At 41.6% G+C, this 263,721-nt stretch overlaps 4 protein-coding genes and 2 long non-coding RNA genes across 13 annotated transcripts; 4 read left to right on the forward strand and 2 right to left on the reverse strand.

The window, feature by feature from the left end:
- Window positions 1-4,278: 4,278 nt before the first annotated feature.
- On the reverse strand, window positions 4,279-13,441 carry B4GALT7 (beta-1,4-galactosyltransferase 7). Of its 2 annotated transcripts, XM_038551819.1 has the most exons (7): window positions 13,298-13,441; window positions 11,261-11,422; window positions 9,376-9,738; window positions 6,561-6,786; window positions 5,658-5,741; window positions 5,345-5,449; window positions 4,279-4,949 (listed from the first exon to the last, which is right to left on the reverse strand). In XM_038551819.1, exons 1-7 carry the CDS (start codon window positions 13,345-13,347, stop codon window positions 4,794-4,796), a joined length of 1,146 nt encoding a protein of 381 aa, XP_038407747.1. In that variant the 5' UTR covers window positions 13,348-13,441; the 3' UTR covers window positions 4,279-4,793. The 2 variants fall into 2 exon arrangements, with proteins under 2 accessions (XP_038407747.1, XP_038407748.1); XM_038551820.1 differs by lacking the exon at window positions 11,261-11,422.
- Window positions 13,442-16,682: 3,241 nt separating this feature from the next.
- On the reverse strand, window positions 16,683-19,873 carry TMED9 (transmembrane p24 trafficking protein 9). The gene is made up of 5 exons (XM_038551821.1): window positions 19,656-19,873; window positions 19,424-19,524; window positions 18,479-18,604; window positions 17,974-18,120; window positions 16,683-17,556 (listed from the first exon to the last, which is right to left on the reverse strand). Exons 1-5 carry the CDS (start codon window positions 19,837-19,839, stop codon window positions 17,407-17,409), a joined length of 708 nt encoding a protein of 235 aa, XP_038407749.1. The 5' UTR covers window positions 19,840-19,873; the 3' UTR covers window positions 16,683-17,406.
- A 7,644-nt stretch (window positions 19,874-27,517) lies between these two features.
- Window positions 27,518-30,071, forward strand: LOC474642 (transmembrane emp24 domain-containing protein 9-like). The gene is made up of 5 exons (XM_038551822.1): window positions 27,518-27,796; window positions 28,188-28,288; window positions 28,620-28,745; window positions 29,289-29,435; window positions 29,574-30,071. The coding sequence occupies exons 1-5, from the start codon at window positions 27,667-27,669 to the stop codon at window positions 29,721-29,723; spliced, it is 654 nt and encodes a 217-aa protein (XP_038407750.1). The 5' UTR covers window positions 27,518-27,666; the 3' UTR covers window positions 29,724-30,071.
- A 13,890-nt stretch (window positions 30,072-43,961) lies between these two features.
- Window positions 43,962-122,134, forward strand: YTHDC2 (YTH domain containing 2). Of its 3 annotated transcripts, none has more exons than XM_038551823.1 (30): window positions 43,972-44,324; window positions 45,820-45,910; window positions 51,867-52,063; window positions 53,383-53,582; window positions 60,193-60,359; window positions 61,104-61,206; window positions 62,526-62,682; window positions 65,787-65,894; window positions 67,450-67,598; window positions 69,551-69,686; window positions 77,097-77,223; window positions 77,421-77,486; window positions 81,239-81,417; window positions 81,666-81,762; window positions 81,843-81,930; window positions 82,017-82,097; window positions 84,095-84,177; window positions 87,395-87,500; window positions 88,831-88,950; window positions 89,262-89,534; window positions 92,426-92,552; window positions 94,059-94,264; window positions 94,611-94,806; window positions 100,239-100,348; window positions 103,685-103,977; window positions 111,625-111,802; window positions 117,851-118,054; window positions 118,805-118,987; window positions 120,198-120,285; window positions 120,386-122,134. In XM_038551823.1, the coding sequence occupies exons 1-29, from the start codon at window positions 44,141-44,143 to the stop codon at window positions 120,276-120,278; spliced, it is 4,290 nt and encodes a 1,429-aa protein (XP_038407751.1). In that variant the 5' UTR covers window positions 43,972-44,140; the 3' UTR covers window positions 120,279-120,285; window positions 120,386-122,134. The 3 variants fall into 3 exon arrangements, with proteins under 3 accessions (XP_038407753.1, XP_038407751.1, XP_038407752.1); XM_038551824.1 differs by having other exon boundaries at window positions 44,280-44,307; XM_038551825.1 differs by lacking the exons at window positions 111,625-111,802; window positions 117,851-118,054; window positions 118,805-118,987; window positions 120,198-120,285; window positions 120,386-122,134 and having other exon boundaries at window positions 43,962-44,324; window positions 103,632-103,891.
- An 11,319-nt stretch (window positions 122,135-133,453) lies between these two features.
- Window positions 133,454-183,846, forward strand: LOC119876791. 4 transcript variants are annotated; one of them, XR_005366508.1, is made up of 9 exons: window positions 133,454-135,172; window positions 136,380-136,491; window positions 144,905-145,049; window positions 146,305-146,359; window positions 156,098-156,400; window positions 163,848-163,985; window positions 164,070-164,105; window positions 171,789-171,923; window positions 181,714-183,846. It is a non-coding gene; the product is annotated as an uncharacterized LOC119876791 (long non-coding RNA). The 4 variants fall into 4 exon arrangements; XR_005366505.1 differs by lacking the exon at window positions 144,905-145,049 and having other exon boundaries at window positions 133,533-135,172; XR_005366507.1 differs by lacking the exons at window positions 144,905-145,049; window positions 164,070-164,105 and having other exon boundaries at window positions 133,461-135,172; window positions 163,848-164,006.
- Window positions 183,847-186,238: 2,392 nt separating this feature from the next.
- LOC102156427 lies at window positions 186,239-222,014 on the forward strand. Of its 2 annotated transcripts, XR_005366338.1 has the most exons (6): window positions 186,239-186,520; window positions 187,664-187,772; window positions 189,527-189,655; window positions 215,452-215,547; window positions 216,857-217,054; window positions 221,134-222,014. It is a non-coding gene; the product is annotated as an uncharacterized LOC102156427 (long non-coding RNA). The 2 variants fall into 2 exon arrangements; XR_005366337.1 differs by lacking the exon at window positions 216,857-217,054.
- Window positions 222,015-263,721: the final 41,707 nt, after the last annotated feature.

Consider the following 263,721-nt stretch of genomic DNA (forward strand, 5'->3'; position numbering starts at 1 on the left):
AAAAAACATAAACCCAGTTGTAGTGGAAAGGGGCTTATAATGAAGAACAAGACACCTGTTTCACCTTTATAGCTCTCAAGTGATTTCTGGAACTGAGGACATGAGACCAAATATCATAACAAAAGATGCTTTCATTACTCTTTTTGCTGAGGAAATGCCAAGCGTTTTTATGAGCTGAGCCAAGAACTATGGATGAAGACCATATATATGAGAAGAAATACCTCTGGTCATCTGAATGACCAAATCATAATGATCCCAAATAATAAATCATAATATCCCAAGCCCTTAACATACGAGTCATAGTTATTTTATTTTATTTATTTTATTTTAGTCATAGTTATTTTAAATGTCCTGTCTGTAATCCCCAAATCTGTGTCATACCTGAGTTTGGTTCTGATTCTTGCTCTTCTGTTCTGTTTGGTTTTTTTCCCCCTTGCCTCTTAGCATGGCTTGTAGTGTGTGATTTATTGGGTAAAGGGACTGGTATTTATAAACAGAACTTTAATATGAGGTTTGATGTTAGTCTGGCTAGGAGTTGGATTGGTTTAATGTTTCCTGTAGATTTAGGTGCCAGTGGCTCTAAGTTTTTTTTTTTTTTTTTTTTTAAGATTTTATTTATTTATTCATGAGAGACCCAGAGAGAGAGGCAGAGACACAGGCAGAGGGAGAAGCAGGCTCCATGCAGGGAGCCCGATGTGGGACTCAATCCCAGGAACCCAGGATCACGACATGAGCCAAAGGGAGATGCTCAACTGCTGAGCCACCCAGGTGTCCCCAGTTTTTTTCTAAGTTCTTATAGTGTCTTTGTTTTCCTCTGTTGTCTTTGTGTCCCAGAATTTTTTTTTTTTTTTTAGGTTTTATTTATTTATTCATGAGAGATACTCAGAGAGGCAGAGGGAGAAGCAGACTCCCTGCGAGGAGCCCGATGCAGGACTTGATTCTAGGACCCTGGGATCATGCCCTAAGTGGAAGGCAGATGCTCAATGGCTGAGCCACCCAGGTGCCCCCCAGAATTTCTTTTTAAAGAGTCTGTGCCCGGAAGCTCTTGCAGCTGTAAGCTGCTATCGTCCTGGCGGAGCCCTGGTGACTTGGTGGCACGGGCTTTAGGAAGTGTTTTCTAATTTTATGATGAAATCTCAGTATTAAGTGGGTGTGTATCCCTAGGCTGTGACCTTTCCTGAAGTCTCAGCCTTGTCCCCTCTTCCTTTGGTGAGGCAGAAAAGCTAGCGGGAACTGGGGTTGGGTAATATCTTACCATCCACTAACCCTGCGTGAGGAAAGACATCAGGCCAGAAAAGTGGTTGTTTTGCTGTTGAGATTTGTTCCGTTGTAAGGGTGGGGTGGGGAGTGCCTGACCTCCAGGCCCTTTACAGGTGGAAACTGAAAGTGAAGTTGCTTTTCCTTTGGTTTGTCCTTAAAACAAATGCCCCAAGGTATGAGGGCTGAGCTTGACTAAAAGAGGCAGGTGGCCATCTGTTTGGCCTTTTGGGCCAGAATGTGCAGGGAGGCAGACCCTCCAGGAAGGAAGGCCAATGGCGTGCCCTGCTCCTGGCTCCTGCAGACCCTGGGGGACCCCACTTCTTTCGCCTCCTGCCTCAGCCTGGCCTTATCACATTTTGTTCAGCCTGAGCTCTCCCTGCCCCTCCCCCCTGGCCCAGCACCCCAGGGATCTTTCTGTAAGGCAGACCTGACCATGCGGCTCCCCACTCAGAAAAGCTCTGCACCCATGGAATAATGTGCATGTTGCTGTGTGGCCTTCACAGATCCTCATGGCTGAGCTTTGCCTTCCTTCTGCTGCCCACCTCCTGCCTATCCTGCATTAGGGTACTGGGGACACCCTGAACCGCTTCCAGGTCCCTCAACATGACACGCTGTCTCCGGGGTCTCTGCCCTGCACCTGCTGATCCCTCTGGAACCTTTCCCCGTCATCATGACTGCAATGTGACTCCACCAGCAAGATCCTGGCTCCTTGGGGAGGCCTTCTGCAAGCCTCTGGCCCACTCCTCAGGCACAGTGCTGTGCTGTGAATCCCACTGATGCCCCAAGGGGCCCCTCCAGGCTGAATCCCTACCTTACTCCAGGCAGAGGAGGCACGGGGGGGGGGGGGGGGGTGCACAGACACTTCCTATCTCCCCCAGGCTCTGCTTTGTCCCAGAAGTGGGAAGGGCACCAGACTGCATTGGCTAACCCTCCCATTGGCTCCCTCCGGCTGGGGAGGAAAGGTCTGCAGGGGAAGGAACATTTGTGTATTGACACCTGCTGTACAGACCAGGGATGAAGGAATTTGGCTCTGAAGCTAAAGTCTTGGGGTCCAGATCCCAAGCTCCACCATGTATTCTGCTCTCTGAACTTGGCAAGCCACTCACCTCTGTTTCACCAGCCTCGTGTATTGGACAGGTTCATGCAGGGACCTAGCTGAGGGAGAGAGAGGCCTCCTGAATGCAATGCATGTACATGGTAAAAGCTCAACAAGTGCTAGGTGTTATTAGAGCCACCATGCTGGCCACACGCCATGCCACCTGCTGTTGTGTCCTGGGTCCACTTCGTCCTCTGTCCTGGACCCATTTGCTACCCTGGGTGGCAAGACAAGGGTGTCAGTTCCCCTCTGCGGAGCAGGCCGCCGAGGTGCTGTGGGAGTGGCAGGGCTGTCTGCTTCCTCCCCTGGCCAGCCACCGCTCGGACCTCTCCTCCTCTCCTGGAGTGGCTGAGGGAGGCCCCCGGCTGGCAGGGAGGCTGCACATTTAGGCTGTGTCAGGCCTGGCCTGCGGTGTCCACAGGCTTCTTGAAGGAGGTGGTGGCAGTGGCCATGGTGGAGGGGCCACGTGGTTGGAGCTGTGCCCCAGCTCCATTCTACTCCCTCCATGCAGGTGGCAAGGAGGGAGCTCCCCATTCTTTAGAGTGTGGCTACATACTAAGGGAGTACAGAGCTGGCGGGCTTTGATGGCACACTCATTCTCACCAGCTCCAAAGAGGCTGGCGTTCTGCCTCCAGGTTACAGAAGTCCTAAGATGATGCAGCCAGGGTTGTCCAGAAACTGGCACACAGGGAGTGCTTCATTCCCCTCTCCTAGGTCTCAAGTTGAGAAAGTCCCTCCCACCACCCTTGCACTATAATCGCAGCATGTTTGCCCCTCATTTTACAAAGTAAAGCTGAATTACTGCAAGAGGTCAGTTTAGGATAACAAGGACCCTGTTATACATCTGAAGAGATACATTGCACTCTTTCACACTGTGCTCGGTGGTACAGTGCACAACCCACACAACTGCACACAGCAGCCCAAATCATCCTCAGAAGAGGTCGTCTTTTTGGAGCACAGCTGTTGAATCCAGTCTCCTGAACTGAGATGTCCATCCTGTCTTCTAGCATTTCAGGTGTTCTGTTTATTGTTACACAAACCAATCTTAACTGGTTCCAAGACTTCTCTGACTTCTGGCCCAAACCTCTGGCAGTCAGATGCCTTGAAGGAGTGATCGACCTTGCAGATCACCTCATCTCCCACTCTCATTGGCCCCAGCCTTCCTTTCAGGTTATTCCTCCAAGGTCACTCCCCAATTCCATGGTCTCCCCTGGCTCCCCTCCTTCATCTCTACTGGACATTGTGTGATCAGTGGTAATCTGTTCTAATGCTGTGGCAACACTCCAGGATTCTCCTGCTTCTCATCTTCTTCCGCCCGCCCCAGAAATGTGGTCCTCCCACCCTCAAGCTATGGCCAGTTCCTTGCTGGCACATTCTGCACCTACCCTGAGTCCAGTCCATGGCTCTATTTCTGTCCATCCCAGTGTAGCAGGATGCAGCACCCGCCCCCCCGCGCCCAGAGCTGGAGACCATCAGAGTGTGGGGGATCAGACCACCCAGACCCTGCCCTCTGGCTTCTTTCTCACCAGAGCTGCTCCTGGCCTTGGTGTCCCCAGGCCTGCCCCAACCCCCTGCCAGCTTATCACTAAGAGAGGTGCCATTTTGCCCCCTCCCCTTCCGCTCAGTCACTCAGTCACAGGTGACAAACTGGTGGTCCGCAGCACATTTTGTTTGGCCTGCCATACTTTCCCAAGGTTTCGATTATGTGCTATCATATAGAAATTAACCCATTTCTGGGACGCCTGGGTGGCTCAACAGTTGAGCCTCTGCCTTGGGCTCAGGGCGTGATCCCAGGGTCCTGGGATGGAGTCCCGCATCAGGATCCCCATGGGGAGCCTGCTTCTCCCTCTGCCTGTGCCTCTCTCTGTGTCTCTAATAAATAAATAAAATCTTAAAAAAAATAGAAATTAACTGATTTCACGTAAGAATCCAGAATCCTAGTTTCTTTTGAAAAAAAAAAAAAAAAAATCAAGATCCAGCAACACTAGGCCCCCATCCCTGCACGGTGACACCCAGTGACAGCGGGTCTTGGCAGTTCCCTTTTGGTAGAACTCGCACACGGGTGTCTGTCTGCAGTTTTAACCTTCTGGATGGTCTTGGCCATGCGCGGCGGCAGCAGCGGAGGTGGCGTGGCTGCTGCCGACGTGGTCCTGGGAAAGGAACGGAAAGCCATCAAGTCTGAACACGCAAAGGAGGGTACAGCAGGGCAGCAGGAAGGGGCGGGCGCTCCAGCCTCTCCCCATCACTGTTTATTGCTAGCAACTCATCTGGGTGCCCATGCGTGTCCTGTCCCGGCTCAGGCCTGCCTCAGGACATTGGGGGCGCTGGGCTGCTGCAAACCTTGGTTGTCCTCCTGGTGTGGGAACCTGGGTCTGATGTCCTGAGCCTGAGGAGCAGTGTGGCCTTGGGGCACAGGCTTCCTTCCTGTCAGGCTGGCTCAGCCAAAGGTGCACCAGGGGGTGGCAGCCTTGTCACAGTCCAACAGGATGTTAAGAACGGTGCAGGGGGCCCCGGCCACTGACAGGGCTGTGCGGGAATCCACGTGGTACTTCACGGTGCTCAGGCCTCCCTCCCGGTCTACCTTGAATTGCTCCTGGGAAGGAAAAGGGGGAGATGGCGCGGCTCAGAGCTTTGTGGCTGCTCTCTGGCCCCAACTGTACCCCCAAGTAAGCAGGAGAGAAGGACCAGTCTGGCTTCTAAAAGGGAAGCCCTTTGCAGGATGGTGGTTCCTGTGTCACAGGTCACCCACAGCGGGGTCCTGCCCCCGCCTGCCTGGACCCCAAAGTGTCTGCTGACCCATGGTGCCCAGAAGCATGTGGAAGCCACCAGAGCGGGGCACAGTGTCCCGGCAGAATGCTCAGGGCCTGACCTGGGCCAAGCGGGGTAGCCCAGGGCCAGCTGGGCCTGAGGACAGTGTGGTAAGAGGCTTGGCTCTGCTTCTTCCCCACATAACACCGATCTGTCCCCAGGCAGGGGACCAGTCAGCACCTGTTTTTGAGCTGCGATGCGTTTCTGGTCCCTCTTCCGCCAGGCGGGGTCATGCAGGTGGCGAAATGTCTTGTACCCGGTTGTGATTCCCGAAGGGCGGAAAAGCTAAGAAGGTCAAAGGAAGTTGGGTCAGGCCGCCCTCCTGAAGCCCTGGCCCTCACCACTAGTCTTCTGGGATCCCCGCTGGCCCCAGCACCAGGCTGCAGGCAGGGAGCAACCTCCAAGCCCAGGGAACTGCATCGGAGGGCAGAGAAGGGAACCTCAGGGCAGCCCCAAATGCTGAGGAGGTGGGGGGCCCTGCAGAGGGCATTACCTGCAGCCCGGCCCCTTTGATGCGCCGGTAGAACTCATCATCTTCACGGCCCCAGCCCCAGAAGCGGTTGGACATCCCGTTGCACTGACACAGAGACAGGGAACATCACTTGCCCCATCCTTGCTGGGGCGCTCTCCGGTCTCCTAGCACTTGGGAGTGGGCCAAAGCCTCCTGCTCATCCTCTGCTGGAGGCCCTCATGGGCACCTGGGTGCCTTCGGTGCCTGCTGCTGTGGCACTGCAGAATGACCACCACAGCCCAGTCCCTCTGCCTGTTCTGATGGGGTCCTGAACTTGGGTGAGATTGCCGGTTTCTCAAAAATGTCTGACTGGCGGGAGGACACCTCTTGGGGGAGATGGTGACGGGCAGAAGCAGCACCTCTGGCGTGGCCTCTGCATGCCTCATACCCCCATTTCTCCCCAGGGAGGCTCTGCCTTGATGTCCTTCCATGGGGAGAGGGATGCTGGGGCTCTGTGGCAGACAGCTCTGTTTGCCACTAGATTTGGGGCTTTGTTTACATAAAGCTGGCTTCAGTCACAGCCTGGAGAGAGGGACAGGAGGCAGGGGTCTAAGTCATTTGATCACCGTGGATGTCTGGAAGTAAACCCCCTCTGGAGAAAGCCACATGGCAGTTGAAATGGCATCCCGGGGACACTGTCTGAGAGGCTGGGTCAGCCACACCTGAAGCCAGCCCCTGCCCCTGCCCAGACTGGTCCACTTTGAGAGCCTACGAATCCCAAGTCTTGTGAAGCCAGCTTGTACAGAATCCTCCCTGACGGACTCACTCGGCCCTGCTCCTGGGCTCCCGTGATGGGCCTGGGCAGGACTCCTCCATCTGCTGGGTCCCCAAGACTGCTGTGGCTCCTGCCAACGCCCCTGCCCCCCGAGCCGCGTGGGGCCTCACCAGCTGGTAGTGCTGCTTAGAAAGCAGCAGGATCCCGCCCACGTAGGTCTTGTAGTGGTAGAGTGGGTGCAGCTCCGGGGAAGCCACATGGAAGGGCCCGGCCTCAGGGAAGCCATAGTCCAGCTCCTCGTTGAGGGGGAGCAGGTCCACGTCGTGCATGGCGATGTAGTCCGTGCTGTTGCTGCTCTCCAGGAAGCCCACATTGATGAGGGCTGCCCGGTTGAACCTGCACAGGGAGGCCAGGGCTGAGCTGGGGCCGGGGGCAGTGAGCTCGTTCTCCCCACACTGAGTGAGATTCTGCCCTCTGTGGTACTCAGCCCCTGGCACCTGTCGGGCCCCCCTGCCTGATGCTGACTCCCCTGTGGGGCTGCCCTCCACTCGTCTCACAAATGTCTACCGAGCACCTGCTATGTGCCAGAAACCGTCTGGGTCACTGGAGTCACGGCACTGACAAATCAGAGCCCTGCCCTCCAGGAGCTGACATTCTAACGAGAAGAGACACAGATCAGTAAATATGTACCCAGCCAGGCCATTCCTCCATGGAGAAAAGAAGAGTAGGGCGAGGAGGGGAGAGCATGCTGGGGTTGGGGTGGGGCAGGGGGGGTGGTCAGCGAGGGCCTGGGGAATGGGGTAGCATGCGAAGGCCTGAGGGAATGAGCCAGAAGGGCGTAAGTAGAATGGGGCTCTGAGCAGAGGTGAGAGCAGCCACCAAGGTCCGAGGCAGGAACAGATGCCACGATGGTCAAAGCAGAGGGACCCAGGAGGGCTTAAGGGATGCAGTCGGCAGGGGCTGCAACCCAGATTAAGATGCAGGAGCCACTGCAGGCCTTCAAGCAGAGGCAGGACACGCTGTGACCTTGGGTGTCACAGGATTGCTGTAGCTGGGGTGTTGAGGTGGGAGAGTCAGGGGTGGAAGTGGGGAGTCGGGCTGGGAGGCTACCACACTAATATAGTCAGGAGATACTGGTAATTTAGCTCAGGGAGGTGGTGAGAAGTGGGCAGATTCTAGATGTATTCTGAGAGATGGGATGCGTTGTGTGAGGGAAGAGAGGAGCAGCCATCTCCTGAAACGGGGAAGGGGGTGGGTAGGAAATCAGAAATAGTTTTGATCACATGAAGCTTGGGATACCCAAGACCCCCAGATGGAGGTTGACACAGGTGGTTGGTTGCACGCACGGGTCTGGAGGTCAGGAGAGAGGTCTGGGCTGGGAACACAGACTCAGGGGTCAGCAGGGTATGGATGGGGTCTAATGCCAGGAGATGGGATGACATCCCCAGGGAGTGACTGGAGCCAGAGAAGAGGATGCCCAAGCACTGAGCCCCAAGAACACCAGGGCCGAGACGTCAGGGAGGTGAGGCAGAACCAGCAAAGGGCGTGGTGTAGGGCAGTGAGGAAGGACAAGCAGACTGCTCTCAGAAGCCAACCAGAGGTGTTTTAAGAAGGAAGAAGTAACCCAGTTGGCAAATGCAAATGCTGAGGGGGTGAGGAGAGGTGGGGAGATGTGGGGGGCGGTGAGTGGGATGAAGGCTGAGAACAGGGCTTGGGTTAATGCAGTGGGCTCACTGATGATGTGAGCCTTTTTAGTGTCACGATGGGGGTAAAGGTCTGGGTGGAACAGGTTCCGGAGAGACTGAGAGTGGGGAGTTCTGCTATAAAGGGGAGCAGAGAAAAGCAGGTGATGGGAGGTCATGGGGTCTTTTTTCTTTTTTTCTTTGGAAGGGAGCTATTTCAGTGCGTTTGCTAATGCGAATGCTCCAGGAGAGAAGAAAAATGGATTATGTGGGAGATAAAGGAGCCGGGGCTGGGGAGCCACAGTGAGAAGGGGGTCCAGGGCCCGAGCGGAAGAGCTGGCCCTGCAGGCGCTGGGACAGGGCATCCCCAGCATGGCGGGAGCCTCGTCCGCCTGCAAGGAGGCTGGTGGGCACTTGGGCATGCTCTCTTCCAAGCTGGTTGTTTTCTCAAACAGGAAGCAGTCACCAGCCGAGGCGGAGGAAAAGGCGATGCAGAGAAAGGGTGCAAAGCTGCCTCACAGAGGGGCAGGCAGCAGGCCAGGGGAACGCAAGGCTTCCCGGCAGGCCTGCGGGGCTTCCAGGCCAGGGCTCAGGGCTAGGGGGACGAGTGAGCAAAGTCTCCAACTACATCCAGCCACCCAGGTGCAGGTGTGGAGCTGTGCCCGGGGCCGATGCTAATGGTGGACCACGGAATCCAAGCTGGGGGAGGAGGAAGTGAGGACCAGGAGGGTGGGCCATGAAAACTGGGAGAACTGTGGCCTGAAGGGCTGGGGGTGAACCTGTCTCCCAGCAGAGCAAGGTGGAGGGAAAGGAGGTGGAGGTAGGGTGGGAGACATGTGGACGGGCTGGTGGGAGGGAGCAGTGCGGGAAAGGGCAGGGATCTCAGGGTAACACCAGACTGTGAACTACTTCCAGGCGGTGCTCTTGACCTGCTCTTGACCCTCCGTCTCCCTGGCCCTGCAGCCAATCTACTAGAAAGCTCTGTGTGCGCCCTCTCCCCATTACATCTCTCCACCCGTGGGGCCCCAGAGCCAAGACACCGGCCCCTCCCCCACCCAGCGGGTCTCCCCACCCCTTCTGTCTGGGTAAAAGGGATTCCTTTTTCAAAACGGATATCAGATCAGGATCCTCCTTAGCTCTAAACCCTGCTGTCAAATTAACGTCACACCGGTGAGAAGGGTTTACCGCTCCCCGCTCCTGCCACTGCCCAGGGATGGGGAGGGAAGCCCTTTGGGAGGCCAGAGGCCCACTGGGCACTGCCCCCCCGTGGGAAGGGGAGGAATCCGGCGGGGAGAGGCCCTACCGGAAGTGGTCCACCTGGTTGAGCACATAGATGTGGTGCGGGATCTTCTTCCTGCTCAGGAAGCGGTGCAGGTGTGGCACGAAGACCAGGAGCTCCTCGAAGCGCTCGCGGAAGGGCACCAGCACGGCCAGGCGGTGGGGGCCCCAGGACGCGTCTTCGGCCCAGCGCTCGGGCGGCGGCTCCGGGGGGCAGGCCCGGGGTGGGCCCGGGGTCTCCTGCCCTTGTCCCCTGGCTACCCGGGTCACGTCCCCGGAGCAGCTGAGCTGCAGCCAGAGCAGGGAGAGGAAGCCCAGGGAGAGACAGGCCACGAAGAGGTGGAAGACGGAGCATTTCCGGGGGAGGCCGCCGGGGACCAGCCTGGACCTGGGACAAGAGCCGGGACAGGGTCAGAAGGGCGGGTGGAGCCGGGGCCCACTGATAGGCCCTCCTCCGGCCTCCCCGGGAGTGGGGCACACAGGACGGGTCTGCCCCAAGCGCCTGTGAGTTAGTGCAGAAGCCGCTCCAGTGATTTTGGTCATGCTGCTACCTACCACGCATCAGAGTCCTGCTCCCTGCTCCTCGCCTAGCCTGCGTCACCCCACTCCCAGGAAGCCCTCCCACCCCAGGGAGGAGCTGCCCCAGTTCCTTCACACCCCCTTACTTTCTGTTTGTGGATGCAGGGCAGATGGAGAGCTGCTGGAGGACAGGGATGAGACTCGTCCTTGGCACCTGCCCGTTCCCAGGACAATGGCTGAAGGTCCAGAACCAGAGCCCGTGGCAGGAACAGGAGCCCCCTCCCCCCTGCAGATCCCACCCACTGCCTTCCAACCCCCTTCCCCTGTCAGTTGGCCCCCAGCTGAAACCTTGGCTTCAGCCCGCTGCTCACGCCAGAAAGGTCCCCATGGCGGCCCCGTGCTGACATCAGTCCCAGGGAAAAGACCTACGTTGACTCTGGGAAGATTGAATCTGCCCTCTAAAACCCGCAAGGCCCAAACTGACAGTGGCAGTTCACTGAACGGGTCTCAAAAAGCTTTGGTCCAAGGTGCAGCCCATGTGACAAGTGATGAGAGCTGGGAGAGGGAAAGGACGAGGGCCGGGTATGGAGCCCAGGGCAGGTGTAGCTCGGACACAGGGAGTGCTGGCAGAGGCTGCCCTCCGGGTCAGGAGGTGGGATTCACCTGATTGCTTTGCAGAGGAGCGTGAAGGAGCCGAACAATCTCAGGAAAAGAAAGAGTTCTCTACCTACACTCCCTGAAATAACCTGCAGAACGCTTGGCTTTCTAGCCTCCAGTGAGGTATAGCAGGTGGTATTGATTCGTCCCCCACCTGCTCCCTACCACTCAGACGGCGTGTACGGGGTAACCCAGGGCTTCCGCCACTCACCATCTTCCCTCCTGTGCCAGCGCTCACTCGGCCTGCCACTTCTGCCTGCAGTGCTCTTCCTCAGCTCATCTTCCTGGAAGCCCCCCTCTCATCTCTCAGGGTCAAACTCCTATGTATGGCCAGCTCGGTCCCTCCGCCTCAACTCCAATGCCAGCACCAGCACTGCCCACCCCTCTGCATGCACACAAATGGATACACGTGCCCCCTCCGTGGCCTCTGGTCCTTTCCTCTTTGAAACACTTAGAGTTCTGTAGTCACTTGTGTCCCTGCTCATCTTCTCTGTGCGTAATCGGTTCCTGCCTGTGGCCCCAGTTTAGACAGCAGAGGGCTTGCTAAGTTGAGTTACAGGAAGGTTCAAGCAGTCAGGGGCATGCTTTGAGTCACACACCACAGCCACACCAACTCCTGACTTCCTCTAGAGCATAACTGCCAACCTGGAAGCCAGCACCCCGGAAGGAAGCCAGGGCCCCCACACAGCAGAGAGGTGGCCAGGTAAGGCACCCTGACAAGGCTGCTGACTTACCCCCCATTGTCCTGTGGTGGGGGTTTCCGCTGGGGAGGAGGGGAGCCCAATCCTGCCAGTGGCCTGGGAAGGCTGGAACCTCTACAGATTCTCTCTCGCCCTCGGGCCTCTTTCTGGGGGTGGGATGGAGACCCGGGATATGGACATGAGGAAACATCCCACCTTCAGGAAAAGAAGCAGTGACCGTTATCCAGGGGTGTGGCACGGACTGGGCATTCTGTGCAGTTTCACATGCTGTTCCTTCAGTCCAGCTTCTCTTTCAGGATCAGGTTCTCATGGGCAATCTTATCCTGGGCTCTAAGGGCCCAAATGGCTGAGCAACTAAATTTGGAGCCAAATCTCAAGTCCTCAGGATAGCAGACACTGAAAACACTCCTGGTGCCACCTGGTGGCAGACTCCAGACCTGCAGTCCCAGGTGCTCCCAGGCCAGGGCACCCTGCTATGATGGGGTAGACCAGATGAGGCTTTGTCTTCATCAACCTGTGCCTGAGGCTAGAGAAGGCAGATTCCAATCCAGGCAGGCTGGCCCCAGAGCCAGCACTCTTTTTTTTTTTTTTTTTTCTCTAAAGCAGGGATTTTTTTTTTTTTTTTCATGATAGTCACACAGAGAGAGAGAGAGAGAGAGAGAGAGAGAGAGGCAGAGACATAGGGAGAAGCAGGCTCCATGCACCAGGAGCCCGACGTGGGATTCGATCCCGGGTCTCCAGGATCGCGCCCTGGGCCAAAGGCAGGCGCTAAACCGCTGTGCCACCCAGGGATCCCGAGCCAGCACTCTTAATTGCCACACTGGCCCGTATCTGTTGCATGGACTTTTGCCCTGTGTCCAAAGCAGGAATTGACATGGGTAACTTTTTGGGGGGAACACATGTACATTCCAAAGGTTTATTATAGGAAGGGATCAGAGAATGGAAGTTCTCCTCCATCACCTTCCTTTTCCTCCCTTACACAAATCTTAGTGGTACAAGTTTGAATATCAGCCGCTCTGGTCACAGCACCTCCCAACTGCAAAGGGAACTAGAAGACACCTCCTTCTGTGCCAGGCACAGTGTCAAGAGTTTTACATTCGTGGTCTCTTTTACTCCTCACCCAGCCCTGCAGAGTACATATTATGATCCCTGTTTCAGAGGTGGAAAAGCTGAGGTCAGAAAGATTAAGTGATCTGTTTCTGGTCACATGGCCCATAAAGAGGACTCCCGCCCAGGGCTGACTCCACGGTCCAGGCTTTCCTTCTATTAGATTCCTGTCTTCCTCCTTCCACACTGTCGGAAAAATCCCTCCAAACCAAAGAGTGGTGCCCACTATATTCCAGAATCTTTGGCACCTGGTAAACCCAAGAGTCCTACAGGGAAATGTCATTCGCTGGATAGGTGGAGACCCGCTCTCCTGTTTGGGGTGAGAAGACTTGGGGGGGCACATCTGAAGAATGAAGTGTGGCTGTCCCCCCAAATCTAGGTGGGCAAAGAGCTCCCCTGCCCCCCCCCACCCCCCGCCCCATTCTGCTTTGGTGGAAACATCATTGGCTAAGGTCTGGACCAAGCTCGCACCCAACACCGGGAGCGGGACCCGCTCGGGTCCAGCTGCACCGGAAATGAACCAGATTCCGCGTGCCGAGCGCCTAGTCCGTGGCCGCAGGGTTCGGCCGGGGAAGAGGCTGGGGCGGCGCGAGGCCCGCAGGGTCCCGGGTTCGCGCAGGCCAGGGCAAGGGGCCAGCGGCAGACGGAAGGGCAGACCCAGTGGGGAGGTCACTGCGGCCGGAGACCGCGCGGAGACAGACGCCGGTGCAGAAACACGGACACGGAGGCCTCCACCGAGGACAGGGGCTCGCAGGGGGCGGTCACCGGAGAGACGCGGAGACCCGCGCGGGGGGACGGCGCCCCGCAGACACAGACACACAGGGACCCCCGGAGAGAACCACAGACCCTCAGGAAGCCCCGCAGGCGGGGACGCGACGGCCTCGGGCTCCGGGCTCCCGCGGGGCGGCCCGGGAAGGATCGGCGCCCGGGAGGACGGGGCCCGGGCCGGCCGCCGCCGCTCACCTGCCGTCCTCCCAGGGCAAGGGCGCCGCTTTCCTCCGGGAGGGGAACATCGTGGGGGGAGGTGGCGGCGCATGGGACTCGAGCTCCCAGCCCGGCCGGCCGGGCCTCCCGGGCCTACGCGGCGCCTCCGCCTCCCGCCCCGCCCCGCCCCGGCCGGTCCGCCCCGCCCCCCGGTCCGCCGGGTCCGCCGCTCCAGCCGCGCCGTCCGCTCCCCGGAGCCGTCTCCGGAAAGGTTCCGCGTGCGAGGCCCGCCCCGGCGCCCCAGCGCCGCCCGCCCGCCGCCGCCCGCCCGCCCGCCAGCCCGAGAGCCCAGAGCGAGCGCAAGGCACCGGGCCGGCGTTGGACCGGCGAGACTCCAGCCTTCCACACCAGCGCTCCGGGACGGTGCGCATCCTCCTCCTCCTCCTCTTCCCGGCCCCGCGGGGAGGCGCCTGCTTCCTCCGCTGCACGCGGGGCTGGGGGCGAGGCCGGGCTCGGGGCTGAGCCTCCGCCCGGGCAGTGCCCAAGGACTCGCGAGGAGCCAGGCCGCAGAGACACCCTCGCCGCACGGGAAACCCCCCTCCGCCAGTTCAGCTGCGTGCGGGGCCAAGGCACCATCTCCCTGCATCTGCTTCCTCACTTGAGCGTATAAATAGTTTATCTACTTGGTTGCTGCGGTGCGAAAACCGCAAACACTTGGTAGGCTGCTGGGCACATAGCTCTCGGTCACTGGCGGCTGTTAGCCGCTTTGCTGGAGCTGAGGTAAGCACGGAAGAGGGAGTAAGATAAGTTTTTTAAAAAGATTTTATTTATTTATTCATGAGGGACATACAGGCAGAGACATAGGCAGAGGGAGAAGCGGGCTCCCTCCGGGGAGCCGGATGTGAGACTCGATCCCAGGACCCCAGGATCACGTCTGAGCCAAAGGCGTGGGCCACCCAGGTGCCCCTAAGATTTCGTATGTCTGCCCTGGCACAGTGGGAGCTTGCCTGGATGGCCCAGCCTCCCACCTAGGAAAAGACAGTAACAGAGTCCTTCCGCTTAATCTCCCCTGCTCTTCAGGCAAATGTAAAGTTCTCTAATAAATAGCTAACATCTATTGAGTTCTGACTATGTGCCAGTCATTGTTCTAAATTCTTTACTGCTATTTTGTCATTCAGTCCTTATGGGCAATGACCTTACTATGCCCACTTGAAAGACCGGGGCACAGAGACGCAGTTCAGGGTGTAAACCAAAACGCATTGGTTGCAGTCTGTGGTCTCAACCACTGTGCTTGCAAAAGGACTTTCCTTAGGTGACAAATGTGATCATCCCCAGCAGCTCCCTTTCTCCCTTACACCTGGTGTACAACCCACCAGGGACCTTGCTGAACTCTGCCTCTGCCCTGCACTCTAGAACAGAACCATGGCAAATGCAGCCTAGCTTTGGCTGATGATAAAGGCAAGGCTGATTGACCCCTTGCAGAGACCAGCCAGGTCAGGCCAAAAATGGAAGCAGGAAGGGTGGCATTAGGACCTGAGAGTATAAGCCCATCTAAAGGGGACACCTACCATTTGGTCCAGTTCATTGTCCATCACAATGAAGCCCAACTGGCATCAGATCTGTCTCAAGAAATCAGATTTCAGGGGCGTCTGGGCGGCTCTGTCGGTTAAGTGTCTGTCTTCAGCTCAGGTCGTGATCTCTGAGTCCTGGGATAGAGCTCTCCCTCTCCTGCCCCTCCCTCAGCTCATGCTCAGTCTCTCAAATAAATAAAATCGTTTTAAAAAAATAAGATTTTGGGCAGCCCGGGTGGCTCAGCGGTTTAGCGCCGCCTTAGGCCCAGGACCTGATCCTGGAGACTGGGGATCGAGTCCCGCGTCCGGCTCCCTGCATGGAGCCTGCTTATCCCTCTGCCTGTGTGCCTCTATCTCTCATGGACAAATAGATAAAAAAAATCTTTAAAAAAAATAAGATTTCACATAAAAATCCTATCTTAAACAGTGACACCCACAATCATGTTGATAAGCATCCTAGATAGGATGGGATGACAATGGCACATTTCTGATCTTTCAAAAAACTCAGGACTCCTGTCTAATCATGAGAAAAACCAACACATCCCAACTGAAGGAAATTCTACAAAAAACCTGAATAGTACTCCTAAAAATTGTCAAGGTAATAAAAAACAAGGAAAGTCTGAGAAAGTCACAGCCAAGAAGGGACTAAATGTGATGTGGTGCCCTGGATAGGATCCTGGAACAGAAAAAGGGCATTAGGTGATGGCTAAGGAAATTTGCATTTGGTATGGACTTTAAAAATAATGTATCGCTAGTGTTTAACAAATGTATCATGCTAATGCAAGGCATTAGTAATGGGGGGGAACTATTATTACAATTTTTCTGTAATTACAAAGCTGTTTTTAGAAAGCGTTTTTATTTATTTTTAATTTTTATTATTTATTTATTTATTTATTTATTTACTTATTTTATTTATGATAGTCACAGAGAGAGAGAGAGAGAGGCAGAGACACAGAGGGAGAAGCAGGCTCCATGCACCGGGAGCCCGATGTGGGATTCGATCCTGGGTCTCCAGGATCGCGCCCTGGGCCAAAGGCAGGCGCCAAACCGCTGCGCCACCCAGGGATCCCTATTTTTAATTTTTAAAAAGATTTTATTCATTCATGAGAGACACACAAAGAGAGGGGCAGAGGCACAGGCAGAGGGAGAAGCAGGCTCCATGCAGGGAGCCCGATGTGGGACTCGATCCTGGGTCTCCAGGATCACACCCTGGGCTGAAGGCAGGGGCTCAACTGCTGAGCCACCCAGGTGTCCCCAAATGTCTTCTAATTCTGACCAACCTTCCCTAACATAAGCTTCCTTAAACCCCCTTCCGAAATTCATGGAAAAAATGCCTATTGACCTCCATCTGCTATTGCTTCCCATGCCCCCAGCTCTGCCTTCTTCCATCAGAATCTTTCCTCTCCAAGGTCCTTGCCAATATCCCGTGCTATTGGTTATGACCATCAGCATCCTCATGCCCACCAGCGCAGGGATTTCTGCCCTTCCCAAACCCGCAGCCCTTTTCTGTTCAACACACGCTACCTTCTTGAATGAGGTACTTCCTGGCAGCAGCATGACAGTGCTATCCATTTACTTTGGAAATGCAGGGAGGGCACTTGTGTCACAAGGGAGTGGACACAGAGGAAAATGCTATCAGTTTGAGCACCAAGCCCACAATTCACCTGTTTTATGGTCTTGGGCGAACCCACTATCCCCTGCGACAAGGTGGAGAGAGGACAGAAAGGATAAAGCCCACGCGTGGGTTTTCATCTTGGAATATGAAGTGCTTCACACAGTGGAAGAACTGATGACATTCCCTGAGCTCCTCCATGAGCCACTGACAGTACAGTAACTTTACGCTGGACAAGTCATCAATTTTCTTTTTTTATTGGGAAACCAATGTAACAAACCTAGACTTATTGAAAATGAAATCAGTAACTAAGACTCTGCAGGCCCCATCCCCAACCAGCACCAAGGCCTCTGCTTGGCCTGACCCCAGTTCCTCAAGCTCCCCAAAGGACAACTATGCTGAGAAGCTGAGGTCAACCTCAGAGCTACTTTCCCACACTGCAACCCCCTCCACCCCACCCTCCACTGACACACACACACCCTACCCTGGATCAGCAGTCTGGGCCCAAGGAGGGTATAGTGGTTCCCAGGGTGGCAGGGAATCACAGGCACATCCCAACCTGCTCAAAATCCCAAGTTAGCAAAGGAAGACAGAAAAAAAGACTGGCTTGCCCACCCACTCCCCTCCCCCCAGCCACCCCAGACAACAGTCTCACATCCCTGATCAGTAACACTATGATTCTGAGGTGCCAATGAGGCTCCCAGTGGCTTCACCAGCCCCTGGATGATTACTGCAAAGGGCTCAGAGCCCAGGGAAGGGGGCAGGCATGACCCCACCACCTGCTCAGTAGTAGCCAGCCAAGCAAGCTGCTGCTCTAAGCTTGTGCCTCGGGTGCCTGTAGCCCTGCCCCCTCCAATATATCCACGGGTTGGAACCAGTCCTCCTGCCAGAGAGAAATCAGTTCCAGGAGGCCCTTTCTCCCACAGCCTCGGAGGAGGAGGGATGGTCTGTGAGGCCTGGGATGGCTACACCAGCTTCTTCGCTTCAAAGAAACTTTTGAGGTGTCGCATCTGCCAGACACCAATGGCTACGAGGATGAGGGTCTGCAGAATGGACCACCACAGCACCCGCTGGTTGGTGCTCTCGCTGGTCTGCCGGAAGCGCTCCTCTCGCCACTGTGGGAGGAGAGAAGGGAAGAGGAGCCTAAGTTTGCTGGGCACCACCTGGTGCCACTCTAACTGCTAGATTCATTCATGGCAGCACCCTGGCTCCCAGACCAAAGTGAGTTTGAAATAGCTGGTCTTGGAAACACCTATAGCCATGGAAAAAACACCTAAGGCATTAGTATCAGTTCCTGCTCTTGTCACTGTGCATGTGTCACTGTGATTTAGAAGAATGACAGTCTCCTGAGAGCCTGTCTCCTTGGTTACAAACTGGAGTTAGTAGTACCCACCCCATCTTTTAGACTTGCAAAGCAGCACAGAAGGGTAAGTCCCCTGAGTTTCCTAATGAACCTTGCAGGCATGCAACTTCTGGCTGAGCCTGAAAGCTTCCGGGAAGAAGCCCACCTAGCAGCCCCCGGCCCGACATACCCGTTGGTAGTTCTGCTCTTTCTGGATCTGCTCCACCTGCTCCACCAGCTGTCTCACTCGGAGCTGCAACTCACTCAACTTGTCTTTGGCAGCAATTTCTGCATAGTCGTTGGCATGTTCTCCCACCTGGATGTCCAGGTGAACTCTCTGAGGACAGAGAAGGACGATAAGAAGAAATCAGGCAGCTCTGCTTCATCTTCCTGCCAGGAACTAACAGCTGGTCCCCCACTTTCCTTCATTTGTGCATTTAGCCAATGCTGACTGAGGCATCCTCAGTGTCTAGCCCTGTGGGGTTCTGGGAAAACAGGCAAGAATCAGCTTGGCTAATACTTGGTCCAAGGCATACATGAAGAGCTTGGCAACTGTGCTTGGCTCTTCACTGGAAACCCAGGTGTATTAGGAAACACAAAATCCAACATACCCTCTTACACCCAAAGCACCAAGTCTCCAGTCCTGACCAGGGTATGGAGTTGTAAGCTACAAATCCCACGTGGTTCCAACTCACCAGCATGCCTCCAGCAAAAAGGGAGAACTTAGTGGAATTGGAGTGAAGACAGATCTGGTGTTCACCCGGGGTATGGGAGGTGAAAGTGAACCTTCCTTCAGAGCCATACTGCCGGGCCAGGATGACCTGGAGAGAAAAGCCTTCAAGTGAGTGTTACTGCGGAGGGAGCTACTGGAAGGAAAGAGCTTCAGGCTCTCAGTGCCTCAAAAGTTGGCAAACAGAGCCTTAGGGACCTCACACTAAAAGGTCCAGAGCTGCTCAGTAGCAGTTGCCAAAAGCTTGTCTGAGAACTTTCTGGGGCATGGGTGAAGAGTCTGAGATGAAGCTGACACGTGACTGCTCCTGGGAAGGGCTTTTTATTTAGAGCGGCTACCTGCAGCTCTTTCTGCCCTCGGGTCCTGTCCCCATGCTTTATTCAGAGCTGCTACCATTTCCGCTCTTTTGATGTGGTTTATTTTTTTTTAATGAAAGGTGACAACTAAAGATTTATTTTGCTTTATTTTAATATCCCTATTTATCGAAATTCAAAGCTGCTCGTTCGTTTGGAAAGCACCCTGTTGAACGACCTCCTAAAGCCTATACGTCATAGGTCACAGCGTGAGAGTTACCACAATTCTTTGATGGCCAGCACCACAGTGAAGGTGTGCACCAAGCACACCTACAAGGCAGGTGAGTTTCCACTTCACAGAGCAGGAAAAAAGGCTCCGGGCAGGTAAGGGACTCGACCGAGTCCTGCAGCAGCCGGCAAGAAACCGAGAGGAGCCGCTAGCCCTGCAGCAGCCCAGGTGTGGCCTAGAGCGAAAACCCGGGATCTTCTCACCAACACCCCAAGTCTCTTCAGCAGTTTGGCGGCTGCCGCGAGGAGGAGCGGAAGTACCCGCGGCCGCCGGCTCTGGCGCTCAAGTGCGGAGCGCAGGGCTCGGCGGGGCTGAGGGGCCGGCTCACCTTGTCCTCCGGGTCCTTCACCTCCACGAACATGCCCAGCCCGGGGGTGGCCGGCTGGTACTCCTCCCGCTGCTTGTCATACAGCTGCGTCCGGTAGTTTCCTGGAGGGGAGTGGGGCGGACCCGGGTCAGACTAGCGCCAGGCGGGGTGGAGTCGGCTCCCGGCGGACGCCCCGCGCCCCCGCCCCACGACCGAGGAAGGTCTCGGTCCCGACTCCCCCTTCGGCCCGCACCTATAACCATGGTCTCGTCCGGAATCTCCTCAATAAAGCACTTCTTTTCGGTCTCCCCGATGTGGAAGTAAAGCGCGCCTCCGCGGGCCGCAAAACACAGCAGCAGCAAGAGGGCCCGAATCACCCGCCCCAGTCCAGCTCCAGGCCGGGGCCCGACGACCCTCATGCCCTGCTCCGCGGCCATCTTGCCCCACCTGCCGGCGCAACCGCAGCCGGCGGCGCCACGTAGCCCTGCCGCCGCCGCCGCGGGGTCTGCTGGGACAGCGAGTTCGACCAGCTGGACTACAAGTCCCGAGATGCCCCACGGCCACGGCGAGGCAGTATCTGATTGGAGAGCAGCTTCTGCCTGCAACCTAACTGAGACCTCAGAATTGAAACTTTCTTTTCATAGATCGCAGTGGCGGGCAGGTGACTACTAATGTTTATCAGCTTTTTACAGATGCTGCAAGTAACAGTTTGTTTACGGTCGCTGAATGAATTATGAGCAGATACAGGATTGAAGCCGAGGATCCCTGACTTGACATCTCTGCGTGCGAAACTCTGAGCTTTCTATTTTTAACAACTTGAACTTTGAAAAAGTGACACCAACAGTGCACCAGCTTATCTTCGAAAAAAATTTAAGGGCAGCCCAGGGCCTGATCTGGAGACCCCGGGATCGAGTCCCACATCAGGCTCCCTGTATGGAGCCTGCTTCTCCCTCTGCCTGTGTCTCTCATGAAAGAATAAATAAAATCTTTAAAAAAAATTTTTTTTTTTTTAAGCCTAGAGACTTCCTTTACTACTTCTTTGCCTTCCAAAACCCAGCCACTCCTACATCCAGTCTGATCTGGTCTGTATAATCCCAGGCATTCCCCTGTACCCTTCAGCATCAGACATCATCCACGTGGACTCTGCTGCCGGAGCTGCGCCCTGGTGGCTCCTCTCCAGAACGTGGTTCTGAGCCCGCAGGTAAAGGCATAATTGTGAAGGTCCTGGGGGCACAGTCGTCCGTGTCGGAGGGCTCGGCACTCAATGTGAGATCCAGAGGTCTGGGTCTGCCCTCCATACCTCTCCTGGATTTTACCCAAATTCCAGTGGATTTTGGCAGCTCTTCGGAGTTAGCAGTTTCTGATTGTGCCACCTTAAGGTTTCATAGAAGTTGGAGGTTTTCTAATTTGGGTTGTCTTTGTTCTTTCATTTGGCCCTGGAGAGGGAAGTTTAAGGATGGTGTTTTTTTTGTTTTTGTTTTTTTTTAATGATAGTCACAGAGAGAGAGAGAGGCAGAGACACAGGCAGAGGAAGAAGCAGGCTCCATGCACCGGGAGCCTGACGTGGGATTCGATCCCGGGTCTCCAGGATCGCGCCCTGGGCCAAAGGCAGGCGCCAAACCGCTGCGCTACCCAGGGATCCTGTGTTTTTGTTTTTTTAAGATTATATTATTTTATTTATTCATTTATTCAGCCCACCCGGGCTGCCCTAAGGATGATGTTTTGACATTTCTCCCTCATTGGAAGTCTTTATCTCATTTTTCTTAACAGTAACAATATAACATAAGCTTGGTTCGTGCCTTACTTTTAACCATTCCTGTGATGAAAGTGGTTAAGATTTTCCTCTAATCATTTGCTCTTACATATATTGCTGCAATAAAAATTTGTGTTCAGGGGATCCCTGGGTGGCTCAGCGGTTCAGTGCCTGCCTTTGGCCCAGGGCGTGATTCTGGAGTCCTGGGATGGAGTCCCACTCGGGCTCCCAGCACAGAGCCTGCTACTCCCTCTGCCTCTCTCTCTCTCTATGTCTATCATAAATAAATAAAATCTTTAAAAAAATTTGTGTTCAGTTTCTTAAAAAGCATTACTGTAGGACATAGTTTTTTGATAATAGATCACAATTTCTTTTTCAAATTTCATACCAATTTACAGTCTCACCAGCAGTGTGTCCTGGTGCTTACTACCCCACACCCTGGTCAAATGTTCTCAATCTTTTTAATCGTGCAAAATAAGTAAATGAAAACTTGTATTTCGCTATCCTCTTAATTTTTATTTCCTTGGATACTGAGCATTTTTTGTTGGTCATTTGTGAATCACTGCTGATTTTTCTTAGCTATTATAACGACATGCTATGAGTGCTGATGTTACCACCATTCAGAATTAACAAATTATTACAGAATTAATAAATGATAAAATTTCATAATAAGTTTCTAGAATTTTTAAAATTAAACTTTTTATGTTGACATAATTTAACATGCAGTTGTAAGAAGCAATGCAGAGAGACCCAGTGTACCCAATTATCCAGGTTATCCCATGGTAACATCTTGTCCAAGTATAATGCAATACCACAACCAGGATATTGACATTGATATAGTCAAGACACAGAATATTTCCATTACCAAGATTCCTCGTGTTGTGTATTGGCCACATTTACTTCCCTCTTCTTAACCTCATACAACAAGTAATGTGTGTTCTCCATTTCTACAATTTTGTCATTTCAAGAATGTTATATAAATGGAATCACACAGTATGTAACCTTTTGAGATTGGCTTTTTTCACTCAGTTAATTATCTGGATATTTAATCAGTGTATTACTTATATCAACAATCATTGCAAAAAAGTAACCATTACATAGAATGTATAAAGATACAATTTGTTTGATATCAACCATAGAAATGGGTGAGAACAGAGCTGTTAAAGGAGCAGAGAGGGTTTTTTTTGTTGTTGTTATTTAAGGTAAACTGATAAATTCAAATTAGTGTGTTTTAACTTTATGATATTAAGTATAATCCCCATGATAATCACAAAGAAAATAGCTATAAAATATACACAAAAGGAAATGGGAAGGGAATTCAAATGTTTCACAACTAAAAAAAAAAAAAAGCTAAATACAAAAGAAAATAGTAAATGCAGGAATTGAGGGACCAAAAAGAAGCTATAGGGCAAATAGAAAACAAATAGCAGGGATGCCTGGGTGGCTCAGTGGTTGAGCATCTGCCTTTGGCTCAGGTAGTGATCCTGGGGTCCCGGGATCACGTCTGGCATCAGGATCCCCACAGGGAGCCTGCTTCTCGCTCTGCCTATGTCTCTGCCTCTCTCTCTCTATGTGTCTCATGAATAAATAAATAAAATCTTTAAAGGAAAAAAAAAGTCGAGACTTCAGTGGGCCGATGTGTGTAGCCTTTGGCCACATTTCCCCTAGAAGTCTTCTGAGTCCTGGGATCAATGGTTTCTTGACTCTCAGTGACTGAGGCACAGCCCAACCACTTTCCTTGCCCTACATATGGGAACCCCCACAGTTTTGGGGGCTGGAGGACAGAAGTTCTTAGTTAGGATTCAGTCAGGCACAGACCTGGGGGACAGACTGCCCAGATCTCCAGGAGGAATGGACTGAAGACACGGTGAGACTTCTGAGAAAACTCACCAGAAGTGGAAGGATCCTGTTAGAGGGACCACTGTAAGCCTAAGGAAGATGGTGAAACACGTTCAGCAGAATATTGTTTGTGATATCCCTGAATTCAGCAGCACCACTCCCATGTCTAGGTGTTCTGGGATTGAGAGCACAAGGAAACAAACTGTCATAGGAATTATCTTTGTAGAGATGGTCACAAGGAATAGAAGTTGTTTTTCCACACACCAGGGGGGAAGATAAATGTAGAAGGACATGGTTCAGAGGAAGGGATAGTGTCATGGTGGGGCTCCAGGGATGGTATGAAAGTCAGCAGCAAACCAAAAGAAGCCACCCAACACTAGAGCAGAAGAATTGCACATGGAATCTCTGGTTTTATGTACAGAACATTCTATCCTTGATGTATGCCCAGGTCAAGATGTCTATGGAAATAATCAGGAGGAAACATTACAGCAAAACCAGGCATAGATTACGAGATTTTGCCTTTTTCCATAATTATGAATCACCATTACCCTTCTTCCTTCTTTCTCTCCTCTCTTTCATCCTTGCTTGCTTCCCTTTGTCTTCCTCCTTCCCTCTTTTTTTTTAAGATTTTATTTATTTATTCATGAGAGACACAGATATAGAGGCAGAGACAGAGGCAGAGGGAGAAGCAGGCTCCCCACAGGGAGCCCAATGTGGGACTTCACCCCAACCCAAGGATCATGCCCCAAACCAAAGGCAAATCCTCAACCGCTGAGCCACCCAGGCGTCCCCTCTTTTCTCTTCTCTCTCTTTCACTGTCTCCTTCTTCTTCTGTCTTCTCTTTGATTTTCATCCCTCTCCCTCCTTTCTCCTCCATACTCTCTCCTTTTTTTTTCTTCCTCTCTCTTCCCTTTCTCCAAGCAAACATCAACTGCATAGGCATATTCTTGATGTTGCTGGTTTTTTGCTAGCAGACATAAATCGAAGGCAGAAGCCTGCATCTTTATCTCTTACAGCTATCAGCCCCAGGGGGCCTTGCTCATGAATTATCTATTGCAATACAATGGGGTTTACACTGCCATAGAGGTGTTGACAAAGTCCCTAGGAGGAGGGAAAGAAATAAAACAGTGCTTCTGGATTTGAGTCTTGAAAAGATGAATAGAAATTAGGCAAGTGGAGAAGGGGATGGGGATTGAGGCCCAGGGCATTTCCCAGAAAGGGCACAGCATGTAAGAGAGGCCTGGATTTGCCTGGGCTTTGTGATTCTGGATTTTTAAAGTCTTTTTTTTTATTATTATGGATTATATCAAATCTACCAGTGTATGAATAGAAATTAAGTCCTTATGCAGTGTTATATGCTGTAATATTTTTCCAAATAAATCTGTCCTTTAAAAAAAAAATCAGGGACACCTGAGTAGCTTAGTGAGTTAAGCATCTGCCTTCAGCTCAGGTCATGGTCCCAGGGTCCTGGGATGGGCGGCATGGGGGTGAGGTTCACGTTAAGCAGAGAGTCCCCTTGTCCCTTTCCCTCTGTCCCTCATTTCCCCTTGTGTGCTCTCTTTCTCTCTCAAATAAATAATAAATAAAACTTTAAAAAAAATCCATCAAAGTCTGAAATCTTGGGGAACCACAGGTGGAGCAAGTAGATGTAGCCTCTCAGTGTCTTCTTTGAATCTCACAAATGGCACCCAGGTTCAGTAATCTTGACAACCATTGTGGAATTAGATTTTTGCCATGTGGGACGATCCCAGACCGTGTGGGTTCGCTGGTCTTATGTTCCTAGCCTTGTCATAGGTCAGAAACAGGTTGTTTCTCTCTCTTTCTTTTTTTCAGGGAGGGAGAGAGACCATGAGCGGGGGGGGGGGGGGGGCAGAGGGAGAGGGAGAGGGAGAAGCAGACTCCCCGCTGAATGTAGACCCCACCCCCCATGCTGCCCATCCCAGGACCCTGAGGTCTGGACCTGAGCCAAAGTCAGATGCTTAACTGACTGAGCCACCCAGGCAGCCTCAGGTTGTTCTATTTTTAGCAAAACAGTTTTGCTACTTGGAGAGTTATATTCCCCCTTCAAAATGTCTGGGTTCTGGGCCTTGAAATCTCACCAGTGCACTATCTCCTTACATGTAGGTGGTTGCAAGCATTTTCCACTTTTGACCATTTGGGGGATTCCTGTGGGTAGTCTGGCCAATGGACCACTGCCACTCAAGAGTGGTACTCACAGTGTGGTGTGGGGGCTGGTACTGGTCCATGTTTGTTATAGGTCTGCAATTAGGTAAGTACAAAAAATGAATGTTTAGGAGGTTTTACAGAAGTTTAATATTGATGTGATATTCAAGCACATGATTAGTTTATTTTTTTTTTCATTTTATAAGAGTACTGGCTTTAAAAAAAAAAGAATATTGGCTTGTGAGAGATTACAAATTTTATTAACAACAAAACAAAGCCAAAGCTTTACTACAGATGGTGGTGGTACTGGTCTAGAAAGCAACTATTCAGGACCACGGACAGCACCTCTGCTTCCCAAGCCTGAATCCTCACTTTTCTGCCTCTGCTCCCAACTCTGGCTAAATCAACTGATTGACTCCCAAACCCAACAGATGCTTTTCAGCTCTTGTCTTATTTGACCTTTCTAAAGCATGACTTTTGTTAATATATGAATTTGTCATGTTTGTTTAATGATCTTCCTCGTAAATAAAAAACACTCTCTTAGGATTTCCAATGAGCCACACCACTAAAATGAGGGGACAATTCTCATCTCAGTCTTAAAACACCGTATTGACATTGCTTTTTTGCTTTCAGTGGGTTCCTAGAGACTAGGAGATAGGTCTAATTAATTTTCATTAATTAATGTGTCAGATGCCTGGACGTCCAACATGTGTCAGACGCCTGGACCAAAGTCTGTGTCAGCAAATGCCTGCCACTTATCAGCTGGATGATCTTGGGCAAGATCAACTTTGCCGCTTTTTCCTAGCTATTAAACTGGAATAGCATTACAGTCTACCTAATAATTTTTTTTTAATTTTTTATTTATTTATGATAGAGAGAGAGAGAGAGGCAGAGACACAGGCAGAGGGAGAAGCAGGCTCCATGCACCGGGAGCCCGACGTGGGATTCGATCCCGGGTCTCCAGGATCGCGCCCTGGGCCAAAGGCAGGCGCCAAACCGCTGCGCCACCCAGGGATCCCCTACCTAATAATTTTTAAAAGATTAATTCAGTTAGTGAGTTTAACAGTGATGAGAGCAGTGCTTGGCACAAAAGAATAAAAAGGATCATCACTGGGGCACCTGTCTGGCTCAATTGGAAGAGCATGCAACTCTCGATCTTGGGGTCATGAGTTAGAGCCCCATATTGGGTACAGACATTACTTAAATAAGTAAAATCTTATTTAAAAAGGACCATCATCGGGGATCCCTAGGTGGCTCAGCAGTTGAGCACCTGCCTTCAGCCCAGGACATGATCCTGGAGTCCCAGAATAGAGTCCCACATTGGGCTCCCCGCATGGAGCCTGCTTCTCCCTCTGCCTGTGTCTCCCATGAATAAATAAATAAAATCTTAAAAAAAAAAAAAAGGAGCATCATCACAGGTTGCTGAATAAACTGAGCATGTTTATCACCAGGCACTAGGAGGTGGAAGACTTCATCCCACTACTTGGGTTGGGCTACAGCTTTCTATTGATATGTTTAGGTCTACACTGTTCTACTCAGGGCACTGTGTGCTCTGGAATTCTAGAGATTTGCTTTTTCTGGGTCCCCATTTTGTCATGTTGGCTCCACTCTCCCACCCCTTTCAGTTGTGCATCCCTATCCTTTACCAGTGGCTTTCCTGCCATCTTCTCTCCCCTCCAGGCTCACCCACAACCTCTTTTTAGTCTTTAGTGCAGAGAAAAGTACACTAGATGATGGACTCCCCTGTTCAAGCAGGCCTGGCACCTCCTGTGCCCTCAGATTCAGCCCAATTACCTCCACCCTCTAAGTTCCTATAGCTTTTCTTCCCCTAGTTCCTTAACTCGCCTATTGGCTGTTAGGCAATCCTAGGTCCCCCTACCTAAATTATTCTCGTCCCCCACTGCGCAGGGAGATTTTAACCATCCTTCAAGGCTGGGGTCAAATCTACCTCTTCCATGAAAACCGCGACATTTCCCCCCTGCCCTTCCTGAATTACTGCTTCAGATTCAACCCCACGGGGCTTCCCATTCCATTTCTCCAGGTCTCCAGGTCCTCCCCAATCAATTCTAAGGTCTTCTATGTTCAAATCCAGGTCATACATTTCCCATTAATCGCGCATCCTTTCAGCACACATCTTGAGTGGCTGCCCTGCAAGTTGCAGAGGGCAAACCCTCTTCCCCCTCTGAGGCTGTGACCCCAATCAGGAAGATGGGCTTACAACACCTACGCTCCCCAAGTTCCTGCGCGGAATAAGAGCCACGGGCGGAGAGCGCTCTAGAACCTGGCGGCGATTGGGTGGAGGGCTCGCCTGGCCCCTCGGCGGCGAGGGTAGGCGGGAATGCGCCGTGGCTCCTGGGAGTTGTAGTCTACGCGCGAGCTCGCAGTCTCCGCAGCCTACGCGCGGAGACCGGTGGACTCGCCTGGGAAAGTGGCGGGGGCCTGCCGGGCTCGAGGAGCTGGGCCCAGGGCTCGCCCTGGGCGGGAATGGGGCAGAGCTCAGGCAACCGGTATGGCCCTGCCGCTGCTGCTGGGGCAGCTGCTGGCGCTCATGGGCCACGGGGGCGCGTTCTACCTCGAGGTCCGCGAGCTGGAAGAGAAGTGCTTCATCCAGGAGATCCCCGATGGTACCGTGGTCATAGGTGCGCGCACCGGCCACTCCCGGCCTTGCCCTCCCTGCACCCAGAGTCCTGAGAGGGGACGGAATGGGGCGCCGTGGCACCAGCTCAGGCCCGCGCCTTCCCTTCCCTGCTGGGGGGTGGGGAGTGGGCTGGGGCCGGGGAGAAATGAGTGGACAGCAGTCTCGCCAAGGCATCCTCTCTTTTGCGTGTGCCGGGGCTGGGGGAGGGGCGCCGAGGAGGCACGTCTGATTCAGACTCGATTGATGGCAGAGAAGTGGGGCTGGAGAGGGGAGGAGAAGGCAGAGGCCCTTGGTCAGGCCCCTCAGACTCGAGATCCTTCTGTTCCTCCCCCGACCACCACGACTCGGTCATGGGAATGGATGCGAATACACCTCCGTTGCCTCTCCATTAGGTAATTACAAGACGGAGCTTTACGACCCTGCTATGGAAAAGTATCAGCCCTCCCCACAGTGGATCAATTTGTTCGTGTTTGTGAAGGACCCCGAGAAGAAGGTGAGGCAGGCCTTTACCCCTTGCAGCCCCCCCCCCCCCCCCCCAAAGGCCACGGGTCAAAGCATAGCCCTCTCTAATCCTTCATTTCTCACGGAAAGATCAGTCTCCTCACAGGCAGGTAGCTCAAGGAGGGCCATGCTCTTTGCAATCTGTATTCTGTATTCTGTACTGGCAATGCTGGCATTTGAGACTTTATGGCCAAACCCATGCCATTTCCCTCATACTGACCCCTCTAGCCTGTGGGGGTCTGCACCTGGGATACTCTCAGAATTCTCCCAGAAGCAGGTACATGGCTAACTTCTCTGTGCTCACTGGAGGTTGCTTCCTCTAGAATCTTCTGGCCCGGCAGTATGGCCCTCAGGGCAGCTTCACCTTCACCTCCCAGTCTCCAGGAGAGCACCAGATCTGTCTCCACCTTGAGTCCATCCGATTCGCCCTCTTCTATGATGGCAAGCTGGTGAGTGTGGCAGGGGGGTGCTCCACCATCCCCAGGGGCTCAATTTCACAGCCTCTAGAATAAGAAGGGTGCAGGGCATGCTGCCTATTGAGTTGGGCTGGGACTTTACCTGAAGTGAGCATACCAAGAACAGCTCCTGAGGACGAAAGGGGATCTTGGGAGGGAGTCACTTGGACTTAAAGCCCTCCCTTGGCTCCCAGCCATCCCTAGGATAAAGACCAAACTTCATAATGTGAAGTTCAGAGCTATTCTGCATCTGAGTCCTTCAGGGCTCTCCATTGTCACCTTCCAATATAGAACTTCTAGTAAACTGCCTGTTTCAGAGTCATACCTCTATTTCTCTGCACATGTCCCATCCTTTGTGTTTGAATATAGAACTTCACACAAGTAGAGTCCTGATCATCTAGAGCAGGGCCAGTCACTAAGTCGGGGTGTGAGGAATGGAACTGCCAGTGTCAGGCCCAGAGTGGGATGGAGGACTAGATTTCAGGCAGGTTCATGGAGCTAAGCTCTCTGACCCCCATCCTGATTCCCCTGTTCCAGGCCATTCATTTGGATATGCAGTTAGGTGAACACACCAATGATTATGTGGAATTTGCAGCCAAGGACAAGCTGACCCAGCTGCATCTGCGTGTACAGCAGCTTGTGGAGCAGGTGGAATTGATCCAGAAGGAGCAGGAGTACCAGAGGGTGAGGGGCTGGGTTGGGACAGTTGGGACAGGGGATGTGTAATCTCCTGGGAGGTGGCTCTTCCAGCTCTTCCCCCAGAGAGGGTGGGGGTAAAATTCAGTTCTAGACAGGAGTATTCTTCCTTCTCTCCTTCCACAGTGGCGAGAGGAGCGCTTCCGGCAGACCAGCGAGAGCACCAATCAGCGGGTGCTATGGTGGTCCATTCTGCAGACCCTCATCCTTGTAGCCACAGGTGTCTGGCAGATGCAGCACCTCAAGAGTTTCTTTAAAGCCAAGAAGCTGGTGTAGGTGGGCCCTGAAACCTAGCCCCAACTCATTCTCCTTCTCTTAACTGATGGAAAGTGGCCTGCCCTGGTCTGTTTCCTGGCTCCCAGTCCCCCAACCCTGCAGGGGTTCCTGGTACTCTCAGGGGGACAGAGGACTGCTTTGAACTGGTTTCTCAGCCAGCACTTGGGACAGGAGGGGTTTTCCATACACACTTGGTTGGGGAGCTGCAGGATTCTTTGTGGCTCTGTGCTTCGGAGGAGAGTGAGGGTACCCCAACCCTCCCCCGCCCCCACCAAAACTGGATAGATGAACTAACCCAAGATGGAGAATTAAGAGTGAATATAAACTGCAAACTTTCTGACCTAAACATTTATTGCCTCCTGCTCTGCAATTCATTCTGGTGTTTTGTTTCTAACCAGATATTAACATGCTCCTCATGCATTGGGGGGGACTGATCCCAAAATGAATGATGTGAAGAGTTTATACTCTGAAAGCCTTAGCAACCTGTGGAGCCCTTTCCAGAAAAGTCCAATTTGGGCCCACCTTATGGGTAGCCTGAGTGCTGGTGGTGATCCTGTGCCTCTTTCTGGGCTCGGGTTCCTGTGCTATTTTACTCCAGTTACGTGGACTGCTGGGTTCTTCCAGGAAGTCAGATGGGCACCTCTGTCTTCCTAGTATTTTTCAGGCAATCTGTCTCTCTCTTTGTGATGTCATAGGTTAATTTTTCCAGGAGATGCTTCTTTTTCTCTTTTTGAAAATAGGATTCCAAGTAACTGTTTCCATTATAGTCAGCATCTCCTCCTTCACAAGTGCACACAAGTGATGGCCAGACATCCATGTACCTACTGCATCTGCCTGATCTAGCCCACATTTTACTTCTGCTGGTTGCCCTGTTGGAATAGTCATTTCTCACGTGAATCTGACATTTTCTGTTATAAGGAAATTCACTGGTTGGTACCCTCGACAAAATTAAGTCCAAATCACCAAGGCCCAAGATGTCAATAAAGGGAGACTCCCCATGAGGAGAGGGATGTCAGGACAGCTCCAGCACTTGGCCCTGGAGACAGATAGACCCTACCCTAAGATATGCTGGAGGAACACGGCCAAGTCTTGGAGATTTGCTTATTTGTGGGTGTGGTCATGACTGGCCTCTGGAAAGTATAAATAGACTGACCCGAAGGTTGGGGAGGGGCGGGGGGAACCACTGGAGAGTAACCTCAGACCAGAGTGTGTGATCTTAGCGCCCATTACCCTTACCTGAAGGGGTGTGTGTGGGAGGGTGCTCTGCTCTCTGCCACAGGAGAAGTAGAGTGACCCAGACAGGCACATTCTTGCACATGGATCCTATGGTCTGATACTAAATGAGGCAGGGCTAGAACAACAGATAAAGGTGAAGCATGCCTCTGAGAAGGGTATGCACTAAGAATGACATGATAAGAGCTCTGGCCTAGTCTAGATGGTCAGAGAAGGCTGCTTTTTAGAACTGCATTCATGATTAGTCGGAATTAGCTGGGGGAAGTGTGTTCTGGCCAGAGGGAGTAGCACATGCAGGACTCCTGAGGCAAAAAAGAATATGGCAATTTGGAGAAGCAAAAGAAGACTACAGTATCATGATCCTGACTCGAAGACCACAGAACAGATCCGGTGTTCGCTGGGAGTATGGGAGGTGAAAGCAAACCTGCCTTCAGAGCCACACTGCCCACCCAGCATGACCTACAGAGAAGGGGCTTCAGCAAGTGTTGGGGGGAGGGGGCGCTGGAAGGAAACAAATTCGGGCTCTCAGTGCCTCAAAAGTTGGCAAACAGAGCCTTAGGCATCTCGCAATACTAAAAGGTCCAGAGCTTGTCTGAGAACTTTCTGGGGCAGGAGTGAAGAGTCAGATGAAGCTGACATGTGACTGCTCTTGGAAGGGCTCTATTCAGAGCTCCTGCCATGTCAATTCTTCTGGTGTGATTTATTTTTTTTAATGAAAGGTGACAACTAAAGATTTATTTTGCTTTATTTTAATATCCCTATTTATCGAAATTCAAAGCTGCTCGTTCGTTTGGAAAGCACCCTGTTGAACGACCTCCTAAAGCCTATACGTCATAGGTCACAGCGTGAGAGTTACCACAATTCTTTGATGGCCAGCACCACAGTGAAGGTGTGCACCAAGCACACCTACAAGGCAGGTGAGTTTCCACTTCACAGAGCAGGAGAAAAGGCTCCGGGCAGGTAAGGGACTCGACCGAGTCCTGCAGCAGCCGGCAAGAAACCGAGAGGAGCCGCTAGCCCTGCAGCAGCCCAGGTGTGGCCTAGAGCGAAAACCCGGGATCTTCTCACCAACACCCCAAGTCTCTTCAGCAGTTTGGCGGCTGCCGCGAGGAGGAGCGGAAGTACCCGCGGCCGCCGGCTCTGGCGCTCAAGTGCGGAGCGCAGGGCTCGGCGGGGCTGAGGGGCCGGCTCACCTTGTCCTCCGGGTCCTTCACCTCCACGAACATGCCCAGCCCGGGGGTGGCCGGCTGGTACTCCTCCCGCTGCTTGTCATACAGCTGCGTCCGGTAGTTTCCTGGAGGGGAGTGGGGCGGACCCGGGTCAGACTAGCGCCAGGCGGGGTGGAGTCGGCTCCCGGCGGACGCCCCGCGCCCCCGCCCCACGACCGAGGAAGGTCTCGGTCCCGACTCCCCCTTCGGCCCGCACCTATAACCATGGTCTCGTCCGGAATCTCCTCAATAAAGCACTTCTTTTCGGCCTCCCCGGTGTGGAAGTAAAGCGCGCCTCCGCGGGCCGCAAGCACGTCCTCCCACGCTCGCTCCGCGTCCGCTCGGCTCCGGTCCCCGGGGCTGCGGGCGGCGGCACCACGTCAGGCGGACGCAGCCGCACGGCCTGCTGGGGCGGCGAGTCCCACCGCCCGGACTACGCGGCCGGGGTGCGGCAGCCCAGCGGTCCTGGGTACCGGAGCCGCTTTTCCTCGCAAGGGAGTCGGAACTCCGGAATTAAGACCTTGCTTCTGTTGACTGTCGTGGTGGCCGGAGAATGGTAGTGATGATCAGCTTTTCACAGATGCTGCAAGTAACGCCGTTTGTTTGTGGTCGCAGAGTGAATCACGAACAGATGTAGGATTGAAATAGAGGCTCCCTGACTTCCTCTGCATCTATGCGTCCACGCTCCGGGCTTGCTTCCGTTTTTAAAATTTAGCTTTGAGGGGGCCTGGGTGGCTCCGTGGTTAAGCGCCTGATCTTGATTTCGGCTCCCTCTTGATCTCTGAGGTCCTGAATTTGAGCCCCATGTTGGGCTCTAGTTGGATGTGGAGCCTAATTTAAAAAGCAAAAAATAGGGGTGCCTAGGCGGCTCAGTGGATTAATTAAGCATCCGACTCCTGATTTCTGCTCAGATCATGATCTCAGGGTCCTGGGATTGAGTCCTGCTCCTGCTAGTGGTTCCTAGTGGGGTCGGCTTTAGATTCCATTTGCCACTCCCCTTACCCCTCTCCACCCTCCTCCCCCATTTCTCTCTGGCACACTCTCTCACTCTCTAGGATAAACAAATAATTTTTTTTTTAAGATTTCATTTATTTATTTGAGAGAGAGCGCGCGCGAGAGCATAAGCAGGGGGAACAGCAGGCAGAGGGAGAGGGAGAAGCAGGCTCCTGCTCAGCAGAGAGCCTAAGGAGTCGCTGGAAACCAGGACCTGAGCAGAAGGCAACTACTTAACTGACTGAGCTACCCAGGTACCCCAACAAATAAAAAAAAATTTTAAGCAGATAACAACACCCCCCCCCCCCAACTTGAACTTCAAATAAATGACACAAATAGTGCACCAACTAATTTTGGAAAACATTTTGAAAAAAAGCCTAGGAGACTCCTTTTACCACTTCTTTGCCTTCCAAAACCCAGCCACTCCTAAATCTGGTCATAGAAGTTGGAGGTTTTCTAATTTGGGTTCTCTTTGTTGTTTTGTTTGGCCCTGGGGAGGGAATGAGGGAATTTAATGAGGATGTTTTGACATTTCCCCCTCATTGGAAGTCTTTATCTCATTTTTCTTAACAGTAGCAATATAATATCAGTTTGGTTCATACAGTACCTTATTTTAAAATTTTTATTTAAGGGACGCCGGGTGGCTCAGGGTGTGATCCCGGGGTCTGGGATTGGGTCCCCGCATCGGGCTCCCTGCAGGGAGCCTGCTTCTCCGTCTGCTTATATCTCTGCCTCTCTCTCTGTGTCTCATGAATAAATAAATAAAATCTTTAAAATAAAATAAAATTTTTATTTAAATTCAATTAATTAACATATAATGTATTATTGTTTTCAGAGGTGGATGTCAGTGATTCATCATTCTTACATAATAGCCAGTGCTCATTACATCACGTGACCTCCTTAATGCCCATCGCCCAGTTACCCCATCTCTCCACCTAACTCCCCTCCACCAATCCTCAGTTTGTTTCCTACGGTTAAGAGTCTCTTGGGATGCCTTAAATGGCTCAGTGGTTTAGCCCCTGCCTTCCGCCCAGGGCATGATTCTGGAGCCCTGAGATCGAGTCCCGCGTCAGGCTCCTTGCACGGAACCTGCTTCTTCCTCTGCCTGTGTCTCTATGTCTCTCCTGAATATATAGAAATAAAATAAAATTAAAAGAGTCTCTTAATGGTTTGTCTCTGATTTCGTCTTGTTTTATTTTTTCCTCTCTTCCTCTATGATCCCCTTAAATTCCACACGAGTGAGCTCATATGATAGTAGTCTTTCTCTGACTGACTTATTTTGCTTAGCATAATACCCTCTAGTTCCATCCATGCCATTGCAAATGGCGAGGTTTCGTTTTTTTGATGGCTGAGTACTAGTCTGTTGTATACACATATCACATCTTCTTTATCTATTCATCTGTTGCTGGACCTCTGGGCTCTTTCCATGGTTTGGCTGTTGTGGACATTGCTGCTATGAATACTGGGGTGCGGGTACCCCTTTGGATCACTACATTTGTATCTCTGGGGTAAATACCCAGTAGTCCAATTGCTGGGTTGTAGGGTAGCTGTATTTTCAACATTTTGAGGAACCTTCATACAGTTTTCCGGAGTGGCTGTACCAGCTTGCATTCTTACCAACAGTGTATGAGGGTTCCCCTTTCTCCATATCCTTGCCAGCATCTGTCGTTTCTTGACTTGTTCATTCTAGCCTTTCTGACTGTGGTTTTGATTTGTGTTTCCCTGGTGCTAAGTGGTGTAGAGCATTTTTTGTGTGTGTGTGTTGGCCATTTGTTTTTTTTTTTTTTTTTTTTTTTTTGTGTGTGTGTGTGTGTGTGTGTGTTGGCCATTTGTATGTCTTCTTTGGAGAAATGTCTATTCATGTCTTCCACTCATTTATTGATTGGATTATTTGTTTGTTGGGTATTGAGTTTGATAAGTTCTCTCTTAAAAAAATTATTTGTTTATTTATTCATGAGAGATACATGTAGAGAGAGAGGCAGAGACACAGGCAAAGGGAGAAGCAGGTTCCATGCAGGGAGCCTGACACAGGACTTAATCCTCGGACTCCAGAATCATGCCCTGGGCCGAAGGCAGGTGCCAAACTGCTAAGCCATCTGGGCATCCCTATAGTTTGATAAGTTCTTTATGGATTTTGGATACTAACCCTTTATCAAATATGTCATTTGCAAGTATCTTCTCCTATTCTGTAGGTTGCCTTTTGGTCATATAGTACCTTATTTTTTAATCATTCCTCTGATGAAAGTGGTTAAGATTTTTTTCCACAATTTTTTTTTTTTAGTGATTCATCAGTTTATTTTATTTTTAAATTTTTTTAAAGATTTAAAAAATTTATTTATTCATAAGAGACAGAGAGAGAGAGAGAGAGAGAGAGGCAGAGACACAGGCAGAGGAAGAAGCAGGCTCCATGCAGGGAGCCTGACATGGGATTCGATCCCCTGTCTCCAGGATCACACCCTGGGCGGAAGGCAGTGCTAAACCGCTGAGCCACCTGGACTGCCCTCCTCAGTTTATTTTAGAGAGAAAGAGCAGTTACATATGAGCACATGAGCGGGAGAAGGGCAGAGGAAGAAGAGAATCTCGGGCAGAGGAAGAAAAGAATCTCAAGCCGACTGTGCTGAGAGCAGAGCTGGTCACGGGGCTCAATTCCCCTATTCTGAGATTACAACCTGAGCCAGTGGTTTAACTGACTACACTACCCAGGCGCCCCCCGCCCCCCAATTATTTGCACTTACATATATTGCTGCAATAAAAATTTGTGTTCATTTTATAAAAAAGCAGTACTGCAGGACATAGTTTTTTGATAAAAGATCATGAAATTGCCCTTTCAAATTTTGTACCAAGTACAGTTTTAGCAAAATGTGTCATAGTGCTTAATTTCATGCTCTGGTCAAACGCTAAACCTTTTTAATCTTTGCAAAACTAGTGGGTGAAAAGTTGTATTTCCTTTTGTTTTCTGTTTAGTTCCTTTCTTTCTTATCCTTTTAATTTATATTTCCTCAGATACTAAGTGTTTCTTCTTGGTCATTTGATTTCTTCTGTGAATTGATGGTTGTATTTTTCTTAGTGCTATTATAAAAACATGCTATGAATGCTGATGTAATTAGCAAATGATTGCATAATTAATGAACGATAATATTTTATAATAATAGTTTGTAGTATTTTTAAAATTAAACTTTTTATGTTGGAGATAAATTATAGGTTCACATCCATTTGTAAGAAACAATGCATAGGGATCCAGTGTACCCATTACTCAGGTAACCCCATGATAACATCTTGCCGAAGTATAATGCAATATCACAACCAGGATACTGACATTGATACAGTCAAGACACAAAACATTTCCATCACCACAGGTTCCTCATGTTGCATATTGAAGCCACACCCACTTCCCCTCTTCCTTCACCCTCTCCTTAACCTCATACAAGTAATCTGTATCCTCCATTTTTGCAATTTTGTCATTTCAGGAATGTTATGTAAGTAGAATTGGACAGTGTGCAACCTTTTGAGATTGGCTTTTTCATTGAATATAATCTTCTGGACATTTATTCAGCTTATTGCATGTTTCGACCACTTTTTTTTTTAAGATTTTATTTATTTATTCATGAGAGACACACACACAGAGAGGCAGAGACAGACAGAGAGAGAAGAAGGCCCCATGCAGGGAGCCTGACGTGGGATTCAATCCTGGGTCTCCAGGATCACGCCCCGGGCCAAAGGCAGTGCCAAACCGCTGAGCCACAGGGCTGCCCCAACTGCTTCTTTTGATGGTAAAGGGTGACCATTACACATAATGTACAAAGATATAATTCTGTGATATCCATAAATGAAAGGGTAAGAACAGAGCTTTTAAAGGAGCAAAGTTTCTTGTTTTAAAGATTTTATTTATTTATCTATGAGAGACACGCGCACACAAAGAGGCAGAGACACAGGCAGAGGGAGAAGCAGGCTCCATGCAGGGAGCCCGATGTGGGATTCGATCCCCGGACCCCAGGTTCACACCCTGGGCCAAAGGCAGGCGCTAAACCGCTGAGCCACTCAGGGATCCCCAGGAACAAAGTTTTTGAGTGTTGCTGGAGGTAAACTCGGTTAAATTCAAATTAGAATGATAGAGCTGCGATACAAATGCCATTCCCATGGTAACCACAAAGAAAATAGTGAGAGAATATACAAAAGGAAATGAGAAAGCAATTTAAATGTTTCATTACTACTAAAAAAATTAAACACGAAGAAGACATAAAATGCAAGACATGAGGGACCAAAAAAAAAAAAAGCTGTAGAGCAAATAGAAAACAAAATAGCAAAATGACAAAAATAAATCCCTCCTTATCAGTAATTGCTTTAAACATTAGTGGATGAATCTCTCCAATGAAAAGATAAAGACTGGTGAAGTGGATGAAAACCAGAACCCAAGTATATATGTTGTCTATAGTAGCTTCCTTTAGATCCAGAGACACAAGGAGGTCTGAAAGTGAAAGAACGGAAAAGGATCTTCCACAAAAACAGTAACGAGAAAAGAACAGGGAGACTCTACTAGGATCAGACAAAACAGACTTTAAATCAGAAAGGATTACAAGCTATGGTAATTACACAAAGAGAGTCACATAGATCTATTGGTCAGGATGGAGATCCCAGAAAGAAACTCACACTTTTTTTTTTTTTTTTAAACCCACACTTATATGGTCAACTAATCTGCAGCAAAGGAGGCAAAAATATATGATGGAGAAAAGACAGTCTTTTCAATAAATAATGTTGGGAAAACTGGACAGAGACATGTAAAACAATGAAACTGGACCACTTTCTTATACCATACACAAAATAAACTCCAAATGGATTAAAGACCTAAATATAAGCTCTAAAATCATAAAACATCTAAAGGATAACATAGGCAGTAATCTCTTGGGCATTGGTGTCAGAAACATGTTTATGGAGGGGAAAGGAAGGCAAGACAAGACAAGGGAAACAAAAGCAAAAATAAACTATTGGGACTATGTCAAACTAAAAAGTTTTTTGCACATCAAAGGAGATCATCAACAAAATGCACAGGCAACCTACTGAATGGGAAAAGACATTTGCAAATGTCTTTAATCTGATAAGGGGTTAATATCTAAAATATATGAACTCATACAATTCAACACCAAAAAAAAAAAAAAAAGCACAAAAACAAACCAGAACCCCCTAAACAATCTCATTAAAAAATAGATAACCTGAATAGACATTTTTCCAAAGAAGACATATAGACAACAGACACATGAAAAAATGTTCAATGTCACTTAAGATCAGGGAAATGTAAAACAAGATCACCATGAGGTAATCACCTCACAGTAGTCATAATGGCTAGAATCAAAAAGACCAGAAAAAACAAGTGTTGGTAAGGATGTGGACCAATGTAAGGAGAATTGATATCTTAACATTATTAAGTTTTCTGGTCCCTGAATATCTTTTTGTTTATGTAGATCTTTAACTTTTCTGAGCATGTTCTTTTGTAGTTTTTGGTTATTTGCATCAATCATATTGAATCAAATAATTCAGTTTCTTTCTTGTGCGTGTTTTGCTAGTTATTTGTGGTTAGTTACAGTGAAAAGTGGGGCCAACGTAAAAGTGACATATACCATTCCAACTCACTACCCTTTTGCCAGAGCTAATAATATGTTCCCACCCAACTGTAAGGGGGCCAGGAAATACAATTCTACTACACACCTGTAAAGGAAGAAAATGAGAAATATTTGGTGACAATCACTGATGACTATCATAACACCCTCAGTTGCCTACCCAACAGTCATTTCCCATCCCTTACTACTTGCAAAAAGAGCCCCAATTCTGTTTTCTCTCTTCTGGGTGACATCTACTTTAGGAAAAACTGCATCATTCATGGTAATCCCATTCGTTCCTATTTGGTGGTTAATGCATTAACCATGTTCTGGCTAAGAGTCATAAGGATGTCTATTTCTGGCACTTCTGGGAAGATTTCTCTCTCTCTCTCTTAAAAGAGGACATCAGACAGTGGGCAATTATCTTTCTTGCCTTTATCTGGTGGTGTGTTATGATGTGAGTCCTTAGAGCTACAACCAAGAGGGGAGTGGTGGACACTCTAAGGATGGCAGAGCGGTAAACTGGACTGATACTGGATTACTGAGGGCATTGGTGCACCCTGTGGAAATAATCAGCCCTGGAACCACCTACTCCTAGACTTTTTGTTATATAAGGTAAGAAATGTCCTTACTTGGTCCTTTTTTGCTTGGGTTTTCTGTCAGTTAAAGTAAAAAGCATCTAACTATATCAGATTGCTAAGGCTGAGTCAGGAGCCAAGAATTGTGATAAGCACTTCATCTTCAAAAAGATGGTATAATCTAATTTCATCCCCATAATAACACTGTGATATAGGTGTTATCAAATCCATGTTATGAGTAGGCAGGTTAAATCATTGCATGAGGCGACACAACCCTAATTGGTAAAAACAAGGATGACAACTTTAGGTCTCTTCTATGCAAAGGATAACTTGAAATCACTTGTGAATATTCTATACTTTCTCTAATTTCTTGGAAGCATCTGTAAAAGTAGGATTGCAATGTTTCACGCTCAGTACCCGGAAATTTCCAAGGGTATGGAAAAATACCAAAGACTATAGAGCTGATTAACCTTATGATTTACTGCTATGTAACTTTATGCAAGTATTCTTTTTTTATTTGAGTGAACATGTTCCTTACTCTTCACCAGGCACCAGGAATATAAGCATTTAGGCATTCATTTAAAAAGAAAGGAAGGAATGATGGGATGCCTAGCTGACTCAGTCAGTAGATATGACTTTTTTTTAAAGATTTTATTTATTTATTTATTTATTTATTTATTTATTTATTTATTTATTTATTTATGAGATACAAAGAGAGAGAGAGGCAGAGATATAGGCAGAGAGAGAAGCAGGCTCCGTGCAGGGAGCCCAATGTGGGACTTGATCCCCAGACCCCAGGATCACGTCCTGGGCCGAAGGCAGACGCTCAACTGCTGAGCCACCCAGGTGTCCTGATGTGACTCTTGATCTTGGGCTTGTGAGTTCAAGCCCCACGTTGGGAGTAGAGATTACTAATAAAAATACATAAACTTAAAAAAAAAGCTGGGCCTGCTTTCTATCTTTACCTCATTAATTACTAATCATAAAAAAAAATTACTAATCATAGCCTTGAGCCAGTTATTTTAACTTCATCCAGGCTGCTTCCTTATCCGTATTATTTGTATCATGGGGTAATATTACTTTGTATGGTTTTGTGAGGCTTGGGAAAATAAAGGCAGTGCCCCTGGGCACTGCAAAAATGGCAGGTATTATGGCACAGCTAAGGAACTTAGCATACACAGAGATCAAGGTAGTAGTTCAGTGATATCTATGCCAGGGCCAGAATATAGGACCTATTTTTGCAATGGGCAGAAAATATGATCACACATTTCTCCAAAGAAGACATCCAGGTGGCTAACAGACACATGAAAAGATACTCAAATCATTCATCATTAGGGAACTATAAGTCAAAACCATGATGAGGGGCACCTGCGTGGCTCAGTCGGTTGAGTGTCTGACTCTTGATTTTGACTCAGGTCATGATCTCAGGGTTGTGGGATCAAGCCCTGATTCTGGCTCTGCTCTGGGCATGGAGCCTGCTTGGGACTCCCTTTCTTCTTCTGTCTCCTACCCTCACCCCCCGCACCAGCTCTGGAGTGCATGCTTTCTTTCACAAAAGAGAACAAAATAAAACAAACATAGTGAGATACCACTTCATGCCTGTCAGAATGGCTAGTTAACAACATAGGAAACAACAGATGTCGGCAAGGATGTGAAGGAAGCAGAGCTCTCTTACACTATTGGTGGGAATGCAAACTGGTGCAGCCACTTTAGAAAACAGTATGGAGGTTCCTTAAAAATTTAAAAGTAGAACTACCATACAACTCCGCTATTGCACTATCAGGTATTTACCCAAAGGATACAAAGATACTGATTTGAAGCTGCACATGTATCCTGATGTTTATAGCAGCATTATGAACAGTGGCCAAATTATGGAAACAGTCCAAATGTATATCAACTGATGAAGGGATAAATAAGATCTATATCTATATCCATATTTATCTATAACTATTGCCACACAATGGAATATTAATCAGCCATCAAAAAGAACAAAATCTTGCCATTTGCAATCATGTGGAAGGAGCTAGAGTGTATTATGCTAAGCAAAATACGTCAGAGGAAAAAAAAATACGTCAGAGGAAGACAAATACCATATGATCTCACTCACATGTGAAATTTAAGAAACAAAACAGATGAACATAGGGGAAAAGAAAAAAAAGAAGAGAGAGGGAAGTAAACAATGAGAGTCTTAACTGTAGAGAACAAACTGAGGGTTAATGGAAGGAGGTGGGTGGGGGATGGGCTTAAAGGGTGACGGGTATTAAGGAGGGCACTTGTTATGATGAACACTGGGTATTATATGCAAGTGATGAATCACTAAATTCTACACCTGAAACAACTTTTATCTAGTTAGCTAACATAGTAACTAGAATTTATTTATTTTAATGATTATTTATTTATTTATTCATGAGAGACACACAGAGAGAGGCAGAGACACAGGCAGAGGGAGAAGCAGGCTCCTCACAGGGAGCCCGATGCGGAATTCTATCCCTGGACCCCAGGATCACACCCTGAGCCAAAGGCAGACGCTCAACCGCTGAGCCACCCAGGCATCCCACTAACTAGAATTTGTTTATTTATTTTTTCCACTAACTAGATTTTAAATAAAAAATTGAAAAAAGGAGAACCTATTTCTGCTTTTTTACAACTCTTTCTAGTAGCCAACCAAATAGATTAGGAGCTCAAGAATTACTAAGCAAGTTTTCATAGGGTAGGGATGATCAATCCTGAGTCCAGATTCTAAAATATGGCCAACCAGGGGATCCCTGTGTGGCTCAGCGGTTTAGCGCCTGCCTTTGGCCCAGGGCGCAATCCTGGAGTCCCGGGATCGAGTCCCGGCATAGAGTCTCACGTCGGGCTCCTGGCATGGAGCCTGCTTCTCCCTCTGCCTGTGTTGGGTCTCTGCCTCTCTATGTCTATCATAAATAAATCTTTAAAAAAATAAAATAAAATATGGCCAACCAAAGAACATTTATTATACATCTTTCAGTTTTAGTTGCTGATGAAGTTCACAAACAAGATAAACAAGGTTCCTGCTCTTGAGCTTATATTCTAGTGAAAAGAGCAAATTATAAATAAATAAACAAAAATAATTTCAAGCAGTGGTAAATGATGTGGGTGAGCCTGTCTAGGTAAGGGATAGAGTCCTGCCTTAAATGATGAGAAAGTACTGGTAGGAAGATTGTCTTGTGCAGGAGGAAACTATGTAAATGTAAAGTTCCTCTGATGGTAATGAACTTGATGTGTTCAAGTGACAGAAAGTAGTGCATTTGAGCCCTGAAAATGAGGATGAGATGGTGAGAGATGAGATTCACGGAAATAGGGCAGAGGCCATTTCAGGCAAGTTTTTTTTTTTTTTTAAAGATATTTTATTTATTTATTCATAGAGACACACAGAGAGAGAGAGAGGCAGAGACAGAAGCAGGCTCCAAGCAGAGAGCCTGACGTGGGACTCGATTTAGGGTCTCCAGGGTCTCCGGGATCACGCCCTGGGCTGCAGGCGGCGCTAAACCGCTGTGCCACCGGGGCTGCCCTCAGGCAGGGTTTTGAGTCATGGTAAAAAATTGTGGGCTTGTAGTAGTTGCAATGGGGGAGCTACAGGAGCGCTTCATGTAGGAGTGTCATCCTACCTGGTTTATATTTTAAATATAAAATTTATATTTTCTTTATAATATAAAATATAAGCCAGGTTCACTCTGGCTGCTCTCTGCAGAATGGACCATGGGAAAACCAGAGTGGAAGCAGTTAGGGTGGCTGGGATCAGGTTTCTCTTAGTGGCGTTGTGTGCAAGCAATTGCACATTCTCACAACCTCCTTTGACCTTCAAAACAGGAGTTCCATTTTCCTTCTTCATCATCTCCTATAGCACTTACGACTATCATTTAAAACAATATTATATATATTCATGAGATAGGCAGAGACACAGGCAGAGGGAGAAGCCGGCCCCCTGCAGGGAGCTCGATGTGGGATTCTATCCCAGGGCCCCAGGATCAAGACCTGAGCCACCAGGTGCCCCTTATAATCATCATTTGACATCATTTAAGCACAATTGTTTATTGTTTGTCATTCTCCTTTAGGGCGGCCACCTAAAACACAGGCGCTCTGTTAAAATTGCATTTCGGGTAGAATAACTTTTTTTTTTTTTTTTAAACTATATGTGTTCCGGAATATTGCATGGGAAATACTAAAAAACGACTCCTCTTTTGAAATTCAAAGAAACGGGGCATCCTGCATTTCTGTGTGCTAAACCTAGCAACTCTACCCCGGCTAGAATGTGAGCTCGGTGAGGGCAGGAGGCACGTCTGTCTGTCCGGTCCCCTCCTGTACCCGGGGTGCAGCCCAGCGCCTGCCGGGCACAGAGCGGAAGCCCGCACCGGCTCACGGCGTGAAGTAACGAAGGATTTAAGGAAAGAATGAGTGACTGAATAAAAGGACGCACGGGATCCCCTCCGTGCGGCGGGGTGTGGGCGGAGGACGCGGAGACCGGAGAGGACCGACAGAATTGGCCCGGCGCCGGGTGAGGGAAGCACAGCAGGGGCCGGCTTCGGCCGGGCGGCGAGGGGCCGCCGACGCGCTGAGGTCACCGGCGCCCGCGGCCCCCGTGACGTCATCACGCCCGCGCTCTCCGCTCCGCCGGGACGAGTGGCGCCGCCGCCTCCTCGGCTGCTGTGACGGGGGCTCTCTGGTGACCCTGGCCCAGAGCAGGCTGCCTGCGGAGCGGAGCGGGCCGGGCCCGGCAGCGGCCCTCTGTCCCTGTCATTGACCGCCAGCGCGCAGGCCTGGCCGCTCCGCCGCGGGGAGAACTCCTCAGGGCCATGTCCAGGCCGAGCAGCGTCTCCCCGCGGCCGCCGGCTCCTGGTGGCGGCGGGGGCGGCCCAGCTCCGTGCGGCCCGGGGGGCGGGGGCCGGGCTAAGGGGCTGAAGGACATTCGTATAGACGAGGAGGTGAAGATCGCGGTCAATATCGCTCTGGAGCGCTTCCGGTACGGGGACCAGAGAGGTGAGGTTCCCGACCGGGCCCGCCGGCTGCTCCGCCTCCCGCGAAGCCGCGACCCGGCGTGTGAAGGGGCTGCCTCAGGGGGTGGGGGAGGGAAGACCTGGGCGCCCCCTGCCCCCCCGGCCCACTGCAGCCGGCCTCCGCGGCGGGTGGGCGGGAGGCGCTACGCGGGGGAGCGCTCCCTGGGATGCGCGGCGTCAGGCGGCTCCGCAGGCTTGAGGCGCTTGCCGGGCACTCCTGAGAAGGTGGGAAGCGTCGGGCTGCCCCCTTGCAGGAGGCGGTTCTTTCCCTAGAGAGGGCTGGAGGCAGCTTGGGGCGTCTAAGCCACAGTTTTTAGATATTGGTAAAAACTGGTTTTGGTAGATTAAACGTCTTTCACGCCTCTTAAGGGTCGGCTCCTTGTCTTGCGTCGTGCCGTGCAGAACCCTCAGCCAACCCGCGGGGACCAGTGCCCATTCATTTTCTTGCCTAAGTAGGGGACTCTTCAAGCCCAGAACAGGCAGTGACTTGGACGGAGTGAACTTAGATTAAACAGAGCCTCACTAATATGTAACAACAAATCCAGTCTAAGATAGTGAAATATGAATTCTGTGCAGTTTTGCAAGCAAAGACAGTGTGATGTTGAGCATTCATAATGCTTGAGCATACCTCAGCACGGGAGGAGATGAACCGTTTGTTAATGATGCAAGTTAAGGACTGAATTAAAATAGTAAAACACATTCATCAGTCTGTCATCATACCAAAAGAAGATTTCAGCACAAATAAGAGGAGTAATCTTTGGTGAACATTAGAATCCTCTATCACGTTTAGATTTAATTTTTATTAATATGGTAACTCTGGCAGACATTCAATTTTATTGAAATAATATCTGCTTTTCATACAAAATATAAATTTGATTATATGCTTATATGATTTTCTTTTTTTTAGAGCTTTTTAAAATTTTTATTTAAATTTATTTTTTTTAAAGATTTTATTTATTCATAAGAGACACAGATAGAGAGGCAGAGGCTTAGGCAGAGGGAGAAAGCCTCAGGCTCGGCACAGGAACCCTGATGTGGGACTTGATCCCAGGACCCCAGGATCAGGGCCTGAGCCAAAGGCAGATGCTCAACCACTGAGCCACCCAGGTACCCCATATTTTATTTAAATGTAATTTGCCAACATATAGTATAACACCCAGTGCTCATCCCATCAAGTGCCCTCTTTAGTGCCCTCACCCAGTTACCTATCCCCCAACACCCTCCCCTTCTGCAACCCATTTTTCCCAGAGTGGAGTTTCTCAGGTGGGGGGGAGGGGTAGACAGGGAGAGAGGGAGAGAATCTTAAGCAGGCTCTATGCCCATCAAGAAACCCTACTTGGGGCTGGATCTCACAACCCTAAGATCATGAGGGGAGCAGAAATCAAGATTTTTTTTCATTTTTTATATCTATGTTTGTATATTGAGGCACCTTGAAAGATAATTGTATATTCCCATTTTTTTTTTTTTTTTTAATGTAGAAATGGAATTTCCTTCTTCTTTGACCAGCACTGAAAGAGCCTTTATTCATCGATTGAGTCAGTCTCTTGGTTTGGTCTCTAAAAGCAAAGGGTAAGCTGATAGCTTTTCTTATTTAAAAAGAATTATTTACCAAAAAAAGAGAGAAATGTTTCTCACTCCATTTAAGGAGTTATTGTTTTAGATTCATGTCCTTAATTATATTGTTTGTAGATAAATTGATTAGTATCTATACCAAACTCAGCTCTTTCCTTTTCCTGGTATCCTGCCCTTTTTTGTTTTTCCTTAGGGGTAAAAAAAATTTTTAAATGCAAGGAAATAGTTTAAAAGTTGAAATTGCTTGCTTGAGGAAATGTTTTCTTTTTTCATAGAAACTAAATCTCCTTTTTTAAAAAGGATAGATAGACTAAAGATAATAAGTATGATTATCTACAGAAGTATTTCTTTTAATGTTACTGTACTATAGTGGTAACTGTAGAATACATAATCATTGTTTTCTTTCTTACCAGCTCAAGAATCTGATAATTAGAAATGGCTAAATACAATGGACCAGGAAGAAACAGCATATGTTTTTTTGAGGGCCACTGACCCCTAACGGAAAAAAGTCATTTGAACCATCCAAATTGAAGAACTCTAAAATTATGTGGAACAATTTCATTTTGGGAATAAGGGTGCTAGGATTGATACATAGCAAGGTTTCTTAATATTGGCACTATTAACATTTTGAACTGGATAATTATTGTGGAGGGCTGTCTTGTGTATTGTAGCATATCTGACCTTACCCAGTAGTACCTCCACCTGCAAAACCAAAAATGTCTTTAGACATTGCCAAAATGTTCTGTGGGGAGCAGAATTTCCAGTGAGGAGGGAAAGAAAGATAAAATTTCAGCTTAGCAGGGTTTAGGTTAAGAAGAGAGATAATAGGGCAGCCCGGATGGTTCAGAGGTTTAGTGCCGCCTTCAGCCCAGGGCCTGATCCTGGAGACCTGGGATCGAGTCCCGCGTCGGGCTCTCTGTGTGGAATCTGCTTCTCCCTCTGCCGGTGTCTCTGTCCCTCTCTCTGTGTGTGTCCTAAGATGAAAGTATCTGATGTAGGATTGTCTGGCATTTGAATGCCTACAGGGATACATAACTAAGATGAGGTTTAGCTTAGGTGAATGTGGATTTTGAACATCACTAAGGCCAGTGCTGGAAGCAGTGGTAGGTTTTGAGCATGCACATATCATGGTCTTCAGGGTAAGTTAAATACTGTCCTTGCAGATGAAGAGTACAGTGCCATAATCCTTTATCCAAAAACACCTGGAACAAGTACACTTCGAGATTCAGATTTTAGAAAAATTTTAGAGTATATTTTATATAATACCCCTCATAAGGTAGACCTCACCTTTGATTACAATATTTCTGCTGGAAAATGTGAATATTCACAGTAAGAACTGAATACTGGAAATAGTCTCATGTCAATGTAATCAGGCTTTCTTGCCAAATAAAGTTGCTGCCTTTAACCTTAAAAATAAAACTGGCAGTTATTTTACCAGCAAGAGATGGATTTCTTTGGAAATAGTTATAGTCTGCAACAAGTGAGCTACTACAAAACCATTTGCAAGTCCATCACACAAAAGAGAAGAATATTCTTTTTTGAAGAAGGAGGAGGAAGTTGGAGGGGTTGTTTTGAACAAAAGTGCATTGGAGAAAAGCAAGAAGGATGATAATGGTTTCTCATTGACTAGGTTGCTGAAGTGGTTGATTTCTTGTAAAAAATGCAACGTACATCTTTCCTGTTGGGGCCTGTAATTGAAGCTCTTTTCCTTTTCTTTTTTTTTTTTTAGAGTGAGAGAGTGGGGCTCTCTTGGGGCCAAGGGAGAGGGAGATAGAGAATCTTTTTTTTTTTTTTTTCTTAAAGATTTTATTTATTTACTCATGAGAGACACAAAGAGAGAGGCAGAGACAGAAGCAGGCTCCATGCAGGGAGCCCGATGTAGGACTTAATCCCGGAACTGCAGGATCACGACCCGAGCTAAAGGCAGAGCTCATCCTCTGAGCCACTGACGCATCCTGGGAGATAGAGAATTTTAAGCAGTCTCCACACTCAGCGTGAAGCCCAACACAGGGCTCTTAGGGCTTGATCTCACAACCCTGAGATCACGACCTGAGCTGAAATCAAGAGTCGGACACTTAACAGAATGAACCACCCAGATGCCCCCAAGCTTCTCTCCTCTTGAGGAGTCTCCAGTTGGGTCTGTAATTGATGTGAGTAGTTTGGCTTTCCATACCAGCCTCCCTTTTTGGCATCCCTGGTCCACTTGAGTGAGGTTTCCCCTTATTAATTTTCACATTCCAAACTGAAAAAATTGTGCAGTTTTCATTGACATTTGGGGTTAAGAGTTACAGATAACAAGTTGTAGGTCCTTGTTAGAAAGCATCTGTTGTAAAGGCCCAGTTCTGTAGCTACATAGTTTCATTTTATTTTGTTTTGTTGTATTTATTTGTTTATTTATTTAAAAAATTTTATTTATTCATGAGAGACACAGAGAGGGAGAGGCAGAGAGACATAGGCAGAGGGAGAAGCAGGCTCCCCGTGGGGAGCCTGTTGTGGGACTCAATCCCAGGACCCCTGTATCACGACCTGAGCCCAAGGTAGACGCTCAACCACTGAGCCGCCCAGGCAGCCCTTTTTTTTTTTTTTTTTTTAAAGATTTTGTTTTGTTTTATTTAAATTCAATTTGCTAACATATAACACCCAGTGCTCATCCCATCAAGTGCCCTCCTTAGTGTCCATCACCCAGTCATCTCATGTAACTACATCATTTCTATGGTTAAATGGATTTTGAATTCTGAAGTGTTAACTTGGAAATGACCATTAGAAATTACCTTAGTGGGGCAGCCTGGGTGGCTCAGCGGGTTAGCGCCACCTTCGGCCCAGGGCGTGATCCTGGAAACTCGGGATCGAGTCCCACATCCGGCTTCGTGCATGGAGCCTGCTTCTCTCTCTTGCCTGTGTCTCTGCCCACCGCCCCCCCCCCCCCCCCCGTGTCTCATGAATAAATAAATAAAATCTTTAAAAAAAAGAAATTACCCTTAGAAAAGCAGTCCATTAGAATGGACTACCTCTTCTTCTGTCCAGTAGCATGATTGTTTCTCCAGAACTTGAAACCTGGGGAAGGAGAGAGGGCAAGATAGAAGTTATCAGGACAAAATAAGGTGGGCAAGGAAACACTGAAGAGACAGAGAAGAATAAATATGTTAAGGAAAGTCCAGGCAACCTTGCATTCTCATCTAGTCCCTAGTACCTATTTCTCATGCTCTACAAACCTTCTTAGGAAATGTCTTAGCACTTTCCCTCTCCTCTTTATCTTTTATTAGAGATAGCACGTTGTTTATCTAGTGGTCTTTGTGATTTTTCAAATCCCTTTCCTTCTTTTCACGTAATTGAAGAACTTGGCTATAGTTGTCACATCCTTTCTTTTCACTTATATGAGAATTTTTACCTGACTTACATTTTCATGGGTTTTTCTGTTCACCATGAATAAAGGATTTTTTTTTCACTGCCTACCATAAATTCATTAACTTAGTGAGTTAGTTATCCTGCTTTTTTCTTTTGTACCTAATATCATGGTTCCTTAATATGTATTTGGGAGAGAGCCTGGTGTGGAGGAAGAGGCAGGAAACTTGGATTTGACTCTCAGTGTCTCCTTGCCTCATTATCTAGCTTTGGTCATGGCCCTTAACTTTTCCACATCATGCAGCTAGTTTCTAGTTAATTTTGCTTTGAAAAGGAGTTTCTTAACATTTTTCTTCAAAGAATAGTTACACTTTGGAAGGAAAATGTAATGAGATCTCAATGTGTTAGTGGCACACATGTCTGCGTATTGGATATTTTTCATGCTCACAACAAGACAAAAATTTTACCAATCCTTTCACTAATCTTTTTATCATTTACCAGTGTCACTGTGGTGCTGAATGTGGTAGGAATGAGCCCTAAGAGGCACAATTAGGATCTTTTACTAAAATGTAAAAACTATCAAGTTTATTATATCTTTCTGCCCCACCATCTGTGTTCAAAATGAATTCAGTAAATTTTAAATGGTAATGGCTAAGTACTCACACATGCTTACTATGAGTTATTTTTGTACATAAATGCTATGTTATTAGTAGGCGGCTTATGTTAGGAAAATTTGAATCTGATCCATTTTAGTTGTGAGCTTGTTTTACTGCTTTGTTATCCCAGCTTCTAGCGTAATGCCTAGCATACAATAGGTGCTTAATATATGATGAATGATTGAATGAATGAGTGAATGAAATAAAATGAGTTAAAGGTGAAATACAGCAAAACTTTCCCAAGATAATTTTCAAGAAAATTAAAGCTTCTTGGAACTGACAGAAATAGTAGAGATTTTTAAATCAACTTGTATACAGTGTCAGAGAAATAAAATGATTCTTGATTACATAGCTGCTTAGTTGAACACAAGCCTCCCGGCTCTTAGCTTTAGTGCTCATTTCAGCACTTCTTGCCTTCTGTAGTTAAGTTTTATGAAGTAAATGGTATAGAAGGGGAGTGAATGATGGAGTCCATAAAGACTGTGCTGAATTTTCAGAAAGATTCATGGGAAAAGAACCTATTGCAGAGATCATGTTTAGAATCCAGTAATTCTTACTTCATGGAAATAACTGAAATTCCTCAGATCAGGATAAATATAGTTATTTCATCTTTATCCCATAAGTTGAAGATCACTAAATACTTGTTAAGGGCTAGATGACAGTACTGAACGCTTATGATCCATTAAAGCATTCCATAAAAAGTTTCCAGAAATTAAAAATCTTGGTAAATCAAAAGCCTCACCACTTAGAAAGGCTCAGCTAAAACTGTATAGGTTAATCTCCAGTTTTACATTGTTTTTACAGTGAAAATATTGTTGAAAAAATTTAAATCTAATGAAAATTAAGAAAAGCGTACATGTACTTTTAATTCTATTTGTGGTTTTGTTCCTCATTTCTGTAATATGATAGTGACATTAACCAATGATAAAATATTTTATGAACTGCTTTAGGTAGCTGTTTAAAAATGAGTGATTTTTTTTCCAGACTGTATAATAATAGCTTTTATTAATACTTACTTTGTAACAGATGTTCCTTATAGGAATAATTCTTTGAGGCAGGTATTATGATTATCTTAGGCTCAGAACTAATAAATACTTTGCTTATAGTCCCAGAGCAAATATGTGATAGAGCTAGGATTCAAACCCAGGTTGGTATGCTTTTAGAGCCTGAGCACTTTGCCAGTACTGTATCGTACTAGATTATAGACGTGCATTATTAAATTAGTCAAAGCACGTTTGAGGACTTTCTGTATGTATAAAATTGTACCTAGTACTCTTAGAGCTACAAAAGTCAGAAAAGACCTTGTCAATCCTGAGCCATTGGAGAAACAAGTATACCTACATCAAATGATTTGAGAACAGTTATAAATCCTTACTACCTTATAACTAAAAGCTAGAGTCCAAAACCTTGAAAATTTTTTTTCCCCAAGATGCATGTGACAATAGTTATCAGTAATGTGGATTTATGCTTTTTTGGTCCAGCCACTAAGCTTGGTTCTCTTAACAGGTTTTCATGGGATGTACATTACTAGCATACTGTGGAAACGTTCAGTGGGTTGTATTAGTGTGGACAGTGAACCAAAGTTTTTTTGTTATGATTTTTAGATTCTGTTATTCAGATTAGTTTTCTCCCTCTGTATGCTTCCATCTGGTGATGTTTCATCCAGCATGAAGTCTGCTAAGACAAACTTTAAGATTTGGTGGGTAAGTAAGCCATTTTTGAGGTTTAAAAACTGGGTTTACAGCATTTTGAAATTTTAATTGCAAATGATCTTGTGGCCACTTCGGCACCAAACCCCTCTTTATTGATCTTTTTTTTGGATTTTCAGCATCTTCTCCCAAAGCATTTTGAATTTTTTCAATGTTTTGCTTGAGACATGTTTTCTAAGTAGGCATACATCATATGTGAACAAATTGACTGTATATAGTAAATAAATGATTTTTATTAATATTCAGAAAGGGAGCAAATAGATACCTAACTGTGAAGAAGAAAGATGGATCAGAAACAGCTCATGCAATGATGACCTGTAATTTGACTCATAATACAAAACATGCTGTTAGGAGCCTAATTCAAAGATTTCCTGTCACCAATAAAGAGCGTACTGAACTTCTGCCTAAAACAGAAAGAGGAAATGTGTTTGCAGTTGAAGCTGGTATGTATTTTCTGGGGAGCTTCCTTGTCTATCTTATTATTTGATGACTGTTCTTTTACCATTTTAAATTTGTTTAAAAAAACTAAGATGCAATAAGATTTCTCATTTTGAATAACCTGTCAGAAATGAGAAAGAACTATGAAAACTTTGGAATGAAATGCAGTGTTTAGGCATGTGATGAAGTTAGACAAGTCTTTCAGTGTCATCAGTGGTATCTTATCATTTATTGAGTACCTATTGTGTGCTAGACGGTATGTTAACCTCATTAAATAGGGCCCCATAGCAGCCCTCCTAAGGTAAGAATTTCCTCTATTTCAGGGGTGAATAAACAGGTTCAGAGCAGTTAAATAATTTGTTCAAGGTGCTCCACCAGCCACTAAGCCTCAGAGCTGGGATTTGACTCCAGGGTTTGGACTTTCCTATATTATTGCTCTAATGAGTGAGCTTTTGAATTGGAGCTTTAGCTTCTGGTAAAGGACAGAAGTACACTAACTTGCTGAAAGGTAGATACATAATATATTTAGGTCATAAAATGAACTTGTAATTTTATTATTTGGAAAAATAACTTCTTAGAAAATTATTAATTCTCTAAAGCGGCAGATATGCATAATTTCCATTGGAGAATATAGAAAATACATGGCCATAGATGGCAGGGAATTTAAGTTTTAAATACATGTATGCAAAAATGTTTTTTTTTTTTTTAAATGTTTTGAGTTATGTGAAGAATATAAAACACATCATGCCTCTTTTTTATTCCATTCTGCTTGTTAATTAAATGTAGATGCTTGCTAAAGCAGGACCTTATTTTTACACATATTATTCTATTTGATCACATAATCTTATGTATTTAACTTTAAACATATAGAATATTTTTTTCACAATGTGTTTTCATATTGTACCTAGCAGACTTTATAATTCATTGTTTCCTTCTTACAAAATTTTAATTTTCTGTGTTATTGGTAGAAGCAAGCATGAAACTGTTTCTTTTTTTTTTTTTTGAAAACTGTTTCAAGATATTAGAATCACATTTTATTTTAGTAGTTACAAAGGTATTGATTTTTGTTCATTTGTAAGCATTGTGCACCAGAAATATTTTTAGAAATTTGCTTTCTAGTTGATGCCAAAATTTATAACTTGTTTTTTAAAGAGTAGTAAGCATAGGAGTACAGCAGTCGCGTATTGCTTGCTAACTTTATGTAAACTGAGTAGAGAAGAAACACTTCAATGGAATTACGTTGGAAATTACTTATCTTTGTTTTTTCACACTTTTTAAACAATGTTGACCATAATTTTTTTTGTTCTTTTATTCATCTTCAAAGAAAACCGAGAAATGAGCAAAACAAGTGGGCGACTCAACAATGGCATACCTCAGATTCCAGTGAAAAGAGGAGAATCTGAATTTGATTCTTTCAGGCAGTCTCTCCCTGTGTTTGAGAAACAAGAAGAAATTGTTAAAATAATTAAAGAAAATAAAGTAGTTTTGATTGTAGGAGAGACTGGGTCTGGAAAGACTACACAGGTTTGTTTCTTCTTTGTTGTTTATGGAAGAAAAATATTTTGTTGCACAAGATAGTTTTCTATAAAATAGTACATGTATTTTAACAAAGAAAAAACCCTTTTGGTTACTTTAATGGCTACTTTAGAAGTATTACTGGGAGTGCATTTTGAGAATTTGTAGAAAGGAAATGTTTTAAAATATTTATTTTTAAGCTAGCATATTGGGTCTTCATTTAAATAGAAGTAGGGAAGCAGTCCGGGTGGCTCAGGGGTTTAGCACAGCCTTCAGCCTAGGGCCTGATCCTGGGGACCTGGGATCGAGTCCTACGTCAGGACCTGTGTCTCTACCTCTCTCTCTCATGAATAAATAAGTAAAATCTTAAAAAAAAAAAAGATTTTACTTATTTATTCATGAGAGACACAGAGTGAGAGAGAGAGAGAGAGAGAGAGGCGGAGACACAGGCAGAGGGAGAAGCAGGCTCCATGCAGGGAGCCGGACGTGGGACTTGATCCCAGATCCCAGGACCACGCCCCGGACCAAAGACAGGCACTAAACCGCTAAGCCACCCAGGGGTTCCCTTAAAAAAAAAAAAATAGAAGTGGGGCTGTGATTTGGCATCTTATTTTTTTTTTTTTTTTTTTTTTGATTTGGCATCTTAAAGGAACACGGTAGTCCTAGTGGTTAGTCTTGTAGCCTCCATGAGCCAGAGCCCTTTTTTTAAAAATGGAGCTAGTAATAGCTCCCATTCTCGGTAAAGTTTAGAGATGTCTATAACGTGCCTATTTGTGTTGTATGTAGCAGCTAAATTAACAACAATATTAATAATAACAAATGTTAATATAAAGTCAACTGTAGACATTGAGGCCTGCGCAGGTCCCAACCTGTCTGTGGTTTGGGGATGCTATCCGTCTCATAAAGCAAAGTAGAGGGTTTGTCTTCTGGGAAGACAAAGTCGTCTTCTTCTCTGAGAAAGCCTCCTACATAATTGACTTTGGCATCTTCTGGGAATAGAGAGGCAGGGATTGAGGCCTCCTGAGTCTGGGTTGTCAGCTGAGATAGAGAAGGCAGTGCTTTATAACCAGAAAGTCCAGAGTTGGGTGTAGTTACCTCCAGGACTCATTACTGTTAACCCAGCCAGGGCTTCATGACAGTTGTAAAAGTGGATTCCTTAATATTAAAATAATAATAATACAGTTTCAAAAAAAATAAAGTTGACTGTAGAATGGAATTAATATGACAGGTTTGACTTGGATGTTTAGTATCAAAGTACTTCATTATGAAGTTTCCTTCATTGGGTTTCAGATTGGAAGTAAGTATTGGTAGAGTGATTTGACCTTATTTTTGTTCTTTACATGGTCACATGTTAAAATAGTAAAATTACTTTGATTTTGATAGAGGTTCAGATACAATAGTCGATATGATTTTACATTTTTTCTTTTATGGACACATGAATTTGCTTTTGATGATTGCTTAATATTTCCTATGGTTATATTGGTTGGTGTAATAAACCTAGTCCATACGTAAGGCCTTTGAAGGACTTAGCCAGATTTACAGAAGTAAAACTATCCCTAAAACTTGAAGCTTTAAAATTAAATAATTAAAAACCGAATGAAATTTTTATCTGAGCACAATATGTAAGATTTTTCTTTATTTTTTCATTTGTTTTTAAACATTTTATTCATTTATTCATGAGAGACACAGAAAGAGAGAGAGACAGAGACACAGGCAGAGGGAGAAGCAGGCTCCATGCAGAGAGCCTGACGTGGGACTGGGATCACGCCCTGAGCCGAAGGCAGCGCTAAACCGCTTAGCCACCTGGGCTTCCCTAAGATTTTTCTTTAGTGTGAGTCCTTTTATGATTGAAATTCCATAGAGTCATCCTAGAGAATCTGTTCAGTTGTTGTTTTAGTATTAGAGGAAGTTTTCCTTTTTTTTTTAATTTTTAATTAATTAATTAATTAATTAATTAATTAATGATAGTCACAGAGAGAGAGAGAGGCAGAGACATAGGCAGAGGGAGAAGCAGGCTCCATGCACCAGGAACCCGATGTGGGATTCGATCCCGGGTCTCCAGGATTGCGCCCTGGGCCAAAGGCAGGCGCCAAACCGCTGCGCCATCCAGGGATCCCAAGAGGAAGTTTTGCCAGTAGGTTTTAATTGTATGAGTTTTAATTATATTTATTTATTTTTATTTTAAAATTTATTTTTAAAAAGATTTTATTTATTTATTCATGAGAGACAGAAAGAGAGAGAGGCAGAGATGGAGGCAGAGGGAGAAGCAGGCTCTCTGGATTCGATCCCGGGTCTCCAGGATCACGACCTGAGCCAAAGGCAGATGCTTTAACCGCTGAGCCACCCAGGCATCCCATATATTTAAGAGATTATAAGCACTTTCTTTGGCGGCATATATGCTGAACAGAGATTATGAAAGTTTTGATAAATATTTTCACAGTTATGTTTATTGTTTTATTAGATATGAAGATATTTGAGAATTTAATTAGAAATGAATTATTTGCTTTTCAAGAAGTAACTATTAATCTAATGGATTTACACTTAAATGATTGCATCTTTTTGAGGAGTTAAAGTACTGATGTGTCTGTTTTATGAAATATAAATGTAACAGAATTTAAAGTTCATATCATTAGCCAGTTTCATCTTGCCCTTAGTAGCATTAGGAAGTTAATTACCTTTTGCATTTTCATGTTCATTGTTTATGTTCATGTAAAGTTCAAACATTATGGAAAATGGTACATAGAGAGTGAAAGATTTCTAATTCTCTCGCTGCTCTTCATGCATTTTTTTTTAGAAACTTGGTAGTATATATTTCTGTTATACAAAAAATTTTTTTTGCACCTTTGTTTTTCGTTCTCTTTAGAGGATTGATACTGTTTTTTTTTTTTTTAAACAAACATGAAATAATACTGTACATTTTGCATCTTTTTTCGCTTAATAGATACTGGATATTTTTCAGTAGCTAGAGATATAACTCATTTTTAAACAACTTTATAGTATTCCTGAAGATTTTCCAACAACAATAATAAAAAATGACAGTTTACTATGTGCTCAATTTTTGAGTTCTCTTTTTAAACCTCAATGACCTCAAGGCATGTGGGCTTTTTATTATCTTTTTGCAGTTAAGGAATAAAAACTGGAATTTACAGATGTTAATCTGTCCAAATTCTCATAGCTAGGAAATGGCAGAGCAAGGATCTTATTCTTGTATTGTACTTTTTAATATATTTAAAAATATTTTATTTATTTATTCATGAGAGACACAGAGAGAGAGGCAGAGATACAGGGAGAGGGAGAGGCAGGCTCCCCACAGGGGCCCTGATGTGGGACTCGATCCCAGGACCCCAGGATCACACCCTGCGCTCAACCACTGAGCCACCGAGGTGTTCCTGTACTTTATAACATTGTATTCTACTATTTCTTTGCTAATTTATGGGAGTGTTTTAATTAATTAATTAATTAATTTATTTATTTTACTTTATTTATGATAGGCACACAGTGAGGAAGAGAGAGAGAGAGAGAGAGGCAGAGACACAGACAGAGGGAGAAGCAGGCTCCATGCAGGGAGCCTGACGTGGGACTCGATCCCGGGTGTCCAGGATCGCGCCCTGGGCCAAAGGCAGGCGCTAAACCGCTGCGCCACCCAGGGATCCCTATGGGAGTGTTTTAATAGGATAAATTCCTAGGAGTGGAAATGCTTGGTTAAGAATATGGCAGTTAAATTTTAGCTAGATTAACTAGTTATTGTCTATTAACTCAAAAAAGAGTTGTATTAAAATGGGATTGAAAGTATTAAAAGTGGGATCCCTGGGTGGCGCAGCGGTTTGGCGCCTGCCTTTGGCCCAGGGCGCGATCCTGGAGACCCGGGATCGAATCCCACATCGGGCTCCCGGTGCATGGAGCCTGCTTCTCCCTCTGCCTGTGTCTCTGCCTCTCTCTCTCTCACTGTGTGCCTATCATAAAAAAAAAAAAAAAAAAAAAAAAAAAAAAAAAAAAAAAAAAAAGTATTAGAAGTTCCCGTTTCTCTGAAGCTTAGGCAGTAGTGATTTACCTTTACTAATCTGATAAATAATGTTTTAATTTGCATTTCTTTGCTTCTTAGAGAGTTGAAGATCTTTTCATTTTTGTTTATTCTCTATATTCTGTGAGTTGCTTGTTTATATCTCATTTTTCATTTAGCTTAAGCATTTTGGATTTTTTTTCACAGCGCTTTATATATTATAAATGCCTGTTGACTGTTAGATATCCTAAAAATCATTTGTCTTTTGTTTGATTTTTAAAGTTTTGCTTATGATGACTTGTGTATTAGTTTTACATTTTTATTTAGACAAATCTGTCAGTCTTCTTTTCAGGGCTTTGAGCCATGCTACCCCAAGAGTAAGAGCATTTTCCTCTAAATATTTTATTTAGTATTTTTGTATTAAAGTTTTAAAAATCCATCTGGAATTCTAAGATACCATATCAAGTAGGAATTTTACTGTTTCCTCATGTTACTATCTGGTTGTTCCAATGTAATTTTTATTTAATTATCCTTTCCCCCTTCAGTTAGGGTACTGCTTTTGATCAAGTACTAAGTTTCTATAATACCTGGGTCTATTTCTGGAATTTTTGTTATATCTTTACTTACCTATTTTTGCGTCAAGATTCCTCTTTTTGCTTTTTGTAGTTTTACAACGTGTAGCATAGTATTCCTCTTTATTATCTTCTCTTTTTAATTATTTCTTAATTTGTGTTCATGTACACTTCCGGATAAACTAGTTGAGTTAAAAAAAAATCCTAGAGGCTAAGACATACATGAAATGGTGTTCACTCTCACTCATAGTTAAAGAAATGAAATCAAAAAGAACAATTACACTGTTTAGCTATCAGATTGGTAGGAATTAAAAAATTGATGATATCCAGTGTTTGTGTAAGTGTTTGGCAAACAGCATCTTTTTTTTTTTTCCAACATCTTCTTCATTGGTAGAAGTATAAATTGTTTTGGAGGGCAGTTTGATAATATTTCTGTCCAAATTAAATTTATATACTCTTTGATCTGATGTATATATATGATACATATATATATATGTCATATATATTTTTTTTGCAAAAATCTGTGAAGATAGGTATTCATTGTAGCACTTTTAAAAAAAAAGATTTTATTTATTTATTCATGAGAGACAGAGAGAGAGAGGAAGAGACATAGGCAGAGAGAGAAGCAGGCTTCATGCAGGGAGCCCCATGCGAGACTCCAGGATCACGCCCTGGGCTGAGGGAAGCACTCAATCCCTGAGCCACCCAGGCATCCCTTTTGTAGAACTTTTTTTTTGCTAATATAACAACCTTTTTTTCTTAAAAAAAAAGTTTTTTTTATTGGAGTTCAAATTGCCAACATATAGCATAACACCCAGTGCTCATCCCACATGTAGCACTTTTTAAAATAGCAAACAGTAGCATCAAGAATAACCGGAAAAGCTGGAGATTACTTATTTAATGTGATATTTGTTAAATTATAGCACATCTATAGGATGGAATATGCAGCAGAATGGATTAGGTAGATCTGAGTGTTAAGTGAACTCTGCAAATTATCAAAATTAAGTACAGTAATCACTTCATGTGAATAAAAACTGTTTATATATCAAATATTCTAGATTGTGTAAACACTTTTTCCCTGAAAGAGTTAATAAGAAATAGTAGTTACTTTTTTGAAAAGTATTGGTAGTCATAGAGTGGGAAAGATTTACTTTTTCTTTTAAGTCCTCCTGACCTGTTTGAATTGAATATAGAAAGTTTTCTACAGTCCTAATATTAGGCTTTTTGTTTTCTTTATGTTTTTCACTATTTCAAAAATTCCAGTGGAGTTATCATTGTTGTTTCATTGGTTTTATAGACTAATTTGGGAAGAATTGACATTTTTGCATTGTTGATTATTTCCACTCAAGATTTCTTTGTTCAGTTTATATTTTTTAGTTGTAATTTATAGTCTTCTTTGTGTAAGCCTTAACTATTTCTTTTTTTCTTTTTTTTTTTAATTTTTATTTATGATAGTCACACAGAGAGAGAGAGAGAGGCAGAGACATAGGCAGAGGGAGAAGCAGGCTCCATGCACCAGGAGCCTGACGTGGGATTCGATCCCGGGTCTCCAGGATCGCGCCCTGGGCCAAAGGCAGGCGCCAAACCACTGTGCCACCCAGGGATCCCGCCTTAACTATTTCTATATGAATTTTTTCCCCTTATTTTATCTTAGAGTAAGAGGGTGGGGGAGGGGCAGAGAGGGAGAGAATTTAAGCAGGTTCCACCCTCACAGTGGAGCCAGACAATGGTGCTTGATCTCATAACCCTGTGATCATGACCTGAGCCAAAATCAAGAGTTGAATGCTTAGCCAACTGAGCCACCCAGGTGCCCTGTATATGAATTTGTTTTTAATATTTTAGTTTCTTTTGTGAATGAGATCTTTTAAAATTGCATTTCCTTGTTGACTGTTAGAAGTTACGTGAAAGTTGTTGATTTTATGATTATTTTGTGGTAGAACATGTCTCAGAACTTTTTTAGTTCCCATAGTTTTTCCATTGTGGTTGACTTGGACCTTCTGGGTGTATAATCATCTCATCTGACAAGACTTTAAAACTTCCATTTCAGATTCCTCAGTTCCTTTTAGATGATTGCTTTAAAAATGGTATCCCCTGCCGTATATTTTGTACCCAGCCAAGACGGTTAGCGGCAATTGCCGTGGCTGAAAGAGTTGCTGCAGAGAGAAGGGAAAGAATTGGTCAAACAATTGGATATCAGATCCGATTAGAAAGCAGGTAATGCTGGTTCTCCTGTAGCCTATCTTTGATTGTTCTTTGAAAAGACTGATGTTTATATTGCACTAAATACGGAGAATATTAGTTGAAAATTTGATGATTATTTTACTCTAGGTAAGTCTTTGATAAGATATTGAGGTCATGATTGAACTTAGTACAGTTTTTGAATACATAGTAGAAAGAGTTGGGCCATAGATAGAAATCCTATTTCATAGTTTTTGATCAAATACAAGTTATTTCACCTTGTTGAACCTCGGTTTTCTCATCTATAAAATGGGGCCAATAAAAGCAGCTAGAGCCCAGGTTTGATGTGATGTTTATAGTAAATAAATGGTAATAACTGAATTGATTATTAGTGGTGGTACTAGTAGTACTTTCTTAATAGTAGTACTGTTTCTTTGCTCTCTATAATTTGCATGTAGTAATTCAAAAAGCTGTTCATTTATGATACACTTTTTTCAAGCAAAAGGTGTTCAGGGTTTTTTAAAAAAAATCTATTTATGATTTCTTAACAAAATAATGACTTAATTATTAAAGGGCTGTTAGTAATAAAAATCTTTTACAAGGTTGTCAGGTATGAAATATATATTTCACATGACTTGGGTCATAAAGCATACATACCAGTTCACCACTATATTAGTAACTTTAACCTTTATTAAAGTATGTATGAGACTAACATTTAATGTGATCATGTTTTCATTACATATAAGAGTTGTAATTGTGTTCTTTAATTTTTTTAAAAAGGGTTTCTCCAAAGACACTTCTGACATTTTGCACTAACGGGGTTTTACTTCGTACATTGATGGCAGGAGATAGTACATTGTCTACTGTGACACATGTTATTGTGGTAAGAATATTGCTGAGTTTACCATATACAATTCAGATTGCTTAAAACTTTGAATATGTAATGAGATTTTTGGGATAGGATGTGCATGAGAACCAATTTTTTTGAACAGCTATTATAATTAAGTTACTTTTTATTGCCTATAATTATTATAAATACTTGTGTTAAGTAGAGATATTTTTACTATGAGGTTTTATAACGGCAAATAAAGAAAGTAAGTAAGTTTTCTAAAAGTGATTTTTATATGGGAAAATGATACATGTACTTAGTGTTCCCCAGAACGGTGAAAGTTTTCTTTTTCCTCTGTGCTTAGTCATCTGATTCCTCCTTTAGCTAATATGTATTTCCCAGTCTTAGGGGTACACTTTATAGTCATTTTTAAATTTTATTTTTATTTTTAGTTTTTTTTTTTTTTAAGATTTTATTTATTTGAGAGAGAGAGAGAGAGAGAGAGAAAGAGCAGGGGTAGGAAGAGAAGTAGACTCCTTGCTGAGCATGGAACACAGTGTTGGGGCTGGAGCCCGATATGGGGCTGGATCCCAGAACCCTGGGATTATCACCTGAGCCGAAGGCTGACACTGAACCAACTGAGCCACCCAGGCACCTAATATAGTCATTTAACTTCATAGTTAAGCTGCTCAATTAGGTAGCTGCTGATGAAGTAGATGAATTACCACCTCATTAAAAAATTCTAAGGTTTTATCCAGTTAGTGTCAGAAAAGAATTAGATTAAGTTGTATAAGCTTGCAATAAGCGGCTTTTGGAAACGTACTACTTCTGTGCATTCAAACCAAAGGGTGCACCTGTACTCTGATGTTAACTGAAACATATGTGTTTTTAAGGATTTTATTTATTTATTTGACAGAGAGAGTGAGTACACAAGCAGGGGGTGCAGCAGGCAGAAGGAGAGGGAGAGGCACAGGCTGATCAAGAAGCCTGATGTGTGGCTCAATTCCAAGACCCTGGGATCATGACCTGAGCTGAAGGCAGACACTTAACTGACTGAGACACCCAGGCGCCCCTAACTGAAGCATATTTAAATAAATTTTATATTTATTAAAAGTACATTAAATTAGACTCCATTAATTCAGAATTGGTTGTAGTTTGTGTGTCTTTTATCTTGTCTAAGAAGCAGTGTTCTGTTACCCACAGTGAGTTGTTAATGTCTGATAGTTTCTGAATTGTCCATAATACAAAATTTTCATGAGTCCTGACTGGCCTTGTTCACATTTAATTAGTAGAAAACCTAGCAGCTCCATAATTTTAAAGACTTAGTCATCCATGTTTTAACCATTCCATCATTTTATTTTTGTTCACTACAGGATGAAGTACATGAAAGGGATCGATTTAGTGACTTTTTACTTACAAAGTTGAGAGATCTGTTGCAAAAGCACCCAACTTTGAAACTTATTCTTTCTAGTGCTGCCTTGGATGTGAATCTTTTTATAAGATATTTTGGAAGTTGTCCAGTGATATATAGTAAGTTAAATGATCAGATTTCTTTTAGGATTTTTATGAAAGTATACTTTTTGGCATGATTATATTTACTGTAATTGGAATTGGGGAATGTTCTGAAGTAGAATGTCTGAAAACTTTGTTTTCTGTGTGGTATGCCTCATCATTCATTTCTCTGTATTTTCATCTTTTCCTTTTCCATCCATACTTTTTGGTATTATGTTGTGAGGACAGTTCTTCAGTTGTAAAAGAAAATGTGCTTTATTTTCATTTCCATAGCCTCCTTTATTTTATTATTTATTTATATATTTTTTAATAGACATGCTGCAATTTTATTTTTAAGATACTACTTATTTTAAAGAGCGAACGAGAGAGAGCACAAGCAGGGCAGAGAGAGGGAAGAAGCAGACTCCCCCCTGAGCAGGGAGCCCCACGGGTTTGATCCCAGGGCTCCGAGATTATGACCTGAGCCAAAGGCAGATGCTTAACCAACTGAGCCACCCAGGTGTCCCTCATGTCTTCCTTTTTTTTTTTTTTTTTTAATTTTTTAATTTTTTATTTTTATTTATTTATGATAGTCACACACAGAGAGAAAGAGAGAGGCAGAGACATAGGCAGAGGGAGAAGCAGGCTCCATGCACCGGGAGCCCGACGTGGGATTCGATCCCGAATCTCCAGGATCGCGCCCTGGGCCAAAGGCAGGCGCCGAACCGCTGCGCCACCCAGGGATCCCCATGTCTTCCTTTAATTCTGTCTTACAGCTTCCTTTTTTTTTTTTTTTTTTAAAGATTTTTAAAATTTATTCATGAGAGACATAGAGAGAGACGCAGAGACATAGGTGGAGGGGGAAGCGGGCTCCCTGCAGGGAACCGGATATAGGATTCCATCCTGGAACTCTGGGATCATGTCCTGAGCCAAAGGCAGACAGACTCTCAACTGCTGAGCCACTCAGGCGTCCCTACAGCTTCCCCTTTGTTGCTAGACTCCTTGAAACAGTAGTCTACACGCCTATGTTTAACTTCCTGTGTACTTTTGAATAGACTGCCACTTAACTTTTGTCCTGACCTTTAATCCAAACTGGTTTTGCCACCAGTGTTTAAAAAAAAATTATTACATTTCTCTTTAAAAATTGAAAAAGTTGTATATGTTTAGCTCAATGATAGAGTATAAATATATATGGAGAGAGGTTCAAAATTGCCCCATCCTCTTTACATTTTATGTTCTACTTTCCTGATAGGATTACTTGATTTTAAAGCCACTTGCATATTCTTTCTCACACCGTCCATGTTCATACTACATATGAAAACACATACTTATACATGAGGTGTACAGAAATTGGTTTTACGGTAATGAGCACATGCCTTATACATTATTTTGCAATTTGCTTTATTTATATAACAGTACATCATGGAAAATTCTGTAGTGTATTAGCTGTAACTATAGTTCATCATCATCATTTTTTTTGATGTAGTTCATTATTTTAGGCAGCTGTTTTAATATTTCATAATATGAATGTACCAAGATTTATTTAACCATTTATATCTTTGGACACTCAGATTGGTTTCAGACTTTCCTTTTCCACCACCATAAACAGTGTTGTAATAAACATCCTTGTGTATATATCCTTATATACTGGCACTCTTATTTCTAGAAAGAGATTTCTGAAAGTAAAATTATTGAGGAAAAAGAGTGTATCTGTTTTTAATTTTTTATTTATTTATTTATTTATGATAGTCACAGAGAGAGAGAGAGAGAGGCAGAGACACAGGCAGAGGGAGAAGCAGGCTCCATGCACCGAGAGCCCGATGTGGGATTCGATCCCGGGTCTCCAGGATCGCGCCCTGGGCCAAAGGCAGGCGCCAAACCGCTGCGCCACCCAGGGATCCCTGTTTTTAATTTTAACAGATTTTGCCACTGTACTTTTTCAAAGAGCTGAAATGATTTATATATATTTCTATAGTGTATGGGGCTGTTCATTTGTGTATTCTTACCAGTATTGTTTGAAGCTGATTTAATTGCCAAGCCTACTATTTAAATTTTACACAAAAATCTGAAATTTTCTCTATATTTCATGGTTGGCCCCCTTTTTGGGTGTGTATGAAATGCTTGCATCCCATAATTTGACAACACTGCCTCCTACTTTTTATGTTCTGCATTAGAGCCTATATTTTAATGGTCTCTTTTATATATATGCTTATATATTGGTGTTTTATGGTCTTCTCTTGATCCATTTTTTTCCCTCTTCCTTTCTTTCCCTTCTTTTTTTTTTTTCCTCTTTGTTCCTTCTCTGTGTTGTACTCTACTAGGTACTGGAGAGGCACATGTAGTTTCCCTGAAAGCTCTCATTTATGTCCTTGGCTTCTGCTTTCTTTTTTATACTCATGACTCCTGAATCTTTATTTCCAATTCAAACTGTTCTCCAGAGCTTTGGGCTTAGATGTCATATAAGCAGCTCATTTCTGATATGTCCCAAGCTAAATATTTAATCTCTTCTACAAAATCTACTCATGTGTTGCCCATTTTAATTAATCATACCATCAACCTAGTCACCTAAGTCACAAACCTATCTTTCTTTTTATAATGTTCTTGGATGATAAGATACATAAGGCAGCTGTGCTTCTGCTTATGATTCATATTTCTGGTGCCTAGCCTGATGGCAAACACATGATAAGTAAGTACACACTGGAAAAAACAAGCAAATGAACAGTCTGTAACATAAGAGTTGGAATCATATTTATTTATTTATTTATTTATTTATTTATTTATTTTTAATTTTTATTTATTTATGATAGTCACACAGAGAGAGAGAGAGAGAGAGGCAGAGACATAGGCAGAGGGAGAAACAGGCTCCATGCACCGGGAGCCCGACATGGGATTCGATCCTGGGTCTCCAGGATCACACCCTGGGCCAAAGGCAGGCGCTAAACCACTGCGCCACCCAGGGATCCCGAGTTGGAATCATATTTAAAGGACAATATGATGAGGATAATTTGCCTTCTGGAATTGCTTTTGGATTTTATACTCAGGTTCATTAACTCATTCAGATCCATTACGTCATGGTATTTGTTTTATTTTTTTATGTGCATTGTCTCTAAGATGCAAATTGACTCTTTATTCCTATTATTTAGTACAGGGAAGACCATTTGAAGTAAAAGAAATGTTTCTGGAAGACATCTTAAGAACTACTGGGTACACAAACAAAGAAATGTTAAAATACAAAAAGGAAAAACAACGAGGTAAGCTTTTTATCAAACAAATATAAAAGATAACTGAGTTTTTGGAGTCTTATACTATGGAGGTACAAGGACACTTGAAAGTGTTTTTCCTTTGTATATAATTGTATAATATTATATTAGAATTCTGTCTTAAGCATACTCTTTACATTGTGGTTTATGCCCATAAATTATAATCTATAGCGAGGAATTGAAAGTGGATGCCAGAGTTGAGGAGGAGTGTGTCTGTCTCCAAAGATGCAACAACCACTGTTATAAGGAGGCAGAAGAGTATGTGCTGCTGCATATATAATATGCCACATGTGATAACAGTGTGGTATGCCCCAGCATAGCCCCAGAGTGGGGAGTGAGTGGGGAGAATTGAAAAGGGTAGCATGTAATAACAGGCTCATCTTTGATACAAATGTCAAGTCTTCGGATCTTGATTTTTTTTTTTTTTTTTTTTTTAGAGAGAGTGAAAAGAGTGAATGCAAGTGGTGGGGAGGGGCAGAGGAAGAGGCAGAGAGAGAATCCCAAGCAGTCTCCATGCTAGGTGTGGGGCTAGATCTTGTGACCCTGAGATCATGACCTGAGCCCATAGCAAGAGTTGGACACTTAAACAATTGAACCACCCATGGACCCCTCAAATCTTGATTTGTTAATGACTTATATCTGTACTTAGAATTTAGCATTATTTGCCCATTAATACATCCCTTATCATGACTTACACTATATCTCAGCTTTTGAGTTAGGATGAGATTCTGTTTTGCTGACTTTTCACTACATTATTCATGGTAGAAGATTTGGTGGCTTCAAGCTTTGATTCCTTTGTTTAGTCTGTGTGACCTTGGACGAATATCTTAAGTTCTTTGGATTCTCTACTTGAAGAAAAGCAGTTAGCAATGCCTATTTCACAGTGCAGTGCTGAAGTACAAATAGTATGCACATCGTAAAACTAGTAGATCTCTAAACTTCTGAAGGTGAAAATGGTATATAACTTTTATCTCCAACAACTGGCATGGTGGCAGAAGTTCAATACATGGTTCTCTACAAAGTGCTCTATAAAAATTAGTCATTGATTTAAACATTGTTTATTGTATGGCTAAAATACTATTCTTTGAATTTGGACTTAGAAGAAACTTCTCACTAATAACAAGAAATAGATGACGTTTTTAAGCAGTTTCATGTGTCCTTAAGGTTCAACACAATACATTTTACTGAATGTTTCTCATTAATGTGTTTTGAAAAAGTAACTTCACAATAAGGCCAACTTTTTTTTTTTTAAGATTTTATTTATTTATTCATGAGAGACGCAGGGAGAGAGAGAGGCAGAGACAGGCAGAGGGAGAAGCAGGCTCCACTCAGGGAGCCAGTCACGGGACTCGATCCTGGGAACGAGTCCTGAGTCCCCAGGATCATGCCCCAGGTTGAAGGCAGAGGTAAACTGCTGAGCCACCTGGGCTGACAATAAGGCCAACTTTTAAATATTTTCAGATTCACTTAATTTTCTTAAAGGAATATATTCCCTAAAGTGAAGGATTTTCTTACTTTTTTTTTTTTTTTTTTGTTATTAATTTAGAAGAGAAACAACAAAGCACCCTTACGGAATGGTATTCAGCTCAAGAGAATACTTTCAAGCCTGAATCTCAGAGGCAGAGAACTGTTCCAAATGTGACTGAAGAGTATGATTTATTGGATGATGGCGGTGATGCTGTCTTCAGTCAGTTGGTAAGACCTCATTGGTTTCACAATGATATTTTGAGTGAAAAACGTACTTTTAAAGAACATGTTATGAGATTATAATTGTTACTGTATTATTTACAGTGTAATTCTCTTAGTTTATCTTAGGCTACAACATATTTTTCAGAACAACTTTGTAATGTACCTTTTTTGGGATAGATAATGCAGCATCTTTTACTGTTTTCTTCTCAGTTTAAATTATTTCAATATTTTCTCTAAATTTTTTGGAGAGGATAGTTTATAGATCTTATGCATATTTATTATTATTGCCTGATATTTTCTCATCTCAAAAGTTTAAGAACCTGTGAGCTAAACAATGTAAGATAAACTCAAAGGAAATCAAGAAAATACTGTTGATATTAGAGCACATAACCATGGGATGCCTGGGTGGCTCAGCGGTTGAGCGCCTGCCTTTGGCCCAGGGTGTGATCCTGGAGTCCCGGGATCGAGTTCCATGTCGGGCTCCCCGCATGGAGCCTGCTTCTCCCTCTGCCTATGTCTCTGCCTCTCTCTGTGTCTCTCATGAATAAATAAATAAAATAAAAAAAAATAGAGCACATAATCAATACTGGTGTCATTTCTACCACTAACCAGCTGTGTGACTTGATAAAGTCAGTTCACCATACACCTCAGTCTCTTCTTTGCTCCTTTTCTTTTTTTCTATTTTGTCAGAGAATCTTTTACAAATGAAATGTGCCGTAGAAGCCATGCTTGTTCATCCTCAGTGTCCACCTCCATCCCTAGTTGGGGCCTCTGCTACCTTGGGTTTCATGGAACCCGTTTGAAAAGTGGAACTAGCTGGTTGCCTAGGTTCCTTCTGGTCTTTAATTCTGGTTTATAATTTTTTTTTAAAGATTTTATTTATTTATTCATGAGAGACCAGAGAGAGAGGCAGAGACATAGGCAGAGGGAGAAGCAGGCTCCATGCAGGAAGCCTGATACAGGATTCGATCCTGGGACTCCAGGATCATGCCCTGAGCCAAAGGCAGATGCTCAACTACTGAGCCACCCAGGTATCTCTGGTCTAGAATTCTTTAAAAGGCATCAGTGATTAGTCTGATGCAAAATATTGCTGCGCTTGTGCACTTTTTAGAAAATTTAACAGTTTTGAGCATGAAAAAGTACATAAACAGATATGGTTAGAGTTCTAATGCATCCAAATAAACTATACATGTTTTCAAAAATGCTTTTGAAGAATATTTAAAAGTTGTTTTATAGTATGGGGAACATCATTTGGTTCATTGAACAGCATTTTGACTGTTAGTGTTTCTTATGCCTGGCTGTACATGAGCATCACCTCAGGAACTTTTAAGGCCCTATGGAATCTGGTCTCCATCAGTAGAGGTTCTTTTTTTTTTTTTTTTTTTTTTTTTTTTTTTTAAGATTTTATTTATTTAATCATGAGAGACCCAGAGAGAGAGACATAGGCAGAGGGAGAAGGAGGCTCTCTTGCAAGGAGCTTGATGTGGGACTCGATCCCAGACCCTGGGATCATGCCCTGAGCCGAAGGCAGACATTCAATCACTGAGCCACCTAGGCGTCCCAATCAGCAGAAATTCTAATGAATTTGCTCTGGGGTGGGACCTGGCATAAGTGTTGAAAAACACAAGTGATGGTCCCTCTGATGTGCAGCTAGGAGTGAGAACTACTGCTGTACAGGTATATTTAGCAGCCTTCTGCCAGAGCACATTTGGTTAATATTTTGACCGAATCATACTCCTTTGTTTATAAACGCATTTTCAGATAAGAGATAGATATAACAAGATACCATATTGTAAGTGGAGTGTTCATGTTGAGATGAGAGACTTTTATGTCAAAGCCTGTGCTATAAAATATGGTTAGTAGTTTTTGTGGTTATTATGGTTATCTCACATTCTTTGCACATAAAGGTTAAGCTGTCATGTAATTTATACTCTTTGCTTTTTTTTTTTTTTTTAAAGACAGAAAAAGATGTGAATTGTCTTGAGCCATGGTTAATAAAGGAAATGGATGCTTGTCTCTCTGACATATGGCTGCATAAAGATGTTGATGCCTTTGCTCAGGTCTTTCATCTTATTTTAACTGAAAATGTTAGTGGTACGTGTAATTTCTTAGAACATATTTTTATTACACTTATGGTTATTTATGGGGGAAGTATAGTTTAATTCAAAGTATATTTACATTTTTTGTTCATAACCAATAATTTGTTCTTTTGGAGTATTTATTTCAAATGGATAAATTAGGATCTTATTAGTATAGTAGAATAAGTAAATATTGTGTTAAATTGGGGATTTTTTTTTTTAAGTAAGTTCTACACTCAACATGGGGCTTGAACTCATGACCCTGAGGTCGAGTTCTGTGCTCTACTGACTAAGTCAGCTAGGTGCCCCTAAATCTAGTGATTCTTAATCCAGTTGTCTCCAGAGGGTTATATGGGGTCTGTGAATATATGACAGTTATGTGGAAAAGTATTTTTATGTATATGTCTTGTGCATATAAATATATTCCCCTTTCCTCCCAAGGGAATATCTTGGAGTTTGAAGAAATTTGTGATTTTAAAAAAGGAAGGAAAAGAAAGGTTGATAACTTTGCTCTAGATTTTATATTTAGTATGTGGAGAATTTCAGCGTAACTTTAGTTATGTAATAAGCTCAAGTACTAATTCACGTGCATATGCTTTATGTCATGTGATATGTTTTCACTAATGACATACTCTAATTTTATTAGTTGATTATAGTGGATTTTGGTAACCAAAGGTCAGTTTCAGATCCCTGAGGCTTGTAGGCAGAAGACAGAATGAAAGACCACAGAAGGTCAGTACTGAAAAGGATTTGTACTGAAAAGGATTTAGATGTCAGCTAGTTTATCCCCTCACTTAAATTTCTCAGCATTATTATTATAATTATTATTGACCATTCCTTTCTTGAAACATTTTCTTTAATTAACCTCTCATATTCCACGCTTGAATTATTTTCTTCTTTCTCATCTCCCCAGTTGGAACTTCTTGGATTCTTTGGCACAATTTTCCCCTTTTTTTCTTGACCTCTAAATATGGAATAGCCCAGGCCTCAATTGCTACGTGTGTTGCTTTTCTTTACACTTACTCCTTACGTGGATCTCATCTAGTCATAGTTTTCAATACTTGTTTAAAACGACTCCTAATTTTACTGTTCTAGTCCTGACCTCCCTGCTGACTTGAGTCACCTGCCTGATCACTTTGACATCTCCCACTGGATGTATATTAGGGGAATAAAACTAGATATGCCCCAAACAAACCTTCTCACTTCCCTCCCAACCTGCCTTTTTCTTAGTGTTTCCTTAGCGTTCATAATCAGTAGTAAACTTCTTTAAAAATGATGTGCTTGACCATCACAGGTCTCCTGAAACTGAATTTTCACCTAGTTACTGAGGCAACAAAATATAAAGTCATTTTTAAAAAGATTTTATTTATTTAGTTAAGAGAGAGAGAGAGTGCAAGAGCACAAGCAGAGGGGAGGAGCAGAGGGAGAGGGAGGAGCCGAGGGAGAAGGAGAAGCTGGCTCCTCGCTGAGCAGCAAGGCTGGCGAGGGGTTCAATCCCAGGACCCCAGGATCATGACCTGAGCCAAAGGCAGACACTAAACTGACTAAAGCCACCCAGGCACCCCATAAAGTCATTCTTTTTTTTTTTTTTTTTTAAAGATTTTATTTATTTATTCATGAAAGACACAGAGAGAGGTAGAATCATAGGCAGAGGGAGGAAAAGCAGGCTCCATGCAGGAGGATCCTGATGTGGCACTTGATTGCGGAACTCCGGAATCATGTCCTGAGCCAAAGGCAGACGCTCAACTACTGAGCCACCCAGGTATCCCGTCATAAAGTCATTCTTTTTTTTTCTTTTTTTTTTTTTAATTTTTATTTATTTATGATAGTCACACACAGAGAGAGAGAGAGAGAGAGGCAGAGACACAGGCAGAGGGAGAGAAGCAGGCTCCATGCACTGGGAGCCCGACATGGGATTCGATCCCGGGTCTCCAGGATCGCACCCTGGGCCAAAGGCAGGCGCCAAACCGCTGCGCCACCCAGGGATCCCATAAAGTCATTCTTGATTTTGTTTTCATACTCCACATATAATCCATTTGCAAGTCTGATAGTTTTACCTTCTAAATAAATCCCAAGTCAGACCCAGTCTCCCTTCCTTACTGCTGCCACTCCAGTCCGGGCCAACAGTTTTTTCCCGGGGATGATTGCAGTAGCCTATTAACTACATTTATTCTTATGTTCTCATAGTGTATTCTCCAGGGAACGATCAGATTGGTCCTTTAAAAGAAACAAACAAACAAACAACTGGATAATGTTGCTTCCCCTCTTTCCACTCTCTGATGGCTTTCACTTACACTTTGAATAAAAATCAGAGTTCTTTCCCTGTGGGGTCTCTAACTGCCTTTTTGATCTCATCTTCTACTACTCTGTACCATTTGCCACCATTACCTTCTTGCTCTTCACATATCAGCACATTCCGATCTTGGAGTCTTTGCTTTTGTTGTTTCCTGTGCCTGGAATGCCGTCCCCACAAAATGATCCTCTGGCCCAACATCTACTTCATGTAGGTTTCTGCCTAGATCTTGTCTTCTCAGGAAGGCCTCTTTGGGGTCATTTTACTGAAGTTGTGCCCTTTACTCACTCTTTCTCCATACCCCACTGTATTATTCACTATTGTACTTTCATTACTTGACAGCATATCTTTAAAATTTGTTTTACTCTGTTTCATTCACTAGGATGTAAATGGCATGAGGGAGAAACCTCATTTGTTTTACTCCTCCCCATCCTCAGAATTTTTGTAGCAAGTGCCCAATAAATATTTGTTGAAAAATGATACAGATTTTAAGCATCTTACCAAACGATAATCTTTTTGAACATGGTTAGTGATAGGCAGCTCACTACCTTTCTTCAGGATATTTTTTTCAAATTTGGTTTAATTGTTAATTTTTTATAAAAAGATTTTATTTAATTATTCATGAGAGACAGAGAGAGAGAGAAAGGGGCAGAGACACAGGCAGAAGGAGAAGCAGGCCCCATGTAGGGAGCCTGATGCGGGACTCGATCCTGGGTCTCCAGGATCAGGCCCTGGGCTGAAGGTGGTGCTAAACCGCTGAGCCATCCAGGCTGCCCTAATTGTTAATTTTTAAAGAGATTTTTAAAAACTTAGTTATTTGAGAGAGAGAGAGAGAGAGAGAGAGAGAGAGAGAAAGCACCAGCAGAGGGAGCAGCAGGCAGATGGAGAGGGAGAAGGCAGGCTCCATGCTGGGCAGGGAGCCCGATGTGGGGCTTGAACCCAAGACCCTGGGATCATGACCTGAGCTGAAGGCACTTAACTGACTGAGCCACCCAGGTGCCCTCTAATTGTTAATTTATTTTATATGTTATGAGGAGTGAAGTGAAATCTGTCTATATAGCTTCTACCATTTTCTACCTTTGCGGTGATAATGAGAGATTTAGTATCTGTTTATACCTGACAGACCTTCAAGTATAAAGATAGTTGTTTCTGCTTTCTTTGTTTTCTGGGCTGACCAGACCTGACTTCAGCTGTTTGTAATGTAAGATGCTATTTTGTCCTTCTGCCCTTGTCTGCCTTCTCTGATTATGTTGAGTTTGTCCCTTTTACAAAGCATCTGTCCAATCCTGAATGTTAGCTACTAGCTTCAGGTACAGTAGGTCAATCAGCCTAAAAAACCTCTACTCTTTATCTACATTAATTCAGCTTATGGTCAGTATAGCTCTTTGCCAATCATATTGTCTTATTGAGTCATATTGCCTTTGAAACTTCTAGTTTTTTTTTTAATATGTGATTTTATTAAATGAATCCCCCCTATCATTTACTTGTTCTGATTTTTTTTTGATTTTAAGATTTTCTATTTATTCCTTTTAAATCTCATAATTAGATTTGTCCCTTTGCTTTTTCTTTTTCTTTTTTTTTTTAATAGGGAGAAGCATCACTTATATAGCATGTAGACAACCTCTCATTTAACTTATCCTGAAACTGACATTGTAAGTGGACAAGTTTGATTGAGATTATCTTGTCCATTTTTTATGATAGTCACAGAGAGAAACAGAGACACAGGCAGAGGGAGAAGCAGGCCCCATGCACCGGGAGCCCGACGTGGGACTCGATCCCGGGTCTCCAGGATCACGCTCTGGGCCAAAGGCAGGCGCCAAACCGCTGCGCCACCCAGGGATCCCCTGCTTTTTCTTAATAACTTTTTTTTTTTCAGTTTTAATTGTTACCTAATATATTAATAAACTTTCTCAGTTTATGAACTCAAGAGGCCTGAGTCAATGACCAAGTGCTATGTACCCTAGAGGATGCTTTAGGTCAGTATTTGGGTGTGGTTGTTCAGGTGGTTCATACATCTACTTTTTTTTTTTGTTTTTTTTTAATTTATTTATGATAGTCACAGAGAGAGACAGAGAGAGAGAGAAGCAGAGACATAGGCAGAGGGAGAAGCAGGCTCCATGCACCGGGAGCCCGATGTGGGATTCGATCCTGGGTCTCCAGGATCGCGCCCTGGGCCAAAGGCAGGCGCCAAACCGCTGCGCCATCCAGGGATCCCGGTTCATACATCTACTAATATAACAAACCTCTTAAGGAAACAAGCAAAGCTCTTTTGGCATCATGTTCTTTGCAAATGTATTTTTGTTTCTGTTGATTTACTTCTTATTTCAGCATATCAGTCATTGAAAAATTATCTGTATTTTAAAAAGTAATTTTTTGTATTTTGGAAATGTGGACATTTGTTCATCTGCAGTTTTCTAGCAGTTTTTTTTTTCTTCCCAAAGAAAAAAAACTTAGCAATCTTAACTGAAAGTTAGGAAAATTTGAACTCTGAAGCGTGTTGGTTGCTTTAAAATATTTATGAAACATTAATGTATTATTCTTGACCTTCCTAGATATTTCTTTAGTGTAATGCTAGGCTATTACTTTGATGTCATCATCCTATGGATCCAGGCCCCTCATCTTTTTTTTTAATTTTTAAAAATATTTTATAATTTCTGCACCCAGTATGGGGCTCAAACTCACAACCCATGATCAGGATCACGTACTCCACCGACTGAGCCAGCCAGGTGCCCCTGGGTCCCTCATCTTTATAAAAGTTTCACTGGACATTTTCTAGAGTGCAGTCTTCTAATGTCTTAAGCTATGTGAAGTAAACGAAAATGTTGTGGTAGCTCTTTGAACAGTTACTGACTTCCTGTCTTTTTGTTTCTCTTCTAACCTCTCAACTCTTTTTTTTTAAATTTAAAAAAAAAAATTTATTTATGATAGTCACACACACACAGAGAGAGAGAGGCAGAGACACAGGCAGAGGGAGAAGCAGGCTCCATGCACCGGGAGCCCGACGTGGGATTCGATCCCGGGTCTCTAGGATCGCGCCCTGGGCCAAAGGCAGGCGCCAAACCGCTGCGCCACCCAGGGATCCCCTAACCTCTCAACTCTTAATTGGCACCAGAGTTGAAAATACTTCATGTAATCTAGGTTACCTTTGGCTTAGTAGGTTTCTTTTTAATGCCATCAGTTTCTCCATATGATCCTGTGGAAGCAGCTGGTAATTAGTGAGACTTAGTCATTTTTTGTCATGCTTACTGTCCTGCCATCTATTCCTGCATAACAAATGATTCCCAAACTTAGCAACCTAAAATATTTATTACCTCATGTTGTTTCTGAGAAGCAAGAATCTGAGAGTGGCATAACTCAGTGGTTCTGGCATCTAGTGACTTATAAAGTAGTAATGAAGCTGTTGTCAGGACCTTTCATCATCTGAAGGTTCACTGGAGCTGGGAGATCTGCTTTCACGAAGGCTCACTCGTGTGGCTGTTGGCAAGAGGCATCCCTGCTTTTGGCTGAAGGCCTCACTTCTTGCCCTCTGGACCTCTTCATATGAAGGGCTGGCTGTCTTCTTCCCAGGATGTGGCAGCTGGCTTCTTTTAGAGTGAGTGATTCAAAAGAGAAGGAGAAGAAGCAAGCAGGAGGCTGTAGGTACCTTTTAGAGTGAGTTACTTAGTGTAGCTCATACTCAAAGAGAAGGGAATTAGACTCCACTTCTTGAAGGGAGGAGTAGTAAAGAATTACTGGATTAAAAAAAGATTTATTTACTTGTTTTTTTATTTTATTTTGTATATATTTTATATATATATTTATATATATTATATATATTTATGTATATATATTCCTATATATATATATATTTGTTTTTTTAGAGGGAGAGAGAGCTATGCAAGCAAATACAAGTAGGGGGAGCGACAGGCAGAGGGAGAGGAGCTCCTCTCCATGGAGCAGGGAGCCTGATTTGGGTCTCCATCCCAGGACCCCGGGATCATGACCTGAACCAAAGGCTGATGAACCAAACTACTGAGGCATCCAAATTATTGGATGTTTTAAAACACCCACATGTAGTCATACCCACCACATGTAGCTCAAAATATACATACACATTTTGGTTCTGTTCTCCAAGGTCATCAACTGAATATTCAGTTGAAGCAGTAATTCTCATATAGTGAGTACAGGTCATAATCTTTTCAGACCTTTTTAAAAATATGTGTGCTTGGCCATCCCAGACCTTCTGACCCTGAATCTAGGAGTGAGTCATGGCTCTCTGTGCTTTCAGAAATAAGCCTGAGATAATCCTAAGTCCTCCTCTCCCCTGTAAGGACCATTGACTTATATTAATAATGGTTACTGTGTTTTAAACAATGAGGATAATTGAGTATCTATGGAAAACTGCAATTTCCCATTTGTAATTATCTTAAATTTTACTGCAGAGGTTTTTATTTTAGTGATGATTTCTTTTTGAAATCACCAATTTTGTAATTTAAGCAAACTAGTGCTAAGCAATTATATTTCATTTCTTGAGAAATATATTTTAGGAAGGAAATTAAATTCAATGCAACTTTAATTATTTTTCTCATGGAGGGCTTTTATGGGAAGTAAACTTTCTGCCAATATTATTTCTGTTAAGCATCTCAGAAAGTAACAGTCTGGAATGATGGGGGAATAAAAGCAAAACAAAAGAACAAAAAAAGTGGTCTTGAACTTTGCATTTGTACTTTTAAGCATTCATTACCAGTTACTGATGAACATTAACTTTTTAATTCTTTAATTATATCTTGTCATTCATTTATCAAGACAATATCTAGGCTTAGGAAGATTATTTAAGGGTTCTGCAAGTTACTAGCTTTCTTCTTCTGTTTTAATTGTCGTGGTGAGCTTAAGACAGCTGAAAAACTATCTTTCCTTCTCCTGTCTTCCAAATGATAGCTCCTATTCCATTCTGTTTATGCTAAAAGCATATTAATAACAGATCTCCTGGGATGGTCTGAGGCAAGGATTATGTAATACTATTATCATATAGTTGGGTGAAGGAGCAAATCTTAGGTTAATTCTTTACACTCAGTTTTTCATTTAAATTAAAAAATTAAAATGGATGAAAACATTTTGGAAATATGACCTATCTTTATCTTTTCCTTGCTTTAGTTGATTACAGGCATAGTGAAACCAGTGCAACAGCTCTGATGGTTGCTGCAGGACGAGGTTTTTCAAGTCAAGTAGAGCAGTTAATTAGTATGGGAGCCAACGTTCATAGTAAAGCATCAAATGGCTGGTAATTTAAAACTACATCTGTTCTTTGTGTATCTTTGTATACCTACACATATCATTTTTTCTTATGTTTGTCTTTATATTAAAAGCTATTCTGTGATAATTGCTGGGTTATTTTTAATGGGTGAATGAATAATTTGACTAGTTTTATGATTTTGAGAACATAATTTCTTTAAATTTGATCTCTTTGAATTTTGGTAGGATGGCTTTAGATTGGGCTAAACACTTTGGACAGACTGAAATTGTGGATCTTCTAGAATCTTACAGGTAAAACTTTATACTGTGCTAATTAACCCTAACTTCTTTTTTAAAAGCTTATAGCCATGTAAATTATAGAATATAACAAGGTAGTCTCTAGTTTCTTATCCAGAGGTTTTCTTTTTCCTTTTTTTGAATTCTAAGAGATTTTTGTCTGAAAAAAAAAAAATTTTTTTTTTTTTGGTAGGGTGCCAATAAGATCCACTGTGCTATAATACTTTATTGCGAAAAACAGGAGGGGGTTTTCAGTTAAACACGGTAGATGCATCACGTAATTTATTTTTGCATTTTCCCAAAACCTCATTAAATTGGTAAGGAAGAAATAGAAACTGTGCAAGCTAACCAAGTCAAAGAGATTGGAAGAGGACATAGCAACTGATAGAAGATAACGAATAAATTTTGGGTAATAGAAGGCTAATGGATCAGTAGTGTTTGACTTAGCCGAGCTAAGAAAACAGTGCCTATGGAGGGAATGCCAATGAGAAACAAACTCATTTTAGGTTCTTAGAGGCTCATTTAACTACTTCTGAAGGACAGTGAAAGAGCCAAAAAAGAAAAAAAACCCAAAAAACCAAAAACCCCAAACTCACCCAGCATTTTTTTTTTTTTTTAAGATTTTTAAAATTTATTCATGAGAGACATGGAGAGAAGGCAGAGATATAGGCAGAAAGAGAAGCAGGCTTCCTCGCAGGGAGCCCGATGTGGGACTCAATCCCGGAACTCTGGGATCACACCCTGAGTTGAAGGCAGATGCTCAACGGCTGAGCCATCCAGGCGTCCCCCAACCCAGCATTGATTGAAATTCCCTTTGAGGAACATTTAGTTCTAGATTCCCACCTCCCCTGCCATCAGATGATATCTTTTCCCCACCTTGGCAGGAAGTGGGAAATTTATTAAATAATTAAGCCCTGGAAGCTTTGGACTTGGGGTTACCAGGCACGGTGGGAGAGTAGGAGTGGGGCATCAAACAGAAAAGTCTTCTTACAGACTGAAGGTTGAGATATCATCCACTCCCTTCTGTTGCTGTCCCTGTCATCTTTTCCTGTTTGAAGCTTTTGTTCTTCTGCAGAAAATGTGAGAATTCTTTTTTGGGAAAATAGACCAAGCCTAGGGAAAAGAATTAGTTATAGAAGATTTGGTATTCCTTCTGTGAAATGACCATCTTTTTAAGCCAGATAGCCCAACAGTCCTCACCTGTGCACATGGAAATTTTTTGTGCATTCTCTTTAAAGATGAACAGACTGCTCAGGATTGGCCACCAGGCATCTTTTTTTTTTTTTTTTTAATTTTTATTTATTTATGATAGTCACACAGAGAGAGAGAGAGAGAGTCAGAGACATAGGCAGAGGGAGAAGCAGGCTCCATGCACCGGGAGCCCGACGTGGGATTCGATCCTGAGTCTCCAGGATCACGCCCTGGGCCAAAGGCAGGCGCCAAACCGCTGCGCCACCCAGGATCCCACCACCAGGCATCTTTGAGGGGAAAAAGCACCTACAATCAAACAAACAACAATAGCAACAAAAAACCTAGAATTTGGATAGACTAAGCATCGATAACTAGAAGAGAACTTAAAAAACTAATAGAAAATATTCATAAAACAGAAACAATGTGTTATAAAACAGGAACAAAACACTTCTCTTTGTTCAAATTTTATCTTCAATGAGGGCTACCTAAATTTATCTTGGGGGTGTAGTGTACCTCCTTTTGCTATTGATCTATTATATTTTTTCTTTTGTCTGTAGGACCTGCCACCCTCTGAATAATTATATACTTTTTTACTATATTCATTGGTTTAGTATCTCTCTCTTTGCTCCACCCGAAGCTCCTTGTTGCTTTTGTTCAGAGGAAGTGCCTGGATGTAGTAGATATTCAGTGAATATTTTTTGAGAGACTGAATAAATAAGAAAAAGCTCTTACAAATAAAGATATGATAGCAAAAAAAAATTCAGGAAAGTGTCAAGATAAAGTTGAGAAATTTGCTCACAAAGTAGAAAAAAGGGCAAGAGATGGAAAATTGTAGAAAAAAAGACATTTATTTCCTATATATAGTTTACCAGGAGGCTTTAGAGAATGTGTTCCACAAAATTGAGGAAGTAAATTAAAACAGGAAAACAGCAACCCTGCATAGGAGGTCGTGAAAGAAATGCTCAGTGTGCCAGCCCAGAGCAATGTGACTCTGATAGCTGCCCGCTAGGCCATGTGTCCTAAGAGAGCTCTAGGCGGGGGAGGGCCCTGAGCCCCAGATGGGGATGGGGGTAGGGGGAGGATCACCTGATGTTTCTGACCATAGTAAATAGGATTTATGAATCTGTTGGAGACTTTGGGAAGAATTAGCGGTAAGTACATGGAAAACTAAGCAAATCAAAATTAGATAGTAATTACTTGAGGAAAACCAAAAAGAAGAAAAAAGGAAGGGAGGTGTAATCATAGTTTGCTCTTGGGCTTTGGCTCAGTGGTAAGTAATGTTTATGTAGTGATAAATAATAAAGGTCAAATGAAGATATAATAAAAATTGTATGGACCTGTGTGGGTGGAAAGTATCCGGGAGTGGAGGTGGTAACCAAAGTTTTCATTAATAGAGTTTCACAGAGAATGACGAAGTTGTTAAATCAGTAAATGGCAGTAGATGCATGTTGCTTGGAAATATGGTCACAAATACCAAAGGAAATGGCTAAAAGGATTGGAAAAGTTCCTAGGCAGTGTGGCTGGGTATGGAGAGAGGTTTTTGTTGTAACTTCTATAAAACCATTTGTGTATTAACACTACTTACATATATTATTTTGATTAACCATTCTTTAGTTGATAAACATTTGGGTGGTTTCTACTTTTTGGCTGTTAGGAATAATGGTATGAACATTTGTGTACATCAGTTTATATATCTAGGAGTGGAATTCCTGGGGCACCTTGTAACACTGTTTAACATTTTGAGGAACTGTCACATTGTTTTTCAAAGTGGCTTCACCATTTTATGTTCTCACTAACAGTGTATGATGGTTAGAATTTTTCCACACCCTCTTTAACACACTATCCTCTGTCTTTTGATTATAGTCATCTAATGGGTGTGAAGTCTTTCTCATTTTTTTCTAAGATTTTATTTATTTATTCATGAGAGACAGAGAGAGAGAGAGGCAGAGACATAGGCAAAGGGAGAAGCAGGCTCCATGCAGGGAGCCCAACACGGGACTCAATCCCCGGACTCCAGGATCATGCCCTGAGCCGAAGGCAGATGCCCAACCGCTGAGCCACCCAGACATCCCTCTCATTGTGGTTTTGATTTTCATTTCTCTGATGAGTAATGATGTTGAACATCTTTTCAATGTGCTTATTGGCCATTTGTATATTTTCTTTGGAGAAATGTCTTTGGATTGTGTTTTCAAAAAGCACTTATTGACAGGTTTTACTTTGAATATAGTACTGTAAACCAAAATCTGAATTGTAGCTAAGGCATTAAGTGCCACTTACCCTCCTTAGGGCATATTCTAAATTTGAAGGACATCATGGGAATCATTGACCTTAAAGGATTACTCTTTTTTTTTCTTTTATAAGATTTTATTTTTTCTTGAGAAACACAGAGAGAGGAAAGACATAAGCAGAAGGAGAAGCAGGCTCCTCACAAGGAGCCCAATGCAGCACTCGATCCCCAGACCCAGGATCACACCCTCAGCTGAAGGCAGACACTCAACCACTGAGCCACCCAGGCGTCCCTAAAGGATTACTCTTTTTGATGAAAATTGAATTGATCTTTTCTTTTCTTTTTTAAGTGCTTCACTGGAATTTGGAAATCTAGATGAAAGTTCTCTGGTTCACACAAACGGAAGTGACCTCAGTGCAGAAGACAGAGAGCTCCTGAAAGCTTATCATCATAGTTTTGATGATGAAAAAGTAGACTTGGATTTGATCATGCACCTTCTATACAATATCTGCCATGGTTGCGATGCTGGTAAGTAAGTACTGTCTGAAACAACTGGAACAACAGTGTATATTTCAATTTCAAAATTAATATTTTACGTGTACAGATTTTTCAGAATTCCATTGGCAATATTGAATAAATCATCTCTTATGTGTCATAAATATTAGTTTACTAGTATTTGAAAGCACATGATAGAGTTCAGTATAGCTAGTTCTGTTGATTGGTTCTGATTTGTAAAACCAGAGACTTAATATTAAAAAAAATCCTTCTTCTCCAAGGTGCAATATTAATTTTCCTACCTGGATATGATGAAATTGTTGGATTGAGGGATCGCATCCTGTTTGATGATAAACGATTTGCTGACAACACACATAGGTAACGGGTAAAGCCCTATATTTGTTATTTTAAGTAACAGATAGGTACCATAGTGTATTTTCCCTTTCAATTGTCAACAGATACCAAGTCTTTATGCTTCATTCAAATATGCAAACATCTGATCAAAAGAAAGTATTAAAAAACCCACCTGCCGGTGTTCGAAAAATAGTAAGCTTCATAAAATCTTCTTTTGTCCATTTCATTAGTCATTGGTTCTGTTTTCATATTAACTGTAATGTAACATCCCCTTGCAGATCCTTTCCACCAATATTGCTGAAACCAGCATCACAGTCAATGATGTTGTCTTTGTTATTGATTCTGGTAAAGTGAAAGAGGTATGTATGGATAAGTTATATTTTGTTTAAATGAAGAAGGTTAAGGTACATTCTAATAAGTGCTTTTATAAGCAGAATTCACTTCAGTGGGAAAATTTCTGATTCTGCATGAATATAATAGTAATTGTTGATTTCTCTAAAGTGAATATTTTAGCTTAAGCAGTTCAGAATATAGGATCTAATTGTAATTAATTATACAAATTAAATATTAGGAAGAAAGTAAAGGATTGGCTAGTTAAACTGTGAACATTTTATGCACAGTGTGGGAATTTGATTACATGTTTTATATGCTTTCCTTCTTTCCTTCTACACGTGGGCATGGACCATGACCTTTTGTTCAGTGTTAATCTCCAGTGCTCCAGGTGTAGTAGGTATTCAAAAGATATTTCTTCCAAGAGAACCGTACTGAGACAGCATTAACAATCAAAACCAGAGATCATCAAATTACGGTTAGCAGCCACATACATGGCCCAGTACCTGCTTTTATAAACATAAATTTCACTGGAACAGTATTATGTTCACTCTTTCCTATTGTGTATGGCTGCTTTCACATGGCAGTGGCAGATTGGAATATTTGCAACAGAGACCCTCTACAAAGGCTAAAATATTTACTGCCAACCCCGATATAAATAAAAGCATTTATTTTCCTTTAGAATTGGAATGCTCAGCAATTCTCGATACCCTTCACTTTGGCAGATCCTTTCACTGAAAGAGTTGATAGTGATAGAGGTGGTCGATTTTCAAGGAAAGATACTATTTATGTTGTGGAAAGCAAATGATGTCGGTTCTAGTGGATGCAAATGATCATGTTTTAATGTGAAAAAAATTGTTAATTGCTTTATGATGTTTTCAATGTAATTTTTAGTAAATCATGGTTTAGAAAATGATGGTAGAGTCAGAAGTTATTTTACATACAAAATTAACAAATGTGACACTTAAAACTACATAAGTAGCATCTTTTCTAAAAATCCCATAATTAAACTATAATGAGAACACATTTGTATTTGCTCTAAATAGTTGTTTTATGAAAGGGAAAGTATAAGTCACTGAATGATTAAGTATATATTCTGGTTAGGAATGCATCCTTTAAAAAAAATAAAAAAATAAAAAAAAAAGGAATGCATCCTTTTATATTATTATTTTTTTAAAGATTTTATTTATTCATGAGAGACACACACACACACACACAGAGAGAGAGAGAGAGAGCAGCAGAGACCCAAGCAGGGGGAGAAGCAGGCTCCACGCAGGGAGCCTGATGTGGGACTTGATCCCGGGTCTCTAGGATCAGGCCCTGGGCTGAAGGTGGCGCTAAACCGCTGAGCCACCCAGACCGCCCAGAATGCATCCTTTTAAAAGATTTCTCTAATTTTGGCTTTAGATTGTTTTGGCTTTAGATTGTTTGAGGAGATATGTGGATAATTATGGTTCTTTCTTACTTTCTCTTTTATAACATTCTGGATAGGCTAACTGCATTAGCAGCTCAGGGGGTAGATGGAAAGGATTAAAAAATTTTCACTTTGGGAATAGGATTGGTTCAGTGATTACTGTTATCCTTATTCCTCCAGGTCAGCTCCCTGGCACACTTTTAGAACCTGTCTCCCTGATCACTCCCATTCCTTGTGGTGATAGAAATTTGATAGGAAATGACCTCAGGAGAATGGATCAGATTTCTTTAGTCTTGATGTCTATGAGTACTGACTACTATTATCCAAGTGTAGCAGAGAGAAACAAATAGCAGGACATGGAACAAGGAAGTTTTTGCAGCTCTTCTGAGTTTATTTTTCATTCTTTTTTCTCAGAATGTTTGTAACCAGAGATCTGGTTTTTTTTTTTTTTAAATCAGTACCTAGTCCTAATTAGTACCTGTGCTAATTATCTGATTGGGAGAGGCTTAAATTAAACTTGGAATGTCAAAATATATTCATAATATTTCTTGCTATTTCTTATTAAGCACCTTTTATAAAAGTCTTACCATGTTGATAACTTAAATGTTACAGAAATCCTTTGATGCACTGAATTTTGTTACAATGTTAAAAATGGTGTGGATTTCCAAAGCTAGTGCTGTACAACGAAAAGGCAGGTAATGTATATTTAATGTACATTTATTCACTCAATTGCTTGTAAGATGGAATCATTTTGAAATGTATTACATATTTAACATATATTCCATATTCTGTAAGATGTTAAAATTTTCATATTAGTCTTAATTCTTATACCATTTTTACAAGTCGAGCCATTTTAATACTTTTTTTGAAAGTTGAATTCAGTTTATGTTAAACATTTTTGACTACTATAGTGTAACTTCAGAAGATGTAAGAAACTTAAAAATCAAAATGAAAATGAAAATCTTTTAAACATTTGCAATATAGGACAAAAGGCTAATTTCTGTTTTATGTAAAAAACTCTTTATTTATTTTTTTTAAATTTTATTTATTTTTGATAGAGAGAGAGAGAGAGGCAGAGACATAGGCAGAGGGAGAAGCAGGCTCCATGCAGGGAGCCCGACGTGGGATTCGATCCTGGGTCTCCAGGATCGCGCCCTGGGCCAAAGGCAGGCGCTAAACCGCTGTGCCACCCAGGGATCCCTAAAAAACTCTTTAAAGTCAGTTCATAAAGACCAATACATTAACCTCACATATACCACCTCATATATGCCAAAATAAGTGCAAATTAATGAGGTAATATTTTTTGCTTATCACCAGATTGGCATTGATGAAAATGTTTAATAGTACTAGAATAGAGTTGACAAAAGTTGGGCCAGTAAGCTTTCATAGTTTGCTGATGGGAGTGTAAATTGCTGTGACTTTTTCAGAGGATAGTTTGAAACTGTCCAAGATCTACCCTTTGCAAGTGGATTCCACTTCTCATAATTTATCCTGAGTATACTTGTGCATGTGTGCAGAGATGTGTGTAAGAATGTTTTCTGCAGCACTCACTGTTTGTAATAGTGAAAAGTCTGGAAGTATTGCAGTTAAATAAATTATGCTATAGCCACACAGTGGTATACTAGATAACTGTTACCAAGGAAAGACGTATATATGTGTATTTTAAGTGGAATTGGTTTTCAGAATATATTGTTAACTGAAAAAAGTAAGGTGTAGAGCATGCAGCTATAGTATTTCTGCTAACTATGTATGGATATGTATGTTTATATTTAGGGCAGAAATGCATTGTCAGATTTGAGAGAAACATTGAAAAACAATTGTTGACTCTGAAAAGGAGGATTTTTGGGGCTCTTTAAAGGAAGGAGATTTCATTTTCTTTTTCTTTTATTTTTTTGTAGTTTGGTTATTTTAGTACCTGCATGCATTACTTTTTCTTCTTTTTAAAAAAAGGGAAGATTAGAAAGTATATTTTTCAGTAATTATTTGACTGATTTTTTTGCATTTTAACTAATAGGAAAATGTCAGATACTGACCATAAAACTGTGCCTTATATGCTGAAGATTGTGGATGCATTATTTCTGTAATTTATAATTTCATAGAATGTTCCGGAGGGCTTGCTGTCACTGTACCAGTTGTTTTCTTATGACAGGGTGTGCCTTGATACACTAGGTAGATTTATAAATCTACTGTTAATAGTATATTATTATCAGGGATTAAAATCGGAAATTGTAGAAGTTTTCCTTGTCATCTTTTCAACATATTTTTTGACAGCAATCACTGTGCAAGTGTTAGGAATGCAGTGATAAATAAGCTGTAATCTCATGAGTAAAGTTTGAGGTGAGAAGAATGGTGCAGTCTGTCTTGGAATCCAGTAAAGTAAGCAGTTTTAATAGCATGTGATTTGTTGTATAATGCTTCTAGAGGAGTGAGGGTAAAATCTGAGATCAATACGAGTAAACAGGTGTCGTGGAAAGGTTTTTATGGCAGAGGCAGGGCATACACAAAAGCCTACAGGCAAGAGTGAGCAACAGAGTTATTTGGATGGGATTTAGTTTAGGGGAGAACAGTGAAAAATGAGCAGAAAGAAGTAAGTTGCGGTCAGGTCCTTAAGGACCATTTTATGTTCTCTCTTTCTCTCTTCTTTTAATAAAACAAGGATGGCATGATGATTGTATTCTTTCAGCTCTTTGAAGAATGAATTGGTAGAGACAAAATGAATGGGAAGAAGACCCAGGAGAAGGCTCTTTCTTTAACAGTTGTGTTTACAATAAGGGAGAGATGACAGTATGGATTATTATAGTGGTGGTAGAAATAAAGTGAATCATTCATTCAGGAGATATTAAAGGGAGCAGTATTGGTGATGATATGGCCAGAGGTAAGGAATAGTGCAGAGTCAAGAATGTCATATAGTTCTATCTTAGAAACTTTTGTGGATGGAGGTGCCATCATCAGGGAAAACGGGAATAGTGGTTATGTTGGGGAGAAGAATGAAATTTTGATTGTGTTGAGTTTGTGTTGGCTGGAAAATCCAAGTGGAGCTAAGAAGCTTCTGAAGTAGAGGTGTAGGGCTAGGATGAAGAGATCTCAGTGGATGGAAATTGAAGTCAGGAGGATAATTATGATCCCTTTAGGAGAGAAGATAGAGTAGGGAGCAGAGGGCCAGGTTCCAGCCTCACAGGCACATCAACATTTAAGGATTGGCGAAGTATAGAAAGGTCTCAGAGGACTGGATAGGAGGGAAAGGTGATGGGTTGATAGTGAGGAAAGTACTGATGAAGGAAGCAGTGGTCCAGCGTCTAATTTTGTAACTTGTATCACAGTGTGTTGTAGTTATATTTGCCAGTCTGATTTGTGAAGGTAGGGATATTTCTGAATCTCCATCACTTAGCATATTCATCCTTGCCGTTAGTTGATACAGTGACTATGGGGGAAATAAGAAGCTGCTTTTCTTCATTATATTTTTCTGCTACTTCCCAGAAAATGATACAAGTCTCTGGTGATGGGAAATGCCACTCTGTTGGAGTTGTGTAATGCTTACTTTGCACAGCTCTGAACAGCGGGCCTGAGTGCAGTGCTGTGTCAGCTTAGTAAAGCTGATGAAATATAAATAACTATGCATTTTTTCATTATTTTGACTCACTTTCAAACGTATGTCACTGTAAAAATTTGCTTTTATTATTACCCTAGAAGGTATATCAGGTCGATATCATTAATGAGTTTTTATAAATCATTATAAATGATGAATGAAGTGCCTTCTGGGATGATTCAGGACACACATCACAGTAGGGATTCACACACAAATGTCCTGACACTGGTCTATATTATTCTGTCTCTGAAAGCACACTGTTTTCAGAGTTGCCTTGGTCTAATCTTTATCCTTCTTTGAGTCTTAATTTTTTATTTCACTTTTAGGGCAGGGAGATGCAGACCTGGAATTTGTTTTCGGCTGTTCAGTAGACTCCGATTCCAGAATATGTTGGAATTTCAGACTCCAGAACTTTTGAGAATGCCATTGCAGGTAGAAATTTACTAAACTCTAAAAGACTATTTTTAAGGGTAAGGGAGGAGAGGGACCATTTCAAGATAATACCAGTTGGACTTTTAAATTATCAGTTCATAAAACAAAATTATAAAATGTATATGATGGGAGGTGGTTATGTGTTTAATTTTTTTCTAGATAAGAAAGTTTAATCCATTAGCCTCCAAAATTTTATTTTTAAATTATTAATTAATTAATTAATGAAAATATTTTATTTATTTATTCATGAGAGACACACAGAGAGAGAGGCAGAAACATAGGCAGAGGGAGAAGCAGGCTCCATGCAGGGAACCCAGTGCAGGACTTGATCCTGGGACTCTAGGATCACTCCCTGTGCCAAAGGCAGATGCTCAGTTGTTGAGCCACCCAGGCGTCCCAGCCTCCAAAATTTTAAAGAATGACTTGAGTGCATTTAAATTATGGTACAGTTTATAGATATGTTGTTTTTTTAAAGAATGCAACATTTTAGAAATCTGACAACCACATAGTGTTCACCTTTCACATTCTTACTGAGGATTAGAAAACAAATTCTTTAAGGTCCAAAAGATAATACCAAAATCTCAGTTTAAGATGCTGAGATTTAACCTTGGTAGTTTGGAACTGAGTCCACTGAGATTTCCTGTCTTTTTTTTTTTTTTTAAGATTTTAATTTATTTATTCATGAGCAACACAGAAAAAGGTAGAGACACAGGCAGAGGGAGAAGCAGGCTCTTGGAGGGGAGCCCGATGTGGGACTCGATACCAAGACTTGGGGACCATGCTCTGAGCCAAAGGCAGACGCTCAACCACTAAGCTACCCAGGCGTCCCTCCTGGTCTTTATTGTTTTGCTTTACGTTTTCTGACTTCATGGAATAGCCAGACATTGTAGTTTCTAGTAAAAACTACTGGGAATACATTAATTTGATTCTCTGGTGTACTGAGCTAAATGCTGGCTTCCAAACCTTTAAAGATTTTATTACTTTATTTGAGAGAGAGAAAGAGAGAGAGAGAAAAACTCTAAGTAGACTGTGTGCTGAGTGCAGATCTGATGCGGGACTCAATCTTGTGATCCTAAGATCAGGGCCTAAGCTGAAATCCAGAGTCAGATGCTTAACCGACTGAGCCACCCAGATATCCCTCTATAGTTCATTTTATTTTTTTTTGAAAACAATTTTTTTTTGTTTTTTGTTTTTTGTTTTTTGTTTTTTGTACATTCATTTTAGTCAGAGACTCTGCTAGTCTGTTTGGGGACTCTGTTTCCCGTGATTGCTTTGAAAGTCAAAACATAAATTTCAACATTTCAAAATTATTTGCTCTTCTTCTTTACAGGAACTTTGTTTACATACTAAGCTGTTAGCCCCAGTGAATTGTCCTATTGCTGACTTCCTAATGAAAGCTCCTGAACCCCCACCAGCTTTAATTGTAAGAAATGCTGTACAAATGCTTAAGGTTGGTGTCTTCATAGTTTTATTTTACCTATTTTACTTGAAATTTAAACAAAGTGAAAATACATCTTAACTAATTTTGTACTTAAAAGGATTATCTTAAATAATCATGGGCTTTGAATAATACCCTCATGGTAATTATAGTAAAACAGATATAGTTCTTTTTTACAAAAAATATTTGAAGCAAAATATGTTTTTTATAAGGTGTGACAAAAGAAAATTTACATTTTTATTTCTTAATGTTTTTTAGGTATGTGATTTGATTAAACATAGTTTTTGGTAATGTCAAATTCTGTTTTGTGTTCTTTTATTTAGACAATAGATGCAATGGATGCATGGGAAGATCTCACTGAGCTGGGGTATCATTTGGCTGACTTGCCCGTAGAACCACATCTTGGTAAAATGGTCCTGTGCGCTGTTGTTTTAAAGTGTCTGGACCCCATCCTCACAATTGCCTGCACGTTAGCCTATCGAGATCCTTTTGTCCTGCCAACCCAGGCCTCTCAAAAACGGGCAGCTATGCTGTGTAGGAAACGCTTCACTGCAGGAACTTTCAGTGACCACATGGCACTTCTCAGAGCATTCCAGGTACTGTTTATTACTATCATTTTATTTCTGAACATGTCTCTGGGGCAAAAGTAACAAATTAAAAAAAAGAGATATGATAGAGATCCCTGGGTGGCTCAGTGGTTTAGCACCTGCCTTCGGCCCAGGGTATCGGCCTGGTATTCGGCCTGGAATCCTGGGATTGAATCCCGCATCGGGCTCCCTGCATGGAGCCTGCTTCTTCCTCTGCCTGCGTCTCTGCCTCTCTGTGTCTCTTATGAATAAATAGAATCTTAAAAAAAAAAAAAAGAGCTATGATTCATTAGTTTTGTTTAATTATAAAGTCACATTTTATTAATAGCTCAGAAAAATACCTTCCTATTGTTAATATGTTGGAATTATCACTGTTTGTCTCTACTTTTTATTCTTTCATTTTCTGTTTTCTCCATGTAGGAATATGTGTATGCATATATTTATGTTTACTTACTTGTATTCATTTTCTAATACCCAAGTTCCTTATTTTTTAATCATATCTTGGGCAGGGAACGTTCTAAAATTTTAGTTAAGAAGCAGTGTATATCATTCAAAGTGTAGAACAAACCTTGGAAGAAAATCATCTTGAATTTAGTATCTATTGATTCTTTTTAGAGAATATCTTTTTCTTGTGTGCTTAAGACACTGTGCCTATGAACTAAATTTTATAAAGTAAACTCCAAATACTGCTTAAAACTTTTTTTTTTAAAGATTTTCTTTATTTATTCATGAGTGACACAGAGAGAGAGAGAGAAGCAGAGACACAGGCAGAGGGAGAAGCAGGCTCCACGTAGGGAGCCTGACATGGGACTCGATCCCGGGTCTCCAGGATCACACCCTGGGTTGCAGGCAGCACTAAACCGCTATGCCACTGGGGCTGCCCTACTTAAAACTTTTTAAGATAACAGTAGTGAGAAATTGAGGAATATGATACATGGGAAAGAAAAGATAAAGAAAGTGGGTTTCTGAGGAAAAGAAATGATACATAATTTAGAATTTCAGATATGTGGACAAGATGATGTTATTTCTTGAAAAGGTAGGCATGTTATTTATCCTTAAATTCTCTTGAATGTAAGCTGTGACTATACATTTTTTAAAAATTTCATGTTGTTTTTGCAGAAAGTACTCTTCCAGGTTTACAGGATTTTTCCAATGTATAGAGTTTGAAATAAATAATGACAAACTGTTTTGTAAGCATTGTTGAACAATAGATAATGCAGCGCTATTGAGTCTGTTAGCTACCATATGTTATAGTAGATTAGTTGAGTGGATAATAGAGGGAAATTTGGAGTAGGATTCCTATGTATTCTTAGCTTTTTCCCTAGCTCCTTCAAAAGCAGAGAGGATAAATTACTGCCTTGGTCTTTTGGTTATATTCCAAAGCAAGAAAAGTCATTTTCAAAGGGGACCTTTCTTATACTTCATATAGATGGTTTCTAGAAATCCCATTTCCCATTCTTAGATAAATTAAGAGGGTTGATATAGAGGTGATTTTCAGAGGACTGGAGTGGCAGAGTTCTTACATATAAATGGTGTTATGATGGCTTAGTTAAAAACCTCCGACACTTCAGTGGAAGAAAATTAGCAAACATCTGAAAAGGTAGATATTTTTACATAGCTGGTCATTTAGGTTAATGGATACTTAGTTTTTAATGGAATTTTAGAAATTCAGTGGCTTTCATAGCATTTGAGTATAAATCAATGATAAATTTTGTTTAATCATAAAGTCTTAGGTTTTATTTTTTTATATTTAATTTTTAAATTTATACTTAAAAATTGAGCTGTTATTGACATATAACATTAATTTCAGGTATAAAACATGAAGATACTATAATTGTATATACTGGGAAATGATCTGCACAGTGAGTCTAATTAACATCCATCACTGCCCATAGTTACAGATTTTTTTCTGTTATGCTAAGAACTCTTAAGATTTACTTTGTGGTATGTTAACTAGATTTATTGTGATGATCATTTCATAATATATATATTGAATCACTGTTTTGTATACCTGAAATGAATATAATGTTAAATGTTAGTGATATCATAATTAAAAGAAAAAGTTTACCCCCCCAAAAATCTACTCTTGGGGTGCCTAGGTGGCTCAGTCAGTTGAGCATCCAACCCCTGGTTTCTGCTCAGGTTGGGGTCTTAGGCTTGTGAGACTGAGCCCCGAGTTGGGCTCTGCACTCAGAGTCTGCTTGAGCTTCTCTCACCTTCTCCCTTTACCCTCCCCTCTTTGTGCTATCTTTCTCTCTAAAATGAATAAATAAAATTAAAAAAATCTACACTCTTAGCAAATTAAAAAAAAACATTTTATATATTTGACAGAGAGTGTGTTTGTGCTAGGGAAGAGGCAGAGAGAGAGGCAGAGGTTTTTTCTGTTTTTTGTTTTTTCATTTTTTTGAGAGGGAGAGTCTTTGTTTTTGTTTTTGTTTCATTTTTTTGAGAGAGAGAGCAGACTCTGCAATGAATGTGGAAACTGACACAGGGTTTGATCTTACAACCCTGAGATTGTGATCTGAGCTGAAACTAAAAGTCAGATGTTTAACTGACCACCCAGGTGCTCTAACAACTTTCAAATATACAATACAGTATTAATAATTATGGTCACCATGCTGCAAGTTATCTCCCCAGGACTTAACTTATTTTATACCTGGAAATTTGTATTATCTTTTGACCCTCCTCACTCATCTCACCTCCCTCTCTTCCCCTGCCTCTGGCAACTACCAATTTGTTCTCTGTATTTTTTGAGTTTTTTTTTTTTTAATGAAGTTCTAGATTTTATCAAATAATTAGAGAATTGACCTTGAGTAGCTAATGTAGTGGTTTTCAGTTATTTTGCTGCCTAACTAAGGTGTTTAGTAAATGTATCTTGTTATATAATTATATTTTTGTAGGCATGGCAGAAAGCACGAAGTGATGGGTGGGAGCGAGCCTTTTGTGAAAAGAATTTTCTTTCACAAGCCACCATGGAAATAATCATTGGCATGAGAACTCAGTTGCTTGGTCAACTTAGAGCATCAGGTAAAGTTTTCCCTAAAGAACTTACTTAGACCACTGAAAGTACCTTACCTATATCTCATAGTATTTTTAGTGTTAACTGATGCCATTGTATATTATTTTTATGACATTTTCACATTGTTGTAAATCTTGTATATGAGAACTTCTTTGTAGACTACTATGTGATCTCAGCTTTTGTTTGTTGGTTAAAAAAATGATATTGTAGAAGCTGAAGCTGAGAAATATACGAATACCTTTTGATACCGTAGAGAGCAATTTATAGTATATTTGTTGGCAAAAATCAATTTGGATATTGTAGTTCTGTATTATCACTATTAATAAATAATTAACTCTGTGAAATAGATTTAAATATTTAAGTAGATTGATAAAAATGCTGGTCTTCATAATTTTGGACATAAAACAGCCAGTAATCTTTGAGGTGCCTTTTTTTTTTTTAAAGAGAATGCCAGTATTGTTATTTTAGAGTTGTTTCTTTAAATTTCCTTTTGATTAGCATAGTACATTGAGAAAATAGTCAAAGAAGTGTACTAGAGCCTGGATGCATGGATGGATAAGCTAACGTGACAAAGTAATAATATAAAGAGCAAACCAAAGGGATTTAGAGTTGTCTCAAATATTGGGAAATCCCAAGGACTTTGGAAATTCAAGCAAGAATTTTTTACTTGTCTTTACTCCAGAATTCATGTCTGTCATAACCAAAATGTTATTAATACCAGTAAGAAGAAAGGTTTAGCTTTTCAGCTCTGATTTCAATACATTTCTTTTTTTTTAAAATTATAGTACATTTCTTTTTTTCTTTTTTTAAAAAATATTTTATTTATTTATGAGAGATACAGAGAGAGAGAGAGAGGCAGAGACACAGGCAGAGGGAGAAGCAGGCTCCATGTAGGGAGCCCAACTTGGGACTTGATCGTGGGTCTCTAGGATCATGCCCTGGGCCGAAGGCAGCGCTAAACCTCTGAGCCACCTGGGCTGTCCCTTGTAGTACATTCTGATAGCAGCTTATAAAGAACTTTATAGCAAGAATATATATATATTTAAGAGTCCTTAAGTCCCCAATAAATCTCCTATTTACTTTAGCCTGAGCAAACCTAAACCTTCTTAGAACATTGATTCTGTATTATAAACTTTATAGAGGAGACTTTATTTTATTTTTTTAAAATAAATTTATTTTTATCGGTGTTCAGTTTGTCAACATACAGAATAACACCCAGTGCTCATCCCGTCAAGTGCCCACCTCAGTGCCCACCACCCAGTCACCCCACCCCTGCCCACCTCCCCCTCCACCACCCCTAGTTCGTTTCCCAGAGTTAGGAGTCTTTCATGTTCTGTCTCCCTTTCTGATATTTCCCACTTATTTTTTCTAGAGGAGACTTTATTAATTATTATGGAATTTGAATATCATTAAACTTATCTGGGTTATACAGCTTTGTAAAAAATGCATGCACTTCAAAATATATTTTGCACAATAGAAAAAGTTTTTTGTTTTTTTTTTTCCCCTCCTCTAAGGTTTTGTTAGAGCTCGAGGTGGTGGTGACATTCGAGATGTTAACACAAATTCTGAGAATTGGGCTGTTGTTAAAGCTGCATTGGTGGCAGGCATGTATCCTAATTTAGTCCATGTGGACAGAGAGAATGTAGTGTTGACAGGGCCAAAGGAGAAAAAAGTTCGGTTTCATCCCACTTCGGTTCTCAGTCAGCCTCAGTATAAAAAGGTAAAACATTTTTAATGCTTTTAGGCCTTGAGGTGAAACTAATCTAATTTACATAGTTGAAAATCAACAAAAAATGCTCGAAATACCAATCTGCTTTAAGAAATTAATTGGTTATATATGTATAATTCAACATTGGAACAAAATTTTGATGAAATCTTAGAATTGGAAGAGGTAATGTAAGACTTGTGTTCCAGCTGCATGAGCAGTGACTTGCTTTAATTTTTGTGTGACTACTAATATTCACTATCTGTTGCATTGGGGGACTTCTTACAGTTTAAAAGTATTACCAGTAAACTAGGTGGTTGATAAATAGAGTTAACAATTTTTTGATTTATATTTTTAATAGATTCCTCCAGCCAATGGTCAGGCTGCAGCAATTCAGGCACTGCCTACAGATTGGCTTATTTATGATGAAATGACCAGAGCCCATAGAATAGCTAATATTAGATGTTGTTCAGCAGTGACACCTGTTACTATATTGGTATTCTGTGGACCAGCTAGGTTGGCAAGTAATGCTCTTCAAGAACCTTCATCATTTCGAGGTAATTGTATTATAAGGAAATAAAAATCTGTTTGAAATGAAATATGTTTTTACTAGATCAAATGAAAATTGAAATTCAAAAAATTTATGCAGTAGTAATTCTGTTTTGATATATTAAGACTGATTAGAAAATACTAAAGTGTACCTCAGTTTTAAAAATTGATTTCTAAGGTAACTTGTTATTGATTTGTGTATTTTTGATTAATCTTACTGAGAGGAAGTTCACTTTTCTCTCCCACTTGAAATTAAATGTTAAATTAATTAATTAACATAAAGGTAATTGTTTAAGGGAAATAATAGTAACCCATGATCCCATTCCCCTTATGCAAACATTTTTTAATACTATTTTGAGAATATTATGTAATATTTTAAAAGTTTTATGTATTTTAATTTATTTTGCATTTTGCTATTTTCATTGGATGGAATATACATTTTCAAAAATACTTTATATTAAGGGCTGCAGAATATTCTATCACTTAACAGTGGCATAATGCATTTAAAATGTTCCTTTACACTTAACCATCTTGCTTATTTTCAATTTTTTGCTATTCAGTGATTCAGCAAACATATAGGTCAACTCCTCTATGTCAGCTGTTGTGTTAGGCATTGATGATGTAATAGAAAACAGTATAGACAAGGTGTTTCTGTCTTAGGAGTTTACATTGTAGTTGGGGTAAACAGCAAAAAGGTAAATAATCTTCATTGTACTATGAAGGAATTAAAGAGGATTGCCTTAGTGGTGACCTACTTTAGAAAGAGACGTTGGAACTAATTTCTCTGAGGTGATGTGATTTGAGTATGAGTTCCTAAAGTATGAGAAGCTCCTAGTCGTGTGAAGATATAGAAATAGGAGAAGATGGCAAAAGGCCATGATCCTCCACTAGGAAATGTTCTAGGAACTGACAAAGGTTATGGGATTGGGAGCATAATGATCAAGGGGAGAGTGGGGATAAGATAATGTTGAAAGAAAGGCATGAACTTGTAAGCCATGGTAAATGCAAGGGAAGACATTGAAGGATTTTAAGTAAGGGAGTGACATGATGTAATTTATATTCAAAAAGATCATTCTAGCTGTGAGAATGGATTGTTGAAGATGTAAGAATGGAAGGAAGGAGGCAGGTTGGAGGCTTTTGCAGTGAGTGGTCTTAATGATAGATAAGGATGATTCAGAACTACAATGGTGTCAGCTGATAGGAAGAGAAGTAGATTCAAAATTATTTTGGAGTTACTAGTAACTGCTGGATTGAATGGGTGGTTAAATGAAAGGGAGGGGTCATTAACTTTCAGGATTTTGGTTGTGGTAGTTTTCTGAATGATTTTTAAAAATTAAACAGCTATAGTTGATATGCAATATTATGTTAGCTTCAGGTTTAGAAGATAGTGGTGCAACATTTATGTATGTTATGAAATGCTCACTATGATAAGTGTAATTACTATCTGAATCTTAAGGGTTTTCTATGTCATCTGCAAATAGTGACAGTTTTAATTCTTCCTTAATTTGGATGCCTTTTTTTTTTTTCTTTGTCTGATTGCTGTGTCTAGGACTTCTAAGACTATATTGAATAAAAGTGTGAGAGTGGGCATCCTTGTCTTGTTCTTGATCTTACTGGAAAGGCTTTCAGCTTTTGACTGCTGAGTGTGATGTTAGCTGTGGGTTTATCATATATGACCTTTATTATGTTGAGGTATGTTCTCACTTTGTTGAGAGTTTTTATCATAAATGGAAGTTAAATTTTGTGAAATGTTTTTTCTGCATTTCTTGAGATGGTTATAAAATTTTTATCTTTCATTTTGTTAATGTGGTAAATTACATTGATTTGCAGATGTTGAAACATCCTTGCATCCCTAGAATAAATCCCTCTTGATGGTGGTGTATAATCCTTTTAATGTGTTGTTGAATTCAGTTTGCTAATATTTTATTGAGGAATTTTGCATCTGTGTTCATCAGGGATATTCACCTGTAATTTTCTTTTTTGTGTGTCATCTTTGTCTGGTTTTGATAATCAGGGTAATATTGGCATTGTTGAATGAGTTAGGAATCATTCCTTCCTCTCAGTTTTTTTGAAATAGTTTGAGAAGGATAGGTATTAACTCTTCTTAAATGTTTGGTAGAATTCACTTGTGAAGCCTAGACTTTTGTTGGTTGGGAGTTTCTTGATTACTGATTCAATTTCATTACTAGTAATTGGTCTGTTCACATTTTCTATTTCTACCTGATCCCATCTTGGAAGATTCTATGCTTCTAGGAATTTATCCATTTCTTCCAGGTTGTCCAATGTTTTGGTGTATAATTTTTTTTGTAGTACTGTCTTACAATCCTTTTGTATTTCTGTGGTGTTGGTTGTAACTTCACTTTCATTTCTGATTTTATTTGTTTGGGCCTTCTCTCTTTTTCTTGATAAGTTTGTGTAAAGGTTAATCATTTTGTTTATCTTTTGAAAGAACCGGCTCTTAGTTTCATTGATCTTTTCTGTTGTGTTTTATTCCCTTATTTATTTTTGCTTTGATCTTTGTTATTTCCTTCTACTAACTGGGGGCTTTGTTCTCTTTCTAGTTCCTTTAGTTATAAAATTAGATTGTTAGAAATTTTTGTTCCTTCTTGAGGTAGGCCTATATCACATAAACTTCCCTCTTGGAACAACTTCTGCTGCATCCCATAGATTTCAGAGTGTTGAGTTTCCATTTTTATTTGTCTCCAGGTATTTTTCGATTTCTTCTTCGATTTCTTCATTAGCCCATTGTTTGTTTAGTAGCCTGTTGTTTAGGCTTTATGTGTTTGTGTTTTTTCAGTTTATCTTTTTTTTTTCTTTTTTTCAGTTTATCTTATAATTGATTTCTAGTTTCATACTATTGTGGTTAGAAAGGAGCTTGATACAATTTCAGTCTTCTTAAAATATTGAAACTTGTTTTGTGGCTTAATACATGGTATATCCTGGAGAATATTTCATGTGGACTTGAAAAGATTGTGTATTTTGGTGTGTTTGGATGGAATATTCTGTATATATCTGTTAAGTATATCTGGCCTAATGTTTTGTTTGTTTGTTTGTTTGTTTGTTTGTTTGTTTGTTTTTGGCCTAATGTGTTAAGCCCTTACTGATTTTCTGCCTGGATGATCTATCCATTGCTATAAGTGGGTGCTGTGTTTCTTTACTGTTATTGTGTGACTGTTAATTTCTCCCTTATGTCTGCCTTTTGATTTATATGTTTATTTTTTTATTTTTATTTTTATTATTATTATTATTATTATTTTTGATTTATATGTTTAGATGCTTTATATGTTGGGTGCATAGATTTTTATAGATTTTTTGATTGTGGTTACCTTGGGATTTATATATAACAACCTGTGTATACAGCAGTCTATTTTAAGTTGGTATTTGCATAAGTTTGGACACATTCTAAAAGTGATATTTTTATTCCCTCACCCCACATTTTATGTTTTTGGCATCATATTTTTATCTTCTTATTTTATATATCCCTTAAGTAATTAGGTAAAGATTATTTTAGTAATCTTGGCTTTAATTTTCATACCAGCTTTATAAGTCATTGATCTACTACCTTCACTATATGTTTATTTTCACCAGTGATATTTTTTTCTTTCATAATTCTCTTTTAATTATGGCCTTTACTTTTCTGATTAAAGAAATCCCTTTAACATTTCTTGTAAGGCCAGACTAGTGGTCATGAACTCCTTTAGGTTTTATTTGGGAAGCTTTGTCTATGCTTCAATTCTGAATGATAATCTTGCAGGGTAGAATATGCTTGGTTGTAACTTTTTTCTTTCAGCACTTTGAATATATATCATGCCCGTTTCCTCTGGTCTGCAAAGTTTCTGCTGAAAAATCAGCTGATAGCCTTAAAGAGTTTCCATTGTATGTAACTAATTGTTTTTCTCTTGCTGCTTTTACAGTTTTCCTTTCTCCTTATCTTTACTTTTTGACCTTTTAATTATGTGTTCGGTGGACCTCTTTGGGTTTATCTTGTTTGGAGCTCTTTGTGCTTATTGGACCTGAATGTATATTTCTTTTCCCAGGTTAGGGAAGTTTTTGGCTCTAGTTTCTTCACATAAAGCTTCTGCCCTTCCCTACTTTCTCTTCTTCTGAGACCCATCTAATACAAATATTAGTATACTTGATATTATCTTAGAGATCCCTTTAATCTATTCTAATTTTTAAAAGTTTTTTCTTTTTGCTGTTTATCTTAAGTGATTTCTACTACCCTCTTCCAGATCACTGATCTGTTCTACATCATCTAATCTGATGTTGATTCTCTTTAGTTTATATTTCATTTCATTTTTTTTAAAGATTTTATTTATTCATGAGAGAGACACACACACACAGAGGCAGGGCAGAGACACAGTCAGAGAGAGAAGCAGGCTCCATGCAGGGAGTCCAGCATGGGACTCGATCCCAGGACTCCGGGATCATGTCCTGGGCCGAAGGCAGACGCTCAACTCCTGAGCCACCTGGGCGTCCCTATATTTCATTTCAGTTATTGTATTTCTCACCTTTCCCCTCCATTTATTAAATTATCTTTATTTCCTTTTAGGAAGCTACATGATAAGCATATTATATTTGGCATCTTTATCTTTTTAAAAAAATGTTTATTTAAAGAATCTCTGCATCCACCATGGGGCCCAAACTCATGACTCCAAGATCAAGACCTGAGATGAGATCAAGAGTTGGCCACTTAACCAAGTGAGCCACCTAGGCACCACATCTCCTTTTCTTCTTTTAAATTGAAACCTGTGAATTTACATGAGTATTTCTTGATTTATAGTATTTTCATTCCCTTCTTTATTCTTAGTTTTCTTCATCCAGTTATTATTTAAATATTGTGTTTTGATATTTAAGTACTTTTTTTAAATTTTGTTTTTTGGTTTTTTAGATTTTAAATTTTTATTTATTCATGAGATACACAGAGAGAGAGAGAGGCAGAGACACAGGCAGAGGGAGAAGCAGGCTCCTGGGCTGAAGGCAGCATTAAACTGCTGAGCCACCCAGGCTGCTCATTTTGTTGCATTTTGATTAGAGGTTATAGTCTTTATTATTATTTTTTATTTTTTTAAAGATTTTATTTATTTATTCATGAGAGACAGAGGGAGAGAGGCAGAGACACAGGCAGAGGGAGAAGCAGGCTCCATGCAGGGAGCCCAACATGGGACTCGATCCTGGGTCTCCAGGATCACACCCTGGACTGCAGGTGGCGCCAAACCACTGCGCCACCAGGGCTGCCCGAGATTATAGTCTTTAAAATGTCTTTTCCCCCTTTTTATAAATATTGAGACTTAATTTGTAAACTCTCGGATTTGGAGAACTCCCACCCAAACTGTTAGCATGTCAGGAGGGTTTATGTAAATATGGAATGTCTGTGTCTACTTCTTTTGCTATGAGATGGTAAAAGTGAAATTTTTCCTTTCAATATGTGTTTGAACAGTGGATGGTATTCCTAATGACAGTAGTGATAGTGAAATGGAAGATAGAACTACTGCTAATTTGGCAGCTTTGAAACTTGATGAGTGGCTCAATTTCAAACTAGACCCTGAGGTAAGTTGCTTTTCAGTAGTGTGGTAAGTTTCTTTTATTCAGTGAGTATGATTTAACATATCAGTATGATGAAAATGATGCCTTTACTATTGAGCTCTTAGTATTAGAGAATAAAGTTTCAGTTTTCACAGGGCCCCTGTGCATTCTGACATACTGGGGTTTATTTAAATAAAGGATTTGAAAAGCCTCAGGGTGGCTCATATTTAAGCACAGCAATATTTGAGTATTTCTATATATATAAGAAAATACTGAGTGTTGGTTGGTATACAAGAACTCCCTATATTTCATATAACTCTGTAAGAGAAAGATATGAGTTCATTCTGTTTTCTCTTTTTGTGTATCTCCAAATTGGGAAAATTGAATGTCTTTTTTCAAATTAAAGACGTTCTTTTTTTTTTTTTTAAAGGTTTTATTTATTTATTCATGAGACACACACACACACACACACACACACACACACACACAGAGGCAGAGACATAGGCAGAGGGAGAAGCAGGCTCCATGCAGGGAGCCCAATGTGGGACTCAGTCCCTGGACTCCAGGATCACGCCCTGGGCTAAAGGCAGATGCTAAACCACTGAGCCACAAGTGTCCCCAAATTAAAGACGTTCTTGACAAAGCCTTCCCTTCATTCCATCTCTCTCTCTCTCTCTCTCTCTCTCTTTATTTATTTCAAGATATTCAAATCTATATTGTTACCTTAATCTATCTACATAGTTTTCTCCTGTTGGAGTAGTAATGAAAGAACATTATTATTTAACTATGCCATCAAATCAGTTAATGCAGATGCTTGATACATTTAATGATTCAAAATCAGTTTGTTTCAAGTTACAAAATTGATGTTGTTATACAATTAATGAAAAAAATAAGGTATTAGATAACTAAGAATAGCCAGATATATGCTATATTCCCATTTATGTGGATCTGATCCATGAAATATCAACACATTCACTTAGATTATGATTTAATCGATGGATCAAGGTGTATTTTCAAAGTATTTTAGGGATGCCAGGACCCTGCAAGAGCTGGAGGAAAGAGATGAGGAGCAGTGTATGCTTGCTAAACAAGAACTCTGTGTATTTGGCTAGTGAATACCCAGAGTAATAAATTTTTACTTCCTGATAGCAGTCACACCTGTGAATACACAGAAATAGGAATTAACTTTTTTTTTTTTTTTTTTTTAAGATTAAGGAAGGAAAAGAATGCACATTAGCAGGGGAAAGACAAAGGGGAAGGGAGAGAATCTCAAGCAGACACCCCGCTGAGGTCAGAGCCTGATGCGGGGCTCTATCTCATGACCCTGAGATCACAATCTCAGCCAAAATCAAGAGTCAGACACCTAACTGACTGAGCCACTCAGGTGCCTCAGGAATTAAGGTTTTTTTTTAAGTATTAATACTTTATTTATTTAAAGGTTTTATTTATTCATGATAGACATAGAGAGAGAGAGAGAGAGGCAGAGACACAAGCAGAGGGAGAAGCAGGCTCCATGCAAGGAGCCTGATGCGAGACTCGATCTCGGGACTCCAGGATCATGCTCTGGGCCAAAGGCAGGCGCCAAACCGCTGAGCCACCGAGGGATCCCCAGGAATTAAGGGTTTTAAGTGTAGTTATAAAAAATCCGATTAGACTGAGGTACATTTACTCAAAATTTTTAGATTCGTTAAATGGTAGCAAACAAAATAATTCCTTAGAGAAACGCACATTTTCTGGTATGCATATTATTGGGGGAAGGAAAGGAGAAGAATGTGCATTAAGTGGTGAAATCCACCAAGCTGTATATCAATATTCTGTTACACCAAATAGTTTGAAGACAAGGAAAGTGTTCTATTATAATTTCAGATTCCATTTCATCATTTCATTTGGCTAAAATAGAGCTTAAGGTTTCTTTGTTGTTGTTGTTTTTTTTTTAAGATTTTATTTATTTATTGATGAGAGACACAGAGAGAGAGAGGCAGAGACACAGGCAGAGGGAGAAGCAGGTTCCATGTAGGGAGCCCAGTGTGGGACTTGATCCTGTATGCCCTGGGCTGAAGGCAGGTGCTCAACTGCTGAGCCACCCAGGCATCCCAAAGTTTCTTTGTTATTTTAAAAGTTTACTACAATAATTTTTCACATCAACATTTAGTCTTGAACTCCAGGACTAAATAATGGCATGATTATTTTGCTTTGAATCTGTCAGATAGCTAAAAGTCAACAATTTTAGAAACTACAACAGGGAATAAGTTGATGCGATGTGACTCTTAGGTCATTGAACCACTTGTAGTGGTCAACTGTTAGTATTTAACAAATTCAGAGAGTTAATGAATCCTTGCTTTCTTTCAGACTTTTGTGCCTTAACTATGATACATAATTACAAAAGATAGATTCTGGTAAAAGCTCCAGCTGTATTTTTAAAAGATCATTCTATATCCTTTTTCTTTTGCTGGGTAGGGGGGAGGGTGGTCAGTTAAGCTGTCAGTAGTTGACAACTGGCTAGGCTTATGTTTTTACAAATTTTTTATGGTCACTCATCACTTCAGCCTACTGGAATCCCACTTCCATTTGCATCAGCCCTTCCCTTCACTGAAACTGCCCTGGCCAAGGTCAGCATGTCTCCCACGTGGTCAAGGCCAGCCTGCTGTCTTTGAGTTCATCCTTCCCCTCATGTTAGGAGCTGTTGTCCCTACTCTTCCTTGTGTCATTCTGCCCTTCCCCACTTATTCCTCACTCCTGTCCCAACTTTGTCACAAGTTACTGTGACATTAATCTTTTTGATTCTTCTTCCTCAAAAAGTCATTTCTTTTTAGGTTCTTTCACGGACTCTTCTGTATATATTTGTGCCTTAAATGTTAGATACTCTCCAGTACTCTGGGCTTTCCTCTGCTGTTTTCATGTCTCTGCACCATCTCTGGGGACCTTACTGACACGCGTAGATTTAGTAACCATTTATGCACTGATGACTCCCGAGTCTGTCTATATATCTAGCTTGGGTCTTTCTCTGGACTGTAGAACATTTGGATGTTCTACAGGCACTAAAACTATAAATGGAACTAAATGTATTTTTCTTTATTTACTCTGCTGCTACCTTTCCAGTTTTACTCACACTCTACCACACATTATTTGCTATCTCTTCAGTTGAACTATTTCATGTGATTTTGTGTCTAGTGCCTTAAATTAGATAAATAAAAAACTTTATCTCATTTGTGCAACAAAAAGAATGGAATACGTTACTTCCTGACAAGTGGCAAAGTATCCTTTGGAAATAGTTGCAGACCTTCACTAATAAATGGATGTTTTGCAGGGAGGGTATACATTTTTGGATCTACTTGAACTGAAGAAACTGTTGTATTACAGGCAGCCAGTTTATTGCTGCAACTCAGACAGAAGTGGCACAGCTTATTTTTACGCCGAATGAGAGCTCCGTCTAAACCTTGGTCTCAAGTTGATGAAGCTACCATAAGAGCCATTATAGCTGTTCTGAGCACTGAAGAACAGTCTGCAGGTTTACAACAGCCATCTGGAATAGGTCAGAGGCCAAGGCCTATGTCTTCAGAAGAACTTCCCCTGGCATCTTCTTGGAGGTCAAATAACAGTAGGAAAACTTCAGCAGATACTGAATTTTCTGATGAGTCTGCTACTGCAGAAAGGTAAACATTTGGTGACATTTTATCAAAATGGGAGATATTTTCTCTAGAAAAATGAGTTATTTATCATAGAATCATGTGCTTTTATATTATTTAAAAATTACTTTAAAACTACACAAATAGGGCAGCCCAGGTGGTTCAGCGGTTTAGCACCGCCTTCAGCCCAGGGCGTGATCCTGGAGACCCGGAATCGAGTCCTATGTCAGGCTCCCTGAATGGATCCTGCTTCTCTAGAGAGACCTGTTTCTCTGCCTCTCTCTCTCTCTCTCTCTTTGTGTCTCTCATGAAAAAATAAAATCTTAAAAAAAAATACACAAAAAGGTTACGGTAAAAATGGGAAGAACTTTTTACTTGTTTTTTTTTTTTTTTTTTTTTTTTTTAATTTTTATTTATTTATGATAGTCACAGAGAGAGAGAGGCAGAGACACAGGCAGAGGGAGAAGCAGGCTCCATGCACCAGGAGCCCGACGTGGGATTCGATCCCGGGTCTCCAGGATCGCGCCCTGGGCCAAAGGCAGGCGCCAAACCGCTGCGCCACCCAGGGATCCCTTTTTTTTTTTTTTTTTTTAAATGGGTTTATTTATTTATTTGAGCAGGGGCAGAGGAAGAGAGGATCTTAAGCAGACTGCACTGAGTGCAGAGCCATACTCGGGGCTTGATCTGATGTCCCTGAGATCACAAGCTGAGCCAAAACCAGGAATTGAACACTTAAACTTAACTGACTGCACCACCCAGCAACCTCACGTTTTATACTTTTAAAACATATTCTTATAAATATTAAGATAATATGAAAGATTTTAAGCTACTCGTATCTTAGGAGTCATTTAATTAGGAATTTTTTTTTTAATAAATTAATTTTTTATTGGTGTTCAATTTACCAACATACAGAATAACACTCATCCCGTCAATGTCCCCCTCAGTGCCCGTCACCCACTCACCCCCACCCCCCGCCCTCCTTCCCTTCCACCACCCCTAGTTCGTTTCCCAGAGTTAGGAGTCTTTATGTTCTGTCTCCCTTTCTGATATTTCCGGCACATTTCTTCTCCCTTCCCTTATATTCCCTTTCACTATTATTTATATTCCCCAAATGAATGAGAACATACACTGTTTGTCCTTCTCCGATTGACTTACTTCACTCAGCATAATACCCTCCAGTTCCATCCACGTTGAAGCAAATGGTGGGTATTTGTCGTTTAGGAAATTCTTTTATCAAGGAAAAGTAAAAATGTGTAATTTCAAGAGTTCACAAGTTTAGGGTCTGTTAAAAAAATTACCAATAGTTTAAAATTATGTATTTTTGTTGATATATGTCAGGTAATATCTTTCCCAGATATCCTACAGCAAGAAGTACGGGCTGTGGCCATTTAAAAGAACAACCTCCTCACAAGTCTTACCTAGGTGTCAAAATATTGCTGACAGTATTCTTACAAAAGATCAGTTATTCATGCATTTATTGAGTGATGCATTAAACGTGTGTGCTTGATGTAAGAGATACAGTAGTGTACCAGACAAGATCTCTTCCTTCAGAGAGTTTATCTTCTGAGGAAGGCATATAATAAATAAATTTACTGTAGTGACAAAATCTGTTACACTTTAGCCAAATTCTTTTCTTTCCAGCATTTAGCAATTAAATGTGATATTTTTATTTATTGTATGATTATTAACAATAATAGAGCTCTTAAATTGAATTATTTATCTAAAAGTATATTTTGATTATATAATAGTTGTAATGAATCACTGGTCATGATTCAGAAATACGTTGTGTCAAAACATGTTAGAATCAAAGTTTCTTTATATCAGTTAAAACATTTTACCCTGCTAGAATTCATCACAAAGACAATATTCTTGTCTGTGATGCTAGTTTTGGCAATATTGGTAGAAAGTCTGTGTGGTAAGAGTATTTCATTGTTAAAAACATTGAAAATAGGGACACCTAGGTGGCTCAGCGGTTTGGCACCTGCCTTCAGCCCAGGGCATGATCCTGGGGTTCCAGGATCGAGTCCCATATAGGGCTCTCTGCATGGAACCTGCTTCTCTCTCTGTCGGTGTCTCTGCCTCTTTCTCTCTCTGTGTCTCTCCTGAATAAATAAACAAAATCTTAAAAAAACCCCACTGAAAATAGAAACAGTGAAAACATAAAAGATATGTGATGTTTACTGTTTTTTAAGTATCTGATAGGGCTGTTAGTATCTTCTTTTGGTCAGATTTGCATAATTGAATGAAGCATAAGTCTTCATCAGGTCAGATTTCAGTGAAAGGGGAGTAGTACATACTGGTTTCCAGGTTCTTCAACAGTTGAGGAAAAATTCAGTCATTTGCCAGGGAAACTGTGTGTGTTCCTGAATGTTTCTCTCTGATGTAGATAGGCCCTACTGGACAATAGAAAAGTAAAAGGCACATTTCCTTTTTAGACTCTACCCACTTTTTGAAAAGATTGTTTTAAAAGCTTACTTGAACAATGGTTTAGAATGTGAGAATAGATTTCCATAGAAATTGTTATGTGATAATATTATTCATAGGCCCATCTATAAAAATCTGTTAGGTTCATAGAGACTGTGTGTTGTGTGTATGTGTCTGTGTTTATAAATGCAAATGTATATGTGTGTGTGTGCATATATTCACGTACATGAACACTTTTTTCTAATTTAAAAATTTTAAATTTATTTTTATTTAAATTCATTAATTAAAAATTTTAATATTTTATTTGACATATGGTGTATTATTAGTTTCAGAGGTAGAATTAGTGCTTCATCAGTTGCATATAACACCCAGTGCTCATTACATTAAGTGCTCCCCGTAATGCTCATCACCTAGTTACCCAATCCCTCCACTCCCCTACCCTCCAGCAACTTTCAGTTTGTTTCCTATAGTGAGGAGTCTCTTATGGTTTGTCTCCCTCTCTATTTCATCTTATGTTATTTTCCTTTCCTTTTCCTATGTTTGTCTGTTTTGTTTCTTAAATTCCACATATGAGTGAGATCATATGATCTCTGACTTATTTTGCTTAGCATTATACCCTCTAGTTCTATCCAAGTCATTGCAAATTGTAAGATTTCTTTTTCTGATGACCAAGTAATACTCTATTGTATATATACACCACCTCTTCTTTATCCATTTATCTGCCGATGGACATCTGGGCTCTTCCCATAGTTTGACTACTGTGAGCACGGCTGCTGTGGACATTGGGGTGCAGGTGCCCATTCAAATCACTGTTTGTATCCTTTGGATATACCTAGTAGTGCAGTTGCTGAGTCGTAGAGTAGCTCTGTTTTTAACTTTTTGAGAAACCTCCATACTGTTTTCTAGAGTTTCTGCACCAGTTTGCATTCCCATCAACACTGTAGGAGGGTTCCTCTTTCTCCACATCCTTGCCAACATCTGTTGTTTCCTGAGTTGTTAATTTTAGCCATTCCAACAGCTGCAAGGTGGTATCTCATTGTGGTTTTGATTTGTATTTCCCTGATGCCAAGTGATGTGGAGCATTTTTCCATGTGTCTGGTGCTTTTTGTATGTCTTCTTTGGAGAAATGTCTGTTCATGTCTTCTGCCCATTTCTTGACTGGATTATTGTTTTTGTGGGGAGTTTTGAGTTTGATAAGTTCTTTATAGACTTTGGATACTAGTCCTTTGCAGATATCTTCCCTATTCTTTTTTTTTTTAATTTTTATTTATTTATGATAGTAACACAGAGAGAGAGAGAGAGAGAGAGGCAGAGACATAGGCAGAGGGAGAAGCAGGCTCCATGCACGGGGAGCCTGATGTGGGATTCGATCCCGGGTCTCCAGGATCGCGCCCTGGGCCAAAGGCAGGCGCTAAACTGCTGCGCCACCCAGGGATCCCTATCTTCCCTATTCTATAGGTTGCCTTTTAGTTTTGTTGTTTGTTTCCTTTGTGGAAAGGAAACAGTCAACAAAACTAAAACAAAAAAAGAAACTCTATCTTGACGAAGTCCCAATAGTTAATTTTTGCCTTTGTTTCCCTTGCCTTTGAAGACACAAACACACAGTTTTAGAAAAAATAGTTTCCTTTTTTCTTAAAGTAGTACATGCTCATTTAGTAAAAGTTAGAAATTTAATAAAATTAATAAAATTAAAATTCTTAAATGTAATATAATTCAGATATTGGCTTATAAATTCCATTTTCCCCTATGATATACCAAGACCAAGCAGTTTCATTTCCTTACAAGTTGTAGCCTGACATTCTTCATTCTTTTTTTTTTTTTTTTAATATTTTTATTTATTCAGGAGAGACACACACACAGAGGCAGAGACACAGGCAGAGGGAGAGGCAGGCTCCATGCAGGGAGCCCGATATGGGACTCAATCCCGGGACTCTAGGATCACACTCTGGGCTGAAGGCAGGCGCTAAACCACTGAGCCACCCAGGGATCCCCCAATCTTCATTCTCTTACCTGTTGATCAGTGAGATCTGGAATCTCATCTACCTTCAGACTTTTGGTAGTATTAGTTAAGGCCTGGAGTTGATGGATTTTGTGGGGAATAGAATGAGGACTCTTAGGATTTATTTTTGAAGGGAGAAATTAACAGTTTTTGTGAGATTACTTCTTGGAGAGAAAGTATTTATAGTTAATGTTTCACTCTACGGTGGTAAGATATAGATTTCATAACTGCTTTTAATAAAAGCATTTTTTGAAAGTATTTTAAATGGTTTTAGAAACTATTTAAATAATAGAAATTGCCCATGTTCCATCCTAAAATCAAACCAATGTGTTTTTTGCCTTCATTTTCTAAATAATAATTTGATGGCAGAGGACAAGTGCATCTCTTCTGTAAGAGAAATGAGATAAATGAATTCCATGTCAGAACTACTTAAATGAAAATTCAGGTGGAGAGGTTCACAGAATGCTTTGTTTCTACCTGAATGAAATTTTCCAGGGAAGCCAAATATGAGAGAGGGAAGCTAGAATGGAGCTCAGACTTAAAGATCAATTTGAAAACCAAAAGGTAGACTGGAAAATACATTTTCATTGTAATAAGATTTTACCCTCATTAAGTTCTGTTGCCTAATTTTCAGGTCACCAAGGTGCCAAGGTAAGAACAATAGGATTGTGGTTTGAATTTGAGAAAAAAACCCTTGAAAGGTTGTTTTTTTACATTCTTAGGAGGTTGTTAATGACTCAGATGTGCGTTCATTATATAGTCTTTTGTTAATATCTTTAGGCTTTTGGTATTTTATTTCATTTGTGAAAGGAAAAATCCTGGATCTAAGATAGTTACTGAAAGAGAAGTGACTCATGGAGATAAGCTGTTTGAACTTATTTTGAAGGAAGAATAATTATAATTGCAAGAGTCTATGGACATGTATGAATTATTGAACACATCCTTTTTTGTTTTAAACTTATTTATTATAAATATTGTTAAACACAGCAAACTAAACGATAAGCTATAATGAACTCCATATTCCACATTTAGCAGTTACCAAGATTTTCACCTGTTTGCAGTATCTAACCAAATTTTCTTTTGTTCACTTTTGGCTTTCTTTTTTGATTTATATATTTCAAAATATATCCCACACATCATGTCATTTTACCCTTCCATGTTTAAATATGCATGTCTTAAAAATAGAGTAATTTTGGGGTGCCCGGATGGCTCAGTCAGTTAAGCATCTAACTCTTGATCTTGGTTCAGGTCTTGATCTCAGGGTTGTGAGTTCAAGCCCCATGTTGGGCTCCATACTGTGTGCATGGAGCCTACTTAAAAAAAATAGAGGAAGTTTTCTATATAATCAAAATCCAATTATCAGTCCCAGTAAAATCATCATTTCCCCAGTTCTCATACTATACATTTATTTGAATTAACTTCCAGGGAGATCTCATGCATTGTATCAGGGTGTCATGTTTCTTGAGTCTTGTGATCTAGAACGGTTCCTCTGTTAACTTTTTAAATTTTATTTGAGAGAGCGAGAGAGAGAACATGAGTGGGCTGGGGGAGGAGCAGAGGGAAAGGGACAAGCAGACTCCCCGCCAAGCAGGGAGTCCAACACAGATTTGATCCTAAGACCTTGGGATCGTCACCTGAGCCCAAGGCAGACACTTAACCGACTGGGTCACCCAGGCGCCCTCTCTGTTGAATTTTTTTTTTTTTAATAATAAATTTATTTTTTATTGGTGTTCAATTTCCCAACATACAGAATAACACCCAGTTCTCATCCCGTCAAGTGCCCCCCTCTGTGCCCATCACCCATTCACCCCCACCTCCCGCCCTCCTCCCTTTCCACCACCCCTAGTTCGTTTCCCAGAGTTAGGAGTCTTTCTGTTGATTTTTTTGAAGAAAATACGTTGGTGGTGTTGTGAGGTATACCACATTCTGAGTTTGTCTGTTTCTTCTTGGCCTTATTTGTTGCCATACTACATGTATTTTATGTAAACTCTGGTAGATAGCTCTTGGGGTTTGATTAGAGCCACTATTTTGGCAAGTGTATTTTATAGGTGGTGCTGTGAACTTTGTGTATTGCATGACTTCAGGAAGTAGGAAGTATTCAAATGTCTTTTTTTTTTTTTTAAAGATTTTATTTATTTATTCATGATAGTCACACAGAGAGAGAGAGAGAGAGAGGCAGAGACATAGGCAGAGGGAGAAGCAGGCTCCATGCAGGGAGCCCGATGTGGGATTCGATCCCGGGTCTCCAGGATCGCGCCCTGGGCCAAAGGCAGGCGCCAAACTGCTGCGCCACCCAGGGATCCCCCCCTTTTTTTTTTTTTTTTAATGGCTGGTTGTTCCACAAAGACCTATACTTTTAGGAAAATTGTAAAATTCCTGACTGCCAGCTTTGCTGCACTTATTCATAGAATTTTAGAATAGAAGAACCATACGGTTTATCTAGTATAATCCTTTTATTTAACACATAAATTAAAGCTCAGATAAGAGACTTGCCCAGGATCACATACCTTAGTTAGTTGTGAATTTAGTACTGTCCTAGAAATCTTCTCTCCTGACTCTAGTCCAACAGTATTTTAATACTTTATCATACTATAACTTTTTAGTATACTTTAAAAATATATTTTACTTGGCTTTAAGATATTCTATGAATGTGGGAGAGAAGTGGAGTGGGTGATATTCTATTAAGGGCCATTAGCATAGCTGTATTTAAATAATTATATACTATTAAAGACTTCTTTCTATAGCATCTTATAGGAGGTTAGGAATTTTGTAAAGGAAATAATACTTTGAGTATTTGTTAACATTAACTTAAAGATTTCTATAGATTGTTAAAATTATATTTTTACCTATTATTTGTATAAGTGAACCCTAATATCTTAGATGTTTTTTAACTTCTAAATGTGAGAGAAGAACAAAATTCCCTTTTTATTTTTTAATTTATTTTATTTAAAAAAATTTTTTATTTATTTCTTCATGAGAGACAACAGAGAGAGAGAGAGGCAGAGACATAAGCAGAGGGAGAAGCAGGCTCCTCGTAGGGAGCCAGATGTGGGACTCGATCCTGAGACCAGGATCACGCCCTGAGCCAAAGGCAGATGCTCAACTGCTGAGCCACCCAGGCATCCTGAAAATTCCCTTTTTAAATACTACTTCATATATCATAACGCCACTGGAACTTTGGTTTGAAACAGCATCTGCTTTGTAGTGTGAACTTGTGTGTCATTGATCCTGTTTTTTTCTTCCCACTCAAGAGTGTTGATGAAATCTCCATCTCCAGCACTGCACCCACCTCAGAAGTACAAAGATAGAGGGATTTTACATCCTAAACGAAGCACTGATGACCGATCAGATCAATCTTCTGTGAAATCTACAGACAGCAGTAGCTACCCAAGTCCTTGTGCTAGTCCTTCTCCTCCATCCTCAGGAAAGGTAGAGTATCCACAAATTGATGTAGCAAGGAACAGATTGCTAGCACGTTTCACGTTACGTATTGAAGCAAAATGACAAAACAATTCTACTTTGGCTTACTACTAATTGTGGTCTTTGTTCTAGATGTAAATTGAATCTGGCAAAACTTGAGACATCTTGCATAAATGCTTTAGTTCTTCCTGCTTGCCAAAGATTTCTAGTTATCACCATTTTGGGATGTTTTAAAACTAAAAGATCATTTACTGATGGCACGTAACTCAGCTGTCTGCCATTTCCTTTTTATATTGTTAGAATCATTTTTTGTTAAATAACAAGATGATCTCAAATTAGTTTTGGTTTGTAACTATATTAAAAAGTACAAGATAGGGTGGGGTTAGGAAGATAAGAAATGTAGGGAATTGAGAATTATGTATCTCTTAAAAAATTTGTAATATGAATGAGTTCAAATGTTTAGGGTACATTTACTTTTTTTTTTCCTGTGTTGTTGGTACTGAGTAAGTTTTCGAGTAGGATTATTTAGCTATATGTTGTGTTCTGGGGAAAATGTCTGCTGAAACACTCTTATTAAATAAGAGGGAAATAAATGTTTTTTGTGGATTTGCATTCTTTGGTTTTAGGGCGTTTTATTTTTAAATATCTTTATTTAGGTATATACACAATAAAATTCACCAGTTTAAACTACAATTTTCTATGTCCCAAAATAGAAACCATATATATGCACAATGACTTGTCCTGGAATATTATAGCAGTCTTATTAATAATAGCCAAAAAGTGGAAATAATCAAGATGTCCATCAACCAAACATTCTTTGGTATTAGCCATACTATTCAGCAATAAAAAATAATGAATTAATAATACACTGAATAATTTGGATGAATTTCAAAAGTGAAATGAGCCAGTCACAAAAAAACTACATACACATGATTCCATTTATAGCAAATTGCAAAAACAGCAAAAATCTAGGGACAGAGAGCAGTTCGGTGGTCATCACAATCAGGGTGGTGGGAATGTCCTGAACATGGCTGTGATACAGTAACATAATTATATACATTTATTAAAATTCACTGAATTGTACAGTTTAAACTGATGAGTTTTATCGTGGGTTGTATGGTTAAGCGTATGTATAACTTGACAAGAAACTATCCTGCTATTTTGCAAGATGGTTGTACTCTTTTCCATTCCCTTCAGTCATCTAGGAGAATCTCATTTGCTCCGTATTCTTGAAAATACTTGACATTATTAATTTCCTTAATGTTAGCCATTCTAGTGGGTATATAGTGATATCCCATTTTAATTTTAATTTGCATTTCTCCAGTGACTAATGATGTTGAACATTTTTTCATGTGCTTATTTGCTCATCCTGAATTTTCTTTGGTGAGAAGTGTCTGTTCAAATTTTTGTTCAACTTTTTTTGGTTATCTTTTTTATTTAATAGTAAGATTTTAAAAAATATATTCTAGAGGGCACCTGAGTGGCTCTGTCAGTTAAGCATCTGCCTTCAGCTCAGGTCATGATCCTGGACTCCTGGGATCAAGTCCCATGTCAAGCTCCCTGCTCAGTGGGGAGTCTGCTTCTCTCTCTCTCCCTTTGTCCCTACCCCCTGCTTGTGCGCACTCTTTCTCGCTTTCTCTCTTTCAAATAAATAAATAAAATTTTTAAAAAACAGGGACGCTTGGGTGGCTCAGTGATTGAGCATCTGCCTTTGGCTCAGGGCATGATCCTAGAGTCCCAAGATTGAGTCCCATGTTGGGCTCTCCGCATGGAGCCTGCTTTTCCTCCTCCTATTTTTTTTTTTTTTAAAGATTTTATTTATTTATTCATGAGAGACACAGAGAAAGAGAGAGAGAGAGAGAGAGAGAGAGAGGCAGAGATACAGGCAGAGGGAGAAGCAGGCTCCACACAAGGAGCCCAACATGGGACTCTATCCTGGGTCTCCAGGATCACGCCCTGGACTGAAGGCGGGGTAAACCGCTGAGCCAACCCGGCCTGCCCTCCTCCCTCTGCCTATGTCTCTGCCTCTCTCTCTCTGTGTGTCTTTCATGAATAAATGAATAAAATCTTTAAAAAACAAAAAATAAAAATAAAAATATATTCTAGTTACAAATCTTAATTATATGTACTTTGCAACTTTTTCTAACAGTCTGTGCCTGCGAATTCATTTTCTTAACAATGTCTTTGAAGAACAGTGTTTTTAATTTTGATGAAGTCCATTCTTCATGTCTGTTTTCTTCTATTTTAGTTTCACCTATTTTTCTATTATGGTTCATATTTTTTGTGTCCTAAAAAGTCTTTGTTTAACTCTGGAGTGCCTGGGTGGCTTAGTCAGTTGAGCATCTGATGCTTGCTTTCAGCTCAGGTCATGATCTCATGGTCTTGAGATCAAGACCCCTATGGGGCTCCACTCTCAGAGGGGATCAGCTTGAAGTTTCTTTCCCTCTGCCCTTCTCCCCACCAACACACGCATATGTACTCGCTCTCTTTCAAATAAATAACTAAATATTTAAAAAAGAGAAATCTTTAACTCAACATTACAAACATTTTCTCCTATGTTTTCTTCTAGAATTGTTATAGTGAGAGCTCTTACATCTAGCTATATAAAAAAAAGGTTACCTTTTCCATTGAATTATTTTGGCACCTTTGTCAAAAATCAATTCACCTTAAATAATGTGATCTATTTATTGGATTCTGTTCTGTTGCATTGATTGGTCTGTATACCTGTCTGTTTTGTCTCTGTTGCAGTGAGTTGATTATAGTAGCTTTATACTAAGTCTTGACGCCAGTTAATTTTTTTCTTCCGGCTCTGTTTCTTATTATTTATTTATTTTTAAGATTTTATTTATTTATTCATGAGAGACACAGAGAGACAGGCAGAGACACAGGCAGAGGGAGAAACAGGCTCCTTGTGGGGAGCCTGATGCGGAAGTCGATCCCAGGACTCCAGGACCACAGCCTGGGCCGAAGGCAGGTGCTAAACTGCTGAGCCACCCAGGGATCCCCTGTTTCTTCTTTTTTAAAGTTGTTTTGGTATTCGAGGTGTTCTAGTGTTCTTTCAGATAAACTTTAGAAAATGCTTGTCAATTTCTCAGAAGCATTCTTTTGGTATTGAGTAGAATTGCACTGAATCTGTAGGTCAGTTTGAAAAAAACCGACAACTGTTTTTAGTTTTCTAATTCATAAGCATGGCATATATCTGCATTTCTTTTGATATTCTTTAATTTTTCACAACAGTGTCTTGTAAATTTCAAAGTTCAGGTGTTACACATTTTTTTAAGTTGATCCCTAAGTATTTTATATTTTTGCTTCTGTTCTTTAAAATTTTACTTTCCAGTCGTTCATTGCTAACATATAGAAATACAATTGACTTTATGATCTTATTTCATTTATTAATTCTATTAGCTTTTTATGTAGATTTCTCAGAATTTTCTACGTGGATAATCATTTCATCTGTTAATAAAGGTAGTTTTTGCTTTTTTCCTCTCCAGGATTGTTTATTACTTTTCTTGCCTGATCTCTCTGATTAGAACCTCCAATAAAATGTTTAATAAAAAGTATTGAGAATAGGCATCTTTACCTTGACCTTAGAGGGAAAACTAGCCACTAGTTAAATCTGTCACCATTTATGATAACTGTGAGACGTTTCCTTTGCTGAGAGAGTTTATTAGAAATAAATATTGAATTATGTCCAGTATTTTTTTTTACATCTATTGAACTGATAAAAATTCTTTTTTAAATCTATTAATAAAGTACATTTCACTGATTTTCTAATTCTTCACTTGGTCATGATTGTTTTAAATATTATTGGATTTGATTTTGCTTTATCAAAACTTCTATTAAATTTGGGATCTTTGTTCATGAGGGATATTCTATAGTTCTCTTTTTTTTTCATGTTATTTTATATAGTTTTGGTATCAGGGAATGCTGGCCTCATAAGATTAGTTGGGAAGTCTTTCCACTTCAAGTTTCTGGAAGAAATGCATAGCATCGATAGGATTTCTTTCCTTAAATGCTTTGTAGCATTCACTACTGAGGCTATTTTTACCTCTCCCTAGTGTACCAGTAATTATGCCATTTCAGGTATAGTTTGAGAACCTTGCAATAGTGTATTTTTATTTTACCCTCTCAGTCCTTTGTGTTACTGATCTCTTGCATTTTATTTCGACATATATTTAAGTGCCACAATGGAGTATTGTTTACTTTGCAGTAAATTATCTTCCCTAAAGTCAGAAAAATATTTTTTATATTTGTTCAGTATTTACTGTATCTTGTGCTCTTTATTCTTTATCCTTTTATAATTTCTGCTTTGGATCATACACTTTGGTCTGGAAACCTTTGAACATTTCTTTTGGTACAGATATTCTGGAAATGAATTCTTTAAGCTTTTGTCTAGAAAACCATTTTTGCTTTTATTTTTGGAAGATATTTTTACTGTGTATGTAATTCTGGGTTGCCATTGGTTTTAATTGCTGCAAAGATGTCATTCCATTATCTTCTTATTTACAGTTTTTGAGGGAGGTTTACTGTCATTCTTATTTCCCTGTATATAGTGTATTTTTTTTTCTCTCTAGCTGCTTTTAAGATTTTCTTTTTATCACTGGTTTCCAGCAATTTGGTTTTGATAGGTTTCTATTTGTAGTTTTTGTTTAATCTGTGTATTTACAGTTTGCATCGGTTTTGGAAAGTTTAAGACCATTATTCTTCATATACATTTTTTATCTCACCGCTTCCCCCTCCTTTTTGGGACTTTGGATATGCAAGTATAAGACCACTTGATACAGTTCCCCAGGTCACTGAAGCTTTCTTCATTTTTTTGCAATTTTTGTCTGTTTCATTTGAGATGGTTTCTCTGGCTATGTCTGTAAGTTCATTGATGTTTTTATTTGTGGTGTCTGATCTGCTGTGCATTCTTTCCTAGTGTATTTTTCACTGCAAATATTCTGTTTTCATCTCCCGAGTGCCCTTAAAAAAATACCTTCCATATCTCCTTTCAGGCATGTTCATGTTCACTTTACCTTCTTGTATTTATAATAGCTGCTCTGACATTCTTTTCTAATTCCATCCTCTGTCAGATCTGAATCTTTCCCTATTCGTTCATTTTTTTCCTGGTTATGGGTCACATTCGCCTGTTCCTGTGCCTTCTTTATAGTTTTGTTTAGCTGTTAGATTTTTGTTGTATTCCTTTAAGTGGTGTCAGGCATCCTTCTGGTACATAGCTAAGTTAGTTGCAATCAGTTTCATCTTTTTGAGATTTACTTTTAAGCAATGGTACAACAGTTCCAGAGCAGTTTTTATTCTGGTACTAATTTAGTTTCAGTACTAAGGTGTGAGCCTACTGCGGGCTAATGCCCTCTGTATTAGCAGTCCTTTCCATTCTGGCTAGGGATAACGTGAAATACTCCCAATCTGGTGTGGGAGCCATTTAGCTCTGGGAATGGTTTAGCCGACTAAACCATTCCTCTGAATCTTTCCCTGGCTTTAAGTAATGTTTTCTCACTCACATGCAGGTCAGTATATAGTCAGAAACTTGTGGGGGCCCCTCTGCAGTTCTTCAGGATCTCTTTTTTCTGCGCAACTCATTTATATCCAGCATGCTGCTGTGCAAACTCTGACTACCTTGGCCTCTCAACTCCCAGCTCTGTCTTTAGTTCAGTAAGATTGCTGGATTCTGTTTGTTTCCCTTCCCTTCACTGTTGCCTAGAAACTGTATCCAGGCAGTAAGCTAGAGCAATTTTTGTTTTGTTTTCAGCCTTTGAAAGTTTATTAAAATATTTTCTGAAAGTACATTTGGAGTATAAATCAAAGTTTGTAATCCAGAATCCTTTCTTGATAAGGGATTTTGAATGCTCTTGAAAATGAGTACTTGGTTTTGGCTCTTTAAACCTCATTTTGATTGAGCCTCATGTAGCTTTTCAGGCAGGATGGAGCTATTTGCATTTGCTGAATATTTAGTAAAATATTTTGGTTTATGTGTTTATGAAGATGTTATTTAATGGAGCCTATTGATTTCGAAAGGTCAAATTACCTTTCAAGAACTTATGCATTCTTTTATAGGGCTCAAAATCTCCTTCACCAAGACCAAACATGCCTATTCGATACTTCATAATGAAGAGTAGCAATTTGAGAAACCTTGAAATTTCTCAACAGAAGGGTATCTGGTCTACAACCCCTAGTAATGAGCGGAAGCTAAATCGAGCCTTTTGGGAAAGCAGCATGGTTTACTTGGTATTTTCTGTTCAAGGATCTGGACATTTCCAGGTGAGCCATCCTGAACCAGTAAAATGTGGTTGTTCTGGCTGCAGGTTAGACCACCCAGATGAAAACAAAAACCCCAAAACACCCTGGCTTTTTATTGTATCGGAATACAAGAATGAATTTTGCTTGACTGAGCATGAGGAATGTAGCATACCTCTTCAGGGGAATGATTCTAGAGATCGCTTTGTTTTCCTTGTCTTACCAGAACCTCTCTAGATAAGCCATTTCTCCTTCTGAAGACAGCTTAAAATTTACTATTTCTCAGGCAGATTAAGAGTAATGAGAAGCTTGTTTTTTTGGTAAAATATTTATTTAAATAGGCAAGGAAGTTAGAATGACAGTCCAAAAACTGAGTGTGTTTCTTAACTCATTGTGACTTGATGTATATTTGAATTTAGGAAATAAGGAATTATTATTTGATATTATTCTAATTTTTGGAAGTAAAAACAGGTTAGATTATATGTTTATCATGGAATAAATGTGGCTTTAGGGCTGTTAATACATTATTTAGAAAGTATCTGTTCATACTGAAGTTATGTTAGAAGGCTGGAATTGGTCTTCCCTATAAAATTTGCTAATGCATCTTTTTATAAAAAACAATAAGTAACTTATATTTGTTTTTGTGAGCTATTATTTTTATATTATATTTTTTCCTTATAATTTAAAAAAACCTCAGAGCTTTCTCAGATAAATTGAATGCAGATGTTTTTAATATCATCCTCACCTTTCCCCTTGCCCTCATTTTACCCACAGGGATTCTCTAGGATGTCTTCTGAGATAGGAAGGGAGAAGAGCCAGGACTGGGGCTCAGCTGGACTGGGAGGAGTATTTAAAGTGGAGTGGGTCCGGAAGGAGAGTCTTCCCTTTCAGTTTGCACATCACTTGCTCAATCCTTGGAACGATAACAAGAAAGTCCAGATCAGCAGAGATGGGCAGGTATACAGTGGCATTTAATATTTGCCTTCTCCTTTTCTTTTTGTTTTGTTTTGCTGTTATTTGGTGATTTGAGGAGGAAATGTAAAAGTACAAATTATATATTCCATATGCACAAGGAAGATCATGGTTCAGATTTGTAAAAGCTAGTAAAAACCTGCTTGTACATATGTTTGACAGAACTCATTGCTTTTTTAACATTTTGTAAATTGGACTTCTCTCTGTTGTTATGTACATATAAAATCTTTTATAAGGTACCTCATGGAGGTTCCTGTTGTCTTACTAATGGAAGATAGAATCAAAACCGAGTGTGATTCTGAAGTAATCTTACCAAAGTCTAAGAATAACAACAGTATCTGACTTCTTTGCACCTTTAACTAATTATGTAGCATAAATAACAGCCTTTTTGTATTTTGTAGCTTGTTTTATTTCTGTTGTATTTACTTTTCCTTTATCAGGCTGCTGACATACTTTTTAAATTAGTTAAGGGGATGGGCATTACCATATACATGGACCACTGTGCTAGCTGCTTTATATGGGGTAATTTAATTTACTGCATATTGAGTTATTAGCCCAATTTTAGGTAGAAGAAATAGGAGAAATTATTCTATGGTCACAGAGCTAATAATTTATTTAAACCAATGTGACTCACTTTAAATCACCATATGAGAAGTGTTCGGGTTCTTTTTAAATGCACATCATGTCATAAGAGGAAGATAAATGACTTTCTTTTCAACTACATCAGAATATTTTAATTTTTCTTCTATAATAAGGATTTTGAAATAGGTCTAATTCCTAAGATAAGAATATTATATAATCATGATAATTTCTTAAAAGCCCCTCAACCATCTGATATGCTAGGTTTCATGTAAACCTTTGAAAGCTAAAGCTGAGTGCTTTTAGTAAATCTCATTAAAAACAAAATTCATTGTTTCTGGATAGAAGTTCTGGAAAAACTCCATGGAAATCTCTTACCATTTTGTCACAAATAGTTGTGATATTTGCAAGTTAACTATAATCGTGAAGTCTGGAAGTGAACTTCACAAACCCAAATGCAGAGAAGTAGAACAATGCCTATCATATGATTTTATCATGTTCTGGTAAAGAAATGAAATTTCAAGTACTTTTCTTACATTTTAATCAGTGTACATTGGTGATTAAAAAAATTCAATCCAGTTCCTTTTGTGTTTATTCTGACCTTTGATTTATCTAGGAACTAGAACCTCAGGTTGGTGAACAGTTGCTCCAGTTATGGGAACGCCTTCCATTGGGAGACAAAACCACAGCTGATTGACACTCAGGTTATACTCTACTTGACTTTGAGTACTGGTAGTATTTATGATCACTAATGACATTTTTCAAATTATTTATCTTTTTTTTTTTTTTTTTTTCCTTTTTCAGAGCTCTTACTTACAGAAGAACATCGTACCTATTTATAGCCACTGAATGCACGGACTTCTAAAAACTAAGGTGGAGATATGTGTTATGAATGAATGGGCTTTTCTGGTTTAGAGTGTTCCTTTAGAACCACCATCTTCACGTAAAAGGGAAAAGAATAATTTAAATTTTTATAGCGATCCTAAAGGATGATTATGTAATGTTTGTTAATTATATGTTTATAATTGAATAAAATAGTAGTAGTTTCATTATTTGATACAACAGCAGTTATTTGAAACATACTTAATTTGAAGTTAAACATTTCATTTGTTGAAAACACTGACTTATAATTCTTATTGACGATTTTTTTTAATGCAAACTAAATTGTTTCAAGAAAGGCCTGAATGTTTCAGTACATCTGAGCACCATTTTAGCAGAGTCAGCTCTTAAAATTTGTTGTTAAAAAAAAAAAAAAGCAAACAACCCAATTCTAAAGATGTCCCTTTTGAAAATAGTGTGTGCTGATTAAGGACTATTCATTTTGCCATTTTAAACCTGAAGTACATTAAGAAAAAAAGGAGAGATGTTCTTTTTCTTTGATGATGAAGTGCATGCAGTAAAATCTGAAGAAAATCAGGGTTTTCTCTCCCTGTTGTTGGTCAGATCAGATTTAGTCCTTGGTTTTATTACTGGTTCTGCCTTTTAACCTGATGTGTACCTCTCCCTTCCTCCCATGATACAATCTTCACACCTCTTATGCGAGCACAATAATTACTTCCTCTTTGTTTTGGCTAGAGAAACTTTATTGAGACAAGTTAAAAAGGAAAACAAACATGTTAAAAAGTGCCCAACAGTCAGTGGGAGCTTAATTGGTATATGTCTTTGAAATTAAAGCCCATAGCACCACAATTCTAAATGCCTTCTATTTATTTTCTAGTACTTTCCATCGTACTTAACGTTTTTGGCTTTCCTATTTTCTTGCATTTATGGTTAGTAAATGCGAAGTAATTTTTTGTAAACCTGTGTTAGTGCCAACTCTTCTATTTCTTTGTCGTCTTGGGATGATTTGATATCTTTACCATCAGTCTATAAAGTTTCCCTAGAGGCCTTTTGAAGGGAAATAGAGGAACAGGAAAAAATGAAAGAAATGTCTTGGTAATTGAGCTCTAAATAGAGCAGTTTTGATAGCACTTCTATCAAATATTTGGGTTATTGCTGTGTGAAGAAAAACTATCCTGAATCTAATTTAAAGGCAGGAACACAACTCTTAAGTTTTTTGCTTCTGCATTTGAGAACAAAGAGGTGAAAAGTCATGGGGCAGCATAAGATCTTGAGAACCTTTTTTCTCTTGGAAAGCATAGTATGTTGTCACAGTAGTTTAGAATGGCAGCTGTGATTTTTACCTATATTTGTACTGCTGGTTTTTTGTTTGTTTGTTTTACACTTTGAGATATATACCTGTAAATTGAGCCTATGTGATTATGTTCTGCTGTATGTGTATTACAGTTATCCTCCTATTAGAGCAATTTGTGTTTTTTTCTGATAATGTATATACATCTTGTTTAAGTATATACTTAGCAGTTTACAGTGTTCTAAATTTGGAAGTGAGGACTTTTTAAAAAAATAAAACTTGTTTTAATTTCCTTCTGTTTTCTAATATTTAGCTCTATGTAAATGATGAGTTTGTTGCTATTTAAAATGAAACACAATTTGAATGGAATTAAAATGCTGTTTTTAGAAGAGATGAACTTTAAATATACTTATTAAATGAAATTCTGTTGTTATTTCTGATATGCTATAACAGGGCTAAGGGAACAATGATCAACAATATCCCTTGAGATATAGCAGTGAATTTCAAACATCCTGAAGAATATTAAATTGATAGAGAAGGTGATGATTTCATATAAGTATCAGTATCTCCTCCTTGAAAAACTGCCTTATTTTACCATAAGTGGTTGGGAAAAAAGTTCAAGACGTCTTCCATAAAATTCTTTCAAATATGATAAAAGGTGCAGCCTTGTGTTCTCCATCAGGACCCTGCATCTTGTAACATGCCCTTGTATCCACTGAACACCTGGCCTCACTCTACCAGTTACAGCAGAGCTTGGCAGCAAGGAAAAGCATCATTTCAAATGCATACTTCAAGAAGAGACTGATTCATTTAAGACTTTGTCCTCGGAGACTCCTTCTTCAACATATAGTCTTACTTCCTATGACAGGGAAAGTCTGGAGGATGAAGTCAAATGAGCTTCATCCCTGAAGCAACACACCAGGGCACAAATTCTGCACCTGACCATGTCACTAAGAAGTGATAACACCTTCCCATCTGCGTGAGCTGCCCACAGTGCACTTGCTCGCTGTGCTCCAGAAGTCTCCACAACTCCTCTTCACTCAGAGGACCACCATGCAGCGCACTCAGTTACCACTGGGCATGCCCTGGGCTTTGCAGTCATGGGTGAAATTTCTACTTGGCTGTCTCATAAAATCACAGACTCTCCATATTGGAAATGGAACTACTGTTCTTTCCTACAGCCTGTTCCTGCCTAAAGCTGTTCTCTCTCCAGCTGCTGTCAGGTCCATCCTTGTGGTGATTCAGGCCAGAAAACTTGCAATCTTCCTTGACATCTTTATTTCCCTCAACCTCATCCACCAGCACATTTGTTTGGGTCTACCTTCAAAATAGATCTAATCCCCAACTCTTTTCTCCCCATCTGTCAGAGGTGCTCTGGACTGAACCATGGTCCTTCTTACCTGGGTTACTGAAATTGCTTCCTAAGATGCCTTCCCTCATCCATCGACCAGGCGGGCATCAACCTGGTGCCACCAATCTATTTTCCACACAGAAACTAGTGATCCTTTAAAACAGTTTGCATTACTTGGCTGCTCAAAACCCTGACTCCCCATTTCTCTCACAAGCCAAAGTTCTTAAAATGGCACAAACACTACATGATCAAACACTCTTATATCTCTGGCCATCATTCCTCTACTTAACTCCATTTCAGCCCCACTGGCCCCCTCACTGTTCCTTGACTATACTAGGCCTGTTGTAGCCCAGAAATGTGTGTGAGCTGTTGACTCTGCCTGGAATGCTCTTCCCAGAATATCTGTTTGGCCAGCTGGTTGCCACCATGTAGTGTTAGGTTTACTGTAAAATTTTCTGTAAAGCTTATTTCACTTTTAGAAGTAACATACAGGAAAAGTCAACGTTCATAGTTGTGCAGCTCTGAAATTTGACACAGAGTTATGGAACTATCACCTCAATTAGGATACAATTCCATCACCTCCAAAACTCCTTTATGCCATCCCTTTGTAGTTTCAGCTTCCTCTCACAACTCATGCCATCCAGCCATAGATCTGTTTTTGACATTGTAATTTTCTTCTTTTGAGAACATGATACAGATAGAATCTTATAGTATGTAACCTTGTGGGACTGGCTGGCTTCTTTCACTCAGCATAATGCCTTTGAGATGGATCCAAGTTGTGGATATCAAAGTTCATTTCCTATTATTGCTGAGTAGTATTCCATTGTACAGAATGTGCCACATTTTTGAAAGCCATTTACCTGTCGATCATACACGTGTGATTATATATAGAATAGCTAAACATTTGTGCACAAGTTTTTGGATGGAAATATGTTTCTGTTAGTTGAGCAAGTACCTAGGACTGGGGTTGCTGAATCATATGGTAAGTGTCTGTTTTATGAGAAAGTGCCAAACTATTTTCCAGAGTGGCTCTACCATTTTGCAGTCCTACCAGCAGTGGTTTAGAGTTCCAGTTGCTCCACATACTTGACAGCATTTACTATTGTCAGTATCTTTTTTTCTCTTGAATTTGAAAATATACATCAATTTTATTAAATTGTTGCTAAATTCCACTGAAGAACAATATAGCTATTATTATAAAATGCCTGTTCTACATGTTATTTTGTCATATTTGGTGCAGTAACTTCATAAATATAAATATACTGTAATTCAATTTAAACGGAGGCACCAGGCAGCCCGGGTGGCTCAGCGGTTTAGCACCGCCTTCAGCCCAGGGCGGGATCCTGGAGACCCGGAATCGAGTCCCACGTCGGGCTCCCTGCATGGAGCCTGCTTCTCCCTCTGCCTGTGTCTCTGTCTCTCTCTCTCTTTCTATGTCTCTCATGAATAAATAAATAAAATAAATAAATGGGGATCCCTGGGTGGTGCAGTGGTTTAGCGCCTGCCTTTGGCCCAGGGCGCGATCCTGGAGACCCAGAATTGAATCCCATGTTGGGCTCCCGGTGCATGGAGCTTGCTTCTCCCTCTGCCTATGTCTATGCCTCTCTCTCTCTCTCTGTGATTATCATAAATAAAAAAAAAAAAAAAGGAAAGAAAATAAATGGAGGCACCTGCTAGAGACAGTCCATCATATCTAAGAAGGATATGTTCATAACCTCTCTTCATTTTTTATTTTTTTCATCGTAAGTGTATTCCTTAATCCCTATCACCTATTTTCCCCATCTCCCACCACTTCCCTTTTGGTAACTATTTGTTTTGTTAAGGGTCTACTTCTTGATCTCTCTCTTTTTCCTTTATTTGTTTATCTCTTAAATTCCATATATGAATGAGGTCATACAGTATTTGTCTTTCTCTGACCAGCTTATTTTGCTAAGCATTACTCTTTAGCTCTATCCATGTTGTTGGAAGTGGCAGGATTTCATTCTTTTTTATGTCTGAAATATATTCGATTATATATATATACACTACTTCATCTTTACCCATTCATCAGTGGATGGACACTTGGGCTGCTTCCATAATTTGGCTCTTGTAAACAATGCTGCAATAAACATAGGGGTGATGTATTCTTTTGGATTAGTATATTTTTGTACTTTTTTTGGTTAAATACCTAGTAGTGCAATTACTAGATCATAGGGTAGTTCTGTTTTTAATTTTTTGAGAAACCTCTATACTGTTCTACAAAGTGGCTGCACCAGTTTGCATTCCCACCAACAGTACAAGAGGGTTCCTTTTTCTTCACATCCTCACCAACATTTGTTGTTTCTTGTGTTTTTGACAATAGGTCAATATTTTGGTTTCATCATTCTTTTAGATGTGCAATAGTATCTGATCATTGTTTTAGGTTGTATCTTTCTAATGGCTCCTAATGTTGAATATCTTCTCATGTGACTTTTTATGTCACTCAGTCTATTCAGGCTGCTGAAACAAAATACCACTGACTGTGTGGCTTACAAACCACAGAAATTTATTTCACATAGTTCTGGAGTCTGGAAGTCCAAGATCAGGGTGTTGGCATGGTCAGGTTCTGGTAGAAGCCCTCTTCCCAGTTGCAGACTGCTGACTTCTCGTGTCCTCATGGTGGGAAGAAACGCAAATATTCAACATAAAGCAGTCACTCATTCATTTTCTTTTGTGAAGTGTCCCTCCAAGTGATTTGACCATTTTTAAATTAAATCCATTGTTTTCTTACTGTTGAGTTTTGAGAGTTCATCATAAACAGTACTTCCCCTTTATGTACAGGGCTACATGAACCAGATTTACTTTCTTGCCTGAAATAACATATATAAACACATGAAATAACGGTTTTCAAGACACTGGACATTAGGCAGTGAAGGACAGTAATCCCTGAGAGATGAGAAACACAGACCTGCCTGAGCCTACTACCTTAGATTTCCAGGCCATGGCACAGGGAGGGGGAGTTGAAGCAGAACTTGACTGAGTCCTGAGTTGAGGCAACAGAGTTGAGAGTGGGGAAACCAAACAGCTAGAGTTCATAGAACAGAATAACAGAGGGAGAACTGCATACAGAGAGAACTCCAGAGATGTATAGACAGTCTCCCTGGAATATTCAGCAGAGTGCTGGCCCATGCATGTGTGTGCAGAAATGGTCAGCAAAAGAACCACTTGAAAAGATTAAAGGGAATAGTACTGTTTCCACCAGCCAGATTTGTAAAAATTCGAAAGTGGTCAGAAAAGAGGGAAAAAAAAAGAAACAACAAATGGAAATAACAAATAGAAACAAAAATAGTGAACAAAAATAAGCAGCACGATGATAGACTCACAAAATCAATAATCATATCAAATGTATAAAAACCTCAACTAGGGCACCTAGCTGACTCAGTGTGCAATCTCTAGGTCATAGGTTCGAGTTTCACATTGGGTGTAGAGATTTCTTAAACTATAAAAAAATTAAAAATCCCAATAAAAAGAACTTATTAGGATAAAAAAATCAAGACACAAATACATGATGTCTATAAGGAATATATTTAAATATCAAAACACACAAGTTTTAAAAAAATGGAATAGTTCTCCCTTGCTAGCATTAATTGAAGAAAAAAGCTAGTATGGCTATATTAATATCAGGCAAAAGAATTCAGAGCAAAGAATATAATCAGGGATAAAAACAGTCATTTAGTCATGATAAAATGGTCAAGGCATATAACAATCCTACACACTTAGGTACCTGTAAAAAAGCTTCAAAATAAGTAAAATTTGATAGAACTGAAAGGAAAAATATACATAAGTTCACAATTATTGTCAGAGATTTCAATACTCCCTTCTCAATAATTGATAGAAAAAGTAGGCAGTACATCAGAAAAGATACTTTGGGCTTGAAGAACACTATCAACCAACTTGATCTAATTAACATTTACAGAACATACCACCCAACAGCAGCAGAATACACATCCTTTAAGTGCACACAGAATACTTATGATAGACCATTTTTGTAGGTCATAGAACAAATTTCAGTAAATTTACTTTTTATTATGTAGGAGCACTTAACATAAAATCTACCCTCTTCAGTTCATAAATGCACAATTATATTAACTATAGGCACAACGTTGTATAGCAGATCTCTGAATGTATTAATATTGTATAACTAAACGTGCCCTTTGAACAGCAATGCTTTGTTTTCTTTTCCCCCTACTTCCTGGCAACTGCTATTCTCTGTATGATTTTGACTATTTTTAGATACTTCATGTAAGTGGCATGATTCAGTATTTGTTCCCCTTGTGACTGGCTTATTTCAATTCACATAATGTTTTCCAACTTTATTCATGTTGTGTGTGGCAGGGTTTCTTTCTTTAAATTTTTAAAAAAATTTTATTTATTTATTCATGAGAGACACAGAGAGAAAGAGAGAGAGAGGCAGAGACACAAGCAGAGGGAGAAGCAGGCTCCATGCAGGGAGCCCTACATGGGACTCGATCCCAGGTCTCCAGGACCACACCCTGGGCTGAAGGTGGCTCTAAACCGCTGAGCCACCTGGGCTGCCCTCTTTTTTTTTTTTTTCTTAAGACTGCATAATATTCCAATGTATGTATGTACCACTTTAAAAAAATTTCAGAACATTTTAATCACTTTAAAAAGACATATTATATCCACCCCCCCAACCACCCAGTTGTTTTATACTTCTATCATGATGGGGTCCCTGTCTGAGTATTTCACATAAATGGCATCACACAATATATAGCCTTCTGTGTCTGGATTCTTTCACTTAGGATAATGTTGTCAGGGCTTATCTGTGTTGTACTGTGTGTCAGCATTCCCCCTCATTACAGAATAACAATCTACTGTATGGATATATCACATTTTATTTATCCACTCAAATGATGAATATCAAGATTCCTTTTACATTTTGGGCTATTCACATACTAAATATTTATCTATATACATTCACATTTAACCTTTTGCATGGGTCTGTATTTTCATGTCCCTTATTTGCAGGTCAGATAATGAGGAAGTGCCTACCTACTTTTGTGAAGCAGTTCCACATTCTGTGTCCCTGTCAGCAATGTGTGAGGGTGCCAGTTTCTGTTCATGCTCACTAACACTTGTGATTACCTGGTGCTTTATTTTAGATGGACTGGTGATTGCGAGAAGTATCTCATTGTTGTACCACATTTTCTTGACCATTCATTTGTTGATAGGCATTTAGGTTGTTTCCATGTCTTGGCTGTTTTGAATAATGCTGCAACAAACATGGAATGCATGTATCTTTCTGAGATCTTTATTTCAATTTTTTTGGATATATACTCTGAAGTAGGATTGCTGAATCAATATGCAATTTTGTTTTTAAAAATCTCAATAAATTTGGGGCTCCTGGGTGGCTCTGTCCGTTAAGCATCTGATTCTTGATTTCCACTCATGTCATGGTCTGAGGGTCATGGGATCCCCAGGTCAGGCTCTACACTCAGCGTGAAGTGTACTTAAAATTCTCTCTCTTTCCCTTCCTTTGCCCCTCCCCTGACTTGTGGGTGCTCTTTTTCCCTCAAAATAAAATCTTTAAAAAAAAAAAATCACAATATAAATTTAAAAAGATTCAAGTTCTACAAAGTGTGTTCTCTGACCACAACGGTCTTAAATTAGAAATGAGTAATGTCTGACTTCAAACTAGCTAGAAAAAGCAGTGTTTTCCCATAAGTTCCAGGATTGATTCCTATTGGTCATGTGCTTATCTCCACACCATTCTACAGTCACTATGATAATTGGCTAAATGTAGAGTGAATGCTCATCCCAAACACATGGGCCAAGAACAGGAGAGAAATGATTCTCTAAAGGAAAATCAAAGTAAATTACCAGAATGAAAATTATGGGGCAGGCAAAATTATTAGCTATCCAATACCAAAGCTAGAATATTTTTCTATTTTTTTTTTTTAGATTTTATTTATTCATGAGAGACATGCAGAGAGAGGCAAAGACATAGGCAGAGGGAGAAGCAGGCTCCCTATGGGGAGCCTGATGTGAGACTTGATCCCAGGACCCCGGAATCATGACCTGAGCCAAAGGCAGATGCTCAACCTCTGAGCCACCCAGCTGACCCTAGATTTTTTTTTCTAGAAAACTTCAAGATTGCAGTATACAGTGAATATACCCCAAATATTGTAAAATTTCTATATAATTGCAAAAAACAATTGGAAGTTAAAATAACACCATTTATAATAAAATATATCAAATACCTAGGAATGATAACTGACAAAAGATGTAAAAGGCTTATAGGCTGAAAAATGCAAAATACTGCTGAGAGAAATTAAAGAAGACCTAAAAAATGAATACAAATTTACCTTGTCCATGGGTTGGAAGACTCAATATTGTTAAGATGTAAATTCTTTCCAAAATGTATAGATTTAACACAATCCCAATCAAGATCCCAGCAGTTTGTAGACACCAACAAACTGATTCCAAAATTTATATGGAAATGCAAAGGATCTAGAAGAGTGAAAACAACTCTGAAAAAGAACCACTTTGGAGGGCTCACACACTACCTGATTTCAAGGCTTATAAAGGTATACTACACAAAACAACTTGATAATGGCATAAAGATAGGAAAATAGCCCAATGGAACATAATGGAAAGTCCAGAAATGAAGCCAACATCTATGGACAATTGATTTTTTTTAAAACAAAAATATAAAGGCAATATGATGGAGAAAGCATAGTCCTTCCAACAGATGGAACAGTTGGCTATCCATATTCAAGATAATGAACTTGGATCTCTATCTCATATAATATACAAAAACTAACTCCTGAGGGTCCCTGGGTGGCTCAGCAGTTTAATCCCTGCCTTCGGCCCAGGGCCTGATCTTGGAGTCCCGGGATGGAGTCCCACATTAGGCTCCCTGCATGGAGCCTGCTTCTCCCTCTGCCTGTGTCTCTGCCTCCCTGTCTCTCATGAATAAATAAATTAAAAAAAAATCTTAAAAAAAAATTAACTCCGAATACATCATAGGCTTAACTGTGAGAGCTACAACTATAGACCTTCTAGGAGGAAGCAAGAGAAAAATCTTATCTTGGTTTGTGCAGAGATTTCTTTTTTCTTTTTTTTTTTTTTTTTGTGCAGAGATTTCTAAGATCCACTATCTCTTAAAAGAGCAAAAAGATAAATTTGGCTTCATCAAAATTTATAACTTCTGTTCTTCAAAAGACACTGTTAAGAGAGTGAAAACACAAGCCATACACTGCAGGAGAATATTTAGAAGACATATATTTAATAAAAGACTTGCATCCAGAATACCTAAAGGAAGTTCTCAAAACTCTACAATAAGGAGAAAAACAACCCAACTAGAGAATTGGGCCATTTGAACAGATACTTCACCAAAGAAGATATACAGAAGACAAATAAATACATAAAATAATGCTCAGCACCATTAGTCATTTGGAAAATGCAAGCTAAAACCCACCATGACATATCATTGTGATCTATTAGAGCAGCTATCATGAAAAAAGACTCCCCATGCCAAGTGTTGACAACTATGTGGAGGAAGTGGACTTCTCATCTATGATGGTGGGAATGTAAAATGATAGAACCACTTTAGAAAGTAGTTGGATATTTTCTGAAAAAATTAAACATATACTTAACCACATTCCACTCTTAGGTACTGATTTAGTTTTCCCTGATTTGCATATTTTCATTATAGTAATCATATTGCTTGTGTTCATGTCCTGCCCCCTTCTTCACAGACTATCCACTCCCTGGAGTTGGAGAATCTTTCAATTTTATAGACTTTCTTGCACAATGTCTAGTAGGCATTTAATACATAATTGCTTAAGAAGTTACTTAGAGGAATAAAGAAAATAACAATGAGAAAAATTCATTTTTGAATATGAATTTTACCTAGTCTCTTTTTAGTATAGTGTAATATTTTATTCCATTTATTTTCTTTTTTTATTCTATTTATTTTCATTTAAAATTATAGGATAATGTTTACCCCATGCTATTGCAGACTTCTGATTCATTCATAGTAATGAGTATATGATATTTAATAAATTTCATTATAATAAGATAAGTCATTTTTTCCCATTCTAAATAGTATAGTATTATTCCTATTATAATAAATAGTATAAATGTTTCCATTGTAAACATTTTCTTATGTCAAATAATTTCTTTTTTTTTTTTTTTTTTCAAATAGTTTCATTAGGACAGATACCCAGGAAGGGTATCACTAGATGAAAGGGTATGAATGATTATATTACATTATTTTAAAATATACTTAGCTACCAGTGGAGCATATGGTTCCTTAAGCAGGATGATTTGGGTATAGAAATGGTTGTAGCTATACCTGGGTAAATTTAAAAAAATTTATTTTTATTTATTTTGTTAAACTTTCTTTTAGCTTTATTAATTTTAATTTTATTTTTAAGAGACAGAGAGAGTGTGTGTGTGCAGGAGATGGAGAAAGAGCAGAGGGAGAGGGAGAGAGAGAATCCCAAGCAAGCTCCATGCTCAGCATGAGCCCAGAGCCGGGCTCGATCTCATGATTCTGAGATCTTGACCTGAGCCGAAATCAAGAGTCAGGTGCTTAATTGACTCTGAGTCACCCAGGCACTTCCAAATTTATTTTGTGGAGGCCGAGAAAATTAAGGCCATTCCACTTTAAGTTCAACGTTAGCACAAGTACAGCCATCCCAGGCCCCTGTGAAGAAGAGCTGAACTTTACCTTACTTCAGTTACAGGAAGAAAACAGCTTACAGCTTAACGTCCTAGAAAGCCCCATATTAGAATGAGAACAGAGCCCAAGCCAGTGGCAGGAAGCCCCATATTAGAATGAGAACAGAGCTCAATGCCCTTGAAAGCCCCATATCAAAATGTAAACAGAACTTGAGGAATTGCTCCAGCCCTTCTAGAGGTCCCCGAGACCAGCCCTTAAAACTAAGCTGGAACCCACCTCAGGGTCCAAGTCCCTGCTCCGCTGTGTCAGGTACACTTGGACCCAAGCTCGAGCTTGTTAATAAACCGTCGTGTGTTTGCATCGGTGTCGGCTCCTTGGTGGTTTCTCAGATACATAATCTTGGGCACAACAATTTTTGAATCAGGAAAATAGTCTTTATTTTCTTAAATTTTAAAATTTTTATTATTATTTTTAAGTAGGCTCTACATACCATGTGGAGCCCATCACAGGGCTCAAACTCATGACCCTGAGTTCAGGATCTGATCTGAGATCAAGAGTCAGGTAGTCAAAAAAACTGAGCTACCCAGGTGCTTTTGGAAAACAATCTTTTAAAAAAAATTGGGCCTATAGTCTTTGGGTTTAAAAAGCAAACACCTGTTTTTACTGTTGATTCTTTCTCTTCCATGTGGCAATAATTTTTTAAAAAACAATTCCATAGTTAAAATTTATTTTTCCTAAGAACATGTTTCATCCACTCTTAATTTACCCTGGCTAACTATCAGAAACCCTTATGTGAGTATGTAAATATGTAAAATACTCTGTCTTGTTTCAAAAAGGATTTGAGACTGTATTAATTTCTGGTGTGGAATGTTGGGAGAAATAACACAACAAATGATTTCTTGGAGGGTCGTCTGGTGAGGAAGGGCACCTATAATGTGCCAATACTTGGATCATCTTTAGAGATGTGGCTCCTGAAAAAAACATGTATATATGTATGTGTTTATCTTTTGAGAGAGTGTGTGTGTGTGAGCAGTGAGGGGCAGAGAGACAATCTTCTGCAGGCTCCATGCTCAGTACTGAGGCCAATATGGGGCTTGTCTCACAACCCCAAGATCATGACCTAAGCCAAAATCAAGAGTGGGTCACTTAACCAATTGAGCCACCCATGTGCCTCATCTTCTGGAAATTTTAGCTTTTGGTCTTTTTTTTTTTTTTTTTTTTTTGTGGTCTTTTGATTTAAGTAAAAGTGCTATTATAAATACATAATAAAATATGTTGGACTGAGGAAGAGTTACTTTTCTGGTCACCCTTAGGAATTTGGGGTGTGCATCAATCACAAACTTTGGGGTTACTTAATTGTAAGTAACACATTCTGACTTAAAGTGGTAAGGGGATTTATTGGAAGAGTATCAGACAGTCCCAGAATTAGTGCGATTGAAGAATCAGGTATGGACATGGGCAGAGGGAGATGGAATTAGACCTAGGAAAAGGCTGCGGTCAGGATCTCACCCCAGGCTTGGATACTACTGGACACTGCCACTGGTAGATTCTCATTTCTCCAGCCTCCCCTGTATCTTTGTCACACTCTGAAGAATCAAGGTTGATGGAAGCAAATGACTGGCCAAGCAGGTACCCTTCCCGCGAAGCAGTAGGAAACAGAAGTTTCCAGGGGCAAGGAGTGGAGTGTGTCCCTGGCTGGCTCAGATGATAGAGCATGTGACTCTTGACCTCCATGTTGTGAGTTCAAGCCCCATGTTGGGTGTGTAGCCTACAGAAAAAAAAAAAAAAAGGGAGGTTCTATTCTTTTCTGCCTCCTGCTGGTTGTAAGTAGAAAGGAAGTTTGGGTTATGGTTATGTGAAAAAAGTCATAGATTTGTTACATTTATTGATTTCTGATGATTATAGGATCATTTTTCATTTTCCCAATAACGTGTACAGTGAAGGATCTTCAACTGTGACCCATGCATGATGGGGAGGGCTGGGGAAGGCCACATATTCCTTGAAATTATAAATTATAGAATTTTGGTATGTGTGCCTTTTGCATTGTTGGGTGTTAGGAGAGTCCATAATTTTTGTTAGCTTCTCCAGGAGACCCACAATCTACAAAAAAGTTAAAAGAGCCTAACTGGAATGTTCTACATAATTACTTTCTCGTTGTGAAATTTCAGTTCATTCATATTAATTGTCGCGAGTACTACTACCTTCTTTCCGCTAGGTGGTGCTGCTACATGCATTTTCAAACACCAATCACAAGGTTCATTGATTTATGGAGTGAAAAAGCGCCCAGGTTTAAATGGCAAGTCCTCAAGTTCATTTTAGGTTGGAAGGAATTTTTGAAATCAAGTAGTACAGTCGCATTGTTTTACAGATAGACCGCCAGATGCCCAAAAGGTGAAGGAAGAGCTCTGACGGAGACCAGACCTTTTGAAAAGTCGAAAGGATGCGCTGAGTGGAAGAACCCACAGAGCTGGAGCTCTCCTCCTACCAAACTACTTTGAAGGCTGCGCCTTTGGCCGCCCAAGGACTGGGGGTGGTACTGGTTGTGGACTTTAGATTTTTTTGGTTCTGAGGCATTTGTATTTTTCAGTCACAGTCATGACGGAATTTGGTGCTTCTACCCTGCCGGATGGTGGTATTGCTGAGAAGGGATTTTATTCAGTTAAGGAGGGAAGTTGCACAGTCTTCCTCTACCCCATTCCCTGGTTGGCTTTAGACATCTTATAATTACGTGCATTGCATTCTTTCCAGAGCCAACGGTGACCCTATAAATGTATGTATAAGCAGTATTGGTGACACATGAGGGACATGCTAGGTTGAATTGAGGGTTTTATAGTTGATGGTTTTTAGGCATTTACATAGTAATTGAACACTGACATTTTTATTGTGTATGTACATGTGTTTTAAAACACTCTCTTAAGAATCCATTATTTACTGCTAGTCATAGCTTCTGTGATAAACACCACGGTCAGTTACTCAGGCATCCCATTGGGAAGGAAGGACTTACTCCTCCAGTACTGGGTGGGCTGCCAACAGAAGTCCTCAGATGTCAGACCCTCACAGAGGTTGCTCCACTTGAAGAGAACTGCCTTGCCCGAGTTGTGTCCCCTTCCCTAGAGTGGCCCATCTCCAGGGACTGATTGGCCTTTGGGGTGTTAAGACTCAACTCTGAAGAGTCATCCCAGCCTCAAGACTTCCTCTGGGAAGGTCAGAGACCACCAGTGAGACTGTATGGAGGCTTATCTTCTCCTTGGGGCCAACTCTGATCCTTGCTTCCCCCTTTCAGGTGTCTCTCACTAGAACACTCCTGCGTGTCATTCTCCTCAGGGTCGGCCCCAACCTGTGACATTTGGTTTCAGAAGTAACCCCAAAATGCAGATGCTGGGATTAGAATTTGGATCTGGATTATGCACGAACTGCTTGACAGGATTCCTATCGGCAGTGGTGAGTGGGGCGCAGACAGCCTCTGGGACAAGGTAGCAATGCAGTTGTTGAAACTTGATCCTGCTTGGATCAAGTCCACATGACCGCCTCCTCACAGTGGACTATATGAGAAGAGGCTGGACCTACTCATATACATTGCAGCCAGGAATCAGGTCATCGTGATGGAGATTCAGCAGAACCACACAGGGGAAGGTGGGAGTTCACCAAAGAGAAGGAAGATGAGGTATCCAGCAACAGTTGCTGAGGTCCTTATTATGGCCTCCAAGGCTCTACTCAATGTGTCCTTCCACTCTGATGCCTCCCGCCCCACCCCAGGCAATGCTAGCCTTCTAACTTCTCTTTAGATAAGTTGTGCATTGAATTCCGGCCTTGAGGCCTTTGCAAGACCTTTCTCTTTGCCTGGGAAGCTCTCCTCTTACCTTCCAAGATCACTCTCTCAGTCTGTTTGCATCTCTGCCCAAATGTCACTTACTCAGAGAGGTCTTCCTTGACCCTTCCGGGTTGTTCTCTTCATCTTACCCTTTACCTAGCTTAACTTTTCTTCACAGCATCAAACTGCTCTTGAAGTGAAATTATTTTTGATTGTTGCTTTGTATTGTCTACTTGAAGGTGAGCTCCTAGAGCAAGAATTGTGCCTTTTTCAGCACGGAAAAGTATGAAAAAGTATGGCTATCATACTCCTTAGACAGGGCTTGGCCTATAGTATGTGCTGAGTAATAATTACCAAATGGATGGAGATATAGAGATGTAGAGTAGGGAAAGGTTAATTTTGATTGGAGAAAGCGATGATAAAGACTTCCTGGAGGAGAAAGCATTTGAGTTAGTTGTGGAAGGATGGATAACATCAATAGGCAGAAATGGAAAAGATCAGATAGAAGGATGGATATTTGTGGGCCATATAGAGGAGTGAGTAGCCCATTGTGTCAAGGGTCATGGTATAATCTGGTGACCCAGGCCATGTGGTTTTGGGGCTGATTCATACTGTAGTCCAAGTTTAGTTGATAAACAGTGTCTAACTTTGGAATTCATGCTCTGAAATTCATTGCTGCTGCTCATCAAGTAATTCTTTACTAGATGGCATGCAAACCACTCATTTGTGGTTCCTGCTCACACTTCAAACTAATTTACCTACTTGTTCACCATAACAGTTGTTGTTACTGGTGTATGTGCATTTTGAATAGTTACCCTCATGTCTGTGTTCCTGCAGGATCCTAGCAAGATACAGAGACCAGTACTCCCGGCAAGCCGGTGGTTAAGAGGGAGTGAGTGACATGATTTCTCAAGCTTGTGTCAGAGGTTCACACTTGAACAAAGCTTAGGTAAGTACCTCAACAATGACCGTCAGAGGATGTTTTAGGTGTTTGCATTTTTGGTGTCTTTTCTTGATATTCAAAAGTTCTGCCTTTTAAAATAGACAATATTTAATCAATATTTTGATGAATATTCAATTATTTTATCAGGTATTTAAATATTCAAGTGAGAGAAATTTCTAGAAAGATGATAAAATAAAAGTAGGTTTACCTTATTCCTCTCTCTGGAAAACTATAGTCATAAATAAAAAGAATCAAATATCAGAGGAAAATATCTATAATGAAAATAGGAAACTGCTAAATGCCTCACCACAGGTTAAAGAATATCTTCTAGATACAACATCATTTGAATCCAGTTGAGGGATACTCAAAGCTGACTCCTGTATTCTGATATTGGGAAGGGATTAATCTTGTGGTTGGATAGGGACACCTGGGTGGCTCAGCTGGTGAAGCATCTGCCTTCAGTTCAGGTCATGATCCCAGGGTTCTGGGTTCGAGCCCCGCATTAGGCTCCTGCTGAGTGGGGAGTCTGCTTCTCCCTCTCCCTGTGCATGCTCTCTCTCTCAAATAAATAAATAAAATCTTTAAAAAAGTCTTGTGGTTGAATCAGGGAGAAATAGGGAGAACCTTGGGCACATTTCTATTCCAGAAGGTGTCCAGGGAGATGATGTTGGAAGGGGTCTTGTGGCCACTCCATCTGATCTGTGACCTGCCCCAGAATAAAATAACTTTCAGAGTGGCCAGGACCTGAGAGAGCACCCTCACAGAACCAGTATGTTTACATAACAGAGGATTCTTCAGTTTTGTAAGAAAAGATTGTATATGAAGCCAAGGTTTCAATGGAAAGGCAAATAAAATAAAATAAAATAAAATAAAAATAAAAAAAATTTAAAAATCCAAAAAAATGAGGGGGAAAATGAAAGTTGTAGCAGAGATACTTTAAAGCAATGGTTTTGACGATAAAATGATCAAGAAAAAAAGTCATTATGAAAATGTGGTACTATTCAATGCTCTTCTGTCTTGAGGAAACGTCTAATTCCTGGTTTGGACATAGAGAAAGAGGGAGATTGGAATAATTTTGAAGTCATTTGCTTACATGCACCATTGACTCCAATTTTATTTGACTATGATCTCCCTGTAACTCAAGTTAATGTTAGATCTTTGTGCATTAGTTCTTTGCAACCTAATCTAACCTCTTTTACGCCAAATAAGAAAAGGAATTGGTAAAGCAAATTTGGAAGTTTTCCTAAGATTTCTTGGTCTTAGGTTTAGGTCTTTTCTGATTTCTGTCTCCTGAGATGATTAAGAATTGACTGGAGATGAAAAACAATTGAATGTTTTTGTCATTGGATGATTTCTTTTTCTCCCTCTAAGACTTCTAATATATGCAGGTTACTAGTTGTTCCTTATCATTATTTCCTGTAGTATTTCTGTAGTCCAAAGACGGGCATTCTTTAATTTATAGCTCTGCTCTTTACTTATCTTCTTGACTTGGGGCAAGTTTCATAACGTGTTCAGTATTTGCCTTTGTAAAATGCAAGTCATATGCACCTCATAAGTTGTGAGAATTAAGCAAAATGTTATGGGAAAAACCTGGTTCAGAGTCTGGGATGGAGAGGGCATACAATATAGCACTTCTATTTCTTATTTGATAATAAGAGTTCATAACTCATGAAATATGATAATGCCAAAAAGAATGCTTCCTTCACTGAAGGATTTTGTTCCTCCTAGGTAGTAGCCCACCCAAGACATCTGTTACATTACTCTCTATTTTTAAAATTAGCATAGCATGGCATTCTGCTGGACATTTTATGGATGGAAATAATTAGAAATTTTATTTTTGGTTCAGATAATGGCCTCTGAACATATGGACACTTCCTAATTCATTGGCAATGAGTTCATAAACTTTGTTGGATCTGCAGCTGTGAACCTACAGGACCTGTCCTCTGGGCATTTTTAACAGATTTTTACTTGTTGATAATTAATAAATTAATAATTGGTGCTAAGAGATTTTAATGTATTATGCAAGGAGAAGCAGAAACAGCAAGTGAGAAATGCATGTTTCTATTAGAGACATGCTATTAGAACAAAAGGAAAGCTTGAAGGGTGGCTTGACCTTGGCTAACGTGCTGACATGGTAGATTGCTTACCCCCCATCCCATTGTGATGGTAAAATGAATGTCCATCTTTCAAGCATGGATCTCTCATGCTATGGAAGTCATCAAACTTTGTTAGAATAATGGTATGATTAGAACTCTTGAATTATTAATGATTAGTGCATATTATATTCATATAGAATACATCTGCAGCCTTTTAAGGAAAAGTGATGCACCTGTTTTTGAGGTAGAAAGTCATATTCTTCTACATAATTGGTCTCTTTTAGTAAGAACAGTCTCATCACCATTCTAAGTATTCATGTTCAATACAATTATGGGCAGCCAATAATAAGAACTCAGAATCTATACAATGCTCTTTAAAGAGCTCCCCCCAATTGTTTTGAATTAAATTTATTATTTTTTAAATTAGTAGTATTATATTTAGTATTATTTATTTATTTTTTTTAAAATTTTTTTTTTTTTACATTTTTAAAAAATTTTTTTATTTATTTTTATTTATGATAGTCACAGAGAGAGAGAGAGAGGGGCAGAGACACAGGCAGAGGGAGAAGCAGGCTCCATGCACCGGGAGCCCGTTGTGGGATTCGATCCCAGGTCTCCAGGATCGTGCCTTGGGCCAAAGGCAGGCGCCGAACCGCTGCGCCACCCAGGGATCCCTAGTATTATTTAATGTCCAGGGATTGGTAATATTTATTTACCAGAGATTATAGACTGCAGTGCTCTTCAGATAGAGTCATGGCCTAGGAATGGGACTGTCCTAGTAAGAATAGTGCTAGTGGCTTCATTAATTTTCTTAGAAACTGGAGATAGGAGTAAAAAGGTGCACGAGGAGAATGTTGTTTTTGTGCCTTTTCTTTTGTTCAAAATGATAAACTCCCAAGTGTGATTAGAAGCCATGTGAGAGACTTACGGTCCACGCTGCCTGCTCAACATCTCCATCAGATGTCTTGAAGGAAAGCTAAATTACCACGTCTAGAACTGTACCAAGCTCACCACTGGGACTCCCCCTACACATTCTCCCTTTTGGATTTCTCAGTTCAGTGGATGGCACCACAATCCCCCCAGATGCATAAGTCAGGAATTGGGCATTGTTCTTAATCCGGATATATTTTAGCCTTCAATCTCCACAACCACAACTGACCATTCTATTTCTCAGTATCATCCAAATTGATCTATTTCTCTCCACCTTCATTGCCACTGCCTAGACAAGCCATGAGCATATCTCATCTGGAGTACTGAAATATCCATGTAATGGGTCTCTCCCTCTCTGTTTCCCAGCCGGTGTACTCTCTGCAACTCAAATAACCATTTAAAACCTAATTGGATCACGTCACTGACCTATCTTAAATCTTTGCAGCTGGGATAAACCCTGTCTGATTTGGACCCTGTTTATCTCTCTGGGTTCATCTGATTGCTACATGCTGTCTTCTTAGAATCCTTTAGCTATGATGTGCTCCTTCCAAAAGCAGGGATCTTACCTTAGTTAACTCCTCAGACCTCAGAGTAAAAATTATTCCTGGGAAGATCTCAGGTAGTTCAAGCTTGGTCAAATCCCCATTATATGCTTTTGTTGCAACAGGTACCTTTTCCTTGAACATTTATCACACACATTCATTGTGTTATTGCTTGCTCAAAATTGCCTGTGCAGGTACCCTATTAGGTGCAATACAGTGACATGCTGCTTGAGATATTATAGCTTGTCCCTTTCTTTTTACACTAATTCCTTAGCTCCATTCATGGGTTTCTTCTTTTCTTTTTAAATATTTTATTTATTTATTCATGAGAGAGAGAGAAAGAGAGAGAGAGAGAGAAAAAGAGAGAGAGGCAGAGACCTAGGCAGAGGGAGAAACAGGTTCCCTGAAGGGAGCCTGATGCGGGGCTCCATCCCCGGACCCCGGAATCATGACCTGAGTCAAAGGCAGATGCTCAACCACTGAGCCACCCAGGTGCCCCTCATGGCTCTTTTCTATATGTCATCTTCAGACTTGTTTTGGGGGAGGAAGCAGGACCTATGATAATTAGCCATCTTGTCAGGATTTCCATTCCCTATAATTTTTACAAATAATATTTTGGTGGCTTCTGTAATCATAATGATGTGTCAGAATATGAGGTGTTCAGTAAGGCAGGGAAAACTAAACTGTAGTGTTGAGTATTTACTACCTATGTACCATACACAGGTAGTAAAGTTATAAGAAGAGCAATGAAGTGATTACCATAAAAGTCAGGATAGATTTATCTTCATGGGATGAAAAGGATTATAACTGGGAAGGGAAAGGCTGGGGGCTTCTGAAGTATGGCAATTGTTTGTTCGTTTGTTTATGAGAGACACAGAAAGGGAAGCAGAGAAAGAGGGAGAAGCAGGCTACCAAAGGAGCAGGGAGCCCAATCCAGGACTCGATCCTAGGACTCTGGGATCACAACCTGACCTGAAGGCAGATACTTAACCAACTTAGCCACCAGGCATCTGGCAATTGTTTATTTCTTGACATGGACAGTTGTCAGGATGGGCTACATGAATTGCAGAGTCGATACAACATGGAGATATGGGACTACTTGTTTTTAAAACTATTAGGACTATCAAGACAATGACGGCAGGTCATCAGGCCAAGCATGGTGCCCTTCTAAACCTGTGTGGTTGCACAGGTTACATGCCAATGAAGTCAATCTTGGGGGTGATTATATGAGTATTCACTCTGTAATAATTTGTTAAGCTATATATTTATGTTTTATGTATTTTCCTCTATGTTTGCTGTGTTTCACAATGAAAGAGATGAAAATAATTGAATACAATGAGAACTCAAAAATATAAAGATAAAAAAATATAAAAATAAATTAGAACCCTATATGATGGGATGCCTGGGTGCTCAGTGGTTGAGTCTGTCTTTGGCTCAGGGCATGATCCTGGGTCCAGAGATAGAGTCCCACTTTGGGCTCCCTGCATGGAGCCTGCTTCTCCTTTTGCCCATGTCTCTGCCTCTCTCTATGTGTCTCTCATGAATAAATAAAATCTTTAAAAAAAATGAACCCTATATGATTATTTTAGGAATGCCCATTGATTAGGAAAATATAAAAGGGTAGAAAATATGAACAAAAAGTCAAGAGATATGAATAGTAAAAGGAACTGTGTTAACATTTGGATAAAAATAGGAAGCCTCGGGGGATCCCTGGGCTCAGCAGATTGGTGCCTGCTTTCGGCCCAGGGTGTGATCCTGGGGATCCGGGATCGAGTCCTGCATTGGGCTTCCTGCATGAAGCCTGCTTCTCTCTCTGCCTGTGTCTCTACTTCTCTCTCTCTCTCTCTGTATCTCTCATGAATAAAATCTTTAAAAAAAATATAGGAAGCCTCAAAGGAGAAGATTAAAATAAGCAGATAAGTAAATATTTTTTTTTTGATAAGTAAATATTTTAAGGAATAATCACTAAGAACTTTTTAGAATGAGTGAAAGTAGAAAGAATTCATAGAGTACAAAATAGGATAGATAAGAATAAGAAGTCTTTACCTATGTGTATTGTCGTAAAATTTAAGAACTAAAAACCACTTAAAATTATAAAAGTTTTGAAGAAGAAAGAAGAGGTAACTTATAAAGGAACAAGAATAAAACTGATGCTCACTTCTCTTCAATGACATGGAATATAAGAAGTGTGGAAGTGTTTTTGAAGTTTTGAGGAAAAATCCTTTAAACTTAGAATCTTTCAGCTAAACTGATAGTGTTAAAACTTTTTGATATCAGAACTCCTTAACATTCTTAAAAATCATTGAGGACCCAAAAGAAATGTTTATGTTGATTATGTCTATCAATCTATCAATATTTAATATATTCAATATTTATTTCATTTAAAAATCACTAGTGACATTTTAACATAAAGAGCATATTTTTATTTATTCATTTATTTTTAAAGATTTTATTTATTTATTCATGAGAAACAGAGAGAGAGAGAGAGAGAGAGAGGTAGAGACACAGGCAGAGGGAGAAGCAGGCTCCATGCAGGGATCCCAAAGTGGGACTCGATCCCAGGTCTCCAGGATCATGCCCTGGGCCGAAGGTGGTGCCAAACTGCTGAGCCACCCAGGCTGCCCAAGAATATATTTTTAATGAAAACTAATTATATATTTTGAAACAAAATACAATTAGTGAGAGAAATGATATTGTAATTACATGATCTGACCTGAAACTGTGAGAAAAGCTCTAACTCCAAGGTGTTTGTCAAGAACAATAAACAGCAATTGTTTGACATCACAGCTGCCTAAAGCTTTGATGCCAGTTGGGGTGAACAAACCTGGCCAGAAACTTAAGAGGAAACTCTGGGAAATAAGATATACACAGGGGGTTTGAAAAGTTCTGACTTATTCCTGAGAATCTAAAAGGCCATGTGCATCTGTAGGGCTGTGAGCACACCCAGAAAAGACTTGGGAAGGTCTTAGTCTCACCTTTCATTGACATTGTGGCCTTCGGCAAGCAGGAGATGGAGGTTGAGTAGGATTATAAGTTCTTAAGTGTTGAGGATATGCTACAGCCCAAGCCCAGAGCCTCTCATTGAAGCTTTTAATCTCTTCTTAAAGTGGTTCTGAGAAGGGGAGACATAGCTGTGGGTTAGGGAAAGATGGCTTACACCTAGAAAATTAGTGTTCTTTTGGTGATCAAGAGAGAAGATCTGAACATATTCAGACATTTCTGTCTTCTGTACAGATCGTGCACAAGTTATGGTTTCATTGCAGTGTATTTCTTCTCTGGATGCAGATTCTCTTAAGGTCATTCTAGAGGCTTCTGAAACATGCCATAGGACACTGGCATACGCTAACATGAGGCTTCATTTCCACTAAACATAAAAGTCAGGAAACAAAAACAAACAAAGGAAAGAAATTACCTAATCGGTTTTAAAGTGTAAAAATGGGCTCCAGGGTGGAGTAGAATCTAGGGCAACAGTGTTTAGAAAATAAGATCAAGAAAAAGAAGTAATGTTGAAAACATCCAAGAAACAAAGCCTGGGCTACTGCTCAAAGTCAAATGGCTACATCAAAAGTAAAAACTTTCAGGTGGCCCAGGTGACATAAGAAGCAGGCCATTAAGCTGAGCAAATTATGAATAAGGAGGAATTCAACATCCACTGGGCAAGCTTCTTTCATTTAGGCTTATAAAACTAAGCCCTGTCATGTAAAGTTTCATGAGAAAACAAGCCTTCATCAATACAGTTGTCTTGGTCCAGCAATTCTCTTTCACTCTTGAGAGTCCAGATGATGTGCAAGGAAGCTATAGTTCTTTCCCTAAATCCATAAGATAAGTTGGTCATGTTTCCAGAGGGTCTACTGTACCCTTAAGTTGTTTAATCCTATTATGCAAGGACTGGGGAGGAGGAAGAATGGATTCATCTGATTTTTTTCATCCTGTTGCTCAATCTTAGACTTGTCCCATTCCTGAACCATTACCATTTCTGGAGGTTAGGAGAGAGAGTTGAGTCGAGCCCTCTAGGTTTACTTCCTGTTAAGTGATAGGTGTAGGTGCTCTGTGCATACCTTCCCTCACACACCCAGGGGCACATGTGTTTGAGATGGAAGCAACCAACAGACAAATTAACATCCCCATTCAAAACTGCTATTAAGTGTTGATAGAAAAATGTTTTATAACTGGTTAAATGAAATAAATTATTACTGTTTTTCAAAATCAATCAGGTGCTGACATCATACCAGGCCCTGAGCTAGGTGCTTACACATCTATTATTTCATTTTACTCTTAGCATCATTATTTTCTCCTAAGTTCCAAAGGGAAATTAAGTGATACTGTAAGCCATTTGTGGGTGGAAATTGCTGCCAAATGCTTAGAGGAAATTCAGAGCTTTAATGAACGTTTTAATTCAAGCCTGAGCTGAACCAGTCCCAAGTGCTTTCCTGTTCCTGTTCAGATTGTGTTGTTTTTGCCTCTTTCCTTGAATCTCCCACAAAAGGTCTCAGGTCCCAGACCTTGTCACTGTGAGCCCTGGAACACGCAGACAGATTTGAAATGAACAAGCTCTGCAAGGATACCAGGACTGACCTACTCTTGTCAGAAGGTCCACTTATTTAAAAAAAAAAATGTCCATTACAGTGATCTAGCTAAGAAGTTTGCATCCGATACTTGGTGTCCCCCTCTCAGATGAGATGTTGACAGAGGGGCCAGGATGAAGACAGGCAAGTGGGGCTGTCTGGATGGCAAGACCTCAATATATGTTTCTAGTTATATTCCAATTCCAGATAGAAGGCGTTTAATAAAGGCCACAAATGGATTTACTGCCTCAGTTCGTAACCCTTACTCCAACTCATTATGTTGTAGGGATTTGAATGCAGAGGTAATATGGTGCTACCAAGCAGGGCAGGGTCCAAGCCAGAGTACATTCACGTGGTCTTGGGCAAGGTCCAGAGGAAGAGGAACTAGAAGATTCCCTGACTTCCCCATCAGGACCCTTTACCTCCCTACGGTAGGTTAGCTAGGATGAGAGCTGGGAGGTCCTGGCTGTCCTCTCTCCCTGCTTCACTCTATAAAGTTTCAACCTGTTCTGAATCTTTAATGCATGTTCAGAGTGATACCTGTCACTGTCAGGCTGTTTTCTGAGCAAAGAGCCCTTTGAATTCAGCTGTCACCAAGAGTGGTAGCTGTCACCTGGGTGAGTCAGGGAGGTGGCACAGGTGGGGCATGATGCTTTAGCCTGAGAGACTGAAGTCCTGGGGTCCTCCTCCACCTCCTCTGGTCCAATGTGCAGGCTGAGAAGCATGCCCGTGAGGCAGAGGAAGTGGGTTTACAACTGGTGAAAGTGTGCTTTCCAGGACTGGGACCTTTTTTTTTTTTTAATTTTTAAATTGGAGTTCAATTTGCCAACATATGGCATAACAGGACTGGGACCTTAAAAAGAAAATCAAATCCTCAGTCTTACATAAGCAAGTATAAGAGCATGGCTGAGGAACATTTTGTATTCAGCACAAGGACACAGCTTTGGAATGTATGTGTGTATGCTGTGGTAAAACATATTGTGGAGGCCGAGAAATTTTTTTTTTTTTTTTTTTTTTTTAGGCCAAGAAAAATTAAGGCCATTCCACCTCAAGTTTAGCATTAGCACAAGTACAGCCATCTTAGGCCCCTGGGAATAAGAGCTGAACTTTACAGGAAAAACTGCAGCGTGTCCTTGGCAGAGAATCCCATATCAGAAAGACAACAGAGCTCAGAACGCCCTCAGCAGAGAAACCCGTATCAGATCTTAAGAACCTCCCCCACCCTTTCCCCTATATTGGAATGAAAAAAATTCCTTCACCCCTTCTGAAAATCCCCTAGACCAGCCCATAAAAACCCCAGCTGTAACCCACTTCAGGATCCAAGCCCCTGCTCTGCTGTGTGGAGTATACTTGGACCCAAGCTTGAGCTTGTAAATAAACCCTCATTGGTGTCGGCTTCGTGGTGGTTTCTCGGATTCACAATCTTGGGCACAACAATATAATATATATGATATATATTATATTATATATATCATATATATTATATATATGATATTTATTATATATATATTATATGATATATATTATAAAAATTTCCCTTTTAACAGTTTTTAAGTGGACAGCTCAATGGCACTAAATACATTCACACTGCTGTGCGACCATCACTAACCATCCAACCCCAAAACTTTTTCCTCACCCCAAACTGAAACTCCCTACCTACTGAACTCTATTCTTCTCTCTCCCCAGCTTCTGGCAACCTCAGTTCCTTGTTTCTGTGAATTTGAATATTTAGGTACCTCAGGTAAGTAGAATCATATAATATTTGTCCCTTTGTGAACTGGTTTATGTAACTTACCATGTCATCAAATTTCATATCATGTTTAGCATGCATCACAATCTCCTTTCTTCTTAAGGCTGAATAATGTTCTATTGTATGGATGGCCTACTTTGTTTATCCATACACATTTGGGTTGTTTCCATTGTTAGGCAGTTGTGAATAATGACTCCTGAACCTGAGTGAACAGCTGTTTAGGAGCTTAGTGATTTTTACCTTGAAAAAATAGCATGATATCTACAGTTTGTATGGAGTTGGTGCATTATTCTTATCTGGGTTAATGTTTTCATCCTTGAAGAGTGTCCTAGCATAAGAGCAAGGAGGGTCTTCTCAAGCACTAGGACATAGCCTGGTAGTCTGAAGCATAAAACTTGTAAAAAATTTTTTTTAACGATTTTATTTATTCATGAGACACACACACACACACACACACACACACACAGAGGCAAAGACACAGGCAGAGGGAGAAGCAGGCTCCATACAGGGAGCCTGATATGGGACTCAATCTTGGGTCTCCAGGATCACACCCTGGGCTGAAGGTAGCGCTAAACCTCTAAGCCACCCAGGATGCTCAATTTGTAAATGAACGCTAGTGGAAAAATGTTTTTCTGATGACATCTTTCTCAGATTGGTCTGTGCTGATTGACTTTAGAGAGTGTTGGTCACTTTGACTTCCCAAATCCTAACTTTCTTCTTGGCTTTAGCTTCCAATGTTTCAGAAGGCAGCTCAGATGTCTGTGCTCAGATATGGGTACCCAGTGGTTCCCAACTCGGATCTGCCCCTAGCCAGTGTTGGGAAGGGAGAACTGTGTATTTTACTCCCTCTCCTCCCATAGGCACACTTTGCTGGGCTTTTCATTGGAATGAGCATTTCCCTGTGTCTCAGCTAGGCTCTTCTCACCACACACAGAAGCCACCATCATTTCTGTTGTTGTGCCCAAGATTACATATCCGAGAAACCACCAAGGAGCCGACACCGATGCAAACACACGATGGTTTATTAACAAGCTCGAGCTTGGGTCCAAGTGTACCCGACACAGCAGAGCAGGGACTTGGACCCCGAGGTGGGTTTCAGCTTAGTTTTAAGGGCTGGTCTCGGGGACCTCCAGAAGGGCTGGAGCAATTCCTCAAGTTCTGTTCACATTCTGATATGGGGCTTTCAAGGGCATTGAGCTCTGTTCTCATTCTAATATGGGGCTTCCTGCCACTGGCTTGGGCTCTGTTCTCATTCTAATATGAGGCTTTCTAGGACTTTAAGCTGTAAGCTGTTTTTTTTCCTGTAGCTGAAGTAATGTAAATGTCAGCTCTTATTCACAGGGGCCCGGGATGGCTGTACCTGTGCTAACGCTGAACTCAAGGTGGAATGGCCTTAATTTTCTCGGCCTCCACATCTGTGTATTCTCTACATGTTCTTAGAGCAACTCATGCTGCTGCTCTTTGATGCATTGTATTCACCTCACTGTCTTCAGAAGAGTTAAGCTCTTAGATATTTGCTTCTGCCTTGTATTATTGTTGATACCAAGAAAAACTATGGAGGTCAGTTTCTCACCCATGAAAATCCACACCCACTGGATATACTGTGAATCAGGCCATCAGAAACACAGTAACTGGAGTCAAAATAGCTCAGAAATGAAATAATACCTAAAGCAAAGTGTTGCTAAAAGATGAGAAGAAGATGAAGAACACTTTTTAAAAAAGGCTTTATTTATTTATTCATGAGACACACACACAGAGAGAGAGAGAGAGAGAGAGGCAGAGACACAGGCAGAGGGAGAAGCAGGCTCCACTCAGGGAGCCCGATGTGGGACTTGATCCCGGGTCTCCAGGATCAGGCCCTGGGCTGAAGGTGGCACTAAATCGCTGAGCCACCCAGGCTGCCCAAAGAATACTTTTTATCATTAATTTAATTTTTAGAATACTTTTTGTCATTAATTTAATTTTTCCCAGTAGTTTTATCTCAATAATAAAGACTTACAGGTACCTGTTCTTGCTCTAGGAAAAAATCAATGTAAAACCTCTTAGGTGGCATAAGTGATAAAAGAATGACTCCAAAGTTGAATAGGGGAACATTTTAAAGAAAATTAAGGGGCACCTGGGTGGCTCAGTGGTTGAGCATCTGTGTTTGGCTCAGGTCATGAAACTGGGGTCCTGGGATCAAGTCTCACATTGGCTTCCCCATGGAGAGCCTGCTTCTCCCTCTGCCTATGTCTCTGCCTTTCTCTATGTGTCTCTCATGAAAAAATAAATAAAATCTATAAAAAAAAGGAAAAAAGGAAAAAAGGAAAGTAGGAGCAGTATTTACATGCAAGAGTCATAGAAAATATACATGCATGTATAGCTGTTTAATATGAGTGCATCGTTTTTGCCTCATTTTCTGGGAGGTATGGGACCAAGTGGCCAATGGTCTGCAGAGCAACATCCCTAAATTTTACAGTGTGCACTGCCACACATTCCTCACCCATGACTCTCCATCTGGGAGAAAGAAACACTACAGTGGTAGGAAACACAAAGCGAATGTAAAAGACTACTACCAGAAACAAATGGAAGAGCAGAGTCAGAGCCTGATCCACAGAACAACCACTGCATTTTAACAAGGAAAGATGTCTCCTATTCCATTCCCTGCTCCTCTTCCTGCCTGGGCAATGATCCTACCTCCCCTCAGTCTCCTGGGTCCTTCTCATCCTGGTATGATACCAGCACACCATATAGGAGGCCCCTCCCATGATGCCAAGGATGGACCCTTTTCTTCCTAGAATGAGGCCACCTTTTGGGAGGCCACATGCCAATAATGTCTGTGCCCCCAGTGATGAGACCTCCCACCTGTCCCATGATGGTGCCCACTTGGCCAGGAATGACTCTACCAGACAGATAAGGAGAGACAGGAACTTCTGTATACCATTTTTTATAATACTTGTTCTACCTCACCAGGAATCATGGTGCTGTGACTCTGGGTGTTTTCTAACAGCGTGACAGGGAAGACTTGCTCCTCCTTCCTATCAAAGAATAATTTTGGTAGGGGAGTAGTGGGACACCCCCCCAAATAAAAGAAAGCAAGCAATTTTATTTGTGTTGTGAAATGTGAAAATAAAGTTGTCCACTGTTTTAGTTAAAACAAAATTTTAGAAATATGAGTGCAACTGGACTGGCATTTTTAAAAAATAATATTTTATTTATTTATTTGACACAGAGAGAGAAAGAGAGCACAATCAGGAAGAGTGACAGGAAGAGAGAGAGGGAGAAGGAGAAGCAGGCTTCCTGCTGAGTGGGAAACCTGACCTGGGGCTTGATCCCAGGACTCTGGGATCATGACCTGAGCTGAAGCCAGATACTTAACTCAACTGAGCTACCCAGGTGCCCCTAGATTGGTATTCTTAAAAATATTTGTGTTTTTCTTTTTTGTCTTTTTCCATGTATTTTTCTTCTACACCTTGTGGGATTCATATGGCTGAGGTGAGGTATTCATAGGCTATTGTTACAGTAGGCCTATAAAGAATATAGGGAAGCATTAACATTCAGTTTCTGCTACTGCAGACAGAATTTTGCAGGAAATAGGCAAGACAGACTTTATTGAGGAAGAGGCAATTTTCTCAAATTTTAAGCATATCAAGAACCAAACGGGGAGAATTGGACCAGAGAGAGTATCAGAGTTTCTCCCATAAAAGTAAACAAAAATCCCCATGTATCTATGATGGCTATTCCATGAGACTTGCTGCTCTGAGGATGGAATGAATTCCTATTTCCTGACTGATTGTGGGATGGGATGGAGTGATAGAGGCAGGGTAGGTAGGGAGTGAGAGACATCCCAGCCTTTCCTCTCTGGGCTGAAATATATTAAATAATATGAAGAGAATGCCAAGGGCAGAGAGCTGCATTCTTGATTGGTATTTTGGTGTTGAGGGTAGGGGATTATTTGTAATTTGTTGCAGAAGCCATATCAAATTATACTTGGTGACTCAGAAGTGTTAGGCATAAAAAAGGGACCTGAGCTTTGTGTTCCCACTCTCTTTTGGTTAGTGGGGAGCCTAGAAGAGATCTAGAAGCCTCCAAAATTCTCTAGGCAAGACACAAAATTTTGCTAAGAGTATAGCTGAGGAATTTCCTCTAGGTTGAGGCAGAGGGTAAGGGAGTCATCATGTGGTTGAAGGCTGTAAAGCAGAGCCCCTGGGCCAGGGTCACCCAGGAGACACATGCTAGGGAGGAAAAATTTTCTCCTACCCTTCAAAATTCTTCTGGCTGGTTTAAGAATCGAGTTGACATTGGTACATTAATTTTGTACTTATGGGGAATCCACATAAACTTGAGATTTCCATCCAGAAGCTGTGTTCAAATAAATGAGAGGTTGTCTCTTTAAAAAAAAAAAAAAAAAAAAAAAAATAAACTTGAGATTTCAAAGACAGTAAGGCAAAATGAGGTATATATATGTCAACCTGAACTAAGGGGATGGGAGGGGGGTGGAAGGGATCTGGAACTTCAAAGGAAGGAAATGCAATTCACAGGAAGATAAAAGGAGTAAATGTTTGGTAAATAAATGTTTGCTGGGCCACTCAGAAACAATGAGACAGAGAGAGGACTTTGGTCAAACAGGCCCTGGTAGGTTCCTCACTGTACCACACGTTGTTCATATTATAACGTAGAGATCAATGGTGATAAGTCTCCTCCTGGAGGAGATCCTCTAACCCTAAATTCTTTTAGGTGGTTAAAGTTAAGGTGGTTAAGATCAGGGCTTCTTGTGGAGTCTTTTGGGCCTTGGTTGTTTTTAGCTTGAAATAATCAGCATGCCAAAGTGGCACATTTTGGGGTGACTTACCCTTGTCCCTAACACACACAAGACTTCCAGGGGCCAAGTAAGCTAGTCCACTAGGGGGGTTGATGTAGAGATCAGAGAAGCAAAAGGATACTACCCAGATCATAGGTCTCTTCTCCAGTGTCATGAGTGAGTGCCCCATTTGAGAGCAGGAGTGGCAGATGGAAGGATTTCTGAAAGCCCGGCCTTGTCCCAGCCTGGGAGTCTCCAGCAGAAATCTGGCTCTATCTCCGGCGTGATCCTGGCCAGAGGATCTGCCTTGCAGTCTTCAAAAAAGAAATACCTCAAAGAAATAGCTCAAAGTCTCAGACAGATTGCTAGATTGCACTAAAAATGTAAATGTTTTCCATCTGCTACTAGCTGGTGGGTGCTTGTGAGCACTATCAGAATTATAGGCAATATAAAAAAATGTACATTTTCTCTGCTCATCTGAGTGAAGGGTGAGAAATTTATAGCTCCAAGAAATCAATAAAACACTTAAAAAACCCGAACTATATAGTGTGCCAAATGATAGTCACAACATTTAGGGAAAGAGAACCCTTGTGACAGTTTGAGACATTTTTGAATTCTAGAAATGTGTTGAGAAAATGGTATATGCCCTAGGGGTTGATTCTGACTGGTATCTTACCAGGTAGGGAGTAATAGCTACTATTCCTAAGGCAGGTGGATGCAGAGGTGAGAGCATAGGCACTGGGTTTCACACCTGACTCCACCATTCTCTTCCCTGGAGCTTGGGGAAGTTGCTGGACTCTTTTGTCTTCATCTGAAGGTGGAAGGATCCAACGGCTTCTTTGAGTGGTATTCATATGCATAAATTGTTTAGTAAGTGCTCATAAACATTCACTCTCATTAAAAAAAATGTGAACTGTTGCCTTGTGTGAGATCATAAGCTAGAGGGAACTGCCTGGGAGTAGATAGATGGTGAGTGTCCTGAGAGAGGGGCTTCTCTGTGAGTGTCCTGGGTCTGTGTACTTGGCAGTATTTTTTTCTGAAATGTGCACATTCTTCAGTAGATGGTGGATCATGATTTCACTTTGTTAGTAAAGAGCAAAGAAAAAAAAAGACAATGATATGAATGGGTCATTAGCAAGAATCCTGTTGGTTTGATCATATTAAATGCCACTTTCAAAGGTCAGAATACACACATGAAACATAATAAGCGGGTTATGGATTAGCTTAGTATACACATTTTTAATGTCATAGTAGAGTTCATTGCAGGGCTAGTTATAATTGTCTCCAATATTTAAGTATTCCCTGTAAGTTGGTTTCCATTTCTTATGCACGAGTGTATCTGAATCTTTGAAAAAAAATTCACTGTATGATCTCTCTTTTTAAAAATCATTTTTGGGACTCCTGGGTGGCTTAGCGATTGAGTTTCTGCCTTCGGCTCAGGGCATGATCCTGGAGTTTCAGGATCAAGTCCCACATCGGGCTCCATGCATGGAGCCTTCTTCTCCTTCTGCCTATGCCTTTGCCTCTCTCTTTATGTCTTTCATGAATAAAGTCTTAAAAAAATAAAATAAAGGAAATGTTTGATTTTAAAATCAAAGAGGGAGATACCTGGCTTTCCCTTGTCTCACTAGTCCTGTTTGAGACCCAAGTGTTCTTTGTGAAAATGCATTTTCAGTATAGTACATTTAATTTTTAAATTTTTTGCATTAAAAAAATTTTTTTAAAGAAAAACTTCCACTTAAAAAAAAAAAGAAAAACAAAAAGAAAAACTTCCACTTTTTTTTCCCCACCCCCCACCAGCCTGGAGCATGTTGTGGCATAGGCAGAGGGAGAAGCAGGCTCCATGTGGGGAGCCCGATGTGGGACTCGATCCTGAGACTCCAGGATCATGCCCTGAGCCGAAGACAGATGTTCCACTCCTGAGCCACCCAGGTGTCCCCTTAAAAAAAATTTTTTTTAAAGATTTACTTATTTTAGAGAGAGTACAAGTGGGAGGGACAGAGAAAGGAGGGAGAGAGAATCTCAAGCAGATTCCACGCTGAGCACAGAGCCTGATGCAGGGCTCTGCAATCTCAGAGATCATGACCTGAACTGAAATCAAGAGTCAGGTGCTTAACCCACTGTGTGACCGGGGTGCCTCTATTGTTCCAATTTTAGATTTTGTGCTGTTGAAGCGAGCACACTATCATGATCTCTTCAAAGTAGTGGGCTCTCTCAGTTTTCCCACAATTTCTAGGTTAAGAAAATAAATTTCTCTTAGTTGTAATAAAACCACCTCTCTCAAACACAAGAGTTTTTCTTGGTTATTTTATCAGAGAAAGAAATGAGGGAAGCATATTTTTATATCCATGATGCATACTTGTCTTTAAAATGAGATCCTTTGGGGGTGCCTGGGTGGCTCAGTGGTTAAGCATCTGCCTTCTACTCAGGTCATGATCCTGGAGTTCCAGGGTCAAATCCCAGGATCAAATCCCAGGATAGAGTCCTGTATCAGGCTCCCTGCTCGGCAGGGAGTCTGTTTCTCCCTTTCCTCTTTACCCTGCATATGCTCTCTTTTTAAAAAAATATTTTATTTATTTATTCATGAAAGACAAAGAGAGAGAGGCAGAGACACAGGCAGAGGGAGAAGCAGGCTCCCTTTGGGGAGCTTGATGTGGGACTTGATCCCAGGACCCCGGGATCACGCCCTGAGTCAAAGGCAGAGGGTCAACCACTGAACCACCCAGGTGGCCCTGCTCATGCTGTCTTGCTCTCTCTCAAATAAATAAATAAAATCTTAAAAAAGAATAAATTAGATCCTTTGAAAGTGACCTGGCAAATGAAATCAATTATTTGCAGAAGCATAGAAAACACTGTTCTTTCTACCTCAATAATAATAATAAAAAAAAGATGATTTCTTAAAACGGCTGCATGCTGTCTCTCACTGTGAAACTCAAAGCTCTCTCTCCAGAGCTAAAGTTTGGGGATTCTTGTCTGGGACAGAATTTCCCAGCAAGGCTTCTGTGCTTTCCTGAGGTGTGGTTGAGCACAGCACAGAATATGGGTATTCTGGGCCTTCCTTTTCACTGGGGAATTAAGGAAATAAGCTCTAGATGACTAGTCATTTTCAACTGAGTGGTTGTATGCAGCATACTTCCTAGGAAGAAGGGAAAAAAGAAAAAGGAAAACAAGCAGACAAGATTGCCAGACAATTCTTCCCGCATCTCTTGCATTTCTGCCTGTCTTATGACCAGAGGCACTGAGAGACTTTGTTTTGGGCTATGTTTACAGTGATGTTTCTGTAGCAATACCTTTGAAGACAGAAGCAGTATCTCCCTCTGGAACCCAGAGCTGGCATGTTTACTGTCCTTGTAAATGCTGGGCTCCTGCAACATACCTGTTAACCTAAAATAAAGAGTCACAGTGAGAAGCAAATGTGCTTTTACTTCTGATAAGAACTGTAGTTTGTAGAGCACAGATTTAAGTAGAAATCCAAATAGTGTCCTGCTTGTAGGGTGAAAGCAAGAGCGTTTTTTGTTGTTGTTGTTGTTGTTTGTTTTTTAAGATTTATTTATTTCAGAGAAAGAGAAGAGAAAGTGGGGGAGGGGCAGAAGGAAAGGGAGAGAGGACAGATAGCAACTTCAAGCAGACTCCCCGATGAGCAGGGAGCCTGACGTGGGGCTCGATCCCATGACCTTGAGATCATGACCTGATACAAAGCCAAGAGTTGGCTGCTTAGCTGACTGAGCCACCCAGGCAGCCCAAAAGCAAGAGGTTTTTATGAGGAAAAGGTACAAGGGAAAAGCTTTCTATGTGTGTTAACAGCTAAGCTCCTCTGGGTTTTGCATTGATTCTATCTTTAGAAAGTCGACAACGATCAATCCTGTGATCAAGATATTCATTCTTTCACTAACTTTCCAGGCAATTGTTTAAAACAAATGCTCTTTTGCCCAGCCCAGAGATGGGGAAGTAAGTTTCTCCATTTTAAAATGGTTCCGGTCATGTCAACTTTTCACACATTTCCCTGTGTGCAGGTGTCCCCTGACTCCCCCTGCATTGCCCTTTGGGGTCTGGGGCTCAGGGAATTGGCATAAGAAAATGCGAATAATGGGGTGCCCGGGTGGCTCAGTCATTCAAGCATCCGACTCTGGATTTCAGCTCAGGTCATGATCTCAGCGTCGTGGGATCGAGCCTCCAGTTGGCTTCGCCTAGGAGCCTACCCTCCTCTCCCTCTCCCTGTGCCAAACTACTTGTGATCATGTGCACTCTCTCTCAAATAAATAAATAAAATGCAAATATTTTGGCAGCTGCCATTGCTGTGAGTGACAGGTGTTTTGACTCTGACCCGAGAGTTTTGTGTCCTCTTGTTCCTGGTGGGAGAGTCTGTGTCATGTGAACAGAGGTCTTGGTTCTTGGATTCTCTGTGAAAAGATTAACTTGGGGATCGATGTTCAAATCAAGACAGCCAGAAGGAAGGTAGCAAGCACAGAGCAGTTTACTGAGGACAGTATACTCCGGAAGGGAGAGTAGGCAGGCCCAGAGGAGGCACCTGCTCCAGGATTAGGAGTATCTTTTCTTCTTACGTTTGCAGAGGTCATGGATTATAGCTGGGGCGGGGTGTGTGTGTGTGTGTCTCCCATTGAGGTTGTTTCTAGTCATCTACAGGGCTCCTTCTGGTGGGTGGGAAGGGAGCTTTTGGCCCTACAAAGTTCTTGCCAGAGCTGTCATGGCCATCTTTCCCCGCAAGGAGTGCGTGTGCTGAAACCATGTAAATGTGTTATAAAGCAGCTGTAGGTTACCCTGGGGGAACAGATGGAAAAGGACAGCACATGTTCTGCACCTGTGACTCCTGTTCTGTCAGCCCCAGTACTTGGAAAATGTAAGGCCAAGACCTTAAAAGCCACAAAGTTAGGATGCTGTGCCCTCAGGCTGCTAATGTGTCACATATTTATCACCGCCTTTGCTTCCAGCTCCTGTCTAAGTAACTGCCGACTGTCTCACTCTGCCGGAATCCTCAATGGTAGCCACTGAGTGGATCCTCCAAGGTTACCAGAAAAGGAAGTTGTGCATGTGGGGCAAGCAGTGACCAGACGTCTGCTCCTACGATGTACAGTAGTTCCAGATCTGTGGCCCTTCCCTCCTCCTGATTTTCTTGCTTAGCTGCACTTCTTATCCGAATCCTAGTTATCCCTCATGGCTGGGCAGATCTTTCCCACCCAGCTGTGGCATTGGACCTCTTAGTAGCTCACTCCTGGAAACATGCATTGTATAAGGTAGGCACTCAATAAATAAAGGTTGACAACGTCTTTGCTCTGAGTTCTCCTGTGTCCTCTAGCTGTACGACTTTGGAAGACAGAAGAGTATGATATCTGGGATTTTATGAAAGTCTGTAGCAAATATTAAAGTATAATGTAAAAGTCTCATAAATCTAGTCAATGCATATTAAAATGAATAGTGTTAAGTAGTTTGTTACTGGTGTCAAACTTCTAATGTGGAGAATCTATTTTACATTAGATACAAAATCCTTCTTTTGGTAAATATAAACTGTGTTCTAATTTGTTCTGGGCTTTTGGATCATGCAACATCTTTTGGTTATATCTGTGCTGAGAACTTTAAGATTTAGTGTGAGTGGAGACATGCATACTGGGAAATATTTTTACCTAAAATATTTGACTAGAATGAAGGCAGATTTAGTTAAAAATTAACAAGGAGGGGCAGCCTGGGTGGCTCAGCGGTTTAGCGCCTGCTTTCAGCCCAGGGCGTGATCCTGGAGACCTGGGATCGAGTCCCACGTCGGGCTCCCTGCACGGAGCCTGTTTCTCCCTCTGCCTGTGTCTCTGCCTCTCTTTCTCTCTCTCTGACTCTCATGAATAAATAAATAAAATCTTAAAAAAAATTAACAAGGTTGGATGCCTCGGTGGCTCAGTGGTTGAGCATCTGCCTTTGGCTCAAGTTGTGATCCTGGGATCTTGGGATCGAGTTCCGCATCAGGCTCCCTGAGGGGAGCCTGCTTCTCCTTCTGCCTGTCTCTGCCTCTCTCCCTCTGTCTCTTTAATAAATAAATACAATCTAGGGATCCCTGGGTGGCGCAGCGGTTTAGCGCCTGCCTTTGGTCGAGGGCGCTATCCTGGAGACCCAGGATCGAATCCCACGTCGGGCTCCTGGTACATGGAGCCTGCTTCTCCCTCTGCCTAGGTCTCTGCCTCTCTCTCTCTCTCTCTGTGACTATCATAAATAAATTAAAAAAAATTAAATACAATCTAAAAAAATTAATAAGGAGAACGGGAAGATGGGTGATGTAGGAGCTAGTTTAACTACAAGTGTGGTTCAAGGTGAATTTCTATTTGTAAAAAGAGACAAAGTATCTACCTGAATGTATTCAGCCTCAGGACCAATGCTGTGCCCTAAAATTATCTTGAAGATCAGGGGCCTCATTCCAAACCCTCTCTCTTGAAAGAGAAGGAATAGATTCCATCCCTTGCTTTTCTTCTCTGGGGTTAATATTTTAGAGACTTTAAATGTTTAATAATTCCGGAACGCCTGGGTGGCTCAGCAGTTGAGCATCTGCCTTTGGCTCAGGGCATGATCTTGGGTCCGAGAATCGAGTCCCACATCGGGCTCCCTGCAGGGAGCCTGCTTCTCTCTCTGCCTGTGTCTCTGTGTCTCTCTGTGTCTCTCATGAGTAAATACATAAAATCTTTAAAAAATAAATGTTTAATAATTCCTTTTAGGAATTTGAATGTTTAAATTCCTTTTAGGAATTAGGGGAATTCTTTGAAAGTGATATATAATTCAAATAGGTACAAAGCTTTACTCAAAGGAATTAAATCTGAAGCCACTTGCCTTTGCCTTTGGCAGAGATGTGCGTACTTGAGGCAGGGACAAGCAGATTTGTGGGTCTCTAGGGTGAAGGCTATTCTTAGTTCTTAGAAGCAAAGCCTCAAGAAAAACATAACCAAATAGCCAAGAAGATATTCTTTTGTTTTACTTTTGTAAAACAACTGTATTTTATTTTATTTTTTTCACTTTTATTTATTTTTTATTTTTATTTTTTTCATCTTCATAAATTTATTTTTTATTGGTGTTCAATTTGCCAACTTATTGAATAACACCCAGTGCTCATCCCGCCAAGTGCCCACCTCAGTGCCCGCCACACAGTCATCCCCACCCCCCGCCCACCTCCCCTTCCACCACCCCTAGTTCGTTTCCCAGAGTTAGGAGTCTTTCATGTTCTGTCTCCCTTTCAACAACTTCATTTTAAATGTATGAGAAATCACAAGGGAAACATTTCCGAGTTTTAATAAACAAACAGAAAAAGTAGACTGGAGAATTTTGAACTTGAAAGTTAGTGAAAATATACAGAAACAAAGAGCTTTTAAGAAAGAAGTGTCTCCCAAATTTTGTTGCATGTCAGAAGACTTGGGGAATCCTTGAAAATTACACAGTTCTCACTTTCAGATACTGTAATTTAGTGGGCACAAGGTGTCACCAGGGAAGCACCATGTCAAAGAGTATCTCCTCAAAAAGATGCTTCATGATCTGTGACAGGTTTGACAGACATTAATTACCTGTAGTGGGCTCACTGGTGGTACCCCCATAGATATGTCCATGTCCTATGTTACCTTATTTGGAAAAAGGATCTTCACAGAGATGTGATTAAATTAAGATCTTGAGGGATCCCTGGGTGGCGCAGCGGTTTGGCGCCTGCCTTTGGCCCAGGGCGTGATCCTGGAGATGCGGGATCGAATCCCACATCAGGCTCCCGGTGCATGGAGCCTGCTTCTCCCTCTGCCTGTGTCTCTGCCTCTCTCTCTCTCTCTGTGACTATCATAAAAAAAAAAAAATAAATATTAAAAAAAAAAAAAGATCTTGAGAGGGGAGATCATCTTGGATTATCTGAGTGTGCCCTAAACCAATGACAAGTGTCTTTTTAAGAAGGGGGCAGAGGGACATAAGTCACAGAAAAGGAGAGAAGGAGAAAGCCATGTGACCACAGAGACAGAGATTGGAACGGTGTACCCCAAGTCCAGGAATGCCAATAGTCAACAGAAGCTGAAAGAGGCAAGGAATAGAATCTTCCCTAGAGCCTCTGGAGGAAGGATGGCCCTGCCAGTGTCTTGATTGCAGACTTCTGGCCTCCAGAGCTCTGAGAGAATACATTTCCATTGCTAGAAGCCACCCAATTTTTGGTGATTTGTCATGGCAGCTGCAGAAAACTAAGCTATTACCTAATGCTGCTGTAGCAGCAAACAGATGCTAAATGAGGAATAAAGTTGATAAATGCAGGCTTCGTGCCATAAATGCATCGTAGCCAGAGGGCAGCTTTGTAATCGCAGGCTCAGATGTCTCTACTGAGGGAGCTGGGCTGGAGTAACAGCTGGGTGGACCATTGTCTGCTAAAGGGAAAGCTCCTCTACCTTGAGTATCCTTTTACTTTTGTATTATTTGGGACTTTTTCAGGTGTGACCAAAGGAAAAAAGTCCATCTGGCCTCCCCCAAACTGGCAGGTGGACGATTGATTGAGGGATCCTAGTGGAAGGCACAATGGCTTCATTAGGGGATCAAACTCTGGAAATAGGGTAGAATTTCTTTTCATCTTCCAACTCTGTCCTCTCCACTTGGGCTCCACGCTCAAATGAGCTCTGTCCTTTGAGGGCGGCTACAGATTTTATGTCCTCACAACCATATGGCCTCTGACTCCAGGCACTTTATTGAGGTGGGAGGGCCAGATGCTAATTGCTTGATTGATGGCAGTGGTCGGCAGGATACTGGATTGAGCCACGGTGAAGAGTACCCATGTCTAGATATGTTCCTGAGCATTTGAGTCTGTCTCAAAGACAAATTTTAATGACTAGGGTTCTGATTCATTGTAATTTCTTCTAGCAGATAGAACATTTTAGTCTTGGTCTTCAGTTAGCATTTGGAAACACTTTGGGAGCATGAATTTGGCTTTTTGGGGCTTTATTATCAGATTCCATGCATAAGGGAGTTTGTATAGCATTAGTCTTTTGCTGTCTGACTTAATTCACAAAGCATGATGCCCTCAAGATCCATCCATGTTGTCAAAAATGACAGGATTTTCTTTCTTTCTTTCTTTCTTTCTTTCTTTCTTTCTTTCTTTCTTTCTTTCTTTCTTTCTTTCTTTCTTTCTTTCTTTCTATGGCTGAGTAATGCTCCCCTTAATATTTGAAGGCATTATTCAATTGTCATGAATCTTCTGGTGTTCCTGGGAAGTTATGATGACATTTTGATTCCTTATCTTTTGTTTATGACATTTTCCTCTCTGGAGGCTAATACTTGAATGAGCCCATTCTATATGGAAAGTCATGTCATTTAGCTCTGGGAAAGCTTTTTATGGAATTATTTCTTTAATAATTTTGTCTCATATTTTCTGTTTCTTTTGTTGTTGTTGTTGTTCTTAAAGTCAGATGCTGCACCTTCTAAACCATGCCTCCAACTGCCTTTCCTCTCCTGCTTCCTGTGTTTTTCTGTTTTTGCTGTATTTTCCAGGACATTTTTCTCAATTTGATTTTCCAACCTTCTGTTGATTTTTTAAAATTTTGTTTTAAATTTCCAAATTCTCTGTTTCTTGAAGCAACCCATCCTTGTTTCTTGAAGTCATCTCCTACTTAGGATATAGATGATTATTTTGTTTAAGTTTTTCTTTTGCTCTGTGGCCTTTCTCTCGTCTGGTTTGCCTCTCACATTGGAAGCTTTCCCCAAGTTGTCCATTCATCTTTAAGTAAGGCACTAACAAGCTGATGTAGGCTCTGTGCATGGGCAGGGCCTGTCTATTGGTGGCTTCAGTATAGGATGATTTGGGGGGGGTTATTTATAAGGGGACTCCCAAATATCAGACTGTCCCCTTTACCTGGTTGGTTTCTCCAGAAAAGAATTCCATCTCCTGCCTCGAGTGGGGGTGATATAATCCCAGATTCCTGGGTGCTGAATGGAGGAAAGCGGTAGAGAGATCCTATAGATCAGTACATGGGCTCTTAATAATTCCGTTGTTTTGTGCCTATTTTTGTTTAGGATGTCCCTACATCCAGAATCTTTCAAGTTCGATTCTCCAGAGTCTTTCAAAGTCTTTCATTTCAGAATCCCTCTACATGATCTTAAACATTATGGAGACCTCCAAAGAGTGTTTATGTTGATTATATCAATTGATACCATGTTGGAATTTAAAACAGAAATGTAAAGAGTAGTTATTAATTCATTAAAAATAACTATAATAAGCACATTGTGTTTTAATATAAACACATGTTTATGAAAAACAGTTAAAATTTCTAAAATGAGCAGTTTAGGGAGGAGAGTAGCATTATTTTATAGTTTTGCAAATTGTTTAAGTGCCTAGCTTAAACAGAAGACAGCTGGAATCTCATATCTGCTCTGCATATATTCTCTGGAAGACTGCACTCTTGACTAATGAGAGTAAAAAAGGCAAATAATATTCTGGCATTACTGTAAAGATAGCTATGACTTTGTAGACCTCCTCAAGGTGTCTTAGGGACTCTACATCGTAAGAACTGCTGTTATCAGAAGCAAACTTTCCTCCTCCTGCTGGGATGGGAATGGGTTGGCCATCTGTGCAAGTGGGGGAAAGGATCCGGGGTCTAAGTGCTTCTTAGAAACGAGGTTCCCTCAGTCCTCTGACCCAAGCTTCACCCTCATCCCTAACTTCTGCCTCCTCACCTTGGTATCTGGTGTATCTGGTGTATTTAATTTCCAAGACTTAGTGGAATTCTACAGGATTGATTGCCTTGTTTTCATTCATACCCTCCTTTACAAACTCAAAAGTTCCCGCCCTTTCCACTCTGCTAAGTCACTGTGGTGCTTTGAAAGATTTCGTTTTATTTTTTTTAAAGTAATCTCTACAACTGACTTGGGGTCTGAACCTACATCCTCAGGATCAAGAGTAGCATGCTCCACTGACTGTGCTAGCCAGGTTCCCCAATGTGGGGCTTTTTAAAAACATGTCTGCAAATACCTTGACATTTCTACCAATGAAAGGTGGTGGTAGTGAGGTCTGTGTTTTCTCTTCTCAAATATGGGCCAACCTCAGTGGCTGGTTGACCAGTAGAGTGCAGTGAAATAGTATGAAGTGCTAGATCAGAAAAGATAGACCTTCTGTTTGGTTCTGTTGAGACACTCATCTTTGGATCTCTGAGTTGCCATGTGAGAAGTCCTGGGCTGCCATCCTCTGAAGAAGCCCAGACCATATGGAAACATCACATGCAGGCATGCCAGCCAACAGCCCAAACTGAGGTCCCTGCCAGCAATCAGCATTCACCTCCCAGACATGAGTCACAAAGCCTCCAGATAGTTCCAGACCCCAGCTGTTGAATCACCCCAATTTCTGAGTCCTCCCAGCTGACGTCTCTGACATTATGTGGAATGACAAGCTGTTCCTGTCCCTGCCATGTCCTTTCCAGATTCTTGACTTGCAAAATTGGTGAGCACAAAAAAAAAATAGTTGTTTTAAGTTGCTAAGTTTTGTGGTAGTTTGTTACACCACCATAGATAACCAGAGCAATCAATGACCACTCATTCCTCTGTTCACCATCTTCTAGAATTTTCTTGTGATCACTCATCCATTGTCTTTTTATATTCTGTCCTTTTGTTTGTTGAACCCCTTTATTCCTTAGTGTTATTTTGGGGATTTGGGCAGGTGGTGGAAAAGAACACCTGTTCAATTTGCAGTGTTTTGATGGGTGACTTTTCCAAGTGTCTTTTATTCCACTGAAGTACATTTCAAGAGCGTTTCCATTTTAACCATAGTCTGGCTGCAAATTAGTGTCTCTGTGAGTGGGTATGCCTGTGTACTCAAGGAATATATTTATTTGACCTTCCTGAGGAAAAGTTAGAAGAGGAGTGACTACCACATAAGAACAGTATGCTTACTGTCAAACATGCCCATGATATTCCTCTAAAGCTGAGGTGCTTTTGCTCAAACTTGTTTCCCCACACCCTTGGTACTTGAGGATGGTGTATGTATTCTTGACTTGTTACACAAATAGTAACAGAAATACTCAAAACCTCCGACAGGAAATAGTCAATTATATTTTTATGCACTGAACTGTACCTCCTCAAAGTTCATATGTTGAGACCCAAACCACTACCCTCCCCACCCAGTACTGCAGAATGTGGCTGTATTTGGAAACAGGACCTTTAAAGAGATAGTCACTAAGTTAAAATGAGGCTTTTAAGGTGTGCCCTAATCCAGTTTGACTGGGGTCCTTAAAAGAAGAGGAAATTGTATTTGTTTATTTATTTATTTATAAGATATTTATTTATTGAAGAGAGAGAGTGCACAAGTGAGGGGGAGGGGTAAAGAGAGGGATAAGCAGACTCCTCACTGAGCAGGGAGCCCGACACGGGACTCGATCCCAGGACCCTGGGATCAAGACCTGAGCTGAAGGCAGATGCTTAACCCACTGACACCTAAGCACTCAAGCAGGGGAAATTTAGACGTATGGGGAGACACCAGGGCTGTGTGTGCATAGAGAAAAGACTGTCAGGATGCAATGAGGAGTGGTCATCTGCATGCCAAGGGGAAACCAAACCTTCTGGCACTTTAATTCTGGACTTCTAGCCTCCAGAACTTCGAGAAAAAACATTTCTATTGTTTAAGCACCCCCTCCTGTGGTATTTTATTATGGTAGCACAAAAAAAAAAATTAGCAACTGATACCAACATTAAGCATGGCTGCTTTCTCTGTAGGTCCCAACACCTGACAGATAACAAAGATCAAATCAAATCGGATCAGATCAAATGGAATCCAGTGGTGTTTGTCGAGCTCTTTGAATGGAGTGGTATGCAGCAGCGCCTCCCAAATGGTGCCCAGGGGAAATCAGCAAGGTACATCCTGCTGCCCATCAGGTGAGATTAGGCTGATGGGGCTAATGCAGCCTGTTTGATCATGTTTCTTTTTCTCCTGTTTAGGAAGAGATGAACATCCAGAATGACTCCCATAAACAGGTATATTTAACTTTCTCTAGCTAGTATCCAAGGCACTTCCTTTAAATTTTTAATTCCATGGAGATTTTGCTCTCCAGTGTCAGAGTGTACTCCTGAGGAACTAGCTCTTCTGAATTAAAAGAAGAATAATGCCACACAGGCTGATCCAGAGTGTGAAGAGGCAAAACCCAAGGAAGGAGAAGGTGGGAATGATCTAAGAGCCCAGGTCCTGTCTCCCACACAGGCTCTTCTCTCCATCTTGGAGGGTCCACCGTTTCTATGTGTAAGGACTCTCTGTCAAGAACGTCTTCCTGGACTCCACCTGGTCAGCCAGGGAAACTTTTAGTTGGTCCTTATTCTTGGATCTGATACCACTTTGTGAAGCCTTCTCAGTCCTGCCACCCTGCCACTTCCTCGGCTTTTTCTCAAAAAAGTCAGGCAGTTACTTTCATCACTGTTGGCCTGGGTATAGTTTTTAAAGACACTGTATATATAAAATAGAACCGTATTTGTTTAAAATTGAATTTAACATTTAACTTGAGCCCCATTCAGTTAATTCTGAGTCATCCTACTTCTATTTATGTATGTATGTATGTATTTATTTATTTATTCAATTTGTCAACAAATAACACCCATTGCTCATTACATCACGTGCCCTCCTTAATGCTGGTCACCCAGTTATCCCATCCCCCCCACCTCCTCCCCTTCAGCAACTCACAGTTTGTCTCCCAGAGATAAGAGTCTCTCATGGTTTGTCTCCCTCTCTGATTCTTCCCCACTCAGTTTCCCTTCTTTCCCTTATGGTCCCTTGCATTATTTCTTTTATTCCACATAGGATTGAAACTATTTGATAGTTATCTTTCTCCGATTGACTTATTTCACTCAGCATAATACCCTCTGTTCCAATGTAAATGATAGGTATTCATCCTTTCTGATGCGTCCTACTTTTTTTTTTTTTTTATAGGGAGGGAAAGGGGCATCTTATTCTGGGGTCATTGGTCCATATTGGCATGTGGCTATCTTAATCCCAATGGCTCCTTCCTGCCTGTCTCAGTCATCAGCTTCCATCCTTGCTGGCATCCATGAAACATGGGCTTTCTCGAATGGATTCAAGTGGAAGTTCCAGAAGATAGTCTCTCCTTCTTCAGTTTGACTGACCTCAAGACTTCTTTAGGTGCTTGGGCTGTCTCTGCTACACAGAGCCTCCACAGGGTCAGGTCAAGGAGACTTGTGATGCTCTTTCAAGCTGTAGTGGGTTATGGGAACTCAGTGGTGGCTGTCTTAAGCTCTCTCTGTCTGGTAGCCACGTCACTTCTAGGTTTCACTTAGGAAGTGAAAGTTCAGATTTTGTCCGATCACACATCCCCACATTTAATGGTGGACATTTTCAGGTCCTTTTCAGGTCCCTTTTCTGCTGAAGAGGGCAGAGGCAGTCATCAGGGCCACAGTTATTGGGGCCAGTCTCTGGTCCTCTTGCTTCCCTTCCGACTGATGATGCAGCTGAGACAGCCCCTGGCGTGGTGAGAAATTTTCATTGCAAGTAGTCACCTATGAGTCTCATATCTGGACTTGGAAGTACCAAAGCAAATAATTAGAATCCTTTGTTCCTGGGCTGTCTCTGACACTCTCTCTCATGTTCCTTCACTCTGAAACAATGGGCACAAATTGTGACTTCTATTTCTATCAAGTATATTGTGTGTGTAGGTGTGTGTGGCTTGTTTTCTTCATTTTTTGAGGTTTTGTTTTTGGAGATCTAGGTGTACTATTTTTGCTCCTTTTCCTGTTTTCTCTTTCTGGATGATTAAAGTTCATATATGACAACTGGAGAAGCTGCAAGATGTCCTTGAGAGTGTAAGTCAGATTCTGAGGCTGGCAGGGCAGGAGACAAAGAGGAGCCTAGGTACCTTCATGGAGCAAAAATCCCTGCCCTGGGCTGCCTCCCCTGAGACAAACAGCCCTACGCTTGGATTGTTTTATATGAGAGAGTCCTCCTTTGTGTTTAAGCTCCTAGTTTTTCTTTCTTTCTTTCTTTCTTTCTTTCTTTCTTTCTTTCTTTCTTTCTTTCTTTCTTTCTTTCTTCTTTCTTTCTTTCTTTCTTTCTTTCTTTCTTTCTTTCTCTTTCTTTCTTTTAAAGATTTATTTATTTATCATAGATACAGAGAGAGAGAGAGGCAGAGACACAGGAGGAGGGAGAAGCAGGCTCCAATGCCGGGAGCCTGACGTCGGACTCAATCCCAGGACTCCAGGATCGCGCCCTGGGCCAAAGGCAGGCACTAAACCGCTGAGCCACCCAGGGATCCCCTAGTCTTTTTTCTTTAAGTAGAGCCAAATCTACTTCTAAGTGATATTGCTACCCTAATCATTTCAAACTCGAGTTAGTAAGTACCGGGTAGATGCAAAGGGAAATGGGACCTCATTGCTACTCTCAGGGATTCCACAAGCCTGTGTGATGAGTAAAAACCTGCACAACTCACGCTGCCACAAAGTCAAGTAGGAAGAATGCAGACGGATGTGCAAGATGCTGTAGGTGGTTCAGGGTGAATGACATATAAGTGTAGCATGGAGCAAAAAAAGGGGGAAGACTTGGGAAAAGATGGAAAAGGAAAGATTTTTTTTTTGGTTGTTTTGTTTTGTTTTTGGTTCTGGCTGGAGACAGGAAGGGAAGGGTTTTCTAGGCCGGGGGCGGGGGGAGGAGGGTGGCGTGGTACCTGTTCGAGAAATGTGCCATGTTGTCTAGTTTGGCAACATTCCCGTGTGGAGAAGGGCAGGAAGAGATGAGGGTGGACAGGTAGCCCAGGTATGTGGAATGCCTGAGTAGCAAGGCAGCTGAAAAGTGGTGATGAGCTTCCTTTTTTTTTTATTTCCCTGTTCTTGATTTTCCACTCACTCAGCCAAAGTGGAGCCAAGTGGCTCCTTGGGAGCAGAGAGGTTGGCATTCTGAGAGTTAAGATGGAAATGAAAAGCCAGTGTTAATATTTAGCTAATGAAACTCAAAACAGAATTTAGCAGCAAGACAATTAGCTTGGAAGCCAAGTTTTGTCTTAAAAGGAAGACAGCTTTCTGACTTCCTTTATCAGGTGGAGGACAGATGCCAGAGGCTTCAGGTCATATGATTCTGCTACAGTGTTTAAAAGATTCCCTTTCAGGGCCTGTCTAGGCCTGGAAGCTTGATGCCCATCTAGGAATCAAGAAGGAGACAGAATGGGGCTTCCCAACCTGTGTGGGTTAGAGGCACCTTCCAACCTTTGGTCTTCAGGAATACCTGGTGTGACCTGACATAGCCATGCTCCTTGGCTGGTAGCTTCTGGACATGAACAGTTTTATCTGGGATTTAAGCAAAATGAAATTGGGCACTCTCCCTGTGCTTGGCCTAGGAGATGCTCTACACTTGCACATGGACTTCAGTAGCTGGCCAAGGGGTAGGGAGTGTTGCTGTCCAGGTGGACACATGGTCTCTGATGCTGCGGGGGATTGCTCTTCCAGGGTGAGCTCAGGACTGTGGCATGCAACTTGAAGGCCTGAGGTCAAGATTCAGAGTAAGTGGGGTTGGAGGCATAGCAGGAGTTCTGGTAGACCTCTTGAGGCTATTTTCCCATATAGCAGATACTTTTGCCCAAGTGTAACAGATGCACCCTTTTAGAGTGCCCATGCTAGGAATGCACCAGGCTGCTCTCACAATGCATGAGCCTCCATCTTATTGCATGTTTTATAAACATTCACAATTTAATAAATTTCCCAATACTTGGCCTTTTATTTATTATAATTGCATATTATAAAAACAATGCAATAAATTTTTCAGAAAGCCACGTGTAGATGTCCCCAGATCTCCAGTTTACCTCAGTGTGCAGTACAAATATCACCACATTTTGTGTTTGTTATGAAAAAGAATTGGAAGCACTGATCTAGAGGAAGAAAAGTCTGAGGTCCCGCCATCCCTCCTACAGAAGGGGTGAAGGGAAGCCACATAGGTCAGGCATCAGGAATTTTAAAGCTGTCCAGATGGGTAGGAGCTAATGGCAGTCTGGGGTGACAAGAGAGAGATTACCATGGGTAGGGCCTTCTACACTGGGGTCAAGCAGCTGGGACCCAGAGGTAGTTGTTCATACAACACCCCAAAGAGCCAGATGTGGCAAATGACACTTTGCAGCAATGATCAGAGTGGATCCAGAGGATGCAATGGTGACCTGAGGACTCCTCCCTGCTGCTGCCAGGAAGGAACAGTAAGTCCCTCTTATATACACAGTGGCCATCTTGGGGAAATTGGAGATGAGGGAGCAAAATCTGAAAGACGGAAAATTTGGTGGAAGGGTCTATGTCATCCAAAAAAGATCATGGAAACTCACTGAACTTTGAAGAGGCATTTAAATCAAGTTATTTAAACTGTCTGAAACAAAAGCAATTAAAATATTATTAATTGCAAATTTAAATTATCCATGCAACTCAGCTAAGTGGGAGCTTGAGGTGAAAGATCAGGCCGGCCTTCCAGAAAGAAGAAATTAAGCTTTCTGGTCACATGTGAAAGCAGTGTGAGCAAATGAGCATCCTGTACCCACTGAGGAGTTAGACTTCATTTGGTCTGCAATGGGGGGAGGGGGCGGGCTTTGAGCATTTGTTGGTAGCCTCGGCTCTCTGTGTTCTATCTAGATCGTAAATACACCTTCTTGTCCCTTTTACTCACTTGTACTTTCCAAATCTGTCCAAGCTGGACTCACTGCTCTTGGAAAAAGACCCATCTTTGCTCTCCTCAACAACTCAAAGTAAAATCTCTGGTTAATGAAAATTGTTAAGTTTTCTGGTTAAGGGGGATCCCTGGGTGGCTCAGCGGTTTAGCACCTACCTTTGGCCCAGGGTGTGATCCTGGAGTCCCAGGATTGAGTCCCACATCAGGCTCCCTGTGTGGGACCTGCTTCTCCCTCTGCCTGTGTCTCTGACTCTTTCTCTCTCTGTCTTTCATGAATAAATAAATAAAATCTTTAAAAAAAAAGTATTCTGGTTAGGAAATAATCTGGCCGCATGAATATGCTCATTGGAGTTTTTATTTCAGTTCCCACTATCTACCTTTTCTTCCTAAATTTTAAAATATACTAAAATACATTAGGTAACAGAATGGTGATGAATCTCCTTACACAAAAGTGGCTATAAGTAGAGCCTGTTTAAAAAACTGGCATTGAGACATCACCAAAAGCATCTTCCTGGGCCTGCAGAAAGGATTTCCGAAATGGCATGTGATACGTTAATTCTGACTTACTGCTTCCCACATACCTTGGAATATTTTTTTCTTTTTTAGCTGAAATCATTGGATGATTATTTCTAACGTGAAATGCTTTCCTATCATCAGACGTGCATTGTGACATACTCTCATTTATGTCTCTTTGGTTGGTAATCCCAGGGATGAAGGCAAATAAACATGAAAGCAGAAAAATAAATGGGAGTGAGGGCAGGCTGTTCATTGACGGTGTTGGTTTGTCTTGGCTTCTCCCTTGCCTGACATCACACTTTTGCTCAGAATCCTGCTCTTCCTCCTGCTGTGTTCAGCTTCTCCCTGGAAGGCCCTTTTTTTTTTTTTTTAAGGTTTTATTTATTCATGAGAGACATACACAGAGAGGCAGAGACATAGGCAGAGGGAGAAACAAGCTCCCCATGGGGAGCCCGATGTGGGACTCGATCCCAGGACCCCAGGATCACTACCTGAGCCAAAGGCAGATGCTCAACAACTGAGCCATCCAGACATCCCATCCTTGGGATGCTTCTTAATGTGTATTCCTTCTCTTGGGACACTCACATTTTTAAAAAAGATTTTATTTATTTATTTATTTGAGAGAGAGAAAGAGAGAGAGAAAGTGAGAGCATGAGCAGGGGGAGTGTCAGGCAGAGGGAGAGGGAAAAGCAGGGACTCTATCAGAGACCCTGGGATCATGACCTAACCTGAAGGCAGAATCAACTGAATCGCCCAGGTACCCTGAACACTCACATTTTAATCACATACTGCGTGGGAGTCACCTAGGAAATGTACTTTGTGATTTTAAAAATGCCTATCATTTTCTTTTCTTTCTTTTTTTTTTTTTTTTAAGAAAGGAAGGTTAGGTTGCTCAGACTTGAATTATGTACAGAAAAAAGTGTGAACATTACTCATTGAAATTACAACACCTCTACCATTTTTTTCCGTTTGGTTCCAAATTACACCACTAATTTAAATGTTATAAGGAATAGCTGGTTTATGGAAGGTAAGTTAGGAGTGAGGGATGCTTAGCTTGGAGATAAAAAAAGTCAACTCCTCAATGTATCAGAGTCTTAATTTATAAGGTCCTCCTTAGCAGGCTGCCCATCTTACTTGTGCCCTAGGCTTTCTTTATTTTGAAGACACAATAATGCCATTCTTTTAGAGGGGAGTCCTCTGGTCGCAGCAAGGAGGAACTGGATAGAAATCTAATATGATCCAATACTTTCCTTTATTTTGACATTTTTAAAAAAGATTTTATTTATTTATTCATGAGAGACAAGAGAGAGGCAGAGACACAGGCAGAGGGAGAAGCAGGCTCCCTGTGAGGAGCCTGATGTGGGACTAGATCCCAGGATTCCAGGATCACCACTCGAGCCAAATGCAGATACTCAACCATTGAGCTACCCAGGTGCCCCCATTTCAACATTCTTACCCTTGAAGAGGAAGGTGGGTAATGTGTCCACTGTTTAACTATCAACTTTTTTTTTTTTTTTTTCTGAAAAAGGGAAAAACAAAAGGTTTTAGACTCTGGACACGAGTTTTCCCTTTTTTCTGAAAAAGGGAAAAACAAAAGGTTCCTTGACTCTGGACACGAGTTTGGGAGAAGTTTGCTGTGGTAAATGCAATTCACCCACATGCAGTGAAAATGATCATCAAAAGCTTTCATAAAGAAGCTAATAGCATGAAGTAATAACTACTTGGAAGGGCGTTGGGGCAATGAATCAGAGAGGTTCTATAAAGTGGTTTGGAGACGGAAAGTCCAATATAAATGCTAAGTAGCCACATATTTTTCAGAGAAGAGGTGGAGTAAATGTAATCAGGGCTTTTGCTCAAGCTGGGAGGCTTGATGGCCACCTTCACATGCATATTTAATGTTGATAGAATCACAGTAAAACTTCCAACAGAGACTTCTTTCTTTTCTCTTATCATAATGTCAACAATTTCCCCAGAACTCGGGGCAATCCAAGCTTCAGAAGGCTTGTGCAGAGTTGCGGGGGAAAAGCCAGGCATAACGTATTTATATATAGTAGATGCTCAATAAATATTTTTATTTTATTTTATTTTATTTTATTTTATTTTATTTTATTTTATTTATTATTTTATTTTATTTTATTTTATTTATATTTTATTTTATTTTATTTTATTTTATTTTATTTTATTTTATTTTATTTTACCCACGTTTTCTAGGACTCCCCGACTCCCTCAGGCGCTTTTGAAGGCCCTTAGAAAGATCTTGCCACTAGATGGCGCGATGTCACCGTGGAAGACCGGCCCCTGGGGTTGGTGGTGGGGGCCGGATTTCTCTGATTTTGTGATTAGCCAGGAAGGGAAGAGTTTTAATTCATTTCCTCCTCATTTTACTTGATAAGAAATCACGACCTTTTTATTTTTGGAAGGGTGAGTTAAGGATGCACTGTATGTTTTTTTTTTTTTTTTACGTCTTCATAAAGCAAGTTCAATATGATTTAATTCTCGCGTTGCAGGAGAGAATGCCAGGCTGCTGCCTGCCCTGTTTCAATGTGTGGCGTTTGGCAATGGACTATGACAGCTTCCCTCTTGCCGCTAACTCGGTGTCACATGAGCACGCCGAAGGTGACTTGAGATTTGGAGAATTGAGGGTGCGTGATTGATTCTAACAATGAGAATGTCTTTCCTTCTCTGAAAGCTAATGACTATTTAATTTTCATTGGCATGAAAATGCAGTTGACCCTTGAGCAACAGGGTTTGCTCTGCATGTTGCAGTACAGCACTGTAAATGTATTTGGGCCCAGGATTTTCTTAACATTTTCTGGCCTTTAACTTGTGTTATTCCAAGAATATAGTATATGACCCATATAATGTACAGAACGAGTTAATGGTCTGTGTGAGCAGTGAGGCTTCTGGCCAACAGTAGGCTATTTGTAGTTACGTTTTGGGAGAAGCCAAAAGTTATATGGGAATTCTTGACTGTGTATGGGGTCGGTCCCCTAGCTCCCACTTAGTTCAAAGGTCACTATATTTGTTTTCTCATAATCCTTGGAAAGTCCCATAATGGCTAAAATGTTTCTTTGCCCTTTAAAAATAGTTTGCAGGGTGTCAGGGTGGCTCAGTGGTTGAGTGTCTCTTTCGGCTCAGGTTGTGATTCCGGGGTCCTGGAATTGGGTCCCCATTGGGCTCCCTGTGGGATCCCCACGGGGATCCTGCTTCTCCCTCTGCCTGTGTCTCTCCCTCTTTCTGTGTGTCTCTCATGATTAAATAAATAAAATCTTAAAAAAAAAAGTTTGCAATGATTCAAACTGTTAATATGATTTTGAAATAATTAAACAGTTAAGCCTTAAGGTAATCTCTAAAAGCAAATTCTAGCAGATGAGATCACTGGCTTCCAACATACCTAGAATTATCTTTGTGGAGACAGAATATTCCCCTTAGCCTTCCATCTTTTACAAGATAAAAGGAGTGTTTTAATTTGTTAATTATGTTCTGATCTGTTTGGTGTTTAAAACGTTCAAACAGGGTTAGCTCCTTTAAAGAACCCAGGGAGTGAGGGCAATGAATCCTTCACCAGATTAGAGGCGTCTCAACAGCTGCATTCATGTAATGAGATGCATAGTTATCTATAACTATACATCTTTACCTCTACCTATTTATGCATCGTTATTATACTAAGATGATCTGGACCACTCAAAAAGGCAATTGAGAAGGAGAAATTTTAGAAAAGAAGCCAAGAAAGCTACTCATGAAGCTAGGAGTAGCTAGATCTGTGAGAAAGAAAGTAGGTTTTAAAATTTTTTGTTTTATAAAAATATTTTATTTATTTATTTATTTGAGAGAGAGAAAGAGAGAGAGCATGCCTGAGCAGGGGAAGGAGCAGAGGGAGAGAAACAAGCAGAGTCTGTGCTGAGTGAGGAGCCCGATGCGGGCCTGATCCCAAGACCCAAGTTGCAATCAAGATTTGGATGCCCAAGATTTGTGTGGAATCAGAAAAGACCCCGAATAGCCAGGGGAATATTAAAAAAGAAAACCAGGGCAGCCCCGGTGGCTCAGCGGTTTAGCGCCACCTTCAGTCTGGGGTGTGATCTTGGAGACCCAGGATCGAGTCCCACATCGGGTTCCCTGCATGGAGCCTGCTTCTCTCTCTCTCTCTCTCTCTCTCTCTCTCTCCCTCTCTCTCTCTGCCATGAATAAATAAATAAAATCTTTAAAAAAAAATAAAAATAAAAAAGAAAACCATATCTGGGGGCATCACAATGCCGGATTTCAGGTTGTACTACAAAGCTGTGGTCATCAAGACAGTGTGGTACTGGCACAAAAACAGACACATAGATCAATGGAACAGAATAGAGAATCCAGAAGTGGACCCTGAACTTTATGGTCAACTAATATTTGATCAAGGAGGAAAGAGTATCCATTGGAAGAAAGACAGTCTCTTCAATAAATGGTGCTGGGAAAATTGGACATCCACATGCAGAAGAATGAAACTAGACTATTCTATTACACCACACACAAAGATAAACTCAAAATGGATGAAAGATCTAAATGTGAGACAAGATTCCATTAAAATCCTAGAGGAGAACACAGGCAACACCCTTTTTGAACTTGGCCACAGCAACTTCTTGCCAGATACATCCATGAAGGCAAGAGAAACAAAAACAAAAATGAATTATTGGGACTTCATCAAGATAAAAAGCTTCTGCACAGCAAAAGAAACAGTCAACAAAACTCAAAGACAACCTACAGAATGGGAGAAGATATTTGCAAATGACGTATCAGATAAAGGGCTAGTTTCCAAGATCTATAAAGAACTTACTAAACTCAACAGCGAAGAAACAAACGATTCAAACATGAAATGGGCAAAATACATGAACAGAAATTTCACCAAATAAGACATACACATAGCCAAAAAGCACATGAGAAAATGCTCCACATCACTTGCCATCAGAGAAATACAAATCAAAACCACAATGAGATCCCACCTCACACCAGTGAGAATGGGGAAAATTAACAAGACAGGAAACAGCAAATGTTGGAGAGGATGTGGAGAAAGGGGAACCCTCTTGCACTGTTGGTGGGAATGTGACCTGGTGCAGCCACTCTGGAAAACTGTGTGGAGGTTCCTCAAAGAGTTAAAAATAGACCTGCCCTATGACCCAGCAATTGCACTCTTGGGGATTTACCCCAAAGATACAGATGCAGTGAAACACCGGGACACCTGCCCCCCGATGTTTCTAGCAGCAATGTCCACAATAGCCAAACTGTGGAAGGAGCCTCGGTGTCCATCGACAGATGAATGGATAAAGAAGCTGTGGTCTAGGTATACAATGGAATATTCCTCAGCCATTAGAAACGACAAATACCCACCATTTGCTTTGACGTGGATGGACCTGGAGGGTATTATGCTGAGTGAAGTAAGTCAATCGGAAAAGGACAAACATTATATGGTCTCATTCCTTTGGGGAATATAAAAATTAGTGAAAGGGAATAAAGGGAAAGGAGAGAAAATGAGTGAAAATATCAGTGAGGGTGACAAAACATGAGAGACACCTAACTCTGGGAAATGAACAAGGGGTAGTGGAAAGGGAGGTGGGTGGGGGGGATGGGGTGATTGGGTGACAGGCACTGAGGGGGGCACTTGGCAGGATGAGCACTGGGGGTTATGCTATATGTTGGCAAATTGAACTCCAATAAAAAAAAAAAAAGATTTAGATGCCCAACCAGCTGAGCCATTCAGGCACCTCAAGAAAGAAAGAAGTTTAGGTATATTTTAATTCCCTAGTTCCTAAACTGTGTGATCTGACACCCCTGGGCTCTGCAGCAAACTCACAAGGGTGCTCTGAAACATTCTGATTTTTGAGAAAAACAGAACAATATCTGTCAGAGAGCAAGCCAACTGCTTCTGAGTTGAAATACTAGGTTGCACTACTTTCCTTCAGGTGACATCGTATTTCTGCGAAGCTGAGTCTTCAGGAGGTGATGGGATACAAAACAAGTCTGTATAAAAATCAGATGGAATAGTTAATAAAGATGGCATTGTCTAATCTGATGCCGATGTTTAAGAGGCATTGTCCAAGAGGCATCTACATTGCTTTCATAAGTAATTAGTTATTTAATAATTAAATGGAACAATTTTGCCTCCAGTATCTATGAATTGTTTTTCCAAATGGCCACTCAATGGTTAGGACATAAATGCTTATTTGGCTTTCTGGATGTAATGACTTAATGAAAGGAGCTGTTAGGTATTTATTTTGGCATAGGGGTGAAAAAATTACTGAAACAGTAAGAGTAACTCAAACTTAGAAAATTCAGGAACTTCTGGGCTAAAGTGAGTGGCTCCCTGGTCTTCCTTGAGGAGTGGCAGAAATGTTTCTGCCTCAGGGCCTTTGCTCTCATTGTTCTCTCCATCTGAAATGTGTCTCAGATGTCTGCTTGACTGAATCCATCCTTTGTGGTAAGTCCTTGCTCAGATTCCTACTTACATATGGAGGCCAATGCTCACCTCCATCTTTTATATTGTACCTCATCTATCCTCCTCAGTGCTGAGCTATAGCTTCCTTACTGTATTTTTAAATTATGCTTATCACTTTTACTTTTTATTTTTGATTTTTTTAAATTTAAAATTTTATTTTTTAAAATTTTATTTAAAGTTAATTAACATGATGTATTATTGGTTTCAGGTGCTTATCAGTTTTAAAGGCATAACTTAGTTGTTTATTATTCTTGGTTTATTATTTATTCCTCTCATTGTGTCACCTGGGCAAAGTACTTTGCTGTTTTATTTACTGACTAATAAATTTAAAAAGTGTTTAGGGGGGCACCTGGCTGGGTCAATTGGTAGAGTGTGACTCTTGATCTCAGGGTTGTAGGTTTGAGCCCCACTCTGGGTGTAGAGATTAGCTAAAAATTAAAGATTTTATTTATTTATTCTGAGAGACATACAGAGAGAGGCAGAGACATGGGCAGAGGGAGAAGCAGGCTCCCTGGGAAGGGAAGCCTGATGCAGGTCTGGATACCAGGACCCCAGGATCATGACCTGAGCCAAAGGCAGATGCTCAACCGCTGAGCTACCCAGGCATCCCTAAAAATCTTACGGAAAAAAAAGGGTTTAGAACAATGCCTAGCACATAGAATTCTTTGTAAATATTTGTTAAATGAGTGAAAAATCGTCTGTGACACCTCAAACCTGGTAAATACTTGTTACCATATATGTTTGTTATACAACAAATATAGAAAAGTTATAAAGATAAAAGTACCTTAGGAACTCTTTCTTGCTCAGGGGTTATTTTGAGATTCCTATACCTCCAGTGTATATTGAAAGCATAGCTAACTGAATCACTGATGTTGTTTAAATAAATCCTTACGTTTTTGCTTTATAGAAAGAGGAGTGAAGAGATCAGAGATTCTACTCTTGATTTTTCTAGTTCTCTCCATTCTTTAAGGTTAGCTTAACAGGAGCCTAGAGCTATACTAAATTCAACAGTTTCCCAGTAGAGGTGATCTTTAGCTCTGTGAAAGAATGAAAAGGATCTCTGTTTTTTTTTTTTTTTTTTTTTTAGACTTATTTATTATTTATCTGAGAGAGAGAGAGTACAAACAGGGAGAAGCGTATTGGGAGAGGGTGACAACCAGACCCCCTGCTTAGTGTAGAGCCTGATGCAGAGTTTGATCTCAGGACCCTGAGATCATGACCTGAGCTGAAATCCAGAGTCAGACTGACTGAGCCACCCAGGTGTCCCTCTCTGGTGGTTAATTTACAACTTCAGACCTTTCTAAAGGGAAGGGAACCTCACAGAGTTAAGTGCCATGCATCCTACTGTGAGGGCAGGAATCATCATATCTAAATGAGGGAAGGTAGTTACTGAGCTTGGTTGACTTGAAGCAAAAAAAGACTCCATGTTGACTCACTGTATTAGTTTCCTGTACTGTGAGTGAACTCTGTACCTGCAGAGAGCCTATAATAGGTGGTTACCCAACAATATAGTCAGGATTCAAATGTTCCAATAAGTAGATAAGCATTTTGAAAATATTTGTTAAGCACTGCTGACATCTTGGGTGCCATAATGAAAATACATGGTTTTTCTCCACAGTCTCATAACTCTGGGTACCATGGCATCCATCTTACCTTTGATTGTCAAAATACAATATTGCACATTTTACTCTCAAGGTTTTTTATAGGCTTGCTGTGAACTTTATAGGTAAGGACAGGTTCTTTTTTTTTGTTTTTTAAGATTTTATTTATTTATTTATGAGAGACACACAGAGAGAGGCAGAGACATAGGCAGAAGGAGAAGCAGGCTCCCTGCAGGGAGCATGACGTGGGACTCGGTCCCAGGACCCTGGGATCACAACCTGAGCCGAAGGCAGGTGCTCAACCACTGAGCCACCCAGATGTCCTAGGACAGGTTCTTAATGAATTTTTAAAGTAGAGATTTCCTTTGTCCAGGGTGGGGAAGCTTCATGAGAGAGATCAGCAGATGCCTGGGAGAGGGGAATGGGGTCTGACAAGAGGCAGGTAGATGGCTGTTCCCGGTGTGGAGAACCACACTGAGAAGATACGGCATCCCAAACAGACCTATGGCAGTGGTTTCTCAAACTTAAGCCTCCATCAGGATCACCTAGAGGGCTTGTTAAAACAGAGATGGTTTCTGATTCAGCAGATCTGGCTGTGGGATCTGAGAGCAGCATTTCTAACAAGTTCCCATAGGATGCTGATGCAGCTGTTCTGAGGACCACGTTTTGAGAAACACTAAGCAGACAACCACCTAGCTTGATTAGGAACTGGCCACTTACAGAGAATAGGAGGTGAGGAAATCTAGAAGGAATACCTAAAATGAGAGGGAATGTCTTGAGACTTGATGTGAAATGCTTTTTGAGGAGTCTTTGGTTGACACTGGCACTGGGGACAATCACTTTCCTCCTGCCAGACACACTGGCAAGAAAATGAATAGTCTGTTACTCAGGGAAGCACTTCTCATTGTGATTAGGGTCATAGGCTTTGGAGTCAGCTGGGACTTGAGCCAGGCTGACTCTCACAGTGCAAGAGCAAGCCATTTAACCTCTGTTGAGTCGTAATCCCCTCTCAGGGAATTCATGTCACAGAGTGGGTTCTCAAAGACAACAGTATGGTGGGTATCCATTCTTCCCATTTGGAGGGAATTCCCCAGTGAATGTCACCACAGCCCATCCTCCCTCCACTCATCTTTGATACGTAATCCTGGTTTGGCATTTTGGGGGCAGTGGTGGTAAAACTCTACCTCTATCCATCCTAGCTTTCCAGCTGGGACTCTTTCAAAAAAGAGTAGCAGGGGACAGCCCAGGTGGCTCAGTGGTTTAGCACCACCTTCAGCTGAGGGCGTGATCCTGGAGACCTGGGATTGAGTCCCATGTCGGGCTCCATGCATGGAACCTGCTTCTCCCTCTGCGTGTGTCTCTGCCTCTCTCTCTCTGTGTCTCTCATGAATAAATAAATAAAATATTAAAAAAAAGAGTAACAAGAAACAAACAGCTCGTCAATGTGTATAGTATACAACTTTTACAAAGATTAACTGACAGTGGTAGCTTAGAACTCCAGTTTATATACCATCTTCAACAAAGAACAATAAATTTTGTGGAGAGGTGACAGGACAAAGGAAAGAGATTTCAGGATCCCAAGGGCAGGACTGTGGGAAGATAAACCTATGGGAGGAAACTAATGAAGTGAGATTTTTTTGCAGGTTCCTCTGTTCTGACTCTGGGCTGATAAGATTGTTTCCAGAAATAGGGTGGGAGGATAGAAAGAGCTTTCCCTGCATTTGTTGTTTCTTAATTGCTTTCAGCTCAAAATCTTTTTAAAAATATATTTTATTTATTTATTTGACAGAGAAAGCAAGTGACAGAGCACAAGCAGGGGGAGAGGCAAAGGGAAAGGGAAAAGCTGACTCCCCTCTGAGCAGAGAGCCCAATGTGGGGCTCTATCCCAGGACCCCAGGATCATGACCTGAGCCAAAGGCAGATGTTTAACTGACTGAACTACCTAGGCACCCCTCAAAATCTTTTTTATGTTAAAGAGGCATATTTGGGGTGACGTATTCTGATTTCCTTCAGCCACATAGATGTTCTTCCTGGAGTGAGGGTGTGGAATGAATGGGAGAGACAAAAATGGAGAGATGGTTAGAATTTGTTGGTAGCTGCCACCCTCAGTATTCATCTGTGGTGATGGCAGCATCTAGTGGTGGTGGCATTTCATCCACTGGCAAATTGTTCAGTGCCTTCACTTCCTCCAGGTCTTTGCCCAAATGTCAACTCTATGTTATGTACTAGAACTAACGATTCTTATTTAATGGAACAATATGCAAGTATGCATCCCAGTCCCCCAAGCAAACTCCCTCTCCTTATCCATCCATGCTGTTTGTGTGTGTGTGTTTGTGTGTTTTAGAATTATCTACCATGCTATATATTTTCTTATTTGTTTTATCTGACTCTTTCATTGGAAGGTGAGCCTTTTGAAAGGAAAGAATTTGTCCCTTGTTCACTGTTGTATCCGGATGCCCAGAATAATACCTGTCACATAGTAGTACTTGACAGGTATTTATTGAATGAATGAACACTACAGGCTTGTGCTATACTTTTATCATATATGTTAACTAACTAGAATTTATTTATTTATTTATTTTTAATGATTATTTATTTATTTATTTATTTATTTATTCATGAGAGACATAGAGAGGCAGAGACATAGGCAGAGGGAGATGCAGTCTCCTTGCAGGGATCCCGATGTGGGACTTGATCCCTGGACCAGGATCGCAGCCTGAGCTGAAGGCAAATGCTCAACCGCTGAGCCATCCAGACATCCCAGAATCATAATGAATCTAAAAAAATATCTATCATCTATCTATCATCTATCTATCTATCTATTGCATGAGCAGGGGGAGGGGCAGAGGGAGAGGGAGAGAAAGAATCCAAAGCTGGCACCGTGCTGAGCGTGGAGCCCAACGTGGACTCAATCTCACGACTCTGAGATCATGACCTGATCTGAAGTCAAGAGTCAGAGGCTTAACTGACTGAGCTACTCAGGTGCCCCATAATAATGAATTTTTACGATGTCTGTAGTTTTACAGAATCTTCAAAGTAAAGCTAATGCTTTGTTTGATGGAATTATGAAATGAACACTCTCATAAGTTGAAAACCACTGAATACTGGAAATTTTGCATAATTGAATTTGATGCTGTTGGTAGATGCCATATTAATTTGAATGCAACCATAAAGCTTCAGTAGTGACTATGTTTTATCAATTGAGACATTATGTTATTTACCAGAGGGACAGACTCAGATTTTATCCCTGTTTACTGTGAGTCAGTCTCATCTGAAGAACAGACAAGATAGAAACGGAGCTAATCTTTTAGATTTGCATTATGTCCTGTGGTTATAGAATGTTTTCACATAAATGATCTCATCTGCTCTTCATACCACCCTAAAATCCACTTCACAAAAGGATATTTGGCTTCTTACAGGGTACAACTAAAAAATGGACAGAGTTTCCGTGTGTGTATAAAGGATCTAATCTCTTAATGAGATCTTCAGTTTTATTTTTATTTTTTAAAAGATTTTATTTATTTATTCATGAGAGAGAGAGGCAGAGACACAGGCAGAGGGAGAAGAAGCAGGCTCCATGTAGGGAGCCCCACGTGGGACTCGATCCTGGATCTCCAGGATCACGTGGAAGGTGACGCTAAACCGCTGAGCCACCTGGACTGCCCAGATCTTCAGTTTTAGAATGCCATTTTGCTAATACTTAGGAAATTTTCTCAAATTGATTCTCTAATTAGTCTAAGTATTTAGAATGGTTAAATAATAGAGAAATACCTTGTTAGGATCATAGCATTATATGTATTACACTTAATAGTTTTATTGTGGGTTTTGATGAGTAATTTCCACATATCCTACAATATATACTTTAATTGAAATGCCTTTCCTGAATATCTCCAACACACAGACTCAGTAAGGAAAATGTTAGTTTTCTTACAAAAGCAGTGAAGGGAGGAAGATATTGGTTCTAAGAAGGGAGGGTTGTTCAGGGGGTCTCATCGTGCAGTTTTTGGGCTCAGTGACTTTGTGAGGAGATCATCAGGGTGAAGTTGAGGTTATAGTACTGGCTTGAAGATGAAAAGAGAAAGTCTTTTATGGGTAAGAATAAGAGAGAAATTAGTGAATGATAATTAAAAAATCCTCAGATCTCTTATTTATCAGTTATATACAAACTTAATCTAGTACATGCCAATCATGGAATTCCATTGATGAGGATTTTTCAAGAAAGCAAGCTTTTCACAAAATGAATTTAAGTTTTGTGTCCATCCATGTGGATTTGAAGAACATACCATAGAGAGGAGCAATCCTTTTAATTTAATGCCGCTTACTATTTGCTGTCACTGTTTTAGCTACTTCTCTTTCTTCTCCCAGGGAAGGCCATGAGAATCTCAAAGCTGTGTCCTTTAGTCTCCTCGTCCTGGAAGAAGCTATGATGTCACGTTGATCAGTTTGCGGTGAATCCCTTCTATTTGCCCTCAGTAATCATTTATGCTGACCCTCCCTCCTGGTTGATTCTCCAGAGAAGCAGACCCAACTCCCTAACAACTTGGCCTCATTTTAAATTCTGCTCTAGTCTTTCAGATGACCTCTAAAAATCCTAGAAAATGCTGGGGGGAAAAGAGGTCAAGGACATTGGGCTAGAGATTTATGTTTACAACAAGTTAAAAGAAACAAAAGCATTACATTTTATCATACACCCCTTGGCGTGCATCTATCTTTTGGATGTGACATGAGATAATTAATGTGTAAATGCCAATTAGAGTGCTTGGCACAGAGCAACCAGTTAATAGCTGTTGGTTTTTATCTGTCTGTCTTTAATTAATAACCTAGACCAGCAAAGATGGTTTAGAAAAATATTAGGTAACTCAGTTTCAGCAATTATGATGATATAATGAGTTATGCTGACCTAATGTCCTTGTTCATTTGGTGGTTCAGCTAGTATAGCCAAAATATGCTTGTGAGATGACTCTAAACCAATGATAATGCCTCAAATGACTCCCGTGGTCAAGCCGCATGGATGGAAGCATCGTTTATAGTTATTACCCTACCTTGGATTCAGTTGTCCTACAAGAGGTCACATGATCTTAATGTTACTGCCAGGATACATCTCCATGAACTACAGAGCAATTAGCAAATTTGCAGCTTCTCAAAGATATCTGCTCAGTTTCATTGCTAGTGTGATTGCTACTGCTTCCCTGGACTGATTGGTGACCAGTGCAGCCTCTCACCCCCTTCTGAAATCCAAGAAATAGCTTATGATAGCCTTCCAACTTGTCATAATACAATGTGTGCCCTATAGTGCATTCTGGGGGTATCTTCAGGGAGAGGGCTGTAGAGGCATTGACCCAGTTAATACTTGTTTAGTGCTTGGGGGTTACAGGTTACTTCTCATATTCTGCCTCATTTTATTTTATTTTATTTTTTAAAAAAGATTTTAGTTATTTATTCACAAGAGACACAGAGAGAGGCAGAGACATAGGCAGAGGGAGGAGAAGCAGGCTCCCCGTGGGGAGCCCGATGTGGGACTTGATTCTGGGACTCCAGGATCGTGCCCTGAGCTGAAGGCAGACACTTAACCACTGAGCAACCCAGGCATCCCAGCTGCCTCATTTTTATCCTTACATTAAATCTATGAGGTAGACCTAGCAAGCGTGTTTATTTCTCTTTTGTCCATCAAGTTGGACAATATTGTTTGAGGATGTTTTTTTCCTTTCAAATGAAAGGTATATGACCAGCTCTTAAGTGAATTGATTGAGTGGCTAGTTCTAAGAGAAATGGCTGCTTCGCCCTTTTATTTTTTTAAAGATTTATTCATTTAGTTTATAGAGAGAGAGCTGGGAGAGGGGCAGAGGGAGAGAATCCCCAAGCAGGTCCCCCCAACCCCTGCAATCATGGACCCCAACGTGCTCCTCCATCCTACAATCCATGAGACCACGACCTGAGCTGAAACTAAGAGTCAGAAGCTGAACTGACTGAACCATCAAGGTGCCCCTTAAAGATTTTGTTTTTAACTACTCTCTATATCCAACATGGGCTCAAATGTATAACTCCGAAATCAAGAGTCACATACTCCACCTACTGAGCCAGTCAGTCATCCTGTAAGTTTCAAGCTTTTAAACACTTAACTCTTTAGATAGCACTTTGGGAGGTACAGTTGGGTGTGGTTGGTTGGGATGTTCTAATGGCATGAACCCTTTATGCATTGATACTTTGTGCTTTGAACTCGTTTTTTTCCAACAAGCTGGTTCTATTGCTCCCACGGAATGATGCAACTTCTTCATGAATATCACACTGAACACAACTTTAGTGCAACTGTGGTATTATTGCAATCTTAAAACAGGTGTGGTCTTTTTTGATTAACAACTCTGGTGAAGGATCTTGTGAAAAATGAATGCAGGATTACTTGTTAACTATTTATTATTTTTAAAGATTGTATTTATTTATTTTAGAGAGAGACAGAGCTCACAAGCTGGGGAGAGAGGCAGAGCAGGAGGGAGAGGGACGAGCAGACTCTGGGCTGAGTGTGTAGAGTCCAACTAGGGGCTCAATCTCAGGACCCTGAGATCACGACCTGAGCTGAAACCAAGACTCAGACACTTAACCAACCAAGCCACCTAGGCACCCCTGGTTTACAATTAAAAAAAAATTCTCTTAAGTTCCTGCCAAGAAGAGTAAATATTTGGGCAATGAATGAGTGAATGAAATGTGGAAGGCATCGTTACGGATTGATTGATTGATATTCCACATTTGAAATTGGCAGTCCTGTATCATGTGTATTGACCGAACCGGACCATTGACGAATTTATTCCTGGAAGTCACTTGTACCTTCGTACCCTCTATGCCTTTGGTGACTCCATTTCCACCGCCTTGATTGCCCTTTAGATCTCTATCAAAATTCTACCCATTCATTGGTCTGCACCAAATGCCATTGTCACCCTGAAATCTTGGCTTCTTCCACACCACAGATGGAAATAATTGTCTCTCAAAAGGTTCTCAGGGGGCCTGGGTGGCACAGTCAAGAATTGAACAAGTCCAATTCTTGTTTTGGCTCAAGTGGTGGTTTCAGGGACGTGCGATGGGATGGAGCCTCGAGTGTAGCTCTGCACTCAGCATGGAGTCTGCTTAAGACTCTCTGCTCTTCACCCCTCATGCCCCCTAAAATAAACAAAACTTTAAAAGAAAAAAATGTTATGTCTCTTCAGATCCTTACCATATTTTTCTTATATTATAGTAAAGCATTGTTGACCAAGAGGAAGAGGCTGTAAACCAACTAAAAGTGTTCATCTAGGGTCTTGGGGATTGGACTGAAGTTCAAAGTGTCTCTGGACACAAGCAGTGAGTGCAGGCTCATAAAGGCAAAACCTGCAAGGTTACATAACAGGTATTGAAGGAATTAGGATTGGTGCTGACAGCATTAAACTGACTAATACAGAAACAGTTATTTAGCTAACATGTTACATTATCTCTATTTCTGTCCAAAGTTCTAGAAGGCAGTCCAGGTGAAATCAACAAATTGCAATTGACAAAGGTCTCAAAAGTGTTTTGAGAATTGAAACATGAGATGTGCATAGACTTTGCTTCTTCAGTATCCTCAGTGTATTCTGAATGATCCTCTTAGCAATGCTGACTTCCCTTTGGAATTTTTTGCAGCACGTACACATCATCTTTCTTTGTAGAATTTAAGTCAAGAGAAGAGTGTTTGTCTTTCTACCTCACACACACACTTTAAACATAGTGTCACTGATGCTAGTGTCTCACTCATTTTTGTTGCATGAACCATGCCTACTGGGAACTAATTTTTTTCTATACTGTAATACCTATAGTTCGAGTCCCCATCCTTCACAAAACTTTTCAACAAAGATGTTGACTGATGTGCGAAACAAAGGCAGAAGAATAATGATTAAATTTCCTTGCTACCTGCAACCCATTGACAAGTCCTTGAAACAGGCAGAGTGACAGTCCTATAGGGACTCAGCTGCCTCCCTGTTGATACTTTCCTAAGGGGAAAAGGCAATTTTAGCCTCATCCCTAGGACCTTGTCAGTCTACTTTAATATAAAAATTCCTTTAGAAACTTCCTTTATCTGTACCCTCCCAAAATGTGTGTTGGCAATCACCTCCCAAGCATATGGTCCACTGAGAATACATCTGCAGGGTCTCATGACTCGGGTTTTACTGGAGGGTAATAAGTGACATTTTCCCAACAATAGCTAGCCCCCTCAAGGTCCTGGAGACCTTGCTTCCAAAATTTCTTAGAAACTCACACTACCCCTTTCAGTTGAGAGTACATAACAGGCCACTCCTTATGACCCCAGTGAAGCTCTTTCTGCCCACTGGTCCTGTCGCTGTGCTTTAATAAAATCACCTTTTTGCAGTAACAATGTCTCAAGAATTCTTTCATGGCCGTCTGCTTCAAACCCTAACATCTTTTTCTACATCACTGACAAATAGGAGAAAAATGCACATTTGCTTTCCATGGAAATCCTAAAGCCACTGAGGGACATATAAACAAACAGTAAAATGGACAAGACCCCAGGAGGACTAAATTCTAAAGAGATGCAGAGGGGATAAACCTGTCTTGATTTGGAGATGAACAGAATCACTATAATAAACACTGGCATTTAGTCTAAAAACCCAGGGAGAGAATGCAGCCTTTTTCTACAGACAAGAGTAACACGGTAATTTAAAAAAAAAAATGTTTCTAGTTTGGATTTCTGCATGTGGTTCTCCAGGAGTCTCCACATTATTCCTTTAGCTCGCAAAGTCAACGCGGCAACAACAAAAGGAAACCGAGACTATTATTTCTAAGTTCCCGTAATAGAAGGAACTAGAAAGAACCGCCAGGGGCTTGGCCTGGGGTGGGGGTGGGGGCCCGGAGAAGCTGGAGCCGAGGGGCGGCGGGCGGCGGGCGGCGGGCCCTTCTCCGGCTGCTGTTCCAGGCAGTGCCGGTTGGGGCTGATGGCTGGCAGCGGAGCCCCGGCCGCGTGACACTGCGGATTCCCCGAGCCCGGCCGAGGAGCGGCAGGGCAGCCGCAGCGGTGCTCCCTTCGCCTCCTCCCCGTCTTTGTTTTCTTCCCTCGTCACGCAATTTCCCCTGGGGGTTCGCAAAACACCCCCCCCCCAAACAAAAAAAAAACAACAAAAAGCCAACCCACGGGTTCATCTTAAAAGGTGTTCTGGTGAGTTCCGCAGCGGCAGCTTCCTTCCCCGCAGACACGAGTATCAGAGCCCCAGAAATCTGGGTTAGGGACTTGGACCCCGTAACGGGGACGAGTGAACGTACCAGAGTGAAGAGGCTGCCCGCGGGCCCTTGGGACTCGCGTCCTGGACGCCGGAGGGCTGCGGGGAGGGCCGCGGGGAGGGCTGCGGGGAGGGGAGGGCCGCGGGGAGGGGAGGGCCGCGGGGAGGGCCGCGGGGAGGGGAGGGCCGGCGGGGAGGGCCGAGGGAGGGGAGGGACGCGGGGAGGGGAGGGCCGAGGGGAGGGCAGCGGGGAGGGGAGGGCCGCGGGGAGGGCCGCGGGGGAGGGGGAGGGCAGCGGGGGAGGGCCGCGGGGAGGGGAGGGCCGCGGGGAGGGGAGGGCCGCGGGGAGGGCCGCGGGGAGGGGAGGGCCGCGGGGAGGGCCGGGGGGAGGGGAGGGCCGCGGGGGGGAGTGCTGCGGGGAGGGGAGGGCTGCGGGGGAGGGCTGCGGGGAGGGGAGGGCCGCGGGGAGGGGAGGGCCGCGGGGAGGGGAGGGCTGCGGGGAGGGCCGCGGGGAGGGGAGGGCCGCGGGGAGGGCCGCGGGGAGCGGAGGGCCGCGGGGAGGGGAGGGCTGCGGGGAGGGCCGCGGGGAGGGGAGGGCCGCGGGGAGGGCTGCGGGGAGGGGAGGGCTGCGGGGAGGGCCGCGGGGAGGGGAGGGCCGCGGGGAGGGCTGCGGGGAGGGGAGGGCCGCGGGGAGGGCTGCGGGGAGGGGAGGGCCGCGGGGAGGGCTGCGGGGAGGGGAGGGCCGCGGGGAGGGCTGCGGAGAGGGGAGGGCTGCGGGGAGGGCCGCGGGGAGGGGAGGGCTGCGGGGAGGGGAGGGCTGCGGGGAGGGCCGCGGGGAGGGCCGCGGGGAGGGGAGGGCCGCGGGGAGGGGAGGGCTGCGGGGAGGGCCGCGGGGAGGGGAGGGCCGCGGGGAGGGGAGGGCTGCGGGGAGGGCCGCGGGGAGGGGAGGGCCGCGGGGAGGGCCTGACACAGCCCTCGGGGAGGCGCCGCAACCGGAGTCCGCGCCGGTTTCCAGTTTCGCCTTCTCTCTCTTTCAGGAAGGCCCTTTTAAAATTTCATTTTATTTTTGTTTTTTTTAACAGGAGGCTTAAAGAACCCCCCTCACCCTCGCCCTCCTCGTTCAGGTGGAACCGACCACTTTTCACCTGTTGGTGGCTAAAGTGTCTCCAAGGACGCGGTTGTCGGAAACAGGTCAGCCGCGGCGAGGGGAGAGCCCGGCTCCCGGGGCGGGGGCTGCACCCCGAGCCCGTTCGGCCCAGCGTCCTCTGCCCCTTGCCGGGGCTTTCCTGTCCCTCGAAATCACCCACGATTTACCGGGAGAGTCTCCCTGGCGGCTTTTATTTTTTAATTTTTTAATAAAACTTTTATTTTCTTTAAAAGTTTACTCTTAACCCAGCCTTTTCTAAAAGAGAAATCAGCTTTCTTTATTATTATTTTTTTTAACTTTTTTTTTTTTTTTTTAGTTTTTTTTTTTTTTTCAATTTTCACTTATTTATGATAGAGAGAGAGAGAGAGGCAGAGACATAGGCAGAGGGATAAGCAGGCTCCATGCACCGGGATGCCCGATGTGGGATTCGATCCCGGGTCTCCAGGATCGCGCCCTGGGCCAAAGGCAGGCGCCAAACCGCTGCGCCACCCAGGGATCCCTATTTTTTTTTTTTTTATGAGTGATTTATGGGTAATTTTTTTTTTTTTTTAGCAATACAGTCAAACCAGACAGGGCAGAGTCCACACTTCTTTCTCTCCTAGAGAAGGAATATAGGGATTTAAAGCTTAAAAATCTTAGGTTAAGTGGTTTTCTTCCATTTGATGGAAAAGCAGCCAAACGGAGTGGAATTTTTGCAGTCTTCTCGAGCAAAGGCTAAAGAAACCTGCAGCCCTTCCTGTGGCTAGAACTGCGCTCTCTCAATGGTGTCTGTGCCCCTGGGCTGGACATGGCTGGATGTGGGTGCCTGTGTGTACACCTGAGGTTCCTCTGCATGTGGTAGGACTCTGGATCTAGAAGGACACCTGACAGGAAGCTTACGATAACACTCTGCCCTTTAGAAAGGCGATTAGTATTAAGCCAGGCTGTTTAAGGCAAGGCTGATAGTTTTCCTGTAAGGCAAACAGCAGTCTGGGAAACCTTGCAGAGCGAATTTCCTCTAGTTTGCTTGGTGTGAGTGGGGCAGGAAAGACACATCTGTAATCCGCAGTTGTCTTTTCCCTCTGCCTGCCTGGGAACTGCATCCATTTTTCAAAGCCCTCCCTGTTGGAAATGAAGACCAAAGCCAAAGGAGCCTTGCTTGGTCGGACTGGCTTTAGCACTTTGGATATTTAACCCTTGATGGATCACTGAGATCATTTCTACCAAAAACCCTGGACATTTGGAAGAGTCAAGTGACATGGGTGGAGTACAGTAGTTTAGCGTTTAGTGGAGTACTTGAAGTCGCTAATCGTGTGTTAGTGTCCTCTTGCTTGAATTAAGAAAACCTGCCAGCAGACAACAAGGAACACCAAGGCTGGGGGTGCTTTGTGATGCCTTTAGCTCTTAGTTCTCCAGTGGTAGAGATGCTTCTTGGGTTACCGATGAATTACTCGTGGGAAACAGCACAGTGTCATGGCTCCAATATGGGACAAATCACAGTATATTACAAAATATTATTTCTTCCTCAGCACTTCTATAGGGATGAAGTCTGGGTAAGATGAACATTAGCGTTAATGTAGATGGGGGGAAAAGAGGGTCACAAAAAAGCAAAAGTGTCCCGAAATGCTGCTTGAGTGGGGATGGCTACGCTACATAGTCCTCTAGGTAAAGGAAGTGGTAAGTGATCACCGTGGGTATTTCTGTATGTTTGCGTGGATTTGTGCACCTGGGCACGGCTATTTGTGGGCGCAAATACGAGTACATAAGCACACGTACAAACCTCATTTTTCACGTGAATGGACTCCTCATTCTCTTTCAGAGCTTGGATTCCCTTGAAACGAGGGAACTGGGATCAACCCAGCTGGTCCTCTGAGGGAATGTCTGACCGTGGGGCAGTCAGGTTGGCCAGAGTATGCACTTCTTCCCACATAGTGTGCCCTCAGTAAAGGTATGGTTCACTGAATGATGTGGGAGAGGGTGGGAGTGGGGAGAAGAGAGTCAAGAGAGCCAGAGAATGAGTTTTTCTGGTGGCGAGTGCAAATCTTGGCTCTCCGGGAGTTGAAATGCCAGGATCTAGAGGCTAAAATGCAGATCCAGAGGCTAAAGTGCGGCTTCTCAGCCAGCTGACTCCCCCTGTCCACTTCGATTTCAAGGACCCCACTGGAAAGGCTTTTCTTTAGATTAATGGGGTGATACTCAATTTTTTCTCTATTTCTCCAGTATGTCACAATCATCTCAATGGCCATACTCTTCCTTTTTCTCAACCACTTGCCACTCCTCCGACCCTGGGAAGAAAAGGAAAGGGTGGATCACTTGGGTTCCAAGGTGACCACATTGCCAGTTCGTTCCAGGCTCCCCTCCCCCACTTTGGGGCTCAGATAAGCAGAGAAATGGTTTTATTTAGAATTGAGTCATAATTCCTCAGAAACAGAATGTGCAATTTCACAGCATGGGCACGTTGTGTGCGGGCTGTCAGCTTCGGTTATGCTGGGGCTCCCAAGGATGCTCTCAAGGTTGCGTCTGTTTGCCAGTAATAGGATTTACATCGCGAAATGCTGTTTGTCTTCTTTATAATGTCGTCCACTGTTTATGCGGCTAGGCTGTGAAAATGGTATTGCCTCTGTAGTGATTTATCACATCGTGCCCCCTCTTAAATCCATCTTTGGTTTGGATGTCAAGTGAGACTTTGGTTGAGGAATAAAATCATGTGGCCAGGTACACATGTGGAGTGTAGAGTGTTGGTATTTGGTTTGCTTTTGTGTCTGATTTCCTCAGCAGGGTCTTGGTTCAGGTCTTGGTAGCTGCAGAAAAATGATGATGGCATGCAAGCTGTCCTTGTTCCCCAGTGATTTCGACGAATGTCAGTGAGCTCTTACCTAGTGGCAAAAAGAGGGCTGAAGCAGAGAGCTTTCTGGGGGGCTTGTCACTGTACCCTATCCTTTATGAGTTTAAGCCCCGCATTGGATGTAGAGCTTGCTTAAAAAAAGATATGTCGAGGTACCTGGGTGGCTCAGTTTGTTAAGCATTGGACTCTTGATTTCAGCTCAGGTCATGATCTCAGGGTCATGAGATAAAGACTGTGTTGGGCTCTGCGCTGAGTGTAGAGCCTACTTAAGGTTCTCTCTCTCTCTCTCTCTCTCTCCCCCTCTCCTTCTCCCTCTCCCTCTGCCTCTCCCCAGGATCCTTCCTCACCCCAAGCTCAAGTGTGTGCACCCATGCTCTCTCTGTCTCTAAAAAGGTCCCTAGAAGTTGGGAGGGAAATTGTGGGTCAGATGAAACCTCAAATCCTCTATATCCCTGCACAGAGTGTGCGCTTTGGGGATTGATTCTGTACGAGCTGTTTCACAGATGGGAAGAGGGTCATTATCTCTCAGGAATATTCAGGAAGGCATTGGGGAAGAGTTTGAGAACCTGTGTCCTAGGACCCTAAAAATGTCTCAAAAATCACAAAATTGTTGTGGCAGAAAGTATCACCTTGAAAACCCTCTATAAGGTAGGGGAGAAGATTTTGGGCTTCCCTGTGTAGGGGACATAGGAAACTCTGGAAACAAACATATATGGGTCTAAATATCATGTCCACTGCAGTGAAGAAATTTACCACTTCTGGGATCCCTGGGTGGCACAGCGGTTTGGCGCCTGCCTTTGGCCCAGGGCGCGATCCTGGAGACCCGGGATCGAATCCCACATCAGGCTCCCGGTGCATGGAGCCTGCTTCTCCCTCTGCCTATGTCTCTGCCTCTCTCTCTTTCTCTCTCTGTGACTATCATAAATAAATAAAAATTAAAAAAAAAATAAAAAAAACTAATTAAAAAAAAAAGAAATTTACCACTTATAAATTTGGCTTGATTATAGGAAATGAGAGCATGTACTTTAGGGTCTTTGGCACCTGCCTATGGCTTCTCAGGGTACAAAGAGTCGGAAGAAATATGATGTATTCTCTTTCTAGTTATTCAATTAAAAAATAATTAATTATTAATTATTATTATTATTTTTGTTTTAGGGAGGCTCCATTCCCGACATGGGGCTTGAACTCATGACCCTGAGATTAAGAGTCATATGCTACACTGACTGAGCCAGCCAGGTGCCCTTCAAAGCACAATTTTTTAATTTTTATTTATTTATTTATTTATTTATTTATTTATTTATTTATTTATTTATGATAGTCATCACAGGGAGAGAGAGAGAGAGGCAGAGACATAGGCAGAGGGAGAAGCAGGCTCCATGCACCGGGAGGCTGATGTGGGATTTGATCCTGGGTCTCCAGGATCGCGCCCTGGGCCAAAGGCAGGCGCCAAACCGCTGCGCCACCCAGGGATCCCCCAATTTTTAAATTTTTGTAAGAGCAGTTGGTCAATGGTTAACTTATCAATTAGCTTTTCTCACAGGTCCTTAATATTTCTTCCTCCACTTCAGTTCCCTCAAAAGCAATGAAATTTGGTGATAAAGAGTGTGTATAAGGAGCATCATCGTCACCATCATCATCATTATTATTATTTCAGCGTAGAGAAAGAAGGTATCTGTTTTTGGTTAAAAGCGCATTGTATTTGGCCAAAAAAATTTTTTTTGCAGCCTCATGACTGTGCGATCTAGAGAGATTTCAAAGTCTTGACTTGAGCACATGCAGTAATTAGGAGGTATTACTAGGTTAATTAGAAGCTGTGCCTCTTAATGATTCAAAATTGTTCAGGGGAGAAAATTGCGAGAGAAGAGAGAGTATAGGGAGAGGGTTTGTCTCTAAAAGCTGCTCTCCTGTGAAGGTCATGCTGTTGTTACAGCAAGATGTGCTTGTGTTCCTGTTAGAAATGTTCATTGTGCCTGCTTTGTGTCAGCTGTGTTAAGTGAACAGTAATGCATTTATTAAAATAATTTCTGCTTGTTGACTAAGTTAAAGCAAAAGTACAAAGGCAGCCTTGACCCTGACATTATTGGTTGATTGGTCTCCTTGACATCCAGTCTTCCCCAAATACTCTATCTCCTGGACCGATATCTGTAGGTCCCTCTGGCTGGACCCTCTTTCTTGGTCTGCTCTTGCTGTATGGCTGGATCTGGTGGCAACATGCATGGTGTGACAATCACTTATGTCCCAATGTCTAGAAACCGCTTTTTTAGCCTAGACCTTTCTCCGGAGCCCCTGATCCCCACGTATGACAGATGCTTCTGTGGCTTCTCGGATACAGCATATCTCGTTGGAATTCGTATCTACCCTTCTCCATGCATCTGCTTTCATTTCTGTAGAAATAGGGTATCAAGTTGGACTCTTCTCATTCTCTCATTCAGCAAACCAATTCAGGCATCGCATCCTGTAGATTCTGTCTCCTTAACTCCTTTCAGACAGATCCACTTCTTCAGTTGTGTCTGTGCTACTGTTAGTCTCTTGTCCTAGGTCTGACCCAGGCTGCTTTGAATACCTAAGTCCCTGGCCGACCCCCTCGGGAGCATGAACATTCTACTTTCCTCATCTTTGGTTCCTTTCATATGATGAAACCAACTAGTAAACTATTCCTGGCGTCATGGAGACGGTGTGTTATCCACATGGATTGAATTGGAACCTTTTGGAGAATCAGTAGAGCTCTGGTGCCCTGGAACATCCTAACCCCTTGGTAGTTTCTGTCTGGATCTCCTTCGGGCAGTCTTGCAAAGCCACCTGTTTGTATGTGACCTTCTGCTTCCCATTTCTTGTATTTTTCATATTTAATGAAGGGTGTGGCCTGGTGTGCCCAGTGTACTTATGTGGCATCTACTCAGCTATTCCTTGGTCATAAATTTCTGATAACCCAAAGGCCAGTTGATTTCCTTCCAAATAGTTTGCTTCTGCACCCAAAACTCTGCAAGGAATAGATGCTCCCCTGCTCATGATCTTTCTCTGAGGTTAGCTGTAACTGACCCATCTTTTTTCTTTTTGTTTTCTCCTTCTTTCTCTTCCTCCTCCTTCAACTCTCCGTACACTTTTGGTATGCTTTTGGCAGTGGCCTCCCCCGTTTCGTTTATTTAGAGGAGAAGAGGAGCAGAGAGAGAGAGAGAGCAGGAATCTCAAGCAGACTCCCCACTGAGGCAGGGAGCCTGACTGCAGGGCTCCATCCCAGGATCCTGAGATCATACGGCCTGAGCCAAAACTAAGAGGCAGGTAGTTGTTTAACCGACCAAGCCACTCAGGTGCCCCTAGTTATTCTTTTATATTTTATCCTCATCATTCTCTCACTTATTTCCATTTTTAATACTGTACACGCCCTATGTTTTTGCTTAATTTGTCTCTGCTTTTCTTCCTTTCATTAAGAGTTTATTTTTCAGTAATCTCTATACCTCACGCAGGGCTTGAACCTGCAACCCTGAGAGTCTCGTGCTCTATGGACTGAGCCAGCCGGGCACCCCTGCACTCTTATTTTCCTTTAGAGCTACCTTATTTCTCTTCCTTCTGTGAGGTGAATAGTGGGGTCTTCCTGGTTCCAGTTTTGTGCCCTCCCCCTCCTTCCACATTTTAGAGCCCAAAGGAGCTTTTTGTATAGTGTGCAAGGCCCTTCATGTATCTCTGCAACCCTCATTTCTTGTACTGACCCATCTTGAAACTTCTGTTTCAGCCATGAGGAATTGTGTATGGATTCTTCTGCAGCCCCCTGAGGCTCCTGTCTGCCCTCTCTCTGTAATCCATCCAATTGCCTTAACTACACCTACTCAATTTTCAAAACTCGATTTGTAGTGTGTACTCAAGAATCCTTTGGGGACTCCTGGGTGGCTCAGTGGTTGAATGTCTGCCTTCGGCTCAGGTCATGATCCCAGAGTCCTGGGATGAAGTCCTGCATCAGGCTCCCTACAGGGATCCTGCTTCTCCCTCTGCTTATGACTCTGTCTCTGTGTCTCTCATGAATAAATAAATCTTAGGAAAAAAAAAAAGAATCTTTTGCCTCAAAGACCTTCCTCTCATTCCCACAGTAGAACTGACCTATCCCTCTCTTAAGTCCTGGCTATAACCCACGTATGCTTCTCAAGAGCATCGGGTCACATTATGCAGCATAATGGAAATGAACCCCACACCACACAGTTTCCCCTCTGTTCCAGGAGCTGTTCCGAGGGCTTACCTAGCCCACTTGCGTTACAGATCTATCTCCCCATGGAGCAGGGAGAGTCCTAAATGTTCATTTTAAAATTATTGGCTTTTAATTATGCAAATAATAGATACAACCGGAGGAGAAATACCTACTCCTGCCACAAATTCTAACTCCCTGTGTTTGAATCAATATACTGTTTTTCCGTCTGCTTTGGTTTTTAAGACCAATCCCTCTGCCTGTGTGCTGGAGTCACCCTCCTCTCACTTTCTCAGGGACCACATTTCTGCAAGTATTTGCTTTATTTCTTGCATCTTCTAGCGTGGTGGTAAACAGGTCATATGGCCAATTTTCAAATCTTGGCCCTGCAACTAACTGTGTGACTTGGAGCAGATTAATCGACTTTCTGTGTTTCAGTGACTTTCTCTCTAAAATGGTGATGCTTTTTTTTTTTTTTTTTTAAAGATAGATATCTTTTATATCTTTTTTTTAAAATTTTTTAAATTTATTTATGATAGTCACACACAGAGAGAGAGAGAGAGAGAGAGGCAGAGACACAGGCAGAGGGAGAAGCAGGCTCCATGCACCGGGAGCCTGACGTGGGATTCGATCCTGGGTCTCCAGGATCGCGCCCTGGGCCAAAGGCAGGCGCCAAACCGCTGCGCCACCCAGGGATCCCAATGGTGATGCTTTTGATAAGTAAACAAGCAATACAAGGAAGTATGGGGGCCAGGGCCCAGCACAGTGTAAATGCTGAGTAAATGTTAACTAGCAGATTATTAAAAATCATTCGTGGGGCACCTGAGTGGCTCATTCGATTAAGCCTCCGACTCTTGACTTCAGCTCAGGTCAAGATCTCAGGGTCTCAAGCCCCGTGTTGGGCTCTGTGCTCAGCGGGGTGTCTGCTGGTGATTCTCTCTCCCTCTTCCTCTCCTTCCCCCTCCTCTTGCTCTCTCTTTCTCTCAAATAAATAAATAAATAAATCTTTAAAAGTAACATTTGCAACAGCATATAAAACGCCTCATTGTCACTCATTAATGAACATCTCTTGGGCTCTTGTCCCCCTCTGGCTCCTGTCCCATTTTCATCTCTGCTTTACAGCAAAAGTGGTTAAAAGAGTTTCTACTTGCTGTCTTGTTCTCATTTTCCTTTCTCTCCTCAACTCAGTGGATGGGGCTTTCATCCAAACCGCTTCAATGAACTAGCTCCTGTCGAACTGATCAAGGTCACCAGTGATTTATACTTTGTCAGAGTCCATTGTCACTTCTCTCTCTCCTTGTTCCCAGCTGACCTCTCAAGAGCAACGGACATGGTTGATGATTCCTTCCTTGAAGGGCTTTTCTTTGGGCTTCACTGTCATGGCAATTCTGGTTTCCCCCACCTTTAGGGTCTCTCCTCTTCAGTCTTAATGCTGGCTCTTCTCTTGTTCACCAGACCTCTGAAAATAAGAGTCCTCCAGCCACTCTTTCTTTTGTCTTGCTCTTTTTTTTTCCCTAAAGATTTTTATTTCTTTACACGTGGGAGACACAGAGCGAGAGGCAGAGACACAGGCAGAGGGAGAAGCAGGCTCCCTGCAGGGAGCCCGGTGTGGGACTCGATCCCAGGACCCCAGGATCATGCCCTGAACCAAAGGCAGACCCTCAACCACTGAGCCACCCTGGAGCCCCTTGGTCCTGATCTTTATCTAAATTCTCATCCCCCTGATCTCACCTAGTCCCATGGCTTCAGATACCATTTATATGGTGGAGATTCCTCAAATTGTTATTTCTAGCCCCAGATCTCTTCCCCGGGCTTCTCACTCAGGTATCACACTGCTTATTCCCACAGGAATGCCCCTGGTAGGCATCTGGGATGTCATATGTCCAAAACAGAACCATTCACTCCCCTCCTCCCAACTCCCCACTTCCCATCCCGCCCCCGCCCCCAGACAGCACACCATCCAGTCTAGACTGCAACACGTGTGTTCTCCTTCACTGCTTTTTCCCTTGATTCCCTGTTAGAGTCCACACAATCAGTGTATTATTTCGAGTCCCTAGCTCTGCTTTTTGGCTCCTGCTTTCATGTTCCTGCCCCATCTTTCTCAAGCATAAATTGGATTGTGTCACTCTTGCTGAAAATACTCGAAAGCTTCCATTATACTTAGAATAGAATTCAGTCTCCCTGACCTGGCTGAGAAGGCTTCACCAAATCATGCTCTTTCCTAGCTCTGGGCCCTCCTGTTCTTCTGCTCCCTTCCTTGCTCTCTTCACTGTAGCCTCTTTGGATTTCTTTGACCTTGAGCGTGCCAGGCTCATTCTGGCATCAGAGCCTCTGCACTGGTTTTTCTTTACCTGGATGCTGCCTTCTTATGCAGACGTCTGCTGAGATACAGCAATAGGTATCAACAGAATTGTCTCTATTTATTTAGAACTCTTAATTTAAAGATGACCTCTTTCATGGCTCTGTATTTTACTTTTTTAGCTCTGATGGAATAGAAGGTTAACTTCCTTTTCTCCCCTGATTGGGCTTGTCACTCTAATGCCATTTATTTAAGAGACAGCTGTTTTCTCCACTGATTTGAGAAGCCAACAGTGGACACTTGGATGGCTTGTACTGGCATTTTTTTCTTCTAAGATTTTATTTATTTATTCATGAGAGACACACAGAGAGAGGCAGAGTCATAGGCAGAGGGAGAAGCAGGCTCCCTGCAGGGAGCCCAATGTGGGGCTCCATCCCAGGATCCCGGGATCACAACCTGAGCTGAGGGCAGACGCTCAACCACTGAGCCACCCAGGCACCCCTGTACTGGCCTTTCTTGTGCAAGGATTGGTGAATGTCCTTAACTGGATCTGGATTTCATAGGAGAGCCAGCAAGTCCTCTGGATCATGGTCAAAGTTTCTATTTGGTTTAACATTTTTGTGACTCTAAGAAATTTCAGTTTTATGCTGGCATCTACTATCCAAAGGAACGTATTAATGAGCAGCTATGAGTCTATGAACATTTTCAGGAATGTCTAAGTGAAGTGCCCGTTAACTATCTCATCTGTGAAATGATTTCCTCACCTCTTTAGCTCTAAATCTTGTGATTCTAGGTTTGGGCTTCTTCAAAGCTTTTCCTTTAGACTTTTGAATGAACGCTACTCAAGATAGTCTATTGCATACTACATTCTTTGATTTTGAGATTAGAGTATAGAAATTCAACCATGTATGGATATTTCTTTCACTGGAAAAGCATGAGGCATTCGTCAACACCCAAGGGTTGTAAACTTTCCCTCACATCCATCTTTGTTCCATTTTTGAGCTCCACGCCTACATTTCTTTTTAAATATGTGAACCAGACCACATGTTGGCAATCGTGGACACCCTAGACGTATGCTGGAATTGTTGCTTAGCTTTACTTTCTTCCACCATTAATGCTGGAAATTTCTGATTTTTGGAAGGAAACTGAAATACAGATATATCAATGTTTTCTCAAGGTCTCCCCCCCGCCCCCAGATCACTGTGCTGAATTTGTACGTTATTTGGACCATTTCCATATTGAAAGGCTCAGAAGGCTCTACTGTGTGACTTTTCTTTTGCCCTCTGGGAAAAAGGTCTAAACATTTTAAATGGAAATAGCAAGCCTATTATGTAGGGAGTGTGGTTGTAAAGCAGAATGACATTTTGATAATAGCAAGAAAACTCCTGAGCAGAGCCTGGCTTCCCTATTCTCAGTGCTAAATAAATAATGCATTTTTCAGAGCCTGTGTCTTTGGATGCAAACCTCCTTTTTGGTAAAAAAGAAAAGCATTTCGACTCTATTATTGGCCTTTGGATTGTTTCTGTTTTCCACCAATTCTGAAATTGCAGTCAATTAGGTACTTTTTCTTGTGACAGATTGGAAACCAGAAGGGAGCTGATGAATTCAAACAGAGAAATATGAGCTAAAAATGTCTTTAAAGCCCTTCTTTGCACATTTTCTCTTTAGAATTTATAGAGTACATTAATTTTCTGATATAGTGAATTATGAGATGCTTAGCCTTATGTAAAGTTAATAGAAGGCATGCTTTATTTTGAATCCCTACCTATTTTTCAATTTATTTATTTTAATCATTTGCATTCTGTTACACAATTGGTGGCCTGGACTCCTATGCCTCCTTGACAATCAGTGCCTGGTGTTTTTGTTTTTGGTTTTACAGTTGATTCCTTGTTGATGATCTATGATTGCTAACCTTTTCTGAGTTTGTAACACCATCTGGATTTCTCATTCAAAGTCCACGGAGTGAAAATGATACGTTTGTTTTTATGGTTGGGCACAATTTTTTGGGTTACTGATGGGCACAATTACCATCTCAGTATCATCATTTTGAAATAGGTATTTCTAATCCCGTGAGTATCAATCTGGCCAAGCAGTGCTCATGTTTGAAACACTTAGTGAGTGGGGGATTTGGTGGACAGTTTTGGTGTCCTGCCCTGATCCCCTTTACCCATGTATTTAAATCTGGTCCAGACTCTACTTCTAGAGAACCTGACCTGTGGTAGTTGGTCCCAGAAGAGGGACCTAGGAAGCAGACTCTAGGAGATTCTGAAGTTGGATCACTTCCGAGGTGGCTGGCAGGGGGTCCCCATCCCTGGTGGTAGGTGATGTGCTGATAGTCTTTGGTTTGCAGGTGCACTGCCCTTGTTAAGCCTTTTACTTGTGTGGATCTGGGGAGGGACACAGATGGAAGGAGATGTAGTGGCTCCTGTAATATCCCTGGGAATGGAGAGGCTCCGGGGCATTCACATTATAAGGACTGTTGCTGAATACCCCTACTGCTCGTGGCAATCAATCCCTAACTCAAATGAAAGTGTGCAGGTCAGAGGATGTTCTTGGCAGCATTGAAAGGGGTGACAGAATGCAGACCAGGCACGGGACCAAGTTGCAAGAGTGACGGCACTTTGGAGAAAGCTGAGATGTCAGCCAGGATGAGTCTATGGCAGGTCTGTGACTTCTATGACAGGCGAGGTCCCTGTTAGGGAGGGAGCAAGACTGAGATCTGTACTCAGGTACTCGAATTCCCAGATTACTTTATTTTTTATTTTTTTATTTTTATTTTTTTCCCCAGATTCCTTTAGATTCTTAAAACTGCAGTAGATTCCCTCCTGCTTGCTTAAATTCTGTGGAGGAGTCACATTGGATAGAAGTGCCTGGAGGACCATACAGGCTCTCTAAGATTGGCCCCCCCTTCTGTCTTCCTAGCCACCCGACCAAATAGCTGAGGTCAAGCCCCAGCAGGACCCAAAGGGGGAAGAGTTAGGCTTGCTAGGGGAGGGGAGGAGTGTTAAATGCAAAAGGAGCTGCGGGACCCATTGGCAACCAGGAGAGCATGCTGGAGAGTGAATAGGGGATGTGGAGTTTAAAGTTGCATAAGGAGATTTTTAAAAATTTTATTATTTTGTTATTTATTTTGAAAGATTTATTTATTTGAGAGAGAGAAAGAAGGAGCACGAACCTAGAGGAGGGGGATAGTGAGGGGAAGAAAAGCAGAGCAGAGTCCCCGCTGAGCAGGAAGCCCAACATGGGGCTCAATCCCAGGACCCTGAGATCATGACCTGAGCTGAAGGCGATGCTTAACCGACTGAGCCACCCAGGCACCTTTTTTTTTTTTTTTTTTTTTTTTGTAATTTAACTTAATTTGAATTCAATTTGCCAACACATAGTATAACACCCAGTGCTCATCTCATCGTGCGCCCTCCTTAGTGCCCGTCACCCAGTTACTCCATCCCCCTGCCCTTTTGCAATCCTTTGTTTCTCAGAGTTAGGAGTCTCTCATGGTTTGTATTCCTCTCTAATTCTTCATCACTCAGTTTCCCCCCCTTCCCTTATGGTCCCTTCCACAATTTCTTATATTCCACATATGAGTGAAACCACATGATAATTGTCTTTCTCTGACTTATTTCACTCAGTGTTAATACACCCCAGTTACATCCATGTTGATCTAAATGGTAGATATTCGTCCTTTCTGATGCCTGAGTAATATTCCATTGTGTATATACCGCATGTTTTTTACTGGGAGATTCTTTTTTAACTTAAAATTTTTTTTAAAAAAAGATTTTATTTCTTTATTCATGAGAAACACACAGAGAGATGCAGAGACATAGGCAGAGGGAGAAGCAGGCTCCCCTGCAGGGAGTCTAATGTGAGACTTGATCCTGGAACTTTGGGATCACACCTGAGCTGAAGACAGATGCTCAATTGCTGAGCCACCCAGGTGTCTCAAGAGATTTTTTTTTTTTTTTTAACTGCAAGAGACTGTCCTTTGATACAGGATTTAATAGCCTGGCAAGAACCCTGGATATAGGTCTAGTATTCTGCTGGGATGGGCCTTGGAAGCTTGGGAAAAAATACAGCCCCACTACATGGGGTAGAGAAGCTGGAATTGGCTATGGCCGATTGTGGAAGATTTGCAATGAAGCCTTTCCCTTAGGTCCCACTTGCCTGTGACTTCACGGGTTGGTTCCCCACAATCAGCCATTGAAGATGGGAAAACCAGATCTGGGTTTGTGAATGAGTAGGCCTGCTGTATTTAGTGAAAGTGAAAATCATTGCTCTCACACCTGATCCCCACTGAGGGCTGGTTTTGATAAACAGTGGTGTGGGGAAATACTACCTGTGGGCAGAGCTTTGGGCAGTAGACTTGGCCATCCACTGTATGGAAGGAGAAGTGGCCTAAGGTAAGAATATATATGGATTCATGAGCAGTGGAGTGGCTTAGCTGATCAGTCAGGGGCCTGGAATAAGCAACGTGGAAGGTAGGAGGGAAGAGATTTTTGTGAGGAGGCCAGTGGTTGGACATCTGGAAGAAGACTTAAAGTGTGAATTATGCATGCTAGCATACTGCAGATAGCTTCTACAGGGGAATAGTCACTGGCCAGGTGGACACAATGATTCAACCAGTTAAGGTCTGCTAATCTTCGTTGTTGGCCACCCTAGTGTTTGGGCAGTGATTGGAGTAATTATGGTAGGAGGTATGAAGTCTAGGTATGGACCCATAGCGTGGGGTCTCTCCATTTAGGCTTAGCTAGCTGCTGCTGAATGGTTGACCTATCAGCAAGAGTCTGATGCTGAGCTCCTGTTACAGCAATACTCCTCAAGGTGGGCAAACAGCCACTTGGTGGCAAGTTGATTAAATTGAACACCTTCTACCCTGGAAAGAGCAACACTTCATCATGGCTGGGGCAGATACATGTTCTGATTATGGGTTTGACCCTTCCACTTGCAACACCTCTTTCAGAACCACTGTTCAAGGGCTCAAAGAATGACTCACCAGCACTGGGTCCTGCATTATATCACATAGGACCAAGGGATATGCTTTCTAGAAAACAGGGTGTACAGGAGGCCTGTGACCATGGCATCTGTACTTCATCCCATATCATTGAGAAGCTGCTGGACTGACGAGTCGGTCAAGTCCTCCAGGGAATAAATGCTGAGAATGAGCGGGGAGTGTGAGGGGGTATTGGAAGTAGATGTAATGCCTTTGAAAGATTACGAGGGGATGAAGCAGAATAGGGTATGGAAAAGCTATGATGGAATCTGGCATCTGTAAAAAAAAGAAGAGAGGAGGCAAGACTGGTGATGGCAAGGTGAAGACCTGGATGTACATCTGACATAGTCAACAGGGAGTCCCTGGGGCAATGGTGCCTTCTAGAGTCCTGCACTGATGGCAGCCTGGGAAGAGTGTAGCCTTCAATTGAAAGCTGAGGCAGATCTCGAGGGTGCTGTCGGCCAGATGTCCCCTGGATTCATTCTTGAAGCTGAATGGCACATACTTTCTTGAAGAGAGGTCTGAATACCATATGTCCGTGGCTGCCACAGTCGACACCTTGTGTGTGTCCTGTGGATCCACAAGCTTGGAGTTGCAGCCCCCTAAGGGTTGCAGCGGGCTCTTTCATTAGGGAGACTTAGCAGGGGGCAGGTGGTGGAATCGTCTCGGGGCTGCCTCTGGTCCTCATCATTTTCCTCCTCCCTCATCCATTCTAAATTCCCCTGTTTTCGGCTGTCTCCTCTGCTGTCCCTGGTGCCTCACTGGGGGGTGTGGCTCAAACCTTCATTCCAGAGGGGTCTGAGTCCCTGGAGGTGCTGGCTTTCTCTGGTGGGGCTGTGGCACTTGTCCATTTATGTTCACAACTGGATAGAAGGTTCCAAGGGGGCATGCCCCTCATCAGTGGACCAAGACTTTTAGTCCTGCAGAGCCCCGAGCTGCAAGAAACGGAAGCATGAAATGCCTCAGTGGGATATGGGGAATGATGCTAAGGGGGCGATTTCTGCTTCTATGCCTTGGTTTCTGGATCCATGTATTCTTAGAGGTCTCTGATTCCTCATGCATACCACATCCTGAAGGTGGCAGCCATCCTTAGTGAGCATTGCCTCCAGCTGGAGGAGTACACCACAGAGGGCCGGGGCAGAGCTCACCGTGGCATATGGTAAGCTTCAACAAAACACCGCATGCTGAGAATCAGACTGCCAGTTTCTCTTCTCAGACACTGATAACCAGGGAGGAGGGGGTAAGTTTCTTGTTCAGATTAAAAAAAAAAGTCCAGATATTGATACTTGGACAAACCTCAGTAAATGCCCAGCTCTTTGCTGGTGGGGAGATCTTTAAAAAAATAAGATTATAGGGATACCTGAGGGGCTCACTCAGTTAAGCATCCCAACTCTTGATCTCAGCTCAGGTCTTGATCTCAGGGTGGTGATTTCAAGCGCTGCGTTGGGCGCCCTCTTGGGCATGGAGCCTACTTAAAGAAAAATAGATTATCTGATGATGTTTGAACATTTGGAAAGTAATACTGGTAGGCATCTGACAGATATGATGGAGCATGTGGAGAAAAAGTGATCATGGTACCCAGAAAACTAGCATCGTATGTAGAAAATTGAGGCGATAGTGGTGTTTTGTTGCTGTTGTTGTTTTTTAACACCACCTACCAACTTCTGGATTTGTTTATTATGTTTATAGTGTTCTACTGGAATGTCAGAGCCATGGAGCCAGGAGGCTTTGGTCACAATTCTTCCAAGTACTTAGCATGAGAGCTGGTACACAGAGCAGTTTGACACCAGTTGAAGAGTTGAACAACAAAAAGAAGCTATTCTTGTTTATAATCTAGGAAATCAATATAATATAGGAAACCTTGTGTATAATAAAGGAAACTGAACCCTATTATAACATGATTTGATATTCAGGTAATACAGTGTTATAAATCATAACATCGTTTCCATATTTGTAACAATATAACAAGTAACAAATATTAAATTATAATATGAAATATAAGTATTTTGAAGCAAATGGAATCAAATAGTATTTTGCTATTTATATTATAAATAATACATAAATAATATATAAAGCAATAGATTGCATTATGATTATATAATATAATTAGCATATTACAATATTATGTACTTTAATTTGATATAATTACAGCATACTACATCGATTTCTTTCCTTCTTTCTTTCTTTCTTTCTTTCTTTCTTTCTTTCTTTCTTTCTTTCCTTCTTTCCTTCTTTCCTTCTTTCCTTCTTTCATTAATTCACTCATTTATTTATTTAAATAGGCTCCACACCCAGCATGGGGCTTGAACTCATGACTCAGATCAAGAGTTGCATGCTCTACCAACTGAGCCAGCCAGCTGCCCCCAACGTACTACAATTGTAATTGTAAAATAATTGCATAAAACTTATATAATAAGGGAAATAAAATAATTCTACATTACTTACCTCTGCAGTAAAATGCTTTTACTGAACCCCAAAAATATGACTGCCCATGATAGATCTAAACTTAATTGTCATGTTACTCCCTCTGGAGGTTTGTAAATAGGTGGTAGGAATTTAGAAGCTAAATTATCATTTCCCATATTTGGAAGTCAGTAGATAACATCCCAAGTTTTGAAGTGAGTAAATGGCAGAGTAAATATATTATTTAGAAACATGGAAAGTGCATACTAGAGGAGACCCTTGAGGCAGTTGAAACCTTTTGATCCCTGAAAGTCGAGTGGACATTTGGGAAAAGCGAGAGAAGTGGGTGTGGTTTCTCTGCGTTGGCCTTGCAGTGTGTTTGCTTTCTTCAACCCTGTGTTTGTATTACATTGATAGAAGTACCCATTAAGTAAGCCAATTCTCCAAACAATTCGTTGGAGCAAGGTGCTGTGCAATTTTTGTGATCATCTCAGTCTTATTGCTGGACTTCCTAATGATGATGGAATCTGATCGCTGGAGTAGCTTATGCCTCCATGCTTTCTAGACCCATCTCTGGGTGTCCGTGCTGACGGGGTGGCTGAGTACTCAAGTGCATGTTCTGGAAAATGTCCATGTGGGGCTGAATATTTGATAGTGGCCTGTGCGCTGGGAAGGGCATTTCCAGCAACCTTTACAGAAGTGGGGATATGTGGTGCACCTGGTGGCTCAGCAGTGAGCGGTTGAGCTCAGGATGTGATCCTGGGGTCCTGGGATCGAGTCCTGCATCGCAATCCCCACAGGGAGACTGCTTTTCCCTCTGCCCGTGTCTCTGCCTCTCTCTGTGTCTCTCATAAATAAATAAATAAAATCTTAAAAGAAAAAAGAAGTGGGGACCCCTGGGTGGCGCAGCGGTTTGGCGCCTGCCTTTGGCCCAGGGCGCGATCCTGGAGACCCGGGATCGAATCCCACGTCGGGCTCCCGCTGCATGGAGCCTGCTTCTCCCTCTGCCTGTGTCTCTGCCTCTCTCTCTCTCTCTCTGTGTGTGACTATTATAAATAAATAAAAAATAAAAAAATGTTTTAAAAAAAAGAAAGAAAAGAGAAGTGAGTATACTTGTTGTAGGATATATACCCTCAACTATGTAGCACAGAGTCTGATTTTTAGCTTCATAACCCCCATGCTATGGTGCCTTGGAATATAGAAAGTGTCACTAAATAACTGTTGAATGAGGTTGAATTATTTGCTAAATGTTGAGGGGTAAAATCTACTTTGAGCTTCTATTTTGTCCTTTCACTGTCACTTTGACCTCTTTAAAAAATTCTTTTAGTTATCATAATGCATATATCATGATATATTTCCTTAATATAATATAGTCCATCTATATGACATTAATGGGAATGGGAGGAAGTCTTTTTAGCAAAGAGCACAGTGAAGATGTGGCTTGATATAAACACATTTTTTAAAAAAAGAGACTTATTTTTTTTGGAGAGGGCGAGAGAGACAGAGAGAATGAGAGACAGCATAAACAGGTAGCAGAGGGAGAAGCAGGCAGGGAGCCTGACCTGGGGCTCCATCCCAGACTCTGGGATCATGACCTGAGCCAAAGGTAGATGCTTAACTGGCTGAGCCACTCAGATGCCCCAGCAGTTATTTTTAAAAGCATCTATGTGGGGTGCTTGGGTGACTCCGTTAAGTGTCTGACCCTTGCTTTCAGCTCAGGTCTTGATATCCGGGTCAAAAAAAAAAAAAAAAAAAAAAAGGCATCTATGAATAGGTGGCTTGCTTGCAGGCAGTTATGATTTTGCAGCTTGGAAACTACATTTTCTCAAGTTCAAAGCACTTTCCACACTTAAAATTCTCACAACGGAGTGCCAAAGGTATTATGTCTCAGGAATTCTTATGCATATTTTATAAATGGGAAAATAGGCAGAGCAAGACACCCACTTGAGTCAGAAATGAGTAGGGAAACCCTAATGGAATTTAGACTTAGAGGTTGGCCTTCATTCTCCATAGCCTTGCTCTGTGTGCTGGAGAGCTTGGCCTGGTCTCTACCCAGCACCTTCTATCAGCTCCTGAGCAAATTATCTTCAATATTTCTACATTTCGTAATTCTTCCCTATTTTCAGTTGTTTTAGGTTCTCTGCTTTTTTTCCCCTTGGTTTTGTTTTCTTTTTTTCACTTTTCTCCTCTTTTATTCCTGGCTCATTGGAACATTAAGCTTTATCCTATCTCTTGCCCATAATTGAAAGGATATATTTTTTTCAGATTTTTGATTGACTAAGGATCTTCCTTTAGATGGTGTCTGTAGTAAAGATATTGTAATTGGATAGCTAATAATTACAGTGCATGCATGGTGGTTATGTTACTATTCTGAGTGAAGACAATGGCGGGGTAGGTGACTCCCAAATGAGAGATGAGGTAGTGAGCTGTTAAAAAAAAAAAAAGTGGCATTTTTTTCTGGCATTCCAGAAAAGGGATGATAGAGCTTCCATGGTGGGTGGCATTGGGGCAAATATATCTGAAACCTATCAAGAGACCCAGATGAGAAAGACCTCTACAGTGTCCTCTGCATCCAAGAGCCAGAGGGGAAACAGTTTTGTTTTGTTTTGTTTTGTTTTTTTGTTTTGTTTTTTGTTTGAGAAAGAGAAAGAGAGAGAGCAGGGGAAGAGGGAGAGAGAGTCTTAAGCAAACTCTGGATTGAACACAGAGCCAATATGGGGCTTGATCTCAAGACCCTGAGATCACGACCTGAGCTGAAGTCAAGACCTAGATGCTTAACCGACTGAGCCACCCAGATCCCCCAAGGGAAACAGTTCTTGCATGGAAATGAAGTGAGTGAATCACCAAGGAATGACAGACAGGCCCAATCATAGCGTGTGTCTGCAAGTCCCCTCAATTACATAGCGGAGTAGACTGTATAGTCTAAGTAACTGGTCCTGATGCTTTACCACCAAAGGATATGGATAAAAGAGTAGGGGGATGATCCATGGGTCAGAGGGAAGCTGTCCTGGGGGGGCTGTCTACCTTGATCCTCTGTGCCACAGCAGTCAAAAGACACCAAGCTGCCGATTCTTTGGAGAGTGAAAGATGATTCATGCAAGTAGCTTGATTTTGTCTATTATTGGCAGCAGATGATTTTGAGTGGAACCTAATACTGTTTCCTCTCTGTGCTCCTACAGCTTAGGACTCTCACATTGGTGAGCTGAAGTGGGTATCAAGGAGGAGGAGCATGGGATGCATGCGGGCAGCTGGACCCCTATAATGACTGCCGCTTTGTGGAGACCCTTCCATTTGAGTTTTATGCTGCATCATATGTTCAATACATATCTCTATTCTAAAAAAAAGGTCCAGCATCACAGTGGCCTAATGAATCTTACTTCTCAAGAACTTGATACTCCTGAGTAAACACAGTTCTAGAACAACACTTGAATAGGTTCTCTTTTGAGGGTTTGCAAATGTGGCTGTAAAAGAGAAGAATGTAGAATTTCTTCTAAGATCCAGAGTTAAGACTGACTTGCATTTTACAGTGGAATCTGTTTTAGATGAATACATGGATTAATTTGTGTTCGTGTATGGGAACAAAATGTACAGCTTCTGAGACATGCCAGTGTTTATGTTTTGTTTCTTTTAAGATGATTTAGCAGGAGAGGTACTGGGGATAGATTTCAGGACATGAACACCCACATATGCATACAGTATCTTCCCAAATCTCCCCAATGTCAATTCCATTGACCTGTGTGCACTGTCTCCTTGGTACTTTCTCTCTGGAAGGGCTGCCCCTGAGGCCCTTGGGATGGGTTTGCCTTAGTGCAAGGAGAGCAGGGAGTGTCTGGCAATCCAGTGCCCCCAGAGCCAGTTCTTACCTGGTGAAAGACAGGTGTGAGGCCATAAATTCTCAGCATCCCTTGCTCCTGATGGGATGGCTTACACTGTCTCCAGAGGTGCCACCGTTTCCCCCCTCTGGGGTGGAGCGAATGCTATATTCTCTAACACTTGGCTCAAAGTCTCACCCTTGCATGGCTTCCTTCTCTATCTCAATCCTGCCTGCTTCCCTACTGTTAGTTCCTGAGACTACTTCCTAATAAATCAGTTTCATGCAGATCTGAGTCTCAGAGTCTGCCTCTGGAGAAGCCTATCTCAGACGCTTACCATTCGGAGGTGGAATTGGAATGACAGAGTGGCAGATTGTTGTATCCTAATCCTTAAGAAGTTTCCATCTCTTTTCCTCTGATGATCGATCTGGCTTTCTTTCCTCACCAAACTGCTGAATGGTCTTCTGTAGGGTCTTCAGATCGGGAGGCGTTGTGGAAAAAAATCATGGTGTATTTAAGTCAAGCTCCACTTTTGCCTGCCAGCAGGTTATTTGCTAATCAATAAGAGACCAGTTATTTTTATGCTTGGGAAGGGAATTCCTTTTTAGCATGCAGATTCATAGAGCTGCTTTGTAAACAAATTACTTCCTGTAACATGATTTATTTCAGGGGGTTGGAATCAGCACCAAAAATATCTCCGGTATCTGCATAAATCTATAAATACAAGAGGGAAGGAGAAAACTGAGAGGTGGGGATGGGGGAAGGCTGCTAATATTGATTGAGAATCTTCCACGCGCCAGACCTGCTCATGTAATCTGCAGAATGAGAGGGCGCGGACCTTGCCCCAAGGTGGGCAGTTAGGGAACAGGAGCGGGGGGGGGGGGGGGGGGGGGGGGGGCAGGGGACTGCTGCCCTTATCGTCATGCAACCATGCAGCCGCATGAAGCCTTTTTGCACTCTCCCTGCCAAGGGCCTGCCTAGGTCAGGGCTCAGTGGAGTGCTGCCCCCTGTCTAGGTGCTCCCTTCTGCATGGGAGGGCCAGCATCATCTCCTTGTGGTGCGCTCCGGCGTGTCTCTGCTGCCAGAACGTAGCTGTGCTTCCCCAATTACTTCTTCCATAAAGTCAAGTTTGGTTTTGTTTTGTGTTGTGTTGTTTTGTTTTTAATCATGGTCTTGAGGGACTCTCCTCTCCCTTTTGCCAATTGCTTTCATCGCCTCTTTGCTCTGACACACACTTTTGGCCAAAAGGATAAGCCAGTTCCTTATGTGTGTCCAGAGGATAGGCCGATTCACTTTTGAGCTGTGCACCAGCCTCAGACCTTGCGCTTTGGACACCCTCTCCATTCTTTCTTCCCTCCAGACTCTGCTGGAGGGGGATCGCTTGATCTGTGTGCCCTTCCTATGTGATGTGCCAGGTGCCAGGAGGGAATCTTTACCCACAGAGAGAAGGCCAGCCTCCCTCCTGACCCAGGGTGCTCCTCCCTTCTCCGCCCGCACGCTGGGGCCCAGCGCCTGTGTTGCCGGTCCCCTGGCTATGGCCTCACTGTGGATGTACCTGTTGTGAATATTTTGAGGTCTCCTTATTTATGCTCCCTGGAACCACTCGATCAATCACGGATATCCTGTTGTTGTCTGCTGTTTGGATAATTTTGTGTTGAAATGAGACATCAGAGAGTTTGGAGTTTAGAACTTGAAATAACTTCAGAGATCGTCTATCTGATCCAGTCCTCTCTCCTTAACTTATCCAATTTGTGATGTAAATAATTTCATAATTACCAAAGTCACGTAATTTTTGGGTCGGGAAACTTTGAAGACAAAAAGAAGAAAACAGATCTCGCATGATGCTATTGTCTAATGCTAACTGCTACTGGTAACTTTGTTTTTTAAGATTTTATTTATTCATGAGAGACAGAGGGAGAGAGGCAGAGACACAGGCAGAGGGAGAAGCAGGCTCCATATGGGGAGCCCAATGTGGGACTCGATCCTGCGTCTCCCGGATCACGCCTTGGGCTGAAGGTGGCGCTAAACCACTGAGCCACCCAGGGCTGCCCTCTCAGGTTTTTTTTTTTTTTTTTTTTGATCTCAGGTTTTGATCTCAGGATCGTGCATTCGAGCCCTGCATTGGGTGTGGAGCCTACTTAAAAATAAATAAATAAAAATATAGAGTGAACATTGTCTCTCCTTCAGACATTATTTCTTTCAAGATCTTTTAATTAAACGTGCAATAACCAAGTACATGCTCAGTGTTCGGAATTCTAACAATATACACCAAGCGAGATTGCCGCTTGGCCCCTCTTCCCCTTGGCTCATCTCCTCTGTCTTCTTCTTCCCAGACACAATCACTGTCATCACTGTCGTGGGCCTCCTCTGTCCTCCGTTTCTCTGAATTCACACACACATAGGCACACAGAGAAATATGTAGTTTCTTGACTATGTGGATTATGTCATTATCTGTGCTCTGGTCTGGAACTTTCCTTCTTTATGTAAAAAATATGCTCTACACACATATCCGTGTCTGTCAGGAACCTGGGGAGAAACAGATGACTCAGTCGAACCGGGTAATTTGAGGAGAATTTGATGTACTAAGCAGGATGTAGGGAGACCATAGGAGTGCACAGCACCCTGAGGTCAGTCATCCTCAGGGAGCTGTTCCTACCTGTAGACCAGGTGGGAGAAGGGGTAGGAGAAGGGGGGAAAAGAGAAGGGAAGGGGCTGGGGGGGAGGGGGAGATATGTCCCTGGATATGTCCCTGAGATTGTCTGTGGGGGTAGTAGTCAGTCTGTCTACATCAGTCCCAAAGGGAGGCAAATAAAAACCCTTCCTGCTCCTCCCTTCCTATGATGGCGTGAATGCTTGTTTGCCCCCAAATTCCTGTGATTGAAACTCTAACCCCCTACCTGATAGTATTCAGGGGTGGGGCCTTTGGGGGGGCCGTTAGGGTTCTGCATGGTCATGAGAGTGGGGTCCCCATAATGGGGCTAGTGCCTCAAAAGAGCAGACATGAGAAGGCTTTCTTGCTCTCAGCCTGCATGTGAGAGAGCACAGGGAGAAGAGGGCAGGGAAGAGAACCCTCACCCCAAACTCAATCCTGCCTGACCTCGCTCCTCAACTTTCCAGGTTCCAGAACTGGAAGAAAGAAAATGTCTGCTGTTGTGTCGCCTGGGTGACTCAGTGGTTGAGCATCAGCCTTGGGCTCAGGTCATGATCCCGAGGTTCTGGGATCCAGTCCCACATCGGGCTCCCTGCCCAGTGGGGAGTCTGCTTCTCCCCCTGCCTCTCCTCTCCCTCTGCTCATGATCTCGTTCTCTCTTTCAAATAGATTACTAAAATCTTAAAAGAAAAGAACATGTCTGTTGCTTAATCCTTCCAGCCTGGGGTATTTTGTAGTGTAGCCCTAGCTGACTAATACATTCCTGAGATTAGAAGGAGTCTCAGGGGCTGAAGCTAACTCGAAGCTGGAGAGCCAGAGAGTGTGTGTGTGTATTGATGCGGTCGGTCCACAGGCCTTAGCACCCCGAGAACAACACAGGCACACTCATGTAAATTTTATTCATCCAATAAATCTCGGTACCTCTGCATGATGGGTGTTGTTCTAGGGGCAAGGGAATGCTGTTAAAAAAAAATAAAAGCTGGGACGCCTGGGTGACTCAGTGGTTGAGCATCTGTCTTTGGCTCAGGGCAGGATCCCAGGGTCCGGGATCGAGTCCCACATGGGGCTCCCCACAAGGAGCCTGCTTCTCCCTCAGCCTCTCTCTCTCGTATCTCTCATGAATAAATGGATAAATCTTTAAAAAAAGCCACCGTCCATCAGAAGCTCCCAGTTACCCCGCTGCACAGAATGCAGAGTATTTCCTAGCTCCCATGTACCAGAGTTTGCTCATGATTTGTTGTAGGTGGGAATTTATGCTGCTTTGATTTTCTTGATTCAAACAAGGCTGTGACTGTTCTCATCCGTGCATCTTTTCTGTGTGCATAATAGTACTTCTTTCTGGTAGATACTAAGAATGGTTGGATTAAAGGAGATGTGCATAGGGGTGCCTGGGTGGCCCAGTTGGTTAAACATCTGACTATTGGTTTCAACTCAGGTCATGATCTCAGGGTCATGAGATAGAGCCCCTTGTTGGGCTCTGGGCTCAGTGCGGAGTCTGCTTAAGATTCTCTCACCCTGGGGCACCTGGGTGGCTCAGTTGGTTGAGTGTCTACCTTCAGCTCAGGTCGTGATCCCGGGGTTCTGGGATCGAGCCCTACATTGGGCTCCCTGCTCAGCAGAGGGTCTGCTTCTCCCTCTCCCTCTGCTGCTCCTCCTGCTTGTGCTCTTTCTCTATCTCTCTGTCAAATAAATAAAATCGAAAAGAAAAAAAAATGAAGATTGTCTCTCTCTCTGCACCTGCTTCTTCCCCAAAATAAATAAATCTTTTAAAAAAAATCTACATATAGGCTGATCTAAAGTACAGTCCTTCCCTCGACATTCTCTTAGATTTTCACCAGTTTGATGGGGGCAGGGGTAGTAGGTAATTGTTGTTTGAGTCCAAATCTTCCTAAATGAGAACCTTTAAGTGTATTTACAGCTATTGGTGTTTCTTCTCTGGTGAGTTGCCTTGCCTGTTCATATACTTTGGCTATTTTTTTTTTTTTTAAGGTTCATTGCCTTTTTAAATTTCTTTCTAAGAAGTCCCTGTATATTTTATGCTATCATTCTTAAGTCTTATTCTGTCTACTGAAGTAACACTGTCTACTCAGGAATTAGGTTGTGCTTGTACCTGGGGCTGCTCAGTCACGGTGCTGATTTTCCTCTCATGGTAGACACTGGGTGCTCACCCATCACCAAGATTCCCTCTTCGCTCCCCTGTGAATGCTTCATCTCTTTATGGCACCATTCTCCAGCCTGGGGCACTGCACCGCTGGGTAGCATATACCAGCAGCTGTTTGCCAGGGAATGTTGTTCCCCTTTCTCCAGGGGTAGGGATGACCAGTCCCTGGGGACACACTGTCCTAATGTCCTGGCTCAGGCTTACTTGCTTGATTTCTTTCTTTTTTTAAGATTTTATTTATTCATGAGAGACACAGAGACAGAGAGAGAGGCAGAGGGAGGAGCAGGCTCCCTGCAGGGAAACGGATGCAGGACTCGATCCCAGACCCCAGGATCACAACTTGAGCCAAAGGCAGATGTTCAGCCATGGAGCCACCCAGGTGTCCCCGTGGCTCATGTTTTCTACCTCATGGCTCCAGCCTGGGGGTGGATGCCTTTGCTGCTGAGGCTGAGCATGGAGAGTGGGGTCAGGGCTCAGCCAGCCACACTGCCAGCTGCCCAGGGACTGTCTCCTCTCTGCCCTCCTTGTCTGAGCTAGGTGTTCCCTGGGGTCATTCCCACATTCCGGGGCTGCCCCATTCTTGTGCCTGCTACCTGCCAGGGCTTTCCATTTCTCTTGGATCCCACTTGTCTGATGTCTTTCACGGAGTCCTTACATATTTATGTGTCACATCATAACTGTCCTTGTTTTTCATGGCTATTGCAGAATTCAAATGCATTTTTAAAATATTCTGTTATGACCAGAGATTTGCAGCCAGAGGCAGAAGGCTTGAGGATGATGTAGCCTAGGGTTTGCCAAACCTTTCCTGTAAGGGCCAAGTAGTAAATATCTGAGGCTTTGAAGTCCAGACGGTCTCTGTCTCAACAGCGCAGCTCTGCTTTCGTGTGAAAGCAGCCATCAGTGATAAGTGATGGATGGATGTGGCCAGGCTTGAGTCAGCCTGATTTATAAAACAGGTGTTGGGCAGGATCTGACCCGCAGGCCCTCATTTGTGGACAACTGACCGAGACAGCTTGCTTGCTTTTTTTTTTTTTTTTTTTTTCTTTTAAGATTCTATTTATTTATTTATTTGTCAGAGGGAAAAAGAAAGCACAAGCAGAGGGAGCGGCAGGCAGAGGATGAAGCAGGCTCCCCACTGAGCAGGAAGCCTGACTCGGGACTCGATCCCAGGACTCTGGAATCATGACCTGAGCTGAAGGCTGGTGCTTGATTGACTGAGGCACCCAGGTGCTCCAGACACCTGTTTTTTGTAATAGGGCCTCGAAGGAGATTTGCCCAAAGCTGTTCGCCTAGTGAGCGGAGGAACCAGATTGGTCGCCTCTTCTGCTTACTCCTCTGCGAATCTGTGATCTTTCTTCCACTTTGTTCTTTTTGTTAGAGAGATACCTAAACATATCTCCTTTGGAAACAAGGAGGTTACTTTCCACTTCTTACTCTGTGTTCTGTGGCTGGAGAGCAAAGAAAGCCAAGGCCAAGTCGCCTGACTGGGGAGCCACTGGGAGGTCAGAGAACTGGGTGTGCTGGGTGGGTTGTTGGCATTGGCATTGGGACCAACGGGGCGCTCTTGTCCACATCGTGGGCTTCCTTTTTATGGGCCATTAGAGACATTTGGCAAGATCAATGAGGCGTAAAGTATTTGAGCTCTTCTGAGACAAGATTCTAACATAACTGTTCATATTATTACTCCGTTGTACTCACTGTGGCACCACAGGGGATCGAATTTAGTATCCTGGTAAATGCCAGCTTTGGGCAGCAGGAAAGGGCTTACACCTGAAGCTTGGGTTGAGGGTTGAATCTGTATCCTGCCACTTACAAGCTGTGTGACCTTGAAAGAATTACTTAAAACCCTTGCTTGTCATTTGACATGAATGAGAAAAATGAGAATTACAATGCCAGTCTTATAGGGTTGTTTTGAAGGTTAGGTGAGATGATGTATAAGAAGGTAATTGATACGTTGAAAAACACTGTAAAAACATACCTTATTAGCATATGGATTGGGAATAGAAGCTGTGATGCAAACAGCACATAGAGCACGTTCATGCCGATTGCTGTGGTTGGGTGTTTGAAATGCAGGGAATGGGGCGGATAAATGAAACAGTACACTCGGAACATGCTAACTAGCCAGCCTGGATGACATTTAGTAGAAACTAAATGTTAATTTATGTTGGTTTAGATTTTATTGTTCCCAGGAGCTTTATGTCAAGTTAGTGCATCTACTTCTAATCTTCTTAGAATTATCTGGGAGAATAAATCAAAATTTCTTTCCATTGAGGGTGTTTAAATGAAGTGCTCCCTTTAAAAATGCAACTGTATAAAATGTAGCACTGCTCTGATCTGAGGAATGCCAAGCTGAAGTGAATTTCACTTGTTTGTTTTATAAAGTCATTCTTCCTTCTTCTTCTTTTAATTAAAGCCAGGCAGTGGGACCTCAAGGTCAGAGGGTGGACTCTGGATCTAGAGTCTTTGAGTTCCAGTGTTCCCATTTACCAGCTACATCACTTTGGGCAAGGTAATTACTCGCTGTTTCTCACTGCTTTCATCCATAAAGTTGGGAATATAATAGTTCATACCATTTTTTAATTGATTAATTAATTAATTTTTTTAAATGGCTCATCTTAAGAATTAAATGTGTTGGTGCATGTTAAACTTTTCGGAACAATGCTTGGCTTGCAGTAAGAGGTCATTAAGTACAGGCACGCCTCAGAGATACGGCAGGTTTGGTTCTAGACCACTACGACGAAGCAAATATCACAGTAAAATGAGTCGAGTGAATTTTTTGGTTTTCCGGTGCACACGGAAAGTTATGTCCACACTATACTGCTGTAGTCTATTAAGCGTGAAATAATGTTATGTCTAAAAAACCCCTCAATGTACATACCTTAATTAAAAATAATACCTTATGCTTAAAAAACGCTAACCATCATCTGAGTTGTTACCACTGATCACAGATCACCATAACACATAGAGTCATAATGAGAAAGTTTGAAATATTGTGAAAATTACCAGAATATGGCACAGAGACATGAAGTAAGCACACGCTGTAGAAAAGTGGCACTGATGGTCTTGCCTGATGCAGGGTTGCCACAAACTGTCAATTTGTAAAAAATGCAAAATCTGCAAAGTACACTAATGCAAAATGTAGTAAAATGAGGTATGCCTGTATTAGATGTTATTATGCATTGCCAACACTATGCTGAGCATGGCACTAAGGCTCTAAGACGCCCGACCTGTGTTGAGAGAGCAAAATGAGCAGATCTGAGATATTAAAAATATTTTGGTCTCAGTGATGTGGAGAGAAAGAATTGGAGGCACACAGAGGCAAAATGGGGAAATGCTTAAGGAATGAAACTGTTGCTTAATTTTAAGAGAACCTTCAATAGGCCCTCAAGACCTGGGTTATGCTTTGCATTTCCTTTTATGTCTGAGAAAACCTTGATTGCACAAGTGATGAGTGGTGAAACCTGGTTTTGACTTCAAAAATCTTTTTTGGGGCGCCTGGGTGGCTCAGTTGGTTAAGCATCTGCCTTTCGCTCAGGTCATGATCTTAGGGTACTGGGATCGAGCCCCTGTTGGACACCCTGCTCAGTGAAGAGTCTGCCCCCCCCATAGCTCCTCTTGCTTGTGCTCTCCCTCTGTCAAATAAATAAAAAAATCTTAAAAAAAAAATCTGCCCTTTTCTATGGTAGACCATCGCCAGGCCTGTCCTGTAGAAGCATCTGGCAGCCCAGTGGCATGGCAAGGAATCAAGTGTGGCAATAACTATGTTATATAAAGTCCTTTGTCAATGCTAATAGCTGTGTTATGTTACTGTCGTGCAGTGGTATGTTTTGAACCTGACCTTGGATATTAGCTTACTTGATGCATGGTAATACATACTGTCCTTGGGTACTGATGCTGACGGATCCTGCCTACCTCCAATGCAAGCTCCCGGGTGTAAATGAGACAAGAGTCTGCAGTTGGTGGCTCCCCTGGCTCTCCGGAGAGGATCCCTAGTTTCATGCAGGCTGTTGAAAATGGTAAAACTAACAGATGCACTTTCTTGAGAAACAAGGGAGGGCAGCAGAATTGTATCCATACACAGTAATGGAAATCCCTTGGTCTCACGTGTATTTTTGCATCCTTTGTTTGCTTGTTCAGTGGGAAAACAAAATGTAAGTAATGAAGCTCAAATCATTGTCTTTACCAGTCTTTGTGCCCCGAAGCAGCTTTGGGCTGGCTTGTCTCCTACTTTACTGCCCCATCCTCCACTGTTACTAAGCTCAGACCTTCCCAAGACTCCCCATGCTGGTGGAGAATTTACTACTTCGAAGTTGTGATTTTCACCACCAGCAGAGAGTCCAGAAGGACTCCTTCACTGTGGGGGAACTGGCATTAACCATACAAGAAACCTGATACTCTCCACAGGTAACTGTATCTTTCAAGTTTCTCTGTGGACCATTTTTTAAAGATCTGAGAATGCTGTCCATAAACTGGCATCCAGTTATGAAGAGAACTGACATTTTCCCCTTTATTCTCTTGCCATAGCTTAGATCAATAAAATTTCCTAGAAATATTAATATTTATAAATTGAGGGAGGTCAGCTTCCTGTTATGGTGGGATAAAGATGGTGGTAATTCCTCTTTGTGAAAGCAAGTATGAAACTGAGTGAACCTGTCAAAAATAACTATTGAAAGGCACTAGAAATTGACCAAAGGCAAATAACAGAGTGAGAACAACTTATCCTTGAAAATGAAAGAGTTTTAGGTAAGAACAGCAGGCTTAAGTGGCCCTCTTGTCTGAGACTACTGGATGAAATTTGCTATATTTTATCAAAATTAAGTCAGTATTGTAGTGCCTGGCTGGCTCAGTCAGTAGAGCATGCAACTCTTTCTTTTTTAAAGATTCATTTATTTATTTGAGAGAGAGAGAACATGGAAGGGAGGGGCAGAGGGAGAGTGAGAGAATCTTAAGCAGACTCCACACTGAGTGTGAGCCTGATGTAGGGCTCAATCTCATGGCTCTGAGATCATGACTTGAGTTGAAACCAAATGTTGGATGCTTAACTGACTGTGCCACCCAGGTGCCTCGAGCATGTGACTCTTGATCTTGGGGTTATGAATTCTAGCCCCACATTGAGCGTAGAGATTAGTTAAAAAAATAAAATCCAAAAAAAAAAAAAAGAGGTTAAGTCAGTATAAACCTGAAAGTAGATTGTGATGAGTTAATGGTTTGTGGCAATTGAGATAACTCTAAACAAAACAAAACAAAACAAAACAAAACAAAAAAACACACACACCAAGAAAAACCCCAAAGCTAAGAAAATAGTAGAGGAATTAAAATAGTATACTAGAAAATATATTTAACACAAAGGAAGGCAGTAAAAAGGAATAGAATAAATAGGACAAGAGACATATAGAAAACAAATGGCAAAATGTCAGACGTTGGTCCAATACATCGACAATTATATTAAAAGGCAGAGATTACCAGACTGGATAAAGAAGCAAGATCCCACTATGGGCTGTGTATAAGAGATACACATTTGTTTAAAGACACAAAACTGGTTGAAAAGAAAGTGATGGAAAAGGTACAGTTTGCAGAGAATAGCCATAAGAAAGTAGGAGTGACTATATAAATTTCAGACAAAATAGGCTTTTTGACAAAGAATATTACTAGAAACAATGAGGAATATTTTTTAATCATAAAGGGTCAATACATCAGAATACTCTAACATTTGTAAATGATCATATATTTAACAACAAAATACATGATGCAGCAGGACAGAGTAGAAAGGAGAAATTGATGTTTCAGCAATTATGGTTGGAGATTTTAATAGATCTAATTAATGGAATTTCTAGATGGAAAATAAGAATAGAAAAGAAAATCACTTTTAACTTGACCTATCTGACATATATAGGATACATCTAACATTAGCATAGTACACATTCCTGTTATTGTTGTGTGTCTCATCATTTTTGATTGAATACTGGACATTTTGTATAAAAGAGTAGGATTTATGCCCAGAAATGGGCATGACTCTTCTCAATGTTTCATAAGAGAAGGTTGAGCCAATGCAGCCTCAGTTTCAGCTGATTGTAGGTTTTGTTGTTGCTATAATTACTATTAATATATCATGGCCTTTTAATTCCTCGGGGGGGGGGGGGGGGTTGCCACTGCCTGGTACTTAATGTGGATTCTAGGATGCTGGTGGATTTTTCTGTGTTCCCAATTCACCTGCAGCTTGAAGCAGCCCTTCAAAGACTGCATAAAGGGTCTTTCTGTGTGGCTCTTGTCTTTCTCACGTTGTATCCTGCCAGTTGTTGGTAATTTGGTGAGAGGCCAAAGATGGGTGTGAAGTGAGGGCTCTTCATTCTCTTGATCTGCCTCACTAAGCTAGGTCCTGGGGACATGGATCTCAAGACTGGGGCTTTTTCAACTTTCGTGTCTCTCATCTGGCATCCAGACTCTTAACTATCAGTGAAGAATTTTGGGCGGGAGATAGTTCTCTGCTCTTCCCTGGGTGGTAGCTGACCTCTACTTTGTGTCAAAACAGAAGCAGCAGGGAACCTTTGCTTGAGATTAATGACCGGTGGGTTGCTTTGTTCCTTCACACCCCAGCCCTGGGGGTAGATTGCTAGCCCTTGTTGCCCATGCATAGTTGGTGGTGGGTTTGAGGGGGGCTGCCAGACTCTGCCCTCACAGTTCATCTTTGCCTGGGACAGGGGGAGAAATGGAGGGTTTTCTGCACCTCCACAAGTGATATTGGCTTCGATCTCTGTTGGCTTCTATCCGTGCCCAGAAGCAATGAATCTTTGCCTGGCCTATGCAGAGGGGTGGGGGTGGGCACTTCCTGCCCCTTCCCCAAGACCACAGCTCCTGCTTCCAGAAAGGTCTTTCTTCACAAAGGGAAGGGGATCGGGGCCTTGTGTGCCTGTGCCCTGGGTGGGGGGTATTGGGAGGTGGGGTGAGGGAGTGCAGATCTCTTGTCTGGAGCAACCAGGGATGTGAATGTCACTCTAGTCCACACTGGGCCTTGAAGAATTCCTTAAACATGTATCCATTTTCTGTTTACCTTCTTCTAAGCTGATTGCCTCCTTAGGCTGTGCTTTGCCATAGGTGAAGCAGTTCAAGCATCTGGTCTCTCCTAGGGGCCTGTCATCTGACATTTAGTTCATCTGTCTGCCTAGCTGTGTTAGCTCCTGGTGGACTGAAGGCAAATCATAATTTTATTAATTATCCAGCTTTCTGTTGCCTTCAAGGTGAGTTCAAGGTCAGTTCTTTTGCAGCTTTCTGCATCTAAGAGGAAGACAAACAGGAAATCTCCCATTTTTAACTTTCTTTTTGAGTCTCCTGTGCCATGAGTAGGTAACAACTCTTCACTCTTTGGGGAAAAAGGTGATCATTAAGTCTCTAAGTACCTGAAAAGAAATGGAAGCCATCAAGACACCTTATCCTTCCTTCTTTAAAAGTTGAATGAAGGGGCACCTGAGTGGCCCCATTGGTCAAGCGTCTGCCTTTGGCTCAGGTCATAATCCTAGGGTCCTGGGATTAAGCCCTGGGTTGGGCTCCCTGCTCAGTGGAGAGTCTGCTTCTCCCTCTGCCTCTCCGCCTATCCCACCCCTCTCATGCTCTCTCTTTTCCAATAAATAAATAAAATCTTAAAAAAAAAAAAAAAACAGTTGAATGAAGAACTAAACATTCTATAGCTCATAGTCCTAAGTATAAAATATTCATATTTTGATATTAAATGAACAGGTTATTTTTTTTTTAAAAGAAGGTCATGAAGAAATGGGGGACTTGGTTGCAGATTTTGACTGGGTTTTGTTTTGAATAATTTCAGATTCTTTTTTTTTTTAAAGATTTTATTTATTCATGAGAGACACACACAAAGAAAGAGAGAGAGAGAGGCAGAGACACAGGCAGAGGGAGAAGCAGGCTCCGTGTGGGGAGCCTGATGTGGGACTTGATCCCGGGTCTCCAGGATCACGCCCTGGGCCAAAGGCAGGCGCTAAACTGCTAAGCCACCCAGGGATCCCCAATAATTTCAGATTCTTAATAGTTGCTTAAATTATTGCCATTATTGTATTATATTGAACATCTTTTTTTTTTTTTTTTTAAGGTTACAAGTTTGTGTGATTTACATACGTGTACAGTGAAGTATTTGGAAGAGATGGACTTTGGCCAGTCGATGGAATTTTATTTGATCTTCTCATCAAATGACTTTAAAAATGAAATGAAAAGTTCCAGCTTTCATTTTTTAATTCTTTTGGCAAGATATGATGAAAATAAATCCAAGAAGAGTAGGAAGATGTCATGTGAAATGCCAAGAAAATGGATTAACAAAAAAAAATCATCTGTTTTAAGGTGGAGCAGTTCAAATATTAAGAAAAAGATCTCTTTCTTTTGGCAAGAGAGACATTTTGGTGGTTTTATTTCTTGGATAAAGAATGGGTCATTCCTTATTTAAATTAATGGATACAGCCAGCAATTCACATGAACCTCTGACCCACCTGTCTAGAGAGAGAATGGTAAACCAACAAGGATACAAAAAAACAAAATTAATCCCAAGAAGGAAATATTTGGTCTAAAAGCCCACAAGAACTTTGTGGGTGTCTGAGACACCACAGCATGGTGAGGCGACTGTTTTGCAATTAAGAAAATATGAAACTTTTATGCGAAACCAACTCGCAAAAGCTCTAGCTCTTCCGTTTTTAGGTGTGAGGCCAAGTTACATCTGCATAGGACTCCGTCTGCGTGATGAGTAATGTTGAATGTGGCGGCTTTTTTTAACTGTAGAATAAACACAGTCTTCACACAGGATCTTATTTTAAAAATTGCATGTCTCTTTTACTCCCTAGGTTTTATGAAATCATCTCTTACTCCTACCTACAAAATTCTAAGGTCCTCCTAGAATAGAATTACTTTTTGGTGACATGTAAAAAAAGTCATATGAAATTCAGATTTCAGTGTCCATAAATAAACTTTAATGGAGCGCAGCCACCTCATTTGTCACGTATTGTCTGTGTCTGCTTTTGCTCTATAGCCACTCTGTTGGGTATTTGTCCTAGAGGCCATGTGGCCCACAAAACCTAAAATATTTACTCCAGTTCTTTACAAAGTTTGCTGACCCCATACTACACATCAGTATGCCTTGAACTTGAACATTCATACCAGTCATCCAAGGATGTTACCAAAATGTAGACTGAGCCTTCCTTCCTTCATACCTTTCTCTCTCCTTCTTTCTTTCTTTCTTTCTTTCTTTCTTTCTTTCTTTCTTTCTTTCTTTCTTTCTTTCTTTCTTCTTTCTTTCTTTCTTTTCCTTCCTTCCTTCCTTCCTTCCTTCCTTCCTTCCTTCCTTCCTTCCTTCGAGTGTGCATCAACAGGGGGAGAAGCAGAGAGAGATAAAGAATCTCAAGCAGACTCCCCGCTGAGTGCAGAGCCTGATGCAAAACTCAATCCCATGATCCTGAGATCATGACCTAAGCCAAAATCAAGAGTCTGATGTTTCACTGACTGAAACATCAGGCACCTCCAAAATGTAGATTCTGATAATCTGATGAGTGGTTAGTGAGAAGAAGCTCTGAAGGAGATACAGACTTTACCACTTCCTCTCTTGGAGGCTGCGGGCATTTCTCTTCTCACTTCTTGGAGCTTCTGTTCTCTTCTTGCTCACTTGGACCCAGAGGAATGTGGGTCAGCCACACAGAGGGAGGCTGAGTGCAGCCACAGGAAAAAGAGGGACAGCCAGCAAGATCCCCTCTGTCAGCAGAGCTCGTTGAGAGTCTGAGGCAGGATGCAGGGCTGTGGAGGGAAGGGACAATGTGTGGAGGGAGCCACATCCAACTGTAAAATGTGCCTCCACGTCTCACATGGTATCTTCTCCTTCCCTCCCCTCCCCTACCTGGGCTAAAATTCCCACCATTATGTTCCCATAGGTCTAGAATAGGATTCCTTTTGGTTTGTTTTGGTAGCACAGGCTGACACGGTCGGGAGGACTCCAGACTCTCTTCTTGCCTCTCTGGCTTCTCTTTCCCCATCTTCTTTGCTTTATCCCTTTCCTCTCTTCATCCCAGCTCCCTTCTTGTCCTTCTCCTTTCCTTACTCTGTATACTCTTCCTGGGCGATGGCACATGTTTCCATGGCTTTTTTGCTATTTTTGTATTGATAATTTCCCATCTTTCTCATCCGGGCTTTCTTCTAAGTGTTGGTTTGCCTGCTTGAAATTTCCACTTGGATGTATTGCACTCAGTGTGGCTTTAATATTCCTCCAAGGGAGCTCATGACCATTGACTCCAGATGGCTGGTCCCTCAGTGCTTTCCCTTGTAGTAAGTGATGAGTAGCCCCCACTCAGACGTTCATGCCAGAGACCCAGGAGGCGGTTTTGCCCCTCCCTTCTTCCTGAACCCCCATGAGCTATTATTACGACCACCTCCTAAACATTCCTGGGATCCATCCACTTCCGTCTAATGGTTCCCATTCTAATCTAAGTTCCCACCACATGTCACTTGTTCTTCTGCGATAGTTTTCTGTGGAATCCCTGGATTTAATATTGCCAAGCTAAACTGTGGCCAGAGCAGTCTCCTTAAAATGAAAACGTGATCATATCCTGCTTCATCAGAATAAAGTCTAAACTCCCTCTTCCAGGCCACAGGCCCTGCATACCTGGGCCCTGCCCATGTCTCTGGCTTGTCTTGTGATTTACTCCCGCACTCCCTGCGTTCCAGCCATAGTCAGTTTTCCCCATGTTCTTTTTTAGCCAAGCCGTTTAACCATGATGGGGCCTATAATTCTCCTTCTACCCATCATAAAATGCCTTTTATTTCTAGTCTTAAAATTTGCTTCCTCTGAGAAACCCTTCCTGAGCCACCAGATGAGGTCAGATATTCTGGGTGTGTGTTCTCATCGCAGCCAGCTCATCACAGTGGGTTGGATCTGGAGTGTAATACAATTTAGTTGTATCTACACATTACAATAAAGAAGTAGGATCTTATTTGCATCTTGAATCCTCATGGGCAGCTTACCTAGCCTACTCCTTGTCCCACAGCTTAGCCCTACATGGTCCTACACCTGAAGAGTTTCAGTGCTGATAAAGACCGTGGCTGGCTGGCAATCACTGAATAATCTTACATAATGAGAGAAGAAGATCTTCTAAAATCGTTCTGGGAGTGCATTCTCTGAAGGATGAGACGTTTGGGATGGCAGTTACGTGTCTAGACTCTGGAGTTATTGCTGAAGGTAACACTATTTTTTTTTTTTCCAAAGGCAGTAGTAACTAAATTTAGTTCAAAATATTTCACATCAGTTCTCCAGAAAGTGAGAAAATACAGCTTTTGAATTCACCTGTAACACAACAAAATGTGATATGAACAACCATGAGATCTTATTTTTACTTAGCTTTATCCAGCCCACCTGTCATTTCCATCAGACTGAGAACACTCCTGGTATAATTTCCTGGTGTTGAATTATCTCAGATCTGTGATAACTGTACCTTTGAAAAGATATCTAGAGGATAGTCAAACATTCTTCAGTTTAGCACATTAAAAAAAGACATTGTTTGCACAAGGAAAGTTTTAAGTAATAGATGGATTTTTAAAAGATTACTTGAGGTCATTGTGTTTTATCAGTTGAAACTCTTCATGTGAATATGGCATCTTTTTTTTCTTTAAAGATTTTATTTATTTATTCACGAGAGACACACACACAGAGAGGCAGAGACATAGGCAGAGGGAGAAGCAGGCTCCCTCTGGGGAGCCCGATGTGGGACTCGATCCCAGGACCCTGAGATCACGACCTGAGCCGAAGGCAGATGCTTAACCATTGAGCCACTCAGGTGGAATCTTTAACATGTTTACAGAGTATGATTCTTAAAGAGGTGAAATTATGATTCCCAGGCAAACATAACATGTGTTACTGATTTAATTTAATTTATTAATTAATTGAAGAACCCATTAGACATTAATACTGGTTGAAAGAACATTAAGAAGCTAGGACATTTATAGGCAACTGCATGAAGAAATAATAGAGTAATATTGCTGAGTTATAAAACTGTTTAATGTCTAGCGGGCCATAAATCTTTGGGAGCTATCTGTTCTGTTGAAGAGTTACCAAGTTCACTAAGTCTTGAATCTTTAATCATTGGTACGAGTACAATCCCAGACATAATTCTTGGGTGGCTATTGCCCCATCTGATTCTGAAAGTATGCCCTATTTCCACCTTTTGCTTTTTACCCCCAACTTTCAGACAAATTTTCCGAAGTGTTGTTTCAAAAGGATGATTGGCTGAGTTCATTTCTGGTCTTTCCAGACTTTCCTGGTCTCCCCAGCTAGATCCCTAACTACACAGCTGTGGGGAAAGGATGCTTCCTTGGCTACAGAACAGGGCAAAGATGATGGCAGGCAGCCTCATTAACAAGACACCTTCACAAACACAGCAGTTTCCCAGAGTTCTAGAATCTTACTTTAGGGAAAAGAAGAAGAACAAGCACAAAACCTCTAGCTCTTTCTTTTGAGTGAGTTTCCAATGATCTCAGAGTAAGGAGCCAATGGGGTCTTTACCAGAAAGCTTGTGAAATAAACATTAGTTATATAGGTTAGGGGTCAGGAATCTAGGTCCTAGATTCAGAGAGCTTGAGGTTCCACCATTGGTCTACTTCTTGTTAACAACTGTGTTACCTTGGTCATCCACTAAACCTCTTGGGGTCTCAATCTCCTTATGAGGCTTATCGGGAAGGTAGATGTAGATAAATGCTAGGATGAAGGTAAATGCTAGTGATGATGCTTTGGACACAGTTATTGTTAGGCAATAAAAAATAAGTAATAAATTATAGTACTGATGGTAGGACAGATGCTATGAGACTTCTCTTATAGCATGACATGGTCCTACACCTGAAGATAAGTGCTCCCCTCGGGGAGAGAGAGAGAGATCTATAATCAGTAATTATGTTGGAGGGGCCCCTAGGTGGCTCAGTCGGTTGGGTGTTTGACTCTTGGTTTTGGCTCAGGCTGTGATCTCCTGGGTTGTGGACTCGGGCCCTGTGTTGGGCTCCATGCTCAGTGGAGAGTCTGCTTGAAAATTCTATCCCTCTGCCACTTCACCCCCTTCAAATGAATAGGATTTTATTTATTTATTTATTTGATAGAGAGAAAGCAGGAGCAGGGAGGAGGTGCAGAAGGAGAGGGAGAAGCAAACTCCCCACTGAGCAGGGAGCCTAATGCTGGGCTCAATCCCAGGATTTTGAGATCATGACCTGAGCAGAAGGCAGACACTTAGCCCATTGAGCCACCCAGGCGCCCCCATAGTTGACATTCTTAATGACTAAGGGTGAGTAATCATTGATACATTGTAACATACATAAGTTATTACAAGCAAGAACTAGTTTAAGCTTTGTAGCAGAAATAACTTCTAAGAATATGGAATATGGGAATGCCTGGGTGGCTCAGTGACTGAGCATCTGCCTTTGACTCAGGGCGTGATCCCAGAACCCCGGGATTGAGTCCCATATCACACTCACCGTGGGGGGCCTGCTTCTCCCTCTGCCTGTGTCTCTGCCTCTCTCTGTGTGTCTCTCATGAATAAATAAATAAAATCTTACAAAAAAAAAAGGCTGGAAAAGTGTGTAAAAAAAAAAGAATATGAAATATCATTGCCATTAGAATACCAGAATATCTATCAGAATATTCATATATACATATATATATGTGTGTGTGTACATATTTAATTGCAGAACCTTTAGAAATATAAGTCTGGATTTTAAATGAATGGGAAACCTAAAACAAGTCTTTCAGTTGAAGGTGTTGTATATTGAACATACCCAGGAAAATAGATCATTACTTCTTATAGCAGTCTTCAGGTTGACTTTAAGGAGAAACAATTAAAAATGGCTTAGTAAACTCTGAAAGAACTCTATTTTATGGATGAGCGCACCTATAAATAAGAAACCCTTACCTGTGAAGTAGTCTAATTGAATTCCTGATGGCACGGGTCAGCTTTATTGTTTTTCAGAAGAAATCTACATTTAAGATAGATCGGAGCTTCAAAAATGGTTAGTAAGCTCCTAAATATTTTTGCTTTTATACTCTTGGAAAACTAATAATGTTTGTGAACTCAGAATAATAACAAAACACATTAAAGTCTTTGAAGTGCTAGATGAGTGGAGTCTGAATGCACTTGCTCTACGACCAACCCGAAATTGTATCTTTACCCTTTTTCCTTATGTGCACTACCAGCTGCTTTTAAAATTGTTATAGGTCCACTTCAACTGCCATTATGCTCAGGTTCTGTCCTTGGTCACTATGATACATAAAAGACATGAATGGCTTAGAGTATCAATTCTCAAACTTTTTTTTGAGTATCTACTCTCCAACTTTAAAAAATTTATTTTTCAATCTTTAATTGTTTAACAGAGAGAGCACAAGCAGAGGGAGCAGCAGGCAGAGGGAGAGGGAGAAGCAGACTCCCAGCTGAGCAGAGAACACGATGTAGGGCTCGATCCCAGGACCCCGGGATGATGACCTGAGCCAAAGGCAGACGCTTAAGTGACTGAGCCACCCAGGTGCCCCTAGAAGCTAAATCTTTAACGTTGAGTTCACTAGCAGACTTTTGTCCTGGGCTTTCCATCAACATCCCTGAAACTGCTGTTCTGGGACAGCAAATGTCCTTCCCATCTCATTTCTGTAATTTCTTTTCTGATTGAGCAGATCTAACACTGTGTTCACTCTATGGCTTTGAATCAAGAACTAAAAGCACAGTCCCTGATGATGTAGACCTGAGGAGATGGAAGCTGTGGGTCTTCTTCCTTCTGAACTGAAAACAGACCGAAAAGTCCAAGGCCTTTCTTTGTCTCTCCAGGAGGATCATCTCAAATTCTGGATACTTTCATTTTATACAATACAAATCCTAACAGAGAGCAAATGAGTCCATTATGAATGGCATGAATTTTTGTGCCATTTTCATTCTTTTGTTCATTTCCAATTCCCTGTAAGCAATGAGTCCACTTTCCCCTGGAAGGTGGTAACAGTTTAAAAAAAAAGTTTGAGGGGCACCTGGGTGGCTCAATCTGCCTTCAGCTCAGGTCATGATCCTGGGATCCTGGGATTGAGCCCCACATCGTGCTCCCTGCTCAGCAGCGGGTCTGCCTCTCCCTCTGCCCCTACATATGCTCTAGCACTTTCTGTCTAGTGTGTGCTCTCTCTGTAAAATAAATAAATAAAATAAATAAATAAATAAATAAAAAAGATCTGGCTTCTAAATATTTGTGGGGCTAAATGGTTTCTTTCTGCTCCATGATGACTTACTTGTGTGTAAGTATTTGCAGGAGGAGGGGCAGGCATTCAGGGAAGATGGAAGGATAAGGAATTTCTAGGTAGGCCATCAGATCACTTGTCAGTAATAATCATTTTGTCCCTTCTTTTTAAAATTGGTATTTATGCCCTTTAAATAAAATTATCCTGTTTCAGAGGTAATGAGAGCATTTCCCCCCACCTTAAGCCCTGGTAATGAAATGCCTTTCAAGTTTTCACCGTTATTAATGTGGAGAAAAAATTTCTTTTGCCTTAAGGTAAATATTCCTCATCAAATGAAGGAATCATGGTTTATGCAATAATGTGATAATTATTTATTGAATGCTTCCAACATCATAGGCTATTAGGTGCTTGAAATATCTTTCTGGGTCTAGTTTACAAAGAGGTTTTTAGTATAAATATATAAATATTTATATAAAAATATAAATACAGGGGATCCCTGGGTGGCGCAGCGGTTTGGCGCCGGCCTTTGGCCCAGGGCGCGATCCTGGAGACCCGGGATCGAATCCCACGTCGGGCTCCCGGTGCATGGAGCCTGCTTCTCCCTCTGCCTGTGTCTCTGCCTCTTCTCTCTCTCTCTCTGTGACTATCATAAATAAATAAATAAAAAATTATTAAAAAAATATATAAATACATATATGTTCATGGGTATGAAAATACATATAAATACTTATATATAAATACAAAAATACATCTATGAAAATATATAATTATAAGTAAATAAAAATAAATATTTAAAATTTGAAGCAGGACTGAATGCTGAGTTTTTAAAAATTTTTGAAAGGTTTTATTTATATATTTGAGAGAGAGAGAGAGAGAACACAAATGAGGGGAGGCACAGAGGGAAAGGGAAAAGCAGACTCCTTACTGGGTAGGGAGCCTGACTTGAGGCTCCATCCAAGAATCCCAGGATCACGACCTGAGCCAAAGACAGATGCCCAACTGACCAGCCCCCCAGGTGCCTCTGAATGCTGAGTTTTATAAAATATCTTTTGTGTATTTGTTTCAAAAGATTTCAAGTTTTCTTTTTTTTTTAAAGTTGAAGTACGTGATAAATTATATTAATGCATCTCCTCATATTAAATCATTCTTACTTTCTTGCAGTGAAATTGATTTGTCCATTTTTTAAAAAAATATTTTATTTATTTACTTATGAGAGACACACACAGAGAGAGGCAGAGACACAGGCAAAGGGAGAAGCAGGCTCCATACAGGGAGCCTGACATGGGACTCAATCCCAGGTCTCCGGGATCAGGCCCTGGGCCGAAGGTGGCGCCAAACTGCTGAGCCACCCAGGCTGCCCGATTTGTCCATTTTTTAAAAAAAGTCTTAGACTTGATTTGGTATTTTTTTGGACTTACTGAATTTTGTGATTTACTGAAATATAAATATGGTAAATTATTATTTTATTGGGATATGGTTGATATATAATGTATTAGTTTCAGGTGTACAACATAAGGATTCCATATTTGTCTCGAAACAATCACCACCATTAGTCTAGTTAACATCCATGAGCACACGTAGTTACAATTTTTTTCTTGTGATGAGAACTTTAAAAATTTCCTCTTTTAGCAACTTTTAAATATACAAAAGAGTGTTATTAATGATAGTCACTATGTTGTACATTATATCCCTATGGCTTGCTTGTTTTATAACTGGAAATTTGTACATTTTTACCCCTGTCAGCCAGTTGACACCCTGTCTCTGACAATTACCAAATCTGTTCTCTGTATCCATGAGTTTGTTTTTGTCTTTGTCTATTTGTTTGCTTACATGCCCTAAGTGAGTGATGTCATTTGGTATTTGTCTTTTTCTATCTGACTTAATTCACATAGCATAATGCCCTCAAGATCCATCCATGTTGTCACAGACGGTAGGATTTCTTTCTTCTCCTTTTTTTTTTTTTTAAAGATTTATTTATTTGAGAGAGAGAGAAAGAGCAGGGGGAAGGGCAGAGGGAGAGAGGGAGAGAGAAGCCCAAGCAGATTCCCCAGTGAGTGTGGAGCCCAACATGGGGCTTGATCTCATGATCTTGAGATCATGATCTGAGCTAAAACCAAGAGTCAGACATTTAACTAACTGAGCTACCCAAGTCCCCCAGGATTTCCTTCCTTTTTAATGGCTGAGTGATATTCCATTGCATGTATATATACCACATCTTGTTATCTATTCATCTATTGATAGACGCTGAGGTGGTTGTTTCCGTGTCTTGGCTATTGTAAATAAGGTGTGAGGAACACCAAATTTTCTTTTTCTTTCTTTCTTTCTTTCTTTCTTTCTTTCTTTCTTTCTTTCTTTCTTTCTTTCTTTCTTTCTTTTTCTTTCTTTCTCTTTCTTTCTCTTTCTTCTTTCTTTCTTTCTTTCTTTCTTTCTTTCTTTCTTTCTTCTTTTTTCCTTCCTTCCTTCCTTCCTTCCTTCCTTCCTTCCTTCCTTCCTTCCTTCCTTTCTTCCTTCTTTCTTCTTTCTTTCTTTCCTCTTTTTTTCTTTTGTCTTCTTCTTTCATCAATTTTCTTTTAAATCATGGCATCACTATTTATAAGAGAAACTTTCTTTCTCATCCTAGTTTATTGGATTTTGTATCAGGAATTGGCTACTTTGGTATGATTCATTCACAGAGCTTTTCACCTTTTCTATGATTTGGAATAATTTACATGGCAAGAGCATTGTCTGCTCTTTGAAAGATTAAAGAGCTTACCTATAAAATTAAGTCTTGTGTCTCTTTGCGGAGATGCTTTTAGAATTCCCTTTTAGCGTTTCTGTATTGTTACTGATAACTCTTCTTGAAGTAATTTTGGTAATTTCTGTCTTTCTGGGAAGTTATTCAGTTGAGTGACAATTTTCTAATTTACCCTCTGTATCTGGCCAGGAGACAGAGAAGAAAGAATTTAAGAATTTAAGTAGGTCAGGTCTAGAAATGGAGTGTATTACTTTTACCAGTTGGGTTCAAGATTCTATTAGATTTTCTTTTGAGCTTAATACTCGGTTGGTTATCCTAGGTATACATTTATTTTTATTCTGATTGGAGTGGGCAACCAATATTTGTATGGTCGTCCAATATACTGATTCCTTGCATGGTCCTGTGAATTTTCAGCTTTCCAGTTGTAAATTGGTGCTGTTTCAAAGGTGGACTTCCTTTTGGAGCGTGTGGACATCCTATGACTGTAGGATGACTTTACAGGTGAGGGATGGGGGAGATGTGTGCCTTGGTGTGTTGTACACCTGGGAGGAGCTAGATCAGACTCCAACATCCATTACAAACTAGTCAAGCACACCTTTCCCTCTGCTTGGATTTAGGAAGTAGCTCTTAGAGTTCCGGCTGAGGGCAGGTGCTGTAGACAGCTGTTCTGTCTACACCAGGTAGAGGATGGATGGCTTGGCCCAGTTGTCAAAGGTGATTCATTACACAATTACCTTGAACAGTACCCCACAGCCCCTTTGACTTCTTTTCCTGCCAATTCTGAGTCTGGAGCTTTCCTAGTATTTAATACTAAGAGAGTATTTAATACTCTTTCTTAATACTCTCCTGACTGGAGATCAAGAATTGGATGCTTCACCAACTGAGCCACCCAGGCGCTCCTCTTTTTATCTCTGACGACTTTATCACTTCATTTCTTTGTGGCTTAGGAGCTGTTTTCCATTAATTTACTCATTGTGATCTGCAGACTCAAGACTTTATTCTTCTCGGGAACATTTCTTCTGAAATTGCTTTTGCTTCATCTGTTCTGTTGCACCTTCATAGAACAAAACTGTGTGTACATATAAATACATACCTATGCTTTGAGTCTTCTATTTTTTAATTTTCTAAAATTTCTTTTCATATTCTGAGGCCTATGTGCCCAGCAGATGTTGAAAACAATCTGTATGCCATAGTTACGACAGGAGATTTTCCAAATAGTAATTCATGCAAAGTTTTGACTATTTTTCACAATGAATAGAATCCTACACATGTAGGTTATTGATGGCTAGGTATTGTCAGAGTAGTACTGTTTTTTTTTAACATTCTTTCATCTCCTCTCTAATTCATATTCATCTAAAAATAATCTATTGTTTCAATTATTAGTCTTCTTAGTTTTCTCAAAAAGAAGCCAAGAAGGGAGTACCTGGCTGGCTCAGTGGGTGGAACACGTGATTCTTGCTCTACAGGTTGTAACTTCAAGCCCCATGTTGGGCCTAGAGATTACTTAAGAATAAAATCCTCAAAAAAAAAAAAAAAGCCTAGAGAATATTTATTTATTAAACAGTCACTCATAAAATGGGGCAGAGTAGACCCATCTGTCCTTCTGTCCTACTATTACATGGGTCAGATGTGAAGTGGGAAAATGTGCAGAGGTATATATTTATGTTCATCAGACATGCAAGCTAATCCCACCTCATGGAAATAATATTTTGGTGCACAGATGGACAAATAGACCAATAGAATGGCTAGAGTCCAGAAAGACTTGCATAGTATTGCATACTTGATATGCAATAAAAGTACTGTTCAGTTTAGTGGAGAAAAGATTACCTTTCAATAAATGATGCTGGAGAAAGTGGTAGCTATTTGGAAATAAAAAAACTTGAACTTGACCTTATAACATAAAAATTAATTCAAGATGGATCATAGCTCTGAATGTGAATAGTAAAATAATAAAGCTTCTAGAATATAACAAAGGAAAATGACCATGGAGTAGGCAAGATTTCTCAAACAAGACACAAAAAACACTAAGCCATAAAGGAAAAGAATAAAAGATAAATTGAGCTTCATTAAAATTAAAGACCTCTGTTCATCAAAAGACATAATTAAGAGAGTGGGTGGGCAAGCCACAGTTTGGGAGAAGCTAAGATAATCATAATACACACATGTGTATATACTTGACAAAGGACTCATATCCAATATGGATATTAAAAACCTATAAATCAATAAGGATAATGCATGTAACTCAAAACCACAATGAGAGAATGGCACAAAACCAGTATTCAATGTGTTGGTGAGATGTCAGCAGCTGGAGCTTATTGATGAAGTGTAAATTGGCTGAGCCACCTTGGAAAACTATGTGTTGCTATATATTAAAGCTAAACACACTCATATCTTGTGACCCAGAAATTCAACTTCCAGGTATATATCCAAGAGAAATGAGCATATATCCACCAAGAGGCATATAGAAGGTTTTTGTTTGCAGCCTTCGTCATAAAACCCCAAACTGGATACAGTATAAATATCTAACAGCAGAAGAATGCAAAAGCAAATTGTAGTATGTTCATAAAATAGAATTCTTTGCAGCATAAAAAGAAATGACTGACATACAGTAGCATGGCTAAATCTCAAAAAGTTCTGTTGAGGGGCACCTGGCTAGCTCAGTTGGAAGAGCATGTGGCTCTTGATCTCAGGGTCATGAGTTCGAGCCCTGTGTTGGGTGTAGAGATTACTTAAACAAACAAACAAACAAACAAACAAACAAGAAAAAAGTCACCTCCCTAACATAACAAAAGACACCTTAAAAAAAAAGTTCTGTTGAACTAGCAAACCAGGCAGAAAAGTGTATATATTGTGTGATTCCACATATGTAGAGTTAAAGATGGGCAAATATAATCAGAGTAGTGGTTATTGATGAGGTGGTCATTACATTGGAAAGAGGCACAAGGGAATCTTCTGGAGTGACAGAAATGTTCTATGTCTTGATCTGGATCTGGGTGGTGCTTGCATACATAAGTAAGAATTTATATAGGTGTATAGTTAAGAATGTACACTTTATAGTATAAAATTCATACCTCAGGCAGCCCAGGTGGCTCAGCGGTTTAGTGCCGCCTTCCGTCCAGGGCATGATCCTGGAGACCCGGGGTCGAGTCCCATGTCGGGCTCCCTGCATGGAGCCTGCTTCTCCCTCTGCCTCTCTCTCTCTCTCTCTGTGTGTCTCTCATGAATAAATAAATAAAATCTTAAAAAAAAAGTCATACTTCAAAAAAACAGGTTGGGGAATGGGTGAGATAGGGGATAGGGATTAAGGAACACACTTATGATGAGCACTGGGTGCTGTATGGAAATGAATTACTGTATTGTACACCTGAAACTAATTTTGCACTGTATGTTAACTAACTGGAATTTAAATAAAACTTTTGAAAATTTTTATTTATTTATTTGAGAGAAAGAATGAATATGAGAGAGAGAGCATGAGCAGAGGGAAAGGGAGAAGCAGACTCTGCTGAGCAGAGAGCTGGACACAGGGCTCCATCCCAGGACCCCGGGGTCATGACTTGAGCCAAAGACAGATGCTTGACTGACTGAGCCACCTGGGCACCCTTAAAAAAAACTTAAAAGAAAAGCTAAAAAAGAAAATTATGTCTTTTTTTTTGTTTACCTGCTCCTGGCTTAGCTCTTTAGCAGCAATGGGTTTCCCATGGTTGTGCTGAGAGATCTTGGGCTCTTTCCTGTCCTCCTGATGGGCCCAGCATCAGGCAAAACACAAGGGAATGAAACGTGGAAATGTTGGTTGCTGTTAGGTTGACCTTTTTGTGTCCTGTGAGGAATGGCATCAGTTTCAAGCTGGAACTCTTTTAATTTTAGGACTCTCCTTGAGAGAGTGCAAGGGCAGGGGGAGTTTGTTCATCACACCTCAGCATACACAGAAAAAGACTCATCCACAAAGATCTCACAGCAAGTGGGAGCTGAAGTGCCTGGGGGCACTTTGGAAGCATAGAGGCAAGGCAGTGAAGCAGTACTTGGAGCAGGGCTAAATGAGGTAGGTGTGTAGTCCGATGACCTGCACACAGAGTGTTCATATGTAATAGCTACTCTTATTCAAATCTTAGGTTTTTTGATTAAGCCAATAGCATCTCTGAGCCACTGGTGAAGGATCATCTGGCCTTATTTTACTCTCTGGGCAAGGGTGTGTGTATGGGTTTATATGTGTGTGAATATCTGTGCAGTATGTGTGTGTACACCACAAGAAAACTATCTTTGTATTAACCTGATGATCCCTTTCTTTTTTTAAAAATATTTTATTTATTTGACAGAGAGAGAGAGAGACATCACAAGCAGGGGGAGCAGGAGAAGGAGGAGCAGGCTCCCCACTGAGCAGGGAGCCCCATGCAGGGCTTGATCCCAGGACCGCAGAATCATGACCTGAGCTGAAGGCAGATGCTCAACCACTAAGCCACCAAGTGCCCACTGATAATCCTTTTCTATGAGAAGTACTTCTGCTGGATTTCTAAGGGGTAATAAATAGCTTGTTTGCATCCCTAACACTTGCCAGCAAGGAGCCCAGCAGAGAGTCAAGCCCTTTGGTTGGAGAGTCGTGGGCATTCTGGCAGAGAAAGGCAGGCGCTCTAGGGAAAAGCTGATTCTAACTGAAGTGTAATTAAAGAAGCAACAGGACTGGAATGACCATTGTTTGGAAGTGAAGGGGGAGAGACTGATGAGGGTGGATGAAGACTAATGGTATAATGCTGACCCAAAGCTAAGTTTCCAGCATTGCCTGAATAATACATAAACTTGTAATTAAGATTTAAGATGATGCCCTGTGGGAAATGTTCTTTTGGGCCAGAGGAATTCAATATTTCTCATGGTCATTAAAGGAAAGACGATAAATCTTTTCTTTCTCTGTTGGAAGTAAGAGAGTGGGAACTGGAAACACCAAAAAAAAAAAAAAAAAAAAAAAAAAAGTGCTGAGGTATTTAGAAGGAAGAACTGAGGCTACTGGAGGGGGTACGAGGAAATTAGAGATTCCAGCTCATAGGGGTCTTGGTGAGTCTTATCTGTTGAAATGTGTGGCAAGACCCAGAAGAGTTGGGGCTTTTTGGTATGGGTGTTGGCTGGAGGGTGAGGAGAGAACCGATTTGCAGTTTTGAACTTTTAGGAGCTTTTCTTTGTTTTTGTTTTTTTTGTTTTGTTTTAGAAGTTGGTCTAAACACTTAATGTCCTGCCAATTAGTATTCTTTGAGCTTAGATTTTAGGTTTGCAGTGAAAGTGAGAGTATTCCAACTATCTTGATTGTGTCCTGTGAAATGACTCTGTGTGTGGCCCCGGATGGATGCCAATTCACAACATTCAGAAGGTACAGGGTGAACCTCAGGGTAATGGAGATTGGAGTCATAAAAACAAAACAAATGAGCTCATTTACCCCATCTTAAAATTTAATTTATTATTTTTTGAGAGAGAGAGAGAGAAGTTGGGGGAGGGGCAGAGCGAGTGTGGAAGAGAGAATTCTAAGCAGGCTCTGCCCGAAATGCAGAGCCCTAGAGGGGGCTTGATCACATGACCTTGAGATCCTGATCTGAGCTGAAATCAAGAGTTGGATGCTTAACCTGTGAGTCACTTAGGCGCCCAATTTACCTAATTTTACACACAAAAACCCAGAGTAGATTGTCCAAAGTTAAGCAGCCACTTAGTGGTTGGGGTGGGACTTGAATGCAGATTTCCTAACTTAGCATCTAAGATCCACAAAGGGGTGACTTCAATCAGAGACACTGCCTAGTGTGGCAAAAATCATTTTGTCATCAGAAGTAATTTGTTGGTGCCTTGTGACTTCTCCAAGGTGGTCATATTGGGCATCGATGGAGAGAATCATCGTCACCTTTTTCCCCCTTTAGGCTACAGGTTTAGGGAATAGAGTTTTATTGATTTTAGTAAGCTGTGAGAGGTAGTTTTATTATATTGTCAATACGGGAGAGCTTTCCTCTGTCAGTTTCATTTGTCTGAAAATGTCTCATTCTTTAATGATGGTTTGGCTGCATTTAAAACTTTGGAACAATGGCTCTTTTCCCTCAGCACTTTGAAGGTGTTATTGAATTATTTTCTTCTGCTGTTACTATCAAGAAGTCTATTGTCAGTATAATTAATAGTCCTCTATAAATAATTGATGGTTTTATTCTGGCCTTGTGACTTTTTTGTGGTTTCTTGTAGTGTCCCGTGAGGGTTAATATGTAGATTTAGCGGTATAAATTCTCCTTGGGCTCATTGTGGTTTCTGAAACGGAGGTTTTGTCTTTTACCAGTTGTGAAAAAATTCACAGCTATTCTTTTTGTCAATATTACCTCTCTCATTCCCATTTCCTCTGTTCTCTCCTCCCAGTCTCTTAAAAGATATACATTGGACCTTCTCATCCTCTCTTCCATTCCCCCTAACCTCATGTTCACAGTTTGTATCTCTCTGCCTATTCTGATTTGTCCTCAGTCATTTCCCCACATCTGTCTTCCTCTTAACTGGTTTTCTCTTCGGATTTCAAATCTGTTCTGTGCATTATGGTATTCATCTCCCAAAGTTCTGTGTGTTACTTCAACCAATATGTTTGTCCTTTTGTTCTGATGGTTGAGAGGATCTCTTCCTAATCCAGTATGTCCTGAGAGTGGATCCCTTCTGAGGATCCCACCTTGGTGTGGAGTCTTTTCCACCAACCTACCTTCCTCAGGCCAAAACCTGTTGCTTTGTAACTGTTAATATGCAAATCCTTCTGTTACCACTCCTCACCCTTCGTTTCCTGGTGTCAATGAAGCTTCAGCTCCCACTTACCATTTTACCTTCTAATGAAAAAAGAAAAAAGTTTCTTAGTGTTCCTTTTTATTTTGGGGGTTTTCTCTTACTTTTATGTTTTTGGCCATGTGTTTAAGTGGAATTTTATCAAACTCCTTTTTTTTTTTTTAAATTTATTTATTTATTTATTTATTTATTATTTATTTATTTATTTATTTATTATCAAACTCCTTTAGATGCTTTGCGTGTACAAGTTTTAAAATTATTCAGATGAGGTTTTCTTAAATTTAAGGTACATATGCATCATTTGGGTATCCTGTTAAAATGTTGATTCTGTTTCAGTAGGTCTGGAGTGGGGCCTGAGATTCTGCCTTTCTCACATGGTATCAATACTTTGTCTACAGACCGCCCTCTGAGTAATGGCATCCTAGATCAACATATTATCACAAACAGAAATGCATGGAAATTTACCTCTTTTCCAAAGAATTAAAGGACTTGGGGATAGAGAAAAGATTCTAATATTTCTATTAGTTAGACTTGTTTGGCTGCAAGTTATTTTGTACAAAAACTGGAGAACTCCTTGGAATCTTAGACAGGGTTTTTTTGTTTGTCTGCAGAATGGCTGTAAACAGGATATTGAATGTGGTCAACCAAAAAACTGTTAGAACTAATAAATGACTTAAGTTTCAGGGTACAAAATAAATATATAGAAATCTGTGGTTTTTATCTACTAACAGCTGACTATCCAAAAGGGAAATTAAGAAACAATCCCATTTACAATCACATCAAAAGAATAAAATAGCTAGGAAGGAATTTAACCAAGGAGGTGAAACACTTGTATTCTGAAAACTATAAGATATTGGTGAGAGGAAATTGAAGACACAGATAAAGGGAAGATACTCTATGTTCAAGGATTAGAAAAATTAGTATTGTTTAAATGTCCATACTACCCAAAGCAATTTATAGATTCATTGCAATCTCTATCAAAATTCCAATGGCTTTTCACAGAACTAGGACAAACAATGCTACAATTTGTATGGGACCACAAAAAAAAAAAAAAAAATCCTTAATAACCAAAGCAGTCTTGAGAAAGAACACAGCTAGAGGCTTCATGTTCCCTGTTTCCAAATTTTATTACAAAGCTGTAGTAATAAGAACAATATGGTACTGGCATAAAAACAGACATATAGATCAATGGAACAGAATAGAGAATCCAGAAATAAACCCATGCTTATATAGTCAATTTTACAACAAAAGAGGCAAGGATGTGCAATTAGGAAGCATAGTCTCTTCAATAAACAGTATTGGGAAAACTGGACAGTGACATACAAAGGAATAAAACTGGATCACTCTCTTATGCCACATACAACAATAGACTCAAGGGGCGCCCAGCTGCCCCAGTCGGGAGAGCATGCTATTCTTGATCTCAAGGTTGTAAGTTAAGCCCATGTTGGGTGGAGATATTACTTAAAAATAAGATCTTAAAAAAAAAAACAAAACAAAAAACCAATAACCTCAAAATAGATTAAAGACTTGAATGTAACCTGTGAAGCCATAAAAGTAGTAGAAGAAAACATAGGCAATAGGCTCCTTTACGTTGGTCTTGGTGTTGGTTTTGTAGATAAGGAACTCATACAACTCAACCTCCCAAAACAAATAATTGAATTAAAAATGGGCAGAGTTGGGGTGCCCGGGTGGCTCCATGGTTGAACGTCTGCCTTTGGCTCAGGTCATGATCCCAGGGTCCTGGAATCAAGCCTCCTATCAGGCTCCCCACAGGGAGCCTGGTTCTCACTCTGCCTATGTCTCTGCCTCTCTGTCTGTGTCTATCGTGAATAAATAAAAATAGAATCTTAAAAAAAATATAAAAATGGGCAGAGGATCTGAATGGACGTTTTCCCAAAGAAATCCTCCAAATGGCCAAAAGATACCTGAAAAGCTGCTTGACATCACTAATTATGAGGGAAATGCTAATAAAAACCACAATGAGAATGGCTAGTATCAAAAAAACAAGAAATAACAAGGTTTGGCAAGGATATGGGAAGAAGACCCTCAAACCTTGTTGGTGGGAATATAAATTGGTTCAGCCACTGTGGAAAAGAGTACAGAAGTTCCTCAAAAAATTAGAAATGGAATTGCCATATGACCCAATAATTTCACTTGTGGGTATTTATCTGAAGAAAATGAAGACGCTAATTTGTAAAGATATATGGATTGCTGTGCTCATTGCAGCATTATTTACAATAGCTAAGAAATGGAAACAACAAAAGTGTCCATTGTTGGATGAATGGATAAAGAAGACGTGGCATATACATACAATGAAATATTATTGAGCCATAAAAAAGAATGAGATCTTTCCATTTGCAACAACACAGATGGAGCTAGAAAGTAATCATACTAAGTGAAATAAGTCAGAGAAAGACAAATACCATGTAATTTTACTTGTATGTGGAATATAAAAAACAAAACAAATGAATAAACAAAACTCCTGGAAGTAAAGAACAGATTGGTGGCTGCCAGAGGAGAGGGCAATTCAGATTATGATTGATCAAAAAGTACAGATATCCAGTTGCAAAATAAATACATCATGGGGCTGCAATGTATAACATGGTGATAATAGTCAAAATATTGTATTGCGTATTTGGAAGAGTTGGCCTTGGAAGTCTCTTAATAAGAAAAATTTTATAACTCTATATGGTGACAGATGGTTAACTAGACTGTGGTGATCATTTTGCAATGTATACAAATATCTAATCATTATGTGGTACACCCAAAACTAATATAATCTTACATTCAATTATGCTTTAATAAAAAGCAGATTGTACTAAAATTATGAGATACGAAAGCTCCTAAAGATGTGAAAGTAATAATTCTAATAATACAGGTAATAATGATAGTTTAACAAACCCTATAAACTAAAAAACCCAGTAGATGAAAATTAGGCACAGGAGTTGTTTTGTGTCTCATAATGAGTGCTGGTGTGTAGTTCTCACTTACAGCGGTGATCTTGGTTATTGACACACAGTGCTGAAGCAGGAGGTGGTGGTTCTCAAAGCATAGTCCCTGCCAGCAGCATCTGCAACTTCTGGAAACCTGTGAAAAATGTAAATGATCAAGTCCTACTCAGAGCCACTGAAGCAGAAACTGAGTCTGGGTCCAGGAATCTGATTGGAACAGGTTATTGTGGTAATTCTGATGCATGCTAAAATTGCAGAACCAGTTGGCATGGAGGTTGTATGGTATGTGCTAGAAGGCTGGATGGTACAAGCACACCCTGAATGCCCTTGTTAATCATTGTCTAGAGAACGGAGAGATCCCATCTTCCATCTATATTCCCATCAAGTGGAATGTGTAGAAGAACATGTTGTTTAGCATTCAAGGTCAGGGGTTCCTGGGTGGCCAACCAGAGCATCTCCTTTGTAATGAAGAAAGTGTGGATGGCAGGACTTGATGTCCTTGGAATGCTCACCATGCAAGGAGGAGAAAGGCTACAGATAATTGCTAGGCTAGCTGCTATCCCATAAGAGTTAGCAGCAGATGTTTTGTCCAGTCTCTGCTCCTGGACTCCCAAGACATAAGTTCCCCTCATAAGCCTGTGTATTGCTCAACATCTCTAGGTCTTTGGTCATGGACCATCACCCACCCTTGGCATAATCTGTGAGGGTATAGCAACATGGAGGTTAAGTTTCTTGGCTTTGGTGTTAAACAGCTCCATCTTGAATCTGGCCTCTGCCATTACAACTGTAACTTTGTACCAATTCCCAATTTCAATTTTTTTTGCTAATCTGGAACATGAAAACAACTTTACATTGTTCATTGGACTTGTGTCAGTATCAAATAAGATTTAAACTAATTGAAAAGCTCACAGGTACATTCTCTAGGAAATAGAGACTTATTGAATCGTCCAAATGTTGTAAGGATTGTTATTTTCTTTGTAGGGTTGCCAGAAATAGCAAATAAAAAGAGAGGACACCCAGTTTAATTTGCATTTCCTATACACAGTTGTATGATCCTTCATTTTCCTGTTCTTTGCTCTTTCGTGTGCATGGAACATATTTGTACTATAAAATTATTCATCTTTTTAAAAATTACTCATCTTTAAAAAATTTATTTATTTTAGCGGGGGAGGGACAGGGGGAGAGAGAGAGAGAGAGAGAGAATCCTCAAGTAGACTCCCCACTGAGTGTGGAGCAGGAAGTGGGGCTTGTTCCCAGGACCATGAGATCATGACCTGAGCTGATTACCAAGAGTCGACTGCTCAACTGACTGAGCCACCCAGGTGCCTCATAATTATTCATTGCTTAACTGGAATTTAGATTTCTCTAGGTGTCCTGTATTTTGTCTGATAACTCTATTCCGAGGTTTCAGATAAGTAATACAGCTAAGAGGACCCAGCCAGGTAACTTGTCCAAGGTCACGTGGTTAGTAAGGAATGTAATTGGGATGAAGGCTTGTCATCCATTCCAACATCAGATTCTTTCTATGTTCTGCTGTCCCTCACCCTTGATAACCAATGAATTTCTGTGGGACCAATGAATTTCTCTGGAAGGACTGATTTTTTCCCCCTTTTAAAAGCTGTGTTGGAGTGCCTCTTGGAGTCCCATAAATGGGAACATATTTAGATAGAAATATCTCTGTGGTTTGCATTTTTTTTAAGTGCGCTTTTCTAATGACCAGAACACCAAAGAATTCTCTTACCTTCCTTAGAAAAATATAAGGGAAACCCAGGGATTACTGTCTGGAGTTTATGTCAGTATTTAGCACATGTCATATTTATTAAAGGGTATTCTCTGTCTTTTTATCTTGGAGATGTCCTTAGATCCTACAGTTTTTAAAGAAATATATATTAAATTATTCAAGTGACCCAAGCATTGATCTATCTGTTGGTGAGTTGAGAAAATACTGATAAATGAAAAAAAAATTCTGTGCTCCTGTAAACACGATGACTTATACTGAGTGTGATTTATTTTCTGAGTTACGAAGTCAAATGGTTTTATTTTAATTTTAAAACATACCTTGATCTTTATTTCACAATTGAAAAAAAAGTCCAAAACTTGCTGAGTCACTATTGAAAATATTAATTTCTTTCTTCCTTTTGACCTCCTTTTCAGAGAAATTACTCAGGAGGGTGACTGTTTGAGACAAATGAAATAGAGTAAAATACATATGAGAAGAGAAGGTGTAAGAGATGGATAATGAGGTTGATAAAAATGTATGGCACTTTGGCATTTTCAAATTACTTGGCAATCAATTTGACTACCGATGTTGAAATTCATTCATTATCCAAAATGGCTGAGGTTGCAGGAATTTGCAGCTGTTGTGACATTGCCCATAGCAACCCTGCAAATACCTCAGAAATATTAATAGGACAGGGCTTGCTCTGCACCCGGGACAGTGTCAGGGCTCCTGGGATAAAAAGATAATTGAACTAGATCAATCCTGACTCCTGCCCATTTACAGCCATTTGGGGAGACAAGACATAGCAATCTGAAGTGAAGCAGGGGGCGCATAAATCTAAACGGTGTATAGTCAATACGAGACCGTGTGGTTCAGAATTCAAGCTCAGAATATAACTTCTTTCCTCAGGTGAATTTAAGCAGATGCCAGCATCCTTAAGTACATATTGCTGCTACCTTAAATCAGATTATTTGAATTCTCCTTTGTAGTCTCTTTTATCCACTGTATAAACTGTATGAGCACAAAATTAGGGCAATATTATCATTTTTCTTATGAGAGGAATTTAAAAATGGATTTGGAGGACAAGCTGAGTATATGAACTTTAGGATCTTGATAAAATGTCAACTCTGTGGCTATAATATTTAATTATTAATTTGCTAATATTATAAATCTAAAAATACATATGTAAAATGAGATGATTTTAAAGATATTGCTTTTATCTAGGCTCATATTTTCTTAGAGTCCCAACACTTTCACTTCTGCCTTAGTTACTGAAGACATCACTTTTCTAAACCCTTGTATGATGATGTTGGGTGTTGGGTTCAGAGTAGCCATTTGCTTAACATTGTTATTTAACAGAGCTATTTTTAAAAAATATTCTCAGTGTGTTGTTGAGATCTGTAAGACATACTCAGTGTGTTGCTTTTCAGGTGATCTTGAAAAACTTTGTTTACCAAAACAACCCACTGAGTTTGTGTTAAATTTATTATTCTGCTTTTTTAAAAATCAGCTTTGTCAGCTAAGCACTCTTATACATCCAAAACTGACACTGACTTTGGTCACCTCAGGCTATCATGGCAGAGACTGTAATGCTTCCTGATGCTACATTTCTTTTCCTATATTTCCCAGCCTGCTTGCAATGAGATGAGATTCAGTGAGGAGTGCTGGCCAATAGAACATGAGGAACAGTGATTGTGTCTCTTCCCGGCATATGATAGAGGAAAGGCCATGGGTAAGCTTCTAGTTGGCAAGCCACATATTCCCCATGGTGCCCTTATAAGATAGTAGAGGCTCTGTTGTCCTGGATTCCTGAATGACCATGTGGAACTGAGGTTTGCCAACCCATGAGGGCCATGAAGCATGAGCAAGAAATAAACAAGTTGTGTTAAGCCACAGAGTCTTTGATGCTGATTCATTACTGCAGCATGTCCTTGCTTATTCTTACTAACTAATGTCTTCTCAAAACAAATCAAAGAAAACAGCAGCTGGGGAATCTGGCTGCCTCAGTTGGTACAGTATGCAACTCTTGATCTTGGTTGAGGTCATGAGTTTGAGCTCATATTGGATGTAGAGATTACTTAAAAATAAAATCTTAAAAAAACCAAAACAACAACAGAGAGGTTGCTCCATTGTGTGACATATTGTCTAGACTTGAGTAAAAACCAAGCCTGATAATGCCTTTCACTGGACATCACGCATATGCTTGGAAGATGGAAGTATCAGTACCAGTAGAAGCAGCTGTGCCCTGTTCAAACGGAAATCTACCCTGCACATGGTTGTACTCTTTTGTGACAGTGACTTGCTTTTTATTCTAGAGAGTGTTGTAATCATATCCGAGAGCCTGAGGACACCTAAAAAAGACTAAGCTGAGTCTTTCAAATGAAACCAGACATAGAGTTTGTAGGAATCTGAAAAAGAAAGATTTACTTCATGGAAAATCTCCAGTTGAAAGGTAAAACAAGTGTCCATTAACCGATGAGTGGATAAACAAAACGTAGTGTATTTATATAATGGAATATTATTTGGCTTGAATAAGGAATGAAGCGCTGACACCTGCTACCACATGAATAAACTTTGAAAACATTATGCTCAGTGAAGGAAGCCAGACACAGAAGGACAAGTACTGTATGATTCCATTTATAGGAGGTACTTAAAACAGACAAATTTATAGAGACAGAAGGTAGAATGGAAGTTATGAGGGGCTAAGAGGTGGGGGAAATGGGAAGTTGTTTAATGGGCATAGTTTCTGTTCGGGAAAAAACACTGGAGATGGATAGTGGTGATGGTTGCACACCATTGCAAATGTACTTCATGCCATTGAACTGTACACTTAAAAATAGTTAAAATGGGAAATTTTGTGTTATGTATGTTTAATCACACATAGTCCATCTCCGAAGATTCTTAAGGTATGTGTCATTCTCATGGAGGGGATACAGGGGTTTGATACAATGCTGATTTGCCTTTGCTAGATTATCAACTGCTGGGGCACCTGGGTGGCTCAGTGGTTGAGCATCTGCCTTTGGCTCAGGTCATGATTCTGGGGTCCTGGGACTGAGTCCCACATGAGGCTCCCTGCAGGGAGCCTGCTTCTCCCTCTGCCTATGTCTCTGCCTCTCTCTGTGTGTCTCTCATGAATAAATAAATAAAATCTTAAAAAAAAGATTGTCAACTGCTTGAGGACAGGAGTGTTATTTTGTCATTGTAAATGCCACAGTATCTATTAGAGTGTCTTCAGCATAGCAAGACTCAATGAATCCTGGCTGAATTGAATTAGATGGTGGCCTACAGGATTTTTCAATTTAATTTGTCCTTGGAGAAGAGGAGTGAGTAGATTTCCTGATCAAATACAGGGAAATGCTTTTAAAGGATTGTTTTCTTGGAACAGTTTGTATAGGTTTGCCAGTGTTTGACTGCGGGTTCGGTGCTTGGAAACTTGGACAGGAGCCAGGCAGAGCAATGAGAGAGGAGCCATAGGTTGAGGAATGAGTGGTCAGAATTCAATCTGATGTAGAGCCCTGGCTAAAGGTGATGTTCAAAGGTTAATAGTACAAAGAGATTGGCTTTGAAAAAGAACAGTCTTTGAAAGAATCCAAAGGGACACAGGAACAAACTTGATTGGAATTGATTGTACAGAGTCTCTACTGTATAAAAAAAGAAGACATGTGGAAAGCCCTTATGATGGATAATATTCCTCTTCCACTGCAGGAAAATACAAGTGACAAAAGCAGCCAATGCTTATAGCAACTGAACTTTTCAAAAAATTTGTTCAAAAAGCCTCTTTTCAGGGTGTCTGATTGGCTTAGTCGGTTAAGAGTCCAATTCTTGATTTCAGCTCAGGTCATGATCTCATGGTCATGACATCAAACCCTGCATTGGGTTCTGCACTCAGCTGAGGAGTCTGCTTCAGATTCTCTCTCTCCCTCTGCCTCTCCCCCACAATAAAGAAATAAATTAAAAAAAATCTTTTTGAAGAGAAAAATGATGCTTCTTGGATTCTTCCCTTGGACACAAATGATTATCTCTCCACACAAAAATAAAATAAATTAAAAAGGTTTTCTGGGAGGTGGTATACTCAGGGGCCTACAATGTAGCATCTAGATTTTGCTGCATTAATTGAAACTTTTATAACTGAAATTTAATCAAGTAATTTTTCCTTTAGATCATTCCTTACAAGTCATACATGAATACATTCTCACTGTATTAAAAAATAAAGACAGTGGCTGAAGCACACCAGGTTAACATGAAAAGCATACCCCCTTCCAATTCTCCTGCCTCTTTTAATGGTAAGGTTCATAGTATGTACTTCCAGGTACTTCCCTTAGATTTGCACACATGTGTGAATATATACTGAGCTTTTAATTGCTTACTTAATTTTTTTTGAGAGAGAGAATGTGTGCATGTGAGGGAAGGAGGGGCAGAGTGAGAGAGAGAGAGAGAGAATCATAAGCAGGCGCCATGCCCAGTGTAGAGCCTAGAGGGGGCTTGATCTCATGATCCTGACATCATGACCTGAGCCAAAATCAAGAGTCAGACAGTTAAAATTGGACCAACGCAGGCGCCCCCTGGGTAATGAATTAATGAAGTCATTAATGAATTACTTTATTTTTTTTACCTATATGGGATCAAACTCTTTTTCTAAAAAATCTTATTGAAGGTTTTGAAAGCAGTGGAATGACTGTAATGAAGGAGAATAACAGAGACCTTATATCATCTACACACCTAAAAACCACTGTTTGTGCAAGGAGGAATTGCCTGCATTGCTTAGGTATTTAAAGGAACAAAACTTGATGAAGTGATTTTCACGCTATTCATGTGAAAGCTATGGAGTTTATGGGACCAGAAGGTAATAGGACAAATCTCATACAATACACACACAGAGTCTACCCAACTGTGAAGTCACATCTTCAGACTTAGATATAAAAAGTATAGGCAACTTCCTTGTTTTTCTTTGACTGGTTGATACCTTAAGAAATTAACACTTTTTGGAGTACCTGGGTGGCTCATGGTTGAGCAGATGCCTTTGGTTCAGGTCGTAATCCTGGGGTCCTGGGATCAAGTCCCACATCGGGAGCCTGCTTCTCCCTCTGCCTACGTCTCTACCTTTCTCTCTATGTCTCTCAAGAATAAATAAATAAAATCTTTAAAAAAATTAACACTTTTTCTTTATGTGTTATATGTTGCATTTTCCTTCTTCTGTTTGTTAAATTGAGGAATCATAGCTAGTTGAATTAATTATCCAACCTAGAACATGCATGAAATTAAATCCAGATATCTTGGGGATCTAAAACCTGGAGGAAATTAGATTAAACTACAGATTTCTCAGGGAAGGCATCACCCTCGGTTGAGGGACTGATTGTATCAATGGTAATGTAGAGAAAAAAGGCATTGCCTTCTGAATTATTTTCTAGTTATTGTGTTACAGATGAACAAATATCTTGTTAGTTTTGTAGATATTTGGGTTTTGCTTGTAAAAATTCAGATGCTTTAGGCTGTTGCTTGTTCTTTTGGCACAAGGCCATCTCTGTCTTTGATCATTTGATCTATAGATAGATACGCAGAGTCTGCATAGAAGGTTGTACCTTCTATGGTGAGATGTCTACCCGCACCTCAAACCATGTAGAATCTCTCTAGCTTTTGTGCCTCTCTGCATGTCAGTCTTCTCCAGAGTTCAAAAGGGCTTCCTGGAGTGGAGTGGAGACTAGGTGGATTTGGGGCCTCAACTCCTACTTGGAACCAAGTCAGCAACATTTTAGGATAAGAATCTTGAGTCTGGTGAACCATAGTCAATAGTCAACACATGTGAATTCCCTCGTCTTTCTCTTTCTGGTGCCATAAGATTCTAAAACAGGCTTGTGTCCACCCATACTTCCTCATTTTTTGTTTTAAGATTATATGTATGTATGTATGTATGTATGTGTGTGTGTGTATGTATTTATTTATTTAAGAGGATGAGAAAGTGTATGAACAGGGGAGGAGCAGAGGCAAAGGAAGAAAGAATCTCAAGCATACTGTGTGCTGAGCGCAGAGCCCACATGGGGCTTGATCCCATGACCTTGAGATCATGACCTGAGCTAAAACCAAGAGTTGGACATTTAACTAACTGAGCCACCCAGGCATCCCTGAGTCCCTCATTTTTTAAATCTTTAGAAAAAAAAATTAAAAAAAAATTGAGTATTCTCTATTCCCAGTGTGGGGCTTGATCTCATGATTCCATGATCAAGAGTTGCATGCTCTTCTGACTGAGTCAGCTAGGTACTCCAGTTACCTATTTTTTTTTTAAGATTTATTTATTTATTTTAGAGAGAAAGAGAGAGCACGAATGGGAGGGGCAGAGGGAGGGACACAGGGAGAAGCTCATGCAGACACTTAGCACAGAGCCCAACATGGGGCTTGATCTCATAACCTTGAGATCATGACCTGACCTGACGTTTAAGTATTGGTGCCACCCAGGCACCTCCAATGCCCCATTTAAAAAAAAAAACAAATGTTGGTGGCTAATAATAATGTATATGTTTATTTGCTTATTTAAACAATTTTTCTGAAAGATCTTATTTTTAAGTAATCTCTATTCCCAGTGTGGAGCTCAAACTCAAACCTTGAGATGAGGAGTTGCATGCTCTACTGACTGAACCAGCCAGGTGCCCTAGTTTTTAATTGCTTTAAAGACCTTACCAACAAGCATTGACTAATTGCCTCCTTTGTGTAAAACACTCAGCATTTATTTCCAGCTTATTTTGACCAGGGAGAAATACATACTTTATGTCCTTAGCTTTAGACTTGAGCAGAACCAGGTAAGCAAAGATATTTGGATGTCGTGGGACACTGGGTGTCTTAAAGTTTTGTTTTGTTTCTTTCTTTCTTTCTTTCTTTCTTTCTTTCTTTCTTTCTTTCTTTCTTTCTTCTTTCTTTCTTTCCTTCTTTCTTTTCTTTCTTTCCTTTAGTTAAACTGCCTGTCATCAAGGGAGTTGATTCTTGATGAGCTGGTTTAAAGCAATCATTGAGAGGCAGATCAAACAAACAATAAGTTTATTAATAATCTGTGCATATGGAGTATTACAGCTTCCAAAATGTATCTACTGGTTTTAATTTGTGTAAGCTACAGTTTAAGGAATGATGGCAAAACCAACTTGGATGGCAAGAGATGGAGATGGTATTAAACCAAGTAGAGTCTGAAATATCTGAAAATGCAAATGACTATGGTATTTGTTAATGAGATTGCTATTTTTGAAGACACACTAATACAGCCAATCTATTTCATAGCACAAGGTGACTTTTATGTTTATTGCTCCTTCTGTTTATTTTCTCCTTTTCTCAACCTTCCACTTAAACATTTCTTTTCCCTCTCTTTTTCTTCTAGGAGGATCCACTCAGCTACTGCATTTGGGTTAGGAAGCATAGAATAGGAAATGCACTTGGTTGGCTAGACTGGTCATGTGTCAAGAGGTTTCAGGGATCTTCCTTTGGATTCCTGGAGGTCCGCATGGCCACGTTCATCTTTGGAAAGATTCAGGTACACAGGAACATATTCCTAGAATTTAGGAGACATAGGTATGAGAGCCACACATCTGTTAACAGTTTGGGTGAACTAAGCGGGTGATTTGATCTTTCTGGGCTGTGAGTGACTGGGAGAAGAGAAAATCAACACTGACTCTGTGGAGGTCGGTTCACAATGGCTCTCAAAATTAATGCATATACTTTTTGATCAATCTCACTTCTGAGGGTTCATCCTCCAGACTGCAAGATGACAGACAGAACTCCTGCTGCATTGTTTGTATTATCAGAAGCCTGGGAGCAACACAACAGAGAATTGTTGAATATGTTTTAGTACATCTGTACTATAGAATCTTATACAGCTATTTTAGAGAAGAAACTCCAATGCCGACACACATGCCTGAGATATATTGTTAAATGGGAAAATCAAGATTCAGAAGAGTGTGTACGATGTCTTTTGTTTAATAGAAGGGAGGAGGAACAAGAATATATATTAATGTTTCATCTTACTTGCACGAGAAGCTAATTGAGAACCCAAACCATCTACTACTTTTTTTTTTTTTTAAGATTTTATTTATTTATTCATGGGAGATACACAGAGAGATGGAGAGACAGACAGAGGGAGAAGCAGGCTTCTCACTCAGAGCCCAGAGGACTCCATCTCAGGACCCTGGGATCACAACCTGAGCCAAAGGCAGGCGCCCCACCACTGAACCACCCAGGTGCCCCAACCCTCTGCTCCCTTACTGCACCTGATTATGGAGAATGGAAATGACACCTTACTGTCTCAGCTGACACCACTTTGTTTTTCCACTCTCTCTAGTACCATTTTTTTTCCCTTTTGGGGGACTGTCATGACCAAGCAGATGACTTGATTGCTTGTTACACAAACTTCTCAAAAGACCCATGAAGTCTTCATTGGAAAAACATCAATTTGTGTGTTAGGATTCTGAATCCCCTCATCTCAAAATTCTCACCTTGAGGGTTATATTTATCCTGTGCTGTTATATTGTGATTCTTACCCAGTTTTAGTCAAGACTGAGCATTGAAGACAAGCCTTAAGCCCAACTTCCAATTCTCAATAAATTTTGACTTTATCTTACCCTCTCTGAAACACAATAGAGCTTTGGGATGTGGTGTCCTTTTGCTCACTGCAGTAAGCAACAAACTCAGCTTCATCTAATCAACAAACTGTGTTGGTGATCTTGGTGGAACCACCTTTTGTTAGATTAAAAAGTGGTTGCCTGGCGGGGTGGGGATATGTGTGTAAGGGAACCATCAGGGGATGGAAAGTGGGGGGCAAGACCCTTCACTGAGTACTTTTACACTGTTCAATGATGTGAATGCATTATCTACCCAAAAGTGAAATACACTAAAAGTAAATCTTATTTTGAACACAGAAAAATATAAAATAAAATCAGAGCTTAATGATGAAGCCACTGAATTTCCTTTCAATGCTGTGAGCCCGTTACAATTTCATATTGTGCACTCAGAAAGTAATTTCCAAAATTGCAGTATGGAAGACAGCTGCTCAGTTTCTGTCCGGTTGTAATGGGATAGCTTGCAGATCCCCAGTTTATCGATCCACCCATGTTTCTAACACTGATTTCAATTAACATTTGTCAGAGCTAAAAATACAAATTTTATCTAGAGCCCAGGACTCTTTTGACAGAATGATTTTCAACATTGTGACTTTTTAGCACAGGAGACTGTGGTTTTAATTGGAAAACCAATTACTTCAACGACTGTTCTGCTCCTGCCCTTCAACATGATTTATATAAAAAGAGGCCCATATTTTTGGAAGGTTATGATGATTATTATGATTAGGGACAATTAGTGACTGGCAGGAAATCCAGGTGTCCCAGGGAGTATCGCATCTAACTTCAGAGGACTCTGAAGCTACTCTCAGAGACTTGGAAGACTGGAATTTATAAGTCTGTTGCTAAATTGAGGAATTGGAAGTAACAGAAAGGAAGGGAGGAAAGGGAAGAGAAGAGGGAGAGTGGGAAAGAATGAGGGAGGGAGGGAGGAAGGAAATTGGTAAAAAAGGGAAAAAGAGAGAAATTTGTAAAAGAGGTGAAAATGAGGGGCACCAGGGTGGCTCAGTCCATTAAGCATCTGCCTTACGCCTCAGGTCATGACCTCAGGTTCTTGGGATCGAGCTCCATGTTGTCAGGCTCCCTGCTCAGAGGGGAGTCTGCTTCTCCCTCTCCCTCTGCCCCTCCCCACTGCTTGTACGCTCTCTTCCCCATTCTCTGTCAAATAAATAAATAAAATATTATTTATTTATTTTTTTAAAGCAGTGAGAATTGAGTAGCAAAATGGACCTTGGCACTTTTTGTAGGACCATAGTTTGTTTTGACTTTTTTTTTTTCTTTAAATAAGGTATGGAGCAAAGGAGCTAAGTTAAAAGAAGAGAAGTGATACTTTGTAAGGTTAAATATCATGGAAAAGTAGGCTATGTAAATCCTTCTTTTTATAATCTATGGACTAAAAGATGGAGAAACTAGGCAGAGATAATTGAAAGGAAGCCCTGATCACTTACGTTTTATTATTCAGTATACACATTCTTCAGGTACTTCCTTTTTACCTTATTAAATCTGAGTGTAGAAAGAAAGAAATGATTAATTTTCAAAGTATTGTAACATAGATCTTGCATTTGCATAATAATATGTTTTGTTTGAATGGCATTTACAATTTGCCAGAGGCTTTCAGATCCATTCTTATTCCTGATATTATTCACTGTTGTCTGTATATGGCAAATGGAACAAAGAACATATCTTTCTTTCAATGCTGTTTTTTCCCTTTCATCCAATTAATATTTAACATTTACTGTGATCTTTCAGGCATATGTATTTATCATACTTCTTATCACTCATCACAAAACCCAATTACACATTCCAGAGAGAGTTCTTTTTCTTTTTTCTTTTTGCAACTCCTACCCTCTGTGAAGCACGACCTCATTTGGCCGTGTCAGTTCAATGCTTTGCTGATGATCTGCTCTGTTCACTCATGATCATTTTATTTTTTTCCTCTGTAAATTGACAAAGGCTGTCATTTGCATATTGGCACATGGGATTGAAGTTTCTAAAACTCAGGGATTCAGTTTTCCTTTGTGGCTACAGAAGCAGTTGGATTGAAATTCTCTTTATCCTGCCATTGATTCTGATGAAAATTTGGAGCCCTGGGGCCCCAGGTTTACACAAAAGAGCGCCCTGTGCTGCTAGTTGGGTCTGTGTTGCCCTGAGCACAGGGGAGGCAGCCTGGAAGAGCATCTGTGAGAAGACTGAGGTGACATCTGGGAGAGAACTCCTCTTAAGGGTGAATTTGAATACTGCATGCAGTCTCTCCATCAGCTCTATTTCCTCCCCAGCCCTGTGGATATTTATCTTCCTCTTTGATGATACGAGAGAGGTTAATAAAAAGCAAGAAATAACTGTGTCATGGATCACCATGAAGCTCTGTACCTTGTATAACTGTGGGCAGGGCTGGAAGTGTCTCATAGATAACAAAGCTTTTGCATAATTAAGTGGCACTGCGTGGTGGCCCTGGGGGTAGGGATTCAAAGCTGAAGTAGTGTGTATGGGGTAGTTAAGAGGACAGAATCTTGAGCCTCGTGATTAGCCTCCCTGCTGTCTCCTGGCATTGACAGTTGAGAGCTTAGAGAAAACACTAGTTAAGAAAGATTTATTGTCATGAAAAGAAGTTCTTTAGATGACATCCATTTCTTAGTATGGGATCTAGGTTGGGCGGATTGACATTGGCCTGGAAAGAGGAAAGATTTCTAATCAGGAATGACTGCATTTGGCAAGGAGATCACCTAATTAATGCCAGCTTTAGGGCCAGGCCACTGAATTTTTAATTATCAGTCCTTCTCAACGAAGAGTTGGAGCTCATTCTCAGTGAGAGTAGTGGTAAAATCCCAGGCAGTTAGAGTAAGATTGTTCCTTAAGGGAACATTTATAGGTAAATTGAATTTGCCAGACCTTGAGCAGACTATATCCACAACACACAGGCGATGTGGCACTTCAGTGAGGAATTATTAAGGTTCTTTAGTAAGAGATACTGGTTAATTTTAGTAGGTATATGCTGCAAAACTATTAAAAAGACTTCCAATTTTTTAAGGATTTATTTATTTAAATAATCTCTACACCCAACGTGGGGCACAAACTCACCTAGATCGAGTTGCATGCTTTACTGATTGAGCCAACCAGGTGCCCCAAAATGACTTCTAATTTTTTTTTAGAGTAGACTCCACACTGGGCTCAATGTGGGGCTTGAACTCACGACACTGAGATCAAGACCTGAGTTGAGATCAAGAGTCAGACGCTCAACCAACTGAGCCACCCAAGGTGCCCTGACTTAAATTTTTAAGATAGAAAGAACATAGGATCTCTATCACAGACCTTTCTTATGTCATAACTGAAGTATTAAGAAAAGGTACCTTTTATATCTATGAGGGAAGGTATTCAGTTTCAAATATTCGATGACTTAGTCAATGACTACTGATTCCTGAAGGTCTCTTCCAGCTTTGTGAGAAGTGTAATGTAGTAAAAAGAGTATCTTTGCTGGCTTTCTTTGTATTTATAAAATCTCTTCTTTAGAATCAATGGCTGATTTAGGTGTTTCTGTGCTAGAAGCTAAGATGCAGAACAGATGACAGTGAGAATTTATTAATGGTGCTGAAACTCTAGTATATTGTTCATAAAACCCAATTTCTGCTCATTCCTAATCCACAAGGTCCAGAGGCTCCTTCCTCTCTGGTAGGAGGAGGAATTTCAAATTATGGTCAGTTTTCATCCTTTTAGTCATGTTCTACTATGGCTGGGAAAAAACAAGTCTACTCTAACGTTATGTATTTCTTATTAAGTGATAAAAGTGTGGAAGTTTTTTTTTTTTTGGTCAAAAGTACAAAATTAAATATATAACATAAATTGGCAAAAGATTGATTTACTTATGAAATCTTAGTCTTTCTACTCTTGAGACAACTCCTTTTCCTCCCACGTGCTTAATTGTTCCTTCAACAAATATTTTTTTTAAAGGATTTTATTTATTTATTTGAGAGAGAGAGAAAGAGAAGCAGATTCCCCGCTGAGCAGGCAGCCTGACCTGGGACTCAATCCCATGACACTGAGATCATGATCTGAGGTGAAATCAAGAGTAGGATCCTTAACTGACTGAGCCACCCAGGTTTCCCTGTTTCTTCAACAAATATTAATTGAACGTCTGCTGTGTGCCAAGAACTATGGTGTGTGTGTGTGTGTGTGTGTGTGTGTGTAATGGAGGGAGTGTTTACAACTGGAAACAGTGGAGATATGCTCTCTGCTCCCCTGGAGCTACCCTCCTAGCCCAGTGGGGTAATTAAGGACGTCTCTCCCATTCACTGGTCATGGGATCTCAGACAAAGTGCCTAATGTCATTTGCCTCCGTTCCATCTAGCATACAACACGTGAAAAAAATGCCTGGTTCATAGAGCTGGTGATTGTATTATATGAGATAAAGTATGTAGAGCACTTAGCAAAGTGCCTACCACAGAGAAAAATTAGTTCAGATAGGTGTATTATCTTTTTCTGGCTCTTGAAGCAAAACAGTCTGTAGGACAATACCACTATGAGTAAACCTAAAGATAAATCATCCTGGAAATATTTCTAAGGCCACCCCATTCTCCAGCCTTCCTCCTGCAGAAGATTGCCACTTTGTGTTTGCTGAAAAATCATTATAGTTGGGATGAGGGAATGAGGAATGATGCAAGTTTTCTGTTCTGCATTACTTCTTCGGGGAGTGCCACCGTCTTCCCTCGCTGGGCTAAGGAACGCAGTCCTGCTCACCTAACAGAAAGTCCTGCTGCTCCAGCACAGCCAGGGGACTGAGCTGATGGACTCATCCATGCCGGAAGTTGCCATGTTCCTTTCCAGAGCCACCTGGTGGATAAGGTCCAGCTATGAGCCATGGCGTCAGGTTGAGAAGCTCTTTCCTCTTACTCTGCCACAGGGGTAGAATGAAGCAGAATTCAGACACAGCCAGTAGTGACACTCAGACTCTTGCCAAAGAATCTGAGGTATAAAACATGCCCCTGACTTATCACTCCACCTCCCCATCGATATTGCAATAATTCGGGGATATAAAGAAAACAGAGTCTTAAGGTCAAGGAACTGAAAATCTGCGTGGGAGTTGGGACAGATAATGCATTTACCATGAAAACTGAAATTATAGGCAAATAACAACACTAGGTAACCACACTGTTTATTTACCAAGTCTTGTTCACCGGGCACTGTGTTGGGTATTGGGATGCCATTCTTAAGGAGCTTGTAGTCTAGAGAGGAAGACAGGTACAGAGTAGCAATCAAAATAGAAAGGTCGAGTCTTATGATCAATTATGCAGGTGTTTTGCTGCTGACTATATCTGAAGGGTCACAGGGGAGTACAGAGAAAGAGCTAAATGTGAATGAGAAATAATTGCTATTATATCTCTCCAGTCGGGAGGGAGATTATAGTAAACTGTGATAGGCCCAGGGAGGCTTAAGATGGGTTTTAAGGACTAAGAGAGACAAAGGACCTTCTCTGCTGGTCCCTTCAGCCTGGTGAGGGAGGCAGGGCAGGCAAGGCAGGATGAGGTCCTACGGTTTTCAGAGGAAGCCTGAAATGAAACTTGAGAGGGCTGTTGGCTTAGAAGACCAGACTTCAGTGTTGGCTCTGAAACCTACTGCTCCGATGATTTGTGTTATCGCCTCGCTTCTCTGGGCTTCTCTTCCTTCTGCATAAAACGAAGGGGTTGGGCTGGGGAATCTGCAAATGTCTTCTTCTGTTCACATCTTTGTCCAATTTCTTCACCTGGAACATAGGGTGAATTCAAAGGACGAGAATCTGAATGAAGGCTCATCAAGATTTGGAAGAGACAGTTTCTTTTCATATCAGAGCCAGCCATGTGGGAGAAAATGCAACATCCTAGGTATTGCTTTGCACTGGGAAATTTCTAAACTCTTGCAAATGTTTCACTGCTATGTGCTTCTACTTATTATATATTGCAGAAAGAACATCTCTCCCCACCAGCCACCCCAACCACGGGCTCTTTGTTGTTTTTATGCCCTAGGGAGCCAGTCCTCGATCATGCTTCCCAGTCTTGGAGAAAAGACGGACTGACTGTTGTTTGGATCTATCATTTTGGTAGAGTTTTCTCAATCTGGTCTGTACTGCACCAGAAATAATGTTCTTTAGGCTTCTCAACTCAGACTGTTTTTTCAGTTTTGCAAAAGCAATATGCCATACACCACAGACCACCATGGGCTGGGGACTGGTTGCTCGTATAAAAATACACAGTGGTTGCCGTGATGGAACTGACTTTATAATTTTTGTAAAAGAATGAGTTCTTTTCTCAGAACACATTCCTTCAGTAGCCTAAAAGGCTGTGTTTACACAGAAGCAAATAAAGGGAAGATCTGATCATTACACAGGCATCCTTGGAGGTACTTCAGGTTAAATTCCGGAATTCCACAATAAAGCAAATAAAGCAAGTATCACAATAAAGGGAGTCACTTGAGTTCTTTGGTTTCCCAGCGCATATGAAAGTTGTGTTTATATTAAACTGTCATCATTAAGTGTGCAATAGGATTCTTTTTTTTTGCAATAGGATTCTATATTAAAACATAAAGCACATACCTTAATTTTAAAATACTTTATTTTATGCTAAAAATGTTAGCCCTTATCTGAGTTCACAGCAAGTCATAATCGCTGATCACAGATCACCATTAGCAAATGTAGTAATAATGAAAAAGTTTGAAATACTGCAAGAATGACCAAAAGGAGACACAGAGACAGTTAAGTGGGAAAATGCTGTTGGAAAAATGGTGCCAATAGACTTCTTGGGTGCAGGGTTTGTGGCAGTTTGTAAAAAATGCAGTATATGGGAAAAAACGAGGTGTGCCCATACGACTCTGCTGATCTTTATACATCATCGAAATGCTGAAAATGAAAAGTTTGAAAATCTTTCCTATAGTTTTCTTTTTAAAGATAGTATCTATTAACTTGACAGAGTGAGAGGGCATAAGCAAAGGGAGTAACAGAAGCAGAGGGAGAAGCAGACTCCTACCTAGAGGGAGAAGTAGACTCCCTGCTGATTAGGGAGTCCGATATGGGACTCGATCCCAGGACCTTGGGATCATGACCTGAGCCAAAGGCAGACGCTTCACCCACTGAGCCGCCCAGGTGCCCCTTCTCTGTTGTTTTATAATCACAATATCCAGATTGGTTGCTTGCAATGGATAATGAATAAAACTCATCTTGTTTTGTGTGATAGTTACAAAAGCGAGACACATGACTTCTTCCTGCCGTTCAGAAGGCCGGCTATGGGGAAGGGTTTCCTGTGGGCAGCACTAGAAGCACCATCTTTGTGCATCCGGATTTTCTTTCACGGTCTCTCCTGCAGTTCTGCAAGCTTAAGAACGGTGGTGCTCCTGCCCTATTCTTGTTTCCCTGTTCATGCTTACAGGCTCTGGGCTGGGCTTTCCGCTCCCTGGTCATCAACATTTGCAGCGAGGTAAAGGAAGAAGAGAGCGCCATTCAACACCATGACACAAGCCAGTGACTTCTAAAGGTCAGGGGAGGACCTGCTGGCATCTTCCGTGGCTCCTGTGCCTGGTGTCCCACAAGATTACCAGGTGCACTGGCTGGGCTGGTGTCCCTTTTACAGAGAGGCATCAGATCCTGGCAACTGATGGATGGCGTGACCTGCAGAGGCAAACCCAGGGCTTATTCCATTCATTCCAGAAAGCTCTCCAATACTCCCCGAAGCACAAATCAACAATCAAATAAAAAACATGAATTAACTATTGAAAAAAGCACAGGGAGAGGAGAGCTTTCCACGTGGGTGGAGCGGTTAGATTTCTGCATTCCCAAAGCCTACAAGTAAAGGGCTAATAGGTATTTTGGGCAGAAGCATTCCAAAGACAGACTAGAGATGCATCTACCTGCCTCTGGGTATAGGCTCAATGTGCCCTGGGTGCCCTCAGCCAGAGAACAATGACTGTTTCTTCCCATTCTGAGTGCTCCCCGTTGAAACTATTGGGTGCACAGGGTCCTCGGTGAGACTGGCCCTCTCTCCCCGTTCCTCCTGGGACCAGAGGAGCACAGGTCTCTGCTGCATTTAGTGCTCAGACTTGCATTTTGGCTCTGGTTCAGAGAAACCTGGCCATCAGCAGGCTAGGGGGCCGTGGCAGGAGCCACCCTGGGGACCCTGCTTCTGTCCCGATCATCCCTCCATGATCTTCTGAGGGTCTCTGCTTGGGAGGTGGAGACTGACAGCTCTGGCTAGCTTCCACCTCCCATAGGCTCATCTACAAGATGCCATCCTTCGTGGCTGTGTCTCAGATTCAGGCAGCCAGTGCCGTTCCGGGGCTAAACAACACTGCACACTTCTGACAGCTTTGAAGGCAGACCCTCCTGCTGGTTGTAAATCACAAGCGCCCTTCTCTGCCTAGCTCCACAAAGCAATCAAAATGAAAAAACATAAAAGTGCAGGCTGGGAAGAAGCATGCGTGGGCGGGATCGTCTGGGGAGTGTTTCCAGGGATCTCTGGCAGGAGGCTTCTTGTTCATGAAGGATTTCCCCAGCACTGCGCCTGGGGGGTGGCAGGGGGTGGGGTGGGCAGGATAACAGATGGGCTTCTCTCTGCCGCAGAAGGGGAAATACCTTTTGTCTCCGCCAATGCCCTTCACTGCAGGCCAGCTACTAGCAGGCACCCCTTCTGCTCCTGGCTGCAGTCTCTGTCAGGAGGCATCCGATTTTTCTCTTTAGTGAGACTAGAAACCGCATTTTCACAAGTGTTCTGCTCCCAAAAGGTGTCGGCCGTGAAGACTAGTGCCCTGTCCTTGTTCGGAGGTGCAGCTTCTGGAACGGTCAGTGAAAAAGCCAAAGGCATTTTCATTTTTAGAGAGTGTCAGAAATAGACACAGGCTTTCTTCTGTTTATGACATACTGCCCCCCACCCCCCCATTACCTCCTCCTCCACCAAGGTGGCTGACCTCATTTTTTAAAATCTTCAGGCCGGGAGCATATGTGAAGACCAGCTACCCGAGGATTTAGGATTGCAATTGAGAAATGACTCCCTCGTTGGAACCAGACTCTTGGCTCTTGGTCCTCTGATGTTCCTGAGTGGGCTCTAATGAGGGATGCAGGCTGAACCTGGTTGTTTGCAGGGCAGAATTTGGGCTTATAAATGTGTTACATGTACACAAGATTTGTGACTGCTAGGTCTTTGAGTTGGGATCCTTTTATACTTCTCTGCTTTCCTTCCTTCTTTTTCCTTTCTCCACCTCCTGTCCCTTTTCGTCCTTTGGATATTTTCAATCCATCCCACGGGTTTTAAACCCAACAAATGACCCACTTTCTGGTTGATGTCGTTATTTCTGACATAGATGTTTTGGAGGGTCTGGCCAAAAAAAGCATGCTAGGCTGCACGCTCCAACTATCTGATGATGATCTAGGTGGGTCTTCTAATCTAGGAATGCAGTTTGGTCCTGAAACAGGTTGAGAAAAACAGCTTCCCAGTTCAACATTTGTTACTGGTGACTTTATGTGGCTTTGCTTTTGTCAATATCCGGTAAGCTGCTACATTGTCTGTGCTCTTCTGTTCTGGATCCTTCTTGGTGGCAAGGATGGTCTCACCTCATTTTCATACCCTCTATGCTGACTGGTAGACTAATTGGGACTTCAGCTGATTTAATTTAATTCATATAAAAAGTGTGATGTGTCAGAGAGCTGGGGAAATGATTCATGCACAATTGAAAAGGGCACAACCATTTCATTTATGGATTTCTAGCTACTAAGCTATTGATTGGAAAGATTAATCTTTCCAGCTAAACTAGTTGGAGAAGTGGATCCAGGGAATCATTCCAGGGTTCTGTTATTTCCACAATGTTGTCAGGCATATTTGGAGCATTTTGGAAAGCTCTTGGAAACCTACTAGTTTGTGAGAGGAAATGTCCAGAGGAAATGTTTCAAATACTGAGGAATGTTTTCTTAACTCTCATAATCCCTGAATAGGAAAAATGTGTTTACTATAAAAATGTTTTCGGGGAACGGTGATAACAAAAATGCAGGAAGGTTAGTTTCTTGAGAGGAACAGAAATTAAAATTAGTTTTTGTGAAACTTTGTCGTCTGCATGGAGTCTGATGAAATAGAGGAGTCCTTTCCCATCCAACTTACACAGTGCACAAGATATTGAAGACTATGAAGAAAGCAACAGTGGTTGATTAACTGTCTTAAGTTAATGATTAAAATTTGTGTTTTTAGGGGCACCTGGGTGGCTCAGTGGTTGAGTGTCTGCCTTTGGCTCAGGTCGTGATCCCAGGGTCCTGGGATTGAGTCCTGCATCGGGTTCCCTGCAGGGAGCCTGCTTCTCCCTCTGCCTCTCTCTGTGTCTTTCATGAATCTTTATAAAAAATTGTATTTTACTTAGCAGATTCCTTTCTAGAAGGGGCTGTGTTGGTTGATGCATAAGCTGATGAATGGCTGGAGCTGGTATGTGAGGCACAAGAAAAGCATGTTTGGGACTCACAGACTTTTGTCATGTTACTTTCTAAGGATGATAGATTGAGGTAACTGCCTAGCTCTTATTTGGCTGCCTGAAGTTTGCAAGCTCAGTGAAGGATTAGTTGCTTAGGACATTAGGGAGGCTTTTAGAAGAAGAAAGGAGAGAAGCATGGTAAAGTGTTCATGACCAGAGCAGAAGTGAAGGAGGAGAAAGCATGGTCTCAGGAGGATTTTTGTTTAATATATAATTTATCTTACATCTCTTCCTTAAATTTTTTTTTTATTATTGAAGTTAGTTGTCATATAATGTTACAATAATTTCAAATGTGCAACCTAGGGATCTGAAAACTCTATACATCAGTCAATGCTCACTATGAGAAGTGTAGTCACCCTGAGACACTATTGCAATATTACTGACTGTATTCCCAGGTTATACTTTTCATCTCTGTGATTTATTTATTTTATAGCTGGAAGTTTGTACCTCTTAATCCCCTTTATCTATTTAAGAGTCTGTTTTTGTGTTAATTTGTTTGCTTGTTTACTTGTTTTGGTTTTTAGATTCCACATGTAAGTGCAGTCATGTAGTATTTGTCTTTCTCTGACTGACTTATTTCACTTAGCATGATTATTCTCTAGCTCCATCTGTGTTATTGCAAATGGCAAGGTCTTATTCTTTTTTATGGCTGAATAATACTCCAATAATACTCTCACATCTTTTTGATCCAATCATTTATCGATAGACATTTAGGCTGCTGCCATATCTTGGGCTCTAATGTTAAACCTAGGGGGTGCGTATATCTTTTCTAGTTAGTGTTTTCTAGGTAAATACTCAGAAGTGGAATTGCTAGCATTGTATAGCAATTCTATTTTTATTTTATTTTTAAATTTTTATATATTTTTGGAGGTAATTCTATTTTTAGTTTTTAAAAAAGATTTTATATATTTATTTGAGAAGATGAGAGAGGGAAAGCAGAGAGGGAGAGGCAGACTCCCTGCTGGGCAGAGAGCCTGAGGTGGGACTTGATCCCAGGACCTTGGGATCATGACCTGAGTTGAAATCAAGAGTTGGCCACTTAACTAACTGAGTCGCCAAAGCGCTCCAGGAATTTTTAAAAATGAAATTATGTTGCATGTTGTAAATTTTCTTTTCCACCACCCTTCCCATCCTCTTACCCCTTCAGTCTTCTGTAAAGTGTGTATTGCTCACAATGAAGTTGGTTTTCCTTGTTTGGGAAACCTTTCATTGATGAAAAGTTAAGGGTGATATGATGGTGGGCACACGAGCCAAGACTGCTCATGGAAAATCAGATACATTTTTATACTCAAGGAAACCAGTCATTTAAACTAACCCTGATTAAAAGATATGTCAGAGATGAGGCAAAATTGGCTTTGAACTATGGCATTGGCTCTATTAGATTCTAGTAAGTATCCATTATTAGAACCCTCCAGAATATTCTTAATTTATCTAAAATTTGCAGAGGAGATTTAATAGGCCGAGTAGTCCCTCAAAGATATCAGGTCTTAACCCCTGGAAACTGTAAATGTTACCTTATACAGAAAGTATCTTTATTGATATGATTAAATTAAGGATCTGGAGATAGAGAGGTTATCCTGGATTATCCAGGAGGGGCCTAAATGTCATTGGATGTATCTGTATAAGATGGAAGCAGAGAGAGCACACAAACACAGAACAGAAAGCCATATGAAGACAAGGCAGAGAGATATTTGAAGATGCTGGCTTTGAAGATTGGAGAGACAAGGTCAAGAGCCAAGGAAAGCCCACAGCTACCATAAGCTGAAACTAGCAAGGAATGGATTCTCCCCTATAGCCTCTAGAAACAGAGAGTCCCACTGATGCCATGATTTTGGCTCAGTGCTACTGATTTCAGACTTTTGGCCTCCAGAACGTGTGAGAAGAAATTTCCATTATTGTAAGCCACTGAGTATGTGGTAACTGTCACTGAAGTCAGACCTTGCTATGTTAATGATCAGCCTAACTTTAGTGATTCTGGACAATCTTTTACATATCAGTGAGCACACAACTCAAAGTGGTATCACTGATGTTGATTATGAAGATTCAAACAGACTATCCCATCAATATGGAACTTGAGCAGATTGCCAGATGGCTTAGTTCAGTGATGAGTTTTAGAACTGGTGTTAGTTGTGGTGTTTCCCTTGTGAAACCCAACCAAATTGTATGAAGGATATGATGGGAAAAGAGGAATAAGGACCTACTGGAGAAGAACCTGAAGCTACACTACTCAGC

Source organism: Canis lupus, chromosome 11 (assembly GCF_011100685.1).
Source record: "Canis lupus familiaris isolate Mischka breed German Shepherd chromosome 11, alternate assembly UU_Cfam_GSD_1.0, whole genome shotgun sequence".
Lineage (NCBI taxonomy): Eukaryota > Metazoa > Chordata > Mammalia > Carnivora > Canidae > Canis > Canis lupus.

Bases quoted from the DNA above. Each gene is read 5' to 3' on its own strand.
- B4GALT7 (XM_038551819.1), bottom strand. From the start codon at position 13,347: ATGTTCCCCTCCCGGAGGAAAGCGGCGCCCTTGCCCTGGGAGGACGGC. The intron at 6,787-9,375 runs GTAGGGCCTCTC...CTCCCTGTGCAG, and splicing joins AACCAGGTGGACCACTTCCG to GTTCAACCGGGCAGCCCTCA. The intron at 5,742-6,560 runs GTGAGGCCCCAC...TCTCTGTGTCAG, and splicing joins CTAAGCAGCACTACCAGCTG to TGCAACGGGATGTCCAACCG.
- TMED9 (XM_038551821.1), bottom strand. From the start codon at position 19,839: ATGGCCGCGGAGCAGGGCATGAGGGTCGTCGGGCCCCGGCCTGGAGCT. The intron at 19,525-19,655 runs GTGCGGGCCGAA...ACTCCCCTCCAG, and splicing joins GGACGAGACCATGGTTATAG to GAAACTACCGGACGCAGCTG. The intron at 18,605-19,423 runs GTGAGCCGGCCC...TTTTCTCTCCAG, and splicing joins TGAAGGACCCGGAGGACAAG to GTCATCCTGGCCCGGCAGTA.
- LOC474642 (XM_038551822.1), top strand. From the start codon at position 27,667: ATGGCCCTGCCGCTGCTGCTGGGGCAGCTGCTGGCGCTCATGGGCCAC. The intron at 28,289-28,619 runs GTGAGGCAGGCC...TGCTTCCTCTAG, and splicing joins TGAAGGACCCCGAGAAGAAG to AATCTTCTGGCCCGGCAGTA. The intron at 28,746-29,288 runs GTGAGTGTGGCA...CCCCTGTTCCAG, and splicing joins TCTTCTATGATGGCAAGCTG to GCCATTCATTTGGATATGCA.
- YTHDC2 (XM_038551823.1), top strand. From the start codon at position 44,141: ATGTCCAGGCCGAGCAGCGTCTCCCCGCGGCCGCCGGCTCCTGGTGGC. The intron at 53,583-60,192 runs GTTTGTTTCTTC...CTTCCATTTCAG, and splicing joins GGTCTGGAAAGACTACACAG to ATTCCTCAGTTCCTTTTAGA. The intron at 81,763-81,842 runs GTAACGGGTAAA...AATTGTCAACAG, and splicing joins TTTGCTGACAACACACATAG to ATACCAAGTCTTTATGCTTC.